General features: G+C 39.3%; 22 protein-coding genes, 5 long non-coding RNA genes and 1 pseudogene across 53 annotated transcripts; 17 read left to right on the forward strand and 11 right to left on the reverse strand.

The window, feature by feature from the left end:
• Nucleotides 1–1138: 1138 nt before the first annotated feature.
• On the forward strand, nucleotides 1139–8729 carry LOC115415558 (MAP/microtubule affinity-regulating kinase 3-like; annotated as a pseudogene).
• Nucleotides 8730–10959: 2230 nt separating this feature from the next.
• On the reverse strand, nucleotides 10960–20565 carry LOC115415575 (creatine kinase B-type-like). The gene is given in 10 exon segments (XM_030129204.1): nucleotides 10960–11417; nucleotides 11419–11438; nucleotides 11571–11760; nucleotides 11842–11966; nucleotides 12542–12661; nucleotides 12664–12711; nucleotides 14728–14860; nucleotides 15764–15918; nucleotides 17542–17751; nucleotides 20443–20565. Coding segments are annotated over 9 exon segments (1143 nt in total). The 5' UTR covers nucleotides 17735–17751; nucleotides 20443–20565; the 3' UTR covers nucleotides 10960–11258.
• LOC115415577 (uncharacterized) lies at nucleotides 12720–14830 on the forward strand. Its single transcript, XR_003934837.1, has 2 exons — nucleotides 12720–14559; nucleotides 14683–14830. It is a non-coding gene; the product is annotated as an uncharacterized LOC115415577 (long non-coding RNA).
• LOC115415576 (uncharacterized) lies at nucleotides 16473–17532 on the reverse strand. The gene is made up of 2 exons (XR_003934836.1): nucleotides 17077–17532; nucleotides 16473–16753 (listed from the first exon to the last, which is right to left on the reverse strand). It is a non-coding gene; the product is annotated as an uncharacterized LOC115415576 (long non-coding RNA).
• A 16488-nt stretch (nucleotides 20566–37053) lies between the features above and the next one.
• On the forward strand, nucleotides 37054–44400 carry LOC115415567 (photoreceptor outer segment membrane glycoprotein 2-like). Of its 2 annotated transcripts, none has more exons than XM_030129192.1 (4): nucleotides 37054–37219; nucleotides 38564–40227; nucleotides 42386–42632; nucleotides 43471–44400. In XM_030129192.1, exons 2-4 carry the CDS (start codon nucleotides 39647–39649, stop codon nucleotides 43723–43725), a joined length of 1083 nt encoding a protein of 360 aa, XP_029985052.1. In that variant the 5' UTR covers nucleotides 37054–37219; nucleotides 38564–39646; the 3' UTR covers nucleotides 43726–44400. The 2 variants fall into 2 exon arrangements, with proteins under 2 accessions (XP_029985052.1, XP_029985051.1); XM_030129191.1 differs by having other exon boundaries at nucleotides 38608–40227.
• A 625-nt stretch (nucleotides 44401–45025) lies between these two features.
• On the forward strand, nucleotides 45026–46331 carry LOC115415578 (uncharacterized). The gene is made up of 2 exons (XR_003934838.1): nucleotides 45026–46176; nucleotides 46210–46331. It is a non-coding gene; the product is annotated as an uncharacterized LOC115415578 (long non-coding RNA).
• Nucleotides 46332–50535: 4204 nt separating this feature from the next.
• Nucleotides 50536–82652, forward strand: cdc42bpb (CDC42 binding protein kinase beta (DMPK-like)). Of its 4 annotated transcripts, XM_030129149.1 has the most exons (39): nucleotides 50536–51237; nucleotides 59502–59593; nucleotides 61554–61637; nucleotides 61727–61822; nucleotides 62089–62237; nucleotides 63600–63693; nucleotides 63813–64013; nucleotides 64788–65036; nucleotides 65746–65989; nucleotides 66680–66778; nucleotides 67377–67510; nucleotides 67641–67883; nucleotides 67997–68107; nucleotides 68774–69018; nucleotides 69126–69231; nucleotides 69398–69522; nucleotides 69617–69722; nucleotides 69956–70018; nucleotides 70883–71031; nucleotides 71561–71658; nucleotides 71734–71813; nucleotides 71958–72002; nucleotides 73066–73131; nucleotides 73213–73284; nucleotides 74017–74122; nucleotides 74267–74403; nucleotides 74689–74828; nucleotides 75028–75109; nucleotides 75192–75408; nucleotides 76081–76143; nucleotides 76703–76944; nucleotides 77227–77581; nucleotides 77840–77937; nucleotides 78018–78102; nucleotides 78220–78337; nucleotides 79483–79600; nucleotides 81009–81117; nucleotides 81200–81261; nucleotides 81877–82652. In XM_030129149.1, the coding sequence occupies exons 1-39, from the start codon at nucleotides 51069–51071 to the stop codon at nucleotides 81997–81999; spliced, it is 5175 nt and encodes a 1724-aa protein (XP_029985009.1). In that variant the 5' UTR covers nucleotides 50536–51068; the 3' UTR covers nucleotides 82000–82652. The 4 variants fall into 4 exon arrangements, with proteins under 4 accessions (XP_029985009.1, XP_029985010.1, XP_029985011.1 ...); XM_030129150.1 differs by lacking the exon at nucleotides 71958–72002 and having other exon boundaries at nucleotides 51069–51237; XM_030129151.1 differs by lacking the exon at nucleotides 69956–70018 and having other exon boundaries at nucleotides 51069–51237.
• A 1286-nt stretch (nucleotides 82653–83938) lies between these two features.
• On the reverse strand, nucleotides 83939–88419 carry gpr132b (G protein-coupled receptor 132b). The gene is made up of 3 exons (XM_030129189.1): nucleotides 88120–88419; nucleotides 87294–87433; nucleotides 83939–86354 (listed from the first exon to the last, which is right to left on the reverse strand). Exon 3 carries the CDS (start codon nucleotides 86350–86352, stop codon nucleotides 85246–85248), a length of 1107 nt encoding a protein of 368 aa, XP_029985049.1. The 5' UTR covers nucleotides 86353–86354; nucleotides 87294–87433; nucleotides 88120–88419; the 3' UTR covers nucleotides 83939–85245.
• A 270-nt stretch (nucleotides 88420–88689) lies between these two features.
• vipas39 (VPS33B interacting protein, apical-basolateral polarity regulator, spe-39 homolog) lies at nucleotides 88690–100136 on the reverse strand. Of its 3 annotated transcripts, XM_030129181.1 has the most exons (20): nucleotides 100132–100136; nucleotides 96053–96058; nucleotides 94846–94938; nucleotides 94671–94776; nucleotides 94443–94580; nucleotides 94332–94367; nucleotides 94149–94213; nucleotides 94008–94064; nucleotides 93771–93863; nucleotides 93643–93676; nucleotides 93456–93558; nucleotides 93292–93319; nucleotides 93123–93196; nucleotides 92907–92982; nucleotides 92668–92802; nucleotides 90761–90802; nucleotides 90498–90674; nucleotides 89762–89851; nucleotides 89526–89630; nucleotides 88690–89450 (listed from the first exon to the last, which is right to left on the reverse strand). In XM_030129181.1, exons 3-20 carry the CDS (start codon nucleotides 94936–94938, stop codon nucleotides 89430–89432), a joined length of 1473 nt encoding a protein of 490 aa, XP_029985041.1. In that variant the 5' UTR covers nucleotides 96053–96058; nucleotides 100132–100136; the 3' UTR covers nucleotides 88690–89429. The 3 variants fall into 3 exon arrangements, with proteins under 3 accessions (XP_029985041.1, XP_029985040.1, XP_029985039.1); XM_030129180.1 differs by lacking the exons at nucleotides 96053–96058; nucleotides 100132–100136 and adding an exon at nucleotides 99630–99645 and having other exon boundaries at nucleotides 94846–94943; XM_030129179.1 differs by lacking the exon at nucleotides 100132–100136 and having other exon boundaries at nucleotides 96053–96084.
• On the forward strand, nucleotides 96681–100556 carry LOC115415569 (activator of 90 kDa heat shock protein ATPase homolog 1-like). Its single transcript, XM_030129194.1, has 9 exons — nucleotides 96681–96860; nucleotides 98077–98267; nucleotides 98385–98467; nucleotides 98542–98659; nucleotides 98815–98927; nucleotides 99012–99125; nucleotides 99450–99551; nucleotides 99654–99705; nucleotides 99905–100556. Exons 1-9 carry the CDS (start codon nucleotides 96781–96783, stop codon nucleotides 100060–100062), a joined length of 1011 nt encoding a protein of 336 aa, XP_029985054.1. The 5' UTR covers nucleotides 96681–96780; the 3' UTR covers nucleotides 100063–100556.
• A 43-nt stretch (nucleotides 100557–100599) lies between these two features.
• LOC115415559 (transcription factor IIIB 90 kDa subunit-like) lies at nucleotides 100600–122346 on the reverse strand. 4 transcript variants are annotated; one of them, XM_030129171.1, is made up of 19 exons: nucleotides 122117–122346; nucleotides 121351–121561; nucleotides 113199–113279; nucleotides 112647–112820; nucleotides 112527–112558; nucleotides 112202–112274; nucleotides 105209–105358; nucleotides 104949–105042; nucleotides 104533–104659; nucleotides 104408–104447; nucleotides 104134–104229; nucleotides 103736–104056; nucleotides 103039–103100; nucleotides 102426–102507; nucleotides 102247–102299; nucleotides 101805–102088; nucleotides 101675–101729; nucleotides 101006–101189; nucleotides 100600–100925 (listed from the first exon to the last, which is right to left on the reverse strand). In XM_030129171.1, exons 2-19 carry the CDS (start codon nucleotides 121532–121534, stop codon nucleotides 100888–100890), a joined length of 2130 nt encoding a protein of 709 aa, XP_029985031.1. In that variant the 5' UTR covers nucleotides 121535–121561; nucleotides 122117–122346; the 3' UTR covers nucleotides 100600–100887. The 4 variants fall into 4 exon arrangements, with proteins under 4 accessions (XP_029985031.1, XP_029985035.1, XP_029985032.1 ...); XM_030129175.1 differs by having other exon boundaries at nucleotides 122089–122346; XM_030129172.1 differs by having other exon boundaries at nucleotides 121351–121564; nucleotides 122082–122346.
• Nucleotides 106205–111991, forward strand: LOC115415563 (BTB/POZ domain-containing protein 6-B-like). 2 transcript variants are annotated; one of them, XM_030129183.1, is made up of 5 exons: nucleotides 106205–106305; nucleotides 107709–107968; nucleotides 108328–108418; nucleotides 109656–109774; nucleotides 110538–111570. In XM_030129183.1, the coding sequence occupies exons 2-5, from the start codon at nucleotides 107763–107765 to the stop codon at nucleotides 111568–111570; spliced, it is 1449 nt and encodes a 482-aa protein (XP_029985043.1). In that variant the 5' UTR covers nucleotides 106205–106305; nucleotides 107709–107762. The 2 variants fall into 2 exon arrangements, with proteins under 2 accessions (XP_029985043.1, XP_029985044.1); XM_030129184.1 differs by lacking the exon at nucleotides 106205–106305 and having other exon boundaries at nucleotides 107763–107968; nucleotides 110538–111991.
• On the forward strand, nucleotides 114557–121047 carry LOC115415555 (uncharacterized). The gene is made up of 16 exons (XM_030129162.1): nucleotides 114557–114682; nucleotides 114778–114837; nucleotides 114909–115079; nucleotides 115217–115313; nucleotides 115396–115619; nucleotides 115817–115982; nucleotides 116155–116357; nucleotides 116443–116560; nucleotides 116904–117112; nucleotides 117429–117546; nucleotides 117621–117790; nucleotides 118298–118395; nucleotides 118500–118615; nucleotides 119152–120357; nucleotides 120662–120910; nucleotides 120983–121047. The coding sequence occupies exons 1-16, from the start codon at nucleotides 114581–114583 to the stop codon at nucleotides 120997–120999; spliced, it is 3324 nt and encodes a 1107-aa protein (XP_029985022.1). The 5' UTR covers nucleotides 114557–114580; the 3' UTR covers nucleotides 121000–121047.
• A 157-nt stretch (nucleotides 122347–122503) lies between the features above and the next one.
• xrcc3 (X-ray repair complementing defective repair in Chinese hamster cells 3) lies at nucleotides 122504–126030 on the forward strand. Its single transcript, XM_030129193.1, has 6 exons — nucleotides 122504–122736; nucleotides 123145–123477; nucleotides 123981–124135; nucleotides 124439–124651; nucleotides 124837–124874; nucleotides 125302–126030. The coding sequence occupies exons 1-6, from the start codon at nucleotides 122682–122684 to the stop codon at nucleotides 125519–125521; spliced, it is 1014 nt and encodes a 337-aa protein (XP_029985053.1). The 5' UTR covers nucleotides 122504–122681; the 3' UTR covers nucleotides 125522–126030.
• A 461-nt stretch (nucleotides 126031–126491) lies between these two features.
• On the forward strand, nucleotides 126492–131113 carry LOC115415564 (protein Z-dependent protease inhibitor-like). 2 transcript variants are annotated; one of them, XR_003934835.1, is made up of 7 exons: nucleotides 126492–126606; nucleotides 127489–127788; nucleotides 127930–128220; nucleotides 128935–129208; nucleotides 129290–129437; nucleotides 130042–130448; nucleotides 130482–131113. XR_003934835.1 is itself a non-coding variant. In XM_030129185.1 (6 exons), exons 2-6 carry the CDS (start codon nucleotides 127503–127505, stop codon nucleotides 130219–130221), a joined length of 1179 nt encoding a protein of 392 aa, XP_029985045.1. In that variant the 5' UTR covers nucleotides 126492–126606; nucleotides 127489–127502; the 3' UTR covers nucleotides 130222–131113. The 2 variants fall into 2 exon arrangements, 1 of the variants encoding a protein (XP_029985045.1); XM_030129185.1 differs by having other exon boundaries at nucleotides 130042–131113.
• A 1431-nt stretch (nucleotides 131114–132544) lies between these two features.
• On the forward strand, nucleotides 132545–136148 carry LOC115415579 (uncharacterized). The gene is made up of 6 exons (XR_003934839.1): nucleotides 132545–132641; nucleotides 132889–133003; nucleotides 133973–134080; nucleotides 134198–134283; nucleotides 134537–134605; nucleotides 135753–136148. It is a non-coding gene; the product is annotated as an uncharacterized LOC115415579 (long non-coding RNA).
• A 1685-nt stretch (nucleotides 136149–137833) lies between these two features.
• On the reverse strand, nucleotides 137834–158144 carry ppp4r4 (protein phosphatase 4, regulatory subunit 4). 6 transcript variants are annotated; one of them, XM_030129167.1, is made up of 26 exons: nucleotides 157443–158142; nucleotides 156722–157349; nucleotides 154383–154456; nucleotides 152559–152661; nucleotides 151773–151920; nucleotides 151336–151409; nucleotides 149157–149263; nucleotides 148826–148933; nucleotides 148635–148756; nucleotides 147354–147476; nucleotides 147120–147262; nucleotides 146832–146951; nucleotides 146260–146337; nucleotides 145628–145711; nucleotides 144256–144429; nucleotides 144069–144174; nucleotides 143101–143248; nucleotides 142368–142512; nucleotides 141552–141590; nucleotides 141414–141485; nucleotides 141278–141338; nucleotides 140865–140942; nucleotides 140067–140157; nucleotides 139836–139897; nucleotides 139380–139740; nucleotides 137834–138136 (listed from the first exon to the last, which is right to left on the reverse strand). In XM_030129167.1, the coding sequence occupies exons 2-26, from the start codon at nucleotides 156809–156811 to the stop codon at nucleotides 138091–138093; spliced, it is 2757 nt and encodes a 918-aa protein (XP_029985027.1). In that variant the 5' UTR covers nucleotides 156812–157349; nucleotides 157443–158142; the 3' UTR covers nucleotides 137834–138090. The 6 variants fall into 6 exon arrangements, with proteins under 6 accessions (XP_029985027.1, XP_029985026.1, XP_029985030.1 ...); XM_030129166.1 differs by having other exon boundaries at nucleotides 156722–157153; nucleotides 157244–158142; XM_030129170.1 differs by having other exon boundaries at nucleotides 141414–141479; nucleotides 156722–158144.
• A 2623-nt stretch (nucleotides 158145–160767) lies between these two features.
• On the forward strand, nucleotides 160768–162536 carry tmem251 (transmembrane protein 251). 4 transcript variants are annotated; one of them, XM_030129197.1, is made up of 2 exons: nucleotides 160768–160876; nucleotides 161537–162536. In XM_030129197.1, the coding sequence occupies exon 2, from the start codon at nucleotides 161545–161547 to the stop codon at nucleotides 161920–161922; it is 378 nt and encodes a 125-aa protein (XP_029985057.1). In that variant the 5' UTR covers nucleotides 160768–160876; nucleotides 161537–161544; the 3' UTR covers nucleotides 161923–162536. The 4 variants fall into 4 exon arrangements, with proteins under 4 accessions (XP_029985057.1, XP_029985060.1, XP_029985058.1 ...); XM_030129200.1 differs by lacking the exon at nucleotides 160768–160876 and adding an exon at nucleotides 160883–161027; XM_030129198.1 differs by lacking the exon at nucleotides 160768–160876 and adding an exon at nucleotides 160883–161023.
• Nucleotides 162537–167298: 4762 nt separating this feature from the next.
• Nucleotides 167299–168219, reverse strand: LOC115415573 (cytochrome c oxidase subunit 8A, mitochondrial). The gene is made up of 2 exons (XM_030129202.1): nucleotides 168017–168219; nucleotides 167299–167524 (listed from the first exon to the last, which is right to left on the reverse strand). The coding sequence occupies exons 1-2, from the start codon at nucleotides 168143–168145 to the stop codon at nucleotides 167408–167410; spliced, it is 246 nt and encodes an 81-aa protein (XP_029985062.1). The 5' UTR covers nucleotides 168146–168219; the 3' UTR covers nucleotides 167299–167407.
• Nucleotides 168220–169809: 1590 nt separating this feature from the next.
• Nucleotides 169810–178736, reverse strand: ubr7 (ubiquitin protein ligase E3 component n-recognin 7). 3 transcript variants are annotated; one of them, XM_030129186.1, is made up of 12 exons: nucleotides 178589–178736; nucleotides 176151–176289; nucleotides 175173–175306; nucleotides 174851–174911; nucleotides 174622–174717; nucleotides 174485–174538; nucleotides 174251–174356; nucleotides 173865–173950; nucleotides 171330–171494; nucleotides 171031–171196; nucleotides 170886–170947; nucleotides 169810–170064 (listed from the first exon to the last, which is right to left on the reverse strand). In XM_030129186.1, exons 2-12 carry the CDS (start codon nucleotides 176268–176270, stop codon nucleotides 169972–169974), a joined length of 1143 nt encoding a protein of 380 aa, XP_029985046.1. In that variant the 5' UTR covers nucleotides 176271–176289; nucleotides 178589–178736; the 3' UTR covers nucleotides 169810–169971. The 3 variants fall into 3 exon arrangements, with proteins under 3 accessions (XP_029985046.1, XP_029985048.1, XP_029985047.1); XM_030129188.1 differs by having other exon boundaries at nucleotides 176151–176320; XM_030129187.1 differs by having other exon boundaries at nucleotides 176151–176292; nucleotides 178588–178736.
• Nucleotides 178737–181120: 2384 nt separating this feature from the next.
• LOC115415580 (uncharacterized) lies at nucleotides 181121–183026 on the reverse strand. Its single transcript, XR_003934840.1, has 3 exons — nucleotides 182937–183026; nucleotides 182153–182279; nucleotides 181121–181177 (listed from the first exon to the last, which is right to left on the reverse strand). It is a non-coding gene; the product is annotated as an uncharacterized LOC115415580 (long non-coding RNA).
• Nucleotides 183027–186510: 3484 nt separating this feature from the next.
• Nucleotides 186511–197720, reverse strand: LOC115415560 (ankyrin repeat and SOCS box protein 2-like). Of its 2 annotated transcripts, none has more exons than XM_030129176.1 (10): nucleotides 197653–197720; nucleotides 196098–196508; nucleotides 195143–195253; nucleotides 194664–194833; nucleotides 193040–193195; nucleotides 192413–192658; nucleotides 190746–190917; nucleotides 189270–189849; nucleotides 188684–188837; nucleotides 186511–187953 (listed from the first exon to the last, which is right to left on the reverse strand). In XM_030129176.1, exons 2-10 carry the CDS (start codon nucleotides 196466–196468, stop codon nucleotides 187799–187801), a joined length of 2115 nt encoding a protein of 704 aa, XP_029985036.1. In that variant the 5' UTR covers nucleotides 196469–196508; nucleotides 197653–197720; the 3' UTR covers nucleotides 186511–187798. The 2 variants fall into 2 exon arrangements, with proteins under 2 accessions (XP_029985036.1, XP_029985037.1); XM_030129177.1 differs by lacking the exon at nucleotides 197653–197720 and adding an exon at nucleotides 196902–197058.
• Nucleotides 197721–198871: 1151 nt separating this feature from the next.
• LOC115415574 (ankyrin repeat and SOCS box protein 2-like) lies at nucleotides 198872–206293 on the reverse strand. The gene is made up of 8 exons (XM_030129203.1): nucleotides 206004–206293; nucleotides 205084–205253; nucleotides 204334–204489; nucleotides 202915–203160; nucleotides 201561–201732; nucleotides 200110–200680; nucleotides 199339–199492; nucleotides 198872–199174 (listed from the first exon to the last, which is right to left on the reverse strand). Exons 1-8 carry the CDS (start codon nucleotides 206291–206293, stop codon nucleotides 199029–199031), a joined length of 1905 nt encoding a protein of 634 aa, XP_029985063.1. The 3' UTR covers nucleotides 198872–199028.
• On the forward strand, nucleotides 204347–213301 carry LOC115415570 (neoverrucotoxin subunit beta-like). Its single transcript, XM_030129195.1, has 5 exons — nucleotides 204347–204484; nucleotides 209319–209601; nucleotides 209774–209834; nucleotides 210667–210713; nucleotides 211842–213301. Exons 2-5 carry the CDS (start codon nucleotides 209328–209330, stop codon nucleotides 212372–212374), a joined length of 915 nt encoding a protein of 304 aa, XP_029985055.1. The 5' UTR covers nucleotides 204347–204484; nucleotides 209319–209327; the 3' UTR covers nucleotides 212375–213301.
• Nucleotides 213302–215580: 2279 nt separating this feature from the next.
• LOC115415349 (E3 ubiquitin-protein ligase TRIM50-like) lies at nucleotides 215581–224394 on the forward strand. Its single transcript, XM_030128882.1, has 9 exons — nucleotides 215581–215681; nucleotides 215762–215888; nucleotides 215983–216153; nucleotides 218626–218721; nucleotides 218839–219069; nucleotides 219821–219843; nucleotides 219916–220046; nucleotides 222375–222556; nucleotides 224026–224394. Exons 1-9 carry the CDS (start codon nucleotides 215581–215583, stop codon nucleotides 224392–224394), a joined length of 1431 nt encoding a protein of 476 aa, XP_029984742.1.
• Nucleotides 224395–228108: 3714 nt separating this feature from the next.
• Nucleotides 228109–249314, forward strand: LOC115415370 (uncharacterized). Of its 3 annotated transcripts, none has more exons than XM_030128917.1 (7): nucleotides 228109–228243; nucleotides 228509–228811; nucleotides 229602–229916; nucleotides 230067–230183; nucleotides 230449–230474; nucleotides 231854–231919; nucleotides 234789–235254. In XM_030128917.1, the coding sequence occupies exons 1-7, from the start codon at nucleotides 228189–228191 to the stop codon at nucleotides 234879–234881; spliced, it is 975 nt and encodes a 324-aa protein (XP_029984777.1). In that variant the 5' UTR covers nucleotides 228109–228188; the 3' UTR covers nucleotides 234882–235254. The 3 variants fall into 3 exon arrangements, with proteins under 3 accessions (XP_029984777.1, XP_029984779.1, XP_029984778.1); XM_030128919.1 differs by lacking the exons at nucleotides 228509–228811; nucleotides 229602–229916; nucleotides 230067–230183; ... (1 more) ...; nucleotides 231854–231919; nucleotides 234789–235254 and adding exons at nucleotides 243812–244114; nucleotides 244905–245219; nucleotides 245367–245483; ... (1 more) ...; nucleotides 246624–246689; nucleotides 248185–249314 and having other exon boundaries at nucleotides 228177–228243; XM_030128918.1 differs by lacking the exons at nucleotides 228109–228243; nucleotides 228509–228811; nucleotides 229602–229916; ... (2 more) ...; nucleotides 231854–231919; nucleotides 234789–235254 and adding exons at nucleotides 236846–243256; nucleotides 243812–244114; nucleotides 244905–245219; ... (2 more) ...; nucleotides 246624–246689; nucleotides 248185–249314.
• Nucleotides 249315–254532: 5218 nt separating this feature from the next.
• LOC115415374 (uncharacterized) lies at nucleotides 254533–257979 on the forward strand. The gene is made up of 5 exons (XM_030128926.1): nucleotides 254533–254658; nucleotides 255219–255521; nucleotides 256326–256646; nucleotides 257253–257348; nucleotides 257441–257979. The coding sequence occupies exons 1-5, from the start codon at nucleotides 254604–254606 to the stop codon at nucleotides 257551–257553; spliced, it is 888 nt and encodes a 295-aa protein (XP_029984786.1). The 5' UTR covers nucleotides 254533–254603; the 3' UTR covers nucleotides 257554–257979.
• Nucleotides 257980–261230: 3251 nt separating this feature from the next.
• LOC115415371 (uncharacterized) lies at nucleotides 261231–263683 on the forward strand. Of its 3 annotated transcripts, none has more exons than XM_030128921.1 (6): nucleotides 261234–261352; nucleotides 261485–261814; nucleotides 261940–262200; nucleotides 262536–262583; nucleotides 263088–263183; nucleotides 263269–263683. In XM_030128921.1, exons 1-6 carry the CDS (start codon nucleotides 261271–261273, stop codon nucleotides 263379–263381), a joined length of 930 nt encoding a protein of 309 aa, XP_029984781.1. In that variant the 5' UTR covers nucleotides 261234–261270; the 3' UTR covers nucleotides 263382–263683. The 3 variants fall into 3 exon arrangements, with proteins under 3 accessions (XP_029984782.1, XP_029984781.1, XP_029984780.1); XM_030128920.1 differs by having other exon boundaries at nucleotides 261235–261352; nucleotides 261482–261814; XM_030128922.1 differs by lacking the exon at nucleotides 263088–263183 and having other exon boundaries at nucleotides 261231–261352; nucleotides 261482–261814.
• The last annotated feature ends 19900 nt before the right edge of the window (nucleotides 263684–283583 follow it).

The following is a 283583-nucleotide window of genomic DNA, read 5'->3' on the forward strand; positions in this document are numbered from 1 at the left end:
ATGTGAACACTGTTTTAAAGGTTGAAGAAGAAGAGGATGTTGAGTTGAAGTAGACAGTCTGTTGCAAACCAGATCAAACTAATACTTTTTCACATTTTTATTCAACACGTCATCAGTGTCTTTAGAGAAGGTGATCAATTACTTTGAGTTTGAAAGTTGTTTATGTTATAATAGCTAAATGCAAAAGGTTCATTTTGCTCGAATAGTTAAATAAATTGTTATTTATGTTCTACTTGTTAAATAGTCATGTTCTGGTAGTTGATTATGTTATATGGTTAATTATGTTTTAATAATTAAATAGTCATGTTCTGTTAATTGTTTATGTTATAAGTTATAGTTATAGGACTAGTAGTAGTAGTACAGTAGTATATTAATTATGGTTATGGTAGTTAAATAATGACAGTTATTTATGTTAAACACAATCGTCATGTTAAATTGATGGGTCATGTTAAACAGATAAATAGTGACAGTTAATCATGCTCAATTAGTTGTTTACTCACAGTTTTTTTTAATAACCTTTATTGAAGAACCATACACATACGATCAAACATTAATCAAACATTACAGGCAACAGACAATTTGCCAAAAAAGAAAGAAAGAAAGAAAGAAAGAAAGAAAGAAAGAAAGAAAGAAAGAAAGAAAGAAAGAAAAAGAAAGACAAATGAAATTTCCCTAATAAACTAAAAAGATTGAGAATGAATTATTTTGTTAGAATCTTTGTGATCAAAATGTGTAATTATATTGTTATCTGTAATGTCAATGGTACTGTGCACGTGATGTTAATTTGGAAGAAACGTAATTTCTAAGCTGGGTCCAAAAACAAAGAGAATAAGGGTAATAATAGAATAATGATAAATGTTTCTGAGTCTTATTTACAGAGTGTACGCATATTTTCAATATCTGCATATTTTAAGAATATAGGTTCATGTGATAGATGTTGCGTTCATTTTTGAATGCATTTGCATTCCACTCATCTTATTACTGATACAATAAAAGTTTAGCTCTCACAGTTCGTCTCGGACGTGGTGACGTTCTTTCAGTCTTTCTGTCCAGTCACCCTAGCAACAACAAACGCCGCCGCTTGGCCTCAGTAGCCAGTCACGTTCCACGCTGCTCGGGACGTCAGATCCTGTCAGCGCGCTGGGTTTGGTTAGGCCGCCATCTTGGATGTGGCTAACGGACAGCTAGCACAGAGTCTCCGGAGAGGATGAGGACCGGCTGAAGACCTGGACCCGCTGCTCTGCCGACCGCACCGGGACTGCCTCTCCCAGCCGACTAGAACCACAGGCCAGCAGACCCACCCGGACCTGTTCTGGTCCTGCAAACACTGGCCGCCGGCACACCCGGTCCTGCCGGATAGCTAGTGGGCTAGCCGGCTAACTTAGCTCCCAAAGAGGAACTGTTGCTCCGTTTGGATCTATGTCGGTCACAACCAGGCAGAACAGGAGCCGAGCTGAGTCGAACCGGGCGAGATAACCCTCTGGTTCTTCAGCTCGACCGGCGCCAGTGATGACGGCTGGAAACTTGCTCAGATAAAGCCGACCTGAAGTTCCGCCAGCCCGCAGACAGCCGCTAAGACGGGCAGGTGTTCCGGGGCGGACCGGCGGCTTCATGCCCGAACCTGCTTCACTCTGACCCGGGTAACATGTCCGCCAGGACCCCCCTGCCCACCGTCAACGAGCGGGATGCCGAGAATGTGAGTTCAACTCCCAGACAGTGGTGTTAATGAACTTAAGGATTCAAGATTAAAGTTATATTTCAGTGTTCACAGTCTCCAGTCCCGAGTTATCAACGGTTAATGGAACGGATTGTTTAACTGAACAAAGGCCAAATATGTGACAGAAGAACACGTCATATATATGAGTGTGCAAATATGTTGTGCATGTCTATATCTATATATGTGTGTGTGTGTGTATATATGTATATATATATATATATATATATATATATATATATATATATATATATTATATATATATATATATATCACTGATCACTATATCACTGTTAGGAGAAAAATTTAAATAGTACTGTAAATATTAATTACACACCAGAGCCACATTAATCTGAAGTGACAGAAGCTGAAAATGACTGATCTGGACCTATAGTAGAGTGTACATACCAGGATGATGTCTCTCAGGGCTGTAGTTACTGCATTGCATAATACAGGTGATGTTTTTCACAGCATACATCTGTGGATGATGGCCGTCCTGACACGGCGTCCCGCTCCATTCGATCTGCTCGATGTAAAACATCATCCACTGCAGATGAGTCTCCACATGTGGGAAACTACAGGCTAATGAAGACCATTGGAAAGGGGAACTTTGCCAAAGTGAAACTGGGCCAACACCGGCAGACTGGACGAGAGGTGAGATGGGGAAGACAGACTAGAGGAGTGGTCAGGGTAAGACTGAATAGACTATAGTTGAGAGGAGTTAAGACTGAAAGGACAAGGGGTGAGATGCATCAAGACAGGAGTCAGGTTATGGACTGACCACATAAAGAATGAGGCAGGTTATGGACAGACAGACCAGTGGTGGTGATGTTGGTGATGTCTTATACTTTGACGCTGCATTCAAACAGGTGGCCATAAAGATCATCGATAAGACTCAGCTGAATCCCACCAGTCTGCAGAAGGTCAGTCTAAATTTGTCAGACTCACACAGTTGTTATCATTAAACCAGTTTCCATCCTGTGCTGTAAACTGAAAACATCCAGATGCTTAACCTCTTGTAATATGTCTACGTACTTCAGCTCTTCAGAGAGGTCCGCATCATGAAGATCCTCAATCATCCGAATATTGGTGAGTAAACTGTAGAGGTCTGGGGGCTGTTTGTAGATCAGCATCAGACCGTCAGCATCTCTATTTTTCTGTTTTTGCAGTGAAGCTGTTCGAGGTGATTGAGACAGAAAAGACTCTGTACCTGGTGATGGAGTACGCCAGTGGAGGTCAGACCACTAGTAACATGTCAGATAGGTTTAAATCACACCATGAAGGAGTGAATGTGAAAATAACACACTGTGTCTGTGCTGAATGCATCACAAGGTGACCTTTGCTTCTCTTTGTGCAGGTGAAGTGTTTGACTACCTCGTCGCTCATGGGAGGATGAAGGAGAAGGAGGCCAGAGCTAAATTTAGACAGGTACCACACACAGCTGTTACCACAGTGACTCCCTGCAGCATACATCCCATAATACAATGTCCTTAGAACGTCTAGAACAGGCTAAAATCTAGTCATGTGAATTTTAGGCCTTAAAATGTCTAAAATCATACAGTTTCTACCAGGGCTGGGCCCACATGTTTGACTGTTAGAAGTCTTGTTCGGTGGTTAGACATCTATTTTTCAATTTTAATATTCAAATAGTCATTTTGTTTTATCATACAGTCAGTGGCAATAAATAATGTCATCCTGCAGAAGTCACTAGACAATCTTCTTCTCAGAGGCTTTCAAGTTATACAAGAAGTGGTGCATACTGTCACACAAAGCCTTTCTTTGTAAAGATGGAGGGTTATCTTCGGCTCCTTTCATTCATGGCATCCAGTGTTTGCTACTGCATCATGGGTTGCTGTGGATAAGCTAGCAGGTCTTTTTAAGTCTGTTTATAGTGATTCTCTAGAGTCCATCAGCACTAAAAGTGTTGATTTGTTCACTTTGACCTGCAAAATCTTACGCCAAGTGTTTTTAGTGCTGTTGTAAAGCCAGGATAATCAATTTTAAAACATTTTTCAATCATGTTCAGCAGCAGATGCTTGCTATGGACATTAGTGAACCTGTTAACCCACTCATTTTACCAAGTTACACTGTTCTACGCTGTATTTTATCATTTTTGTCGTTCAATACATCATGATATTTAATAATCAAATGTGTGTTGGGTTGTCAAATTTGCCAGTTTCCTGCAGCACTGAGTTACTTTCCAATGAGACAAAAACAATATAATGTAACTACACATAAACAACTTAAAAGAAAAAAAGGGTCCTAAAGGCACAATAAGATGTAAACATATACATGTAAAATTGGTAACCGTCCCTCTGCTTGCAGATAGTGTCTGCTGTCCCAGTACTGCCACCAGAAGCACATCGTCCACAGAGACCTAAAGGTAACAACCTCACTCTGCTCCCCATACTTCCCAGTTGTCTTTAAACATACCATATGAACCCTCCTCGTCCTTCCTCCTTGCTAGGCGGAAAACCTGCTCCTGGCCGCTGATCATGAACATTAAAATCGCAGACTTCGGCTTCAGTAACGAGTTCACAGTCGGTGGGAAACTGGACACATTTTGTGGTTCACCTCGTATGCAGCACCTGAACTATTCCAGGTCACAAGCACATGATTTACTGTTTTCTAAATGAGGTTTTTGTTTGAGTGGTGGTGACTGTGTGTAAGTATGTCAGTGATTCATTGTATTTATGTGTGTGTTTGGTCATGTGTTAAATGTGTTCAGGGTAAGAAGTATGATGGCCCTGAGGTGGATGTGTGGAGTCTGGGTGTGATCCTCTACACCCTGGTCAGTGGATCGCTGCCATTTGATGGACAAAACCTGAAGGTCAGTCATCACAAACCATAAACCAGTGGTTTGCAAAACACGGCTTTGTATGATGTTTGCATGTTCTTGTTGTGTTCAGGAGCTCAGAGAGCTGGTACTTCGTGGTAAATACAGGATCCCTTTCTACATGTCAACAGACTGCGAGAACCTGCTGAAGCGGTTCCTGGTGCTGAACCCAGGAAAACGAGGAACTCTGGAGGTCAGTTACACACGTCCTAGGTTGGATGAGGCAGAGAGTTTATGTTGATCAGACATCAGTAATTACCACGGGAAATGTCACAGCAGACGTAAAAAAAAAAAAAAAAGACAAGATGATACTGGATATATCGAGGAAAAAACACACCTATAGATTTAGTGATCATCTCTTGATTTTGATTAAATGTTGTCAAAGTCAGCTTTATTTAAATAAAAATAAATGAGATGAACAAAGGCAGTACGAAGACTAGGGGTGTGTTTTTGTCTTTTGTCTAAATTTTAGTCGTTCTTTTTACAATGCTGTTGTCTTATCACATCTTTTACCAGTAAAAATACTTTGACCCATGACCATCAGTCTTTAAACTGTAAAGATATATGTAATGATATAATTCTCAAATAAACTGGGTAAAGCACAGACGTGTTTTGTTTGTTATTGTCTAATGTTGGGTGAATATTTCAGCAAATCATGAAGGATCGCTGGATCAACACTGGATTTGATGAAGAGCAGCTGAAACCCTTTGTCGAACCAGAGCTGGACATCAGAGACCAGAATAGGATCGGTACTAACACACATTGACACGTTCAGAATCACATGCTACACACAAACTACTTCCCATATTGTTGTTTGCAGCTGACGTCATGTCACAGCGTGTTCTGCAGGCGGAGGCAGGAAGTGATTTTCTCCATGAGAAAATACTGTCAAAATGCCTCTGGTTGGTTGTTTAGCATCATTCTAGTTAATCAGTTAAAGAAACTATAGGAACCTTTTATCAAGTAGTAACAGTTGCTGATATGAGGGAAAGTGCAAGACATTGAACACTGGAAAAAAGGTTTTGTTTCAACTGTATATTGTACTCTTCAACTGTGTGTACAATAGTTGATTAAAACAAAAAAAACAACAGCTAAAAACACCACCATCATTTAAATCAGGTGAACGGTTAGACAAAATACATAAATACACTGGAAACTGCTTTTAGTCATGAGTCTATGCAAACTTTTTGTTCTCAGGGGGGGAATATTATAAGTGAGCTATTAATCTGTCATAGGTCTGTGACTCTGATATACACCCTAACTAGTGATAATTAGTGTATATATTCTGAACTGCTCTAGCTGTGTGTTCAGAGACATTTCAGTGCATTGTTATGTTGCTACATACACACTGTTTTTAAGAATAAGTATAATAATATCTATAAATATAAGAATATCTCTTACTTGGAATTAAATGTGAGGCAATCTTATACATATAATGTCTCCATCTGTTCAGATGTGATGGTGACAATGGGATACTCCAGAGAGAAGATCAATGATTCACTGACAAAGATGAAGTACGATGACATCACAGCCACCTACCTGCTGCTTGGGCGCAAGGCTGCTGAGGTCTGTTACCATGGCAACAGATACAGCCAGCAACCATCACATGCCCTCCCTTCTACATGTTAACCTGTGCCTCTGTTTCCATGTTTCAGGCGGATGTGTTGGACTCGTCCTGTGGCATCTCCCTGTTGAAGCCCCGCCCCTCCAGCTCCTCTCAGTCTCCTGCTCACCTTCTTACTCAGCGCTCCTCATCCTCTTCTTCATCCTCGTCCTCCTCCAAACAGAGGAGGTACAGTGAACAAGGTAACACTCATTTTACAACTGCATAAGTAGATTGAATTTCAGTTTTACTCAGATGATTATTTTTCTTAATATTTTAATTTGGTTTAAAATTAGCCTGACAGAGTGCCCTTGTGTCAGTAAGTCCTTGTTCTTGTCTACAGTGTGTCCTCCCTCCTCTTTGTCATCCTCATCTTCAGCTGCTCCTCAGTCCAGGAGAACTCAGACCCAGACTCAGACCTCAGGTTCAGCAGAGGGAGATGTGAAGGCCATGAAGTCCAGTCCAGCAGAGGAGGGTAGTCCCCTACTAGGGAATGCCAACAACCCCAATGTGTCTGATATACCTGAGCGGAGGAAGAAGTCCACCACTCCCGCTGTGAGTACAGCGCTGTAATGAATACTGATTACCAAGAGACTGCAGTCGTTTACAGGGGTGAACTGTCCTTAGATGTAATGAGTGTATCTCCTTCTCAGAGTGGATCTTCTAGTATGACGAGGAGGAACACATATGTTTGCACTGAGAGAAACTCCACAGACCGACACTCTGTGGTCCAGAATGGCAAAGAGAACAGGTGAGTCCACCTTTCACCAGATGAGTCCATGTGTCCACTGGGTGAGCAGACACTGAACATTACCAGACCTGGGTTGGACCAAGTAGTAAAACATGAAGCATTACTATTAAACAAAGGAAAACACCATCACTTACACACTCCCTCTCTCTCTTTCTATGCTCTGTCTGCAGCTCTGCAACCACACCCACTCAGAGGTCAGTGGGAGGAGCCTCCACCCACAGTGTCAGCAGCGGAGCCACACCCCCTGACCGGTTGCGATTCCCTCGTGGTACGGCGAGTCGCAGCACCTTCCACGGCGGTCAGCTCAGAGAGCGACGAACCGCCACGTATAATGGACCGCCAGCCTCACCCAGCCTGTCACATGATGCCACACCACTCGCCCAGTCACGAGCCAGAGGGTCCACCAACTTGTTCTCCAAGATCACTTCCAAACTGACTCGCAGGTGAGGCCATAAAGCATTATGGGAGGGGAAATGAATAAGAACTGAACCAAAGTTGATGGGAGATGTAGTTAATCTTTTGCTTCTAACTTAGAGATAAAGTTTCCTGCTGAATCTGAAACGCCAAGTCTGAAACTGAATAAGAACTGTTTTCTCTTTCTCCTTAATGTCTTATCTTCTTCTCCTCTTCCAGTCGTAATGTGTCATGTGACCAGAAGGAGGAGCCTGCATCCCCAGCCCCACCCCACCTGAAGGACTCAAAGCCCCGGTCCCTGAGGTTCACCTGGAGCATGAAGACCACATCATCCATGGAGCCTCTGGACATGATGCGGGAGATCAGAAAGGTCCTGGATGCCAACAACTGTGACTACGAGCAGCGCGAGCGCTTCCTGCTGCTGTGTGTCCATGGCGATGGCCACGCCGACAGCCTAGTCCAATGGGAGATGGAGGTGTGCAAACTGCCCCGCCTCTCACTCAATGGGGTCCGATTCAAGCGGATCTCAGGGACCTCCATCGCCTTCAAGAACATCGCCTCTAAGATCGCCAATGAGCTGAAGCTGTAGAGAGGATGGACCAAGACTCAGCAGGTCACCGGACTGATATTGGTGATTATTGATCAGTTACTGACAAACGTCATCAGTCTGTCTCATTAAGTCTGTTTGCACGGGGTTTCCTTCACCTGTGGAGCTGGGGGTGTTATCCATCAGAGTTGAAGTCCTGATTCTTCTACTCAACCAACATGTGGCACAGCCTCAGAAAAATATGAACAGTAGAAACAAATGAGAATTGTCTTTAAATGTTGAATGTATCTGCTGCCTCTGTGTTCCGTCAGCACACACCTTCACAAAGAAAAGAGCACAGAAGCAAAGACTCTTAAATAATGGATTTCAGTCCAACATGGTGGAGGTGAAGCTCTGCTGCTTCACTCTAATGTAACCATGAACAAACGGTTCAGTTCACTTCTTATTGATCCAGATACATTAAATATGGTTCAATATGAACCCTTTAAATATATGATGGAACAATTCAAACAGTCTTCAAATGTTTTTAGTTTCTACTGTTCACATTTTTTCTGGAATAAACTCCCAAATGCTCCACTGGAAGGTTGGACTGGACCTCTCCATGGCCTCTGTCACTGAGCATGGTGGGACTCAGAGTCTGGTATGAAGAGTCGATCAGGTGACACTGCTGTGATGGACATTAGTTTTATTTGGGCCACTGGAGGCGGAGTCAGACGGACGCTCAGTGTTTGAATGTAAATATAGTTTGTTTTTCTCTTTTGTAATGTGGCGATCAGCTGGTGATCAGCTGATCTCTCTGTTGGTGATGTTTGTTACCTGGAGCGCTGAGCTTCACTGTGTCTCATTAAACACCTGAACGCAGCAGTTTCCTGTTCGCACTCAGTGGGTTTGAAGTGGACTTGAACCGGGGTTCATTATGTTCATACAGTCAGGTAAATGATCCACTTGCTGTATTTATTTGTTTTTGATGTTGTGAAAGCCTGACAGAGACACACGTGGGATCAACGTTTATATTTCCCCAACATTCAGACCATTTAGAAACAAAACCAATACTAAAGATTTACATCCTGTCCCACACGTTTACTCAAATACATCTGAACAGGAACAAACGCTACAGACATTTCCTCCTGTAGCCATGATTTCTCCTAGTTAACAGCAGTATTAAGTTTATCGTTGTTTAACTCTAACCCAGTTGGACAGTCACAGCAGATCTTTACCTCCATGTCACACTCATATGTGTCCCATCAGAAACCGACACAAAGGAGTTATGCTTAGACAAATTGGTTGTAAATTAAACACAAATGTCTCTTATGTTTGTAGTAAATAACATGCTGTAACTGATAGTGATAGAATTATAAATTAAGTATTTAAAATAGGCCTGAAAAGTTATTTAATCAACTGTGAGTTAACAAAACTTAATTTAAAAAAAAGACTTAATTATTATAACCCTAAAATGTTGTGTATAATAACAAAGATCTCACTATTAGATACCCAATCTGTTGTGTTTTTAGTATAGGATATTTATTGTTACAAACAATATGATGCTTTTTTACTACACTTAAGATTTCCATTTTTTAAATGATTTTTGGCAAAATGGTTCCACCCTATGTTTAACCTGTTCCTTCCCACCTAATTTATGTTTATTTTCTCCTGTTTACAAAGTTCCAAAGTTATAACTGAAGACCCATAAGGCTAAAATGAATTAACACCTCTTTTGAAAGGTAATAACCTATTGTTTTTCCCCCTCAGCCAACTCTGGCCGGAGGGGTATTGTAAACGTTTTGTCTTCTGTCTGTCTGTATGTACAACCTCAACTAGCACAGGTTAAATTTAGGAGAAGCATTTTTTTCACCTTTTTTTTTACACCAATTTTTGAACAGGAATATAATTTATCATAGACCATTAATGTGACCTCTTGCGCACCAAACAGGTATGAAGTCCCGTTAGCTTCCATCGCTGTCCAGGTGATTCTTTTACTAATTATGTTTTGGTGCTCAGGAATAATGTAAAATAAACTTATTTTACTGTAAAATAAGTATGACAATAATTATGATGAAATAAGAGTTAATTGCAGAGAATCCAAGCTGTCTAACAAGGTATAGCATGTCTGTATCGACAAATATACACTCATTATACAAACGTTAATATAATGAGAGGTTAAAAACTTCCAGCAAGTGCACAAGTAACAGGAAACTGACAAAAATACAACAATTATGAAACTCCAAAAAAACATATGACAAAGTAACACAAAACAACAAACAGTAAAGTACAGGAGAAGTAAAAACATAACCAAAACAACACAATTTTTAATAATGTCCTGAAGCTGTTATATTATTTAAATTTAAGTTTTTGATATAATAGTCTTTTAGTGCTATCGTTCAGGTTTTTATAAGAGCAATCCAACTTTTAATAAAACTCGAAGGAGGTCCAACTGGAACTCCAACATCTAACGTTCATCATCACATTCCAGCAGAGTTAAAGAAACTTCACCATGGATTCTGGGCTGGTTCAGCAGAGGAACAAGCCTCTTCTAACACTGATCTTCATGGAGAATGTTGACTACCTGCCCCATGAAAATGAGGACTTGGAGGCACTATTGAAGAACCGAGTCCAGCCTCATGTGTTTTACCCAGACCTGGTTTAGTAATAACCCTCCAGACTGGCCTTGCTCTGATTTGACCAGAAAGAAGAGGAGGACTTGGTCTGATTGTAAACAACAGGTGGTGTTACCCTGGTTGCTTTACTTTCCAGGAAAAGATCTGCTGTGAGGACCCTGAACTGTTAGCAGCTGGTCTCAGGCCTTATTTTACACCGAGGGGGTTCTCACTTGTCATCACCATCATTGTTTACATTCAGTCCAGACCGGTGGCATGTGACATCACTGTTGCCAGGATACCAGCCCAACATCCAGATCCATTTATTTTCTATTTCTAGAGATTTCAACCATGTCACTCTCTCCTCCCACCTGATTTATGCAGTTAAACTGTTCTACCAGACAAAATCAAGACCTTGAAGATGTTGAGCTGCAGCGTTTAGTCAGGGCCACACACAGTTTATTATTTGATAAATAAAGACAGTGAGCTGCAGTGTTTAGTCAGGTTCACACAGACTTTATTATTAGATATGTGAGGTGATAAATGAAGACAGTGAGCTGCAGCGTTTAGTCAGGTCCACACAGACTTTATTATGATTATTTTTCAGGTGTTAGACGGGTCCAACAATATAAAGTCCTTCTCTCGGTGGAAGACTGAGGTCTAAGTGTTCGGCTCTAAACGTCGTCCTTTGGCTTCAGGACGGATCTGGTTTACCTGGGGGGGGGGGGGGTGGGGTCGGGGGTCAGTGGGGATAGGTGTGTAGGTCGGTAGGTTCGGTGTCAGGGTCAGAGGTCACAGTTCACTTCTGTTCGGGCATCAGGTCATCGATGGCGTCCCCGCCCTCTAGACGTTTCTCCATCTCCACCAGCAGATTGACTCCGTCCACCACCATCTGGACCAGCTCTACCTCTGAGAAGCCCAGCCTATCAGCATTGGAGATGTCAAAGACTCCGCCCACTGGCTGCTGTGTCCACACCCCCTGAAGACAAACAGGAAGTGACATTAGAACTGGGTGATTTTTCAGTTCAATCAGTTGAAATTGATAATTGCTGGAAAAAGTTTCAAGTCTGTTTTTTTGGTCCTGAGTTACCTGTCCAGGTGTGTCACTTACCTGTGCCTCTCTTCTGCAGCCTCAGCCTCTTCAGGATCTCTCCGAACTTGTCGTGTTTGCTCAGATTAGCAGTTTGACATGCACACCCTGCACGCAGCCCTGTCCCCAGGTTGGACGGACAGGTGAGGACGTAGCCCAAGTGTTCGTTCCACATGAACTCGTGACCTCGCTCCTTGAACAGGGCCTCGATCTGATCACACAAAACAAACGGATGTTAACGGGACAGGCGTTGGCAGCGGTCCTACCTGTCACACGGGTATTCAGGTCTTACCTTAGTGAGTCCGGTGCAGAAACGGGTGAACACCTCCCTCATGTTTCCGCCTTTCTGCATACTGATGACCCTCAGATGATCCTCCTCGTTCACCCAAACCAGGAAGGTCTTATTGTCGTTGTGCCTGGAGAAGAAGCAGCATTTTTACTTTAACAAACAGAATAAACAACAATAATCATCCAAAACTATTTAGAAATCAGTGTTTCAGTGTCAAAAACCTTCACTCCCATGATGCTTTGTCACAGTCGATAAAGGATCCCTCAAGGTTCAGTGTACATCATAAATATCTTATTCATTAAAAAAAAAAAAAAAAAATCACTGGAAAATCCATCAGCTACAGGAGGATTATACAGGATGTGTTCATGGGTCTTAGTTATGTTTATACCAACAAGTCTCTTAAAACAGTGAGTGAAAAGAGCTGCTTCACCTACATATAAGTAAAATATGTTGTCAGGTGAAGTAAGGCAGGTTTATCCATAGCATTCAAGAATTAAAAATTATACATGAACCCATCAACAGGAAAATGCTATAATTATCTATAGAACAGATTTTGGCTGAACATGATTTAATTGTGTTTTAATCTCACTAATATACATGTCAAATACACAACATGGTAATGATTTGACTGATGTTTTTAGTGACAACCTGTCACTCTCTCTGACTCTGAGTTTGAAGTAAGGTCAGAGGTCGTGCTCACCAGATTGCCCCTGGCCATCGGGCCAGTCACGGGCCATCCCGGATGCCAGCAGCAGCGGGGACACGGGTTTGTCGAACAGGAAGTGGTCGTCGATGAGCTGCTGTTGCTCCTCTTCCGTCATGTCTTCAGAGCGTAGTACTTCCACTTAAGGTCCCCATCCAGGCTGTCCAGACCTGATGGGTCAAAGGTCAGACAGAGAGTGCAGGTCAGCAGCTAAACTCTGTACATCTGAAAAACAGCCTCTGTCTCTCAACACTGTCTTTACTGGTTTTCCTTTCTGTCAAACACCAATAATGACATTAATGTAAAGTTCAATAAGGTCACATATGTCACTCGTCTGTCAGTACAGAAAACACTGTCTACAGTTCTGTTTTTGGAAATTATTTGCTTCAGAGATTAAATGTGCTAAATCTTTCGCACTTCAATAATTTATGTGACCTTTTCAGTGTACATAATGAAGAGTTATTACACATATGTTGATTTTTGTCCATTTATCCAATAGGTTTCCTAAATTTTTCAGTATAAGAACCTGTAAATTGAATGTATAATATGCAGACAGTGTTTTGAAGTAAATATAGTAGCTCTGAGACAACCATTCCTTTTGAGTAAAACCCATCCTCTCATTAAATATCACAATTAACATTTTGACCCAGAAAAAAATAACCAACCACATTTGGGACTGTATTTTTATTTATTAGTGACTCAAACCTGGTAAAGTTTCACTACTTTTACTCTAGAGGCATTTTACCTATAATAAACACATGTACAGCAGCACTGGTTTTTATGTACAGATACTGCGAGATTGGTGCACTGCTGGCTTCAGATCTCAAATACGATGACAGACACAAGAGAGTAGAGGGAGTTATGTAGATTTAACCTTACAGAGTCAATAAACCAACAATAACATGACATAAGCGTCAGGAAAAGTGAAATATCCCTCATGATTTAGAATGACTGTAATTTTACAGTGTATCAGTAAATCATCTGGATGTTCGCTAGATCTATGACTGAGCTTTTTATTTGTAGATCATTCTGAATTTATCAATGCTTCATAGTCACTGACTGAATCGTCTCCTTGTTTGATTTAAGTCCATTATTTTTCAATGACTAACAAATGTAGAAAAAAATGGCACAAGCTTCATGCTGTACATCCTTCACTGTGGCTCATTCATGATTTTTCTTCATGAATTTAACCGTTTGTGTGAATGTGACTGGATCTTTGTTTGGCTTTAACAGGTACTGCTTTCAGACAGCAGGAGGCAGCAGAGGCACAGGTTTAACATGACGCAGCACTATGGGGATTATTGTATTACATAAAATAGAAGGTAAGGAGGGTGTCTGTAAAGGCTGTTTCTCCAACTCAGGGTTTACCTCCACAAATAATAGCACTGAATCACTGAACGCATTGCAACACTATCTGTTGGCTGTAACTCGATCAAAAATAATTATTTTAAATAAATCTGATCTGTGATAGAAACAGACTGTGTTACCAACGACGCGGCTGAGCCTCAGGATTAAAATCAGAGCCCGTTAATCAATCAAACGGCTGCAAATGACACTGGACCCACATCTAATGGTTCTCAGTCTGTGTGGAAGATGGGTGTATTTGTAGCATTATTCAGTCAGATGTTCTCCTGCTGATGGGCGGTGGTGTCATGAGACCACAGCTCCACCACAAAGTCAGTTTTTAGACGTTTATAGATAGAAACATTAATGCACATCAGACTGTACCTGGTCTTTATCACCACTAGAAACTGTCAGATTCGCCCCTTATCTGACCTGCTACAAAGTGAACTCAAACAGCAGATAAATTAAAAGGTAATGTAGATTATTAGTATTAGTATAGTAGTAGTAGTAGTAGTAGTATGTAGTAGTATCTGCATGATACACATATATTATTGGACAAGACTGAACGTTTAATTCCATTTTTGTTTCTTAAATCCAATCCAGACCCATTCTGGACCCAATCTGAACCCAGTCTTCTACTGGAACCAGAATGATCCTGATGTTCTGGATCACAGGTATTTGAACAACGCATTGAATCGGGACTAGCTGTTATAGCTATAGTTATAGTAATGATCTGATTTCAGAATGTGTTTTTTTTTTCTGAATTATATCTGATGTGATCTGAAATCTGGTCTTAGAGTCATCTGACCCGGATCTGCAAATACAAAGAAGTTATGCCGTACTTTCAATGGAGAGGTTCTCAATGCCGCGGCGTTCTCCACGGCTGCAGTGAGGTGGCAGACAGAACCCACGGATACTCCGACCGGTCCGGACCCGGGAGCTCAGGACATAGTTTGGATCCAGATCATCTCCACCCTGAAAGGAGACACAAAAGGTAAAAACAAAAGAATAAAACAGGTTCTGCACTAAAAACTGAACAAAACCGAACAGAACTACAACAGAATATTGAAGGATCTAACAGAACCTCTTTGTGTCATACGACATTCATGCACAGTTCAGTGGAAACTGGATATAATTTATATCACAGTTTATTCCTTATCATCCCTGACAGTGAAATGATGTGATCAGTGTTCAACCTTCTGGACTGCAGAAGAGGACTACGCAACTATTTAACCCTTTTGAACCATGTCTTTACCTGATCCATACCGGAAACCGGGTTAGCTGTACACATGTGAAAATGTAACTTCCTGTCAAAGAAAATGGTGTAAATCTTTTGTGTCATTAGCACCATACATGTGTGCTCATAAGTTTACATACCCAAAATTTGTAAAATATGTAGTTGACTTTTAAAAAAAACATGTGCAATCAGGCAAAATAAATTTATTTTATTTCAAATGGGATTCAATCTAAAGTGCAGAGAGAGAGAGAGAGATACTTTATTAATCCTGTGGGAAATTCAATGCCATACAAGGCATCAATTATGAAATAAAACAATAACAATAGAGAAAAATGGACAATATTTAACAAATTTTGCCAGGATATGTAAACATATGAGTGCATTATTATATATTCAATCAGAGGTCATGTGAGTTTTCAATTTTAATTAATGTTACAGCACATTTTATTTAGAAATACTGGTGACAGGAAGTAGTATTTACAGTGACGGGCCTGTCTTGAATTAATCTGATTGTGTGCGTTGACCTTCAGCTCCATCTGTTTTTGGTTCATTTGAGCCTGATGTTGGACTTTAATTCCTTCTTTTATTTCGGTGCTTTGTGGAACAGGACGGGCCATACTGTTGTTGTTACTGTCGTTTACCTGCAGGTTGTCAGAGTTCAGGTCCGTCTTGTGTTTGTCTGTCGGTTTGTATCCTCCGTGGCGGTCTTCGATGACCGGGTCCAGCAGGTCCTTGAACACCTCGTACGTCTCCTCGTCTCCAGCGACACAGCCGACTGTCATGATGAACGGGTGACCTGCAGAGACACCACACCAAACCACCTCTAATCAGATCTGTGTCGTGCTAGACTCGTGTACAGTGTTTGGAAGTGGTAAGGAGGATCAGGATCAGGATCAATAAACCTCATCCTCCTCCCTTAGCTTCCTGTTGAGGAATTAAAGAGCAGAAATTATCCTGATCTCACGAGTGGATCCAATTAAAGAATTAATGATGAGCTCTGAACAGAACATCTCTGAGTGAAGGACAAGTCACATGTCTGATGGTTAAAGGTTCATGTTTACCAAGCAACAACAAAAAAAACAAAAACGTCTGATTAATAATCAATATAATACGTTTGATTTGTGGTATCATAATTTTTCCAGTTATAAAACACAAAAAAACAAATGCATTCATCATATAAATGTGAAATACTTATAATAGTTATATACAGGATTCAGAGAGGTCGTATATTTACTTTAGGAAGTGGTTTGTTGGAAATTTAAAAAATCTTTTTACATTCTTGATATTGGTCAAATATTTGTTATTTCTACATTATTATTATTATTTTAAGTCAGAATCAGTTCTTATATAATGTGATGGAATCAGCTCCCATAACCAATGGTTAACTAAACCCAGTACTTTAGTTATCCAAATCCTCTGGTCTGTGGTCTAGTCTATATGTCCACGTCTGGTCCATATATTCTGGTCTGGTCTGTGCATTGTGATCTTTTTTCTGGTGTACATCTCATGGTCTGGTCTACATATCATGGTCTGGTCTACATATCATGGTCTGGTCTACAAATCCTGGTCTATGTATCATAGTCTGTTATACACCTCCTGGTGTGGTCTGTAGCTCATGGTCTGGTCTACATCTTGTCTGGTCATGTATCCCAGTTTAGTCTATATCTCCTGGTCTGGTTTATGCTTCATAGCCTGGTCTACATCTCCTGGTCTAGTCTACACCTCCAAGTCTGATCTCTGTATCCTGGTCTGGTCTATGTATCATAGCCTGGTCTACACCTCCAAGTCTGATCTCTGTATCATGGTCTGGTCTACATTTCCTCGTCTGGTCTATGTAACCTGGTCTAATCTAATTTACATCTCCTGGTCTGGTCTATGTATCCCTGTCTAGTCTATATCTCCTGGTCTGGTTTATGCTTCATGTCTGGTCTACATCTCCTGGTCTAGTTTACACCCCCTAGTCTGGTCTATGTATCCTGGTCTAGTCTCCATCTCCTAGTCTGGTCTATGTATTATAGTCTGTTATACACCTCCTGGGCTGGTTTGTAGCTCATGGTCTGGTCTATGTATTCTGGTCTAGTCTACGTTTCCTGGTCTGGTCTATGTATCCTGGTCTAGTCTACATCTTCTGGTCTGGACTATGTATTGTAGTCTGGTGTACACCTCCTGGTCTGGTCTGTACCTCATGGTCTGGTCTACATCTCCTGGTCTGGTCTATATCTCATGGCTTGGACTGTCCCCTGATTTAGTTCTGGTCTATATCCTCAGGTCTGGTCTATGCATTGTGGTCTTTTTTCTGGTCTATATCTATTGGTCAGGTCTACATTTCCAGGTCAAGTCTATATATCATGGTCCAGTTTATATGTTGTGATCTGCTTCTGGTCTACCTCCTGGTCCAGATCTGGGCTGGATGCTGTACCTGGGTTGTCGACGCCGGTCTGGATGACGTCGTCCAGCGTGAAGCCACTGGGCGTCTCCTTATCGCGCAGGTTGGCGTACATCTCGGGCGTCAGGACCTTGGCCATGTGGTTGTTGTGCTTGCTGAGGTCGGGGTACTCCTGCTCAGCGGAGTAGTTCATCTTCAGCTTGTTGTGGGTGTTTCCGAAAGGCATGGTGACGTCCTGCTGACCTGGGAACAGAACCAGTACTGGTCAGACTCTGATACTAGACATACTCACATGGGGTCCATCAGACCTGGTCCATCCTGCACAGGTCTGACTGATACTTTACATCTGAACATCTTTAACACACAGGGTTCATTAAACTAGGACCAGGGGATGTGGATCATGGATCACAGATCTGATCATGGAACACTTCCTGTGGGCGTGGTTTAAGAACAATGGTTAATGTGATCCTGTTTATCTCCAGTTAAAAATAACTTTATGTCATCCCTCATCAACAAAAACATACAAAATCAAAATATTTTTTATGGTTCATGTTTGACAGACGACACCTCATCTTATCTATCGTGTTTCTTAATGTGTTACATCGTTTTGGTCTTGTTGCGTCTTTTACATTGTTTTCATCTTTTTGCATCTTTCAGGCCACTTTTCATTTCAATGCGTCTTTTATGGCATTTTGTTGTATCTTTTTGTTGTATCTACCTTGTATTTGTTTCGTCGTGTTGCGCGATTTACTTAGTTTTTTCTCTAGTTGCATTACTTTCACAATTTTGTTTTTTCATATGTTGCATCTCTTACATTTTTGCTTTGCTGCATCTTTTACATTGTTTTTATCTTGTTTTTTTTATTATTTTCATCTTGGTGCATCTCTTATGTCATTTTTCAATTATCGTTTCATTTACTTCATTTCATTGCATCTTCTACATCATTTTCACTTTGTTTCATTATTAATGTTTTTCATCTTGTTGCATCTCTTATAATGTTTTTGTTTTGTTGTGTTTTTTACTTTTCCATTTTCTTTTAACTTTATATCTTTAGTCTTTTACCCTATTTTCCTCTTGTTGCATCTTTAATGTAATTTTTTTCTTTTCATTTGCTTTATTTTTCATCTTGTTGCATGACTTTTTGTTGTTGCTTGTTGTTTTTTTTATATAATTTTCCTCTTGTGGTGTCTTTTACAGCTAATTTAAAACCACAAATAGCTGTCTGGTTTCTTCAACTTTCATTCAGAACCAAAAATCGACCTTTAATGTTGCAACAACTAATAATTTCTAATTTAAGGTGATAATTATCCAATTGATCTCAAAAACATTTATCATGAGACGTTTATGGCAGCAACTCCCTGGGACTACACAAATATGATTAAATATTGAAGAATGTGCTGAATCAGGGGCTGAAATATTACACGACCGAATGAATTCCATTTTGCAAAATGGATTAAAGTATTCTTAATTGTTCTGAAATCTCCATGTTTCATCCTAGGAAAGAAAAAGACCTCCGAGATGATGTTATGTTTGTGGTTTATTTTGATTAGTAAAATAAACTTGGAAATCTCATCATCTGATCTTTCCTCAAGTCAAAGCCAATGGTGTAAGAAGCCTTCCTAGTTCAGAAGATCTGCAGATCTGATGGTCCACCACAAACCGGAAACTAAGCAGCATCCAGACCAGAGACTACACTGAAACTAGAGACCACACTGGACTGAGCATCCTGCCAATAATTCTCCCTGATTACTACTTGTTTTTAAACTTGATTTCTGGATCTGAAGGACGTGTTAATTCAGTTCATCTGATCTGGGATGAGGTTAATAGGCCGAGCTGGTGACGTCATCAGATTCCTCTGATCCTCCCTCTCATATCTCAACAAGACAACCAACTGACGAGATGAAGAGATGACCAAAGACATGAAGCTCCGGCTGCAGACGCATCCACAGGCCAAAAACGCACAAATGGATTCAGTGACGTAATGCATGGATTTTCAGAATGCTCTGTTTCTTTGAGGTGGTCTTCTGGATCCCGGATGTGGTCATAAACATCAGGTTGCCTCTGAGACCATGTTCGTTCTTATTATCTCCAAACCCTGTCGTGGATCAGACTGCGGTCCAGACCCAGACCCGGGCCCGGCTCTGTTGGAGGCCGCGGCTGTGACGCAGCAGCCGGGTTTAACCCCCCAGAGCCCGGTTGCTGCTACGCCCCGGTCACCTTCAGATACGTCCCGGATTAAGGACGGCCCGACCCTCAAACCACTTGAAAAACACGAATCCAGTATGAACCAGAACCAGAGGAGACGTGATGAAACCTCTGAGGCTCATCCAGATACATGTCTTTGACATCCTCCGCAGACACGGGTCGGGTTTGGCGCAGATGGAGCCGCAGTGTCTCCTCTGTTTGCCCTTATTCTGCAGATTAAGGACTTTTAACGCCTGACTGGTTTAAGGTGGATTTGATGAAGGCCTTTTGTTTGAAGCTGCACATGAAAAGCATCAAATAACCCCATCACTCTACGTCTGCAATCAATAAAACCAAAAAATAATGCAATGAAGGAATAAAAGCATTAATTTAATAACGATTCAGGAAGAAAAGTGCGCATTTTTATTTGTGCGCTGCTGACTGCGCAACACCTGCAGACAGGACGGACTGCAAGGTCGTTTGGATGCGGACAGACAGACAGGCAGGCATGCAGACAGACAGACAGACGGACAGAGAGACAGGCTCTCTGCAGCTGCACAGCCTGTAAATAACAATAAACAACAGATCAACATCCTGATCCTGGTCCTTTGTTCGTTAACCCATGTGCACACTGAGACCCTCCGCCCTGTCTGCTCCCATCCACCCTCATCCATCACTGACAACGCCTCATATTGATGATTGATTGGTGATCAGCAGGATGTGAGGGGTCTGGACTGAAGCGGTTCCTACCTGTCTGCTCGGTCTGGGATGTGGTCTGAAGCGGATCCGGTTCTGCTGCTGCTGCTGCGGATTAAAGCGGCTCTGGGCTTTTTATACCCGCCCCCCGCCTGCCATTGGTTCCTATTTACAGTCCATTCATTCCATTGGACGCAGGGGCCGCGGGGGGTCACGTGTCCTATGTCTCTCCGCTGCGTCAGGTTCGGGTCTGCCGCAGTGCCTTTGAGCAAACCCATTCTGGATCAATCAGGCTATGCCCTCTACTCCTCCCTATTTAAAACAGGCTTCAGGTTTAACTCATATGAGGTGAATTATCCAGTATTTTTTATTTTACATCATTGTGCATCTAATTTCAACTATGAATGATGAAACAAAAACACAAAGAAGCTTAAAAGCTATTTAATATCATGGAAAATTAGATGACATATTCTAACACTTTGTGATTTACAAATTTCTTAAATATTAAACGTTGATGAGTTCAGTCTGCGTTTTTATTCAACAGGATGAAAAAAACTTGTCATGATAAACACTGAAGAACATCTCATAAACCTACAACTAGAACTCAAAACTATTATGAGGATAAAACGTTTAACATCATAATTTACAGGAACAAAATAGGAAAACACTGAAACATTTCAAAAAAAGATCATACTTTATCATTACAGTTAAGTCTGGAATTTTTCTTCCTTTTTTGCAACATAGAAAGAAAATCCTGTATAATAATATCATGCAATATAAATATCATGTAGATTTATTGTGATATTATCATCATAGGGTGACACGGTGGTGCAGTGGATAGCACTTGTGCCTCACAGCAGACAAGAAGGTCCTGGGTTCAATTCCAACACCAGTCGATGGGGGTGGGACCTTTCTGTGTGGAGTTCGCATGTACTTCCTGTGTCCACGTGGGTTCTCTCTGGGTACTCCGACTTCCTCCCATCATCCAAAGACATGCACTGATAGGTTAATTGGTTAATCTAAATTGCTCATAGGTGTGAATGTGAGAGTGATTGTTTGCCTCTACATGTCACCCCTATGATGAACTGGAGACATGTCCAGGGTGTACCCCGCCTTCACCCATAAGTAGCTGGGATAGGCTCCAGCGACCCCTGTGACCCTAGTGAGGATAAAGCGTTTTCAGAAAATGAATGAATGAATTATTGTCATAAAGGATGACATTCAGGTCTTTCAACTTGACTTTGACCTAGAGTTAAAGCTCCATATTTCAGTCTCAGGTGAGAATATGAACAAAATCAACCTGAAGAAAAATCAGACAGTGGTGATCATTACAGTAACAAACACGACGCTATGATGGTTATAGTTTAATGTCCAGGTATTGGTGGTGTTTGATATGAGATTTGGACTGTGGTGGTCTGGCCTTGGCTTCAGGAGGACGAAGAAGAGGAGGAGGGGTTTGTTCTCTGGTGATGAAGCACTTTCTCCTGCAGCTTTAAATTATTCATCCCCTCCCGATGGGGGTGAACAGCTGCCGTCTCACATTTCAGCAGCAGAAACTAAAAAATAAAACTCACTAATGCAGTTTCATACCTGTCACTAAACCACATTAGGTGTGTTCGATCCACCACAGACAGATCCAGATTCATTTCAGTCTACAGATGCTCCCCCCCAGATTCATTTCTACTGGGAGAAAATGTAAAAAAAAACAAAACAAAAAAAAACATGGCTCAGGAATTCATTGTGAATGTGATCAATCAAACTCTGCAGAGATCAAACCAGACTCAGGTTCATGGACTAAATGGATCAGATTCTGGATAAAAGTCTTTCATTATTGTGTGTTTCATTTTATTCCTACATTGTGTTCATTTTGCTCCGCCTTCTACATGATTGTCATCTTTTGTCTTTTGCATTTATTTTCATCTTTTTTGTCTCATTGCGCTCCGACATGACTGCCAATACAACTGACTCCTTGTTAGAGCCTCTAGTGGACATTTAAGAGACTGTAGATTTTACAGTTCAACTTTTTTTTGTTTGTTTGTTTTGTTTACAGTTTAACTTTGAACCTCAGATGTCGACTTCTGACCAGAACGAACAAGTGATGAATGAACGCTGGCCAGAGGAGTCAGTTTTCTCCAACAGCACTAAAATCCCCCCTTTTTTTCTCAGCGGTCACATGACTCCCACCCTAATCTGACGATGAACCAAATCGAGTCCAGTCCTCATCCTCAGGCCAAACACTGTGGTTACCCACAATGCCCAAGGGCTGCGGCTGAGGTCTCATGTGATGAAGAAAAATGTGATTAAGAAGAAAAAGGCCTTTCAAGAAACAAACCAAACATGATGGTTTTTTGAATTTAAACCTCATGATTTAACTGTATCTGAACAAACGGTAAAACTAAAAACATGTTAAAAGAACAAAGTTTGTAAATCTGACATGTTTAAGAAGATTCATCTGTGACTGACTTAAACTGAAATAATAAAGAACTAAGCTTCACATGGACAAGTACTGATTGTAAAATGAATACTACACTACCCATGAGCCTCTGCAGGCCGTAGAGAAGAGGCCTCTGACTGTTTGTCCAGTCCAGAGGCTCCAAGTGTAGAAGCACATTTAAAACTGAAACTCAATCCACAGCAGAAAAGATCTCCCTGGACTAGAACCTGGATGTTGTAGTTTCACTTCAAGCCTTGAAACAGGAAAAAAAAACAAAAAAAAACATGCAAATGACATAAAAGACATACAATACATTCAGGTGCATAAGTGTTTGGACAGTGACAAAGACTGTAATTTTTTCCTCTGTAAACTACCACAGTGGGTTAGAAATGACACAGTCAAGATGTGATTGTGGTGCGTACTTTTAGCTTTAAAAAAAATATTGCTTTAACCATTTAAGAATAGCAACCATTTTAGTTTCTCCATTTTCAGAGGTTCAAAAGTCATTGGACAAACTAGAATGGTTATAAATATGAGGATTGCTTTTAATACTTGGAGGAAAAACCAATGACTCCCTAAAGTCTGGAACCCATGGATGTCACCAAATGCTGAGTGGAGATGCTTTTCCAGGCTTTTCCTGCAGCCACCTTCAGCTGCTGTTTGTTTGTGGGTGTTTGTGCTGTCAGTTTAGTCTTTAGTAACAATGAAGCTGCTCTATGAGGTGACAGATTCAGCCACTGAAGAACATCCCATTCCTTTACCTTCTGATGCTCTTGGATTGATTCTGCAGTATGTTTCAGGTCATTATCCATCTGCAACATGAAGCTCCATCCTGTCAATTTTGTAGCATTTGTCTGAATTTCAGCAGAGTCATCAATCATATCATTAACAAACACCAGTGATCTAGCTCCACTGCAGACATACTGTACGTCTCATAACACTGATCCACCGTGTTGGACATATGTTGTGGGATGTGGTCTGATCCAGATCATCAGCTGTTCCTTTCCATCTCCGCACTTTTCTCTCACCATCATTTCAGTACAAGTTCAACTGGTTTCATCTGTCCAGGGAATCTTTTTCCAGAATTGACCAGGCTTTTTTAGATGTCTCCTGTCAGGTTCTAATATGTCCTTCCTGTTGTTGTGTTACCAATAGTTTGTACGTTGTTGTCAACCCCAGGGCCGTTTCTTGCTATAGGCGAACTAGGCGAATGCTTAGGGCCACCAGGGAGCCCTAAAGCTGCATGTTTAGCTTCATCTGAGGAAAATTAAAATGTCTGGTCTTTATCTTTAGTTATCTCATGTGTTTAATACATCCCTTATATACTTAAAAAAAAATAAACATAGGATATAAATAAAATAAACTGCAATGATATGCTGCGGCTGGTGTTTTTGTGACATTAGGTCATATTCATTGGACCACACTAGCACACAGTTAGTGATGTAGCGCGCCACTGACAGAGTTGATGGGAATGATTCACAGCTAACCAGAGAGAGTATTAAGACAAGCACTGTAATGGCATCAAAAAGAAGTTATCTCAGCAGTTGTATTTTCTTATCTAATGTAAACATTTTTTATAAACACTCAAAATCTGTTTTATTATAGAGGATTGTTATTTTCCTTGTATTATAGTTTATTATCTGTTTAACTTGCCCGAGTAGCTCAACTTAAGATGTTTCATTTTAACTGTAGCCTGTTTTGCTCATGAAGTGTAATAGATTATGGCATCTTAGTATACCATCTAAAGGGTTTAGGAATCTCTTCATCGTAGTTTGACAAACTAGGGGCCCCCAAACAGTATCTTGTTTAGGGCCCCCATGAAGCTAGAAACGGCCCTGGTCAATCCTCTCTATTTACATTCATGACGCTGGCAGTTGATTGTATACTTTGACAATGACACGTCACCCTCCTCCTCCTTCTGGACTTGGGTAGATGTTATAAAGAGGTTTTTCTTCACCAGCTAGAGAATTTTGTGATCATCTGCTTTGATTGTCCTCATGGGTCTTTCAGGCCTTTTGGTCATGATGAGCTCACCAGTGGATTTGGATCTGGCCACTCCTAAGGTTTTCTCTATCTCTTTGGTAGATGTATTTTGTTTTTGAGAGAACATTACAACATTTGCATTATTGTCCAAATAGTTGTAGGCCTGAGTGTAAAAGAAGAAAATTATGAATCAGTGCTCCTGTTTTTACATCAGTATCTGTTCTTCTACAGTGTGGACTTGAACACATCTGTATAAAACCCAACTAGGGTCTTCATCATGGCTGTTTCTGTAACTGTGTGCAGACAGCATGACGTCAGAGGTCAGAGGTCATTGGGAACAGCTCTGTTTGCTGCATCAGGTCTTAATCTGGATCAAACAGTGTGGCTGACTCCTCCTCCTCCTGCTGCTCATTTACATACGAAGAGACTGAACACTGACGCCTTTGTTATGAACAGAGAAAGGTTCACACAGTCCAATACCACTAAGACCAAAAAGAACTAAAATTAAAAGAGGTAAATAAAACTGATGGGAAATACTGAGTGTTTCACTTCCTTAATGATTGTGAAGTCTGAAGTCCAGTGGAAATGAAAGAACTATTTATTGATATCCTACACGTGCAATTGCACCCATTTGTAGACTGTTTTTGACCAAGGTCACTCCAGTCTCAGGAGATCACTCGTCGGTTGCTAAGCACAAACTGTAATGTATTTTGGGTGCCACATTATGCTAAGTGTTCCTCTCTGAGGAGCTTTTCTTCCACAATTCTTGCATTGTGTGAGATTCTGTGCACTGCTTGAACAAGAGTCGCTGACTTAAAGATCCTGGTAATGAGAGTGGTGATTTCTTCACCCTCTTGAGTCCAAGGTTCAACATCTTAAATTTGGGTGGTTTGCAACTGAATATGAAGCAGCTGGGATGAAGATCAGCACCTCTAAGTCTGAGGCCATGGTTCTCAGTTGGAAAAGGGTGATGTGCTCCCTCCTACTTGGAGATGAGTTACTTCCTCAAACAGAGGAGTTGAAATTTCTTAGGGTCTTGTTCCCGAGGAAGAGAAGGATGGAGCAAAGGTTCAACAGTGGATGGGGGCAGGGTTGGGGGTTGATGTGGATGCTCTACCAGTCTGTTGGGGTGAAGAGGGAGCTTAGCAAAAAAGCAAAGCTCTAACTATGTTCATGAGCTGTGGATAGTGACAGAAAGAATGAGATCATGGATACAAGTGATGGAAATGAGTTTCCTCTGCAGGGTGGTTTGACTCTCCCTTAAACCCTTAAAGATTGGGTAAGGAGTTCAGCCATGTGGGAGATGTTCATAGTCAAGCTGCTGCTCCTCCACATTGAGAGGAGTCTGCTGAGGTGGTGCTGAGGTATTTTGGTAATGTCCATCTGGGAGGAGATCTTGGGGTCGACCCAGGACACTCTGAGGAGATTATATCTCTTTGGTGCCCCCCCCCCCCCCAAGAAGAACTAGAGGAGGTGTCTGGGGAGAAGGAAGTCTGGGTGTCTCTGTTTAGGGCTGTGTCTCCATGACCCAAATAAATGGTAGTAGATGGATAAATGGATGGATTTCTTCACCCACAAAATCTAACACCAAAACTGAAAGAGGTACATAAGACTAAAAGAGTCTGGTTTTAGCTGGTTTTATCAGGTAAAGGGGAGAAGGAGAGGAGTTCACAAAGACCTCGACGGAGGTGAGAAACTCTAAGAAACCTGGACATGGAGGGTTTCACCAATGAGTGCTCTGGCTAATGCTAGCCAAATCCATAATGTTAGTCTGGCAGCAAAACCTAACATTAAAGAGTAACTTCAGCCCTGGTCTGAGTCAAACTCTACCCACCACATGGTTCTGAGATCTCCTCTAAACTCTGTCAAAGGCTGAGATGGAGGTGATGAGGGTCTGAAAGTCCAGGTCTGGATGTAGAACAGCAATCTTTCAGGGACGATGGGATACTACAGTTTCACTAGATACTATATTTATACAGAGCCATATGAGGCTCTGAAAGGGTTAATTTGAGGATTTTGGTGGGGGGGGGGGGTTGTTTTTTTTTTTGTTTTTACTACATACTAATGATATTGTTCCGGTGGGGTAAATTCTTTTTTATGTGTGAGTCAGATGCCTCTGATCAGATAAAACAGATTCGGTTCAGTCTGTCAACAAAAGGAACAAGATTTTTCTAACTCTAACTGTAGGACAAATGGACCAGATATTTTTATTCAGATTTCATGACATGTACTAAATGTACAACTCTGAGTCATCACAGTGGTGCAATGATTTTCAAACACAACATATTAAATATATTTATGTGTTTTTATGAGTATTATCACCGGTATTGATATGTTTCATCACAGTTGGGTCATTACACGTTTTAATGTGAGGTTTGACGTTTACAGACTGCACTGATGAACTGGATCTCTGACTCTCTTTCTGTCTAATCACTGCAGAATGTGATAAAGAACCAGAACATGATTGGTCCTCTGGTGTGCATTCTACGTCCTGATTGGCTGCAACCACTTACTGTTTAATTTAGTCTAATATTGACATGAAATTAAATACAAATGGGTAGTTTTGTGCTTTGCAACCCGCGTTGTTACACAGACCCTTATCATTTGTACAGTTTTATCTATGCACCATGGTGGAAGATGAATTTCCGCTCTGTAGGAGGTTAATTGCTGTGTGTTTTCCGTGGTTTTTAATGGGTTACCACCAGTTAAATTCCTCTGCTCATTGTGACTGGATGCTGTGATGTGTTCACTGTCCGTCTGTAGCAGGGCTGATGCAGATGGAGGTGGTCAGGTGATGAGAGCTGAATACAAACCAGATCCGCCACCCCTCCCCCACCTGTCAACCCCCCTCCCCCATTCTGCTCTCTTTTATTCATGAACCACATGACGCTCCGCAGGGAAACCTCGTATCTCCTCGTATCTGAGGACAAACTGACGTGAACTCACCCTACTCCCGCCTGCAGCCAATCGCAGCCCTCCTCCCCCTACCATTGGCTGTCAGGGCAGCACTGAGCTTCACGTGCAATGGCAGCAGGTCATCGAACGCCACATGGAGAGGAGAACCTGAACACAGCACGAAGGCAGAGGCAATGATTGATAACCAAGTCCTTCTGTTGTCATATATGATATATTATGACCACGTCCTGTGTTTTCTACTGAAACACATCATGTGAAAACTCCAGACCCAAGAAAATATTTTCATGTCTCCTCAGACCAAAACTTCCAAAATACATCAATACTGGCCCCATCTCCATTATGCACTTTGCTCAAATAACAGAGCATCAGTGATGACAAACAATGACAACCGCCCTAATGACAAATAATATAAAAACTGATGAACAGATACGTGAACCATAGTTACATTTCGTCATCTTCACCCATTTCTTATTTTTGTATATTTTACATGATTTTCATCTTGTTGTGTCTTTTGCATCCACTGTGTACACTTATAACAGACTGACTTAAAAGACATATGTACATGAGACTGAAATAAATATACCTTTCTGTATTTTTAATACACTGCATAAAATTTTTTTGAAATGTTTAAATTCCTCACATAAAGTAACACAACAGTAAATCTGACATATCAGCAGTAAAATTGTATTTATTAAATAGAATCAGTTGCTGTATTTGGATCCATTGTGAATCATCCCAATGCTCACATATGAAGCCAAAAAATTTCAACCCCACTGATTCATAACTTTCAACATTTTATGTGACATACACATGACACATATAGGATTTTATGGTGGTTATGGTTATGATCTATAATGCTATTATTATAATGATTTTATGGTAATATTATATAAAATCTGGGAGACCTAACAATTCAGTAATGTGATTATATAAACATACTGCACAAAACCACTAACTTAATATTTATGTCTTTTTGTTTTATATTTGCTCAGTCAGACATAGTTCATTTAGATCAGATTTCTATTTAGATTAATTTATTTTCTGATCACATGTAGACATGTTTTATTCATTAAATATCAGCTCTTTGTCAGTATGTTAGCATAGCGACATGACCATGATAAAAAGAAAAAACGGAATAATTTGTAAATACTTCACATTTATAGATTTATCTGATTTATCCATCAGTTCTGGTTTGTTCCAGTTGCATTCACTGACCCATAAACCTGTATTTCCCATAGTTTATTACAGATTTCAGGTAAACATTATGTTAGAGTTTATAAATACTCTGCAGAGATGGATTTGCTCCTTCTTTCATGTCCAGACTCTGAGCATCTGATCTGCATGTCAAATAAAGTTTTGTATATTTGAACAAAAGCCTGTTTGCAACGTCGTTCATCTGGACCAATCCGGAGGCCTCTTGGCACCAACTCCCGGGACCGGTTTCCAGGCAACCAGCTGCCAGTCGCCATGACTGCATTGTGTGTGAGGACATGGAGGCTGACAGGAAACAGTCCTGAACAGACCCAGCAAAGAGAAATCTGAAACCACAAACCGGAGTCCGAGAGGTCTGGTTCTGGAAAACTAGCACCCCCTAGACCCGCATCAGGTTCGACCCACATGTTCCAGACCTGGTGCAAACATGAATCAGGTCCAGATGGATAGAGCAGATCCAGATCCAAACTCTAAACCCAAACAGAAGTTCACCGTTATTAGCTGAACATGATATTATTGCCCAGATTTTTTGTACTTTAACATACATGTCCCAGAGAATGAACCTCAGGGACTTAAATCTGGTTGGAGAATCTGTAATAAAAAGTCAAATCAATATGTAAACTTTTTGTGGAAGATTGGCGCCAAGACCTGAACTAGATGTTCCATATTCTCCTGTATTTTCTAAATGCTGGATAGTCATTCTACTGACCATCATCACTGACCTGACGCAAAACTTCTTCAGATATAAATGATATCATGACTTTTCTCTAATGCGTCTCTGCTTACTGTGGAGAAAAAGCTGGAGATGATCTGCTTTTTGAATCATAAAGAAAGGTGATGCGACTAATGTTTAGCCTGAAAATCTGCAGAAACGATTTGACCCAAACAGATGTGGTGGACATCAGCTCAGAACATCCTATATGAACAAACTGTAGATCCTGATTCAACATAATACCCTCCTGTCTATGTGGTCTGGTCCTGGTCATGACAAAGTTTCAATTCTTACTTGTCTACAACAACCTAAACCAAACTTTACACGAAACTCATCTTAACCCTGACATATAAAGATATACGTGTGTTGATCAACCGTTCGTGTGTTTGTACTGATTAACGCTTAATCCTCTTTGTGAGGTGGAGCTTCACTCTCAGGTTTGGAGCTTCATTACTCCATCACACTTTAAATTAGAAACATGGTTGTAACTTTAAACCAGTCTCCAGATTTAGAACATTCTTGGTGTCAATTAGTATTTGGATATCTAGTATTTATGAAATCACAGTTTGAGTTTGATGCTTTTGTGCATTCCATTACTGATTTTATAATGGCTGTGTATTGGAGAGAAGCAAAGGGAAATATTCAACACTTTTCTCTTCAATCTGCTGTTACTCTGATACCGTTTACACCCAGTTCGTCATATTTACCATTAATGTAGCTGCATGTGTCCTCTTTCAGACAATGTGATGACTAAACTCCACTGACTTACAGAAACTGAACTATGAGTCTCAAAATGACAGCAGTTCCATCCAACTGCCCAATCACACCCAATAATAAATCAGAGCCAATGCTTCTGTCAGTCCACAAAAACTCACTTACTGCATTATTCAGAAGGTTTTAAAGGAGCTGTGTGTAGCATTCCTCCTTTGAAATATCCAAATATGACCTTAAAAGCATCAATGAAAGTGTCAGGAATGAAGACAAAGATGGCATTGTATTGCATGTCAGAGATATGAACTAATTTCATGTCACTGTGAATGAATGTGACCGGTAGAGGGTGTAGTGAGTCAAGGATGAGAACCCTAAGAAACAACCTCCAGAGCTAAAGAAGAAATAAAAGCTAGAAGTGCTGTTGTTGTTGTTTTCTCCACTGGACACATCTCCAAATAAAAAGAATAGAGTTTGATGCTGAAATGGCAGTGATTCTTCTACACAGGTGAGTTTTAGTATGAGGCTTGTGAAGGTATAAAGTTTTTATATGATGTTATTGTCTTTGCTAAGTTGTTGTTTGTTGATCCATGGTTCAGACTAAACTGTGACAGTTTCGACCTTGTTTGTTGGATTCCAAACAGATCTTTAGTTCAGCTGTTAACAACACAAACCATACAGAGAACGGAGGTGATTTGTGGTTTTTCTGTCTGTTTTCAGTCTAAAAACAGAGCTAAGCTAACAGAGCTATAATGTAAACTATCAGCTGATGTAGCACATGACCAATATATGACACATTGTTATTTTGACTGAGTTTATGTTTGAAGGGCAAAATTCCCTGGTGGTTTTGGTCTACATGGGTCAGATTTGGTTCTGGACTTCCCCTGATGTCGTTCATTGGATTTGTTGGTATCTTTGTGGTTTGTATTGGTTTTGTTTGTATACAGTTCGTATTGTAAGGGTGTTACTTTATGACTTGGATTGAAAATTGTTTTTTTATTATAATAAACAGAGGTCATATGATGAGCTGTGACCAATCAGACTACGTCACATTCAGGCGTCCTCTACCTGAGCTCCGTGTCTCTGTATGATATCTTAGCGTGTTCTGTCTGTGTTCTCTCTGATTGGTTGGTCCTCGCTCTCTGTGTTATGTAACAGCCTGTCATTGAGTCCAGGTGCATTGTGGGAGATGAAGAGGTGACAGAGGCCGTTTGGGACGAATGTAAATCTGAGCTCGTTTAATCCCCGTCGCCAAGGCAACCAACGAGCCCACACACATATAGAGGAGCAGGCCACGCCCCCTTATGCGATGTCACTGACAGATGTGTGTGATTGGTTTACGAGAAGGAGGAGGAGTTACATAACAGGAGACGAATGAGAAGAACCTGAAGGAAACAAAACAAAAGAACAGAGCTGGAATTAGGAATGAGCTGAAGATAATAATGAAATAAAATAATAGATAAACTGAACGACAACTGAGACGCCTGTAAAACTTGAAGAGAGCAGAATGGATTGAGACAAAAATAAGAGAAAACAATAAACAAGAATGAACAGAAGGAAGGAAAGCACCACTACAGAATGGATAGAAACAAAATAATAATGGAGAAACTATATTGGATAATGGAAAGAATGAAGATAAATGAAACAAATAAAAACAAAACAAATGAGTTAATTCCCAATTTTTATATGTCACAAAATCCCATCACTTTAACTGTCTTCACCCCCTTTGGTTTTATTAAGAAGATTATATTTATCTTGTTTTATTTACATCGTTAATCATTACTGCTGTACAGAATAGAATAGAATAGAATAGAATAGAATAGAATAGAATAGAATAGAATAGAATAGAATAGAATAGAATAGATGAGCGAGGAGGAAACAGGAGGTGTAAAAGGGAACAAAGGGAACCAAAGGAGGGGCTGAATCCTTAATCTGGGACACTGAGGACCACGTGGCCATCGCCATGACAACCGCCTCCCTCCACAGGACACAGAGGACAAGGGCTGTGATTTGACAAGCTGTAAAAACTGACAGTTTGTCGCCTCCCAGAGGATAATGACAGAAACTACAGGAAAAAAACAGTAACAAATGATTGTTTTGAAGACAATCAGACTCAGATGAAGAGTCCTTGTGTTCCTCAGCTCAAGAAAAAAAAAACTGTGCAAAAAAATCAATGACAACCAACTAATGTGTTGTACAGTCAGTGGTTGAATGATCCTCTGTGATGTTTAGCATCACAATGAGATGTTTTGTACGCTGAAGCTGCTGCTCTGGTCAGAATGTGTTGAGGATGATAGGATTCACTGTGGGTTTGTTCCTTTAGATTGACTGGTTTATGTTTGTAAAAGGACTAGATCACCTCCACAGAATCAGACCTCTGTTACTTTTGTTTTCTAGACCAGAGTTCTCATCCCATGAAAAATGAACAAAACTAAACATGTTTTTGATATTCACACAGGTATCACTAGATGTGTATTCTTAGCTGAGCAGCCACTAGAGGTGAGGGTTTGGAAAAACTCTGGTCCACTTTCATAGTCATACCTCTATGAAACAGAAAGCTTTTCCATAGCGTGAGGTTCTTTTGTTGTTAAATTTAGTTGGAGATTTGGAATGAGAAGCTGCAGAAGGAAGGACTGGATTTACACATAGATGGTCTTTGTCGGATAACGGAGGAGGCAGAGGAGGAGAAGATGAAAATGAGAAGATTGATACTATGGTGGGTCTTGTACTTTATGTTTTACATGAAAAAATACTTGACAAAATAAAGTAGAAGAGTGGTCAGGAAGGTAAAAGTATATAGGTATGATGTTTAGCAGAGTAAATCATATATAGTCACACCCTAGGCCAGTGGTTCACAACCTTTTTTGGCTCGTGACTCCATTTTAACATCACAAATTTCTGACGACCCCAGACATTTTTTTTTTTGCTAAAATTTGTTTTTGATCATGTAATAGCTTGCTCTGCTATGTTGCAAATAATCGTTAATTTTAGACGACATTTAGTCTATATAATATATATTATTTATGGAGGGAGGCAGAAAAGCCAGGTTGAGATTACTGCACAAAGTGAGAATTTGATTTTCCTTGGTCAGGATATGTACAGTCAGTCCAGCTTGTATTTACAAGGCTGACAATTAATACTGACCAAACAATAACTCAGACTATGAATTATGAAAGAGCTGCTGCATCTTAAACTGACCAATTAAACCGACACTGTACATTTGAAAGATAAACAGAACCACAGTACTTCAGTTTCAGCTTCACAGTTTGTCATGTCTTTTATGGATTGTGATTGTCTCTCTCAACTCGCCATATATTTTTTACTAGTAAGTTGGGTTTTTTTTTTTGTTTTTTTTGTTATTGTTGTTTTTTTTTAATCAATTACTAGAAATTTGAGGTGACCCCATTTGAATTCCAGGCGACCCCACATGGGGTCCCCGACCCCAAGGTTGAAAAACACTGCCCTAGGCAATGAGGATGAACACAGTTTTTGCTAACAAGACACTGAAGATGCATAGGAGTAAAGCTATTATTGTATAGATATTGTTTCAAAAAACTCTATTTAAATAAGCTTTTCTGCAGATCCATGTATTGTTTTCTTGTAGTTGTTACTCAGGCCCACATCTACAACCACACATGACATCACTGATTACGACTGCCCTTGTAAGTATTTCATTTAGTTACTTTTGTTTTCTTAGTTTACGTTGTATCGTTTAATTGACTGTCAATATAATTTTTAGCCGTCACATCCAAAGGGATATAGGACTTTGGTACCGTTACATCCAGCCTCTCTTTGTGGACATGTCATAAGTTTCAGGTGTGCAAGCTCCAGGTTCAACAGCTGCTACCAATCTCCACTCCCTCTGCAATAAATCACGACTCCCACCTCCATCACGTTGCCAAGTTGTTGTTTTTTCCAGTCCCTGCAGTTTTCCTTGGTCTGGCTTGTGCAACCATCAACCCCTAATTTCAGTCCTGTGTTCAGCCTGACCCCTGTGGTCCAGCCTGGTCTTCTGTCCTGTTAATAAACTGCACAAACTACTTTCCATGTCAGCTACTGGGTCCATTTGTCAGCCTTAACAGGTATGTATTTTTTTGTTTATTTAGCCATGTTATGTATGTATAAACTGCAGATTGTTGATGGATAACCCCCCCACCCCCAAAAAAGTAAACAACCAAAAATCAGCACAGATTTGGCTGAACGTTTCTGAAACATCTCATCCTATTTATTCATGCATGTCAAGCCATCAGTGTTGTCAGTTGAGATTTATTATTGTAAAGGAAGGCGTGACATTGTGTTTTGGGGCTCACCAATCCTGACTAATTACTCCAAGCTGTTGACGATCTCAATCAAATTGTTGACATTTATCAGACCACTTTAACTAAACCTGCACAAAATGACCAAAAAATAAAACCCCATTGATTACAATGACTCTGATTCTGATCCTTTGGTTCAAATTAACTAGATCTGGCTTCAAATTATTTCCAGCCTTTACAACACTCTATTCATCAATTTAATCTTTCCTCATTTCTGTGTCATTCATCGTTTCCTCATCCCCTTTCTCAGTGCTCATGTGAAATGGCTGCCCAACAACAACATGGTGGTTCAGCTTGTGACTCCTCTGATCAGAGTCAGATGGAGACTGTAGACTCTCATCCTCCCGCTAGTGTTGCATTAATGTTTTATCAATCTTGAAATAAGGCATTTAATTTCCCCTCTGAAAATGTACCTTATGATGTATAATTTTATTCAAATGTTATGGAAAGCCTTCATGATCTGGCTGACAGAGGCCAAATTAGATGGATGGATACTTCACTGATACTTTGCAGGAAATTACAGGAGTTACAGCAGCAGCTATTGCATTCGGTTGTCAAAAGCACTCTCAGATAAAATCATTAATAAAGGAAAAAGGTGATGCACTTACTATTCTAAGTTTTTAGAAAGCACTGTACATGCAGAACAGTAAGTAGAAGACAATAAATATTAAGTGTGCAAAAACTATAGAGATGTGACAAAATAGAATAGAAGTGCAGTGACTGTTATTGCACTAGGCCTGGTAAATGAAATGAAATGACACTTCCATTTTCTTGTGCATTGACTAGTAATAAAATGTAAAATTGGAACTCATTGCTGGAAATGTGAAAAATCATGCAGACATTGCTGTTAATGATGAAACAGATGTCATCACTGACTCCTTTCAAGCTTAACCTATAAAGACCCAATGCTACTTCTTGTGGCAGTTCCCAAATAAATTTCTCAGAATATTTAACCTCAAGTGATTTATCACCATTTATTATAATATTATCCTCCATATTTTTTTTCAGTGAAAGTTGCGTATTTTTCTATATTTAATTCACTGATTATGTAGATGTTCATGAAAGCTCAGATTAAAGTTGAGGGTTATTATATCAAAAACAGAGAAAACTTAAGAAAAAAGTGGCTTTTGATAAAATATATCTATCTATACTTTATCAGCAAATATATCATTAACTGAACATAAATCAAGTGTCTCCATTTTCACTGATCAAATTCTATGGGTTTTAATGGTGAATCAGTGTTGTAGAAGATGATGGTGTTCCCACGGTAACTACAGAGCCGCTCAAGGTCCAAACAGGTCAAATCTGATGACCATGAAAAGATGACAAACTGCATTTTACACCAATGATTTACATGAATTGATAGGATTAGTGGAATTTTTGCTATGTTTTTAAAGGCAAACCATTCAGACAAGCAGAGATCAGTAGTTTCAGGAATATAAAAAGTAATCAAAGTATACAATTACATCCTGATTAAATCGAGCTCAACAATGGCAAAAGACAAATGTCCAAATTGTGTCTCGACAGCATCCGGTGTAAATTTGCTCAACATAATAATCTGGTTCAAATCCAACTCATATTTGAACCTGAAAATTTTTTCAAGTCAAATATTGTAATTTGCATCATGATCAGACAGGTATGATTTATTGTGATGAAAATAGAATAATAAAACAAACTCTTAATACTCAGACATGTCCTGTCTTACCCTCACCTGTCTGGATGGACCTCCTCAGCTGTCTGCATGTGCCCCCACCCTACTGCATCCTTACAGACTGGAACTACATCAGCAAATAGGTGTCCATCAGTCCATCTACAGCCTGTCTGTCCATGGAAGTGGATCTCTCCATCACTGTTTTCTCCTCGAGGTTTCTCTTTTTTCCCCACTGGGTTTTTTGGATATTTTCCTTGCCAAGAAAGAGGGTTTAAGGATGAGAGATGCCTGGGACATTAATCCATTTGCTTCATCAACTGTTTGACTATTCAACAAATTCTGTAAAGCTCTGTGAGGTGGAGTAGCAGCTTGTGATATTGGGCTCTGCAAATAAACTGAATTGAATGTCAACATTATGTTGTCAAAATGTCCTTAATTCTCACATTCACTCAAAGATGCTGGATTCGTGTCGTTGTTTGACCATGTGGAGAATTAACGATGTTCATATCTGTACCACATGGTCTAAAATATCTGTAGACGATCAGATAAAACTTTTTAAGGAGAATCTCTCCGGAGACATGGGTTTTGGGTGATTTGATATGGAGTGCCTCAGGGGTATATGGACAGGTAGATGAATCAGATATGAACCAACCCACTGACGCTGTGATCTACCATCAGATACAAAACACTGAAGGTCCAGCTGGTGAATGGGAGGTGATTAGGTTCAGCCTGATTATCTGTAAGAAGATTAAGACGACAGGACGGCAGCAACAGGAACCTCACACTTCCACTTCTGTTGTATTTGCTGAAGAATCTGTGACCTTTCAACAGAGGATGATGGGAGTTTGGGTGCCAGACACGCGAAGCCGAGTAGCGATCTACAGCTTCAAGTCAAGAAGGTAAAAGATCAATCAAAGATTTATATTGATGAGGAAGAAAAGCTACTAGTTTCAGGTTGCTATATGATCAGATGGAACTGTACCTTTTCTGACTGGACTACAGACTGAGCATGCTCAGTAATGTACAGTAGCTTACATTCAGTGTTTTTGATGAAGTGTCAATCTTTAAAATCTAACAGGTCACAGAATAAATATGGAAGAATGTAAAGAACTCACAGGCAACTTCGATATTAAAATGTCCTTTGACTTGTACAGGCAGAAAACGGAGTCTATTTCATGTTTTATCTGCTAATCAAGTAATCTGATGGGGACCAGGTAATTGTAATCCTGATTTGGTCCGTAAGCAGTATCCAGGAAAAGGCTACTCCTTTAGGAGCCAAGACGGGCCAAGGTCTGTCAGTTGGACAACAAATGAGTGAGAAAATTATAAATACGTTTAAAACAATGTCCCTCCAATATCTGTAGGGGTTTGGATATATGAGCCTTTACAATACAAAACTGAATGGGGGGGGGTCAAGGAACCTGAATGTATCTCAGAGCATAAAGGGCAAGGGTTCAACCCCAAGATGAATACCATGGTGTCTGACCCCTCAGACCACATCGCATCCAGATCCAGCCTTTATTTAGACCCAACAGGACCACATGGGTCAGGATTGCTGTGAAGAACCTTGGTCTGGCCTTTCAATATAAAATTACAGATACAAACACCAGTTCAGACTTTACTAATCCTAAAGGAAATCTTATATTAATGGTGTCCAGAAGTATTGTGGACTTCTCTGGATTCTGAGGCATCCAGACTGGTATCAGCAACATGTCCAGAGACCAGGGCAGTTTTTTTTCTGATGTCTAAGGTCATTAATGCTGAAATTTGTGGTTTTCCACAGACATCTATGCAGATTTCAACCAGATTAGTTAAAACCACATTGTGTATACATTCAAAAGGCCTGATGAGGCAGACCTCTTCTGGTCCTGGACTAGCCTGACTCGGTCCACATGGTCCCCAATAGAGAATCTGTGGAGCAGCTGGAAAAACAACTTCAGCCAACTTGTCCAAACTGTTGGACACCTTAAGACTAGTTTACAGAAGAATGAGACCCAATGAACCTGAATCTTTTAGTCTGTGAATGTCAGAAAAGTGTTACACAAATGACAGCATTACAAAGTGGTTATTTAAATGTAAAGATGCAACTTCTTATTGAATGTGTTGTAAGAAGAATTCTTGTTTATTTGGAAAATACAATATCATGATGTGAAGCATCAGTCGAGGTTCTGTTGTTTTGTTTTTAGTGTGAAAGTCAGTGACTTGTTTAATTTTAATTAAAAGTTGTATTTTCTCTCCAACAGTGACTGAAGCTCACTGTTGAAGTCTGACCTTCTTTCTCTTTTAGAGCTCATTTTCTGGTTGTATCTCAAAGTAGCCACCTGCAGTGTGGATCTTAAAATACTTCCTTAAGCTGCTTACGAAGCTCTGCATCCTCAACCTGCAACAGGCCTGACCTCTGACCTTTGACCTAATCAACACTGAGGACAGTCAACCTACAACTCAGAGGTGTGTGGTCTTCATTCCATGGTGGCGGGATTTCGATCTGAGTCCGAATAACTACAAGCAATAAGAACAAAACAGAAGCTTTCTGTTGTTCAGAGTCTGGACACTGGACAGATGGGATGACGGTCAAACCTAAACCAACCAATCAGAAGGAGGGTTTTGTTCCACTGAGCTGTGTTTACATGTAAACACAATTATCAGATTCACTCACATGTGGAATATTTAGGTTCAAATGGAGAAGTGGATCAGTGCTGGGATCAGTATTGGACTGCGGAACTTCAGTTTAAGACTTGAAATAAACCAAGAATTATTGAGGACCAATGAATCTTCGGTACCAGTTTATAATAAGGGTACCCTCATAAATAAATGGTGTATAATAACATTCTATAGGTAATTTGTAACAGTTTTCTTTGGTCAATTCAGACTCACTGTCGATCTCAGTTTTACAGTTGTTCAGTTTACATTATCCTGTCTCCAGCATCATAGAACTAATGAACACAATTTGATGCTTAATAAGTCTTTTTACCCTCAGTGCTCGCTGCAGGATATTGTCATCAGTTCATCATCCGTCGTCAGTCTGTTCATATGTGCAAAAACTTTGGCGTCGATTGAAAGCCAAGGGTTTTCAAGTGCAGCCACATTATATTTAAGTATTGGAATGATGGACATCTCATTTGCTACATTTGGACAGATTTACCAAAGTGAACTAAGTCGTCGAAGTTGTAAATAACATAAACTATCCACAGACTGATAGATTTTGTTATTACCAGAACAATGTTGATGCTGCACCTACTGGACATGAGTAGTGGTGAACCATAAGGCAGTTGTCGGCCATGTTGGTGTGCTTTCGGACGTGACACCCATAATTCCAGTGGTCCGCCATGGCCGTTGGTAAAGTGACCTTCACCAAGACAGAGAGAGAGAAGCTGGCCGAGGTGCTCTGGCTGCTCAACTGGATCTCTGTGGTGACAGGAGCGATCCTGTTCAGTCTGGGCCTGTATCTTAAAGTGGAGATCCAGAAATGGCAGGAGGTGATGTTAGAGCAGAGCATCCTCTATGTACCTCATATGTTGATCGTCACTGGTCTTGCCGCCTGTGGCATCAACTTCATGGGTGGAAAGATTTGTCTGGACTGTGCAGACACCTACAAGTTCCTCCGCTGGAAGCTGGTTCTGATGCCATATGTGATCTGCACCTTCTTCTTCACCTCCTGTGTCCTTGCGGGGGCACTCATGTGCTACACTGTTCGCAGTCAACTAGAGGAGTCACTGTTCCTGGGTCTGCGCAGTGCCATGAGGTTCTACAAGGATACGGATACACCGGGACGCTGCTACCTGAAGAGGACCGTAGACCTGCTGCAGATCGAGTTCCAGTGCTGTGGGAACACTGGGTATCGGGACTGGTTCCAGGTTCAGTGGATCAGCAACCGTTACTTAGACATGACCAGCAGCAGCGTGGTGGAGTAAGTACAGCAGAGAACTTTGGGTCTGTTTGGGTTTAAGAGAATCTTTGTAGATCTGGGCCCATATTCCTAAAGATTCTTAGTGCAAAGAGTTGCTCCTAGTGCCCAAATTCTAAGAAAATTCTTTGAATCATGATGTTTTCTTAGAATTTCCCCTAAAAATTAAGAGTAGATCCTAGTAAAAATAAAAGCTATTCCTAAAGAATCCTAGCCCTTAAGAGAGCTCCTAAGGTGAGATCTGTTAAGAGCAGGGAAGAGGACTTTTAAGGGGCTTAGGAGTTCCCTAAGCAGAGGACAAAATGGCCGACAGAAGAGGCAGGAGGGATATTCTCCAAACACTGGATGACAGTGAATTAATTAAACGCTACAGTTTGCACTGTAAAAAAAAAAACATAAAAAATTTTATTATTCTGGCAGCAGGGGTGCCGAAAAAATACTGTTAAATAATGGAAAATAACCATCTCATAAAAATACGGTAATTTTCCATAATTAAAATACAGTTTTTTGCCCTAACTTTACATGGGATTTTGCATATTATTTCACTTTTTAATGTTTAATAAAGAATATTTACATGTATTAAAACAATCAAATTACCTATAAATATATATATATATATATATATATATATATATATATATATATATATATATATATATATATATATATATAAATAATTTTCAGTGAGACTAAGTTGTACAATCCACTGATAAAAACTGTATTTTGACAGTTTATCAGTGCTTTTACATGTTATACATTCACAAAAATACATTTATTCAACATTTTTGTTGTGAAACCTCCCGTAATTACACAAGATATTTGTCAATTAACAAACAAGTCTTGTTAAACTTAGAGAACAAATACTTCTTTTACGGTTAATTATCAGTAATTTTATCTTATTTTATATATATATATATTTATATATATATATATATATATATATATATATATATATATATATATATATATATATATATATATATATATATATAAATAATTTTTTTTTTTTTTTTTTACAGTATTAAACTTTAAATTAACAGTTTGATCTCATAATAGAAAATAAATATTTGTGAAATTACGATACATTTGCAAATGTATGTTAACTGTATTTTTCTGTGGAAAAAACATCTTTTAAAAAATGGAAATTTTATGGTTATTCAGTTACAGTTTTTTGTGTTGTTTTACATTTGACATGTAAAATCACAGCCTATTTTTACCATTTCATAGACATTTTCCTGTATCTTAAAAATACAGGAAAAATCTGTAAAATAAACAGCAAAAATTCTGTTAAATTACAGATTTTTTTTTTTACAGTGTGCCAATTAATATGAGCAAATAAATACAACTATCACTGTGTGAATTCTGTGCAAGTGGGCCTGAGTTTTTTTCACATATTTTGTCGGATAATTTTAAAATATAGCTTACTATTCATTGAACAGAGATTTTCTTTTATGTGAAATATTATTTACAATTACACAGTCTTCATAAGATTAGATTCTATGATTAAGTTTATCAGTTTGAGGGTCCATCCCTCGCCCATTATCACCAAAAGTATAGTTTTTTTTCTAGCTTTTAGGATCAATCAATCACAGCTTTTGAAATGATGACTCATACCTAGCAACGGGGTCAACCACACCTCCTCACTAACAGGAATTTCTGTCCATTCCTCGCTCGGAGTTCTCGGTGTTCTGGAATCACCCCTAAGCTAAGACTCCTTGCTAGGAATTTTTAGGTTAAGTTAGGAGCTCTGTGAGAGGATTCTCAGAATCTTTAGGAATACGGGCCCTGATTACTTTGTGGGCTACCCAATAGAACCTAACCATGTGGAGCTACTGTGAAAATGGATGAATGGTGGCACTGTTAGTAGTGTCTAATTGTACCTGATAAATGTTTCGACTGAGCTGTTCCAACATTTTCCTAAAACCATCAGTTATTTTAGATGTCGAGTCCAGAGTAAACATTGTGTTCAGATTGAGGCCACTGATCCACTGTTGACAACACTGAGGATCGTAGGGTCAAAGGTCATGGGATTAACTAGAATTAATTATGATTGACAGCTGTGGTTCAACCTGAATTCAAATGATGTAATGTGTCTGCAGGATATGTGAGACATTTGTGTGTTTTATTCCCTTAAATCCCTGACATTTTGTTGTCTCTGCAGCCGGCTGAGGAGTAATGTGGATGGGAGGTACCTGATGGACGGGGTCCCGTTCAGTTGCTGCAGCACACTGTCCCCCCGCCCCTGCATTCAGAGCCAGCTCAGCAACACCTCGGCCCACTTCAACTACGACCAGCAAAGCCAGAGTCTGAACCTGTGGAGGAAGGGCTGCCGACAGGCCCTGCTGGACCACTACACCGGCATCATGCAGTCCATCGGACTCACCGTACTGCTCATCTGGATGTTTGAGGTCAGCATCGAGACTCAACCTCAGACCAGACAGAACAACAGAGGTTCAAATTTAGATTTGAACATACATGCTTCAAACATTTCACATCAGGACCAACAACGAAAGGATGAAAAACAATTAAACTCAGAAAGCTCAGAGTTTGGCCTAAAGCAGGGGTGTCAACGTCATTTCAGATCTGGGGTCAAATACAGCCCAATATGATCTAAAGGGGGCTGGACCAGTAAAATGACACTAAAAAGTAAAATTACATTATGAAAATATGTACATCTACGAAGTATACTTTAAAAAAATGTGAATACCATGAATAACTATGAACAACCTGAAATTTCTTAAGAAAAATAAGTGCAATTTCAACCATGTTATGCCTCAACTTACAGATCACAGTGGGTCTACAAATGTACAAAATACTTATTAACAGGCATAATATTATTCAAATTGCACTGGCTTCTGTTAAGACATTTTGTGTTGTTCATATTTGTTCAGGTTGTTAACATTTTTTGTGAGAAGATGGTTTCTAAATGTAAACATTTTCATGTAACTTGTAATTTTATCTTTTTTAAGCTAAAACAAAGTGGAAAATTTGGAGTTGTTGTTATGATAGTATGTTCCTTGTCTGACCCACTTGAGATCAAATTGGTCTGTATGTGGCCCCTGAAACTATAAAAAACTGACACCCTTGATTGTGAATATCTTTAGTGTAATTTATGCATTTCACAAATTCATTCCACATGCCGGATTAGACCCTTTGGCAGGCCGGTTTTCGTACAAAGGCTGTATGTTTGACACCCCTGGTCTAAACCTTTAACTCATCCATGTTTGTCACTTACTTTTTGTCCAGCTCCTGGTTCTAACGGGCGTTCGGTACCTGCAGACGGCAATGGAGAACGTCATCCGACTTGGCGACCCTGACTCAGAGTCTGACGGTTGGATTCTAGAGAACAGTTTGGTGGAAACGGCAAGATCCAATTTTGACATCATAAAGAATCTAGGGAAGTGTTACCAAGTGGATGACGACCCCAACATCAATGTACCGTCAGCTGCTGTTGAGCAGGAGGTACCAAGTAGACAGGTTCAGAAATCAGAGAGCAGTTAACATCCAGCCAAAGCAGGACAACTACTGAAATTCAACCGGAACTGGGTGATTAGGTCTGAGAACTCCACAGCTGAGGTGACCTGGTGTTTTGCAGATCCAGGTTGTGCTGTTTGTGTTGAGTTGTCGGAGATTATAGACAGAAATGAAGTTGATAAGAGACAGATGCCTTCAGATCAAACTGTAACCTTAAAATGAAATCGGAATGGTGCATTAAGGTGCTCTGGTTTACCAAGTCAGAGTTTTCACCTGACAACAGTTTTACTTTAAGGTCCACCTGCTGGTAAAACCAGTCTTCTTGCAAAAGATGAGATAAGCTGGGATGTGTGTTCTACAGAATCAAAGTTCCAGCCTAACTTGAATACTTCTGCTGTCAGTGTTACCATTGCTGAGACTGGACCGGTGGCTAACAGTAGCTAATCAGCCTCACCTCTGACAAAACAGAGTTTCTCACTGCTCACCTGCCAAACAGCAGTAGCAGTTATTCATCCACATGTACAATATGTATAAATATGTTTACTCAGTTCAGTTTAATCCTGTAAGGTGTTGGAGAACAGTCTACACAGGTAGATCCTACTGGATAAGAGCAGTTCTACAGAAACGTCTCTATTTTTAATGATTAAATACTATGGTGAGTGCCGTTTCTGGATTGCAAATGTCTAGAACTTAACAAATCTCTGTGTTTGAATTCTTTTAAGAGGTGATCTAAGTACAATTTAAGAGACCGGAGTGTGTTGCGTATCACCGTTTTTACCTCCTCAACGTCAGCTGGTATCCTCATACTTTACACTGGCCCAATCCCATTTCACCCCTTAGCCCTACGCCTACATTTTGCACATTCACGTGAAGGGGTAGGGATGTCCCAATTCTCGATGAGTCGGAGGGGAAGGGCTGTTTGGCCCTCGAAACTGAGATTTTTCAGGACCACACTACAAACGGAGGGGTATGAGAAATCTCCCATGATTCTGTTTGAATCATTGGTAAAATGGAGGTAAACACAGCAAAAGTGCAGCAGTGTGATGAAAGAATCACACAAATGTACATATTTTCTTTGTAAACAACTTAATCCTTTGATCAACAGTTTAATGCTGTTTAATGTGTAATAGAGTCTATTCTATACCACAAAATACAGAAATGTGGTCTATTAAATAGACCACATTTCTGTATTTTGTGGTTGATAGCCGCAAAAAGATGCCCAAACCCATGCAACAGAGATGGTTAAAGCTGCTGACAGCATGGGGAATACTTTTAGAAACAAAGTTGTTGCATCTTTTTATAGTGGCATTGATGACATAATAGGTCTTAAAGGGTTGTCCCATTTCACAGGGGAGTGTTTCAACCCCTACCCCTTGCAACTCTGTTTCAAGGGTTAGTGTCAAGTGCAAGGGCCAAGAGGTAGGGGTAAGGGGTGAATTGGGATTGGGCCATACATCATATTTGGAGCTGGGGCTGAACTTCAAACTAGTTCTAGTACTGTAGCTAAAGGTCATTTATGTTTTTGATTAATCAATCAGGTTTTTGAACCATTGATCAGCGTTTGCTAAAGCCTATAATGTTAAGTGTCTAGAAAATATTCACAGTTATGAAGCATTTTCCACTTAATTATTCAAAGTGATTATTAATTAGTTCTTGATTATTTTGGTACTCAACAACTAATTGATTAATTTCTGAAGCTCCACAAAACTGGATCTCATCAGAAAAAGGTTCTTGGAAAGGACCAGCACTTTACTGGTGTAGTTAACTGATTACATCAGGCTCAATAGGACCAACTAGAACCATCTAAAACCCAGAGTTAAAGTAGTGTCCAGTCCATCTAATCTGAAGAACAACCAGACCTTCAGTGTGGATGTGGAGTCTATGAAGCAGGCACCAGGGCCTCATGACCCAGGATGTGACGACCTGGGGATGATGTCAGACTCATCATCTAGGAAGTAGTCTACTCTTCATGGTACTTCTATAGCGCCGTGTTTAAATGAGCAGGAACCAGGTAGAATCAGTATAAGTACTTAGATGTCTCGGAAACGATAAGGCAATGTTGTTGAGCTTCATAAACCTCAGTAGAAGGTGGCTGTAAACCTTTTTCCTAACGCTAATTTAGTTGTTTTATACTGAAATCCAACCGTACCCATGGCATCATCTGGACATCTGTAGAGGTTCCCTGTATGTTGAAATGATCAACAAGAAATAAACAATTCTGAACCAGAAGAAGGTCTGTGTTAGTGTAAGAAGGGGTACTTTAGTTCACATTTTCTTCATCTTCTTTAAAAATGTGATGCCTTGATCCACCTCCTGTCTCCACCCACTGATTCTGTTTGAAGTTCACCATCCAAGACGTCTTTGTAGGACTTCACAAACTGATGTTCACACATTAATGAGCCTTGTGAACTAATCATCCAGTGGAAAGACATGGACCTGGAATACAAAAAGTCATCTGGAGATTCATGTCATCCCCATGTCTACAAAAGCTGAGGCACCTGGGTAGTGTAGTATTATGAATAAACCTGTTTTACATTTAAAGTATCCTGTCACATGTGGAGGTTGTGCATTTGAATGTTTGCTTGCTCATTTCTTGTCATGTTTAATAAATAATTAAACATGTTTGCTGTGCGGTTTCCTGTTATTACATCCATGATAAGTACGAGGGAGCTTCAAAAGGCTCATAGAAAAAAAGACAGCTGGAAAAAAATCGTTGAAGTTATGATGCTTATTTTTCAAAATATGCTCCATCTAGGTCCATACACTTCTGCAAGAGATGATGCCAGCCTTTAAGTCCATTTGTAAAACTGAGGCTCATCATGTCATGCTATGTACTTTTCCACATACTTTTTAAAGCCCCTCATACAACCACACATGGCAGTTTCAGAGCCATGTGTCTAAAAATGTAACAGACTAAAAACAACAGGTAAAACTCCATAATCTTAGGTAAAAGGAACTTTTAATATTGATTTCTAATGTTCATGGGCCAGAATAAATGTTTTAAAGAGGGCCTGAAACAATGAAAACTAGAACTGTGGTTTATCTTAATTTGTACCTTAGGTAAGTTGCTGCATTAAAACTTGTTTTTCACTTTGATTTATCAGAAAACTAGATTGTTTTTCACAGTTTTTTCCTTTGTCACCTGCAGGGAGCGGCCATCTTGAAACCAGGTACCTGATGATTAATGATGTTTATGTCCATGTTAAGGCTTCGAAGCATGTGTCGTGTAATCCAGGACGTCTTTCCTGAAGCATGTACCAAAGTTAGTGTTAATGACATGTGATGTTCAAAGCTTCATGAGCTGACCGTACCATGTGACTGATTCAGGTAATTGTTTGTGATTTGGTGTACGTGTCGGTGCAACAAGTAGTGATATCTTATGTCCAAGTGACAGTGTGGAAAGTGTCATCTCACATCCTACAACATATACTGGACAATCATGAGATCACATGTTTGACCCAGACTTTGACATTTTCATCATGTCATATGTACATCTGTCTCTGTAAAATAAATAAATAAATAAATAAGTAGTGCATCTATTAAAAAATGATAACAAAAAAAATGCTAACATGCCTCAAAATGAATATATATGTACAATGAATGATATATTCATTGTATATATGAAATATATATATTTGTACAATATGTACTGGACAAATATTATCAATATGATAAGTAAAAGGATATATATAATTGTGCAAAAAATAATAGTATATCTGGCACATCTTTTATGGTTCTGTAAATCAAAAACTTAAAGTGAATCTCAGATAGTTCAGTTAGAGATTAGGACCAAACCAAATTCTGGACTTGGATGTGGACTTTTGTTTTGAGCGCCCTCTGCTGGTGTTTGTTCTAAACTGCATATCCACATTAAGTTTAAAGTGATGAAAACTAAAACTAACAGCTGCAGATTGAAATCAACCTGAATGAACAACCTGAACTGAAGCAAACAGAATGTGTGAGTTTCCATACACATTTTTTACGTTGTTTTAGTCGAGGTGTAAAAGTTTAGATAAATAGTGAAAAAAGGGTGTTGGATGAAAGAACTGAGACGTTCACTGGATTTAAAAAACAATATTAAACAGAATTAAATCAGATGTAGATAGCGGTAAAACACCTTAATATGGTGATAAACAGTTCCATTTGATCTTTATGTTGTTTATTCATAATCTCACCTCATTCCTTTTCATATTTGTTCATATTTTCATGCGCTTATACATATTTTCCCTTTATTATCAGTATATTTGTGTTCTTGTGTGTTTTTTCTATTATGTGCTCACATTCTCAAGTAATTTATTGATATTGTTCACATATTTGTCTTGTTTTTTTGTAACTTCATGTCATATTCACATTTTTGTGGTGTTTTTAATACTTTCATACCATACCATACCATACCATACCAACTTTATTTATAATGCACTTTAAGAACTTTACAGCTGGCCAAAGGGCCATACACCAAACATAAAACAAGGGGTTAAATAAGTAAATAAGTAAGTAAAACTAGTGGTAACACAGGGTATAAAGCAGGCTAAGAACAACAAAATACAACCATCATAAAAACAAAGACAAATTAAAATCTGATAAAAACAGCATTTAAAAAAAACAACAACAACAGACATGTCACTCATTGATTAAAAGCCAATGAGAAAAAGTGTGTTTTTAGATGTGATTTAAAGACAGGTAAAGACTGAGCCTGTCTAACAATTAAGGGCAACTGGTTCCACAACTTTGGGACGACAGCAGAAAAGGCACAACTTACATGACATTTATATATATTTTTTGTATTATTTTAAGCATTTTCACACAACATTCATATTGTTATCCTTTTTTTTCATAATTTTTCCCATATTTTTATTTGTGTCTTGTCTGAAACGTAGCTAATAATCTGTTTATCAGAACCATAAATTAGACATAAAATAAATCTGTGTTTATTAGAAGTAATGTGAATCTTCTATTACATTATAGTATACCCAAAATAATATTCATTTTTTTGTTAAATTTTTCACATGTGTTGAATGAATCATGTTTCTGGTTCATATCTAGTACAGACGAGTCCATTGGTTGGTTCTGAAATAAGGTCTTGTGTTGTTCCACCTGAGGGGACACAACAGACAAATTGTTTTAAAATCTACCTTATGTTTTCAGGTATCATGTTTATAATGTTTCGTTGTAAAGTTGATGTTCTCTGGTATTATGGTCCCATCCACACTTTTATGGATATTTTGCATAGTGAATATTTTTCCTATTTTCCAACAGTGCTTTAAGTATCAAAAATAGAGGTTAATAAAAGTGCAGATTTCTGAAAGCTCCGGTCTGTGCATATTCATGTGAACACTGAAGTAATTAGTGTCAGTTCACACACAACTGCTGTTGCTTTGTACCTGTATATGTGTCTGTGTGAGTTACATCTGTGATTTATATGTGTAGAAGATGTTTATTGAATATACAGACCACACTTCTACACCTGCATTCCACTGTTTTAAGTATAACACAAACTATAGTTTGTCTGAGCATTTGTACCAATTTGTGTTTGTTTTTGTGTTGTCGTGTGGACAGAAACATTTAGTAAATATAATATTCTGTGTGGACTGAATTTTAATTGTTTTTATCAGTGTGTGGGGGACATTAAACTCAGTTAAAGGCTGACAACAGTCTCCATAAAGACTCCTCTGTGGAAATACACAATCTACCATGATATCACGTTGATGACGTCATATTTACAGGACCCCACGTGTCCGTAGGGAGGAGGGGGGCGGTACCAGTCTGCCCCATCTCCTGTCAATCACGACCTGACGTCATGTATCCAGAGCGTTTCCGGTGCAGGAGGGCGGGGCCTCCGTATCCTCAGGGAACGCTATAGACAGGTGAGTCATGTGTGCATGCAGCAGCACGCACACACTTCCGGTTTGACAGAATTGACTTTAAAATAAAAGCCTGAACAGAGACATAGAACTTAACATGAATTTAATGTTAGTGGCTCACTTACTATAAGAAATTTTGTTAAACTAATGTGATCGTGATAATCACCACTCGATAAAGTTTCCCTCAGTTTTTAAGCTTTAAATCTCAGTTCCAACGCCCTAAAATGTTTCAATATTTTGTTGCTTTCTTTAACTTGATTCCTGTGTATTGTGGAGCAAACATTTAATTGCAGTAATAATTATGAATATTCTGCTTATATTATTGAGATATTCTCAGGTGTGTGTCATGTTCAGATGGTAAAGAAGGATTTTAAACCACAAATGACCAACAGAACTTAGCCTAAACAAATAATCACAAATAAATCATCAATCGTGTCCCATTTTGTTTTATCTTAGCTGTTTTATTTTATTTAAACTGTTTATTATTCACCATAAATGAACAGTTTGGTCTCTTTTAGAGCTAGTTTTGTACTTTACTTAACCACTTAGAACTCTTTGTGAACAGTTCTGCCTCTTTATTCTAAAACTTAAAAAAAAAAAAAAAAAAAAAAAATCACTGCTTTTTAAACAGTTTTAACTTTTCAAAACAGTTTGGGCACTTTTCAACCAATTTCAACTCCTTAAAAAACAGTTTTAACTCTTTTTCAAAATAGTTTTTGATTCTTCCAAACCAGGTTTGACCTCTTCTTAAACAGTTTTGGGTTTTTTCTCTGAAACAGGTACTTCTATTTTTAACCAATTTTAACACTTTTCAGCCAATGTTAAAGGCTCTTTTAAAATAGGCTTGACTGTTTAAATTGTTTAATCTCCTTTTCAATCGTTTTCTCCGTGACCTCTTTTTTCGGGATCTTATTTTGACAGTCCGCTGCGACGGAAGCGTCTCGCGCCGTGGGCCGCTTGTCGTGGACGCTCCGTCCTGGATCCTGGATTCGGCCATATTCCCGCTGAGCAGCCACACCGGCAGCCGCCTCAAAGTCCACAAAACCCCGCACAGAGGCTCCGGGCCGCGCTCCCTCCTCCTTCTGGGCCCGAACGGTCCTGTACCACTCGGTCCCGGAGTCCCGGGATACGATCCCGGGCTCAAACGGCGACCCCCGGGCATGGAGCAGCGGCGGCCGACCTGACACTCGACGGTCTGACCGACATCCTGATTCCTGAGAGGAAAGTCCAGATTTATCGGGATTAGAGGCTGCGGAGGCCTGACGGCTGAACGGCTGTCGACGCGACGGACTGACGGAACCCAGAGGACACGCACCTACACACGGACTCACGGAGCCGGCGGCCGCGGGACGGATCCTCAAAATGTCGGGAGTGTTTTCCCGGAGCTAACGGGCGGCGGCTAGCGGCGTTAGCAGCAGGAAGCGGCGCTCACACGGACCGTGAGGCGGCGGGGAGTGAGGGATTGTCGTCGGCGGGAGCGGAGGGGCGGTGTTCGGGGTCCTGGTCAGGATGTCGGCGCAGGTCCGGCTGAAGCAGCTGGAGGAGCTGCTGCTGGAGCAGAAGGCGGACGGATGTCTCAGCATGGAGACTCTGCTGGACCTGCTGCTCTGCTTCTACACCGAGGTGTCCCATTCCCCCCTGAAGAGGGAGAAGCACATCACGGACTTCCTGGAGTGGGGTAAGACCGGGACCAGGGCCGGGACAGAACCACAGACAGAACCAGAGCTATGAGTACAGATGCACGACTAGTCATAGTCACAAAACAAGAGAAAGATACAGAACCAGTGTTAAAACAAGTCTGCAGTCAGAACCAGAGACAGGTCCAGGATCAGAGACGGGACAAGGACCAGCACCACAGACAGAACTAGAGCAAAAAGTAGAGATGTAGGACAAGTCGTAGCATTACAAGGAAAATAGGAGACAGAACCAGAGCTGAACACGACCCAGACCCACAGTCAGAACTAGAGTCAGACCTAGACCAGAGACCAGAGAATCAGAATAAATAACATGAACCAAAACTGTGAAAACCACAATCCAGGGTCAGAAATAAAACCAGAATTACAATTAAAACAAGTTTTACACAACCAGGACTGAGTATTAGACCCAAACCAGTACCAGGACCAAAAACAGGCGCTGGAACCTGACACAGAAACAGAGCTAAACTCGTCCAGACCCAGTTTTCCGGCCCCTCTAGTCCTCGGGGTTCTGGTCTGGGAACATGTTTAGTGTTCTAGGTTTGTGGGTCAGAGAAACAGAGACAAAACCAGAACCTGGATTCATGTAGTCCAGTTATGCTGATGGAGACAACATCCAGGACTGGGTTCTGGTCCAGGTGGATCCTCCATAGATGGAAGTAGCATGTGTCTGATCATACACGTGTCGACTTTGTGACGTATTTTATGTTTTATTCCTATTGAGTCTGTGTTACGTTCAATGACCTCAGGTGTGTTTGGGTTGCCTTCATGTCCCTGTAAACAGTGTGTCAGGGTTAAAGTCTGGCTGATGATAGTTTCTGTTTATCTTTGTTGTTATTTATCATCATCATATGAATAAAACCAGACAAATGAACCATTTTATTGTCTTAAATGCAGTGTTGAAATGAACATGTTAATGAAACAGAGCAGGTAATGAACAGATAAACATTAACAGCAGCATCTTTTTGATCATATGACCCATTTCATAGTTGGACAGTTAATCCAGTTGCACTTACTTTATCGATTTGTGTAATTACTGCCTATCTAGAGGTTAAAACATTCACACTCAGCATATTGTTATCTTAATCTGATCTAATGGTGGAAATGGACAGAAATAAACACAGCCTCTGCTTGAAAGTGATCATTTAGACTCAGACACGTAACATGGAAGTGACATCAGTTGGTGTTTTTGAAGGTTTGTTCTTTTTATTCTATTTTAACTTTGTTTGAGCTGAAAAATCAAGTCGACTCAAATCTCTGTCAGACTCTTCCATCTCATTATTCTGTTAATTAAATACTTGAATTTTTTTCAATCAGTGGTTATGAAAGACTTTAAAACAGTTAATCAGTCATCTTGTATTTATTATGTGGAGTCATTAAATAACAAAACCACAATAAACAAACAGAAATAACATCAGTACACATACTAAATTGTCATTTTAATTATCAGTCATTTCATCTGCAGATGGTTTAACCCTCTCTGACCTAGACAGCCTCCAGTGACCAAAAGCATCTACTGATCTAAAATGTTCAGTAACTGTTGATCCACTAATCCTGTCAATACATGTAAATAATTCAGGTAAAAAACAGTTTGTCATCTTTTCATGGTCATCAGATATGACCCATCTGGATGTTCAGAGGCTCCATAGTGAGCATGGACACACCGTCATCTTCTGCAACATTGATTCACAAGTAAAACCCATGGCATTGGATCAATGACAGTGGATGGAGACACTTATTTTTACGTTCAGTTGATGTATTTAAATATATATAAAATGTCACTTATTCTTCAGTTTTCAATGTTTGATATGATACCCTCTGTATTTAATTTGAGCTTGTATAGACATCTACATGATAATTAAATTTAATGGAGTTAAAATAATAGATTTTCACAGATAAATACAAAATGCAAGGATAATTTCATAATAAATGGTAGTAAATCTTGTAGGAAAGGTTAAATATCATTCAAAGTCCCCACAACAAGTTCTAGGCGTTAAAGGGTTAAGTATTCGTGTTAATATAGGCATGAGAACTGACATTGCAGATTCAGTTGGTCACATGACCCCGATCCAACAGGAAGTTGGCCATTTTGCATGTCATGCTTTCTTTTTTTAATACTTAATTTTGATAATTTACTCGTATTTTATTGAGATCTTCTGTCACGTTTGGTTCAGTAAGTTTAGTCCATATCATCTAGAGATGGTATTGATCAGAAAATATTAACTCCAACGCCATTGCCTTTGCGATGCTGCAAATTTTGACTCCAGTTTCAACGGTTTGCCTTAAAACATTGCTATGTAACTAACTCTGAGGCACTTTGGCCAATCTGCTCCACATTTTACATGCCTGATTACAGACCCGCCCTGACCACACCCACATGTCAATATTAGACCTGTTGCAATGACAATGGTGCAAATGCAGTGAATCGCCATAAAACGGGAAGTTCCAAGAGCACAATCATACTTTATCCAGTGTCCCCAATTTTTATATTTTATTTGGGACCTGGACTGAATTGATCTGCAAGTCTGTATCGTCCAGCATGTGCAGTGGAGGCAAAGGCCAGATTATTGCATTTTACTGCTTTAATTAATTTATGTATTTATTACATTGACAGCTTTTTATGTATATCTTTTCTTCCCATATGATTTCAGCTCATTATGGTTTTTATATTGATCTAAACTGAACATCCATTACTAAACTCACTACATAACATAAAGTACTGTGCAAAGTCCTCATCTAACATTATGTTTGTTGGTTTAGTAAAATTCTAAATACCACACATTTGCATTTGTCAGTCTCTACATTGTGATCCAATCTGGATATAGCCTATGTGTCGTATGTGCAGCAGAAAAAACAATCGTTACATGTTAAAAACAGCTTCTATCAACCAAAGTGTTAGTTTTAATGTGACCTCCCTTTACACTTAACATGTCTTCAACCCTTTTGTTCAGATGACATGAGATTTAATACATTCATTTTGTGATTCCTTGTATACCAGGTTTCATTCAACACATGTTAGATGTTTCTCATTTTTGTGCTGGTTCTTGTCATGGGGTCAGAGGTCACACTTTAACCATGACAACACATTTAGTTCAGTTTTTTGTGTGTCTTTTAAGGCTGTTCACATATTTCCTGTATTTTCTTGATGTATGTGAAGAAATGAGACTGAGAAATGAATATGTATGATCATTTCAACCCTGCAAACACAACTTTTGCACAGTACTTGACCTGACAGTGGTTCACAGATGAAAACCACTAAAACTGCATTAAATATGAAAATTATGGGGGAGTTTTAGAGGCAATCTAATAACAGTTTGGAAGAAGACGATGAATCAGCTGATTATCATTAACGTATCTTTGACTTAGGTTCTATTTTAGTTGATGTGATAAATACGTCATTAAATCTGACAAAGTAATGAATGACTCTGGACCCGAACAAAATGTGAAATCTGTAGGATTCCAGATGGGATTTGTTTTTCTTTTTTTTATAAAGACAGTGATTTCATCTGAGGTTAGGGCTGAAAAGATGAACTGAAAGAAGTTATGTTAAATATTTTCCTTTCAGTCAGTATTGATAATTACCACAATAAATGTCAAATCAGTATTCCAAGAGACGAATTGATAGCAAAGTTCTTAGAACAATTTGGTTGATGCAGTTGTTATTTTCTGCTTATTTATTTTGTTTTTGTCATTATTTATGCCTCTAATCTGCTTTCTGTGAGCTTGACTGTTTCAGTTTCTCTCAGTCTTTCATTATTTTATCTGTGAATGAGCTCACATTCAACTCCTACGTGAAAAAAGCAGTCTAAACACAGCAGATAAACATGATACAGCCAACCGATTAGATGATGTCTGCTGATACTAATGTTGGAATGATATATCCATGTGTCCTTAATTACATCTTTTATTTTAAGCCTCAGTCCTGAATGGAAGTTAGTGGTGGTTTTAACTTAATTGTAAGACACGATGAAAAACATAAAATATCAAGAAGTAAAAAGATGAGAACACAGTTGTCATCTCTGATTTCATGATATTTGCAGATATCGACCAGACATCATTATCATCATATGAGATGACTTTTCACTGATAGCACTGTCAGATGTTTATGTGACATAGTATATGTTATATGAAATGTTTGGGTTTTTTTCTTTTAATAAATGTGGTGATCGTCTGAAAGGAACAGGAACTACTTTTATATTTTGGATGAAAATTTCTTTAAGGGGAATAAATATCAACAGAAAGTAACATCAGTACTGGCCATGGGACAAGATGTTATTAATTATCATGATAAATATTAGTGCATCTCGAGTTTCTTTTGTTAAATTTATTTGGAGATAAACTGAAACGACTCTGATTCCTAAAGACATTGGCGATGCAAAAAGTCATTTAGGCAACAATGTAAACTAAAACCAGGAGACAAAAGAAAAACATGCACCATAAGTATAAATATTTGTATATAAGGTTATATTCAGATACTTAATGTTTTATAACCAGACCTGGTTTAGAAGCCTGAAGTGGTCGTCAGTACTGAGTTTGTGAGCTGTCCTGTTGATGTCTTTATCTGGACCATAAACAGACCTTGAAGTCAGAGTGAAGGCCTTGGGTGCAGTGTTGGAGTCTTTCATCAGGACGTGGTCAGAAGGATCTGGTTTAAAGGTCACATAAGGATCCCCTTAGATCAGATCTGGATCCGTGACTTGAATTGGAGTTTGTCTCCACCTAAATGTGTGAAACTCTGACCAGTTTATCTCTAGTTTTCTCTGATTTTTTGAAAGATCTGTTCCTGATGGATTTGTGTTATTTGGCTGAAACTGAACAAAATGTTGGAATATTTCAACAGTAATCAACCAGAAGAAACTGAAGCAAGTTTCATATTTCAGCCGATTGTGGAATGGAAGAGTCTGAAATCCAGTGAATGTCGAGTCATTTAATAGTTACAGATAGAAATGCTTTACATTTGGTGCAAGGGGTTGAGATTGTGATAGACCGTGGATAAGCTTCATGTGGATTTGGTCAGGGTCTGGACCCAAGAGGGGTCACAGAGCTGTTTTTATTGGGTTGCTAATTATCAGTGTAAAATAATATGATGATAATAGGATGCATGATGTGTGTAGAAGAGTCGACCTCAGCAAAGTCATGTGGAATGTAGAAGAGAGGCCTCAGTCGAAACGACAAAGATGGAAAAACAAAGTCAAAGAAAAACAATGAAAACAACGCAACAAGATTCAACAAATCCAGAGTCAACGTGGCGATGGCTGAATCTGGCCTGTATCTGGGTCTGAACGTGAGCTAGAGTTGAACCTGGGTTTAATCAGTCTCAATGCAGACTAGAGTTCATACTATTTTAATCTGAGTCTGAATGTGGACTAGAGTTAATCCTGGTCTTAATCCGAGTCTGATTGTAAACTAGAGTTAAATCTGGTTTGTATCTGAGTCTCAACGTGGACTGGAGTTATTCCTGGTCTTAATATGAGTCTGAACGTGGACTAGAGTTAATCCTGGTCTTAATCTGAGTCAGAATGTGGACTAGAGTTAAACTTTGTTTATCTACATCTGTTTTCATGAAACGTCTCCTCATGACTCACATTAACACAGTTCAGGACCAAACCCAGTGCTGGACCAGAGCCCAGGTGTGTTACAGGTGTGTCCAGTCATGTGACCTGAGGGAGGCGTGTTCACCTGTCTCTTGCTCAGCTCAGTGTGAACTCACCTGGTCTGTTTAGTCACAGGTCACATAACAGTCTGGTACCAGGTCCAATGGGACAAGGACCCCCAGACTAACAAACCTGGACCTGGATGTGGACCTGTGACACATTCTGATAGACTGGACTGTACTGATTCAATATGAGTCTGGGCAGATTTTCATGGTGATAAACATGTTCAGAGTCAAAGATGTGAAGATGGATCTTGTAAATGTACAGGACTGATCAATGGGTCGATCATTTGTATTGATTCCATTTGGGCTTATGTGACCATCTGTCTGAGCTGCAAGTTCATCATGTATGCAGTCTTACTACGTCGTTAGTGTGTAGTTAATGTGCTTTAGTATGCCTTAGTGTGCAGTTGGTGTGTATGACCCAGATAAGCTGCGATAAATAAGAGATGGATGTAGATGTGGATGTGAGCGTGTGCAGAATCCTAATGCACCTCCCCCTCATAGTGAGCGAGGACATGAAACACAGATGTGCATGGACACACACATGTACATATGCATGGACACACACCTGGTCATATGCATGGACACACCTGGATGCAGACACACACAGTTACAATGGAGCTCATTGACCAATACAACTTTACAAACTCAACATGTTTTATAAATGTTGTAACTAACAGAGACATCAGGTTTACAAATGATAATAATCCGTGCATCATTCGTTCTTTTCATATTCAATTGAGAATCTGCAACTGGAAAAAAAAAAGACTCGTTATTGGGTCATTCCTCCTCAATTCAACGGGTTTAGAAAAAAATTCCTGCTCGACCATCTTGGATTTGCTTCAAATTTTTACCATGTGAAGTTCAACCATGAAAACTAGCCCAGCCAAAATTTCAGACCGATATATCAAATGTATCCAAAGAAAAAAATTCATGAACAGGGTACCCCTCTTGCCGTTTTTGGTGCATTTCGCGATCGTCTTAAAATGCAGCAAAGTTTAAAGTGCAATATCTCAGTAAGTTTTCTAGCTAAATGCATGAAATTTTCAGCAAAGGAAGACTACCACATATAGATTGCATATGTATATTATCAATAACATTGTCTTTATTGGGACTGTGGTATGACCTTGTGAAATCTGGAAAATAAACTTGAAACTTTTACGAACCCCTATATTTATTGACCAATTAAACACAAACCAAATATGATATATTGCAAATAATTACACATCCTTTTACATAAGTATATAGAGTAATCAGATCAGCATTTATTAATGGGTATGATCCTTTTTTGTTGTTGTTTTTGTCATAATAAAATCGCAAAATAACATTTTTCATTAATTTTCACTTTCAGATACCACAGGTATGACAAGGAGTACCAACCAAAAGAACTTATTTTCTGAAAGACCATCACATATGCTTACAAAATATAAAATTTCATGATGGTTCTAGGACTCCAACCTACAAAAAAATATTTTTGAATAACCCAGCTATATCGCTCACGATTCTTATCATCTGATCATGAAATTCGAGATGCTTGAACTGTTTGACTGTGCAGAGTATAGTGATTTATTTACTAAACACCAAATGTAATAGAACAATCTGTTTGTAACATATTTCCAACAGTATAACTAGTTATATAGTTATAACATAAATATGTTATAACTATTGTCATGTTCACTGTTGGAAATATGTTACAAACAGATTGTTCTATTACATTTGGTGTTTAGTAAATAAATCACTATACTCTGCACAGTCAACAGCACTTGTTGAATTGAGGTGGAATGACCCTATTTCATTATTCATGTGCAAATCAAAAAATGAGTTGTTTTTCATTCTTTCGATTGTATACACAAATTAAAAATTGGAAATAAGCAAATGGACCAAATGTTGGGTTTTATGTTGACATTTTTGATATCCGATTTGGTATGACCCAGAAGTTACTGCTTCTTCGTGTGTTAAGCAAAGTGTCTTCTACTTAGATTGGCTTCCATGGCCGTACTTTATTAGACAAAACAACAATGCCTGGAGATCCTGACGATTTTTTTCAGTTGTCATGTCGTCGTCCTTCAGAGTAACACATTTGCTGCCTCTGAATAACCTGAAATTCTTCATTACTGCAGAATACTAGCAAACCCACAATTGTCTAGCTCAACGCACGAAGAAGTCAGTAACTTCCGGGTCATACCAAATCGGTTATCAAAAATGACAACATGAAACCCAACATTTGGTCGATTTGCTTATTTCCAATTTTTAATTTGTGCGTACGATCGAAAGAATGAAAAACAACAAATTTTTTGGCTTGTACATGAATAATGAAATGAGTCATTTTTTCGTTTTCCGATTGTGGATTCTCAATTGAATATGAAAAGAATGAATGATTTACGGATTTATAACCTCTGTTTCCAGGATCTGGGTTTATCTGCTGCATTTGTTTCTGATATTTTAGAATAGTGTACGCTTTGAGTTTACGGACCGTGCATTGTGTCTTTGCCCATGTGTAAAACCTGTTGTGTTTCTTTAGTGTGTCAGTACATACACTCATTCATGGTCAGGCTCACAGGTGAATAACACACCTATGTGTTCCATCCACAGTGAAGCCTTTCACCACCACAGTGAAGGACATGAGGCTGCACAGGGACGACTTTGAGATGCTCAAGGTGATTGGACGAGGAGCTTTTGGAGAGGTAAGCCCCGCCCCCTTAACTCTACCTCCACATGTTCACCAGCACATGGGTCACATCTGCATTTGCATGGAATAAAACCTCTTTGTATCAACACATTTAATCATATTAGTCTAAAATTAATTTATCTGTGACGAGCATTTTAAGTGTTTTCTTTGGACTCCAGCATTTTGATTTTGTTTTCAAGTTCAAGTAAAATGACAAATTTTAGCATATTTGTTGGGTGTACCTTCTGCACATTCACCCCTCGAATCCCGAAATGTCTGACAATTATTATAGTAAATAGAGAAGGATTAGTTTAACATATAAGGACTCAGCTGCAGGTGTGTCTGGTTGGTATGTTCATTCCCGCCTTATAAATGGTAGCTATCATGACTCCTGCCACTATTGTCAATGAACCGAAGACACTGACAAAACAAAAATTTCTCTTTGGGCCTTCAAACAGAGGCTTCTGAGTCTTAGGCTGGTCTTCAGATCAGCAAAATCTTTTCACTGTGTGTAAGATGAGACTTGTATGAATACACTGATATAAATTTTATGTAGATTTCGTGTAAATTTTGTGAAAAACGATGTAAAATGTTGCATTTTTGTGCATTTCAACAGAATCATTTGGTGTGATTTATTATTGGCTTTAATGGGGCAGTTGTATGGAAATTCTGTCATTTTGAGGGTCATAGTTCAGATTCTGTAAGTTAGTGGGCTATGTTCGTCACATTGTCTGAAAGAGGACACAAGCAGCTACATTTGTGGTAAATATGTTGAACTGGTTGTAAATGTTCTCAAAATAACAGTAGATTGAAGAGAGAAGTGTTAAATATATCACAGCCATTATAAATTGAGAAACAGATGCAAAAAAGCATCACACTTGCACTGTGATTTTATGAATACTGGACTAGATCTACAAATACTGATCAACATCTATGAAGTGTGAAGTCTGGAGATTGGTTTAAAGGTAGAACCATGTTTATATGTTAAAACGTGATGAAGTAATGAAGCTCTGCAGAGGGCAAAGGTTGAACATTTTTACAACTTGTCTTAATGATTGACATTTTTTACTATCGTGTTTAGAATTTGTGTGGGTTTTCTCAAAAATTACAGGACAAAATTTGCATTAAATATAAATAAGAAAAAACATGTTGAATATTAAAGCAGTAACGTGAAAATCAAACGTGTTCATGTTCATCGTCTCACCTGGATTTATTGTTGTATACTGTTATACTGAGTGATATTAAATGACAGTGGACTGGACATTTCCCATGTTCCGTGAATGCAGCAGAAGTCGTCCTATCTGTACGTCTGTGTTTCCTGTTGTTACAGGAAGTGTTTCCAGTTAAACATGGCTCTGCATTTCCTGTTTATGCACTCTGTATCCTGTCCTCTTTTTCTCTGGCGTGTGGAAGCGTTAGCTGCTTTTAAGTAAAACTCTGACTCCCACAATGCATTTTACCAGCAAAGCTCAGGCAATGTACAGACACAGGGTGGGGCTGCAGCAGAGGCTTATGGGTAGTATAGTGTTAAGTGATGATTCCTCTTGTTCAGTTGGTGTGGTGATGAGGTGAAATCCTGCAAAAGAGAAGTTTTAATGCATGTGTGTAGTAGTAACAGCAGGTTTGTGACGTCAGATGTGAAATAAACAGATTTAATACTTAACACAGAGTTTATGCTTATACTACTCATGTTAAATGTTTCAGGTGAACCATAAACGACATCTTAAACCTGATCTAGAGTCCTAGAGCTTGAGGATAAAATACAAAATCCATCACAATTTCATTTTGTATTCATTTATTTGTCTTATGTTTTAATTACTTCACACTGTCAGATAAGACCCTGGACCCACTCTATTTATTTTGATTGAATGTAAAACGCAAATTAAAAAAAATGAAAGAAAAAATTATTTAAAAATCACAGCATTTTTTATTCCCTCTCCCCACTCAGTGTTAAGTCTCTCACCCCCTTCTCTCAGGTTGCTGTGGTGAAGATGAAACACACAGAGAGAGTTTACGCCATGAAGATCCTCAACAAGTGGGAGATGTTGAAGAGAGCAGAGGTGAGCCTTCATCATCATCTTCTTCATCTTCATCTGAGGTTCAAACAGGGCACATGACGTATTTAACATATGAACCCTTGTGTCTGCAGACTGCGTGTTTCCGTGAAGAACGAGACGTTTTGGTGAAAGGAGACAGCCAATGGATTACAAATCTTCACTATGCCTTCCAGGACGACAACTACCTGGTTAGTACTGCAAGTAATACTACTGTGACTGCAGAAGTGGACTACCATAAAGTGGACTAACTGTACAACTACAAAAAGTACTGCTGCTAGGGTAAAAATGATGCTGCTACTGTAAAACTCTTACTACTGCAAATGTTCTACTAACACTGGAAAAAGTACTGCTACTGCTGCAAATAAAAGCACTGCAGCCAAAAGTACTAGCCGACTACTACTGTATCTCTGTTAATACTGTACATATCCTAGTACTGACCCTTGTGTCTTTGCAGTACCTGGTGATGGATTACTATGTGGGTGGAGACCTGCTGACTCTGCTCAGTAAGTTCGAGGACCGTCTTCCAGAGGACATGGCCAAATTCTATGTGGCTGAGATGGTGCTGGCCATCTACTCCATCCACCAGCAGCACTACATCCACAGGTACTGGGTGGACTGGTTAAACTGGTTACAACCGAATCACAGTTTAGTCATGTCAGATGGGTGTGTCCTGTGGTTAATAATAGTAATGCTGGATCTCAGAACATGTGTACTGTGTCCTGCATACTCCTGTACTGCATGTACCATGTTAAACCGACCCAACCCTGTAGTTGTGGTTCTAAACCAAACAAGGTGGCTGTGGATCTAAAACTAATCTGTTATCAAATCAAATTTTATTTATATTTATAGCACCAAATCATAAGAAAAGTTTGCATTTAGAGTTAGTTCTGGTTCTAAAGGGGTGTCTGTGGCTCAGTTGGTGGAGCGGGTCATCCAATGACCGAAAGGTTGAATCCTGCCTCCGACTGTTCACATTTCGAAGTGTCCTTGGGCAAGACACTGAATCCTAAATTGCTCCTAGTAGCACCCTGCATGGCAGCAGCACCTTGCATGGTGGCAGCCGTCTACTGGTGTATGAGTGCATGCATGAATGAATGGGAGAATGTGAGGCTTTGTAAAGCGCTTTGGGCCATAGAAGTGTGGAAAAGTGCTATATAAGTACCAACCATTTACCATTTTAAAGCTGACCCGCTGGTTGTGATACTGAACTAACCCAGTAGTTCTAAACCATTCTGGTTCTAAACCAAACAAGGTAGTTTTGAGTCTAAAATTCATCTATTATCAAATCGCCAAATCATAACTAAAGTTATTGCATGACACATTGCATTTAGATTTAGTTCTGGTTCTAAAGCTACCCTGTTAGTTGTGATTCTAAAGTAATCCAGTAGTTGTGGGTCTAAAACTAACCAGTTAGTTTTGGTTCTTTCTCCAAATTTTTTTAATTGAATTTTTATATTGTAACAATCATATCTGTACAATTAAATGTACATAAAGTATTTCAATATAGTTATGTAACACCACTCTAACAGAGTCCCAACCCTGATACATGCATTAGTTCTGGTTCTAAACCTATTCCAGTAGTTCTAGTTCTTCTCAGTTTCTCAGTGTTCGACCCGTTCAGCTTCGTCACCATAGACTATGCTAGTTTGAAATTTCAGACATTATGTGTTTCTTTGTGTGTGTGTTTCTTTTTTATGTGTGTGTTGTGTGTGTGTGTGTGTTTCTTGGTAAGAGGAAGTGGATTCTTCCTGGCAGCAGTGTCCTCTGGGATATGTAGTTCCATCCTGTCTCCACCTTCCTTCCTCTCTTTATTCCTGTCAGTCTGTCTGTCTGTCATCATGATGTTGGTTTAATGTTAAATTTTGACTTTTTTGGATAAAGAATGAAACGTGTGTGTTCCTGTGACTGAAACGCTGACACATGTTAAGGCTCGGTTTAATGATGTTCATGTGTTGGTTCTTACAGAGACATTAAACCTGATAATGTCCTGCTGGATGTTAACGGACATATACGCCTCGCGGACTTTGGGTCCTGTCTGCGAATGATGGAAGATGGCACGGTAACAATAACACACAGTTATACACACCTGCTAGAGGTACATGTGTGCCTTGATCTGTTTACCTCTGGAGTCAGTTTTGTTCAGTTTGCTGAACTCGCCTGTCCTCGCCGTCCCTGCAGGTTCAGTCTTCGGTTGCGGTGGGGACTCCAGATTACATTTCCCCAGAGATTCTGCAGGCAATGGAGGATGGGATGGGACGCTACGGGCCTGAGTGCGACTGGTGGTCTCTAGGAGTCTGCATGTACGAGATGCTATATGGAGAAACGCCGTTCTATGCTGAGTCACTGGTGGAAACGTATGGCAAGATCATGAACCATGAGGTCAGAAACGTCACATTACTCATCTGTCTAAGAAACTGTCTGTCTCAAAGGGAGGTGGGAATGTTGAAAATATCAGTATATTCAGAACTAGGCCTCAGGTGAACTGTGATGCAGTAATCAGTACTGTGGTGACGAAATCAGATTGACCCAATAAACTATGACTGGATGTTTTTAGCTGCAGACAGTGAAGCTTCTAGGTTATGACTGCCATAACAAAACTATAAGAAGTGATGGTAAAATGTCATTGACTTCTACTTCAGTGTAAACATATATCAACTTGATTTTATTTGTAAGTATTCATCCATTCCTCACCTTCTTCGTATTCAACACATCTCCGTATCGTTTATTGACATCAGAGTGAATGTCCTGTATCATAACGGTAGATAAATATGGCTGATAATTTGATCAGTTTTCCCACTAGTAAGGAATGGGTCTCATCTCCAATCACTGGACTGAGATGTTAGTTTCATTTTATAAAGACCTGTTAAAGACACCAGACCTTTAGCAGTGTCTTCACTTATGTATTGATCTGTGTGTTTTTGTGTCGTTGACTGTGGTATGTTTAAGGTCAGTCGTTGTGCTGTGTTTCCACTCATCCTCTGCTGTCGTTTTCAGGTTATCAGTTTGTCTCCAGACTCTTGTCCTAGTTTGTTTTCTAAATCTGAACTCAGGTCTCAGCGGACAAACGGCAGCGTCCTGCTCTCCATTCCTGTCTCATTATCCCACTGTCTCACTGCTTGTCTCTGTCTTTTCAATGTCTCCCGGTGTCTTCAGGACCGGTTCCAGTTCCCATCACATGTTAGCGACGTATCGGAGGACGCCAAGGACCTGATCCAGCGTCTGCTCTGCTCCAGGGATCGGCGTCTTGGTCTGAATGGGATCTCGGACTTTAAGAGTCACGCATTCTTCAGCGGGATCGACTGGGACAACATCCGGTCCACTGAGGCGCCCTATATCCCTGATGTATCCTCTCCTACTGACACGTCAAACTTTGATGTGGACGATGACGTCCTCAAGAACCCGGTGAGGACCTTAGACCACATCACAGTGAGGTTTCAGGAAATAGGACTTAACTCTGGAGATCTTCTCTGTTGCGGCGTTAAAATATTTCTAAAATCTAATTAGAGTCTTTGACACTTAGCCAAAAGTGGCAAAATCTAATGTGGAAAGAGTTTATTGAAGAGAGGTAAAACAAAGCAACAAACAATACAACCCATGTATAACCTCCTATTTTGGACATCTTTGACTTGACATTGATTGACATTGATTTATCATTTTGCCAGTATTTCTTACACTTAGATACTCTGTGTATATCATAAATCAGCCCTATAAACTTTTCCCAGGTTATGCTGGTTACACACCAAGACCTTATTCTAATACATAGAATATGAGATATTCTGATATATGGTGTTAACATTTAGATTTTACATTGTCTTTGTTTTGAAAATATATCTGTATAATAACCTGATAATTTAATACACTGATTAGGACATATTTAAGTATAATTTAAATCATCCTCCCATCAGAAATCAATGACTTTATTTACATTGGAGTTCGAGCAATACAACAGTGGTTAATGATATTGCCAGATTGGAAATGATAAAGGTTTGATTGGATCAGAAAATAGATCAATGTGAACTAAACCAGTAAATCACTGAACATTTGAGTGACCAGTGTTATGTTAGGGTTACAGTTGTGACATATTAACGTGTACCGACCGCTGGTTCTGCAGGACATGGGGCCTCCAGTCTCTCATACTGGTTTCACTGGTCAGCATCTGCCCTTCGTCGGCTTCACCTATACCACAGACAGCTGCTTCTCTGAGCGGCGCACCGTCAGCCAAGGGGGACGGAGCCTCCGTTCAGATGAGGGGGAAGTCGGAGGAGGAGGAGGGGCGGGGCCAGAAGTAGAGGCCTTTGAGAAGAGGATAAGGAGGCTGGAGCAGGAGAAACAGGAGCTGAACCGCAAACTGCAGGGTCAGAAACACACAGTAACACTTGTACAGTAACATGTAACTACTAGTACACACTACTGTCACACACCATAAACACAGCTGTAATTACAGCTGCAAGGAGCGACCATTGGTCTGAGGAGGTTTGATTACAGACTTGTAGACATTTTCAGGTCCAGGCTCTTACCCTCATGCATCTAAAAGACTAATATAACTCCCTACGTCCGCTATGTGACACTGATTAAACATCATGTTGTCTATAAGTTATGGAACACATTGGGACGTACTTCATGTTGGCTAATGATCTGCTCCAAAAGGCTTTTTTTTTGTTTGGCCCTGATTCATGAATATTCCAAATCTGGTACATCTAGGTGTGACATTATGCAGGGACTAAATTATCTTAATTTGTAGGGGGTGATATTGAACAGTTCAGCCACATCCATTCACTTGACATACTTTTGAAGCAGTTTCCCCAAGCTAAAATGACATTTTGTAGCAGAAATGCTTCCTGGGAGTTTTTGTTGACAGTTCTTGATTTTGTTGACAGTTTATATGTTGTTAAATTTCAACAGGGTTTCAATGGGTTATTTTAGTGTATTAAATAACTTCTAAAATTTACAGACTTAAAAGTTTTTGTAGTTGTGTGACGTAGGTGCGTACCAGTTCTATAGGATGACCCATACACATTGCACTGACCCCTGAACTCTGTGTGCAGAGTCAACCCAGGCTCCAACGCGAGGTGGAACCCTGAGCCGAGACAAAGAGATCAAGAAGCTGAACGAGGAGATCGAACGGCTCAAGAAAAAACTGGCAGGTCAGAAATCACTTGCAGTCTGTTAGTATGGTAGCCTGTTAGCATGTTCATGTTAATAAGATAGATAGATAGATAGATAGATAGATAGATAGATAGATAGATAGATAGATAGATAGATAGATAGATAGATAGATAGATAGATAGATAGATAGATGGATGTCTGTAAAGTAAAAACTGAATTTTTTCTTTTGTCAGTCTATTTTGTGTTGTTAAGAGTAGATATTGCAGAGGGGGTAGGGGGCAGAGGGGATGAAAACATTTTTGGTAGATGTTTTTTCTGGCCACTGGGGTTCTGTAGCATCTGTCTGATGGCAGCAGCATGAAGGAGTAGTAGAGGGATGGGAGGGGTCCTTAGTGATGAGGATGGCTTTCCTCATCACTGAGCGTCTGTATAGTTCACACAGAGGGGTTTGAGCTGTTTGAATGATTTTACTGGCCTGATTTATTATTCTGGATACATTTGTTTTGTGTTTGATGGTGAGGAAATTGAACCAGGTTGAGATGTTATAGGTGAGGATGGATTTGATGAGTGATTTGTGAATGAGGGTTAAAATATCTTTGCTGATGTTAATTAGCTCTGTCTCCTCTGCTGTGGCAGACTCTGATAGGCTGGAGCATCAGTTGGAGGAGGCGGTCACATTGAGACAGGACTTTGAGAGCTCCGCCTCCAAACTGAAGACGCTGGAGAAACAGGTGAAGACACTTCGGCAGGAGAAGGACGACGTCCACAAGGTTAGTATGGAAAACTACTCAGCAGTACTCAAAATACACTGCCAACGAGGCAAAATGTCAGGGTAGGATGCTGATGTACAGGTAAACATCGTTTTCACTCACTTATCGATTTATTTTTTCCTCTGAGCAGCAGTTGTCCGATTCCCTGGAGCGGCTCCGGTCTCAGACCAAGGAGCTGAAGGAGGCCCACTCCCAGAGGAAACTGGCCCTGCAGGAGTTCTCGGAGCTGTCGGAGAGAATGTCCGAACTGCGTTCCTCCAAACAGCGTCTGTCTCGTCAGTTAAGAGACAAAGAGGATGAGATGGATGCCCTGCTGCAGAAGATGGACGCCGCCAGGCAGGACAACCGCAAGACCGAGAAGAACCGCAAGGAGGTGAGTCACAAGACTGGGACGGGATGTGGGGCTGTTCAGACCGTCAAAGGAAAAGCACATTCTGACTGTCAATGTAAAAGCGCATACTGAGTCCATCTTACTGTGTTGTTCAGTTGGAGGCTCAGCTAGACGACGCAAAGGCAGAGGCATCGAAGGAGAAAAAACTGAGGGAACACAGCGAGGTGTACTCCAAACAGTTGGAGGTGGAGCTCCAGAGCCTAAAGGTCAGAGGTCACACCACTGCATGATCCAGGCCTTTGCCAACCTTTCTCTGTTCTACTGAAACATCATCAGTCATAGTTCAATGGGCTCTATGCACAGTCCCACTACTTCCTGAATTTCAGGTGGGTCCTTTATTTCCTGTCTTTCATTATTGGACACACTGATTAATCCAGGTGTGCCTAATTAATCAGTAGTCACAACAAGAAGCAGCAGACACACCTGGATTAATAAGTGTGTCCAATAATGAAAAGACAGGAAATAAAGGACCCACCTGAAGTTCAGGAAGTAGTGGGGCTGTGCATTAGAGCCCATTCCAGTTCACATCCAGTTGAACTACCCTCATGTGTTCTCACCCATGTTATCAGGGGTGGATTTCTGGGTCTGAGTCAGGGGGACATTAGGAATACTGTATATCAACATGACAATAATAATTACAAAATAATTACAGTACAGGTGGTTGTTTGTGGCTTCAAAAATTTTGTAAAAATCATGAGACAAACATGACATAAAAGGTGTAAGAGAAATCAATACAGTGGAGGATTGCCAGTTTTTTTTTTTTTAACTTGTTGTATTTTGTTTAACTTTTTATTTTCATCTTATTTCTTGTTTGATTGTCTTCAAGTTGAGTGTTCTAGCAGGAGTCACAGTGGTTCTCGTTCTGGTTTCAGTCTCAGCAGGGTCGAGGAGCAGCAGCTGGGGGGCCAGAGTCTCAACAGGAGGTGTCACGACTAAAGGCGGAGCTTGACAAAAAGGTCTTGTTCTATGAGGAGGAACTGCTAAGGAGAGACTCCGCCCACTCTGCAGAAATCAAAAACCTCCGCAAAGACCTACATGAGTCCGAGGGGGCTCAGCTGACTGCCAAAAAGGAGCTGCTACAGCTCAGGGACAAACTGGACAAGACCAAGAGGGACAGGTGAGTCCTGAACTAGGTAACAAAAGACAAACAACATAAAAGATGCAACAAGACGAAGATGAAATTTAAATGTATTTTTATTTGTCTGTTCATTTGTTTATCTGCAGACAAACGGAAATGGATGAGGCTGTTGCAGCTCTGAAGGAAAAATATGAGCGTGAGAAGAACCTGTTGACAGAAGACAACCGTAAACTGACAGCTGAGACTGATAAGGTGACTGGACTACTGTGATTGATCTGTAGTACTCATAACATTCTACAGTACCTTTAACAGTCTGACCACAGTAGTCAACTATGGACGTTCTACATAGTGTTGGTGCAGTACTGGCTTTATCCTGCAGGGGGCAATGCATTGTATTAATAGTTTCTTTTTCTCTCAGCTGTGTACATTTGTGGACAAACTGACTGCTCAGAATCGTCAGCTTGAAGATGACCTGCAGGATCTGTCAGCTAAGAAGGAGAGCGTGGCCCACTGGGAGGCTCAGATAGCAGAGATCATCCAGTGGTGAGTCCGTCAGTCCACCTGATCAGTCCACAACAGACTGTCTTGGTGGTTCATCACCGTGTGGTGTACTTTATCCATTGTGTTGTATTTACAGGGTGAGCGATGAGAAGGACGCTCGAGGTTACCTTCAGGCGCTGGCCACCAAGATGACGGAGGAGCTGGAGACGCTGCGGAGCTCCAGTCTTGGAACCAGACCTCTGGTAACAAACATGATCTGTTCGGTTCCATTTCAGCTTTATCTACAGATTGTCAAAGTCAAAGATTCACCTCTGGAGACTCCTTACCTCAACATGCATGATATGATGTGATGTGATACGTGTGTGTCATTTGTAAAGAGACACTTAATGACGTGTCTCTAAAGGTACATTTGTAAACACTCGTATAAAGACACGTCTTTAAACGTGTCTTGTATTTTTCTAACCCGTTGCCTCAGACAGAGACGGGGATGGCCACACCCCCCAAGAAGCCCTGGCCTCCTATTGGTGGGGACAGGAGGGTGAGTGTGTCAGTCACTGCTGTCAGCCAATCCCACTTTACGCTACTTAATTCTGGGCGGGGTCTAAGCAGCTTGCATGGCTATTGGCTGGTATCTCTGACACTCATTAGGAATGGGGCTGTACTGGGCTTCAAAGACCGCCAGGTCTCATCTACATCCAGAGTCCAGGATCCTGATTTGATGCTTAGGTCATGACAGGTCCAGGTTTCACTGAAGGGTTCTGGTTGGTCCAGGATCACACATCTGTCACATGAAGGAGATGGATGTTTACATGTACATTAATGTTCACTAATGTGATGATGGTCTGGATGTGAGATGTTTATAAGCAGAGGTGTCTGAATAAGGCCTTTTTGTGATACAACATGTTCTATGTTATGCAATGTGGATATGCTCAGGTTTTATGAGGTTCTGTGAACATGTTTACACCACATTCAGCCTCCTGTTTAGTCAGCTGACACAAAGACCCTGTCTGTTGCAGATGGAGACTTTGGAGAAAAGAAGTACGTAGTTGAACATTACAGCATAGGATCAGCAGGTGTATTTTCTGAACAAATATTAGAAATCCAATCTTATCCAGGATCAAATGGACAGATACCAAGACAACTGTCCCAAGATGATGGAGTTATACTCGTGCTCATTAATCATTTCAACAGATCAATAGAACTCTGATTTTCAGAATTACAGCCAAACTCTGTATATTTAGTGCATGAGAACATCATCACTGACACCATCCATCACCATGCTGCAGATCAGAAACTATGGTCACACTTGGCGTGTGTCCAGGCTGCTCTTATTGGCTGCTTGCTAAGCTTGTCGTACCAGCCAATTGGAATGCCCTCTGACTGTCTGGCTCTGCCCCTTCAGGATCCACTGTGGAAGGTGCGTCGCAGTCAGAAGTTAGACATGTCGGCTCGCCTGGAGCTGCAGTCGGCGCTGGATGCAGAGATTCGAGCCAAGCAGCTGGTCCATGATGAACTGCGCAAGGTCAAGGCCAACAACATTGCTCTGGAAAGGTCAGACGCCAAACCTGATACCATACCTGTCTGTCACCTCTGTTCTCCTCCAATCAGAATCAGTACAGATAGATTCCTGTAGAGGTTATGAACCACTAGATGGCAGTGTGCTCACATGACAAACATGAAGACTGGCTTTTAAAAACTTTACCACCTTCAGACATGTAAAACCCGAGTGAACAATGTTATTTGAAAAAAACAACTGCATACTTAATAGAAATATCAGAAATTAACAAGAACCTCTCTTGTGTCTGATTCACTGTAACACAAGTCAGAACAGTAGTTATCTTGGCCCAGAGATCCTCCATTGCTCATTTCTTTTCAATATCAGGTCTATAATCAATGTATTGTACTTAATTAATGAGGTGTCTGTTGCCATAGACACAACAGTAAAGACTCCACAGTTAAAAATGAAAACACAACACAACAAGTAGAATTTACAAATGGAAAACAAAACTGCATTTCACTATTTCATCTGGTTATGATTTTTATGGTGTTTTTGTCTCATGTCTCACCTGTCTGTCTGTAGTAAGCTGAAGGAGTCTGAGGAGAGGAGCAGGGAGACGTTGGATCAGTTGGAGGCTCTGAAGAAGGAGGTGGAGGAGAGCCGATCCCGCTCAGACAAAGGTGAGTCTCCCTGCTGGCTCCTCCCACCTGCTCAGGTGTAACAGATTAAACACTGTTTGTTTAATCTGTCTGCAGGTCTGAAGCTTCCAGATTTCCAGGACTCCATCTTTGAATATTTCAACACCTCACCTCTGGCTCCTGATCTCACCTTCAGAGTGAGTCACCTCTCCATCTGTCTATCTGTCTATAAACCTGTTGCTGTCAACCTGTCTCTTTGTCTGAACCCATGAAAAGGTGACAATGATGTCACTCAGGTGTTGAGTCTGAAACACTCTGTTCTTTCTCTATGAACCAATGAGGCGTCAGTTTGCTCTGCCTCCTCGCTCCTTGCTTTCTGGGAAGAAGTAAGTTGCCACAATGCACAAGAGCAGCTCATAGGTTGTAGCTGCTAGCATTGTGCTAATTGTGCTGTCTATACCTGATTCATACCAAAAACATAATTTATTACACATGTGTGAAAATACTACATCCTATCACAATAATATATAAAAATACCAAAACAATAATTACAGTGTGTTATAGATTAAATAAAATCAGTGTTATCTGTGGTTTTACTAGTGATCAGTGGAAGATTGGTTACATTTTCTTTATTAATTACATAAACTGAGAAAGTAATGTTTTCAGGTAAGACGCAAATCACTTAGGCTTTTAAAGTGGCTTCCCTTCATTGTAATTTCTTATTATTTTGCACAACAGAACCTGTAGACTATGCTCAGTTTTCTAGTTAATGTTAGCTGGTGTTAGCTTACTAGTGAACATTAACTGATTTAAATGAATAAATTACAATTAGATAAAAACGTAATCTAAAGGAAACATTTATAGTGTTGTCTTTAAGTATTAGAAATTGGTGTAGATTATTGATTGATATTCGAAACGGAAAGTTGTATGTTCATATGTAGAATAAATCAGGTTTGTGGTGTGAATCAGGTAGAGGTAGCACTTATGGCTGGCTGTCACTGTCAGCCAAATACCACTGTAGTGACCTTTTACCTTAGTGACCTCAGCAGTAACTGATTGGATCACAATCACATTGAGCCTGTTAGCATTAGCCTCTTAGCATCTGTATAATCAACACTACTAATGGTACTTTAGCATTGCTAACCAGAGGCTAACAGCAACTAGTTTTGCAGTAACATTTTTCAGACTGTAGCAAACTGATGTTCAGAAAACAAATCTGATCAATACTGACTGATTCTCATCAACAAAACAACCTTTCAAATATGTGGATTTTTTTGTATAAATTAATATACAGAAAGGTCTAATTTAGTTTTTCTTTTCAGTGACAATCAACAAGCTAGTGATAAATGAGTTGAATTTTAAGAGCCATAGTGATAAGTTTATGGTCAGTAAAACATTTGACATTTTGCAGTTTATTCATGTTCACTGTATCCAATATTTGACCTTCAGTCCACAGATATAGACACCACTCCCCAGAAGTCCGAGACCACCACACCGTCGCCCTCAGAGCTACAGGTCAGTCTGACACTGCCCTTATGTTTATTCTCACAAGATTTTGTGGCAGTTTTTTCAGATTTAGAGTCTCTGTGTTTATAGGAAGTGAAGACGCCATCAGTCCCGGCTAGCCCCTCCCCCACCTATCAGAGTTCATCTCTGACCACACCAAAGGTATGTCAGGCTCCGCCTGCATTTGACTTCACGTGTTAGAGTTAGTTTGACAACATGTCCTCATTTGTTCCACCTTATTCCCCACATGTTGAAGTAAACACATGAGTTCAAGAGGGTTAACGTCCTGTCCACTCTAAAACAGATTTGTTTCTAAATGTATATTATCTTCTATTTTTAAAATACTGGTACATGTGTTGATGCTGACTTCAATCTACTGCAGGTCATATACTGACTGAAACACATACATCACCTATATTTGATGATGCTGATGCAGAGTCATTACACAAACCAATAATAGGCATATGCACATCAGGTCATACAGTTGTCATCTTCTGATCTGTTTTCCACATGGATACATACAATTGTAGCTGGAGGCTTTTTCTTTTATTGTTTTTATGATGTGCGGCACTTTGGAAACATTGTTGTTGTTTAAATGTGTTATATAAATAAAGTGGATTGGATTAAAAAAAAAAAAAAACCTCTGGAAACCAAATCTGTTTTTGCAAACTAAAACACTGTTGTAGATGCAGAAAAAATATCTGTTTTTGCAAAACATCAGCAATAGTGTAAACAGAACACAAGTATGTTCAACAAATTGTTCCACAAAATAATCAAAATCAATTCAGTTTTTTGTTGTGAATGACTCAGGACACTGATGTGAATGTGAAATCACAAATCACATGGCTAAATTTTTAATTTTTAAACTGTTGATGATCTGATTGTGTGTTGCAGCCCAAAGCTCATCAGCTGAGCATCAAGACGTTCAGCAGCCCGACCCAGTGCACACACTGCACCTCACTGATGGTGGGCCTCATCCGACAGGGATACGCCTGTGAAGGTATGACAGTACACACCGCCACAGCCTCCGTCCATAGGTAGAAGGAGGCCATCAGATATAATAACTGAAAGATTCTTATAATGGTCCCTTACTAGATCTGCACAGTGACTCTGCTGACTCTTCTGTTAATCTGTGTGTTTGCAGTGTGCTCCTTCATCTGTCACGTTTCCTGTAAAGACCACGCCCCCCTGGTTTGTCCAATCCCAGCAGACCAGGCTAAGAGGCCGCAGGGTATCGACGTCCAGAGAGGAATTGGCACTGCCTACAAGGGCTATGTCAGGGTGAGACCGGCAGTGCAGACAAAATCCTGATGTGAACTGACAATGGACAGAATGAGAACACACAAACTGATGCAAACTCTCACAAACTGATGCAAATGGTCACAAACTGACATCTTTATACAAACTGACACTGGTATTAGTACTGACAGTAGTATCTATGTCGCTATGACGTCTCTAAATTGTTACAAGAATGTTAAGTATTAGTAACAGTCATTTTAGTTGTAGTATCAGTAGTAGTACTAGTAAAGTTAGTGTCATTTAAGTAACTCTGTGTTGCTGTCTCAGATCCCGAAACCCAGTGGGGTGAAGAAGGGCTGGCAGAGAGCCTTCGCTGTCGTATCAGACTGTAAACTGTTCCTGTATGACATTCCGGAGGGGAAATCTACTCAGCCGGGGGCGGTGGCCAGCCTGGTCCTTGACCTCAGGTACTTGAGCTGTCTGCTCACCTGTGGTCATGTGCTCTAACCTGATTTTTTTTGTTAAACATTAAACAGTTAATTTATGCTCTTTAATTTTAAATGTTTTATCTCATTTGAAGTTTTTACTTGAATATTACCGTATTATTGTTTGTATTAATGTTGATGGTCGTAATATTGATGTATTTTTCCATATTTGGTGCGTCAGGGACGAGGAGTTCTCTGTCAGCTCCGTATTGGCTTCCGATGTAATCCATGCTACCAGGAAAGATGTCCCATGCATCTTCAGGGTAAAGACCTGTGGCATCTACCGGTGTGTCTTTTGACCCTGTCATAGAGGCCGACCAGTCTGACCTATGCTTTGATCCTCAGGTGACGTCATCTCCACTGAACTCGCCGCTGTGCTCAGTGTCTTTGCTGGTTCTGGCTGAAAGTGAGGTGGAGAAAAGGAAGTGGGTTCGGATCTTGGAGAGTCTGCAGAACATCCTGACGAAGAACCTGCTGAAGAGCCAACAGGTCCATGTCCCACAGGAGGCCTATGACGCCTCACTGCCGCTCATCAAGACAACACTGTCGGCCGCTGTGCTAGGTATGTCTCTACCCATCACCATTACATTACTAGAAGCACTCGGAGAGCGCAGACCTCCGCCAAGGCTGATCAGTGGCCCCCCCCCCGTGGGCCCCCCCACCCCCGATCACCACCAAAATTTAATCATTTCTTCCTTATCCCATTTCCAACAAACCCTGAAAATTTCATCCAAATCTGTCCATAACTTTTTGAGTTATGTTGCACACTAACGGACAGACAAACAAACAAACAAACCCTGGCAAAAACATAACCTCCTTGGCGGAGGTAATTATTGTTTTCGTCATCAAGAATAATGCTATTATCAGTGCATCAGCTATTAATGAACAGTGTCCTTTTTGACTGAAAGACATTTTGGTAGAGTTAAAGATTCTAGTATTTTATGGCTCTTGGGGACGGATGTAGTAAAGTGACCCAATAGTGCCCTCTGGACCATGTCAAACATGTGCATCTTTAAGCCATAAACCCTACAGGAAGTACACTCTTTTGTTTGAATATGCTTTTTTTTGTTTTCTTTGATGCAAGATGTAATATTTAACTCCCTTAACCATCCTCTGACAGGCGGCCATGGCTGAAGACACTTCCACACTTTTATATTAAAACCTTTCAGTCTTTGCTGCCCACAGTTGTAATTATCATCAGGTTGTGAAGGTTTTATACATGTTGTCTCTGCAGATCGAGAGAGGATTGTCCTGGGAACTGAAGATGGTCTGTTCGTGGTAGAAGTGACCAGAGATGGTAAAAACAGACGCTCATTAATCATTACACAGTACGAGAAGGGCTGCTTTTATTCTCATTTACAATTTGAACTTCAGAAAAATCTGAATTAAACCGTAAAGTTGAAAACATTTGGTATAAAAATTATAAAAGATATTGTATGGATGGAAAGGTCAATGTAAGCAAGTTGAGTGGTATCTGGAGAATTTAATGTTAGGAGATGTGGAGGTAAACAAAAATATTACTTCTGTGGAGCCTTCATTCTATGGTCATGGTCCTCATTTTGTGGATGACAGTGCAACTGAGATTAAATCTCTTTCCAACAGTGACCAAGAAAAGAGCAGAAACACATTAATAAAGAACAAATTTCCACACAGAGCAAATGAATAAATACAATATCTACTTAAATGTTGAAAACTCGTAAACTTACTGTAATGTTTACAAACACTAGGTTTCCCTGAAAACCCAGGTAACTTCTGTGATTTGTGGTTGACACCTGCCTGATATTGACATGTATTGGGTACTTTGTTATTGTTTTTCTGGTTATTACTGACTGTGTAACATTACCGTCTCTCTGCAGTAATTGTACGAGCAGCCGACAGTAAGAAGGTTTATCAGATCGACCTTATCCCGAAGGAGAAGATCCTTGCTCTGCTGTGCGGTCGGAACCGTCATGTCCACCTCCACCCCTGGGGGGTGCTGGAGGGTGCTGAGTCCTCCTTTGACATCAAACTGGCTGACACCAAAGGCTGCCAGGCCCTGACCACAGGGGTCCTCCGACCTGGAGGCCCCGCATGCCTGCTGGCTGCTGTCAAACGCCAGGTACAACCTAGCCTAGGAACCAGTCTAGGACCCGGTTCAGAGAGGTTTCAGATCAAATCTTGACAATGGTTTAATAAGAAATAAAAAAACATTCTGAGTTGATCTTATAATGCAGTCCTGGTGTGATCTCGATCAGACCTTCTGTTAGGATCTGGGTTAAGATTATCCTGATCCTAACAGAAGACTGGACTCAGACTAGATTCCAGAAACAGAATGGAATTAAAAACTGGTCCAATGATGCAGCGTCTGTGTCATGTAGTTTATGTTTACGTGCATGTGCAGGTGCTGTGTTACGAGATCACCCGGTCCAAGCCTCATCATAAGAAGTTGTGGGAAGTCCAGGCTCCAGGGGTGGTCCAGTGGTTGGGGATGGTTAGGGAGCGCCTGTGTGTTGGGTACCCTTCGGGCTTTGCGCTGCTGGCCCTGCAAGGCGAGTCGTCCCCCATTAGCCTGGTGGGTCCAGCTGATCCATCACTGGCCTTCCTGGCCCAGCAGCCCCTGGACGCTCTGCACGCCCTGGAAGTGGGATCCAGCGAACTGCTGCTCTGCTTCAGCCAGCTCGGCATCTACGTGGACGGACAGGGACGCCGTTCCAGAACCCAGGAGCTGATGTGGCCTGCCACACCACTCGCATGCAGTACGTTACTGAGCAGTGAACAAGAGGAAAAGTAACATGAAAAGTAGTAACTTAAATGTCAAAGTTATGAAACATTATTTCATGTTTCAGAGGCCGATACATGAAGGTTTTAGTGATAGCTCATTGGCTAATATGTTAAAAGAAGGTACAATAGAAACAGAAAAATAGGATTTAAAGGTATGCAGCATGTGGCATAATATAGCTCTGCTCCCTACCTGGTTAGAAACATGTTCACACCTGTTTAATCTGTTCGTCCAGGCTCGAACTCGTCCCACCTGACAGTATATAGTGAATATGGAGTTGACGTCTTTGATATTCACACCACAGAGTGGGTTCAGACCATCTCCCTCCGCAAGGTAACCAATCAAAGGCCAGTATCAGCAAGTCACAAACCGACGTCAGCCACTAACAGCTTATAATGCATCTTTGTCTACAGATCAGACCTCTGAATGTTGAAGGGACATTAAACCTGCTGAGCTCAGAACCTCCTCGTCTGATCTACTTCAGCAACACCTCATCAGGTAAAAACAGTGATTAAACAATTATAAATAACTGTGCATGGACACATCTGAAGCTAACATTGCCAGGGTTGTCTCACCTGTCTGTCTCCGATTCAACCTCAACTTTGTGTCTTGCAGAAGGTGATCTCACCATCCCAGAGACGTCAGATCACAGCAGAAAGCTGATGGTTCGTACTCGCAGTAAAAGGAAGTTCCTCTTTAAGGTCCCTGAAGAGGAGCGTCTCCAGCAGAGAAGGTGACTCACCAAAGCAGAAAAACACAGTGATTCATCAAAATGAAATTATGAACATGGAACCAGATGTTGTTGTGTATATATGTGACTGTGACTAAGCATATGGGGAATGCAGCCAAGGTGCTTAATGTTGGGGAGGGGTTCGACCCCACGACTGGTGGGAGCAGTTATGATGCTCCCCTGGTGCAATCTTCCAGTGTGGTCTTATGTTTAAAGTCCCTTATCTTGTCAGAGTCCTTGGAAAGTGCTGGAAGGTGCCCTCTTATGGAGACCCATTGTTCTACTGGAACTCAGTCCTGGAGGGAACGACCCAATCTGAACCTGAGCTGTGTCTATTATTGGACTTGTGTGTTCATCGCAGTTTGATCACAATAACATCATGTTCTAGGTTAAGGGTGTTGGTTAGTCCTTGTGGCACCACGACACCACAGGCAGTAAATTGATGATCCACTTTGTAGCTGCATTTTCTGACTTGATATTGTATGTCTTAGACACGCAGGTTAATAGAGGAACCAACACCTGGTGGTGAGTTGATCCAGTGGATAAAGAGGCTGGACCTGGTAGACTTAAACCTGTAGTGATGTGATTAGCACCATCTTCAACTGCATTCAGAGTGAGGCCTAGATGCTGTGTCCAAATGGGTTACATTCAGTCCCCTCCATTACAGAGGTGACAGTAATTCTGGAGCCCAGCGATGGAACACCAGTTGTAAAGGGAACTGCTGACCTGCAGTCAGAGTCCTGTTGAGCTTGGTTGGCTTGTGAGACTTCAGAAGAACCTGAAAGGTACCACTAGAGAAAAGACAGGGTGGCTCTGGCAGTGGAAGGGCTAAAATCGCCGGTGTGAGACTTTTGGATGGCTATGAACAGGTAATGGCAGACAGTCAGCTGGCTTAGAAGCAGTATTTGACCCACAGTTTATGGTGGAGGCGGAGTTCTGCTGACCTGGGGACATCATGAGGCAGTGAAAGGAATACGTCAAGTGTCTATAGCAGAAGCAGCATCTGTGAGATCATGGAAGAAGTGCTGTGAATGAGTTTCCTCTGTCAGAGCGGTCCCTGAGCATGTTCCTTCATGTTACGTCGAGTGGTGACTGAACCGTGCTTGTTGTGAGGTCATGTGACTAGCATGTTTTTGGCGTGTCCTCAGGGAGATGTTGCGGGATCCGGAGCTGCGGTCAAAGATGATTTCCAATCCAACCAACTTTAACCACGTGGCTCACATGGGACCAGGAGACGGGATGCAGGTTCTCATGGACCTCCCTCTGGTAACTTGTCCACCTTCATCACCTCCTTCTCCTGCCGGCATGTTCTCCTCCTGACCTCTGACGTCATCACACTGACTCCTCCTCCTCTCTTTTCCCCTCCTTCCCTGCACTTTCCTTACCTCCTCCTCTTCTTCCTCACCCCTCCTCTTTTCCTTCCTCCTCCTCCTCAGGTTGGCGACATCACCTCCTCCTCTCCCTCTCCCTCTCCCTCCTCTTCGTCCTCCCGTCACACCCTCATTTCTCCTCCCTCCAACTTTGAACACGTGTATCACATGACATCGGCGTCGGCCGGCGCCTTCTTGCAGAAAGACTCCACCTCCTCCTCTTCCTCCCAGCAGAGTCTCCTGCAGCCTTCCTCCTCCTCCTCCTCTCCCTCTACCTCCTCTCTGGGAAGGGTATGCTCCGCCCACCTCTGCCTGCTACTCCGCCCACAGCATGATGCCACCACTGCAGGCTCCTCTTTATTTCCTGATCCATTTCTCAGTCCAGTTCTTCTCACTTCCCAGTTTTGTATCTCCTCATCCCAAACAGACACATGATGCAGCTGATGTCTTATTTAACCAGTGTTTATTTGAAATGTTAAATTACTGTCACCTCAGCTCCTTCTCTTGTATCTGAGATAGGAGGGGCTCCAACAAGGAAGGGAGTCCAGGAGAGGAGCTGAGGAGTTGCAGATTGGGATCTCTACTCGATCTGAACCAGAAACACATTTTAACTATGAAAATACTACTTCTTTCACCAGTATTTACAGTATATAAAATGTGCTAAAGTAATGTTATCACTGCTCTTTACCAGTAATAAAATAGAAAATTCACATTGTTTATTTCAATGTTTAATGTATCATGATAATGAAAAAGATTAGCTTTATTTATCAAATAATCCGAGGCTCCACATGTAAAGTTTTTCTCAAACAATCTTAGAGGCTTTTAAAACACCTCAGTGTTTGCTGCTGTTACCTTGGTGTCTTATGATATCTGACTTGTTCACTGTCATGTATTCAATAAGACTTGTACATGCGCCACATTTCATAACTACAAAAGCTAAAGGTAACACTTCTGTTTTCTTTGAAGTCCACACTGTGTTAATTATTTTATGAACGAGCAGTTGAGTTTCGGTTCCAGATCAGGCAGAGATGCCATCAACAGAAACCAGATGAGGGGTTTTTACTGATAAATGTCATCTGTTAATGATGATCAGTGCGTGGAGCACATGGATTAAATCACTCAGCAGCTTTTGTGTCGGTAATGTGAAATCCTCATCCCTTTAGCACACAGCTTTATAGACTACATTTCCCAGGAGTCATAGGGGCTTTTGGGACATATTTAATTGAATGAAAACCAGGGGGCAACACACAGTGACCACACTGGAGGTTTCTGGTTTAATGTGGATCATGTGTGTGTTTATACAGAGTGTGATGCCTTCCTCTCAGGATGACGCAGTTAAAGAGAAGCCCCGCCCACTGTCCAGTATTTCCCGGCAACAGAAGAGCAAGACCCACATCACCCGCACAGCGTCGGGTACAAACACATACAAACACACGCATCACCATATGGTCACTGAGCTGTATGTCATCAGTAACCTGTGTTCTCATTGGTTCAGATTTTGGGGGAGGAGCTTCGTCTCGCCTCAGAGATGAGCCTGACCAAGACCCGGACCGAGAGGTACAGCACATACATGTGAATTCACTGTTTGTTTCACATGTTTAGCAACTTTAACGTGTTATTAATTGTATAGTTAATAAGGTTAATCTGTGAGTGTTTCAGTCGCTGATATCTTGAGGTTTTCGTCTGCCTCATCAAAATACCTTTCATTTTAGAGGTTTCATTCTTTATTCTGCTTTTATTTGGAGCCTCATTACTTCATCGGACTGAAACGTAGAAACACGGTTCTAACTTTAAACAGATCTACAGACTCCAGACTGTCTTGGTGGTGATTAGTATTTGGAAATTTAGTCCAATATTTATGAAATCACAGTTTGACTCTGATGCTTTTTGTATCGGCATCAAAAGTTGCCATAATACACACCCATTACACAATCAGAGACAAAGGGTAAATGATCAGCAGGTCCATCCGGGTTCATTATTCAGGTACTTTCAGGTCCTTCAGGTCAATTCTGGTACATTCAGGTGCTTTGTGGTGATTTCAAGTCCATCCAGGTGCTTTGTGGTGCATTCAGGTCCATGCAGGTGCTTTGTGGTGCATTCAGGTGCATTCTCTTGAAGTTTTCTTGTGGTTCTACTCATCTTTCTCGCCTGTTCTCTGTGTCTTTCGTCCAGCCGGACTCCGACTCCACCAAACATTCAACTCCCTCCAATTCGTCCAATCCCAGCAGCCCCCCCTCCCCCAACTCCCCCCATCGCAGTCAGCTGACCCTGGACAGCCTGGACACTGACCCCTGAGGCCCCGCCCACCACCCCTACACCTGAGGGGGGAGGGGACAGGTGACAGATGGACTGCATTTTAGATTTTAATTAGATTTTATTTTGGCGGGGCAAGCCTGTGCTTCCTGCTGCTTTTAATAAATAACTTTGTTTGGATTTTACCTGCTGGAAGCCCCGCCCCCTCATTTTAACCAGGTATTATTGTTGACGGGAAACGCTGCTGCAGCTGCTTTGTTTGACCTTCGAACCTTTGGTGTGTTTGGCTCTGTGGGACCACGCTGCTGCTGTCAGTCACTCTTCTTCTTCTTTATTCAATAAGTTTCACTCAAACGGGAGGTCTCGCTCTGTCTCCATTAGCGGAGCCGGACGGGAGGTCTCACTCTGATGAAAAAAAACACTGTATTAATTTTAAAGCTGACTTTTGTTTAAGTTGCACATTGTTGTTGTAGCCTGAGGAGAAAATATCTTTGATTTGTGTCAGTGATGATCTTTCCTGTTGCACCACCCACCCCAACCCCCACCCCACCCTCTGACCTTTGACCCCAGAGGTCAGGAGGAAGGGGTGGTCCTGAACACTACTGCTTTGTTTCTTTGAAATCACAGTTAAAGGATCTTTGTAATTAAATATAATGTTAGCAGCCAAACAAACAATAAAAGAATCTGACAAGAGGCTGAGACTGTTTGTGTACACATGGATGGGAAAAAATGCTAAACGCATGGACAGGTGAACACTGTGTTTTTCCTCACAGCTGACGGTGGTTAAAGTATTCTGTCTCCGCATGTTTGTTGATATCAACATGACAACACGAAGCAGAAACTGAAAGATGATAGACTGTGAAAACAAGGGACATCAGACTAGCTCTGGTTCCTGTTCCCTGGTCACACTTAGAAAAAAAAAAATTTTGTCTCATTTTGTCTGAATAGTAACACGTTTAGCAGAATAAATTAAGAATTATAAAACAGGAAGCAAAGGGCCACACTGAGGAACATTTATGCGTCTGAGCTTCCTCTTAGATGTTTAGTACGGACTTAAACGAGTCATTTAATTCAACAAATCATTAGTTCATCTTAAATACACTTTTTTTCCCAATGTTTGCTGGACATGAAAAGATTAAATTCAGGTTTTTAATGTTTCTTCTATGTTTTAGTGATGAAAAAGGTGAGGAAAACAGTTCATCTCCAGTTTTTAGGGACAAATACAACATGTTTTTGCATTCAGAAGTAGAGCATGGTTCTGTCACAGGAAATGTTTATAGTGAATCTATTTTGGCTTCATTTCGGTTTCCGATGTTTTTCTATTTAACTTCATTTAAGAATCGGGTGAAATTTTACAAAAACACTGCATCAAACTGAACTCTGTGAAACAGAACGAACCTGTGTCATAAAATGACGACATGGGTCACATTTAGTTAAACTGCTAATTGTAGGAATAAATAGGTGATGCCAAATATGAACAAGCATTCGAGGGAGAAGTATCTGTGCGTCAGGGGTCATGTCTATTTACAGCTGGAGGGAAGTGATGGGGTGGTTTTCTGATGGTGAAAGACCGAGTGCTATTTTTGTGGTGACTTACAAATTATTTTACTTAACATTTAAACCTTAAGTGATCTACCTCGGTTTATTCTAATGCTATCTGCATTTTGCAATTTTCAGTAAAAATCAGGTGTTTTCCTATATTTAATTTACTGATCATGTAGATGTTATAGGTTATTTTGTTACAGAGCAAAATGAGGAACAAGTGAGTTTTCAGCAAATACATCAAAACAGAAATTGTCTGTAACCTCTGTTTATAAAACTCCATGGGTTTTTCTGGTGAATCAGTGTTGTAGAAGATAATGGTGTTTTCATGTTCACTATGGAGCCTCTGAACGTCTAAATTAACCATATCTGATGACATGAAAAGATGAAAACCTGTAGTTTACCTGAAATATATCCATGTATTGATAAGATCAGTGGTTTAAAAGTTATTAAACATTTTAGATCACTAACATCTGGTTAAGTCTGGGGGAGTTTCTCTGTCGATCATGTCTAAACTGAATCAAATCTCTAATATATGATCACAGAACAAATGGTTGTGTAGGATTTTTAACTATCATGTTTATATTTATTAATTTGAATGTAACATAGATTCTAACTTTAGTCATGACACTGTTTGGATTTAATTATGTTAATTATATTCGTTAAGGCTCACCTGCTTCTCCAGGTGACTTTAAAAAGAATGACATGAAACTGAACTGAGGCTGAAGTAAAATCTCAGTTTTGTGTACTTTTCTTGTGGTTTTTTTTTTTTTTTTTATCTAAAGGTGCACCTTTAGTCTTAGTGCACTTCATCTGCAGAGACGCATAAGTCTGTTAAATGAAACTCGACGTGTTACTTCCTCTTTTCGTCACATCTCAGATTAAACACTACGCTTCTCCAAAATTCAGCAACGTTTCTGACCACATGTACAGGAAACATTGACTCACTTCCTGTTGCTGAAATTCATAAGGCATCATACTCAGTTGATTTATGCCCATCCTGTGAGAAATATGTATGTCGATGAAGGTCACTAATGAGCTCAGTTTTCACGACTCTTTTCAGTTGATCACAGTGACTAATAAACACATCTACACATCACATCTAACTCAGAGTAAAAAACATTTAATTAAAGCATGTTTAAGAGCAGGAAAGATAATGAATAAATAACAACATACTTGATGCATTTCATGAATGTAATTTACATATTAACATATGTGTATAAAATGTGGAAAACTAAAAATTAAACTCAGTAAAAAAAATATTCACAGTGAAGCTGAACCTGAGCAGCAGCCACCTACATTTCCTGTCAGGCCACTGAGTCAGTTTACATCTACAGCATCTGTACAATCTGGGACAGTGAGGCTGTGTTGTCATGGTAACAACAACAGACTTTAGCCGTTTCTCAAAACACGTTCTTGTCCGTTCTCGCAATCTTGTGAAGTGTCATCAGCTGAGGCCCAAGTACTGTTCCACTGTTCGCACAAACCAAGATCAAATGGAATTCCTGGATGTTGTTCTTTTCTTGTCCATTAAACCAAGGATGCACTGGTTGGTGACTTGTGTGGACTCGGCTGGAAAATATCCCGAGATGCATTTCGTGCTACTGTCAACTTGAGACTTGCGCTCTTAGGAAGTCCATTCTCTTGCCTTACGGGATACACCTAGTGCTAAGGTGTCGCTATGGTAACAGCATCAGCATACTCAAAGGTAAAATGTAAACACTGTTTTGAGTCCAGTAGAGTCCACTAGAGTCCTGTGGCTTCTTCTGGCAGTCTCTGAGCTGGGCTGTTGGTGGTCTTTGTAATTTTGGATTCCTCAGAGGAGTTTTTGGTAGCATCCTTCTGGTTCTGGCTGCTGTCAGTTTGTGTCCTGAGATTCTGGTTCCGGCGGCAGCTGCAGAGTTGCATGAGGCCGCGGCTCAGCTCTTTGCGGATGTTGTCACTGGACAGGACGTACAGGATGGGGTTGACAGCACTGTTGATTGTGGACAGGCCCAGGGAGATGGTGTAGGGTGTGTACAACTTCCTCTCGAACAGGCAGGTGTTGCTGTCCAGTCGGGGGAAGTGGGAAAGCATGGCCCGGATCAGGAGGATCAGGTGATACGGTGCAAAGCACACCAGGAACAGCACCACCACTGCCACCGCCAACCGCCGCACATGGTCCTTCTGCTTACGCCGCAGCCCTGTGCTGAGCTGGACACTGCTCAAGATGCGGTGGTTTGTCACTATCAGCAGCAGCAGTGGGATAAGGAAGCCCACCACCACACGGGTGTAGCTGAAGCCTGTCACCACAGAACTGCTCCGACTTGGTTCAAAGCAGCGGCGGTCACCCGTGGCGGCATCACCCTCCCTCATGCTGAAGACAGGCAAGTGACCCAAAGCCACCAGCAGCACAATGCCCAGGGACACAGCCACGGCGTGACGCTGCCGCCGCAGGCCACGTGACTCCACACAATAGACCACAGCCACATAACGGTCTATGGAAACCATGACCAGTAGGAAGATGCTGACGTACATGTTGTTGAAAAAGATGTACCCGGTCACTTTACAGGCCAGCGAGCTCCACGGCCACTCATGGTGACGGTTGACGTAGGTGGCCCACAGCGGCAGTGTGCCCAGGTAGGTCAGGTCACACAGGGACAGACTCCACAGGTACACAGACAGGACGTTCCCCCGCCACACCTGCAGCCAGGTGAGGTAGAGGGTCAGCAGGTTGGAGGGCAGGCCGACCACCAGGACAGCGCTGTACAGGACCACCAGAGGCAGGCGGCCCGCATCATACGGAACCTCACACTGGACCAGACTGTCATTGGACACCGGGACAGTCTCCGTCACCGACAGCTGGTGCATCATGTCTGAAAGAATCAATCAGGGATAGAGAGTGAGTGAGAGAGCCAGTCAGAGAGAAGATTCCAATCTCTTTCTTTGTTTTGATCTTTCTCATGTTTCTCTGAAATGGTGGTTTGAGTTTACTTTAATGTCCGAATGAGTAAATTCTGACTTGTTTGACTAAGACTTAAAGGTTCTCTGTGTGGTCGATGATGCGTCCTCATGGTGTGATGTGGACCTCATGTTGGATCTGATTATTTATTGATGCTGACTTGGTGGCTGACTGTTTCTAAAACCTGTCTCAGCTCATCCAGGCCTGTCATGTGGAGACAAGTAGATGTCACTCTGGATTCTGGTGTGTTTTAGCCCTAATGACCTGATTCTTGTCGACATCTGAAATCTCTGGATCTGATCGGTTCCCTCTCAGAGGGGAAATCCCGACTTTAATAACAGCGGTTTATGCAGAAACCACTGCTCTCCAGGGGTGTTGTGCTAAGTTCAGAAAGGTTTAAGTTGATCTAATGTCTTTGTTCACTGCTCCAGGTTTTATTGCAACAGATTCTGATGAGTTTGTTCTTTGTTTTCTACTACTGTTTCTTCATTCAGGATAAATGAATCACTAAAAAATTCCAAGAAAGGGCAACACTAGTTTCTTGTCATTAATCATCACAGCACAGTTGAACAGTTCAATGATGCATCTGAAGGAAAACTATGATCAAACCGTTCATCTGTTGTGAAAGACGTGCTGTGATTTCTGCCTCTTTGTCTCTGTCTGCTCTTTGTTTTGTCAGTCGAGTGTCATGAATCTTTGATGAAAACGTTCAACTGGAAATAAAATGTTATGAAGGACGAAGCTTCTGATTGGCCGACGGTCCCTCTGACATCATTAGCTCATGAGGTGACATGAACTACAGTAATAACAAAAACAATAATAAAAAAATAATAATCACGTGTTATTTCTTCACCTGAGTCCAGCTGCGACCGTCCAATCAGATGGTGTGGATGTTAGCGGGGGGCGGAGTCTGTTGAATAATGGATGTGTGACCTGGTTCGATGTATGAACTGGTTCAGTCTCTTGTCGCTTTGTTTCCTCTCATCGACCAAACTGAGGCCAAAACAGATGACGACGACGATAATGATGATGAAGGTGAAGAACAGAACACATCACTTCAGTTAATTAATTTGTTATAACATGTTTAAAGTTCACTTCATGTAAAATCACTGTTCAGTCTTTAACCCTTTAATTTGTTTTAATTTTTTATCATTAATTTAATTTGTGACGTCAGAAGCAGATGAATTCTTGTTGTTTTTGTCTTGGTTGCTCATTTTTTCAGTTTTCTTCTCCAAACTGGTTTGTGAATATTTTAAAAATCCAAATTTTCAGTTGTCTTTTTTTTTTTTTTTAGCTTTTGAAAAAAAAAAAATTCTAACTGTTTCTAATCAACCATTTGAATCAAAAACTCACTTGTTTACATTTTATTTCTTGACTATATTAATAAAAAAAAAAATCAAGCACCTTTTCATTTTAATATTCAGCTACAGCAACTTCTTTTTTTCTTGTTGAATTTTTTTAGTCTCCTTCGTTTCCACAAAAGTTAAAATCTGAGGAGACATGACCTGAAAACCTTGTTTTTTGTTTTTTTGTGAAAGGGTTAAAAATATAAATTTAAAAAAATCACAACATAGTCTACATGAATGTTTTAACAGATAAAGAATCACAAAGAATGAAAGTAGCTGTTTCGTATTAAACTAATATTACACCGTGGTGATGAAAATGAATCGTATACTCACTTCACGCCGTCCTGCTTCCTCCTCGTGCTCAGTCGGAGTCTGAATGAAGTCTAGTACTCCCGCAGCGCGAGGTGCGATCACGTGACCCCCTCCGTCACTACGGCATCATTTATTTGTTGATCGGTTCATCTTTAATTTATCACCACCACCTGCTTTTTTTTTTTTTTCAGTTATTTATTTATCCATAAGCTCCTCCATCTGACGGAATAAACAACAACTGATACAAACACTTTAAATATAAAAATACAGATTAAATAGAAATAAAATAATCAAAACAAAAAAAAAAGAAAAAGAAAAACACACAATGACAATAAAATATAAAACCAGTACTTGTGTTTTTCTTCTTGGCTTCATTAAAATAATAAAGACAAAAAAAAAAAAAAAACAGTAAAAAATAAGTGTCACGAATAACAAATACAAATGAGACATAATATAAATACAGATAAACAAAACGTGAAAAATTAGACATTATCCAAGTAATAAATAAAACAAATAAATGAAACATACACAAAAATAGAATCAATTTTATTTAATGTCAATAAGTTTGACCTGTAAGTTTTTCAGATTTTCACTGAACTAGGAGGTTGCGGGAAAAAAAGTTATATTTCTGATGAAATATGGTGTTGTTTCTTCATTTCCATCATGTATTTGTGCTGATGATGGTTTTTTTTGTAACAGTTGTGAAATGTTCTCAAAACAAGTGTTTAAAACCACAGCAAATTTTACAATGTTTTCATCATCAGTGAGAGCTCAGACTTTCTTTATTTTCATTTAATATTACTGTTTTACACCATGTAATAAAAATGAACAAAATAAGAACCCAAACACTAAATCAGAGACTATTAATGTGTTTTTATCTTTGACTCTGGACCAAAAATCGGTCTGAGTTGTTAATTTTTGTTTATATAAAAACAACCTCTCAAGTTCTGTTGATATTGATTCTTTCTAAGACATCTAGTCAGGGCTGATTGATCACTTTAATATAAATAGCGGATAGATTTGGCTCATAGTTGACATGTAAATTTTCTGTCTTTCCTTCATCACGTTTTCTAACCATGAACCACATTTAAAATCAGCTGAATTTGATTCTGATCATGTTTTATTTATTTTTATTTTTATTTGTTTTTGCTCATATTTATTAAAACTGAAAAGTATTTAACAAGCGTTGATGGAATGACTCGTCCTCCGATTAGTAAGCTCCGTCCACTGTGAAGAACGCAGAGGTGAGAGCTGATTGGCTGTCCCATTACCATGGTGACAGAGGACCATCAGTTGTCGGTGTTTCAAAATAAAAGTCTCTGGTTTAAGTGTCAGTTTTTCCACCTGATTTGCTGAAAACAGAAGAAGAAACTTGTTTTAGTCAGTCAAGTCACATGATACAGATGACTCCGCCCTCTCTTTCTCACCTGGTTGTTGAGCAGTTCATTGATCTTTCTCTCCTCCGCTGAACCCCGCTCCACCTTTCCCCGATATTCGAGCAACAGCTGGCGATCCTTTAGGTCTCGGTACGTCTGATTGGTCGAAACAGGCATGTGACATCATGAGAAGGCTCTCGATCACAACAACAAAACGTACCAAAAAAACAAAACAATGTGATAGATGCAGCAACACAAAAACAACACAAAAGATTCTGCAAACTCACGTTGATAACGATGTCATGACATTTATGTTTCTGAGCCAAACTGATCCTCAATTCCGCATTGTCAACCAAACCCACGTACTCCTGCAGCACCTGTCAGTCAAGCACATGTGTCAGTCAAACCCACATCTATGAATCAAACACATTCCTGTCAATCAAATATTCACCTGCCGACTATGTTAAATTAATTGCTCTAACTAAAAAAATCTTCAAGGGAAAGAAGTGGGGGAAGCCAATGAAAGAAGATCCTGATGAGATGAGGTGAGGGGAGATGAGATGAGATGTCAAGGAAAGGACTCGAGGAGATGTGGTGTGAGAGGAGTCAAGGAAAGTACTAAAGAAGAGAGGAAAAGGAAATGAAGGTAGGAAACAAGCAGAGGAGGTAAAGTGACAAGTGAAGGAAAGACGGTGAGGGAAAATCAAGAAAAGGGGTGAAGAAGGGGCTCAAGGAGAGGATATGAGATAAGGAGACTAGGGAAGGAAGAGAGGGAAGGAATCAAGGACAGGAGGCAAAGGAAAAGAGATGAGGGAAGGAGTTAAGCAAAGGGGGTGAAGTGAGAAATTAAGGAAATTTAAAAACCTGTTTGGTTCATGTTAATCCAGTTTGAATAGATTTACAATTATTTGTACTAAAACATTAGTAAAATGGCCTGTTTTGATGTTGAAGTGTTGGCATTAACTGCAGATCTATGAAAGTTTTACAGGTATCTTGTCACTCCTGTTAGCCCCACCCACTCACCTGTGTGGGGGCCGAGTTCTTGTGAAGGATGTCGACAACACGCTGGAAGCTGAGTGGACTCTTCTTTCTGGTAAATCCCAGCCAGTTCTTACTGGTGAACAGAGCATCCACGTCAAACCACGCCTTCAGCTTTGCCCGAGCTGCCAACGCTGTCACAAAATACTGTTTATCTGAAATCTGGGGTCAGAGGTCAAAAGTGTTAGTGAGCAACTCAGTATGGAAGAATACAAACCAATCAAACAGAGAGAAGGGCCAGTGCTTACCCTGAAGGTCTGACGGACGTTTGCTGGACTGCTGAAGGTCCCCTGGAACACACAGTTAATTATAACAATGAAACACAGATGACTGATGTGGATGTTAGTAAATGGTAGGTCCTGAAACACAACCATTACCTTAATATATACAGTATATATTATTACCTATATATTACCTATGTAAGTTGTGGAAATATATGCAATACTACAACTGGACAGATGGAAATACAGTACAGGCCAAAAGTTTGGACACATCTTCTCATTCTTCGCATTTTCTTTATTTTCATGACTATTTACATTGTAGATTCTCACTGAAGGCATCAAAACTATGAATGAACACATGTGGAATTATGTACTTAACAAAAAAGTGTGAAATAACTGAAAACATCTCTTATATTCTAGTTTCTTCAAAGTAGCCACCCTTAGCTCTGATGACTGCCTTGCACACCCTTGGCATTCTCTTGATGAGCATCAGGAGGTAGTCACCTGAAATGGTTTTCACTTCATAGCTGTGCCTTGTCAGGGTTACTTAGTGGAATTTCTTGCCTTATTGATGGGGTTGGGACCATCAGTTGTGTTGTGCAGAAGTCAGGTTGATGCACAGCTGACAGCCCTATTGGACAACTGTTAGAATACATATTATGGCGAGAACCAATCAGCTGAGTAAAGACAAACGAGTGGCCATCATTACTTTAAGAAATGAAGGTCAGTCAGTCTAGAAAATTTCAAAAACTTTGAATGTGTCCCCAAGTGCAGTCGCAAAAACCATCAAGCGCTACAACGAAACTGGCTCACATGAGGACCGCCCCAGGAAAGGAAGGCCAAGAGTCACCTCTGATGCTGAAGATAAGTTCATCTGAGTCACCAGCCTCAGAAATCGCAAATTAACAGCAGCTCAGATTAGAGACCAGATGAAACCACACAGAGCTCTAGCAGCAGACACATCTCTACAACAACTGTTAAGAGGAGACTGCGTGAATCAGGCCTTCATGGTCAAATAGCTGCTAGGAAACCACTGCTCAGGAGAGGCAACAAACAGAAGAGATTTATTTGGGCCAAGAAACCCAAGGAATGGACATTAGACCAGTGGAAATCTGTGCTTTGGTCTGATGAGTCCAAATTTGAGATCTTTGGATCCAACCGCCGTGTCTTTGTGCGACGCAGAAAAGGTGAACGGATGGATGCTACATGCCTGGTTCCCACCGTGAAGCATGGAGGGGGAGGTGTGATGGTGTGGGGGTGCATTGCTGGTGACGTTGTTGGGGATTTATTCAAGATTGAAGGCAACCTGAATCAGCATGGCTACCACAGCATCCTGAAGTGACATGCCATTCCATCCGGTTTGCGTTTAGTTGGACCATCATTTATGTTTCAACAGGACAATGACCCCAAACACACCTCCAGGCTGTGTGAGGGATATCTGACCAAGAAGGAGAGTGATGGAGTGCTGCGCCAGATGACCTGGCCTCCACAGTCACTGGACCTGAACCCAATCGAGATGGTTTGGGGTGAGCTGGACCGCAGAGTGAAGGCAAAAGGGCCAACAAGTGCTAAGCATCTCTGGGAACTTCTTCAAGACTGTTAGGAAACCATTTCAGGTGACTACCTCTGGAAGCTCATCAAGAGAATGGCAAGAGTGTGCAAAGCAGTCATCAGAGCTAAGGGTGGCTACTTTGAAGAAACTAGAATATAAGAGATGTTTTCAGTTATTTCACACTTTTTTGTTAAGTACATAATTCCACATGTGTTCATTCATAGTTTTGATGCCTTCAGTGAGAATCTACAATGAAAATAGTCATGAAAATAAAGAAAATGCAAAGAATGAGAAGGTGTGTCCAAACTTTTGGCCTGTACTGTATGTCATCTCTATGTGCAGACTAGTCCTGGGTCTGTAATCTGGATTATCTCAGACGTACCTCGGACTCATTGTAGTGATAAAAGCAGCAGTAGTACAGGGTTGTGATCAGCGGCATGTTCAGAATTGAGGCTTTTCTGGGAAACTTCTGGAAGATTTCCACTTTCCCTCCACGCTCAGCCTCTCGGTCTGTTGCCTAACAAGAGTGAAAGGAGAAAGTTGGAATTGAAGAGCAATTAAACTGACTGTAACCAAGGTAACACCTGGGACTATTCTTGGATTACTATTGTATTTCCTGACCTCGATGATGATTTGCCTCTCCAGCAGAGTGTAGTGGTCCTGAATGTGAGTCGAGTCTTCAGGAGAAAAAGGAAGACTGAAACGACAAACAGGAACCAGATTATTTCAGTCTGTCTATAAACACATCATTTTGTTCTTCATAATCTAAATGTTACTGTTTTGTATTTGGCTACAGGATCAGCAGGTTGCTGTATGCGACTTGTAGGTGTCTCTCACCTGAGGCAACTCTTTAGGAAGTCTCGCCTCTTGTTTTCATCTGCGATGGACAGGTGTTCTTTATACTGCAGCAGCTGTTGCCAAGGAAACAGACAGAAAACAGCATCAGTTACAAGTGACATGTGATGTGTAGCAGTGACTGTACTGATGGTCTTTTGAATCTACGTACCGCCACATCCTCCGTCCTGCCGAGAGCTCTGAGGAGGCAGAGAAGATGTCACCACAGGAGGTAAAGATGAAGGAACATAGCATGTGAACACAGGTGAACGCATGTAAATACACATAAATATAGGTGAGCACAGGTGGATGTAGGTAGACAAGTTCTGAGCAGACCTGTGCAGTTCCAGCAGCAGTCTCTGATCTCTGGTTTCCATCAGATAATTGATAAAATGCCGCAAAGCTGTCTGTCTGGACTCCAGCTCCCGAAACAAAACCTCTGACAGGGAAAACAAACTCATCAGGGCCTCAAGTGATGGGGATCTGAACTTATTAAGACCTGGACTCACAAAAGGATGCTCACCTTTACATAGAGTCCTCTTTAAATAAATGAGGATCTGAGAAAGGACAAAAAGACAAACATGCAAAGGTCATCGTTTGGGATACAGTTATAGATAAAGATGTTGTTGTGACTGAGTTAAATGGAGTTACAGCTGTGATGACGTTTCCGTCGTATGCGCTGACAGCGTAGTCGAGCAGCAGGAGTTTGTCCTGAAGAGATCGGAACTTTTCCAGAGACACAGTCTGACAAATAACAGCAGTGTTACACAATGATGAAGCTGACTTTAATAATACACTGATAGTTAGTCTGTGGATCTGACAGACGGACAAACGGATTAACAAACAAACAGGCAGGCAGTCATGTTATCAGACAGATAGACGCCCTACCTTTCCTTGTTGCATTCTCTGAACTGTCTCCTCAGGTGACCAGTCACTGATGTAATCCTGAAATCACAACAGGAAAACCACATCAGTCTGGATGTAACCTGATTATTATGTGTTGTAATCAGATTATCTTGTGGCTGTTACCTTGTACTCAGATTTGGGTTTTCGGAGCTCTGGTGCATACATCCGGACAGACGAGTCACTGAATGCTAAAAAACAAACATAGTCAGTCTGAACCCTACATTAAATATTAATAACATCAGCATCTTCAATAATTCACTGATTCATTCATTCATTCATTCACTCACTTGGATGGTTCAGACTTACATTCGGTAAAGGCCTGATAACTTCCTCCTTTCTTTCCTGAAGAAAGAAATTTTAAATAAGTCTCTTTGAATATCACTGAATCACCTGTTTCATCTGTCCTATGTGTCTCACCTTTAAATAGTGAACTCAGAGAATATCCTGAGTTGCTCTTTGGCATCGATGGAGTGTTGGTGTTAATTTTGGGGAAGGCAGGCTCTCTGTCTGTCCTCTGACTGGATGTTGCAGTCTCTTTGACTGACCAGGAGATACCTGAGTAAACACACAGAAACATGTCACCCCCTCTGGCCAATTAAAACCAAGCACTGTCCACAGGTGTGGGAATGACAGGTGTTTGCTCACTTCCAACAGGCTCTCCACTCCAGCTGACCTTCTCCACATCGTCTTCATCATCATCTTCCTCCACCAGACGCCGAATGCTGTTCACGGCTTGTTTTGACTCTTTGAGCTGACACACAAACATGTTAATGCCTGAATGCTACACAGGTAATCATATGTTCAATGATTCCTGTCTCACCTTGCTGAACTCATCGTCTTCATCATCGAAGGTAAAAGCTTTAAACTTGGAGCTGTTCCAGTATTCATCTTCATCTCCTTTACTCTTCATCATCTAAAAACAGCCAGATACATGTCATTTACATCAGAAAACAAACAATCAATCAAACTCCTCTCCATAAAAACACACAATCAGAAGTCGATTTGATCATATTTAAAAAAGTATGTTTTATAAAAGGAAGAAAAACATCTTGAAAATTGATCATTCAGATCAAATAGTCAAGTCTTGTGTGTTTCTGCACATGCATGTAAATATACATAAGGAAATCTCTTAACAGGTCATGTACGTTTCAACAGATTTTCTCTCCAATCTATAACTCACAATAACTTTCACTATTGATGTGTCGATGATTTCCTCCATTAATCCATGAAATTTTTACTTAATAAAATGGAACAGTTGATGAAGTGTCTTGTTTGGTCACAACCTAAATATTTTTAGGTACTGTTACAGAAACATACATAAAGAAATGAATGTTATCTTCTCACATCTATGGTTGAAAATTAAAGCAATCACTCCTCACATAATGACATAATTTCTTGAAACTAAACAAAGTCAGCAACAGGTGTATCTAATTTCTTGTGATTATCACTATAGCGGATAATGACGTGGTGAGTTGTTCAGGTACAGCCGTGGTTCTGAAGTCTTCTGTCTTAGTTGTTAGTAGGCCAATGTGTGAATTTACATGTATGACCCTAAACTGAAAATTGATGACATCAAAACACCTGGTCGTACACTCAGACTGGGATTTGATGATCAGGTTTAACTGTGGATGTGATGATGAGGAGGTGGAGCAGGTGAAAAACCAGCTCTAAAACAGAGGATCCTGGTTCTGATAGAACACTTGGCTCCATGAAGTCGGATCAGTCAAATCCACATCGAATCTTCAGAACAACTCGTCCTGATGTCTGTTCAGCTGATAGACACAGGTATGTTTATTTATTTGTTTGTGTGTCACATCTCACAGCATCAGATGCTCGTTAGCATTCTGACAGCTAACAGGCTAACACTGTAATTCCGTGTTTTATTTTTCGGACAAACGGCGGTGACAGTGATGTCATCACGTAACTTTTTCTCGAGTTACGTTCGATATGTCGATCAGCGGAGAATAAAAAAAACCTCACCGTTCAAAATCAAAAGTATTGATCAAATCTGATCAGCTGTTTCTTACCTTCAGCTCTTCCTCTCTGACGGAGGCTGAGACACTTCCGGATCCGCGGTGTCTTCTGGGAGATGTAGTATTCAGAATCTGAATTAAGCTATAATATTTGAGAGTCACTTTTATTCACCGCAGGAGGATTATTTTTCGATATATTTCATTATTATTATTATTTCATATATATTATTTCAATTATACTTCAGTATTTTTTTTAGTTGAATTGTTACAGCCTGGGATATTACAATGATTAATAACAACATTGATTTTAATGCAACTTTATTTTTGTGCACTGTCAAATACTCACAAAGGGTGTTTTTTCTTTATGCATTGATTTGAATGGGTTTCAGTGGGACAATTATTGCGATGAACAGTATGGGTGTAACATTTATTTGTACACAGTGTATTTGAGATTCTCTGTAGGAGCTGAGCTGGGAATAACAAAATCCAATAAAAATACAAAGTCTTGCCCAAATTCATGCCGCAAGTATGAGCACAGTTAAAATGATCAAAAAATGAAGAATGAAATATGTGTAAATATCAAGCAGTATCAGTATTTAAAGTACGGCCTCCTCTACATCAGTATTTAAGGTATTATTTCTTCTATGTCAGTATTTACGGTATTAGGCAGTATGTACTTCTACATTAGTATTTACGGTATAGGCTCCGCTACATCAGTAATTACGGTATTATAAGTTCTTCTACATTGATAGTTACGACCCGTGGTGTGTTCAGGGTCAATCATGGCTAAGTGGGGAGAAGGAGACCCTCGGTGGATCGTGGAGGAACGAGCGGATGCCACAAATGTCAACAACTGGCACTGGTACGTGGACATGAGTTCACATTCACAGACTGAAGAGATACATGTAAATACAAGAATAAACCGCACAGACAGAGTTGGTGAAGTTGAGTAAAAGCAGATAGGGACGGTCCGTCAGTGTGGTTTATTTTAGGTTTGGATGTAAAGTGACTCCAGCTGCTTCAGATATTTTTAACACCACCACATGGCACTTTGTATGGAGCTGTTTGGATGAGTTTACTGTCGGATTAAATGAAGAATAATCAGAAAACCAAAGGAAAAACACAGTCAAAAAAGAAACCCTCATTAAATATTGCATAAACACACACACACACACACAAAAGTATTTAATGATAGAATCAGCATTAAAACATCTGGACTCATTTAAAGTCACATTAAAGCTAAATTAAAGTGTTTTTACAGATCTCCACCATGGTAATAAATCAAAGTGAAAACCAATTCTTCTTAAAACTCACTGACATTGTTTTGTATATTTCTGGATCTTTTGACAAGTGAAACTAAAGTATTAATATATTTAAAAGGTAGCCTCATGTCTAAGATCCTCGTAATAAAATAATAATAAATAATAAAATACTAAATAAATAATAATAAAAGACCAAAATGTTTACACTAAGGGTAAGTGTATGAATTATTTCAGATGATATTCTGTTTTAAATTTTTTCATACTTTGCTGAATTAAATTTAACCAGTCAGGATTCTTCTTCTTATTCCAAAACCATGCTCAAAATTTAATTTGTATCAGGAGTGAGCAACAGTCCTAAAAATACTGTATTTGTCATGACAGTGGTAAAACACCTCAATAGCGCCACCCAAAAACTTCATCCCATGCATTAGGGTAGATGTAAACAAACCAGATTTAATTAGGAACATCTACCAGGTCCAGATGCACCAAAATAAATCCTTTTGGAGCCAAGTCCTAAACCCAACAGGAAGTCCACTATTTGGAACTGATGAGATTAGGGTCAGGTTATTCAGATGATTCAGGCCTGAAGGCTTGACCATCTTCAGCTGCAGTTTCAATTAGGTCTAATACAGTGATGAACCTGTCTCTGCAGGAACCAGATGGCGGATTTCAGTTGTCAGTCCTGAACACAGAGTCTGAATCTGAAACCAGGACCTGAAGCTGTTGAACCAGGCAGATGTTAGACCATTAGAAGACAGTGTGGCTATATGTCAGGAAATTGTAACCCTCCTCTTCTTCTTCTTCTTGTCTTCTCAGGACGGAGCGGGATGTTACCAGCTGGTCATCAGAGCGTCTCCGTAAGCTGCTGCTGGGTGTTCAGGTTCAGGGGTCAGAGGGTGTATGTCAGGTGACCGATGTGAGCAAATTGGACGGAGAAGCTTCCATCAACAACCGCAAAGGGAAACTGATCTTCTTTTATGAGTGGCAACTCAGAGCCAACTGGCTGGGTCAGTCATCATACACCTGCACATCATACTGTTGACCTGGACCTCTGGATGTGGTCTGTGGGGAAATGTCCTACTGACCACCTGACCTTGACCCCTCCTCCTGTTTCCTGTTTTCAGGTACAACCAGCAGCGGTGTCAAATACAGAGGGACGGTGGAGGTGTCCAACCTGTCGGACGAAAATGATGAGGATGACCTTGATGTAAGTTGGATGCCACCTGGTCCTGATCACATGACCTGTAACTGATCAATAACTACATTGATTGGTGGTTTCAGATCACGGTGTCTCTGTGCAAAGATCAGCCGGACACACCATTGCTACAGCTCATGAAGAAGAATGGCACCAAAGAAGTCAGGAAGGTTCTGGGAGAATACGTCAAGCAACTCAAATCAGGTCTGAAAACTACATTTCCCATAATGCACTGTGGTCTATAAACTGAACCAGATTACTGGGTCAGGACTAGGAGGACATGAATTGTAGGAAAATAAATCCTTTCACCAGAAAAAACTACTGATTATGGTTTCTGGTTGTTTTCTTTGGTGTCACAGAGTTCAGTCAGGGGATGATTTTACCAACTGCTAACGGACCACAGGCCCCACCCCCTCCAAAGAAGACCCAGATCCAGACTAGTAAAATGCAGATCCAGACCACCAAGACTCAGGTAGACTGTAATGAAACCATACACATCCAGGTCCTTTCATGCTGACAAAAAGTGACCTCTGACCTTTATATTTATTGTTTACAGACGAGCTCCGCCCACAGTCAGATGGGCATTCGTATCCCGACGTGCAATTTCTCACTGACGGAAACGTTTCTCACATCAGCTGATGAGCTGTACAGGACTTTCATCAACCAGGAGGTAAGACCAGCACCAGGACAGACCTGGACGATGACTGGCTATAGGCACTGTCAAATACTAATACACACTGTGGAAGTATTACACAGCTAGTACAAGTTCTGCATTACAGATGTGACCACAGTAAAGACTGTAAATGGAGACTGGATCAGAGAAAAGGGTTTCTTATTTCAGTTCTGTTACTGACATTGAAGTTACTGTTTATTCTTATCAGTTGGTTATTTCTGATTTGATATTTAATTTTTAAATAATCTTTAAAATATATTATTATTAATTAAAGTGCAGCAGTTAAATTTTTATGTGGACTAAAGTCAGGTGTTTGTGCAGTTTGTGCAGGTATTCACGCGCTCAGCGGCAGTGGTAGATGGTCGTCGCGGAGGGAGGTTTCAGCTGCTTGATGGGAGTGTCAGCGGAGAGTTCACAAACCTGGTGAAGTCACAGCCACTCAGCCAATCAGGTGTTAGGTATTTATTCACTTTGGAGGTGTCATGTTGTCATGGTAACCAGGCTGCTGCTCTGCCTCCCCTACAGGTACCCGACCAGAAGATTGAGATGAGGTGGAGGTTTAGAACCTGGCCCAGTGGTACGTTAAGATGCGTTCAGGTTCATTGTCTGCATTGAGTTCAGGTTCTGTGCCTGTGATGCATTCATATTCAGCGTCTGTGATGCATTCAGGTTCAGTGTCTTTAATGCATTCGAGGTCGCTGTCTGGGCTGCATTCATGTTTGTTGTTGCATGCAGGTCAAGCGATGCATTCAGGGACCTTTTGGTGTGTGTTTCAGAGCACTATGCCTCAGTCAGTCTGCAGCTGGAGGAACAAGGAGGTGAGACCGAGCTGAAGATGGAGTGTGTTGGAGTCCCATCAGGGGAGGAGGACTCCACTCGTGAGGGCTGGAAGCGCTTCTACTTCCAGGCCATAAAACAGACATTTGGATACTGATTTCCACATTCAGGACGTTGGAGACCTTGAACCCTGCTGCTTTTCTGTGAGGACTCTGAGCCATGCCACCTGCAGCTCGTTTGGTAGGATAAGCTGGGGTTTTATTTGACTGAAGCACTGTGGAAGGATGACCTGACTTTATTGATAATGAGCTGCTGTGGACCAATCAGTGAGGCTCACTGAGGGCTGAGTTTCAGCAGAATCATAATTTATTAAAAGAGAAAATGTTTACCCAAAGTCTGCAACTGTTTGCTATTAAATATTTACACAGCTTCCTCCTGATCAAGACATCTAAGAGGAAACCATGAAAACTGAACTACAGAACCGAGTCTTTAGATTGTCTCTGATCATCTCTGGTCTCTAGATGTTCTTTAGATATTTCCAGATGTTCCCTCAGTGTTCTCCAAACATTCAAGTTCTTCTTTATCCTCCACATGTTCTCTTAATGCTCTCCCACTGTTTGCTTAACCTTCTCTAAGCATCCTCAGAATGTTCACTTAATGTTCTTTGTTCTCCAAATGTTCCCTAACTGTGCTCCAGATGACGTAAAAAACATATTTTTACATCCACACAATGAGTTTAAAGTAAAAACAGTTAATGTTCTTATTTACAGGAAAGTAAACAAACAAACAGCTTGATATTTACAAGTAAAATACAGTTAAAACACCGAAAATACAATAAAACAGTGAAGACATTAAAAGTCTGTACAAAAGTTCAGTGATCAATAACGCAGAGTAAAGATAAGATGACATGGTGTCACGTGTTCATGGTTTGATTGATCAGTGATCAGTCACAGTCTGGAGGTCAAAGGTCAACAGGACGGAGCTAAAAGACCTCTTCTTCATCCACGTCACAGCCGTAATCTGGGAAGTCAGTAATGATTTAGTCAGTCGATAATCAATCAGCCAATCAGTTAAATGTATTAATTAGTTATCAGTCTCACCTCCAATCAGCTGCAGAGCACTCACACACTGGTCCTCCTCCTCCTGAGGCTCTGCCTCTTCTTCCTCTTCCTCCTCCTCATCCACATGGGCGGAGCTTGTCTCTGTTGTGGGATCAGGAGGCGGAGCCTGCACCTCAGAGACCACCTCCTTCACAGGCTCTGTTGTGGAGACGGTGTTCTCTGCCTGAAAGGCAGATAAACAGGCAAACTTATTCTTTTCAGGTGTTTGGATTAAAAGTGGTTTCAGAAACTTCCTCAGTTCAGTCTTTTTTCATTGATCAGAGTCTGGTCATGTAACATCAGAGTAAATCACCAGATCTCCACCCGGACCACATCGGACTGGAGTGGAATCAGAAAGCACCTGTTCTGGATTTGTTTAACCCTTCAAGACCAGATTAAATCAAAATTACATTCTTAAACCTTCACTCATTTGACACATTTATTCTTTTAATGTATTTTAATACTATTTGAGCCTATTTGCCCTTTAGTCAGTGTGTCCATTTGCTTCTTTTAAGTGTAATAATACATGCTTTTACTTGTAATCTTTATATCATGCTTGTAATTAATCAGCTATTTACTTGTCTATTTCAATTAGTCGTATGCCATTATGACATACAGATGAGTAAAGTTGTCTAGCAGTTACAGGATATGTGAGTGAAACCACCTCACCTCTGATGCAGTTTTCTTCTTCTTTGGTGTTGAAGTGGAGATCAGTGGGCGTAGCCTGAAATAGACATGTGTGTTACTTGAGGTCCGATGTCTCTGATTGGCTGTGACTCTGCCCCTTGATTGGTCCTACCTTTTTCCCATGATGCTGGCGGTGGCAGCCAGGCCCCGGTCAGTGTCTCCTCCATTGTTAGTCTTCTGCCGGCGGCGGCGGCGGGTCAGCCGTTTCCGTCCCGCCCCCGTAGGTGTGTCAGAGGTGGAGCTTCCCGTCTCACTTCCTTTCCCGCGACGGTTCAGGTCTCGCAGGACGTCATAGTTGATCTTACTGGAGATCTTCTTCTTCTCTAACATCCTCGCAATGGCCTCACCTGCCGTCGACGCCTCAATCTGCTCTGCCTTCTTCTTGGGTTTTTTGGGCTAAATGGGTAAAAGAGTCAGAGGTCAGAGTTTATCATTGTTATCCAAATAAATTTTATCACGCTGCTAAAAGCTGTGAATGAACCTCTATGACCTGTTTGTCAAAGCAGACACTTGACATTGTCTTTCATATGTGTGATGACTTGGACTGGACTCACCTTCTCCTTGTACGTCCCCTCTTCCTTCTCCTTCTTGATCCGCTCTTCCTTCTCTGAAACAAACATAACATGTCAACACATTGTGATGGCGAGGACAACGATGACTCTGGTTTGTACAGATGTAACCTCGTCTAAACCTCGTGGACTCCTCCATATCTGGGTAAGAAAAGAGGACGTACCTTTCTGTTCTCTAAGATATTCTTCATTCTGTTTCATCCACAGCTCCGTCTTCACCTGAACCTCCCGCTCATTCAGGATGTACTGCACAACAACAGACATTTCACAGTAAAACACACCATTAATTTGTGTATCTAGTTTTCATTTGCATTGAATCACGTATGTAGCATAAATTGTTACCAGAGACCAAAGCATTTACAGCTTGGCTACAGCTATGGTTACAGCTACGGTTTTCAGTACAAATTCAGTCTAACGATCCTTTAACATGACCTCTTACTATTCTGTTCTGAATGCTCATAGTCTCTAGATATTCGGCTCTGTCTCTGAACTATGTCAGATGGAAACATTTCATGTGTCTCATACATTGTTGCTTCAAATTCACATCCTTAAGTCAGATTTATGAGAAATGGGGCCTTCTCAGTACTGTCTTTGTCACAATGGGATGATAATTGTTCACCATGCATTTATAGTCTGAGTAAATATATGATGCCTGTCCCTAGATGGGCTTTTACAGTACAAACTCAACACATAAATTAGACTGTAAAAAAACAAACTGAAGCACAACTGAATGAGCAGAATAACAAAGATTCAGGAGGTGGTGATGGATGAGCAGACCTTTTCAATCTCAAGATCATCAATCCCATCCAAATCCAGCTCTCCTCCATCCGGCTGCTCATCTGAAAAACACAACAACCACCACTTCATCTACTGGCTGACGTAGGGCTGGTGATAACAGATACTTATCATAATATAATGTAATAATATAATGAATACTGTTATAGGGACATAGATTTTAAAGTTTACATTTAAATCCACAAATAACTTTTACATTGTTTTCATCTTGGTATGTCTTTAACATGTAATCATATTAGCCCTAAGATAAAAAGAAACGATGACTGGGTGCCTGTATCACATTAAAGGTGTGGGAGACTTTCGTGATGAATTTTTCATCAAATCTGTAAAACCTCAGTCATAGCCCTAAGTTTCACGAGGCGGCTGTGCGAGTCTCCATTTCCCACAATGCATGTCGCGACAAAAAAATTCTGAAGATGCCCGAGTTACCTCCCGGTTCTGAATGTAAACACATGGGGTTTGTTTATGGTGGATGGCACTTTGAAATTGTTCACCGTAATGCAAGAGATTCAGGTAAGTAATCACAGAAAGACTTAAAGATTTGTGATACTTTGGCTGTGACTGAGGTTTTACAGATTTGATGAAAAATTCATCATGAAAGTCTCCCGCACCTTTAACCTCAACATCCACTGATTGAGAACCATTTATACATTTTACATTTACTGTTCTCGTTCCTTACCTGCTGTTTGGTTGTCTGTCTCTGTGTCCTTCAAAGTGGTGAAGCTCTCCTGGAGATCCAGGCTGGCAGCATTTGTTAATTTCCCCAGAATGGAGACCAGAGGGGCGGTCTGACGAGAAGGCCCCGCCTCTTCAGGCTTAGACCCTGCCTCTCCTTCCTTGCAAATGTCATCTGTCTTCTTGCCTTGCTCTGTCTCCTCCTGTATCACCTGACAAAGGAAGTCCTGGGTCAGGTGCTGAGCGGCAGCCTCTAGCTCGACATCGACACTTCTCCGCTCTTCTGGATCAGAGGTCAAAGACGAGGCATCTTCTTCTTGAGGGTCTGAAATGGAGGAGGTCAAAAGTCACACACAGCAAGGTACAGTTAGCTGTGACAGGTGATCGAGGACCAGTACAGACCAATCTCTTTGGAGTAGGCAGCGTAGACCCCTCTGAGTTTCGGATGATTCCTCTCCAGCTCTGTCTCAATCTCATCTTTATAAGTACTGATTTCACCTGAGACACAGAGACCAGGACCATGAGAGGAGAACCGATAGTCATCTAATAATCTGTAAATTCACCAGACCAGAATAGTTCATGAATAGTCCATGAATAGTCATCAAGTGTCCTAACTAATCCTCTAGAATCCAAGCTGATCCCCTAGTCTTCTCTCAAGTGCCCTCAGTAAACTGACCTTCGACCTCATCCAGCTTCTTGGCCAGCTCCTGCTCCAGCTGCAGATGAAGAGCACAGTAAAATCATTGGTTCACTGTCACATTATCGTCATCTGTTTCAGCCAATCAGAGACAGAGGATCTACCTGCTGCATCTTGACTTTGTGTTGTCCAGCGGTGAAGGAGGGCGGGTCACATTCCTGCTCCAGATCCACACGCATGAACTCATCGATCGTCAGCTGACTAGTGGGTGTGTCCTCAAACTCTGTTAACCTGCAGGATGGATGAATGAGATCCACTGAGATCCACTGTGACCCAGTGAAATCTGCTAGAAACTAATGCAATCTACTAGGATCTGTTGTCATCTAATGTGATCCACAGAGATCTAAAGTAACCTAATGTGATCCACTGGAACTTATTGGGATCCACTACGATCTGCTGAGATGTAATTTGATCTTCTAAGATTCACTGTAAAGTACTGTGTTAATCATTTGTATAAATCAGTTGATCCTGTTTATAGTTGTCCCTTGTATTAAATTAAAAGATTTGGTAGATCTCTCACCTCTTCCTCAGCGTGGCCTGGCAGACTTTGACCACACTGATCACGTCTTTCACCGTTCGATGGAACTTGTGCATTCTGGCTGCAACAAGAAGAGCTGAGGAGATTGTGTAATTAGAGTGATGGTTTGATTTTATTTTTAGGGTCCTAACTGGTCCTCTAGTGTCCTAATTGACCCATCAAGGCTCATAGTTGTGGGTTTACCATGACATTTCTGTTCGATGATGTTACCATGGTGTTGAGAGTGTCGTTGCCATGATTACCTGCTCCACAGAGACCAGAGGGTCGGCGCCCAGTGTGCATCCAATCCCTCTTCATTCTCTGAACGAGACGAAGAGCCGTCATGGAAACTTCATGAGTCTTCACACCGAACTCCAACATGTGCGCAAAACGAGGAATGTACAGACACGGATCTGAGAAGAAAAGGAGGAAGAGATGACATTAAGGACAAAAAACCCCTCTTCATTATTATTCATATACAGCGGTGTTAGGATTTTTTCTAAAGTATGCTATAATGGTTCTTTTGCATTCATTGTAGTTGGAATCATCACTGAAATTGCAGCTGCATCCTCATTTTATTTTTTCCAGATAATCAGAAAGATAGAAAAAATTTACTCAACATGATCTGGAATAAAATGAACTATATAACTATACAAGACAACTAAAATAAACTTAATACTTTAACATAATGTAACAGTTTTTAGTTCTGTACACATTCAGTGAGCATTGTTTTTCCAATGATCAGAATCAGTGGAAGCTAGTCTATAGTGATATAGAACTTTTTTTTGTTATTATTTTATTTGTTTATTTATTTGATGAGGACAGTGCATATCAATGAACACTCAGTACAAATAAAAACAATACTTTGTGTAAATATGCTGGAATTACCTGGGAGCTATTTTCCATCCATAGTCTTCAACATTTAAAAACAGACTAAACATACAAACAAGACAATACAGTGTATACGACACATTACTATATAAAAGTGTACATTATACATTATTAATACAATAAATATAAACCTGCCAAGAAGAATAACTACTGAGATGGAAATTAAATGCTGAGCAGACATCAAAGGTCTTCACAGGTTTGTTACTAAATAAGATTAAAATACAAACGGAAATATGAACATTTAATGATTTAAAAATCCCAAAAAAACTACCAGGATTTAAAATCATACTAGATAAAAACGCGCTTAAATCTGTGTAAACAGTAGGGGGCAGCAGTGTCATCAGCCGGTCTGAGCTGAGTGACACACGAAGAAGAAGAAGCTGCGTGACAGTGCAGGTAAAATGGCGGACAGAGGAGCAAACGACGGCTGGTGTCACAGAGTTTATACCGAAAACAGCTCAGCAAACAGGTAAACACACACCGAAACACGATAGGTTAGGCTGACAGACAAATGTGTTGTTAATTCTATTAGCAAGTCCAGAAAACCGGCGAAGTTAGATGTGAATCTGAGCCCGTTTTGATCCATGGCTAAAGAGTTGGGTCGTCATCCTCATCATCATGTTTAAACTGCTCCGTTTGTCTGTTGTTTCACACCAGAATACACGACCCGAGAGACGGAACCACATTCCATAATTCACAATATACGTTTAGTTCAAAGACCTGGGTCTGTTTTTTGTCCTCGTCTTTGGTCTGACGCTTCTGGATTATATCAAGCCGTTTGCTCGTCTCTGTTTGTTCGTACACGGCGGCGTTTGGCTACTTTTCGCATCCAACATGTCATTTGTGTTTCAGTGAATGAATACAATTAATTTCTACATTTGGTTATTTTCACATGTACCCGAACTAATACTTTTAGCAGTTAACAATTATCGGCGTTGAAAATGTGAATAATTAGAGAAGGGTTGAAACGCATTTATAATATCAATAATAACAACCACCACGATAATAATAAAAAATTAATTAATTAATTAATTATAAATAAATAAATAAATAAAATAGGTTGGCTTAATTTATTACTGCAGCTGACTGACTCTGTCCCCTTCCGGTTGTCCACGAACGTAAACTGATCGCAGCGTGACGTCACGCTGCAGAACGTAGGTACGACCACGTCCCTTTAGGTGAAAACAAAATGAAACTTAAGTCCATTATGTATTTGACAATATAAAGGCATGTCTAATTTGTGCTGGAGTTTATCTAAAATACGACACAATGATGTGCAGTGACACAGCAGTGATTCGTCAATTCAGACACGATCAATAGCAAGAGTAAGTTTTTAACAGTGTTACTAAAATGACAGACATCCTGTACCTCAAAGGTATTCAAATCCGGTCCTCAAGGGCCAGTATCCTGCATGTTTTAGATACGTCCCTCTTCCAGCACACCTGGTTCAATTAATGATCAGCTCATCATCAAGCTCTGCAGAAGCCTAATAATGCAGTAATGGCATCCAGGTGTGCTGGAAAGCGGGAAATATCTAAAACATGATACTGGTCCTCGAGGAGCAGATTTTAATACCCCTGCTGTACATTATATAAATGTAGGATGCTGTTTTTTTTCACTGAAATTTAAATATGTCCATCACAGAACCTTCAGTTCTTCAGCGAGGAGGCTGGGGCTCAAGACCCACATACAGTAGAGAATTTAACAGTTTAAAACATTGAGATATATATTTTAAATTTTCCGCTTCAACACCAAAACCATTCAGTTATGTGTAGATGCTTAACCACTGGATTATGTGTAGAAGTTAAACTCTTATCTGTCAGACTGTTTAATTCTCAGATGTTCATTTTCATTGACGTTTGTGCTGCACAGAAAGCAGTCATCATGCTGTGAGGCTGTGGCCACACCCACTGTGTGAGGAGGAAGATGGCAGCACAGCTGTTTCCCACGTCCCTCCCCCACAGTGACGACGAGGCGGCGGCGGCCAAAAAGAGCTTCATCCAGATCAATGAGCCACAGCCCGTCACCGCCACCAACGACGTTACCGCTGGAGACGCACCACCTAATGCCAACAACAACAACGGAGATGAGAGAGATGGCTGGGCAGTGACGCACCCAACGCTACGAGAGAGGTGAGGACCACTCTGACTTATTATTGAAATCTATCTTTCTGCATGTTTACAGGGACAAATGCAGATAATAAAAAAATAGGATAAGACGTGAAATTAAACTCAGCATCACAAGTCAAGGATATTTTTTGGGATGCCAACGCCTATCCTTTTGGAAAAGTGTGTCATTTTGAGATAAAAAACAGGTCATCTACAGGACAAGGTTAGAGGGTTTTGGGGGGATGTAAATGGACAATTTAAATTTTGTTTGTAAAAATGTGTGGGAATCCTGTGTGATAAATCAGCCCCAGGTAGGGCTGATTTATTAAACCTGTGCTTCATGTACAAACAGAACATTTTCATGCATGTGTTACGTTCTGCAGGAACGCTCTGATGTTCAACAACGAGCAGATGGCTGACGTCCACTTCATAGTCGGACCTCCAGGAGAAACACAGAAAGTCCCCGCTCATAAGGTACCATACAGTTGAACGTAATGCTGAACACACACATAAGGCCTCTAATATAAAGTAGGATTAAAGAGTTATCAAGCTATCTTCTGGTTCAGCTCAGGATTTTCAGTGTCTCAAGGTGTTTACTTCTTACCAGGTAAATCTCCATGGTAGCAGACAATGAAAACCTAACCTGCTCTGGAGGAGCCTTTGATTTTTCCTTTGTGATACAGACTAATACATAGAATGTGTAAACAAGGGGATTAAAGCACTAAATAGTTTGACTTGATAATATTTGACAGTGACTCTATTTAATGCTTTGTCTTTTTATATTTTTCTTCTTCTCAGACTGTTTAGTTGCACTGAAACTGAAATAATATGGTTCAAACTTTTAGCTTGTATTGTATTAATCCCTCATATGGGTTAAATGCCTCGTGCAATGTGGATATTTTGCAAATCCGACATGTCATTCTTATATTGGAGCCTCTCATTCATATTTCAACTGTGTTTTGAGTTGAAAAAGGTCAAGATTTTTGAAAAACTACTGTAACTCTTGTGTATGCATGTCATTAGGGAAGATGAAGCTTAGAAAATGATGGTGGTGTCTGTGGGTGCTTTGTTTAGCAAATCTGCTCCTGAAACATCATAAATAGGTCCTATATGTGTACAAGTCCGTGTATGACCTGCAGTAGGTTGAGGTCATGTGCAGCGTGTAGCAGATGTACAATATAAAGAACACGCTTCGACAAACCAACTCTTAATTTTATAAATGAAAGTAGCATTGCTGCTTAATGTCATGTGAGACTAAAGCCTACATCTGCTGTGTCCATAGATTAAAGTTGGTCAGAAATAACTAATTGTCTAGGCATTTGTATGAGTTTGTCATTTCTGCATGTGCAGATATTTTGGAAAATGATGGTCATATACACAGAGAAAAATAAATATCAAAAACATCCATATCAGTGAGGATGTGACATAACATTACATTGTGTTCCTCTGATAAGAAAGTTGGTTGATCTTGATCGGGCTATGTTTGTGATTGGTTGCCTGGCACCAAATTCCCTCAGAAAACCTAGATTGACAGAGCAAATTGAAAACCACTATAAACTTAATTGTGACAGTAGAATGTTTTGTTTAGTCAGGTTAGGAGACAAAAAGGGTTGGTGGGTCTGTTGGACTTGGATCTGTGCATAGTACGAGTTTCAGGTTTCGAATTCCCATTAAAATAATTAGGTTTATTTAACTGTGGTTTATGTTGCAGTACGTCTTGGCTGTGGGGAGCTCGGTGTTCGGAGCCATGTTCTATGGGGATCTGGCTGAGGGTCAGTCTGAGATCCACATACCTGATGTGGAACCAGCTGCCTTTCTCATCCTGTTGAAGTAAGTCACTGATTGATGTTCTCAAACAACATTCTGGCCACCACCTTTTCATAAAAAGGGCTTCATGAACCCAGACTCAGTTGGAGTCTCATCCTTAGTTTTAACACCTTCAGTCGTCCTTATTGTTATGACATGTTCACAATCATCCAGATTCAACACTGAAGCAAGTAACAGTTGTAGGTTTCAGAGTTTGACAAATCAGAGACATGAGGAAATAGTTTGTGTTCATGTGTTCGGTGTTAACAGGTTCAGTGCAATGTCCTGTTCCTGTTTCATATGTCCTTTATGTTCTTATGGAGCAGACAGAGTTCATCAACAGCTTTCATTTGATTAAGGGCTGCTGTTTCATATGCTCTATTGTTTATTTTTCACTTTCTGCTTTGGTCTTCTAAATGGATGTAGACAAATGATGAAGGCAACAGGACAGTAAACATGAAAGAATCTGAACAGGAAGAGTTCAAATAAGAAAATAATCTAATGTAATGATGTACAGTCTGGTTAGTTTAATCCTTACTGAAGTTAAGGCCTCAGAGAATAATGACTGTATGGTGATATGAAATTACAGTGACAATAGATTTGAATCATGTTGTCCAGATCTTATTTGATTATGTTCATGATTAACAGTTTGTCAGATTAACTCAAAATGTAATGAGCCATTGACTTGTTCATGATCCTGATAAAACAGTCTGTCTCCAGATGTTGTATGAACAGAACATATATGTTGTATGGAAATTGTATGACATGCATGCTTTTTGTTCCTCAGATACATGTATAGTGATGAGATCGAGCTAGAGGCTGACACCGTGTTGGCGACGCTCTATGCTGCTAAGAAGTACATCGTCCCAGCTCTGGCGAAGGCCTGTGTGTCATTTCTGGAGACGAGTTTGGAGGCAAAGAACGCCTGCGTCCTCCTGTCCCAGAGCCGCCTGTTTGAGGAGCCTGAGCTGACGACACGCTGCTGGGAGGTGATTGATGCCCAGGCCGAGCTCGCACTGCGCTCTGACGGTTTTTGCGAGATCGACCTGCCCACGCTGGAGATCATCCTGCAGCGGGAGACATTGAACATTCGCGAGGCCGTCATTTTCCAGGCAGTGTTGAGCTGGGCGGCGGCTGAGTGTCGGCGGCAGGGTATGGCCGTGACGCCTCGGAACCAGAGGGCCGTGCTGGGGAAGGCTCTGTACCTGGTCCGGATCCCCACCATGACGCTGCAGGAGTTTGCTGATGGTGTGGCACAGTCAGATGTTCTGACACTCGACGAGACTCATAATGTCTTCCTGTGGTTTACGGCCACCGTCAAACCCAGACTGGAGTTCCCTCTGGGGAAACGGGCCGGCCTGGTGCCTCAGAAATGCCACCGCTTCCAGTCCTCAGCATACCGCAGTAACCAGTGGCGCTACAGGGGGCGTTGTGACAGCATCCAGTTTGCCGTGGACCGGCGGATCTTCATGGCTGGACTAGGCCTGTATGGGTCAAGCGGTGGGAAGGCCGAGTACAGCGTTCGGATTGAACTGAAGCGGCAGGGGACTGTTCTAGCCCAGAACCTCACCAAGTTCTTGTCTGACGGCTCAAGCAGCACATTCCCCGTGTGGTTTGAACACCCGGTCCAGGTGGAGCAGGACACCTTCTACACGGTCAGCGCGGTCCTGGATGGGAACGAGCTCAGTTATTTTGGACAGGAGGGCATGACAGAGGTGCAGTGTGGGAGAGTAACATTCCAGTTCCAGTGTTCATCAGACAGTACCAATGGGACCGGGGTGCAGGGAGGACAGATACCGGAGCTGGTCTTCTACTGCTGAATCAGGACCTGATGGACTCATGGAGCCAGAAGTGGTCATAGTGACCTGGAATGTGATGCTGTTAGGTGAATGTGATTCCTGAACATTAATGTGGAACTAAACCCTCTGTTCTGTGATGCACTGCTGGTTTGAACCTTCTGTGGGTTTATTAACGTCTGTCGTCGAGTTTAAATTTATGTCATCAGATCAATCAGTTGATCAACAATCAGTGGGATCAGCTACACACCTGGATTATCAGTTAAAGAAACCTAAGACTGAAATTGAAAATATAATTTATTGTCAGCTCAGCCTAAACCTGACAGATTGTCGATAAAATCAACTTGGTTTTGGTTTTCCTCCAGTGTTAATGGTTCGTGTTGTAGGAGAATTAAATGTCTGCACAATATGGGACCTTTAATAAACTATGCTTTTATAAATCATATGTAATGTCATTCATTCTTTTATCCTCAATAGATGACTTTACTCAAATTAAAAAGGAAAAACTCAACCTGAACTAAACTACATTCACTTATGCAGTTGTAGAAAAACTTGAACTATGTGATTTAAATGTACAGCATTTGACTACAATGATCTAAATCAGAAGATTGAACTAATAACAGGTTTAGAATGGGTGGAGTTAAAGTGTCCTCACCGATGGCGGGGGCGTTGATGCACAGCTCTCGGGCCAACAGCAGGAATGTCTTCCCCAGGATGTAAACGTTCACCTGAAACACAGAGCAACTTCAGTCTGTTTCTACTGTGGAGTCTGACAAAAATCAAAGGACTACAGAGATTTAGACTTCACACAGCATTAATTTAGTCTTTCATCTTATGAGGCTTTCCTCATAAAATCCAGGAAAAATTTCAACCAACACTAAAATTAAACAAACTCAACTAAAACTAGACAATTCAGCTAAATAAAAGTAAACTGAAATCAAAACGTAAAACACATTTTTCAGTACTTTTCTTAGTCTTACCTGCAGCAAGTCACTCAGGTCCAACAACATGTCTTGGACCAAATTAAGGAAAACCAGCTGGAGGGTCAAAGGTCAGACTCTCACATACACATTCACACAGATTAGTAGTTGCTAGGATACGTGGTGTCCCCTCAGTCCGACAGACCAGGTAGAGACAGGCAGCGATGACATTTTCAGTCTTCCGCCCACGGGTCAGATGTTTACTGACCACCATCTTGAAGAAGTTGAATGCTGTGTCCAGGCAGTGTTGGTTCAGCTGTAACTGACTACCCAGGTTCTGGATCTGACGTTTTCCTAGAACCAAGACCACAGGTCAATTCATGGTTTAACAAGTCCACTAACACAGGTCAACACATGTTTTTACTAATCCTCAAACATGAGTCAATGTCAAGTTTAACTAGTCCACAACTTCGGGTCACCATACGATTTAACAAATTCAAAAACATGGATGAGGACATAATTTAGTCTACAAAAGTGTGGTTTAACTATTCGAGTAGCATGGGTTGATATTTGGTTTAACTATTCTACTAACATGGTTCAATTTGTGTTGTAACTAGTCCACAAAACCTGGGTCAGTGTGTGCTTTAACTAGTCCACTAACACAGGTCAGTGTGGTTTAACTAGTAGAGAAACCCAGATCAACACTGGTTTTCTGATCTGCACTTTACTCACCACTTTGCAGGGTCTGGGCTCTGGACTCTTTGCCCACCCCCGTGTGGAAACCAGACCCAAGAACGGGAGCTTTAACTGGACCTGCAGAGACAGAACCAGGATCAGTAGCATATTAGTCTTTTACACTGTTTTATTTCATTATATATAAACACTCAGATTCAGGACCTCTGACTGTAATCAGCTGCAATCAGCTCCAGGTGAGTCTGAGGCTCTGTTGCCATGACAATCAGGTGATTAGCCCACCTGGGAACAAAGGGTTCTTTCTTTAAACAGAGCAGACAGTTTCCTACTGTGTGTTTGAATTCTTCAATATGACTACTGTTTTCATGATGGGGTGAGTCCATCAACAACTCATTTACACAATTCACCATATAGACAACCCTGCACCTCCACCAATGAAAAGTACAACTGACCTCAGAACACACGACAGCTTCAAGAGTGTAGAGTCTCTGAAAGGAGCTCTGACTTTAGCCATTTGGGAACAGAATCAGCTCTCACATTGACTGAAAACAGGCAGGTTTTTAAATATTTTTTCTGATAATAAAATATGGATTTTATAGATCCATTGTTGTCAACAACAATGAGACAAAATGTGGTTTTTACTTAGATCATCCTAAGTATATGTTTGTATATATTACTCTGTTATATTAGTTGTAATCCGTACCTCAGGTATCTAATTGTTTTTCATATTTGCTGTTGTATCTGAACAGACTGGAGTCACTAGTTTGTTTTTCTTGTTGCAGACTCTTGTTTACTTGCTGCAGACTCCTGCAGACAGTTCAGGCTGACAGTGTGAAAGGTGAACTGTTTTTTTGTCTGGTTTTAGAAGTGTTTTTACATTGTGTTTGAGTTGTTGTGGTGTTTGACTCAGATGACCTGTGTTGTCAGATAACCAGGAGGTGGTGGTGTCAGTGTGTCGGGATCGTTACCTGTGGATCCAGGTGTCATCAAAACAGACACCACGATTTGAGGCTGTCTGTGAGTTCGGTTATTGAGACTATCTAACTACAACAGCCTCCAGTGACATTGCATTGATCCACCTGTCTGTTGACTTGTCAATAGTTGAAAATGGTGTCCACATCATCAGTGAACAGCTTGCTTCACGCTGCGGTTATACCATCAGCAGCTTTAAGACGGATGGCATCATCACCTTCAGAGCTTCATACTACTCCTGCTTCACCCACAACCAGGTAGCTCTGCCCTTCCTCCATCACCCGCTCAGGTGTTCTGGGAACAGGTACACAGCTGAGAATAGGAGATGTTCATGTTTTAAAACGGAGCTGAGGGAGGTTAAAGCCAAAACTCACCTGGCTTGAAGTCTTTAAAGGGGTTTGTTTTTTCAGAATGATGAGGTTTTCACCTTCAGATTTAATGTGGTTGTGATGAACGGTGGTGGCGGATGGAGCCGACATCCTGTTTCGGCAATATGTTCAGGTCTGAACTGGATTCACAGAGAGATCACGTGTGAGGAGGATTACATGGAGGTAATGTTATTGTCGCATTAATGAAATAAATGTGCTCCTGTCTCCTGGAGGGCAAAGCTGAACTGCCTGAATGTGGGTTTCTTTATGTGGTCCAGGTGAATGTGGACAGAGAGTCTACCTGTGGAGGACAGGTGTGGCGATCGGCCTTATCGAAGGTAACCTTTGGTGAACAGGTCCATGGTGGAGCAGTCCTACAGGGTTTTCTAACCTATTGTGTGGTGTTCAGGTTCAGCAGAAAGCGAGCTCCATCTATCAGCTGATGTTCTTGCAGTCTGATGGTCAGGTGAACTTGGTGTCCATCGACGAGGCTGAAAAACAAGGCTACAGCCTGAGCTCCTCAGCAAACAGGGTGGTTCTACGATCTCAGCACAGAGGACCACACACCGAGCTGCAAACAGTGGGTCAACAGCAACTACAATGTTCAGGATGCAAAAAAAAAACTTCACGCAAATTTCATGTTTTTCTAGATATTTCATCTCATTGCATCTCATCTCTGTGTTGTGCTTTATATAAACACTGATTTTTTTGTTCCAGGTGGACGGCATCCCTGTTGAGGTGGTCCGAGTGTCTCTTGTCTTCAGACAGAAGCTGATGCTGTTGATGATCGACTTATCCATTGCGTGTACACTCAGTATGTTCCCCACACAGCTCAACACGTTAAAGCTGGTTTTGCTAATGATGATTATGATGATAATGGTGATGGTGGTCCTCAGATCCGGGTTCCTTTGATGGTGCCTGGCTGCTCTGGGACATCCCACAGGTCTTTACCCCTCTGGTTGGTGAAGGAGCTGTGTTTGAGAGTCGTAGCTTCAGTGTAGGGGTGGAAGGTGTCCTGCTGGATGAGTCCACCGCCACTGCCAGAGGGTTCAACCTGGTCCAACAAGGAGACCTGGTCCGGATTGCAGTTCCTTTTGGGGCAGAGGGCGGACACAGGAAGGTGTGGCCAAGATTTTGTTACACAAGTCTATCTTTAATTCAATCCAGACTAGAAGAATATAGGATGTTCTGGGTTTGGTCACTTTCATCTCATTGTATTCTTTTTTTTTTTTTTTTTTTTTTTTTAATATTGGTCTGGATCAGGTCATGGTATAAGTGACACAAACCAAACTCATCACTTTCTTCATGTCTCTGCAGAGCCTGGTGGTGAACAACATGTACAAAGAGACATACATGATCTTCCTGCAGTATGAACATGTGTTCTCACTGCACTTCAAAGACAGCAGCAGCGTTGATACCAGACATCGAATGTACAGAGCGATTGAAACACCACTGATCTGTAGACCAGTATTCACCATAGACAGTGAGTCCACCAGAGACCACAGATGAGTTTAATGAGGATTTAACAACTACAGACTGGTTTAAAGACCAATATACTGTTTGAAAGTTCTCTACATACTGATACAGAGTTTCTCTTAAGTGATTAGATAAATCTGTTAAGTGTTTCTGTATAAAAATGTTCCTCTTCTCCTCAGAGACGCTCAGTGAGGACCAGATGTTCAGTGTCTACCTTGGGAATGTTCCTGCAGATGTGGTTTTAGATGAGGTCTGGATTAACGGTAAGCCACTGCAGGCATTAGCAAGCAGCAAGCGCAGTCTCAATCCAGTCATTCACGTTAACGGCAGCCGAGGCTTTGAACTCAGGGTTCCCTTTGAGGACAACGCTGTGCAGAGAATGGTGAGTCTCGACCAGTCCAGGGTCTGATGAATAACTGTTCAACAGGTTGGATTTTACCTCACCTGGGTCACCTGTGTCTTTTCAGTACCTGGGTGAAGGTGTGGCGTTGTACTCCATAGAGGTGAACTTTACTTTGACCATCATGCCTCAGAGAGACTCGTACTTCCATCACACGTTCATCACTGCACACGTCCACAATGCATGTAAGTCATCAACCACTTCAGGTAAAAGATGGGCCAGATGGGCATTGAAATGCATCCTGGGATGTGTAGTTAAACATACATCTTAATATTTATTGAATCTCTCTTTGTGGATCTAAAAAACAAACACCAAAACTCAGCTATAAATGTACATTTGTCTGATCAGTAACAGACTTATTAATCTGTATTTATATATAAAATGCTTCATTAAAATGTAATTTGCTGAACTAACATGATTAGCAAATATTTAATCACAGCAGCACTTTATGACCAATCAAACCAGTGTTCCTTTGGTTTGTTTAATGTAGCTCCAGCCCATTTTAAAATGTGAACTCTGTGGTTAAAGTTCCTCCAGAAATCACTGCTCAGTGTTGGGATGGTGGCATCTCATTCCTGATTGTCTCGCCACTCCGGGGGCAAAGTCTCTGGGAAGTCGGTGTTGGTCTTGAGCCTCTGACATCACAGTTAGCGGCCCAGAGAGGGTACAGCCTCCACAGCGATGGACATCGAACCATTCTGGATGTCCCTGTGCTCTCCATTGGATACACCTACGAGGTAGGGTCCACTGATGGTCTGACACACAGGATGTACTCCAATGGAATAATCACCAGCAAATTTAAAAGATAATTTTACAGGTGTACTGAACAATAGTTTGTGAGAGTAAAGTAACATTTATTACCAAAATGTGTAATGTAAAGGCACATTGGACTTGACCTTTGACCTTGGGCCACCAAAATCCTTCCTCTTCCTGAGTCTGTGTGAATGTTTAAAGATATTGTGTTAAACTGGTCTGAGATGTCACATTTTAAACATAGTGTGGACACATCTAAATATCAGCTCCTCTAGGTTAGGTCTCACTCTTTGTTTTCAGGACATAAACCTGTATCACTTTTATGGGACATTTGAACTTGTTCTCAGAGACTCCAAATCTCTGGAGGTTAAGGCGTCCACTTCAAAACGCTGCCCCTTTAAAACCCAGGACATGATCGGTAAGTACTGAGGTCAGAGGTCAACCAGGGGGGTTAAATTTCTCTTAGAGTTACAGCACCCCTTGTGGTGTCAGTGTGCTCTGCAGATGGGACCATGACAGCGGTGACCACACTGGCCTCCACCTGGCCCACAGTGCATCCCGGCAGAACCAGACTGCTGGACACCACCTGTGGACCCAAACAGACTGATGGAGCCCGGGTCCTATTCCAGTTCAAAGTGGACACTTGTGGGACCAGATCCATGGTAGGAAACAGATAAACCTCTAATAATCTGTCATGTGGGACGTTAGGACAAGCAAGTTTTACTGGTTTTAAATCCAATATGGATTGGTTTTTCCTGTGGAATTGCTTCTAATTTTTTTTTTTTTTGGCCTTACAATAGTGAAGGTTATTGACAAAATGGTTATGGAAAAAGAAGCAAAGAACTTCATGGAATAGATGCAGCAAGATAAAAACAAAATAAAAGACATAAGATTTCCTTTATAGTAACTATCTGATTCAAAGTGGAAACAATTTTCACCAGTGATACCATAGTTAGTTTAGACTTCACACACCAGAGTAGTTGACCAGAAGTATACGGCTCCATAGTAAATGAACTCCAACCTAGATTTAGTGTTAAAGTTACCATACTTGAGGTTAGTGAGGTTTACTTTGGTGTGGTCTTTACACCAGACAGAGCTCACACACACACACACACACACACACCAGGTTTTCTGTTACTGATGTATTACTAACTGAAGATGTGCCACAGGTCGGGGAATCGTATGTGGTTTATGAGAATGAGATCATCAGTGACCGACAGCTGGTTGCAGACGGACCAAACTTCATCTCCAGGGATTCCAAGTTCAGGTAAGAAAATGTTTCAGACCCTGGGACTTCTGGTCTTTGATAAACCACATCACTGTCAGGATTTCAGCAGATGACCCTAACGTGTAGTTTGTATTTATGAACAGGCTGACGATGAGATGTTTCTACCCACTCAGTACAGTTAACAGACTGTCTATAGACCGGATCGTCACATCAGACACTCCTGGATTCGGTTCTGTCCAAGCCTTCGAGGGCCTTAAAGGTCAAACAGTTTTTGACAAAGATCGCAGTTTGATTTGAATCAGTTATTCAGTTGTAAACACAGAGGTTTCTGTTCCAAATTTTACAACATTTCACTTTCTTTTTTTTTTTTGTCTTTTACACCACTGCCTCCCACAAAACTCTAACTTCTGTTCAGGTTTACTATTATCTACTAATATACAAGCTAAAGCTAAACACTGTGTGGTAAGAGATACAAGTAGATCTGCTGTTTTTGTTAAGAATAGCTCACTGGTCACCACAATATCTTCAGTTCATTATGAAACTATGAAAGGTCAAAGTAGATCAATAATGGGCCGTTATGCATCATTTTCTCATTTTTGTGTGTTTCCATTTTATTTGGTGAAATTAATAGCTTTGAGTCACCAGTTTCATTTCACCATTATATGGAAGGTAATATTCCAACATATTTTGAAGAAATAATCTTGATAATAAATAAAATCTCAGTATTTCCTTACATTACTTCACATCCCCACCTCTCTGTATCAAGTCCTAAACCTTGTACAACTGTTTCTACAGATCCATCAGATAAACGTCCTACAGCTGAATGTTCACATGGGGGTTCTGGTCAGACCATTAGGAACCTAATCAATCCAGTCCATCAGGATCCCGAGACTGGACTCAGACCTCAGACCAAACTTGGACCAATTCATTTCACCACAGTTCCAGGAGATCACGAACTGCTATCTTCCCAAACCTCAGACTTCTATCCGACCATCAGAGCCCAACCAGACCCTCAGCAAGTCTCAACTCGCCCAGACCCTGTGATGTCTCAGAATGAAGACAAACTTGTATTTAGATCTCCAATTGAGCACCACCTTCCTGGTCCTCCTCCCAGATACAACCAGGTCTCAAACATCAAGACACCAAACTTCAGCTCTGTAGACGGACTCAAGGACCTGGCCTCTGGCTTGAGTGCTTCAGGCAGGATTCCTGATGGTACAGGTCCAGAAGAGGTCCAGACTCTGCAGGGGTTGAGCAGTTTAGGGAGTAATGTTTGGCAGTCTGGACAGAGTAATGTTAAACAAAGTGGTCCACCAAATAGAAACACTCAGAGCCCGAGTCAGGAACTAGAGGCCAGGCTGGCTCTGAGTCTTTACGGGTTGTCAGTAGGTCAAATGGAAATGCCCCAGGGCTTGTATCAACCTGAAACATCTGCACTTTACCCAGTCCTTCCACCATCTGATCATTACAGTCTGGATCACACCAAGACCATCACACCACACATGATGCGAGACAAGAAGGACAGTCCTGATGTCACAGAAGAAACTACATCAAAAACCACCAACTCTGATTCACATGGAGATGCACCAGAGTCTGTTAGGAAAGACCTGAACTCTAACAGCCAGCATAAAAACTTGGAAAGGACAGGGTCCATCAACAGCACCATTAAGACAAATCAGCAAGGGCTACAGAACAGACAAGGTCTAAGCATCAGAGTTAAACCCCCTAGCAAGTTTAGGTCTTTAGGTAGACACCATGTGAACTGGAACCCACACAGTCTCAGTCCAACTCAGTACAAGACTGGTCCCACAATGGCAATCTGGACATCCCAACAGCCATCAGACCACATAGGACAGGAACATGACCTAGACAGGTCAGGTCTGCCTACACTGATGGAGGATCACACAGAACCACAAGAGTCAACAGGGGTCCTGATCCAGAAACTGGTCAGGCCCAGCCCTCAGCCTGAAAGAGGGCAGGAAAGAAATGTCCAGCAAACAGGTATGACCAAAAATCCACACAGACAGATCCATCAGAGTTTTTATCGGCTGGCTCAGAAACAAAACTGCAGGTGTTTTTAGCTAAATGTAAAGACTCATTCTGAGATAGTCCACATCCCAGTTTCTGAGATGCAGTTAAACAACATCCTTGGTTCCATCAGTCCATAACCCAGTCTCTAAGACACAATTAAACCATATCCCAGTCTCTGAGACACAGTTAAACCACATCCTGGGCTCCATCAGTCATAACCCAGTCTCTGAGTTTCTGTTCTCTGTGTGATTCTGACTTTAATTTATGTTTTCAGTATCTCACATCAGAGTCAGACCTGCTCCTAGTTTCCTAGGGCGACAAATCCCTGACTGGCCCAGACACCTGAACCAGCAGAACCTTGATCAGGTGACTGCAGTGAAAACCAGCCGGACATCCAAGCTCAGCTCCAATGTTCTGATGCCTCAAATGGCTCTAGGTGATACAGGGTCAGGTGTGCAGTCCGTGACAAGGTCTGACTCTGGTGAACTGCATCTAACCAGTGCTCACAACGGCATCAGGAGAGGTAAACACACCAGAGACCAGAATTGATCACCGAGCTGTTGTTTTGTGGTCTAATGTTTGTTGTTCGTTTCAGGTGAACAGAGCAGCTGACAACACAACCCGCTGTGATTTGATCAATAAAGCTTCAGTTTGTCTGCATTCACTTTGGATTTACTGTTTACTGCAATGTTTCTGAGACTGAATCTGTGACACAAACGTCCAGCTTAAAGGCACAGTTCAGATTTGCTTAAAAAATGCACTTCCTTCAAACTGATGTTTAATCTTCCTTCAAAGTGATGTTTAATCTTATTGATTTTCTAAACTACAGCTGCATTTTGTGGCTCTAAATGAGGCAGAGGTTCTTTATCACCTTAAAACAGTACATTATGGGGCTTTACAGTGTACTTGAGACCAGAATTGTACATTTAGCTCCAGGTCTGAACTATGACCCTGAGCACTCACCTTCAGAGGATACAAACTGTCCGACAGCAGATGAAACTCCACCACTGCCTTCCACAAACTGGACCTCAGACACGATGATGTTGTCCTCCAAGACTGAGCCACAGCCAGTGCACACAGCACTTCCCCGGGCCTGGTCCAGGTCTATATCTGACCCACCACAGGTCCGGCACACACCAGGACTCATGGTGCTGGAGTCAAACGTCACAGTGGCCTGAGAGATGACGGATGACAGGAGGCAGCGGTTAACAGGATGGCAGGGGTGGATTAGTGTGTTTAGTTAGAGAAACCAAATGGATTGACAAGCTGAAAAATGTCGAATAAAGGAATGCATGACGCACAATATAATATAATTTACTAAACTGTTGTTAAATAAAAGTGTAGTGGCATTTAACACTAGACAAAAAACAAACTAAGCTGATTTTACTAACATTCCGTTTGGTTCAGGTTAGGTTGGTCATTTGAGTTCGTATTTATTGTCAGTGGCATAACTATATTATTCACAAGTACTTTTAGTTAACTATAACAAACCTAATACACTTTACTAACCTCGGTAAAGTTTTGTAAAGTCAGTAATATTAAATAAATTCACTAACATTTAATGAACATGTAATAAACTCCCTTTTACTGTGAAGTGATAGGTCCAAACAGAATCCGCAGTTTGTTCGGGTTAAATGTTTCTGTAATTCATGCATTCACTCTGTTTCATTGGATGATCACAGCATATTTAACTGTATTTACCCGAGAGACACAAAGCAGCAGAACCCACCTACAGAGGAACCGGTCCGATTGGAGCCGGGTGGACAAATAGAAACAGTAGAATAGGTCTGATTCGTCGGCTAGATTATAAATTGATCGTCATGTTTGCTATTTTTTCATTTGAACTATTCATATATGAACTGACCACATACAACAAAAATGATTATTGATCAGTGGCCTCGGATCAGTCTTCGATTTAAACTACTTTGTTTTCTTCCTGTGGCGCACGGACATGACGTCATTCGATCGTCGCGTGCCAGTGTGGGTTATTCGTAAAAAAGTTTCAGATTTGGCTCAAAAACTGACTCCTGTGCGCCATATACAGAGACTTCAAAACAATGTTGTATATGATAATTATCTATACATCTACATTATCAAATATATATACAGATACATGAGCTGGTTTACGTTTACATCGGGGGCTGGACCCCCAAGCTTCCGCATAAAATGGATTCACCCGGCGCCACTTGATGACGTTGGCATTTAACGCGGTAAATGTAGTTATCCTGGTAGACTGAAGTAGAGAGAAATGTGAAATACAGGTGACAGTAAAGCAGCAGGTTCGGAGCTCAGCGATGGACTGGGATCAGCTGGACCTCCACCCAAGAGTCAAAGCGGCGGTCCGGAGAGGTAACTGTCCGATGAAGTCCATCATAATTTACTACAGTCCACAGCTCGGGTCACTTTATTTATTGTTTTGTTTATTATTTTCCTCCGTTCTTGTTCTTGTGTAGTTGACAAATTGTTGAGTAAGCCAGTCTAAAGAAATGAACGGACACACAAATTATCGATTCATTCAAAGTTCACTTTAAAAAGAACTTGGGAATCATCTCTATGTGGAAATAAATCTCAAAACACTGGCGTCTTCAATACTGTGTCCATCTTCCTGAATCCACTAACATCAACTGATTTATTAGATTTATTGTCGTTATTATTACATTTATTACCAGGTCAGGTCTCATCTGTCTGGTGCTATAAGTATGCTATATTATTGTAGTATTTAGATTTTTTCTTATATTTTCCATGTTTCATTTACAGCTCAGATCTCATCCATCAGCTCTGTCCTGGTCCTGTCCAGTCCGGTCCTGCAGACACGCACCGGTTTGTCTTGTTCTGATGTTCAACAGCTTCTCATTGTGGCCGCTGCTGCCTGCAGAGGAACTCCTCCAATCCAGGCTGTCCTGCTGAAGACAGGTCCAGGTCCCAGGCTCAGTCTAGGTTGTCCGGTTCTGGACCGGCTGCTGAGAGGTGGTCTGCATTCAGGGGGCATCAGTGAATTGTCAGGACAGAGTGGAGCTGGGAAGACCCAGCTGGGCCTGCAGCTCTGTCTGAGTGTACAGTACCCAGAGGAGTATGGAGGGCTGGGATCAGGTCAGTGAAGGCATCAAGTCCACCAATGCAACATATACATGCATAAATACAGACTCCACATCAGTTCTGTATGAGTCTACAATACCCAGAGGGGTACAGAGGGTTTGGTCAGTTAACGCACCACGTACATGTATGCCTCACATCAGGTCAGTAAAATCATATGCTGTACACAATATTCCCCAAATCAAGTCTGTGAATGCATCATTTACATACATAAACCACATCAGTTGTGTCTGAGTGTACAGTATCAAAAACAGTACAGCGGGCTGTGCTTCAGGCCAATGAACGAATCGTAACAGGCCAGTAAACACACCACAGACACATACACAGAAACGTTACATCTCAGGGCTCAGTTTTCAATAAAGGTTTGAGTTTCAGATCTGAGGGTTTCAGGATAAGTTTCAGTTTGTCAAACCTGCTCTTTGGACTAGGCGCCAGGACCTAAATCAGAGGAAGAAAATGAAGGCAATCCACAGTTGTTGATCACATTTTGGTGTGTGTAGGAGCAGTATTCATCTCTACTGAGGACTCGTTTCCTGTCCGACGTCTACAGCAACTGATCTCAGAGCAGCCATGTCTGCGCTCAGATGTCCCTCCATCTGTCATCAGCAGTCTGAAGTTCAGTGACAACATTTACATTGAACACACTGCTGACCTAGTAAGTCTGAAGACCTGAACACACCTGAACATACACCTTGTTTGGTTTTGTCATCTTTGTCTTGCACCTTGATGTTTTTTTATGTGGATTTTGTGTTGGTCTCGGATGTAGTTTTCATGTTGTTGCATCTTTCATATGTTTTCATTTTGTTTTAGTCTCACTGTGTCCACACCTGCTCTGGTTAAACTTTGATTAAAGGTGTAGATTCTTCTTGAGTTTGTTTTCAGTCTCTACACATCTCTGGGTCAAACTCTTCTCTTTTACTAATATCCTGAATCCACCTGTCCTGCGGACTGTCCTCAGGTGTCACTGCAGACCTGTGTGTCCCGTCGGGTCCCCCTCCTGCTGTCGCGTGGTCTGGTTCGTTTCCTGGTTGTGGACTCAGTGGCAGCTCTCTTCAGGTCAGAGTTTGAGGCCTCTGATTGGTTGGAGAGGAATAAACAGCTTCTGACCCTCTCATCCTGTCTGCACCACCTGAGTCATGAGTTCAACATACCTGTGCTCTGCATCAACCAGGTACCAATCACCCGTCTTCACCTTCATCCTGTTTGCAGAGCTTCATCTTTATTAGTTTTCATATGCATGAGTGCAACTCTTCGAATTTTCAATTACAAATCTCCACTTTCCAATTTCTTCTGAGTTTACCTCCTGTAATTAGTCTGATTTATGTGAACTTGTAGTTACCTTCATGTCTGTTTCAGGTGACTGATGTTTTCAACGACTCAGAGCACACTTTGGGGTAAATTCTGAATAGTTTTTCTTGGTTTATCTGAGAACACTTTAACAAGTTGGAAGGTTCTTTCATAAATTAATATTAAACTGAGAACTAATTAAATTATCAACCTATGTTACACTGAAATCAATACACATTATTTGACATTCCACATTGTGAAATTTGTTTTTCAAGATAAATACTTTTGTTTTAAACAATTCTGCTTTTTGCAACACATCCCATAAAAATGTAAGCATAAAGCATTTACCACAGTGTAATGTTTCCATTTCTTTTTCTCTACACTTCATGGACTGAGGATTCCAAGTGTTTCGGGTTCATTTAGTCTTGTCCCTCTTAAAACTAATCTCAAACAGTTTGGACTCTTTGTTGTCACACTTTGTGTTTCCACAGTCCACATTTACACATTCTCTCATTTGTTCTGGTCTTGACCCAGTCCTCTAAGGTCCAGCGTGTCTCCGGCTCTGGGTTTGGCCTGGTCCAATCAGGTGATGGTTCGGTTGATGATGCGCCGTCTCCAGGGGACAGTTGCCCGTGAAGACCAGAGCAGCACCCTCCGCAGGCTGGAGGTGGTGTTTGCACCTCATGTGGCCTCAGGGGGATGTGACGCAGCTGTATGGAGGGAGGGCGTCTGCGGAGTGCATGATGGGAAATGATGCAAATAGTACCAGAACTGGTAATCGATCAATCCTCCACAGGTTAATTATCAACGATTTGTTACTGATGATCAGTCTGAGTGTTCAGAACAAAATCTGAATTCTCTGTTGTTTGATGAATCCTTTCTGGTTTGTAACACTAAATTGAATCTTTGAAACTAATCCATATTTTAAGACTAACAATCAATGCATTAATCGAGAAAGTAATCAACTTTGACAGTAACTATTAGTTACAACCTTAATGATGAATGCTTTGGTATATTTGATATATGAATATGAAGCTGGTAAGTTTCAGTGTTGTTTTTATGTCTGTCTTCTTGAGATAAACCAATGTATTTATTTGTAGAACTGATTGAAGTTCAAATATTTTGTATATTTCTCCTTTTCCTTTCTTACTGGATTTTCATTAAATGTATATTGTTTTATTATGTTCAAAATGTGTCAGTTAAGATGTAGTATATTTATATAAAGATATTAAAACAATATTTGGGCTGATATATATTTACAGTAAAAAAAAAAAATAATTTTGGTGTCAAATTTAAAAACCTTCAATTTGTTTTATTTTTGCTTGTAAATTTGATTTATAATCTGTCTGAAAATGGTATTTAAATTTTCTCTCAGATTCTTTAATTTTCCTCGTTAAACCCAAATGACTTGTGTTTGATTCGCATGGGTTTTCTGGCGGTATTTTGTCTTTATTGGTCATATGTTTTATATCAATTATTATGATGAGAACATCCGACAGTAGTTTGAGCCTGTACAGATGCTCATGCGCCGTTCGGTCAAAAACAGGAGGTGTGAGTGATGTCTTTCAAAATAAGATACACGCATCAGAAAAGAGGAAACTGCTCGGTGTCAGAGAAGCGGTTCATGTGGCGATACTCCAAAACATCAACAGTGTTGGTTTATGGCGTCAGTTTGCATTTCATGTTTTTGCTTATTTGTGTTTATAAACATCAACCCTAGTTTATTGTGAAAAGAGCAGACCGGAAGTTTATTTTCCTCCCTCTCGGTGATGCGCTGCCCGTGCATCTTCAGAGGAGAGTGACGTCTGATCATTTCAAAGAAGAGACAAACACAGACAGGTCAGTGTTTGTATTTGTGTTGTTGTCGTGTCCATCTGTTGGTGTTGTCGTTGTTTTTGTTTACAGCGGCGCGCGGATGGTCCATCAGATCAACTGATCGTTGTGTAGCATCATTACAGAAATTTTCAGATCAGAAACAAATTAGACGCTGAATGGTTTCAGACCAGCGAATATCGATCCGAATGATCAGAAAAACACAGCCTTTTAAAGCAAAAGCCTAATTAAATGAGAAGGTTTTAAAGAAAGAGATGAGTGTGACGTCATTGGATGTTTGAGGGCGTGGCCCCGCGGTCAAGATGGCGACTCCTCCCTAATTGGTGATTGATCAATGATATTGATCAGTGAAGATAATGATAATTTCTGATTGGCTGCTGAAGGAGGTAACTTGTCTGTAATTCGTCCTAAGAAAGGCTGTAACCATATAGACCTCATATCAATGAAACAATATGTTTATGTGTTACAACCTGAATAAATATTAATACTTTATGTATATTCAATGTAAAACATGAGTTTGTAAAATGTCTTGTTGGTGCAGATTTATCAGGTTGTCTCCTAAACCAGGAGACTCTAATGTTTACCGTAAACAGCCAGCCCAAGAAAAGAGGGAGGACATTTCAGATGAAAGAGGGAAAGAGTTTGTTTGAGCTGGTTCAGTTTTCGTATGGATTTTGCCAATTTTTTTTTTATTCATATTTATAGATTAAATTACAAATCTAGAGTTTTTTCACATATGAGCAGAGTTCCAGTTCTACTCAGACTTCAAGTTTAACACCAGATTTCAGGTTTAATCTCAGTGTGTAGGTTTAATTCTGTGCTTCAGGTGTAGTCTCAGAGTTCATCAATATTAACCCCCCCACCCCACCCTCACCTTCCTGAACACAGAAGGCAGTAGGACCATGATTCCTGCCATGGTTGCCGTGGTCCTCCTCCTCCTCAGCTCAGCATCATCCCAAATGATGGGTGGTTTAGGCCAGGACCTGAGTGACCTGAGCTACAGGACCACTGACTTCTCGACCCGGCTCTACCGCGCTGTTGCCAGAAGGACGGATGACAATGTGTTCCTGTCCACTTTCACTTTGTGCACTGGTGTGTCTGCACTGATGAATGCCGCCACCGGTTCAACCCAGGAGCAGCTGCAGCAGACACTGAGCCAGGCAGGAATGGATCCACAGAGGGTTGCAGGTATGTATAGGTCTGGATCCTCAGAAGGTCCCAGGCACATGTACGTCTGAATCCACAGAGGGTCATAGGTCAATACAGGCATGGATCCTTCAAGGACTGTACTGAAAAGGTGGTGTATAATCTGACTTGTCCTGTTGTCAGATCTATTTCAGAGTTTCAGGACCAGTATCTCCCAGGGGGGTGGAGAGTTCCTGAAACAGGGTGTGGCTGTCTTCCCGTCCCAGAGCTTTGAAATGTCTGCTTCATATGTGGACCTGGTCCAGACCAAGTACGGTGGGAAAGCGCAGAACGTGGACTACTCTACACCACTCGAGGCCGCTGACACCATCAACCGCTGGGCCCAGGACCAGGTGGGAGAGTCAATCCAGACCCTGGTGACTCAGCTGGACCCTCAGACTCAACTGCTGCTTGCCACTGCCGCCTCCCACAGGGGTATGTCGTCTAAAGGGGTCGGGGCCAGTTATCATCTATAATTAAAGTAGTATGTGAAAGTATAATATTAGATATAATCTAGTCTCTGAAGTACTAGTACATAAAAAACATTATTTAAATCTGTAATAAATTCTTTTAGAAATCCTGCCAACACTGTACAGTATACACCTGAGTTTAAAACAGGTTGTCTAAAACAGAAAACATGTCTTATTGTAGTTTAAACACTGTACATAGACCCACACATGCCATTCCTTTCTCATTGTTTCACTGCAGCATTTTAGATATTTAGAAGGTAAAACTATAACAAACCTTTGTTCATTTCTATATATTTTAAACTTATAAGATTTTGAATAAAGTTTGGCCTAGAAGAAACATGCTCTGCATATTTTTCATACATCCCCCTGGTCAGTTTTTAATGCTGATCCTTCATCATGAAATAGTGAGAAACATAATGTTAATCTGTAAATCTGATCTCTACAGCCATGTACAGGTACACACTTTGTGTACCTGTATATGGTTTCACTTTGTACCAGTATTTTATAAAGTACAGATATTAAAGCAGTTCATGATGTAGTTTTATTTGAGTCTGGGTCCAGAGGAGACTCATTATTCCAGTTGGTCATCTTGAGTTGGATTCTATGTATACGCTGTAGTACTTGATGTTCCAGATGTTCATGTATCTGTAATGAATCTTCTTTATTTTGTGTCTTCTAGTGCGGTTCACCCTGCCCTTTAACGCCTCACAAACTCGGGAGGAGCGTTTCTACGTGGACAAGTATCATGTCGTCATGGTTCCCATGATGTTCCGCTCTGATAAGTACTTCTTGGCGTACGACAGGCAGCTGCAGGTTGGCGTGCTGAAGCTGCCAATGGCAGAGGGAGTGGCCATGTTGGTGATCCTGCCGGACGAAGGAGTGGACATCACAGATGTTGAAGACAAAGTGACAGCTGAGAAGGTCCAGGGATGGATTCGACAGCTGAAGAAAACGTAAGGCTTTCTGCATTCTGTGATGTCACTTCCTTTCTGTTCACAGTTTGACCATGGCAGTTTGTTATGTCTTGTAAACAGGAGGTTAGAGGTGCAGCTGCCACGCTTCCTGTTGGAGCGTTCGTACTCTCTTCAGGATGTCTTGCAGACAATGGGTGTCACTCAGGTGTTTCAGGACGAAGCTGACTTCAGCAACATGGGCGGAACTAAAGGGCCCAAGCTGACACAGGTGGGACACACTGATGTGAAATTTAGTCAAAATATAGAATGCAGTGTGTGAAATGTGCTCATAGTGTGTGAAATTTATAATTATACCACAGGGGAAAAGTTTTTGGACACCCTTAAAATTTTATGACCTAAAGTATTATCATGAAATATTTGCTACAAATGCAAATTAATTTTTTGTTAACATGAAAAAAAAACAATTGACAGTTTCAACATGTCATGCCCTGGATGTGTTTCGTTGTCTTGGTGAAACATCCAGTTCTGACCTCGATGGAGCTGAGCATGTGCAGAAGGGAGCATGTGGGTTTGGAGAATGGAACAATACTTGGCAGAGTTCAAGGACTTAAAAGTGATTCTTAATGCAGCATATCACAAATGCATGGGGTGAACAAAAACATTTTTCCACCACTTTATCTGTGTGTGGTTGAGTTTATCTAAGGAAGGGTCTCATAACTTTCATTTAAAGCCTAATGCTAGATTTTAGGTTGAACCAATGTTAGAAAGATAAGGCTTTAATTTGAAATGAAAAACTTTATTTTGGTTATCTCCATTGAAGCTGCTGACTGAGTGAAGGTAATTCTCACTGTGTCCATCCACTGTGTCCATAGGTTGTCCACAAATCCATCATTAATGTAGACGAAACCTCCACCACCCCTGCCACTGACGTGGTGTTCTCCAGCCCTCCCCCTCGGCTCACCATCAACAGGCCCTTCCTCTTCGTCGTGTATCACGAGGCAACATCCACCCTCATGTCCATTGGCCGAGTTGCAGACCCCAAAAAGACATGAAGAGACTTTTAGCTCCACCCCTTTACTCACCTGTCCACAGACATTTCGCCTGATGGGTCTGAAGTCTGATGAAAGCGCTGACCATGTTTGTTTCCATGAAGTTTAACATTTGTTTAAGTTACAGTACTTTGGTTTATATTGCATTTTGTTCTCATAGCTTTAGTTGAGTTTTAATTATGTTTTGTTAGATAATACACATACTACAATACCCATGAGCCTCAGCTACTGTTTAGACTGTTTCTATAATGTGTAATGTGTAGCCTCAGCCCAGTGTGTTAACATTGCCTAATGAGCTGAAATAATTTAAGCAGTGAATGACAAATTAGCAAGTTTTATTAACTGTGTGATCATTTTCAGTCCAATATGTCTCCTTTTTACTGCTTTTAAGATGTGAAGATTTAGTAAAGGGTTCTATTTAGAAATTTGACATGTTATCGTTGAATCATGTACACAAGAAAAAGCTAAACCAAGTAGATTTTACTTGACATTCTGTTTGTTTTCACTACATAGTTCAGTGTAATTTTTATTTAGTTTTCATGTTTATGTGACCTCTCCACTTAATTTTTATTTGAGTTACTGAAATTATTTTTTAATACTTTTAATTTCAGTTTGTTAATTAAAATTAGCCTGGAGCAGAGGATGTCAAGCTGAAATGCCTTTTTAAAACTAATGGAAACAGGGTGTAAAGTCTTAGTAACACTAAATGGTAATGTTATATATCTAACTGCCGCTCTCTAATGTAAGTGTACGCAAACATGTAAACAAAGAACTCACTTTCCCATTAGCTTCAGCTGCAAGTTGTGTTAGTGAATGTTAGCATGACTACCAGTGTTTAATCAATGTCATTATTCTCTGCATCACCTGAAACATTAAAATGTGTCATGTTTTCTAAGTACTCTTGAGCCTCATCACTTCTTACATCAAACCACATACTTTGATGAAGTAAAACAGTTTACTCTAGCAATAGAAAATAAACTTGGTCATAGTGTAGTATGTGAAATTAGTTCATAGTATAGTATTGTAAAATTTGGTCATAGCATGTTAAGGGGTGAAATTTGATCATAGTATATTGTGATGTGAAATTTGGTCATAGAATAATATGATGTGGAGTTTGGTCAAAGTATAGTATGGGGGATGGGGAGTGTATCTCCTGGTGCGCCACAAAAGGAGGGGGGGGGGTTAACATGACAAATTAATGGGGCCCAGTAGATATAGGTTTGAAGTTGTGAAAATTTTGTGAAAGTTCCAGAGTAAAAGAGAGGCATAGAAGTCAGAGTTGGAGGTCCAAAGCTGAATTTCACTTTCGGTTTCACACCAGTTACAGCATTTATGGAACACACCCCTTAAAAAGATATGAGTGATGTAGATGAAGGTAGGAGAGAGGCAGGGCCACAGCAGCAGGTCCAGAGATGATCCAGGGAAAACCTGTGAGGCAATAAAGCACCAAGACTCCGGGGAAGAAGACAGCTCAAAATAATCTCAAAGGCATCAATTAGTGATATGTGAGGTATTTAGGACTGTTTAAAACCCACAAAGTCTTTTTCCTGTTTTTTATTTTTCCCCACAAAATTTTTCCTGATGTTTTCCCCCACTAATTTTTTCCCCTTTTTCCCCACAGTTTTTTTCCTGGTATTTATTTTCCCCACCAAATGTTTTTCCTGGTATTTTTTTTTTCTCCACAAATTTTTTTTTCCTAGTATTTTTTCCCCACTAAATTTTTTCCTGGTATTTTTTCCCCACTAAATTTTTTTCCTGGTATTCCCCCCCACTATTTTTTTTTCTTTTTTTTCCTACTAAATATTTTTCCTGTTTTGTTTCCCCACTAAGTGTTTTTTATAGTTTTTATTTTTCCCATTGCCAATTTGCACATACATTTCCTTGCACTTTGAGTGCTTGGGGAGCTGGGGTAAAACATGACAAATTCATGGGGACCAGCATTCCCACGGGGTCCAGCAGATACAGAAATTGTGAAAATTTTGTGTAAGCTTTGGAGTAAGGGGCCCACAATTGCTAGTGATGCCCCAGTGTATCTCTGTTCCCCGGTACCTATGTAACCCCTAACCCTTGGTGAAACTAGTGAAACACCACTGCCTGCAATTACGGTTTGTAGGCCCTCACTCCTACATGTGGAACTACATTAGTATAATGTATTGGACTGTGGAACAAATGCTGCCTTCATCTGCTACCGTGCTAACGTGTGTTAAAGTGCTTTAGTTGTCGTAGCGTAATAAAACAACAAACCGGTTTAATTACCGAAACTGCCGGGATCGCATTACTCAATGACGTTTCGGGCATGTTTGTCTCGTTTCTAGGAACCTTTGGTAAGCACTTGTTGCTCGTAGGATCGGTTACGGATGGACCTACATCCGGTTGATGGAAATCGACTTTGGACCGTTTTGGATGTACTTCTCAAAACGAGGGTATAAATTCGGAGCAGTTGTTGTATTTAAAGAAAGTTGTGCTAAGATAAAAATAAATAAATAAATATTTACCGGCTTATTGTGTACTTCTACAGCTGATATACTGAAGTAGACTGAAGTATTTATGTGGCTTTCATCACTCACGTGCACTGTGTTTAGGAAATGCCATTTTAGTTCATTTGTATAATCATTATAAAAATAGCTTGCCGGGATATAAATGCAATTTCTGCTCTTTATTTTTACGCAGACCAAAATGAACGCAACAATGTTTTATGGGAAGCGAGTTGGTGGATTTCACAGAACAGTTCCACCAGACGAGACTATGGACAGCTGTGATGAAGAATATGATATACCTAAACCAGGTGATGAAAACACAAGTAATAATGCCGTCATTTTGTGTAGAGTTGCAGTTTTTTTGTTATCACGTGGGCATTTTTTTGTAACCATGAATACATGTTGTGTATAATGAAAACAAAAATTTCTTCAGTTCATAAGTGATTTTTTCATTCTAAACAAAATGTAACAAAATATGTAAAGTTAACAGTAACCTACAACAAGCATATGAATACAATTAATGACTATTTCAATATTCATGACCTGTAATGACTAGTGAGATTATGAACTACAAAATAAAACAATGGCTCTTATTGATATATAGCCTATTGCAGCAATAAAATACATTTGCTTTCCATTAACGACCATTTTATGCGCAACAATTAGAACGCACAATAAAGTTGTTTGGGTTTTTTTTGGTTTTGTTTACAAATATTAAACAAATATTGCAGCAGCAATGAAATACTTTTTTTTCTCTTTAAGGTGCGTGTTGTGCATAACAATTCCAATCCCTAACCAGGTTTGTTAAAGGCCAAGGCCTCAGTCTTCCCAGAAGACCTACAGCTAGTCCCATTTAATCCAAATAGTGTCTGTGTGTTCAGGAGCAGGAGTACAAAAGCTAAGGTGGCTAAAGCTAAGACCTGTGTCACATTAGATTGGTCTGCTATATTAAAGTATTAAACTAATCATACTGGAGGTGTGTGTTCTTTCAGGTTCTTTACATACATAATACTGCTCCTGTGCTCTGATATAAATGGTCTTTTGTGTCTCTCTAAATGTGTCAGTTTGTTTCCAACCACATCAGTCATGTGGTACCAGACCATGTATCTGTGGAAGTGTAACAGACCATTTGATGCATGTACAAAGTTAGAGATGGAACATCCAAGATACACTGTACAGTAACCTCTGTTTGAACCCCACTCAGTCTGTGTCATTTCTACTAATATGTAATCTACCAAATCCTCCAGTGTAATTTGAAAATGTGTGTTTCCATCTAGCTGTAGTCAGTGAATGCAGCACCATATGGACGGATGGAGATGAGTTGCATTGACCTGAACATCACATGGACTATTATAGGAATGACGCTTCCAGTGTTATAATAGATGGTATATGTTCATTAAATCCATCTAATCTGTTAAATATCGTCTGTATCGTCACATTCATGTTCTGTATGGGATGTTTCCATCCTCAGTACAGTGTGCTGTTATTTATCTCACTTGTAGTTTTGCTGCTTCTGGATGAGATCATGGAAATGGAGAAACATTGTACAGAACTGATAACAACACTTTGTCTGCGCTGACTCTGCGAGGTGAGATATTTTATCTTTATTCCATTCTGCTTTATGTTAAATGTAGATCTTGATTTTGGGGAAAAATGTTTTGAAGAGAAGTTGACAAAGAGTTTAGTTTGGAGTATTGTGAATTCCTTTGTGCTAGACTGAAATACGGTAGTTTATATTGTTCTTTTTATGGACCTTGCATTGAATTGATGGTCTTTATCATTACATATGTTCTCTGTAGGATGTTAAAGTAATGTCAGCAATTTATTTGTCCTACTTGTAGATTTCCTGCCTCAGTGGAATGAAATCCTGGAAGTGGAGAACCATCATTCAGAGCAGCCAAAACTGCTGGGTGAGATAATTTATCTGTATTACTGAAAAGCTTTTTTGACGTCAGTGGGACCAACTCCAACTATGTAATGTTTTTGATCTACTGAATTGGGGATTTCCTCTGTTGAGTCTAAAAGTTGCTCTGTTTGGTCTGAAACCATATTGAGTTTCAGTGAATATTTTCTCTTTATCTCTAGTTTTTGTCCAACCATTTACTGATCAGTTTTTCTAGAATTTTGGGGCATTGAGGTAGTTTGTGAACTGGTGGTTATTCCCAGATTCATGAAGAGACTTACTTTTGCAACTTTGATTTGGTTTTTAATTTAGAGGGTTAATTCTGACTGTTGGTTTTCAGAAATAGGCATTCCTGATGAATGGGTTAAATTAGATTAAATTGTTTTTTGTTTTAGAAAAATTCAAGGTTTTCTACAGTCTGGTTGTGAGTGTTAATGTCTCAGAGATAGCTGAGTGGGACTTTGTCAAATGAAGGCCCAGTTTGTTAAAGGGATGAGATGCAGATGTTATATTTTTTTTATCAGCTGGTTTATTTGTGTTGTGGAGGTTCTTGTTCTGTGCAGTTGTCTTAAAGCTGTCAGACAGGGATTCTTAGTGCCATGGTGCTTGGTACCGTAGCAGTTTTGTCCTTGGCTCTTCCATGGGCAGGTAAATGGTTTGAAACTTGTGAGGGCCGAGTGCTGAGAGCGGTCAGTGAGGGAGGGGTGGAGGGGGCCTTGACCCCTCTGAGCCTCCACACATCTGTCGTGGAGGGGTTAAGGAGCAGATGATGAGCAGCTGCTGTTTTACACCTGTTGAATTTTCCTCCAAAGTGTTAGTGTTCAGTAATGCACAGTTACATGTGCAGACTATATGAAACTGTTTGTTACAATTCCTATTTTGTTCTCACTCGTTGGTGACTCCCCCCTGCCCCCCTGTTGTGTTTTTGAGGTTTGTTGTAATGTGTTTGTATATGACGTTACATCAAATATTGCTTGTCCTTTTAACATTGAGCTGTTTAAGTCGGTTGCTTTGCTTATTTTAACTAATGTTTTGTGTTTAACTGTATTAAATATTGCAGAATTAGTTGCATCAGTCATGCTATTGTCATGTTTCTACTTTGCATTATACCTTATGTTTACTTTGTTAAATGTTTTGTCTTGTGTTTCTTCTAGGTTTTTGACGGCGGCCCTTCTTTGACTCAAGTCATGTTATTTCTTACTCCATGTGGGTAAGAAATAACATTTCTTGTGTCAGGTTGTGTGGGGGTTTAAATCCCCTTTCTCTCAACAAATGGGGGGTGCACATCATCCACTGTTTCCTGCCTTTTCAATAAAATTTTTTGAAAGAGGCCCTGGTTTTCTTCTGTCTTGATTTACTGAACCTTGGATTTGAACTTCCAACCAGCCTCACAGTAGTCATTTCACTTTGTATCACCAGCCTTCTCACTGAGCTATCTGTGAGCTACTAATGTAGTGCTGGAACTTCTATTTATTGAGTTTGTTTTGGACCTGAAAACAGAAATATTGTTCATGTGGGTTTTGAACCTGCAATCTCTGGTTTTGGAACTTGAGTTCTGTGCCAGTTGTAGACCACTGAGCTACCTGTCAGTCCATGGTAGGTAGGTGGAAGTTATATTTGTCCTCTTTCTTTCAGTCCTTTTCATTTTGTGAAAAAAAAAAAAACATAGAAAATGCTCACTGGAAGAGGATTTGAACTTCCAACCTCATGTTGCAATAACTTATGTTCTGCAGTGAAACCACTGAGCTACAGGTCAGACATTAGTGTGCAGATGTTATAATCAATAATGAATCCACACTCTGGTCCATCTGCAACTGTCATCCATTGAAGAAGCTGACTGTTATCACCTTAACTGTAACTGTGATTGTGGCTATTAGTCTGGCTCAGTTTCATCTATGAACACTGATGTTCACAGTGCTGTCATAAGTTAGACTGAGTAAATATATGCAGGCAATTCAATCCATTTGTCACTGCCAAAGGTTTTCTGTAAATAAAGTCCCATCCACCTATCTTCCATCTTTTCAATGACTTTGCAACATGTCAGAATTAGTTAACAGCTTTTAAATGACAACTTAAGCAAGAAAAATTCTCAAGTTCTGAACACTGGTCTCTGTATGATTTACATACTTTCCTACTACCATGAGCCACTGAACTTTATACTGAAACTACAAATATTTATCTTTTAAGTCTCCACATCATAGGCCACTTTTTAAGCATTTTATCTGCAGTTAGACCAACATTTAAGATTTTAACTGATGCTTTGGATATGTTCATTCAAACATTTAAAGGTTCGTTTGTAACTTCTGTCCAGTTTGCCACTGTTGTTGATGTTGGCGAGTCATTGCGCCTGCACGTGGTGAAATCGTCCTCTCGCATAATTTGAGGAGACATTCCGTTGGCGCAATGCTGTCATCTATTGGTTGTTATTCATAACAAAATGTGGGACAGGCAGTTTGTCTTATAACAAACTATAGTTGGAGATTTATTTTCTGCCAGACATAAAGTCTGAGATCATCCGTTTTCCATACCCAGAGAAAAACTTGGCGCTCACAGATTGGTGTAGTTTGTCAAGTTGTCCGTCAGAGGGCGCACTTAACATTTCCTTGACCACCGGGGGTAGAATTGATTTACCTTTGACAGTTTGAGTAAATTCAGAAGAGTTTCCCTACAAGCTGACCACTGGGGGTCATGATGACCGTTTGAATAAATGTGTAAAACATCTTGGGAAAACCTCTGGACAGCCATTTTGAAAAATGTGGAACCGTTTTGAGTAAATTTTGAAAATTAAAAAAATTCCAATTTTAAAGTGCAAACTATACCCTTACCACTTGACCACTGCGGGGCGTTGATGAATGCTGGAAAATATGCATTTGATCATAGTATAGTATCAAATGAAATTTTGTCATAACACAATATGTTGTGAAATTTGGTCACAGTATAGTATGATATAAAATTTGGTCGTAGTAAAATATTATATGAAATTTGGTCAAAATATAGTATAATGAAAAATTTGCCCATAGTACAGTATGTTGAGAAATTTGGTTATAGTATATTATAATAGAAAATTTTGCTATAGTATACTATGATGTGAAATTTGGTCATAGTATAGCATGTGAAGTCAAATTTTGTCATTGCATAGTATGATGTGAAGTTTAGTCATAGTACAGCATGTGAGGAGAAACTTTTTTGTGATACAGAATCTGGTATTTGTAGTATATGCACCAATAACACAGGAGCAGTTTCTATGTGACTGACAGTTTACTGAACCAATCAGGTGACAGAACGTGATCATCATTGGATTACACAGTGCTCAGTACATCAGTAGAAAGCAATACAATCAGACTCTACTGTCTCTGTAAGAGACTGTAAGGCAGTTCATCGTCATCATTGTCAATGTCCTCAGTATGAAGAAGCAGCTGTTTGAATGGACGGACACCAACCAACCCCTGCAGTCTGATTGGCTGACAGTGCAGCGCAGGTATGATGACGGCATCAGTCCCGTCCAGATTGGACGCTAAATGAGTTGGACTTCCTGTTTCTGCAGAATAAAAAGAAGATATGAAAAAGTAATGAATGGCTCAAATTTGCAGATAAGTCAGCTTTACAACACAGAGAAAAGAGTTGAAAGACATCAAAACCTAGATTAATCTCCAACATGTTCTAAAGAGCTTTCAAACAAAGAAATTTAGTGAATATTAGCAATAAACATTATCCAAATGTGGAGTCAACATATGTTTCAGGATAATACTTTCAATTAGTGTCCAATTGTTTGTCACCTATCTATTTGACAAAGCTACAGAATGTAGTCCGTATATACTGAGGAGTGTAACTAATGCAGTGTTAGCTCTGACAGAGGTTGACAGGGCGGGACATGTCACAACTGTGCTTCTATTAAACTATGACAAAACACATAAAAATTATGCAGATTCATGTAAAGATACAGTGGTGGCCAAAATTATTAGAACACCTGACAGATCTGAAATTATTGACCTTTTCTGTTTCCAAAATGTGATTTCATTTCATACATGAAACATGTAAATAGTTTCTCTGAACATTGCTCTGGATATCAGATGAAGTGAGTCCTATTGTTTTTTTTATTATCCACTTTTAACTTTAATATTTCCTTAATGTGCAGGATAGACCTTGTACATTCAACAGAATCATACAGCTGAGTGATTTCACCAGGAATTTGGATTCTTCTGTGAATGAACATGATGGTGTGACATTAACAGTGAAATTGGCCCAGATTGTTTTTTGTAGGAAGATGACATATCTCCTTATAATGGCTTTATTCTGTGGTTTATAAAGCATAAGGATGACTTTGTAGATATTTCATTCATTTCAATGGCCAATTAAAAAAAAAAAAAAACAAAACAAAACAGATAAAACCTCTTAAATATGCCAAGTTTCAAAACATTTTGGCCACCAGTGTTCATCTACATTAGATGAGCCACATTAAAGTCAGCTAATGCATATGAAGTCACATTACATAAACAATGTGTATAAAGTTATATAAAATCAATATTCCATTGACGTCAGCTAGTAATCAGCTAGGTTGTTAGCTACTGTATATAGAGGAGGAGGAAGAGAGGGAAGAAGAAGAAAAGGAAAATAAGGAGGAGAAAATGAACTACTTTGATCATATCATTCTCTATCAATCATAACCTTGTGTAAGTTTTTGTAAATTCTGGGTTGTTACGAAGCCATAGTCACTAATTACTAACTGGGGAATCCCAGTATTAACTGGGTTCTACTGGAAGAATGTTTAATTCAGAACTCACATTGACAGCTTTCTGGACTGGCTGTCCTTCCCTCCGCTGCTGCGCTGGTCTATTGTCTTACTGCGATGGTCCAACGTACTGGTCCTGTGGTCCAATGTACTGGTCCTGTGGTCCAGTGTACCGGTCCTGTGGTCCAGTGTGCCGGTCCTGTGGTCCAGGGTACTGGTCCTGTGGTCCAGTGTACTGCTCCGGTGGTCCAGTGTACTGCTCCGGTGGTCTGATGTACTGGTCCTATGGTCTGATGTACTGGTGCGTTCCAGGAGGCTTGTGGTGTTGCTGCGGATCAGGACTGGCATGGATGAGGTGGATGGGGTCTGGGACAGCGTTGCCATAGTGAAGTGGGCAGTCCTCAGGGAATCATCTACACGTAACAGAAAATGATAATGGTGTCATGTGGAGCATTGTTCTTGTCTGTCCTAAACCCTGAAGAGCCAGATGAATGCATGTAGGCAGTACCTTTGCTCAGTATCATGGAGGACTTTCCAGATCCAGAAGAACTGCTCAGATCTTTCACCTTTCTGAAACACAGGAGCAGAACTGCCTCAAAACACATCAAAACTGTTTATGATCAAAACAACCAAAACTTCAGGCACTGCAACTGCACTGATCCACCTATTGGTCTTTTGTTTTATTTTTCAGTCAGAGCAAAACTGTTGTCTTTACTTTGAATAAAGTGTCAGGTCTTACAGAGGTCTGTCTGAGTTGGTGGATTTGGACGTCGTTGGCTGGCTGCTGAGAGACCGACTCCGAGACAGTTTGGCCTTTCTCATCTCCTTCCCTGCACAGACAACAACAAACACCATCATCATAGGCATAATCCATATTCTAATTCCACCAAAGGACTGGATCAACTGGATCACACAAGATCCAACCCCATCTGTAACCTGTTAAGCCATTTGTATCCAGTGGGAATCATTTCAATGTAACGTAAACGATAGGAGAAGTTTAATTCATATACTACAAAGTTATGATCAGAAAGCAGCAAAAGTAAAACAAAATATGTCATCATCGTGGCATAATGGGAGCTTTATTTTTGCTCTTCTTTGTCTCAATCAGTGAGTTTTAATGGTAGAAAAATAATACTTGTACTGTTGGATTTGCTAAATGTTAGCTTAGTGGTGCAGAGTTTGTTGAATTGGTCTGTTGTTTTATTAAATTATTCATGACATATGTTGGTCTCAGATTGTTAGCTTGTTTCAGATATTTATCCATTCAAGTGCTGGTTGTTTGAATTGTATTCTATTATCTGTCAGTTGAGTCTGTTGAGCTTTTGGCTGATGTTCTTCTGGTTGCGTGGATGTATGGAATGTGTATATTGCCACAAGGGTTGCAAATAAATAGCATTACCATGGCAACAGACGGAACTGTGGCTGCCTCCAGTACCAGTGGCAACTGGGTTTAGGAGGCTACACCACATAAACTCGCACACATTGTGTTGACAAAGCCTCCATCTGGACCAGACTGGTCTTAGCTCAGAGCTCTTACCAGATGAGGTCAGAGTAGCTCCAGAAGATGACACGGACATGGACTTGGTTGCTGACAGACTGGTTTTACTGTCTCTTCCTGTCAAATAAAGACAATTCACAGAGCCGATACTCAGAATTAGGTAACTTAACAGTGTTTTACCGACTGTCATCACATATAAGAACACACCTTTAACGCAGACTTTACTAAAGCAAACATAGGAAACAGAACCATACATATCTTTAACATCATTATGAGAGGTGCAGAAATATTTGTGTAGTTTTTAGTCAAATAACAAACCCTAGGTCTAACCAAAATAACAGTACCTAATCCCTCCACAAACCTCTTGAGGACCCTGCTTTGTTCCCATAAATCACATGAACAGATGAAGCAGCTGTTTTCAGAGAGCAGGTAGAGGTTTTGTTCAGACTCACGTTTTCTCTCGTTGAGTTTGTCATTGGTTTTGGCTTCAGTCTGTTGTCGCTCCAACTGCTCCTGACGACACAAGAACATCAATGAAACCGTCTGGACAATTTGGATGTAGCAATAATGTGTGATGCTGAACCTCACCATCTCCAGCAGCAGAGTCTCCTCCTTCTCTTTCTTCTGATCCAGTAAGTCCTTCTCCTGCCGCTTCTGAAACTGCACACATTCATTTAAGAAAACTAAAAGGTGACCGTCTGAATGTGTGAAGAACATGCTCCTTACCGGCTCGGTGAGCTCCAGTTTGTCCAGTTCCAACACTGTCTGAAAAACAGTGAATCTATTATTGATTATTGATCAGTTACATCCATTTGGCACTATGAGGTAAATAAGGCTCACACAACCGGTCTATGTGTTTTCAGAGCAAAGAAAGAGATTTGCTGGTGGTAAAAACCCAATGTGGAGCTCCAAGAACTACTGACAGTCAGATGATTTCTGTTTAAATTCACATGGCTGAGAAGGATCTGAGATCACCCTAGATATTATTGATATGTAACATGCAATCTATTACGAACTGAAGCTTAATGTCTCTTTAATTATACTTTTCTTTGTTCTTTTGTTCAGACAAGGTATAGTTTTTAGATGTTACCTAATGTCTCTTAATGACTCAAACTTGTACTTGTGCTGAAAGAGGAAATAAAATAGGGCCTAAAGCTTTAGTGTGTGATAAATGTTCGGTATTTCCTTTAATCACACTGATCTTGAAGTAATCTGAGTGGAACCAGAGTCTGCACTTCCTCTGGACTCAGCTTTTCATTTCATCTGGTTTAAGCCCCTTCCTCTCTGAAAACACCTGTGATCAGATAAACTCTATATATGTGATTTACAGCCTTAATGACTGATCACTCTTCAGATTCAGTCAGAAGTGACTCTACTGCTCTAGTCCAACATAACACCTCTATAACACAAATACTCTGGCTTCACTTTTCCACAGAGACATGAAGTGGTATCAGGTTAGACCTATGAATTTCCTCTTATTTGAAAGCATCTCATGAACCTTCTGACCACAGTATCCAGTTCTGGGACACAGGTGGGTTGTACCTTGCGGATGGTGGCCACTACGTCTTTGTCTTTCTCTCTGCAGAGAAGTTTCTGAACACAGAAATCCAGCTGTTGCAGCAGTTGTTTGTCAGATGGCAGCCGGAGTGATGAGCGTAATCGTGGCAACAACTGGCACAGCTTGTACCTGATGGACAGGTGAGCAGGAGAACATGCAAGTTACCCTTTCAGACAGACTACTGCAGGACTATATTATTAAATTAAGCTGAACTACACTGATTTAACCAGTTGAGCTACAGGAACACAGCAAAAAGTTGTAGTACTACTACTACTACTACTACTACTACTACTACTACTACTACTACTACTAATAATAATAATAATAATAATAATAATAATAATAATAATGGATTAGATTTCTATAGCGCTTTTCAAGGCATCCAAAGCGCTTTACATTATTGATCCATTATTCATTCGCTCACACATTCATAGTCCTTAGTGCTCATACAATGGACATCTCTACATGTTGGTAGCATCACTTATTGTCCACTGTTTTACTTTATTTACAAGCTCTTGTGTGCTTCCATATTGTTCAGGTTTACTTGGAAAAGTGTAGCTTTTGCAAACAACACTTAATTACTTACCATCCCATTACTGAGACATGTGGTTAAACCACTACCGTTACTACTGGTAGTAACCCTGCCTACTGCCCATACAAGGACAGACAACCCCCCCCCCTTAGCGGCCTGGGAGGACAGGAAGGTGTTAGACTTACCTGACATTGGCAACAGGGTCATGGACGAGTTCCAGCGCTGGGATCAGAAAGTGTTTGTTAAAGTATTTCCTGGAGAAAATCTCAGTGGCCGTTTCACAAACATCAAGGAACCTCAAACGGTTCCAGTAGCTTCGTCCCTGAGCCAGATCTGAAAGTCCATACATAAACACAATGAGAACACACACAGAAACACGATGAAGACACACACTGTACAACCCAAAGTCTGAAAATGCTGAAATGCTGTGGAACATGTAAATAAAAACAGAATTCAATGATTAGTAAATGTCAAGAACATTTGTTTTTAAATATAACATAGAAAACATATCTGCTATTTAAACCATCAACTTTCTTCACATCTCACTGAGAAAGAAAAAAGTCCCATTAACCTTTAAGGAAACACTGATGTTTATAAACTATATGGACAAAAATATTGGGACACATCATGGCTACAGCTGTAAGATATCCTTTTTATACTGATTTGAGATGAACATCAATATTTCCTTTAAAGTTAAGTTTAATGGGAGATTTTTCTTTCTAAGTGAGATGTGAAGAAAGTAGATGGTTAGCTGGGGTAGAAAAAATTTTTAGAAATTTAGAGCACGAAAAATATTTTAGAAATTTAGAGCGCTTAAAATCAGTCATGGATAAAAAAAATAAAATAAAATAAAATCCATGTGGACAGAAATTAAGTAAAAGCCATCTCTAAGGCATTTTGGAAGCAAAGATAACTTAAAACTAACCATTGCAATGAAATGATGTTTATTACAATACAAAACTCTATTATGACATTTGTCATTACTGTTTTGTATCCCAGACCCCTGTTAGAAAAGAAACACCTGAATTTGTGTCCCAGTACTTTGGTCCATATAGTATATATAATAAAATACAATGAGCTGATAAGTCCTCATAAATAAACTCCAAATATTCACACTGCAATGACATTAAAGATCACCTGACAGAACTCTGACCTTGGATCAGTCGCTCCATCATTTCCTGGCGCTGCTCCTGTTTCCGATTATAGCGGAGAAATGTACAGAAAGTCCGAGCAGCCTCCTTCTGCACTGGCAACACCTTCTGCAAATGGCAAGCATGTTCTGTTATTGAACTTCACAGCGTGTTGTGTTGTGGAGGAATATTGTGCTGTGGTGTACTGACATTGGTGGTGAGGATAATGAAGATTCGTGGGGAGAAGCTCTGGTGCAGAATGTCTCCAGGCAGCAGTCGGGCCAAACAGCTGTAACGCTGCAACAGCTTCTCATGAAGCCTCCAACGCAGAGAACATCCAACTGTCTGCTCCGCTAAGAGAAGAGCCGACAGCAGCTCTGGGAACTGATGAGGGGAACAAGAGGACCACAGTAGAACCAGAACCAAGGGAGAACCATCAAAGAAACAAAAGTGTAACTAGAAGCACTCGGAGAGCGCAGACCTCCGCCAAGGCTGATCAGTGGCCCCCCCTGTGGGCCCCCCCCCACGCCAAGGAGGTTATGTTTTTGCCAAGGTTTGTTTGTTTGTTTGTTTGTTTGTTTGTCTGTCTGTTTGTCTGTCCGTTAGTGTGCAACATAACTCAAAAAGTTATGGACAGATTTTGATGAAATTTTCAGGGTTTGTTGGAAATGGGCCCCCCCGTGGGCCCCCCCCACCCCCGATCACCACCAAAATTTAATCATTTCTTCCTTATCCCATTTCCAACAAACCCTGAAAATTTCATCAAAATCTGTCCATAACTTTTTGAGTTATGTTGCACACTAACGGACAGACAAACAAACAAACAAACAAACCCTGGCAAAAACATAACCTCCTTGGCGGAGGTAAAAAGGTTTAAGAAAGAGTTGGGGCCAGATTTAATGAGCACAAAAAAACAGGATCAGCTTCACACCATCATAATTGGATGATCTGACTGATGGTTTCAACCTCAATGCATACAATATTGAAAAAGAAGGCAGTGACCCAGAGGAGATGAGATCCTCCTCTCTCCATTTTATGCTGTTATTTTACTGGTTCAGCCTACTTCAGATCAAATTTGGCCACTGAACTAGAATGAGTTTGACACTCCTGGTCTAAACCTACATCAGTAAAACAGTGGAAAAAAGATGCACTGTCCATGGTTCTGAATTTGAAAGATAACACGAAGCCTCGAGGTGACAACATGGACTGTTAAATCCAACTATAGAAGACACAGTATAATGACCAAAACCAATGGTCAACGTCCCAGCTGCTCCCAGGCCAACTGAGGGATATGACCCATCCAACCCTGGGGCTCCACTCAGATAGTTGTACCAAAGGCAGAGACCCAGATGACTTTGACCCACCTCAACGTCAGAGGAGAACCTCGCCTTATGGCTCAGCTCCTTCTGAACCACCAAGATCTAGTACAGAGACCAGATCAGTGCAGATGCGGACAAGCGAATGGTCAATCTCTTGATCCGTTTTCTCATCATTAAGACCAAGAAGGAGACTCTGGAACATTCAGTAAATCTGGCCCACAGTGTTATTTCTTTTTTGTTTGCTTGTTTGCTTGTGTTGTTACCTTGTTGTCCACCGATGTGTTCTCTCCTCTGGAAAGAACCGCCTCCAGAGTTTCCTCCAGGTGATTCATCAGAGCGTCCAACACCTCAAAAACAACATCAACAAAACATCTTAAAGTGTTTCCTGGAGAACACGCAGCTCCATCTTGAAATTTCCATGTGGTGTCCAGATTCTTCAGATTGGATTCAACATCTTACTATGTTTATGTTTATGACTTTCAGCGGCTTCAATTCAGACTACGTAACCAGTTTACATCACCCCGTCTACTCGCTTTAAATACAATGACACTGCATATAAGATCCATTTATTTTCAATAACATGCATTTGAGATTTTAGAAAATGGAAAAGAGGCAATAAAACAACAAAAACACTTATATGAAGTCTGGAGATATGAATATATGATGACACGTGTAAAGGCCAGTTCCTCTGGATGAAAAAACAGTAAAGCAAATGCTCAGTTTAAAGTGTTGTAATGAATCTCTGCTATAAAATATTCTGAATGTTTTATCAGCTTCGTAGATTATCATTTTAAAATAGACCTGTTAAAAATCCTTGTTCTGCACTGACCCATTTACAGACTTGAAAATATGAATATATATTTGCCATATGTGACATATTTCAGTAACCTCTGACCTCTAAGGCATCATCCTGCAGCAGAGACAGAAGCTCTTTATGAACCAATTGTGGATTTGAACCCAGAAGCTTCACCACCTAAAAAGGAAGAAGAAAACATCATGTAAATACACCCAGTTCATGGAAATTATGAAACAATGAGTGACCTCTGACCTCAGACTGTAATACAAGTCCAGTGAACCAATACTAAACTGAAACAGAATATTATGTAAAATCAGCTTGGTTTTGGTTTTTTGCTTTGTTTGGTAAGTGGTCTAAGGAGAATTCAACCAGTCACTTTCTCAAAATAAAATTCTAACTAAACTACTTATGGCTCATAAAACCAACTGAAAATAATCTGAATCAAGGATGAGACTCATGGACTGGATGAGTCAAATTCTGGATCGAAGTGTTTTTATAGGTTTAAATGTACAAGATGATGGTTAAACAATGGAACAAATAAAAATGAACACAATGGGTTTAATCTGTTAAATGAATGAGCTGATCTACATGAACCTTTGACCTAATATTCACTCAAACCAAGTGGAGAAAACACAAGTATTTACATTTAATTTTACAGATTTTTTTCTGACCTGGTGGAAACTAGCAGCTGCACTTCGTCGCACGCTGACCTCAGGGTCACAACACAGACTGGCAAACGATGGGTAAACTTCTGACAGGAAATGGGCGGAGTCAGCAAACACAACCATGGCCTGTGGAGAGTGGGAGGGCCCTGCAGATGTTAAAGTCTGATTGACAGATAAACTCAGTAATTTACATGTTTTAGTGTGTGTAGTAGCTGGGAAAGGCTCCACACCCCGACAACCCTCTTGAGGATTAAGAGGTTCAAAAAAATGAATGAATGAATGGTGTGTTTGTACCGGCAGGTTGTAGCAGCAGTTGCAGCGGATCAGTGTAGACTCACTGCTGGTTTCAGTGTGGTTTCCTTCAGTCTGTAAACCTGAGACAGAAAACAACTTGAACTTCTGCAACAGCCGAGTCCTCTGTTCATCTGACAAGGAGTCTGGAACACAAACAAACAAACACACAAAATCAACACAAAAAACACACAGACAGGAATCATCAGAAACCAAAGTGGAACACATGTTGGTCACCTGCCAGACCACTGCACAGTTTCCCAAACTGGAACGACAAAGACGCCATGACGGCCTCGTCCGCCTGCGACGACGAGTCACACACAGACATCACCAGGGGAACCACGACATGGAGCCTGTCGTCTGAGAGTACAACATCCTGTCAACTATGCATACTTTGGAACAACGTAGAATAAAGCACAAGTAGTGATTCAATGTCTTTACTGCAGTGAAAGTCTCTGAAATGTCCTTGAAGTGAAATATTCTAAAGTTGGAAAATGGACTTTCCTCTGACTGCACATGCATACAAAGACGACTACACTACATGACTACAGCTTAGAAAATCAGGATTTTTCAGACAGCAATAAATGAGAAACAGGGTAATGAAATATTAAGAGAAAACCCAGAGTGTGAACAATCCTATTTTAAAGACGTTGCTTAAACATTAACACAAGATTTTCAGCTCTGTATATAAGTCTAGATACAGGAGGGATCTCTAGCTGTGGTGTTTCGAGTGTCTACTACGGGGCAGATTCTACTAATGTACCACACTGTTGAGTAATGAATTCTCTCTGACACCTGGTACACATTTCTCCCTCTCTGAATAAGAACAAATCAGGACATTTTCTTGTCTTATTTACTACGGTTTGTGAAGTTATTATTAGTTTGGTATGAGCTTTACTTATTATTCTGTATGCTCTCATTTACCACTCCCATCAAATCTCACTCTGACATTCATCCACAGTTTCATTTATTATCATCATATACAGTGTATTTTATTTTTTCATATTTTTCTTTGAAGGAGATTTCAATGGAACCTTATCATATTAAACTAATGTCAAGTCTATTTAAACCTTGCTAACTTTAAATCAGAAAAAACAGACTGAAAATAATGAACATTAAGTTCCCTCCAAAGTGTAAATCACTTTAAAACATCAGCAAGAGACCTGAAATATTATAACACCAAACAGAGTGTCCGTTAACTGTCTGATTCATCTGATACCACTTTTACATTGTTTTCTACCTTGTTTTTCATGTGCGAGATTCACTGATGATGGGATTATCTTTTCTATGCTATTGTTTCAAGCAGAAAAATGAAAAATAAAAATAACACATAATTAACCTCAAGAGCATTAAAACTATAGCCTAGAAAGGACATGTATTTGTGTTAAAAGTCAAGCAGTAAAAGAAGCCAGAAAAACAGTTCATATACCTAAAAACTCTACTCAGGTACAGTATTGAATTATCTTCTTCTGTTGGACAGTTTTTTTTTTTTTTTTTTTTTATTTACTGCTGACTCACCGCTGTCTATCATCTCCATGAGGTTGATGATGGTGTCGAAGGCAGCCAGGCGTACACTGCTCTCCTCATCTCCAGCCAACTCCACCAGTTCAGGCAGGAGCTCCGTCCTAGTGTCCTCAGCCCTAAAGGACAGGACGGACTCTGTCATCATCTGTTTTTGTTTACTTGTTTGGTGTTTGTCTTATTCTTACCCTGTGGCCCTGGCGATGTTCTCCAGCTGACGGCACATAGAGGCTCTGACCTCAAACTCCACATCCTGACATAAAGAATGAGCCAGAGGCAGCAGCTCCTTCTTCACTCTGACACAGAAAACACACCGGGTCACATTAGATCAGATGGAGCCAAGAACCTACCGACACTGGAGCCATCAAAACTCATACAGCTGGTCAGTTAGTTAGCATCCTATGTAGACAAAACTGAGAAAAAAACTGTTGTGATGCTTCAGTACATAGAATATTGTGTCATTTTACAGGGAGTTTGTGTGTTAATGTGTCAATGTGTACAAGATGTGGTGCAGCTCACATATGTGAATCGAACTTGCTGGCAATTTTTCCCAGAATGCGACAGCTGGCCAGACGAGCCTGAAGAGAGTGAGACAGCTGAGACTGATAGAGGAGAGGGTTCAGCACCTAGACAGACAGATGGATAGGTAGACAGTTAACAGACGGGCGGACAGTTAACAGGCAGAGAGACAGGCAGACTGTTAAGAGACAGGTGGACAGGTAGACAGTTAACAGACAGGTGGACAGGTAGACGGTTAAGAGACAGGTGGACAGTTAATAGACAGATAGGTAGACAGACAGGTGGATAGGTAGACGGTTAACAGACAGGTGGACAGGTAGACGGTTAAGAGACAGGTGGACAGTTAATAGACAGATAGGTAGACAGACAGGTGGATAGGTAGACGGTTAACAGACAGGTGGACAGTTAACAGACAGACAGGTGGACAGGTAGACAGTTAACAGACAGGTAGACAGTTAACAGACAGGTGGACAGGAAGACAGTTAATAGACAGGTAGACAGTTAACAGACAGGCGGACAGTTAACAGACAGATAGACAGGTAGACGGTTAAGAGATAGGTGGACAGTTAACAGACAGACAGGTGGACAGGTAGACAGTTAACAGACAGGTAGACAGTTAACAGACAGGTGGACAGGAAGACAGTTAATAGACAGGTAGACAGGCGGACAGTTAACAGACAGATAGACAGGTAGACAGTTTACAGCCAGGTAGACCGTTAACAGACAGGTGGACAGGTAGACAGTTAACAGACAGACCGTTAACAGACAGGTGGGCACGTAGACAGTCAACAGACAGGTAGGCAGTTAACAGGCAGGTGGACAGGTAGACAGTTAACAGACAGGTAGACAGTTAACAGACAGGTGGACAGGTAGACAGTTAACAGACAGACTGTTAACAGACAGGCGGACAGGTAGACAGTTAACAGACAGGTGGACAGTTAACAGACATGTGGGCAGGTAGACAGTTAACAGACAGGCAGACAGGTAGACAATTAACAGACAGGTAGACAATTAACAGACAGATAGACAGGTAGACAGTTAACAGACATGTGGGCAGGTAGACAGTTAACAGACAGGCAGACAGATAGAAAATTAACAGACAGGTAGACAGTTAACAGACAGCTAGATAGGTCGACAATTAAGAGACAGGTAGACAGTTAACAGACAGATAGACCGGAAGACAGTTGACAGACATGTGGGCAGGTAGACAGTTAACAGACAGGCAGACAGGTGGACAGATAACAGACAGGCAGACAGACAGGCACAGTGGTGTTTTTGAGTCCGTCAAGTCTTTAAATGTGGCCTAAAACAAGACCAGATTTAAAAACACATCTTAAAACTTCCCAAAATTAAAAATATTTAAAGACATTTAACTTGTTAATATATTATTGTTGAAAATGATCCAGTCTTTAACATATTGTGTGGTAAAAACATTGGACCATCTGATTATCAGACAGGTGAACAGGTTAAATGACAAATTTCTGCTGTGGACATGACACCATCGTAGGTTTTTGTACATCAGCGTCAGCCGTTTTCAAAGAGCCACATGGATACCAGGCTAAATAACTGTGGATCTGCACTGTCAGAGTCTGATGTGAAGCTTTATAGAAGTGTGTCATAGCTCAAGACAGATTTCTGAAAATATCAGTAGAAACGCCGAGATGCTCAGCGGGGTGGAGAGGATTTCCGAAGAGTTTCTAAAATGTTCGGAGTCGACTATTAAGCTGTAGAGATGGTGTACAGATGGAGAAGATTCAACACTGCTGTTACCCTCCACCGGACGATGACCAACGAATACCACACCAGCATATTTAACAGTATTTAACAGTCTGGAAGGTGACATCTGCTGCCAGAAATAATGACACTGGCTGTGCAAAGAAGTCAGAATGCAGTTGGGATCATATTCTGTGGACACTATAAGTATCTGTGGAGGCTAGACCAGTTACTGAAATAAGACTGGATCATGTCCAACAATAAATAAATGATTACAGCTACAGTGTTTTTTCATCCAGTGAGAATCTGAGCATGTTTTAGGTCAGATTTATTTAAAGAAATCCCTAGAGGCGTAGACTGGCACATAAATCCCACTGTAGAGAACAAACCTGGGACAGAGTAAAGACAAGTGATACAAAACAAATCTCATAAATGGAGTATGGATCTGGATCAGGTGTCGCTTTACCTCCTGTTTGATTGTCTCCTTGGGTAAAGCGCCAATGGCTGACAGCAGGGTCTCCAACCAGGCATTGCTCACCACTGTCAACAAACAGAGCAACAAAGACAGCAACGTCAATGAAAAATAGAGCAATGTCATGAACAAATAGAATAACACCAGCAGCAACAATGAACAGAGCAGCATCAACAAGAAACAGAAACATTAACAGAGCATTATCAACCATCAGAACACTGAGAAAACATCAGCAACAAATAGAAGAACATCAGCTGCAACAAACAGAAAACAACAACAGAGCAATACCATCAACAGAGCAACATAACTGGCAAACAGAGAAAAAAAACAGAGCAACATCAACCACAAATAGAGCAAAATCAGTAGCATAACATAATCAATAAATGGAACAATTTTGGATATTTCCTGGTCTGAGAACATGTGAAGGTTACCTGTGTCTCTGTGGTTCAGGTGGAGCAGCACAGTCTTCAGAATGGAGTAGGTGTGGGTGTGGATGAGGATGATGTCATCTTGTAGGATGGTTAAAAAGGATGCAGCTGCTGCCAACTGGATCTCAGCTCCAGCTCCATTCAGGACCTCCTGAGTCACAAACACAACAAATACTTAAATTCAACAACTATGTAAGAGACGCAACAGAATAAAACAATGAAAAAAGTGCAGCGAATGGAGACAATATTAATAAATAACACAGATCTGAACCAGGTCACTGTAATCCTGATTTGGTCCAAAACCTGAGAAAGGTCTAGTCCTTCAGGAGCAAAGATGAACTGAGGACCACCAGTTGGACAACACTTGTGAGACAATGATTGAAAGGAGATGCTGAAACTACAAATACCAGGTAAAAAACTGTCCAATGTTTTCTAAAAACCTGGAGGATGGTGGCGAACCATTATCTATCAGAAAGAAATGCAGACAGATAAAAAAAAAAATATTAAAGTGTAGAAGTACTGAGATGCTGCAAGGATGAAATAACTTCATGTGTTGGTTTGATGAAAAGTTTCTGGAGATGAATTTATTCAATGACAGTGTAATGTAATGTATTTACACTTCAGGGTTGTAAAGACAATGTTTATTTTACTATGATTCTTGAACTGATTTTAATCCCAACTGTCTTCTTTACAGGGGATTCCATGTTTACATCTGCATTTTATTTTATTAGTATCAACCCGCTGACAGAGAAACATGTTCACAGTGAACAGATGGAAACGTGGACCTACCCGGACCTTTGGAACGACCCGACGGAACGTCTCAGCTGGATTCTGACGGACCAGACTCGGCAGGTTACTGATAACACTGACCCTCTGCACCTCCTGACCAAAACTACAGAGGGGAGGAAACAATAGTAAGCTAAGAAGGAGGTACAGGACATAAACATGGAAATATAGACAGGAAACAGAAGACTGAAGAATGTAGATGTAGAGAAGTTAGTCTTGAACCATGTTTGTCTGAAGAACAAATCAGATTTATTATACTTTTAATAGGATATTGGGAGTCCATAATTTGGACAGTGTGAGTGCCTGTCTGAAATGACCCTGTTGTAAAGTTCAGCTATGAATTTTTTTGCCAGTGGTTTTAACACAGACTATGTCAGCTGAGCCTTGGGGCAACAGGATGGAATCAACATCAGCCAGACAAATATACAAGGACAAAGGACAAACACGGATCTCAACAGTATGAAAACCTTCCAAGTCTGCAGCTCACTGGACTCAAAACAGGATGCCAAAAGCTTCATCTCTTCATCCATGGACTTAGTAATGTTACCCGTGCATACATATCACAGCATGGCCAGGCACAAACTCCATTAAAGTTCATGCATTGAGTTAATTTGTTTGGTTTAGTTTACCTTTGCCTGAAACTGACTAACCTCTCTGCAACCTCAAACCTCACCTGGCACCTCCATAAACAAACTGGAACCCCAGAGCTCCACATTCCTTTATCCTCTTCACCCCAGATGGTCCAAACAGCCATCTTGGATCCACCATCTTGTTTGTATTTTTTTTTTTTTTCATCCTTGCCCCCATGTGACCTCAGTCACCATTTTGGAAACTATTTGGTACCTGTTGTCACACATCTACACTCTCACAACTTCTTCATTCATTAGACTAGGTTCTGTGTGCTTTGTTCTTTTTACATGGTTTGATATTTTTGGAGTCATTAAGGTAATTATTAACTGAATTAGTAAATATGCTATCTTTTCCCTTTCTTAAAAGTGGTTACATACATGTTCCTTTCACCTTACATGTGTTTTTCTTGTATTTTTTATATATACTTCTTGGATTTTTTTTTTTCCTTTGCCACTTATGGGTAAGGAACAAAATAAGGTAACTTCATTGACCTTGAATTTCTACATAACAATAAAAAATTTTCAAAAATTTCACAAACATAATAGAATCTGGGTATGTCCTCCAATAGCACACTAAGGTTGACATTTTGAATTTCAGAGTATTTGTACGAGTGAACTACAAAGTGTTAATACACTATTGCCCATAAACTTGGAATAATTTGTTTTCACACACATTCCTCTTTTAATTCCTTTTTATACACATCAGTATCACCTTTGACCATGTGCAATGATTACATACTGAGTCCCAGTTACACTTTATCTATTAAGAATAAATCCCATTGTTACAATCACATCACAAAAAGAGGTACAAATATTTTATTGCAACCAGTGAAGATTAATTGCGATTGAATAGAATTATTAAATCAGCTTCTGATAGCCAAATATTGGTGAATATAGCACCAACCCCTCACCAATGAAATGAACTTTAAACTCTTAGAAAATTTCAGTGGTTTAATGTGGTTATTGAGATGATGTTGGTTCTGTGAGAGCAGACTGAATAGAGTTCAGTGAACTGGTTTAGAGCCGCTGGGAACCGACAGAAGGAAAATTAACTTTGGGGTTTAATTAGATGCACATTTACTGGGTCACATGGAAGGAGGACAGAAAGGAGGAAGACAGTGTTGACAGATGGAGGAAAGAAGGAGGACGGTTGAGACAGGTCTGACACTGTGGAGGTGACTCCGCCCCCAGAACTCACCTGAGCAGGTACACAGCCCTCTCAATGTCGTTGAGGTCCTCATCTACAGTCAGCTGATCAATCTCCTCAGCTGACTGAAACAAACAAACAAACAAAACAGCAATGGACATTCAGTTTGTGCCTGATCCATTATCTGAGTCCAGTTCAGTTTCTCAGGTTTCACCTCAGTTTCCTGTGTCTACTCGAATAAAGTCAAGTTACTGACAACATGAACAGATGAACAACAAATACACACCAGAGAAAAATATAGTATCAGTGCAATAGTATGTTATTTAATGGTATAGTATAATATAGTATAGTATCATCTGACACTCTCTCTGACTGGAGCTTTATAGAAATATGACAGTCAAAAAGGGTTTGACACATTCTTGCAGGCTGACAAAAACATAGTTTCACACACTTATCTAGTTTTTGTCATTAGGACTCTGTAAAAAGGTTTAAATTTTACATCAATGTGACTTCTATTACTTTGTCATATATTCTGTAGTTTGTCTAATAATGTTAGCCTCAAAGCATAATTATGATATCTGCATAACTTTACTATTCAAATTCTTTATTTATATAAATGTTTACATAAATACCATTTTAAAAAATTTTACTCTTTATATTTTTCATTTTCACTTGTATTTTTTCTACCTGTCTTTTTCTCTGCAGTTGCTTGTTGTATGTTGCTGCTGTTAACTGTCAAATTTCCCCTGTGGTGGGATAAAAAAAGTCTTATCTTATCTTATCTTATCTTATCTTATCTTATCTTATCTTATCTTATCTTATCTTATCTTATCTTATCCTGCTGCTTAATTTTATACAGATATCACAGTTTGGCCAAAAATATGACTTAGGCAATTATGTTATGAGGCTAACATTCTTAGACAAACTAGAGAATATACAAACAAAGTAATAAGATGCTCTAAGGTTAATGATAAGATAACAGTAAACAGGTTACCAGACGTAACAAAATGTCATTTTTCATCAATCATAGAATTATCAAAGCAGCTTTAAAGTGTTAATAACTGGCCAGTTGAAGGTGTGGTCACATGATCAGAATGGACACGCTTCCTTCATTTTGAACAGGACAAACCCCGTTGGTCTTCAGGTCAGTGTTGTGGAAGGTGGATCTGCTGAGTTCACATCCACACTCATGTATGTGTTTAGGTTTCATTGGTTCAGGTTAAGAAAAGATCCTGGTTGGGTTAAATATGATTAAACACACTATGAGTGATTTTCATCAGGTCTTTGTAGACTGTTTCTTTGTTAAAGCAGACGTTGGGTTTGAGTTTTAAAGAAACAACTGAGATGTAAATCCAGCCAGTGGATTTTCTGGTCATTAAATCCACATGTTTCTGACATGACACGTGTGTGTTTACAGTTCAGGTACTGGTTTTATGACAGATGTGAACTCAACTGTTAACCCGTTTCTGGTTGGTTTAGTGCAAACACACACACAAGTTGATTGGATGGTTTCAGACAGTGTGTGAGTGGGAGGAAATGGGGGTGTGTGTCTACGTTGTCATGACGCTGGGGTTTCTCCCAGGCCCCGCCCCCTAAATACATCATCACATTGTCATCCTAAAGCCCCACCCCCTCCTCCACCTTCACAGACCAAAAATTCAAAAAAATTACATAAAATGAAGTGAAATGAAATAAAATGATGAAACTTCCAACATTAATGACTGACAGTGATCCTGTATGCGTTTATCTGTACAAACAAAAGACATGAACACTAAGAATCTGAACAAACATTAAACTGGAACTGTCTTCTGTCTGTCCATGTCTGTCTGTCTCTATCCACCTATGTGTCTGTCTGTCCTGTCTCTCCATCCATCTCTCTCTCTCTCTCTCTCTCTCTCTCTCTATATATATATATATATATATATATATATATATATATAAATATATGTGTGTGTCAGTCTGTCTTTCCACCTGTCTCTCTCTCTATATCTGTCCATTTGTCTCTCCATCCATATCTCCATCTGTCTGTCCTGTCTCCTCATTTCTCTTTCTCTGTGTCTATCTGTCTGTCTTGTCTGTCTCTCTGTCTGTCCATTTGTCTCTCCACCTGTCTCTCCATCTTTCTGTCTGTCGGTCTGTCTGTGTGAAACTGCGTCACGCTGCGGGTCTCCCCTCTGCCTCCTCCTCCTCTTCTTCTTCTTCTTCTCTTTCTGCTGCTGATGCTGATGCTGATCTTCCACCCACTGACTCATCAACATGACGGAATCTCAGCCTCATTACCAGGACTTCTCATGTCACAAACATCACATGTGTCCAGTAACATGTAACACTGTCCCTCTTCATCTCAATTAAAAAAAAAAAAAGAAAACATAAGAGAAGGTTCTACATACCTTCAGACTCCTGCGGATCGGCCTCTCGATGAATGCCAGGTCCTGCAGATCCTCCAACTGCCCATACAGAGTCATCCTGCCGGAAAACATCTGCTCACCGGAGCCGGACCGGGTCGGTACCGGAACTTAGCGGGAGAGCAGGCGGCGGAGCTCGGCACCGATCATCCCCGATGAGCGGCGCAGGGAGGAGGGGCTGAACCGTTTCCAAGGCGATCCCCGTTCGATGCGTCCAGGGCGGAGGAACGTCACGCCAGAGTCCGTAAAAAAGTCTATTATTATAAGGCGTCTCCGATCATCAGCGGATAAAGGACAAGAGTGAGAGGCAGCGGATCAGAGCCCACCGAATGGACCCATCCGGGGCTCGGTTCGGCGCAGAATGACTCCCACAGACTGCGACGACGTGACTAAAATCTGGACTCTGGTGAAGAACATCTGTTGAATAAAATATCCTCCAGATCAGTCAGTCCAGTCCAATCACACTCTGTCCGAAAAGACAATAAGTTTAACCGAGATGACACTTACATCAAACACAAAAAACATGACTTTTTATTCCCAGCATCACACATGAAAAAACTCCGTCTGTTCATCTCCTCCAGACTCCGCTCAAAACTTGCGCTCAACAGATTTTCTGCGGATTTACACAGAAATAAACCCAGTGAAAACACAAAACCAGAATTTAATAACTGGAAACGACCCGCACTTCAATTCGGCGTAGAATCACCAAAGCAGAAGACATGTCTTTAGATGAGACATCCACCTGCTCCTCTGGTTCTTCTGCGGTTCTGTGCGGAATCGACGGAACGCCGAACTGCGTTAAAATGTGCGCTATGACGCCTCTGTGGTATTTCTTCCCCTGCTTTTTTTCCCCCCTTTTTTTCCAATCACCAATGCTGTGAAATAAAAACCTCGGATCCTCTTGGCCCACTCAGTACATCCGACAGCAGATATTTAATAAAATGTCGATGTTTCTGGACTCACTGTGGTCTGTCTGGCCCACACAGAGGGCGGAACCAATCACTGTCAAACATCACCAAAGTTTAAAGTTCATCTTATTATCATACAGCATCATTTGGATTATAGTTGGGTTTATTCTGAAATGCCCTAAAACATGTCAGAGCTGAGCGTCTGCATCTGAATGAAAGGAATTTCACATAGGGACCCCTCGAACCGGATCAGAACCGGACTCGTCAGCAGAGTAGGAGGACCAGCAGGAGGCTCGACACCCCGCACTGCAGCAGCTAAACGGGTTTCCATGGCAACGGATGGAACGGAAGGGACCGGACTCATTCACAAAGTCCGGTTTTAACGCGTGACAAACGGGCGCCTTCATTCAGATCAGACTCTGAAGACAGAAAGACCTCAGAACAGCATGAGTCCACATGGAATCCACCAGAAGGAGGACAGTCTGAGAAGATCTGCGGTAAAAGAGACAAAGTCCAGGATCTGAGACATTCAGAGTCTAAAAGTCATGTACGATTAAATCATTTTGACACCAAATCAGAAAGGAACAACAGACTGATAATAATGAATATTAACTTTACTCTATTCAGACCTTCTCTCTGATCCAGTCTGGGTCATCTGCTGTCAACTTTTACACAGTGTTTTTGTCTCTTTACTTTCCATTAAATATATTTAATTAGTTGCATCATACCCTTCTTGTCTGATGTCTTTTATTTCTTGGTCTTGTATTGGTCTCATCTTGTGTCATTTACACCATTTTCCTTTACATGTCATGGTTTTTATGTAGGTGTGTCAAACATATGACCCGTGGGCCAAAATCAGCCCGCCAAAGGGTCCAATCTGGTCCACAGGATGAATATGTGAAGTGCAAAAATTACACTAAAGAGATGATCAGTCAAGGATATCAAACTTGTTTTAGTTCTGGGGCCACATACAGCAAACAGCATAATAACTTCATCATCATCATCATGGTAATAACAGTAATAATAATAATAAATAAATAATGACAATTCAAATTGCCTTCTTGGTTTAATATGAAAAAAGTAAAATCACATTATGAAAATATTTACATTTACAAACTATATTTTCACAATTAAATGGGAACTAACGCATTGACTTGTAGGGATCCAAGGGTTCCAGATGTGCTAGTTTTTATGCTGTTATTCGTGCATGCTGTCCTGCATTTCTCCAGCAGTCACTGCCAAAGCGTTCTGGGCATAGCAAAGTGACTGTAAGGGTATTGTATTCCAAAATGACTAATATCGCTGAAAATATTGGTCCTATCAACTTGTTTTCACTATTGTGTTCCTTGACCAAAAATACATAAGTATGCCAAACTGCAGCAGTCTGGATTTTGTGTGATTCCCGAAAAACACACACACTCACACAGAGGCCACATGGCTTTTTTAATATAGATAACCTGACCAAATATTAACAAAATGAAATGTCTTATGAGAAAAAGTGCAATTTTAACAATATAAGACCTGCTAATAAGTATAAGATTATATAATAATAAGCTTAAACATAATATTGTTGAAATTGCATTTCTTTTTCTAAGAAATTTCAGGTTGTACATGGTTGTTCAGGTTATTCACATTTTAATAACGTAATTTAACTTTTTTCACGCTAAAACAAAGAGAAAAAAAATTGGATTATTAATTAGGTTATTATCCTCATTATTTTACTGGTCCAGCCCACTTGAGACCACATTGGGCTGTATGTGGTCCCTGAACTACCATGTGTTTGACACCCCTGACTTCCGTTATTTTTGTCTTTTTGGTCTTGCAGTGTGGAACACTGGGAAAAATGTGAATCTTTCTACTGTATGCAAATGAGGTGAATATAGAAATGAAAATCATTATGCGGTGACATGCAGTGAAAATCCAAAGACAAAATGGGTCCTTCTCTTACGTAATTTCCAAGGAGCTGAAGGTCCACCAGACGGACATGGAGCTCTGGATGTCCGGAAAGTGGACTGAACCCTCTCTCAGAAGACCCTATCACAGAGCTGTGGTCCGGCTCACAGGATGTCCTCTTCTGAAATAAAAAAGACAGTATCAGTCACCCAAATGTCACTATCCCTCCTTCCTCCTCCAAGACACCACTACATGCTGAACATGAGATGTTTTTAGTCACTTTTATGAAATGGATTACACATTCAACCCAAACAGATTGTCTGGGGACAATAAAGACACCTCAGCTGGACTCAGAACTGGACAAACAACTCAGAGAACCTTTTCTAGAGTTAAAAGAACAATGGTGGATGATCCAGATGTACCTCAAGAACTGGTGGAAATAGATCTGCATATATTAGACCCAGTCAGTGTAGACTCTTCCATGTTAAAACTAAGTACAGGATTTCAGCATTCATTGATTATATTTGAAAAAAAATTTAGAGGCAACTGTTGCGTTGGAGAAAAGTTAAATTTAATCTGATAAGACCCAGCTATGAGTTTTCTGTCCACATTTGTGGACAAGAGTTTCACAACTTTGTACCAAAAAAAAAAAAAAGAAAAAAAAAAAAAAAGAAAGAAAGAAAGAAAAGAAAACTGTCCACCACAAAGGACATTCCATAAACATTTTGAAAACTGCATCTGAAAAAACTGTTGCATCATGATGTTTCCAATATAGGCACTTATTTAATAAAAAAAAAACAAAAAAAGCATGTATTTTGCTGACATTTCCTGGGTCTTAGGAGGTTAAAAAAAAACCTCTTGCACAAACTTTTCTGAACCGTAAAATAAAGTTTTGATCTTGCTGAACTTTCTGGAATGTAGGAAGCTAAAAAAAAAACACATGAGATCAGATCACTATCCAAAAAGATGATAGAAAATGTATTGTATATTAATGTATTAAAACAATATTAAAACAACTTGTGACTTCACAAACATGAGTATATAGTGACACCCCTAAAGAAAAAAAAGAATCTGTGTAATAATGTTAGTATGAAAAGGAGTGAATATCTAAAATAAATTGGTTGTAAAGTAGACAGGAAATATGTTTTTTAAAAATTGCTTGGTTTGATGTTATTGCGGCCATCGTCCACAGGAGGGCGCTGCAGAACCAGGCCGAGGCTCCGTCTCGGGTGTCATGTGACAAAACAGGAAGAGACGGCGCCTCCCGGAGCGAACAGGACCCAACGGATTAAAACCAGGGAAAAACAGAATTTAATCACAAAGAATCAGCGAAACGAAGGTAAGAACAACCGAAGAAACGAACCGAGTGGACGAAAACAGGCTGACAATTAAAAAAACACCAAGAGGACACGAAGAAAACGGCGAACAAGATGGAGGTCAATGAAGCAAAACATATCAGTTTGAATCGAGAAAAATGACAAGAAACGTGTGAGTCTGTAACAGATCGATAAACTGACCTCAGATCAGATTTTGTACTGTTCAATTAATATTGAACGATGAATAAAATGAATAAGTCTCTAACAGATCAGAAAACTGATCTCATATTAGATTAGTTATATGTATATTAATTACCAAGTAACTAATCTGAGAATTAGTCATGTTTGCAATGTTAATCAACTGTAGTATAACTAATATTGACTACTGGTCTTTTGAGGGTAGTAATTGGTAATTGACTGATAAAGGTAATTGATCCCAGTGGGAAATGTGGCACAATCCCATTGTTATGAGAGGGTTGAACCCAAACCTGGACCTGTTCCCAAACCTGATCAGAATGAGTCCATTGATTCATTGGTATGGGAAGTGACTGTTCTCCCTTCTGGATGCAGGATGATTAATACTGTACCATATTGATGGCTAAATATCAGTTATTGGTTGTCTTGTCAGAATGGATAATGAGTATAGCACATTATTGATGACTGATTTTTGATTTGCCTTTCAGAATGGAGGATGATGAACTTCCGTCAGCGGATGGGTTGGGTGGGCGTGGCTCTCTACCTGCTCCTCAGTGTCCTGCTCGTCTATTATGTCTTTGAGGTTCAGAGGTTCAGCCTGGAGCATGTGCACAGAGGGGGCGTGGCCGGACCATCAGCTCCACCTCCTGCCATCAGCTGGACTCAGACCATGCGTGCGCGTCTCCCTCCTCTTCCTGCCTGGTTGTGGGCAGCTGCCTTCTTGCTGCCATACCTGCAGCTTTTCCTCTTCCTGTTCTCGTGCACACGTGCAGACCCGCGAGCCGTGGGCTACTGCGTCCTGCCGGTCTGCATCGCCCTTCTCTGCAGCAAGCCGTCCAATCAGAGCCACCGGCCGCCACTCATCCACACCTAGAGGGCGGGGCCGATGCAGGAAGGCCTGATGGATCACTTTCTGTCAGCTGACAATCAGTGTGTGCCTTTTTCAATTCCTGACTGTGCCCTGAGTGTTGACTGCCAGGCCTTAATGACTAACCCTGAGCATTGACTGTCAGGCTACATGGTCCACACCCTGAGCAATGATTGGCAGGATAACAGCTCCGCCCTGAAAGTTACCGGAACTCGAGCGGAAGACTCTGCCCTGAGCGCTGAATGTCAGGAATAAATGTGACAGTTTACCTTCCACTGTCTGCTGTGTGACACACAGACATACAACTTGCAGCTGTCAATCATTTGTCGTAAAAACCCCTGCGCTGTGATTGGTTGGTGGTGTTCACTGTGACACCTGGGCCGCTGCACCTGTGTAAAGCCTGCTGTTGCTATGGTAATATTCAGTTCAGTAGTGTGAACAAGCTGCCAACTCTCCAATTGTCATTCAGTTAAATTAAAGACCTTTTATGTGTTTAATGACTCACACTGGTCAACGTGAAATGTTTAGTACAAAATAAAATGAAAAAACAAGTTTTAGACTGTTTTGTTTTTTAAATATCTTTTAAATGTGAAAAATTAAACAGTTGTCTCTTGACGTCACCTCAGTGTTGCTCTGCCTATTTTTTCTGAGTGAAAAAATAGAATATTATGAAGTCACGTAGTTCAGTGGAAATTCATAAACATGTTTAAGAAGCTCAAATCATTACTAGAGTATTTGTCATCAAAGACGAAGTAAAACTACATAAAATCATACACAAAACATGAACAGAGTTCATCATTCACATACTAAACTGGGAAAAATGTAATGTAGGACAGAGCAGTAAAATAATCCAGAGACAAATACATGAAGATAAAATAAGGTTAATTCAATGTGATTTATAAATATAGGCCTGAACACAGACATCAGACTAACCACACAAATATTACAAACAAACTACAGGAGGGATGATAATTATGTAAATATGCATAAAACTCTAACATGTCTTTGATAAGTGAATTAATTCAGTTTATTGTACAAAAAAAAAAGAACTTCCAGGTAGGATCATTAGAACTTAAACATGCTGAAAGGAAGAGGGATGACTGATTTGTTGTCTCAAGTATGTCAGCTTTATTTCACTAATATGTTGAAGTAATGGTCAAAAACTGAGAAATGTCAATGTTGAAATTCAGAGAAAGCATTGAAAATTGTCAATGAAAAACAGACTAAAGTAAATAAAACAAAATCATCCTGTCAAATCTGAAGCTGAAATACACATCTCTACAGTTTGACATTTTTTCATATTTAGATGTCAGATATCGCCTTCTTCCAGATAAAGGTTGTCAATATGAAAAATCCAAGACGTCAACATTTATTCATGTTTTTTTTTTACAAAAATAAAAATATCTCTGAACGTCTTTGTGTGTCATTCTGATCATGTAAATGATCTCATAAGTACATCATTGATCAGAAACAGTTCAATTTTGTTTCCTCAAGCATGCTTCAAATCTGGTTATTTCTCCAGAAACTAAAACAACGTCCATGTCCATCACAGAGGTGAAAATGCTCCCACACAATCGGACTGTATTTATTTTCTAGTTCAAGTGTCAGGTCAAACTTTACATTTGAGCTAGACTGATCAAAGTCCTTCACCTGTCCTTGGCTGTGTTTCTTGTTTTCAACTTCTTGAATGGGGGCTGCAAATCAGAGTCTGGAGAATCTTCTTGCTGATCATCATCTTCCTCGCTGTCATCCTCTTCATCACCTGTTGAGGCAGACATCATATCAACTCGGGTAACACAGTAACACCTAACATATGAACACTGACTGATACTTGACTCGTCCTTGGAAAGACAAAAGCTTTGGTTGATTCCTGTCCAGTCACAATCCGTCACCCGTTACCAGTTTACCTGAGAACAGTGGAATCTGACATAACAGTTTAATCTATGTGTCAACACCCTCCTTTGTTTGTTTTTGACCTTATTTAAATGCAGCTGGTTCTATGTTTTATGATGACATGGAGGTCCAGCTTTAATGAGTATTTAATGATACTTACTCCATGCAAATCTGAAGTAGTACCCAGTGATAAACATTAAATCTCAATTAAAGTAAGATTACTGTCATAGAAGAGGAATGAACCCAGAAAATATTCATATTTAACGAGATGGAATCTGACAATTGAGACCACTGTCACAACATTACTCAAGACAATTACTGATTATCAAAACAACGAATGTGATGCTCCTTCCGGTTGTGCCACATGGGACCTTCTTATTTTATAAGGTTCATTAAGATTTATTATGAATAAGAATTGTATTGCAAGCTATGGCGAGACAATGTTTTTTAAAATCTTGTTTGAATTATTCCATCGTTTACTTGATTTTTTTTCCCAGTATAAAGACAATTACTCAAGAATATAAAGCTCAAGAAAGTCTCCGATTTAGTGGATAGTATCAGATTGTGAAAACACAAACATTTAAAGACTGCGCAACAGAAAGTCATGGAGGTGTTGCGAATACTTCAGTATGACCTTAATGGAGGGATTTTCACATCTTTTAATAATTTTTCACCTTGTTCTAAAAGAACAAGTTGAAATATGTCTAGGCAGCTGTCATTTTGGTGTTGGTGAGGTTTATCAGTCCACTGAGCTGTTTTAAGATTACATGTTGCTTTAATCTTTTTACCACAAACTGTGACTTTGTTGACTTGTCAAACTCTTTTTAAATTGATAAACATATAGGTAAATGACGACACAATTAAAACTGGATACTTAATCTAATGCTAATCCAATGAGCCACAGCGGAAAACGGTATCAGCTGTATTTACAATTATTTATTTATTATTTTTAATTTACTGTGAACATTTTTGTTCGCTTTGCTGTATTTGTATAGTTAATTTTGTATTGATATTTTGTTCAGATTTGTGACACATTTGGATAACCTGTACACATATTCTGTCAAGACAAAAATGGCGGACATTGATTGACACCTGCTCAGATTGATTCTATTTAATCCTGTTTTACGTCTTCTTCATTTATTTGCTGAGTAATGTTAAAAATGAGTAATGTTTTTAACACTTTGACGTAAGGACAGGTGCTCACCTATTGCGCAGACTCCGTGGCCTTTTTCCTGCTCAACTAACTCACTCAGAAGCTGTGAGACGTCCGCGTTCAGCTGCTGAATCCCGGAGATCAGAGAAGTCAGGTTCTTTTCGGTTTTAACTTGGATTTTCTCGGTTTTTCCGTCTCTGAACTTCAGCTCCGCAAGTACCATAACAGCCGCCATGTTGCCTGTGTTTCGTCACGTGGTTCTTTCTTCTGCACATTGATAAAAGGGGCTCACGTGGCATTATCGCCCCCTCCCGGTTGGAAGAGAAAACTGCAGGTTGAACACCGCAACAAACACAGTTGTACAACATGTAAATAAGAACCATCAGAATAAACTCACATTAAAACTTAATTTTAGCAATTAATTAACAAGTAGAATAAAAAAAAATAAAAGCTAATAATAAACAAGAAGTATATGACTCAAATGAGAAAATAACAAGCAAAGTTAAAAATTGAGTACTTCCAAATATAAAATAAAAAAAGATAAAACAGTAAAAATATTTAAAAGAGAGCTGACTAATTAATGTAAATAAAATAAGTAAAAACTGAGCTGAAAGTTACTTCAATTATCAAAAATGCATAAAATACAAAAAAAAAAAAAACTTAAATGAAAATAAAAACAAACTTATTACATTTTGTTAATTAAATTCTATCATTTGTAAATGTATTTTCACTATTTAGTAAAATGCTCACACAGGGTAGAAACAATATGACATGTTTATTCATTATTATAAGGGTTTTATAATCCATCTGTCTGTGTCTAAAACTACAGCACATTTCAAAGTGAAAATTTCACACAAATTAGGTCTGTTCCATGTCTGGGCCCAAGAACAGGGTCAGGATCTAATTCCAGACTCTTCACCCCTGGAGGATGCTGGGGCACTGTTTTCTGTCACTCTGAAACAAAGGCAGCCATTGCTCTGATTAAAAATAAATAAATAAATTACATGTATCTTAATGACATTTTATGAAAAGGATCCAGAACATGATTAAGACTTGAAGCAGGTTTTCATGTTATTTCTAAATCCTCCAGATCTGATGGTCATCCCTGCCTCAGTGTTGGGCATAGTGATGTCAGGCTTTGTTTTTACTCTCAGTGTTGATTCCTTTTTCATCTCAGACCTGCTCATCCTTAGTTTTATCATAAACCTGAGACTGAAACATCCACAAAACCATAAGAAACTTTAAAACAACTGATAACAGCGACATGAATCCACATCCTGAATGAGCTGGACCTGCTATGAGTTCATTTTGCATTGGGTCTTGAACAAGTTTTAGCTAAGAAAGTTTATTCAAAGAGCATTTATATCAAAAATTAATCACAAAAAAAGCTTAGTATTTATATTTATCAGGTATAACTGATCCATAAGGAACAGAAGGAATTCTTAAGTATACAGATCTATCAATTCTCCTCATATTCAGACAAATGCTATAAAACCGACAGAACAGTGATGGATAATGACCCAAAACATACAGCGGAATCAACCCAAGAGCTTTAGAAGGTAAAAGAATGGAATGTTTTTCAGTGGCAGAGTCAGTCACCTCTCAACCCAATAGAGCTTTTCAGTTAGTGAAGACTAAACTGACAGCACAAAGACCCACAAACAAATAACTACTGATGACTGTAGTAAAGGCCTGGAAAAGTGTGTGCCGGAGGAAACTCAGTGGTCGGTGACATCCATGTTTTCCAGATCTCCGGAAGTCATTGGCTTTTCCTTCAAGTACTAAAAACAATCCTGATATTTGCAATGATCTTGATCTCAGACATTGTTTAAAGTTACAGTAATTCATAAATGTTTAATGTTATATTTTTGTTAAACCCCTTGAAGGAAAGCTAAAAAGTCCACACTTCAGTCACATATGCATTGTTTCATTTGTAATCCACTGTTGTGGTATAAAGAGGAGAAATTACAACATGAGTCACTGTCCAAATAGTTACGGCCCTGATTGTATATAATAATGATGATGAGGATGAGGAGTAGCCTCTTCTGCTCATCTCTGTGGGAACTAATGTTCTCAAACAGGAAGTAATTAAACTGAAAATCCTGCAAAGAAAACCAAACAAACGCAGCGACATTCCTTCTGGACACAAACACAAACTGAGGCAGTGGTTTATTTGATCAGCCACTGCTCATCCTGTTTAACTTCAACTAAGCACTTTTCAGAGATGAAGCTGCGACAAAGTGATGAAGAAAAATAAAGAGATGAGACAGAAAAGAACCAACAAAAAAAGAAATGATTGAAAATAAGGGTCATTTCAAAATAAAACTGCTCTCATCTGTTGGTTTGTGGGACTTGTTTATTGATTAAATGGTGAAGTCACTCATAATTGCAGTAGTTCCTACATGTGAATGATAAAAAGTGAAGATGACGGATGAAGAGCAGCATTCAGGTCTTTGGTGTCTGACGTGACCTTTGACCTCGATACTCTGGCAGGTGATGGAGGATCCAGGCCGCTGGCGTCAGCATGGCAAATGTAAATACCGTCATGACGAAGAAGCTTTGCTGTGAAATAAACGCCCAAATCAGATCATCACATCCATCTTTTTTTTTTTTTTTTTGCATGAACTGAATTGATCTTTCTCAAAATGACTTTTTCCATAAATTTCCATTCTATAAATGCATTTTTAAAGTATTTTTTCATTAAATCAGTGTTTTCACTAGCTAAACCAGCCTTTTCTTTCTTTAAATTCATTGTTAAATTCAATGTTTTTCTTTTTTTCAAATCTATATTTCCAATTTATAAGTGCATTTTTAATGGGATTTTTCCCTTAAATCAATCTTTTCCCTCCCTATATCGATCTTCTCTTTCTTTCAATTCATAGTTTTCTTTCTATAAATCAGTCCTAAAACCACATTTTCTTTCTTTAAACCACCTGAATTTCTAGAAGTCAAACTTTTCATTCCTTAAGTCAATCTTTTATTTCTTTTAAGTATTTTTTTTTCTGTCTATAAATCATTCTTTTCCTTTCAGACAGTGAACTTGTCAGGACTTACCCCAGCTCCAATACGGTTTTTTGGAGGTTTGCTGTAAATCCTGGACCTGGCCTGGCTCAACACCAGCTTTGGACGGGTCAGAGTTGCCATGGAAACGCTGCTCATCACCTTCAGGATGCCGCTCGTCATTGTGTGAACAAGACACACCTGTTACTGCAGCTTCAGACTGACTGATGTCCAGTTTGACATCTGACAGACTGACTTTGTGTGAGGGCTGCAGGAAGAGGGGCGTGGCCTGGAAGAGGGGCGTGGCCATAGTGCTGAATGATTGACAGCTAGATAGGGATAGACTGAGAATGGAACTGCAGCCCAAGACAAGAGACTCCATTAAAGTAAACAGATGAAGGTGATAGAGCAGCTGAAAATACAGCACAACAAAAGATGACACAGCTGATCAGATAAACGAAGACGGGGGGGGGGGGGGGGGCGGATGCTGTTCAGCATCAGGACAAACATCAAAGAGATGTTAAAACAGAAATAAACAGAGCTTCTAATATTGGACCACAAACTGCTGTTCAGGAGATTGGAGGTTCTAACGTCTGCAACACATGAAACTCCAGTTCTGCAGCATACGTGTTGTACATGTGGAAAAGAAAATTGACAAAAACAAAACAAACAAAGATAATAGGGGAATTATCTGAAAATTAGTCTGATAGATTGCAGGGCCACCCATGCTCCCTGAGCCTCCAGAACAGGCTGGTTTTAAATGGTTCTCATTAGTATTTAGAACAAACAGTTCCAGAAGTAAAAAGGATGACTTCTGTGTTTACCATTTTACAAAGAAAAGCATCACTTTACTAAAAAAACCTACAACCAATATGCACACTTCAAAAGAGAGCAATACAAATAATAACCAATATAGGATATCAAATTAAATTTACAGGAAATTAAAACAGCCCAAATAGTTTACAAAGCAAGAAATAAATTGCTTCCAAGTAACATGAAAATTATTCACAGATAGAGGGGGGGGTTATCATCATAAAATTTAAAAAGATGTATAAAAACCTAATTTTCCAGAGAAACAGTAACAATGAACGTGAATACAGCGGTAATAGGTATTGATGGTAAGTAATCATTTGTTCTTTTCAGTAATTTAATGACTGACCTATTCTTTGTTATGGACTGTATACATTAGCTGATTACCCAAGTCATGTAAAATTGGGGTAGAAGAATATAAGCTTAACTTCTTCCTACTCTTTTTTGAACATTAAATATTGTTAAAGAGCCATAATGAAATTGTTATGCATTTGTGTAATATTTCTTTTCCATTTTGATTGATTTATTTCCATATATTGGACTGTCTTTTGGCCTCTTATGTTGGAAATAAAGTCAATCTACAGTCACGGAAAAAATTATTAGACCACCCTTGTTTTCTTCAATTTCTTGTTCATTTTAATGCCTGGTACAACTAAAGGTACATTTGTTTGGACAAATATAATGATAACAACAAAAATAGCACATAAGAGTTTAATTTCAGAGCTGATATCTAGCTATTTTCCATGTTTTCTTGATAATAATCAAAACCATTTAAATTCTTACATCAATAGCTACGGCACTGTACTGCCAAAAACAGTGCTTTTAGGCATTCCATGTTTTCTTTTCTGTCTGTTTTAGTCACATGATACACACAGGAGTTAGTACTTGATTGCATAACCATTATTTTTGCTGACTTTTGATGGTCTAATAATTTTTTCCATGACTGTATATCTATACTTCTTGCTTATGACCTGGCTATTAGCGTTGATTTCATCTTGTGTCAGTTTTGAATTAACATATGAACCAACTGCATGTCATTGTGCTCAGATTCAGCTTTATTGGTTTTCATGAAAAAGGGACACAACATGGGACCTCTGACCCCTGAAGCAGAAACACAGATGACACAAAGTTAAAAACATACAAAGAAGAAGAGTAAGGTAGAAGTCAGGGTTGGGGTCAGTCCAGGAGGTCAGAGGTCATCAGGTGCAGTAGAACTGTCCGGTGTTGACCCTTCCCCTCTTACGACTCTGCTGCTGCTCGAAGAACTGACGGATGTCCTCGGGGGTCACCACCTGTGAGAGGTCAAAGGTTAGCTCAAACTAACACCAAAGACTAAATGAATAAAAGTCGTCCATAAATTTATAAAAACTGATCTGATGGGTTTGTATGAATGTTTACACAGTGTCACTATTGGGATGGAGTTTGACTTCATTTCCATATGCAATGAATTTGACTAAAGAAGCTCTGAGTGAGATTACATTTCAGTAGAGGGAGGACGATGAACACTGAGCAAAATGAGTCTGTTTACTAAGAAGTTCAGGAGGAAAACTACAACAGATATGGAAACAAGTCAGATTTGAAGGTGAAGATAAAAATTTGAGATAGAGAAACATGGAAACAAGAAACTGATTGTGTTTCTTCTTTACTGTCTCATATCCAGACCTACGTCCACACTTTATTTATTTCAGCTGTGTCAGCGCTGGAGATAGAGCTGATCCACTTCTAATGATAATGGTCATTTGTTTATCAGAGGTTTTTAAACCAACTTAGAGATACATTAGCTCCACTGAGTGGCCTGGAGTCTCCACAGTCTCCACATTCCACTCAAGCATTTCTGTCAACTGTTCAGATACCGATCCACTTTGAAAACATTAGACACAACAGAACAACACACAAACATTCATGTGCATCTTTGAGTACTTAGAAAAGCACTAAATAAAACTGATGTATTATAATAATAATAATAATAATAATAATAATAATAATAATGATAATAATAATTATTATTATTATTATTATTATTATTATTATTATTATTATTATTACTACATCTAAAGACTTGAAACTAGAGCTTTGGTTACATGTCAGAGGTCAAAGGTCAGTACAAACTCACCTTTCCCTCTGCTGCGAATCTGTGCAGGAAGTCCTTCAGCTCTGTTTTCATGTCGTTGTATTCTGAGGAAAAACAACAGTAATCAATAACCCATAACCCCTCTGGGATTTTGTGTGGACTTGTATACTATTCTACTTTGTCGTACCGTGGATGATCTCGAGCTGCTGCACTCGGTTCAGATTATCCAGTGCAGACATCAGAGGGTCGTTCCCTTGTTGTCTCTGTTCGTTGTTCTTTCCTTTGTTCTCATAAGCGAGAACGGTGTCCGACTCATCCAGTAGGAAGGACAGTCCTGATTCACGCAGAGACGTCTAACAAACAAAACATGATTTTAGTCTGTGATACTTTGAAATAGAAGTCATGAATGGCATCTGTCCAATAAAACATTGAACGTATAGATGCAACAATTGCTTATATTGTACATTGTATTTGTGGTGGATTCACCTGGCAGCTGCTGCAGGAGCACAGTTTGGACCTCCATCCTGACGGCCAGAACACAGCTCCTGATTGGACTCTTTTCTGAGCAATGGCCTCTAGCTCCTTCAGTCTGCAGTCTGGCTCTGCCTCCTGCCGGCTGCGTTTACAGCTCGGCTCCACGTCGGCATCCGACTGATAGGAAGTAAAGGATCATGTTCTGATTTTAATCTGTTTGTCATGTGCTCTGATCTGTACGTTAGATCAGAAGCTGTTGCACTGTAAACGCAGATAGGATGAAAACAGAGTAAGTCTCCTCTTGTCTCCTGTATTTTATGTTCAGAATGAGACTGTGACAGAACACATTAGAATTAAAAGTCAGAAAAATTAATGGAAAACACTAATAACTACATACTGGATTTTGCCTTTTTCTAATTGTGTCATTTTCTTATTCAGTCAATAACATATATGGATATTATCCTGATTTTATAAAGGAGTTCTTGGATATGTACAGTACAGGCCAAAAGTTTGGACACACCTTCTCATTCTTTGCATTTTCTTTATTTTCATGACTATTTACTTTGTAGACTCTCACTGAAGGCATCAAAACTATGAATGAACACATGTGGAATTATGTACTTAACAAAAAAGTGTGAAATAACTGAAAACATCTCTTATATTCTAGTTTCTTCAAAGTAGCCACCCTTAGCTCTGATGACTGTTTTGCACACTCTTGGCATTCTCTTGATGAGCTTCAAGAGGTAGTCACCTGAAATGGTTTCCTAACAGTCTTGAAGAAGTTCCCAGAGATGCTTAGCACTTGTTGGTCCTTTTGCCTTCACTCTGCGGTCCAGCTCACCCCAAACCATCTCGATTGGGTTCAGGTCCGGTGACTGTGGAGGCCAGGTCATCTGGCGCAGCACTCCATCACTCTCCTTCTTGGTCAAATATCCCTCACACAGCCTGGAGGTGTGTTTGGGGTCATTGTCCTGTTGAAACATAAATGATGGTCCAACTAAACGCAAACCGGATGGAATGGCATGTCACTTCAGGATGCTGTGGTAGCCATGCTGATTCAGGTTGCCTTCAGTCTTGAATAAATCCCCAACAGCGTCACCAGCAAAGCACCCCCACACCATCACACCTCCCCCTCCATGCTTCACGGTGGGAACCAGGCATGTAGCATCCATCCGTTCACCTTTTCTGCGTCGCACAAAGACACGGCGGTTGGATCCAAAGATCTCAAATTTGGACTCATCAGACCAAAGCACAGATTTCCACTGGTCTAATGTCCATTCCTTGGGTTTCTTGGCCCAAATAAATCTCTTCTGTTTGTTGCCTCTCCTGAGCAGTGGTTTCCTAGCAGCTATTTGACCATGAAGGCCTGATTCACGCAGTCTCCTCTTAACAGTTGTTGTAGAGATGTGTCTGCTGCTAGAGCTCTGTGTGGTATTCATCTGGTCTCTAATCTGAGCTGCTGTTAATTTCTGTTAATTTCTGAGGCTGGTGACTCAGATGAACTTATCTTCAGCATCAGAGGTGACTCTTGGTCTTCCTTTCCTGGGGCGGTCCTCATGTGAGCCAGTTTCGTTGTAGCGCTTGATGGTTTTTGCGACTGCACTTGGGGACACATTCAAAGTTTTTGAAATTTTCTAGACTGACTGACCTTCATTTCTTAAAGTAATGATGGCCACTCGTTTGTCTTTACTTAGCTGATTGGTTCTCGCCATAATATGTATTCTAACAGTTGTCCAATAGGGCTGTCAGCTGTGCATCAACCTGACTTCTGCACAACACAACTGATGGTCCCAACCCCAGCAATAAGGCAAGAAATTCCACTAAGTAACCCTGACAAGGCACAGCTATGAAGTGAAAACCATTTCAGGTGACTACCTCTTGATGCTCATCAAGAGAATGCCAAGGGTGTGCAAGGCAGTCATCAGAGCTAAGGGTGGCTACTTTGAAGAAACTAGAATATAAGAGATGTTTTCAGTTATTTCACACTTTTTTGTTAAGTACATAATTCCACATGTGTTCATTCATAGTCTTGATGCCTTCAGTGAGAATCTACAAAGTAAATAGTCATGAAAATAAAGAAAATGTGAAGAATGAGAAGGTGTGTCCAAACTTTTGGCCTGTACTGTACATTCAGAAAATGTGTCTCAGCTTCAGTTTTTTTTGCCTCTGTCAGCTGAGACAAAGACCCTCTAGAACAAACGGATGAGAAGTCCAGAAACATAGATGATATCAACAGGTTTTTAATAAAAGCTGCAGCAGCAAGTAAGTCATGGAAACAAAGGGATTTGTCGTTTTTTTTTTTTTTGGATCAAGGACAAAAAAATAATATTTTGTGCATGTAAATGTTTTGACAGTTTAATCATAAAGAGCAGATCAGTTTTGTGGACTTTTTTTGGAGATGAATGTGGTTAAATACTTTGTGTAACGCACCTCTTTTGTATAACCTACAGTAGTTTATTAAGCCTTTTCTGGTCTCTTCTTCAGGAGGACTCAGGCTTTGTGGATGAAAACTAAACATCTGGACTCACAGTTTGTATGTAAACTAACCTCCTCGTCCTTTTTGATGGCGGTGGCCACTTCCTGGTCTGAGGTTCCTTTCTCCTCTTTCACCTCTGCCTCTGACACACCTGGAACTGAAAAAGAAACACACCATGAAGCAATTAAACATACCAGTCAAACACAACACATATCACGACATCAAAGACTGGGTGCAAGTTTGGGATTCAGAAGCTAGACCGGGTCAACCACAAACTGGAGGGTTGGTGGTTTGAATCCTGGCCCTTTAAATCCATCACATTATTTATTATTATTAGACAATGATGGGCTTGAGTGTCACATCAAAAACAAACCAGTACTTTGAAAGGAGTTTTCTGTTTTAGTGACATAAAAATGCGTTTTGTCCAACCTCTTGCGGAGAGAGGAGGGGGACTTACCTGCCAGGTGTGCAGCGTATGTCCAGAGGAAAACATGCTGGTTCATACAGGACTCACAGATCATCTCCTGGAGCTCCACACAGTCCGGAACCACACAACCCAAGTGCTACAGGCCACAACAGGTCAAATACAGGTGAGAAGAGGTGGGAACAGACAGGTACTCGTCTTTATCTTATTTTGACTTTTACATTGTTTTAGTCTTGTATGAAACAGGTGAGTACATCCAATACAAACCCTGCCATGAAGCCAGTCCTCACAGATCACACACTGAATCATCTCGTCCTCCACCTGAAGACAAAAACCAATCAGAGTGAGACGGAGCTCCAGGTGACCAGACTTGTGTGGTGAACATGCAAAGGTGAGAGTCTCACCTGGTCGTCTGGGTCTGGATAGGGCCGGCTGCAGGTGCAGTACACTCCAAAGAAGTTATGGCTGTATTTGTTCCCGGTGTTCTCCTCCTCTTTCTCCTGAAAGTATACATCTACTTCAATTAGGATGTTAAAGTTTGTGGTCCAGCCGCCTCATCCTCAGTGGTCATGTCTGGATCACACACAGAGTGCCTGAATATGAAATCTGAACATATGAACAGAGCTGACTCACCGGACAGAGCTTACACTGCAGATCAGTGAACTTCTTGTTCCCACAGTCACATCGGAAATTCCTGCAGAAATTAGAAAATATTAAGTCAACTGTACATCAGCATGTTTGTCAACAGAATTCCTAAAAACTGTCTGAACACTAATCTTTAACATGTTGCAATTATAATCAAACACATATTGCCTTAAGATCCTCTGCTTTTCAGAGGAACAGCTGTGTCAAAACTTTAACACTCCACCAACATTTATCTGAAATACTATTTAATGTACCATCATAATCTGCTGACATCCTTACAAGGTCAAAGGATAAAGGATGGCTGTCTCACCTCTTGGTGTAGAGCTCAAAGAGGTCATGACCTTCATGACATTTGTATGAACAGGCCAGACAGACGCCTGCAGCCTGACCTCCCTTTGGTGTACAGGTGTTACAGGCATACAGAGCCTGACGCTTCACGTAACCCTGGAACAAAAACATAAACAGACATGGTAACTTGCCGCACACATTCATATGAACATGATGTGTTTTACATTAACTTCAGAGTACTCCGCTTTTGCCCTCAGCTAACGTTACAATGTAGTACAGTTTATGATTATGAGTTAATAAATAAATATACACTCTGTTACCTTCTTCTCTCAGATACTCACACCTAATATACAAATAATATTTTTTTTACACATGTGAAAAGTCATCAGAGAACCTAAAAATCTATAAACCTAAAGCAGATTGTGCTTCCCCTCAGTGTCTGTTTTCAAAACAGGCAAAATTCAGTAACTGGTAAGTGGTAACAAAGATGCAATGGTCTCCAGGGGCAGAAAACATTTTAAATATAACCTTTATATAACCTAAATGTGGATTTAATTTTGGTTTCTGCATCATGATTTAATTCATTATTGTACTGCTACGAAAATAATGTAATGTAATTTATTTCAGTGAAATATGTGACTCTGAACCTACCCTTCTGAAAACTGAATTTCACTGTTTTATTTAAGACACTCTGTAACATGGATGAAAGCACAAATTTCACCTTTGATATATAGAAATTATTTCCAATTCACCTATTCACCTTGTCATATAGCCCCCCTTTGTTATGCTGTCCATGTTCTCTCTATACACAAAGCACTTCTCAATTTTTAAAATGATTTTTATTCCAACAATTAAGATCCTTTTTCACTGAGGGCTGATAAAATAACAAATAAAAAAATCATTCATACTTGGTGTTTCATATTAACAGTACAACTGCAGCAGTGAATTATTGTTAGCGTTTTTTGGTATGTTATTGTGTTTTGTACTTTTATAAACATACCTGTGGGTATGAGCAGTGGTCGGAGTCACTCCCTGCCAACACAGCTGACGCTTCCTCCTCCAGCTCCTCATCCTCCTCCAAAACATCAACCAGTGAGACGGTCTGCTCCTCTGACGTCATTGCTTAAAATTTTATTGTTCTGTTTATACAGACAGCCCAAGTTAATCCAACTGCAATTGAGCACAAAAACATAATAAATATAAAACAAAAATATAAGGGAAATTGGCGAAAAACGAGTAAAAGTGTTCTCTAAATTGAAACTATAACTACAAATATCAAATATTAAGTGTGTAACCAGGACTACAACACTGTTTAGGTGAGATTGTCCAACTTCAAACTAAAGGTGGAGTACAACGACAACAGTGACACCCAGTGGTCAAACTGCAACTAACACAAACCCATGTTCTCAATTCCCAAATAGTAGCTCCTCAGATCCTCACCTAGTTAAATATTTTTTTGTGGAACAACTGCATCATCTGCCTGTTTATTGTTCTACAATGAGCCGCTGTATTTTATGATCTGTCAGATGAGCGTTCATTAAACTTATGATTCACACTGTGGTATAATTTATCCGTAGGTGATGTAAGGATGTCATACATGTCTTTATCTGCATTTAACCTTTGTATTTATCATTCTTTAATCAAAGAACTAATAATACTTCAGACTGAGGAAAGCTTCATTATTAAAATTCCTGCTTCTGCCATGGTTTGTATAATGTGTGTCAGGCCTCTTTTACACATCACAGTTTCAATCACCAAAAAGCTACAACTGAGGGTGCATAGAGCCTTCGACCAGTCTCCTTGCTTCTCAGTCCTTGAAAAGCATTTCAAGGAAATGAACCATCCTTCCAAATGTTGACCCAAGATCAATTTCTGGATCACAATCAAGGAGCCAAGAAGGTGGAAAAGAGAAGAAGAGCCTATAATATCACATAACATTACTATGTTACTGGACATGTTAATATGTACAGTATGTAGTAACACTTTAGCCCAGTTTAACCCAGTTGAGTGTTTCTGCTGCTATAATACTATGCCCATGGTGGGAGACTTAGCCTTGGCATTGGATAGTATGTTCAGAGCCTCATGTTAACACAGATACTGAGAATGCAGATATGTTCTGCTCTGTTAAGCTTCTGTATGACAGAGATACAGGGTTGAGTCTCATGATGACACAGTGGCAGAGCAGATTAGATTATTGAGGCCACTGCAGCCTACAGAACCAAAAACAGTTTGACAAAATATCATTGAACTGTTGTAAGTTATAAAATGAAAAATTAAAGAAAATTCATTATTATCCATTATGAATCAGTTATAATAGCTCTGCACAAACTGCTGTTACACTGGATAAATATGTATTTGGACATGTGGATCAGTAAATTAGCAGAATGTGAATATTTTTCATTATTAAAACTGAAATTTGAGTGTTTAACTTCAGTGTATAATTCTGTCTTTTTTATTAAGTAAATCTTTACGAAACTCCAAAATTTTACACAGAATTATATCACAAAACTGTGGTAAAACAATACAAATATTCTACATAGAAAACCACACGTTTCATTATAAGGTTTTGGCCACTATGAGGCAGGACCTTCACAAAACCCCTGTTGATGTAATGTGGAGAATGTCAAAGCAAATTAGTGACTTCTCTTACATCTAAGAACCACAGTTGAACAAACAATGTCTGTACAGCAGTAATATGAAAAACCTGTCAAAATAATGTAAATTGCTTATTTTTTAAAAATTGAATAACATGATGTTCCTGCAGAAAAAAAACATCTGTCTCCACAACCACGCACCCATATTTTGCATAAACAAACCAAAACAAAACACCCAAGCCTTTGAAACCAAGGGACAATCCTGGAACCTGGGACTGAGGTTCACATTAAATCCTGAATGTTTATAGCGTCTGGTTATAGTATTATATTAACATGTTAGTAGACACACTGCAAGATTAATATAAGAACTGGGTTAATGATAAACACTGATATTAATAACATTGTATTCACACATTTGGTACTATACAATGTATTTACATATTAATAGGCCTATTATAGGATTAACATAAGCGTCTACGTGGTGCGTGCTATTAATTATAATGATAAATAGTATTTAATTATATATTAATTACATATTTGACATTGTAGTTTTATATTTACACGTCAGTCTATTAATATAAACAGAGCCGTGTCTTTAACTATTTGATTGTTAAAGCTACAATTATTTATGTAAATACTGCTATAAACAAACAAATTAACACACATGTGACTTACACAGGGTTCTATTTCCTATCGATCAGCTACAAACAGATCACAAAATCATCAACACACGGTTAGTTTTGCAGCCACTCGATATTAAAGGTAGCTAATGTTAGCTGTTGTTAGCTCCTGTTAGCTTTGTGCTAAAGCTCTCAAATACCTGCAGAATTTAATACAAACCCACCGAGCTGAACCGGGCCGCCTGCTCCGTTTATAACACAGAATCCAGTCCTGATCAATCCAGATCGATAATCAGCTCCGTCTGTTGTCAGCTGATCAGACGCGTTAGCTCAGTTAGCTGTAGCTACCGATTACCACCACTTCCGGTTTACTTCCGTGGATCGTATTTGGCGGTTTCTTCTTCTTCTTCTGTGAAATTAACGGCAGGTCGCAGACCAGGCCGGCCCGTTGATGTGAACACTGCCCAGAGGATCCACGGATTTACGACATCCACAAAAATAATATGAGATCAGGGAAATGCATATGAAAATTTTGCACAACATATATCCCACAAAACTACATACAAAATACAACAACAAATAACAAAATATTTATATATCGGAAATACGTTGAAATTACAGACTATAAAAATGCAATTACACATTTTGATCACACAGATTTATTCATAATTTATCTATTGAAAAATTTTATAAGGGGAATTTCATATTCACAAACACAAATTCTTGAAAAAGTTCTTAACTTTTTGTTTGTGAATCCAAAATTAATTTTAATTCATTATCCCTAATAAAAAATATAAATAAAATTTACATAGAATTTTTCTTAAGTGGAATGATTACGTTCCCATTTGTTAATTTTGCTCTCTCTTTGTTATATTTTGTACATTTTCAGTTGCCTGTAATGCTTGATTGTACTGGTGTGGTTCTTCAATAAAGTTTATTTTAAAAAATAAATAAATAAATCCTCATCTACAGACGGTCTGGGCTACAGGACACAAGTTCATCCAGCACAGAAAGTTAGACATGTATCTGTTTATTTCAGCAGATTGAAAGGAAAAACGAGAAGGAGTAAAAGTATTAAAATACAAACACTAAACGTGACTGGATCCAACAAATTCACAGCATTAAAGTGAAAAACTGAAAAGTGAAGGTCATACCTTTGACCTGCGATTTCAACTACCACTGAATTACTAAAACTACATAAATATCTGCATTTTACAGCTAAAAAGAGCTGAACATGTCAATTCTTATTGACTTTACTTGAGTTTTTCAACCTCAGTGTTAAAGCAGCTGCAGAGTCTGCATCATGAAATGTGTTTTTACAAAATGTCCTCTATTGAGGATTTTTGTCTCATAAACCTGCTGCCGAAATCAATTAATTTAGTTCCAGAAAATGAACAGAAATGACCCCAGATCAAATTTTCACTTCACCTCAGACTATTTTAAAATGAGTTTTGGTCCAGACAAGATGGCAGGATTTCTGTTTCATGTTCACACCTTTACAGCTTTAACTTGTATTTTTGGATGTCACAGTGAAATATGTCCACAGAAAGGGATCTCTGGAAGTGTTCCTGAGCCCATGCTGTGATTTCCATTATAGAATCATGTCTGGTTTTAATGCAATGCTGCCTGAGGACTTGCAGATCATGGACATCTTGTATTGATTTTCACCTTTGTCCCTTGTGCACAGAGATTTCTCCAGGTTCTCTCCATGTTGTGATTATATTTTGTACCACTGACGATGAGATATTCAACGTTTTCACAATTCTTTATTGAGTAACATGACCCGGAAATTGTTCTACATTGTATAGACTCAGTTTTTCTCAGATTGTTGAACCTCTGTCTATCTTTGCCTCTGACAGATTCTGTAAATTGTTCTTTATATACCCAGTCTTGTTACTGACCTGTTGATAATTAACTAACAGTAACAAAATGTTCCTCCTGCTGTTTCTTTTCAGTACCACTTACTTTCCCACCTTTTATCATTTTCATCACAACTTTTTGAAAACTTGTTGCTGGGATCAAATTCTGAATTTCCTTTTTTGTTTCTTAAAACTGCACATTTTCTCAGATTAAACATTTCACATATTTTATATTTCTATTGTGAATAAAATAAAATCATGAGACTCATCACACCAACTTTTTCAGAACAGCAATCATAACATTCTAAGCAGCTGCATTAGCTGCAACTCTTTGACCAAGTTTTCACCATCTTCTCTTCAACATGTTATAGAACATAATGGATCTATGACTCCATCAGTGAATATGAGCTCTCCAGGACCAGAATCATAAACATTCTGTACCATCATATCCAAACAGTGTGTGTGTTTCATTAAACCACAAGACTTACCGGCAGATCATAGAAGACAGATCAACCAACAGTAATAGTGAATTTAACTGTAAATAAACAGATGAACACAACACAACTGTAATTTGTACCTTTCGTGTTAGATTTAATGAGCTGATGTTTTGACATTCAGTCTGACAGGGTGAAAGTAAACCAGTCCCTCATCCTCAGTGGACTCAGACAGAATACTCCAACATTCTGAAACTTCAAAGTGAGGATGAACATCAGTTTGACGTATGATTATTCATATATACAGAGTTCCTTGACTGTCAACCGGCTGTGGAATGGAAGGGAAGGCTGAAGACCTCAGTTCAATGAGATTAACATGAAAATAACAGTCAATGAAACAGATTATTATCATGTGAACCTGACGTAGGAGGTCCTGTTATACCTCTCACTGTCCAAATGTGTTTGGTGTTGATGCTTTGCCCCTCAGCTGGTGCTGTTCTCTTCTTTCCTCAGTGATTTCCTAAATGCAAACACATTAGATAGTCAACAAACAAACACTCAGTAAACAATTAATGTGTACATACTTCAGTTGGTTATAAAAAAAAAAAAAAAAGAAGAGAAAAAGATGGGGTTTTTTTTGTAGATGTATACAGAAGACTCACTCCCCCCTCTCTCTTTCTCACTTTCATTCACACTCCCCTGTTCCCCTTTTTGCTATCGCCCCTAATCAAGCTATACTGTTTGGTTGCTCATTACATTTATTATCTTTTTCATTGTAATATGATGTTGTCATTGTTGTTGCTTGTCATTACTGTGTCGTTGTTACTGTTTTTGGTTTGTTTATTTATTTGATTTTCCTTTTGTTTATGTGTTGCTGTTGTTGCTGTTTTTCTGCCCACAATGTCTTGTTAACTATCACTAATAATAAAAAAAATATGTACACAGAAGAATAACAATCATATACTGAAGCTCAGGAGACCAGGGGCTTGTACCTTCAAAAAAAAAGTCCAATTATTTGTATTTGTTGCATTGATCAGTTCTGTTTCGATGTGATCAACTTAATGTAGGAAATTGATTGATTGATTGGTTGATTGATTGATTGATTGATTTTTAAAACGGGACAGTGCGTATTAATGGAAAGTTACACATAAATATGAGAGATTATAGCCATACAGCTAATTTCCATCTCGAGTCCCACTGGCAGACAAAAAAAAGAAAAAAAGAAGAAAAAAAAACAACTTACAAATAACATAACTGAACAAAGATATACAAAAAGAAAAGCAAGCAACAAGCAACAACAAATAGTGCACACAAACAGACAAAAGCATGGGGACCAAGGCAAACCACCAAGCATGAATTGTTCAAGGTTTGCACATGATTATATTGTAAATATCCCTTTGTTGCTATTACATCCTACCATCACTAAAAAGAGGATACAGTTTGTTTTTGATTCAGACGTTGGTAGTAGGATGGTTTTAAGCTGACTGATTCTCACCTCATCTTCACTTTAAAGCAGATGCTGAAGATCGTCACCATGATGATGCAGGAGGCAGAGACAACCAGCATCAGGAACAGAAGCTCCGCCCACTTCCACCTTATGGCTGGAACAACAGAGGGCGACGCTGAAACACAGGTTGTTTTTTTCGTTTTAATTGTTATAGAAATCTTAAGTTTTGAAGAAAATTTTTTAAAGGAACAGAGGACATTAATTTCTAGTGTTGGTCAGTCAGTTGGGTATTCACACACATGTTGAAAATGATGAAACTGCTTTCATTCTGTGAGCTGTTTAGTGTTTGGGCTCTACATCAGCATCAAATCTACTAAAACAGAAACACAGGGGCACCGTAGAGCTAATATATACACTGTTATGTGCCGATATATCATCACAGAATTAACAGTGTTTGCATGAGGATGGTATAACTCTAATTTTAATCTGATCAAGGCTGAATTTGGACACAGTTTAAATGTCAGATTATAATTTCATTAACATCAGACTATGATAAATATTCTGCAGGTGCATTGTGTGTTCAGCTAAATGTCTGAATTTGCATGTGTGAGGAGATGAATATCAGCTTATTGGCTGTATTTTTAGATCAGAGGCAGAACATACTGAAAACAGACAGTTTTCATCCTTTAACATGTAATCTCCACGAATAAAAACATAGTAGAAACTTTATCAGAAATAATAAATTTGTATGAAATGAAGAAATAAAAGACAAAATGTCAGATTGTCCACATAAAACTCTCCCAGCATGCTTTGGGTGTATGTTTATGTGCACCTGTGAAGATCAGGTCTCTGGGTGGTGGAAAAGGAGGAGGTGGAGGAGGAGGTAACATGCATGGACAACACCTGCAGCCGGTCTCCATGGCAACACATAGACAACCACCCTGGCTTACCTGGACACAGAGGACGTCCAAAATCAAGACAAACACCAAAAATCAAAAACATCCAAAAACACGTTTAAGAAGAAAAATAGAAACTCAAGAACACTTTAGAAATATTAAACACAGAGATAAAACACACTTTCAGACAGAACTCAGGTTACAAATACCACGGCTCCTTTACATGTTCTACATTTACCTTTAAAGACTAATATTAGCACACACCTGAAGAATAAAAAAACATACTCACATGTATAAACTCTCTGTAATAGACTAAACATCTCACCTCAAGAATAATGTAACTGTTAATATCAAGAGTTTATTGTCTGGGTCATTCTTGCTCTTACCTGCAGAGGAAGAAAAAACACAGCGATCCACATCCTTCTCAGACGTGGATCTGGATCAGTCTGACCACTGCATCTGCTTCATCCCACAAAGTTCAGCTCATATCTGTTAGATCAGGACCTGAATTCCTGCAAAAACCAGAGAGAGAGAGAAAGAGAGCAAGCAAGCGAGCGAGGGGAGGGGTCTAATGTACAGATGATTCACTGTCACCATTATTCATCTAATCTTCTGAATGTTCTATACCATTAAAAAGTAAATGCCAGTTTCATTGATACATTGTTATCCACTGATGATGTATGTTTGTTCTTGTTGTTTTTGAACTGCATTTCCCAGAGGTCTCCTGTGTGATGTCCTGTGGCTGTCTGTAAACCAGGAGAACTACATGTACTAATAACGTACAACAGTATATATACAGTCGCGGAAAAAATGATGAGACCACCCCTTGTTTTCTTCAATTTCTTGATCATTTTAATGCCTGGTACAACTAAAGGTATATTTGTTTGGACAAATATAGTGATAACAACAACAAAAAAAGCTCATAGTAGTTTAATTTCAGAGCTGACACCTAGACATTTTCCATGGTTTTCTTGATAATAACCAAAATCACTTCAGTTCTTACATCAATATCTATGGCATTGTACTGACAAAAACAGTGCTTTTAGGCATTCCATGTTTTCTTTTCTGTCTGTTTTAGTCACATGATACACACAGGAGTTAGTACTTGATTTCATAACTATTGTTTTTGATGACTTTGATGGTCTAGTCATTTTTTCCATGACTGTACTTACAGTGGTAACAGGTGAGTCCATTAGTGTCAGAAGATTATTAAAATACTGGTGACACATTGTGTTCCCAAGAAGAAAGAGGTTTCTAACTCCATGTTCCACCAAACTGTTCATCATAGCGATAATAATGAGTCAGGCATAAAATCTGACAGGTTTATTTTTCCATGGTGTCACAGTAACATGAAAATAAAACAACGATGTGTGGATTAAGAGGAAAACTGGCCTTCTCAATTTAAAGTTTTTCCTTCAAATTGTTTTTTAATGTAATTCAGTTACTTTTGGCAGTTGTAAACAATAAATTAACTAATGACCAGTTTTCAGTAACACCAAAAAACGGTTATGAATGCAACTCCCATGATCCCCTTCTGTTTCTACCACAATTTATCATCATTTTCATCTTTTATTGTTTTCTGTTAAAGACTTATAGTCATAGGAATTATATGCGGCACCTGTAAGAAATATAGCAGATATGACATTTACAGATTCAATACATCAAGTGAAAACAATGTGGACAGAATGTAGCATCATGTTAGACTTTGCTATTAACAAGGAGAAACACTAAAATGTACGTTTGCTGAAGACGCTTTAGTTGATATTTCATGTCTTCAGGTGTGTTTCTGTATGTGATGCTGAATCTAAATGAACATCTTTGTGTCAGATCATGTCTGTAAAGGTCAAAGGTTGATTGTTGAAAGGATATTTTATTTTATTGTCTGTTGGATCTCGCAGACTTTCAGGAGGCAGAGGAGACATGAAGTCATCCCCATTAACCCCTGACCCTCCAGCTGATTTAATGTGTTCCTTTAAAAACAGCAACACGTCACCATGTAGAAATGAAGCCGCTGGTGGTTAAACACATTTATCTCATAGAGCTGTAAGGAGATGTCATCTGCTGCTGCATTAATGAGTCCTGAAGTCCACATGTAGGTTATGAAGATGAGAAAAAATATGTTTTCAACATCAGAGACGTTTCAGTCATTTACAACATTGTTCAGTGACATACCTTTTAGTCTTGAATGCTTATGTGTCTGTTTTATGGTGGTAAACTGAGTTCCAGGTCCAGCTCCAACATGATCCACTTCATCACTGTGGACTCTTGATGTGGACTAAGTTTCTGGACACACTAAATACAACATCTCAGCCTCTTACCCGGCTGTGACAGCTGCAGATCTGAAAGAGACAATCTAAATCCCACATGTTTGCCAACTCTCTGTGAATGTTCTAGAAGCAGTGCCGGATTTCAGTATGAGCTAAATAAGCTACACCACAGGGCTTCGTGATCCTCAAAAACAATTCCAGAATTTTTTTTTACTCAGTGTACTGTCTTCAAGTAAAAATTGTGCAAATTAATCATCTATAATTGCATTGACTAGATAGCTGAATTATAGGTGATAGGTAATATTTAGTATCAATATTCCATAGATAATTAATGGAATTATAATTGTGTTTAATTCAAGGGGGAACTGAGGCAGTTCTATGATTATGTCAAGCAGAATTATCCCAGAAAAGAACAAAGTCAACACAAAGACCTGTATCAAATTATGTATCAAGATAAGATTCATTTAGTTTTCCCTAATGTGGAAGCAATATTATGACTATCTCTACATCTGATGGCAGCAAATTGTTCAGGAGAAAGATCATTTTCAGAGCAAAAGAGAATAAAAAATGAACAGAGAAAAACTATGTCTCAAGAAAAATTGTCTGCGCTTAGCATTATGAGCATAAAAAATGAAAAGTTGCATAGCATATCTTTTGATGGCATAATCAAGAATTTTGATTCTGCAAAATCAAGAAAGAAAATGTTTTAAGTTGTAACTTAGATGATTTTGATACAATTTTTGTGATTTTACAACACAATCTTTATCATTGAATATTAATAAAAATTAAAAGTCAATATATCTTAAATTTTTCATATAATTAAAAGGTATATATATTTTAATGTTATCTGAGACGAGCTGGCGTTATTTAAAAAGGGGTGGGGGCCTCACCAAGTCTAAATACGGCTTTCTCTAGAAGGAATGTGCAACTAAAACAGGAAACTTAGTCAGTTTGTCATCATATTGTGCAATACTGTAACTGGATGTAGATGTAAACACAGCGGCAGAGGTCTACACCCTCACACAGCAAAATGAGACCAAAAAATTGGTTCTTCAGCTCTATCTAGTGGAGACATGGCTAAACTGCAGAGTGGATGAAATAAACAAAAACACTGGCACAAACAAGTACTGTCTCATAAAGTTATTCAGTGTTGACTTCTGTTCAAGACAACTTTACACATTTCACATTCACTCACTTTCTCTTGTTAAACATCAAAAAATGTTTCAGATTCTGCCCTTTGTGTTTTTTATTTGACTTAAGAAGAAGTGTGAGATATCTGTGCAGGAATATCCAAGCCAAACAGTATTTACAGATTTACCTGAATAGCCTCAAGATGTGCTGCAACATCACTGAATTTGATGAAAATAAATAACACAAGAAAGTGACAACTAAGGTTTCACATAACAGAACAAACAATGTGTCATTATTAATACAACAGGTCGACTGATAACAGCTTTTTAAAGGCTCATTTACCATAGTTTGTAAGAAAAAGCTGATATCAATATTACCACAACTTATAAATGGAGGACAATTCATTGATGTCTGATAGCAATTTGCTATGATAACCTGTTATCTTAGAAATTTTCGGACCATATCTGCTCATATTATTTGCCACGACCTTCATCATATTTGCAAAAAGTCAAACTTACACAACTTTTGAAATAAACCACATTTTACATATAAACAGGGGCAAATGCAACCACATTGAAAACACTAACCTTGTATGAATGAAAGTAAATTTAAGAGAAAGATATTCATACCAGTATTTGAAGTAGATTTAAGGTATTTCTCTTAATATTATATCCACCTATTTAACTCTGATTAGTCTGAGCGCTGTCTTTTCTTTCCAAATGACTACATTCTAGCTTTCACGCACAATACAAAATCTCGGTACTGTACAATAAATACAAAACACTCATTATTCACTACATTAAGAAGTTAAGTTATTTCCAGAGAACATGATACTGTGGGATTGGACTTAAAAAAAAAAAAAAAAAAGAAAATGAACCATGTGAGTTCATCATCTGACACTGAATAAAAACTCATTCACCACCTAGCATGGTGATGAAATAAATGTTAATTCACCTATCAGATGAATCCACCCCAGTAGGAGGAGGATACAACAGAAGGAGGTGATTTTTAAGGCGAGTGAGTGTAGAGAATAAACAGACTACCTAGAGACTAAACTAAATAACCTTAAAATTTGCAAATACAGCCTTATTTTGTCAAATCTACAGGCAATCTAAGTCTGAATTGCTCACACACTGAAGATGACTGAGTTAAAACAGTCCTAAAATAAAAAGATCATAACACGTCAAGAGCATTTCAAGTCCAGTGAAAGTGACAAAAGAAGAGTTAACAGATGCAGTTTGACCCATCCACATGTGCCTAAAATGACTAATCAGTCGACCTCTTACTAAGACTATTATTATCAATGCATTAAACAGTTCTGAGTCCATGTGCTGATTTCTATTATTTGAATAGTTTCTCCCACATCTGCATGTCCATCAGCTTTTAAAAACCTATCAGTATTAAAATAATGAGTCAGACTGGTCATCCTCCAGAAACTCCTTGTGTTGGAGGAATCGGATCAGACCTCCAGGCAGTGGAAGCCTCTTCAGCCGGCGATATCCGACCAGATTCAGGATCTGAAGCCGACACAACTGCATCAGCGGTCGAGGAGGCGCTGAAACACAACAGCACTCGTCAGAGCAAGATATGTAATTTAAGCCATTATGTGTCTCGTCATTGTGTATGTATGTATGTATGTGTACATGCATGTATGTCATTCTCTTCATCATGTGTTTTACATTATTTAATCTGGTTGCATCTTTTACATTGTGACACCATTTTCGTCTTTGTTTCATGATTCAAAAAACAACACTGACCTATCACAGATGACACTGGTCTACAAGTAAAATGCTTCCAGAATAAAAGTAGTTCAATTTTACCACGTGTGCGTCACTGATAAAGGAAAAATCAAGTCAAAAATGCTGGTTGGCTGAAGTTTCCAAGATACAGTCTTGGGTCAAAATGTGAAATTCGAGAATTAATGAGAGAATGGGTTTTATTCAAAAGGAATATTTGCTACCCGATCTACTTCAAAACACTGTCCGCACATGACAATACATTCACTTTACAGGTTCTATCTAGTGGAAGATTTATAAATCTGTTGCATAAATGTACATAAACCAATATATATGTGTAATAACACTTTATCATATACCTTGAAAACATCAGCAAACCAGCACTTCTGTCATTTGTTTTCCAATTAATCTTATTAAAATACGTAACATTTAGCACATTTAATCTCTGAAGCACATAATTTCTACACAATTGTAGACCAGTGCAATCAACATCAAGTGTTTGGTGATTGGTGAACATTAACTCTGGTGGGAGTCGCCTGATTAACTCACCTGCCTTATCCTTGATGATGCTCCATCCAGAGTAGCTATCCAGGTGCTCCATTAGTCTGGAACACAGTGTTACATTACCTACGTAGTCCAGCAAGACATCGATGATTGGCCCAGCCCACCGGCATATGCTGGGGGCAGAGATCATCTCACAGAACTGTCAATCAATGGAGGACATAAGAAGTTTAGTTTCATCAGTTTAAAGAGATAATAGTATTGAAGAAAATCTATTTCTTCTAAAAATATACAGTATAAATGTACATAAACCAGTATATATGTAGAATAACATTATCATATACATTGAAAACATCCGCTAATGAGCATTTTTGTAATTTGTTTTCCAGTTCATCTTATTAAAGTATGTGAGATTTAGCACATTTATAATTTCTATACATTTCTAAAACATTGTTAGACCAGTGTTACACTTCCAAATGAACTCATACATGAATCATATACATCCGTCAGTATGAGATAATGTACTGGGACCTGGTCATTGGCTGCTGAATTGTTACTAAAAATCAGCAATTTGACAAAAATTTTGATATAAAAATAAGCTAATTCTGAGCCTATTCATTTGAACATGCAGCACCTGAACAGGTCTCTTGTGGTCGAACTCTGACTCATCTCTGTCGAAGTTGCGGCTTTCTCTCTCTGATCGCTGGGTTTTGATTGGTGGATGTGGCCCAGTGCCGTAGATGCAGCTGAAGCAGGGCATGGCTTGGCCCCCATGGTCCAGAAAGTATTTGAACATGGGCAGGTACTTCATGGAGAACATGTACACAGCAGGGAAGGTAGTGGGGTGGGTGGGGATGGAAGCGTTGATGTCTGCACCGTGCTCTACCAACAGTGTGACGGTCTTGATGCAGCCATGCCTCGCTGCTACCATCAGCGGCCTGAACACATCCAGGTTTGGATCGGCGCCAGCCTGCAGGAGCATCTCAACAGCATCAATGTTGTTGTTGATGACGGAGAAGTAGAGGGCTGTACTGCGACGGTCCTCATACAGTTTAGTGCGTTCTTCAGACAGCTGAGCATTCACATCGAAGCCTGCTTTGATCAGCATCTCCAAGATTTCGTCACGGTTACGTTCAGCTGCCAGGTGTAGTGGGCTGATACCGGTCCGGCGGACTCGGGCCTTACTGGTAACGGGCATCAGCAGAGACACGATGCTGGAAGACGGAAACATCACAGAACCATGATTGAGTCCTTCAGGCTCTGAAAGACCAGATTATATCAGTGTATTTAAAATCTGATTTCTGATAAAGTAATTGGATTAGTCTTGTGCATTATCCCACACACAGTTCTGTCTGTTCACTACATGCCACTACAGCCCAGACCTCAGATCAGTTTTCCACTTTGCCTCAGTCCATTTTAAATTAGCTTTGGTCCAGAGAAGATAGTGGCGTTTCTGGATCATGTTCACACATACGTTTGGTAGAGCTTTAACCTGTATTTGTGAATATTGCTGCGAACTATGTTCCTAACATTGATTTCTGGAAGTGGTACTGAGCCCACGCAGTGATTTCTGTTACAGAATCATGTCTGGTTTTAATGCAGTGCCTTCTGATGACCTGAAGATCATGGACATCCAGTGTTGATTTTCAGCCTCCTCCTTTGTGCACAGAGATTTCTACAGATTTTCAGATTTTTTTTTCAACTACAATTGCTTTTATAGCTCACAGTCCACATATTGGCTAACACTTCACCCTGTTACTGACTAGTAACAAACACCAGATTCAGAAAATACCACTCTCTTCTCTTCACTGGACACATTACCCTTTTACTCACCCTAATGTCCATTGATTCACACTCAAATGTTCAAGTCTTTTAGTATGATCACCCCTTATTTAAGCAGCTACTGCGACCAGTAGCTGCAGTGCAACACAAGGTCTTCACAACAGTTAATACAGACATCAAAACATGCATATGAATATTATATCTTAATGACATCTGCTGAATTCATAGATCTATGGTAGATGTAAACTGTGGTCTGATGGGACTAAAAACAAACACAAAAAACATAATCCAGCTGTTAGAGAACATTCATGAGTTAAACATGGCCTACGTTTCACTTCCTCTCTGGGCTGCAATGTGAAGCGGCAATAATCCGGTTTTTCCAGGTTTGTTGGCATCTGCATTTTGTGAGACGAGGAGCTCCACAATGCCCTCATGTCCATTTTTAGCAGCTTCATACAATGCTGTAGCTCCATCAGCAGCCTGAGAGTTAATATCTGCACCTGCATAGTAAACAACAACAACAGCAGCAGTGGTCAGACTGTTCATGTCTGATCCTGGGGTGGGTGACAGCAAAGGCCCAATCATCTTGTGTTTATATCTGGCTTTGGCATGATCACAGGAATCTGGTTAGCAGACATTCGTGATCTTAGTGGCACAAGATTAGACTGGTAAACAAATAATAAAATCTAGAATCACTTCAGTCTGGAAACCAAAGCAGAGAGGCTAAACTGTCATGACATGACACAGTCTTGGTACATGTGCCTGTGTTTTGGACCAGTCATAGTTGAATAGAGACCAGATAAAGGGATGGATCACCTTCTTAGAGTTAGTAATGGAGAAAAAAGGCTCAACCTTCATAAAGAAAATCATCTCTATCACCCCTTTTCCAAGACAATCTACTGTAGAGTCCCAGAGGACTGAGGGTGGCGGTCTGAAGGCCTAAACACCACTTACATTGCATTTCTGCCTTCCTTTCATTGCTATTTAGAAACATTTTATGTCATAGAGGCTTTAAACTTCATTCATGCAACCCAGTAAAGGCTTGAAATGGGTTATAGAGTTAGGTCTGTGTAAATGTGGTATGAAATGCCACATTATTTAAAGACAGAATCCAAAAGAAACATGTATAATGTGAGCAATATTGGATTGTGGTTGAACCCCTGGGAGTTGGGGGGTGGGAAGGTGGACGAAGACCAAAAGTCCAGAGCTTAACTGAAAAGGTTTCTGCTCAAAGATTGTTCCAGTCAAAGAATGCAAATACTATCATCCACAATAAAGATGTAAAGATGCAAAACTACTGAAAACACACAATTGCCAGAGTCAGTTATCATTAGATACTAAAAATATGCAGATTCAGTAACTAAAATACTACAGTGACTACTTTCATCTAAAAGTATGTCTGGAGCTGATTATGAACAACTACAGCAAGTCTAAAGGAAAGACAGTTTAGAAATTGGTCTAAGAGAAGAGAAAACTGTATGATCCAGATTTAGCTTTTAACTAAGAGGCTGTTCCAAAGAAGAATTAGATCTATTAATAAGACATAAAACACTTGACCCTATGATCAATCAACCCAAATCATCTTTCAGAAAATAAGAGGAAATAAGATTTTCTGTAAGCCATCACTTTAGTCAAAAAGGAACAGAAACAGGCTCAAAATGCTGAAAGGAGAGGTCATGAATCAGATGGTGTGATCTGCAACTTCATACAAGCACTTAAAAATCTGTCACAACTTGCGAAATTAGAATTAAATAATAGCTGCAGTTTGTCTCTTTTCCATTTGGACTCAAATTTTCAACTAACTGGTAACTAAGAGGTCTGTAGTTAGATGGGTAAAGCAGTGCACAGTGTATGCTTTAACAGGTTGATGTGGGAGAGAAAGTTAAATTACATGCATGTGATCTAATCCTAACAGTTTACCAGTTGATCTGTAGCGAATAGTTGTTTCAGAGCTTACAGTTTTATGTTCATTGTTGGTAAACTACTTCTTCATACCGTGTTTGAGGAGTAAGCGCAGCGTTGCAATCTGCCCACTTTGAGCAGCAGTGAACAGAGGGGTGATGCCATACATGTTGGTCAGGTTGTGTTTAGCTCCAGCCTTCAACAGCATTTCACAGATTTCCACACTATTCCGACCCACAGCTTCCTGCAGGGCTGTCCAACCCTGGATACAGTGAGTGTTCACCTGTGCTCCATGGTTCAAAAGCACAGCCACAGTCGCAGCGTTGATCTTCTCACAGGCTGGAAAAAAAAAAAAAAAAAAAACACAACAAAACCACATCAGGAGGAGAAATAAAGTCAAAGTCAGCCAGCTTTATTGTCAATTTTGCTATATGTACAGCACAAATAGAAGACTGAAATTACAAAACTCTAAGGCCCCATGGTGCAAAAATGAATACAGTTGAAAAAAAAAAAAGAATAGAATATAACTATAAACAGTAGAAGGCTGAGGAGACAATAAATAAACAATAAAGGTGCAACAGTAAAGTGACAGATGAGTTATTGAGTTAAAGTGACAAATGTAATAAACAGTGTGACTGAAATAAAAGCACTATGTTCTCCTCTCCCCCATGAGTTTCTGATGTCACTCGAGCTTTGTGATGGGTTTACTGACAGCGTTACCTTTATAGAGTGGAGTTTCTTTTTCATAATTCATGATTTCAGGATCCGCTCCGTTTTGCAGCAACACCTGAACACAGCTCAGGTGATCTCTGCTGGCGGCGATCAGCAGCGGTGTCTGACCTTGTGCTGTTCGTTTGTTGATCATCCCAGGCTGAGCTGAAGCCAACATATCACATGTCAGGGATTAGTCAATTATAGTCTCCCCTTTGTACTGTCTGACACACTACGCAATTTGACTTCTCATGTAAATATGTATATAGTCTGTTAAGTTTTATTACTATTTCTGTACTATCTTTATGCTGTATGCATAATTTCTTTGCCCTGCATTTTAGCTGCCTTAACCCTTTGTAGAGTATAGTCGCAAATTTTTATCAGTATTCTGCTGTTTTTGTAATCAGGAGCTGCTCAACACTCTCTGTGAATGTACATATGTTACCTGGTTATCTCTGATCCCTGATGTTCACGGATCGATTTCAAAAGCCTGTTTCGGCAACAGCGTTATTAATTTCATGACATTCTACTGATTTTTGAATCATTTTTTTTTGCTTGTATTATTGACATAAAATAATTTACATACCTAATACTGGAAAATGTGTTTTTTTATCTTATTTTATTTTTTCAGTCATTCATTTTCTGAACCCGCTTTATCCTCACTAGGGTCATGGGGGTCGCTGGAGTCTATCTCAGCTACTTATGGATGAAGGCGGGGTACACCCTGGACATGTCACCATTTCATCGCAGGGCTGAACATATAGAGACAAACAATCACTGATACATTCACACCTATGGGCAATTTAGATTAACCGATTAACCTATCAGTGCATGTCTTTGGATGGTGGGAGGAAGTCGGAGTATCCGAAGAGAATCCATGTGGACACAGGGAGAACATGCAAACTCCACACAGAAAGGTCCCACCCCCATCGACTGAGGAATTGAACCCAGGACCTTCTTGCTGTGAGGCACGAGTGCTATCCACTGCACCACCATGTCACCCATTTTTTGATTTAACCTTTATTTAATAAAAAAACCCCAAAAAACTAGTTGATATAAAAAATCTCTTTTGCAAGAATGTCCTGGCCTTGACAGCAGCAGATGAAGTTACAGAAAATTTATAATTACTTCTATGCAAATTATGACAGTTATGCCTAATGTCACTAATTTGTATCATAGCTATTGTTTGTGCTATATTCAAATTAATTTAGCATCTACTTGACAGCAACAACACAAATAATTGATCTTTTATATAATTGTCAATAAATTTAGGCAGTAAGAGGGTTAATCAGCAAACTTCCCCATGTGGGATCAGTAAAGTTAATTTTAACTTAATGTTCCCATTACTTTTACATTTCATTTCATTTCTTTATCTAGACAGGGACAATGCACAATATACATCAACCTCAAACAGTTACAAACGTCACTAATTCATCCCTTCACATGATACATTTCTGGTAGAATAAATGCCAATGAGCGCTGAACCTGTTCTGAATATCACCTTAGTAGAACACCTCTGTCTGTGAGGGACAGGTGAGTGACGTCTGACCTGTCTGATCATTAATATGGATCAGCTTGATCTCTGTAAATGTAACGATGCGTGGTTTGACTGTAGGTGTGTTCTGATGTTCACCTGACAGCAGCACCCTCAGACACGCCTCCTGGCCGAACCACGCCGCCTGGTGGATGGCGAGCCAGCCCGGTCTACTGGGCAGCATGAGGTTTGTACCTGGACGTGACGCCAAGGCTTTGACTCTGCTCACTTCTCCCAGTCGAATGGACTTGAAGAGAGGCTCCTCCTCCCTGCACAGAAGATGCCATCAGAAACCTGTCCCACCTGTCAATATACTGCAAACACTGAAAGTACAGTAAAATATCTTCTACAAGACAATATGATTGTTTTATGTCTGACAGATATTTCGTTTGTTTTTATGTTGGAGCATTTCATTACTGATTCCATGTAATGTTTTGAAGCTCACATTACTTGAATCATAAAACTGTATCCAAAAAAAAAAACGTTTTGAGCTACAATAACTGACTGCATGTGCTCTTTTTCTGTCTACAACACTGATAATGTTATATGATATTAACAACACTGGGAACCACTCATACTCGTCAGGTTCCGGACCGATGTGGACCAGACTGCCATCAGGTGCTCGATATGCTACCATTCGCTTCCCAGAGCCTGTCATGAAGCGACTGATTGTCCCTTTGAAGGTCTTCCTGCCACAAAACCACCACAACAATAAATCAGAGCACAAACACAAAAACCTGTGGGTGTGGCCTCCTTTGCCTATTATATCAGTGTTCAAAATCCTGAGGTCAGTAAACAATGTGAATCAGAATTCATCAGGACTGAAGACCACAGAGCTGAGACAAAAATGTACGATACTAATCAGATGTTACAGATCTGGGTCTGCTGCCATGAAAATATAACGTTTTGAAGATTAAAAAAAAGCACATCTTAGATTCCAACATGCCACATTTTTGGGTTCTGTGTCATGTTCCAGGCTAAAGGGGTAAAAACCAAAACCACCTAGGAAGATGTCAACACAATGTAATAAGATGTAAGAGACAGAAAATGAAAAAGACGTAGCAGATGAACATGAACTAGAAGATCCAAAAGACATAAATGATGAAAAAATAAATCAGATGTAAATGGAGACTGGATAAAGGTGTCATAATGTTTCATTTCTGGCAGACACTGAAAACTGATTTACACATTTGAGTGAAGTTAGTGTTCATTATTTTTAACAGTTTTTAATTAGATTTGAATTTACGAGGATTTAATAGGCTTCACATTATATTAATGTGATGAGGTGGTTAAGATTGATAGACATGTCCTTGAGGCCAACCTTAGACTCTTTTACCTTGAGGACATTTCAAAGCCTGGACTTTATCACTTTTACTGCCAGAAAGATTCAGTACTTGAATTTTAACTACAGTATCTGGAATTTTGCAATTTCTCAAAACCAGACACATATCCAGTTTGCATCAATAAATGTACAGATTCTTTTTTTTAATGCAATCTAAGATCTGTAGAGCAAAGTAATGAGAAGTCACATACGGATCTGGAGGCTTTTGACTCGGAGGGTTTGGAGAACTGTAGTGAGCGGTGGTTTGTGGTTCAAGTGAAGTATTTGAACTGCCGCTTGGAGGTGGATTATGTGAACTGTGTCTTACAGGGGGATTCTGGCAGCTGTGGATTACAGGTGGATTCTGGGAGCTGAGGTTTGCAGGTGGATTCTGGGAGATGTGTTTCGGTGCAGGACGGTTCAGGCTGCTGTAGTTGTCTTGCTGTGCAGGCGTGCACTGGGACTCGGTGAGACTGCGTTCGATGGCGAGCTGCAACAGCTCATCATCGCTGAAGTTACTGTAAAGAGAATAGTCTTCGAGTCCAAGAGTTGAACCTGATCGGGAGATATGAGCCGCCGCCATGACGACAAGAGGGGTGAAAGTCAGAGGTTGGAGATGTTTCCTATGAGAAATAGCAATGAATCAGTCAGAAAAACACGTGAAATTACATGAACTGACCCTGTCTCCTCTGGATGACCTTTTAGCACAATGAAGAAACTCTGTCATTCACAAATCCACAAAAGCCTCTGCAACAGTAACATTACTTTGATTCTAACTGGAATCAAACACTTCCATTTGTTTACTGAACTTTCATCAGAAATAAATGTTCAGTGTTTTCAATACTGAACTAAAAACATCATCTCATGAACATAATCAGAGGTACTCCTTGAAACTGAAGACAGAATAAATGTTACCACAAAACTGACAGAAAAAACAGAACCAACCATAAACACCTAAACAGAACCATAAGTACAACTTTAGGGACAAAAATAAAATGCATCTTAAATATACTCACTGCTTGTCTTTAAAATTTTGTGTTTTGTAACTCCATGTGTTGAAACGTTGCGTGTCTGTTGTGTGTCTGCTGTTGTCGGTCGGTAAATGAGGTTGCACATGGTATTGGGGGCGGGGTGTTACTTAATGGTTATTTTTAACACCTGACCTGCATTACAAACTATCAAATTACATATAAATGTGTCTAAAGTCCATGACATAGCAGTTTATTTCAGCAAAAACACAACAAACAGTCTCTTTTTTTGCCTGCATTTGCATATTCAGACATAGGTACAACTGCTGCAGTCTGACCCTGTTCACCTCAGGTCCAACCCAGTTCACCTCAAGTCTGACCTGGTTCATCTCAGGCCTGACCCAGTTGACTTGTTGAGACACAAACAAAAACCAGGCTTTGTTCCAAGGGTCTTTGGCTGGATTAACCGAAGCGTCCTGAAACACCACTGAACTCAGAGCAGCAGACAAGTGTTTGGGTTTATTTTTGGAGTCAGCTGCTGCAGCGAAAGTGAGCTTCAAGATAAGGTTGCAACATTTAGAATCCCAAATACAAAAAGGGGGTTACAGTAACAGTCCACATTCTACCATAAAATTGAGGCTGCTGTAAACTTCAATAAAGTAACAGAGTGATACTTCTGTCTACTCTACACAGCTTCATTCCTGATTTTATGATCTGTGATAAACCTTTGACACATTAACAGATAAATGCCTGTTTTTTCACAAGTGTGTGTGTATGTTTGTTTTAGTGTTTAACCTACTGCACTGCAGGATCTTATGATGAGGTAAGCATGTCATCAAAGTCAGCAGAAGTCAGTGTCAGCATTCACCTTGAACAAAAAAATGAAAAATAGAAATGGAAAAGAGCTTTTGTGTGATTGCATGGACACACACCTGCTTGGTCCGTGATGTTGCAATAACCTTTGCATATTTTATTTCATATAATTCTTTGTACACTCAGTGTTTTATGCATCAGTAAGCTAATGGCTAAATGCCTACACGGTAACAATAGCAGCATCAAAGACAGCTGAGTCGTAGAGAATCTGTGGATGCACATAACTCACATTCAAGTTGTTATTTGGCTGAAATTCAACAGCTGAATATAGCCTACTCACAGAATTTCGAAATGTACCATGTATATTCTGCAGGAAAATACAATCCTGGACCAAATGTACTCAAATCAGGGGTCAGGCCTGTGAGTCTGGATAAAAATCCTTAAAATGGCAAACTTTTTGGTTGGTTCTGCTTCATTGGTTTCGTGGTCTGAGGTGACAGTCCTTTCAGGCCGTCCTTGAGTAGCATCTGGTCCCTATTTTTAAAAACATCACAGAATGAGATACACGTCAGTGTATGGAAAGATGCCATGGTTGATGCAAACATGTCCATGGTCGGCTTCAGCCTGGTCAGAGTACCAGACCTGGACCCAAAAGAATGAACCATTTCACATCTCCAGTAAAAAGTCCAGTGGAACTGGAATCTGTGGATCTAGCTTTTATCATCGACTGCTTCCCCTTTAAGAAGAACTTCATATCATACTGATGGAAGGATGAGAAGCTATATCTCAGGACCAAACCAGACACCACTGCCTGTCCATGAGGAGGGGGTTCCTGAATGTTATTGTTGGTAATGGAGGTTGTTACTGAGCTGACTCATAAGTTACTGTAGATCTGGTCTGTGTTCATGAACTACTGCAGACACCACTTCCCTTCATGGCTTCCAAGCTGTCAAACTAAAAAATATAGGTGATGTCCTTTTAAAATTTGTTAGGATACATATGATTAATTATAATCTAACATTCTGTTAAATTGATAAAAAAGAAGTTATAGTGCAATGTTTCCAGTCCATTACAATTAAAATATAGATACCTTTAAAAAGATAAAAAAAAAAGTCTGAGCCACGTAACATTTGTCTTCCACAGAGTAAAACAGTGCTATCACTATGAAACTACAAACCCACAAAATATAACTATAACTATAATTACCTCAGGTTCAAAACAAACACAAAGTATCGTGTGTTTTGTGTAGTATTCTTTGGTATTTTTTTGTATTATTTGGTAATGTGAATGAAAAAGTACCATAGCTCATATTTGTGCATTTCTTTGATGCTGAAATCAGGTTAGGTTTGTAGGTAGAACTTTTCAGTTCAGTAAGCACTGAACATCATACTGCAGGAAGCGAATGAGTCGGACAGGAAGTGGCAGCATGGGCAGCAGTTTGAGGCGTTGGAATCCAAGTAACTGTCTGATTTTCAATCTGCAGAGCTGCATCAGAGGATGAGGAGGATCTGTACGAAAATGAAGACAGCAGCAGGTCAGCAGTTAGAGGACTATAAAATGACAAAAACATAGACATGTAACAGGATGAGAATAAGTTAAAGGACACAACCAGACTGAAACAGTCCTCTGGTGCCCCATTGGTTACCATGACAACTTGTGATTTGCTACTCACAAGCTTTGAGTTTGATATCGTCCCAGTCAGCGCGAAGCTCCAGAGCCTCCCGCAGCCGAGAGCAGAGCTGAACATGTCCAACATAATCGAGGAGAATGGACACGATTGGACCAGTGACATGATGTAGGCCCGGAGTGCAGACAGTCTCGCAAAACTGGAACCGACAAAAACACAATGAGCGGAAGTTGAAGGATTCGTATAAGCATGTTAATCTGAGGCATACACATTCTACCTTCACACGGTAGATTGGACGCTTAAAGATGTTTAAATGTTTTCTTAAACCCCAAAACAAAATGTAGGGGACTAGGACATTTACACTGAACATTATAATGACCTCTCGGCTCCTTTTGACAATGGGGGACCAGTATCACTATCCCCTCACCTCATCTATGCTTCTCCTATCTGCCCCCATGGCCATGTACTGACATCAAACACCTAAAAAATGTAGGTCAACACTGTCCAAATTTGACCCTGATTTGACCTTGAAAATGAAGGTCAGGTTTGATGCCATAAGAACTTGTCCAAAAGCTCTCCAAGTCTCACCTAAATACCAAACATGGATGAGATTAGAAGATTTAGTGATGAGTAATCACGCTTACACCGTTGCAAAAGACCAGATTTGATGCATCAACCCTGGTTTGACCTTGAAAATGAAGGTCAAGGTCAACACTGACACTGACTGAGTGATTTCACAGAGTATCACAATAAAACTGTAATAAAGCATATTATCAGTACAGTGTGATTATTTGTTGAGTGTATCTCTGAACTTGCCTGGATACTTCTCTCTGGCAGACTCTCCCTACTGAACTGCAGTTCTTCAACAGGACGGCGCTCAGGTGGAGGAGGTGGGTGTATTTTGTTTCCATAGCAACAGTCAAAGCAAGGCCGGGCATCGCAGCCATGGTCCATGAGTAGTTTGAGCATGGGCAGAGACTCAATGCCAAACAAGATGGCTGAAGGAAACGGCGATGGCTTTGTGGAGATCTGAGCGTTGACATTGGCCCCATACGTCAGCAGCAGCGTTGCTATATCCACCCATCCCAGCCTCACAGCGATCAGCAGTGGGTTGAACACATCCAGGTTGGGGTTGGCTCCGGCCTCCAGCAGCATCTCCGTAGCCTCCAGGTTTCCATTGTAGACTGAGCAATACAGCGGAGTACTGCGGCGGTCCTCGTACATCCGGGAGCGTTCCTCTGAGAGCTCAGCATTGACGTCAAAACCGGCATGGATGAGCATCTCCAACATGTCGTCGTGGTCTTTCTCTGCAGCAATGTGTAGAGGACTGATACCGCTCCGACGCACTCTGACCCTGCTGGTGATGGGTATGAGCATCGACACGATCCTGAAAAATACAACAAGCTACAATCACAAGTCCCAGAGTAAAGCCCTGTTCACAGCAAAGGTTCACAGTGAAAGCAGATGAGAACTCTTAACTATTTGGAATGTTTTGGTCCTGAGTGTTTCAGAATTTGACCGTGATGTCCAGTATCTGACCATCATGTCAAGACTCTGGCTATGGTGTCCAGAATCTGAGTATGATACCCAATTTCTGACAATCAGTCAATCAATCAAATTTTATTTATATAATGCCAAATCATAACAAAAGTTATCTCATGACGCTTTACATATCGAGTTGGTCGAAACCAGACTCTAAGCCAATTTACAGAAACCCAACAGAATCCTCCAGGAGCAAATTCTTGTGACTGGTGACAGTGGCGAGGAAAAACTTCCCTTTAACAGACAATGGTGTCCACTATCTGAGCATGACGTTCAGTATTTGACCGTGGTGTCCAGAATCTGACTGTGATGTACAGTATCTGACCATGATGTCCATTTTCTGAGTATAATGTCTAGAATCTAGTGATCTAGTAATCTGGTGTCCACTCTGTGACATTTCCACTCCCCCCTACCGGCCCTTAACCCTGTTATCGCTTAAGTTTTTTCCTCTGTTTAAAGTAGTTCTTCTTTTCCACTCTTGCAAAGTACTTCTGGGAATGCAGCTAGACAAGAAAACAGTCAACACTTCTACTTCTGTATTTCTAAAAAAAACCAAAAAGCCACACAAGCTGAGTCGATATCATCTCTTGGTTTGTAATTTTCTGCTGAAAATTTCACTGCAAAATGCTGAAATGGCTTTTCTGTCACCATGAACCTATGGTCTGAACTGGGCTTTACATCAGATCCATGACAGTCTGATCATCTTGTACAGATCTAACACTGACCGTGAGTGATTGTTCTGAACAGCCACATGTAGTGGCAGCAGACCGGACTTTGTTGACCGGTTGGCGTCAGCCTTCAGAGACAGCAGTACCTCCACAGCAGATACATAACCATTCTTACTAGCTTCGAACAGTGGTGACGCTCCATCGTTGGCCTGGCCATTAATATCTGCACCTGTACAACAAAAAGACACAAATAGGTGTCAGGTGTCTCAGACCGAATCCAAATACTCTATGTTCCATCATATGTACTGTGACAAAGCACACTATCAGATGAGATTTAAGGGGCTGATCTCACACTGACGAATACCAATCAACATCTGAAAGCATGTTTCTGAACGGAAAAATATTCACATAAACAGATTAACGCCACTGCTCCTGCAAAAAATACAGATAAATAAGGCAGTGACTCATCGTGACTGTAAACCTGCTCCAGTGAGCCAACGGGTTTTCTCTCACATTGTCACAGTCTAATGTTATAAGACAAGATAAGATAAGATAAGATAAGATGCACAGTGAAATGTATTTTTGTATCTTCAGCCTGTAGTATAATATAAAAAAGACATGCCGCACACAAGATAAAAAAGCAGATATATATATATATATATATATATATATATATATATATATATATATATATATATATATATATATATATATATATATATTATAGACGGATGGACGGACAGACAGGCAGAGACAAATAGAAAGAAAAAAGTAACTCTGGTATGTACAAGTACTTCAGATGTGTATGATGTGCATATACAGTGTTGGAGATGGGACTTTTAACAGGACTTACTATCCACTTATTTTACACTTATCAGCCTCCTATGGCTTTAATTTACCTTGTAACATTGACTGTGGATTTGTGCCTTAACTCTATGTATAAAGATGAAAGTTTTCATGATGCAGTTACCAGGTGTGATAGTGGCTCCTATTAGTAATATCCTGTCCGCTTTCTAGAGTCAGTGCAGGACAGATAGAGGGATTTCATGTGTGATTGTTTCCTGGCCACATGCCAGTGGATCTGTGAGGATGATTTGTTGTTACAGCTGCCACTCATCTATTTATATATTATAAATCAGCATATGACCAATCATAAAGGTAAAGATTTAAAGATTTTGAAGTAAAATGTACCTAAAAAAATCCAAAAACAACTTTGTAAAAAATCCAATTCATGTCTTTAGTTTGACTGAAACTTCATTAAATAACTTAAAATAATTAAATATACTTCAGCTAGCCACCAGAGAAGATCAAGCTGTTTTGACTCTGAATTAAAAGTACTCTCTTTATCTCGGGTCTATAATTCTCTCGTAAACTGCCTTACTGAATTCCAGACATTTAGATGTAGATTTACCGTTCTTTGCGAGCAGGTTGATGAGTTGGCCATGTCCGTGCTGTGCGGCAGTGAACAGTGGTTGGATGCCATAGTTGTTTCTTGCCTGCAGGTTTGCTCCAGCTTCAAGTAACATCTTACAGATCTTCAGGTCTCCTCGCATGCAGATCTCATGTAGAGCAGTTCCTCCTTGACAGCAGGGACGATTCACCTGAGCCCCAAACCTCAGAAGAACATCTACCATGGCCTCATTTGAATGTTCACAGGCTGAAACACACGATTCATGTCAGATAAATACATCCATCTGTAAGTGGAAGAAATCTGTACTTTAATATGTTCATTTTTTGTGTAGAAATGATGAAAACTGATATATTTTTCACCTTGGTTGAACTCTATAACTCTGTTAGCTCTGGTTATTGAATGGTTGTACTGGTCATTGTGGTAACTTAACATCTGTTTCCCTAAGACATTTAGCCAACCCATAACACACTATTTTAAGTGTATTTGGCTTAAAAACTATGTCAAACATGCAGCCTGTAGACCAAAACTGGCCTGCCAAAGAGTCCAGTCTGGTCCATGAGATGAATTTTGCAAAGTGCAAAAATTACACTGGCGATATTAACAGTCAAGGGTGTCAAACAAATTTTAGTTCAGGTGCAACATACAGACCAATATGATCTTCAGTGGATTGGACAAGTAAAATAATAGTATAATAACCTATGAATAATGACAAATACACATTTTTGTCTTTGTTTGTTTTAGTGTGAAAAAGTTAAATTATATAATGAAAATGCTTACATTTACAAACTATCCTTTTACATAAAATGTGAATAATCCAAACAACCACAAACAAGCTGAAATATCTTACAAAAATAAGTGGAATTTTAACAATTTCATCCCTGTTACTAAATGTTTTGTTCCTTTGTAGATCCACTGTGATCTGTAAGTTGTAATGAACATATGTAAATGATAAGCTGAGGCATGATATTGCTAAAACAACACTTTTACTTTTTTGTACTAAAACAAAGAGAACATTTTGAGTTATTATTCATAGGTTTATTATGCTAATATGCTATATCACTGGTCTGGCCCACTTGAGATTAAATTGGGTGTGGATGAGTTTGGCACCCCTGGACTATGGTTTCCTGTAATTCCTTGGCTTCCAGTAATTCATCCGTTCAACAGTCACTCTGACTTTGCCCTGTTACATAATATGCTTATGATAACACTGTGTGCTGATAGGCAGAGACGTCCTCCTACCTTGTACAAACAGGAAACTGACAGGAAGAAGGGGTTTACTCAAGGGAGAAAAGACTGTGTGTAACTCTTTCAGTTTCTTTTTTGATCAGACTATAGACCTGGTCTGACCATTGTAAATCTCTTAAAAGAGCAACTTCACCCTGGGGTTTTGACAGGTCCTTGTGCTCACTGTGAGCTCACCTGCGTACAGTGGTGTGTCCCGGTCAGTGTTGGCAACGTTTGGATCAGCTCTGTGATTCAGCAGGAACTCAACACAAGTGGCATCTCCTCGAGCAACGGCCAGCAGCAGAGGAGTCTCATTCTTCACACTGCATTTATTCACTAAATCAGGGTAAGCTGAGGGCAAACACATGAAAAAACAAACATACATGACAAGATTATTGCTTTTATTTCTTGAAATTGAAACACTATTGTATGTGAAATGGACTGAATAGGTGTGGGTATCAATAAAACATATTTGTACCAAAACCAATTTCAGTACTGGTTCCTAAACAATATTTTCCTACTTTCACAAATACCATAATATCTTTAAAATGTATAACAGCTAAAGTATTTATGTACGCTGCATTCACTAACACTTTGAACTGAAATAAAACTAAAAGTTATCTGGAAGTTTTGATACTTAATATTTGAGCAGTTTATTCAATGCAATAAAAGCTACATAATGATTTATGTTTTCAGTATACAACTGGAAAACGATCAAGTAGGTTGTTAGGTTGAAACCATGTGATTCTAGTGATGCACAGACCTGTGCCATCTTGTTATCTTGTCTTGTTTCTGCAACTTTCCTTCTTGTAAATAGGGTAGGCAAAAATAAGCTGTTGCTTCAGCCTTCGCCTTTTCACCCCTGGTTAATATAGAATTCCAAATGTATGTATTGTGTACTACATTCTGTTAAATGGACAAATACATTACTACTACTACTACTACCTCTGACCAGAAGCCTGAGACACTGCAGACGTCCACAATGAGCAGCTTCATGAAGAGCGATCCAGCCATTAGCGTTTGGGTCCGTCAAACTACTGCACTTCTGTCTTATCAGGCCCATCAGAGCTGGCACGTCATCGTTTCTGATCACAGTCTGTAATGGACTCAACTTTCTGACACAAACACACAGCAAATGACCAGTCAGGGTTCACCCACGTGTCACAAATGTTAACTGAATGTTCCAGCTCCTGATTCTCTTATCTCTATTTCATGTGCAGTGTTTGTCAGTTTGCTCTTAAACTGCTGTGCATCTCAATTCATTTTCCAACATCAATGCCAGTAAACTTGCCTTTACTTTTTCATTGGTGTTCCATAGATGTCACTAAGGATAGAAATTAGCAAGGCAGGGAAATTTTTAACAAAATATTCTACAACAATACAACATATCCACTGTGCTCTATGCATCACATGACTAACTGAGACTGGGCCTTAAGACTAGGTGGGAGTCTTGAAACCAACATATCATCCATACTAAAGACCAGAGTTCTAGAGACTGCTAACTGCTCTTTTTTTTTTAGTTAAATAAATTAGGGTTTTTTTTCCTCTCAATTCAGTAGTTGGACAGACGTCCTACCAACTCCCAGGTGTGCCTAACTGATCTTCTTCTCCTTGGCTCCATCCAGATCCAATCAAAATCAAATTCTTCTACAAAGTAGTTTTTACAAAGACCTACATAACATATAAGACCAGGTTCAATAAAGACCACCTGGAGCAACCGACAGGTGTTCACAGATATTCTTCTGCTTATTTTGATTTGGGATTTATTTCATTTACACTAGTGCAAAGACATAATAAGAACACACATATAGTCTCTGATTTCATGACTTAATTGATTTTAGAGACGTTTTGTGAAGTTTCCTCACCTGGTCCGGCCTTTGTACAGGAACTGTGACAGGCTGGTGGGGGGGTTGATAGTGCTCTGTCTTTCAGGAGGATCTGAAGTTGGAAGCTGTGGTTGAGGGGCAGAGTAATGGTGTCTCTGTACAACTCTGGACTGAGTTTGAGGTGGAGGTAGTGTTGAAAATGATGATAATGTTGAAGCTGGACGGGTCGTGTTGGCAAAGCTTTGCTCCACGGCAATGTGCAGTAGCTCATCTTCAGTTAGATGACTGTACACGCTGAGGTCGTCAGGGGTCAGCCTGGAGGCGGCCATGTTAAATCTACTCAGTAGTTTCCTGCTCTTCCTTCAGATTTAAGTGCTCCTTATTCTGAAGTTGAATTGGATGAGAACACGTGTTAAATAGAATTAACATGTCACTTTGAAAAAATACTGACTCATGATAGATTACACTTTTTAGAAATGAGATTTTGTAACTCTGTGATTGGATGTCAAGCTGAAATGCATTATGGGAACTGTAGAATAACACAGTTCCCTGCATGTTTTGTAGCTGAGTTTGACTTGACCTGTAGCTGAAAACCAAAACTCAACTGTCAAAGCAATTACAAACTACAACCAGGAAAACTACCTATACTCAAATGACTCAAAAACAAAACAATAAGAACTCTGGTAAAAGCTGATCAAACTCTATTCAGGAAATATCACTAAAAATGATTAATCTTGTGAATAACTCCTCTTTCCTTGTCTCACTTACTCAATGAGGAGAAGAATCAGGAAAAGGAGGGGAGGAAAGGAAGGGAGGAGGCAAAGTAAGGATGCACAAAATAAGAAATGAGAAGAGTCTGTGGACAGCCTCAAAGCGACAGTTTAATGCCTGCAGCTGCTGACCTCAGATCAGTGTCCAGAGACTCTGGAGGTCAGCGGTGTTTGTTTTCTATCTGGAAGCCAAAACATTCAGACTGAGCTGATATGAAGCTAAATAAAACAGAAACAGCTCTTACAACGGCCTCATCTTCAACACTCTCAAAGACTTTGAGTGTCTAAAGGTACACAAATCAAATAAAACACAAATTAATCAGGTGTGTGTGTATTATCACGGTTGCTTTAACATTTTCCAGTAAAACTTGTAGTACTGTAAAAGTTTTCTGTTGTGCCTGCGAGCTTGACACTGGTTTATGAACTCTGAAACTGAATCAGAATGATCACCTAAACAATACAACAGACTCAGACTGAGCCGTACCTGTGATGTGGTTCAATCAGGATCCAGTCCTCCGTCAGTCTGACCGAAATGCGACGGGTCTGATTTTGGATTTTTAGTCACCTGCTGCAGGTCGAGATGGCCAACAGTCTGACACCTGAACTCTGCTGGCTGAGGGTCAGAAAATGAGGACATCAGGCTTAAAGGACCCTGCAGGACATAAATAAAAATATAACCATAATGTATAGAATGATATAGTTTATCATGGTGCCGTCTATAATCATGCAGGATATTCTAACCCTACTTTACCCTATATACCTGTATTGTACATGACAATACTATATATCCCATAGACTGTTTGAGCTATGAATGGTATGAGAGCACTTTAAAAACCAAAACATCTTGATCTCCCCCCTGTGGATGCCTGCAATTAAACGCACTCCGTCCATGTGATTCTATGAGACTTTGGTCTAAATAAAAACTCTACTGATATTAGTATGCTGTTTCCCATCCCCTAAACCTAACCTTAAGTTATTTAATGCTTTAAAACTAGGTAGTAGACAATTGCAATGACAAATTACAGTTCTGAATCTGTCAGAAACACAGACGGGAACAAATCACATGGCCCTAACACCTTCATGTCTATACTGCACAGACTCACACACAACATGACAGCACCCATGATCACTGGATTTCGGTTTCATTTTTACACTGTGTAAAGAAACAGTGGCAAGACCTGCCCATTTGAACCTCCAAACCAACCAAAGAATGACTGATATATTCTATTAATATTTAACTATAATTGTTATACTCCTATTTTCCAAAGGTCAGAGTTCTATCATTTATAGAAATACATTTAATAATTAACTTCAGTTCTCATTTATTCTAAATCCTGTGCTGCTCTGCTCTGCATATTGACAGCTGGAATCTATAACTGACACATCAATTTCCTGTTATTTAATTTCATGTTACATCATTTTTCATCATCAAAAAGGTAGGACTTTTTGGATGACTGTGTCGGTGATGCCTTTGTGGGATCTTTTGGTTTCACTGGTGCAGCATCTTAGGAATAAAACAAGATAACCCTGTATTAGGGTTTATTGTTTGATTGTTAACACTCTAGCAGCAAAACTATTAGTTGAATTCATACCAAATTTGGTTTATACATTGCCAGTGACCCAGAATAGATCTTAATACATTTTGGGAAAAGTAGGTCAAAGTAAATTTTTTTTATGAATTTTTAAAATCTTTTTTCCCCCCTATTACCTATAATGGGTGAAATTTCAAATATCTGTAGCAGCAAAACTATTGGGTGAAATCATACCAAATTTGGCTTATAGATTGCCTGTGACCAAGAATAGATCTCACTACATTTTGGAAACAGTAGGTCAAAGTTCACATTTTTTAAGATTTCTTAAATTATTCCCATTTACTAAGAATGGGTGAAATATGTGTGAGGGGTGGGGTTTGTTGTATCTGGCACGACTTGTTTGAGTTTATTTTATGTCTGTGTTGTTTTGAGTCCAATCACTGTTCTATAGATGTTATAGAGAAATATTTACAGAAAAAAACATCTTAAATTCCCCTTGGTTGTTAGTTTAGCCAGTGATGTAGACGAATCTATTTGTGAATGAACTGCAGCTTCCTCTAGGTTTTTACAGTTAGTTCTTGAATATATAATCTCTGTTGTTTTAGTTAAAGATGTTTATTTTCCATCTTGGTCACACAAACTCTACACAGGGTTTGTTCATAAAGACATAACTTTTATGAAAACTACAGTTCTACCTGGTCAATAAAGGAGCTTAACTATTGAATTGTAAACAATAATAGAAAATAGTGACGTTATTGCAACGTTAGGGAGAAATGTTGTTAGAATACTAATCCTGGTACTTGTAGCGAAGGTACTCCCCAACACTGTTAGGAAATAAAGGGAGTGAAACCAGAATTACTCTTAGAAAAGATTTACTGGGAGTCAGGGCTTTTTGTAATATAGAATGACTGTTTATGTGATATATGTCTCATGTACTGTATGAAATGACTGAGATGTTGATGAGAACATCGACACTGTGACTCACTCTGTGCATCACTGATTCACTCTTAAGGATCAGAAAGATTAATCGTGTTTCTTTTCCATTTATGAAGGGACGACAGATGGAGAAACAGGTTCTCTTTGGAATCTTAAATGAACTGAGCAATGAAGAGTTTGAGACGTTCAAGTGGTTTCTGAAGGACCGGAGCTTTCTGAAGAACTTCCCAGCGATTCCCAACACCAAACTGACAGAAACAAAGCTTCCAATTCACTTAGTGGATGTGATGGTCCAGACGTACGTTAAAAATGCGATTGAAGTCACCAGAATGACCCTGAAGGTGATAAACAGGCAAGATCTCCTGGAGCAACTACCGGAATCCATGCCAGAACCTGCAGGTCAGTCAGTAAAAGTTAAATGATGAGGTCTGGTGTTATGTATTGTATAATCAGATAAGTGTTAATGTTCTTATCATCTCATAGACAGATTAATCATTTTGTCAAAAGTCAGAAAAACCAGGACTCTGAGTGTGTTTTAAAACTAATCTGAACCCAAATGTCTATGACCCAGGAGCATCAAGACTGAATCCTGCTGTAGCTGAGTGTGGACCACACAGAATGGACACTGGCAGGTCTGGACACACTGGTCATTCAATCAGTCTCATGTAGACATTTCTTTGTTTCTGTTGTTAACCTAAAGGTTCCAGATGAGTCAGTGATTCAGAACATAAACTATGTTAAACCTTGAGGCATTGGAGTTCTTTTTTTTTTTCAAAAAATATAAAATTTTGATAACATTTCCAAAAGCCATAGTGTACATGACAAACATATTGAGTATGACCAAAAGTTTATCATGGGAATAAAAGTACTCATCTAATTGGCATATTGTGACATCACATGTCGGTGTCTATATTGGATTGTGTAACTTAGGAAAACTGAACTTTGAACATATATATATATACATGGAAGTTTTCGTTGTGATTTTGTGTTTTTAGACAGCTAACCCCTTAAAATAAATGAACTTAAACATTAATTTAAAAAAAAAAAAAAAGTAAAATGCAGTAAGTTTTTAGTATCATTTTATCCAAGCAGCAGAGTAGCCAAATCGGTCCTCATCTATCAAAACTAAAAATAAACAAACTTAACTTACTTACATAAATAAACTTTACTTTACTTAAATAAACAAACACCTTTCAAACTGGATTTCCTTCTTCACTTGGAATAGAAACATGTCCTGAAGTGGTGTTCGGTTTGAAAAAGGCACATCTATTGCCATCTGCCGCCATCTATTGATGGGAGGTGGTAACAAGATTTAGCAACGCTATCTGGAGCTGTGGTCTGTTTCATTCAGTTATGCTGCCTGTAGCAATACTGTGACTTAAAGAGTTAACCAGTAGACACTGATAAACTGCTGCATTGAGATGAGATCATGTTGGAGAGAAAATCATGTGTTTCTTTCTCCAGGGTGGACCGTAGTGGATCACAGATGTCAAAACCTGGTCTGAAGAAATGTAAGTGTGGATTTAATTTGATCCATGACAAATTAATAGCTGAGATATTTATAGATTCAGAATTTACTGCCAACAGAATGTGTGACTGTTCCACTTTACTCACATGTTAATCCAGTGGTTTCCAACCTTTTTTGGCTCGTGACCCCATTTTAACATCACAAATTTCTGGTGACCCCAGACATTCAAAATTGAGAAATATTTTTGTTAAATTTAATTTCTTTTTGATCATGTAATAGTTTGCTGTACGATGCTGCAAATAAACGTTAATTTTAGAGGACATTTAGGATATATAATGTTTTTATTATGCATTTGAAAGATAAACAGTACCACAGTGCTTCAGTTTCAGCTTCAGAGTTTGTCATGTCTTTTATGTATTGTGATTGTTACTCTTAACTCACCATATATTTTTTTTATTAGTAATTTTTTAAAAATTTTTTTATCAATTTCTACAAATTTCAGGAGACCCCATTTGAATTCCAGGCAACCCCATATGGGGTTGCGACCCCAAGGTTGAAAAGCACTGTATTAATCTGTAATTTCTCAATTTGTGATAAATAAAGCACATCTATATTTTATTCTTACATTCTTTCATAAATAAAACTCACATGTGGTACCCTTTGACTCCACCTGGTACTATCCTGGGCTCTGTGGTATTTGTACCTACGTAGGTGTGGGTCCTGGTTAAATTTTGTAGATTCAGCGGCATCGGTATTACCATCATTAAAGACACAGTCAAATCTAGGAATCATTTTAGCCGAGTAACATTCATAATTTACAGTTGGATATATTCTCTGAGGTCTTGTTATTCCATAAAGTGTGAGCATTATGTAATTTTTTACTTGAGGGGTGAGAAGCAGTTCTTAATTCTTTTGGATTTATCTCTAATTATGCCTGTGAAAACTGGAAATAGAAAAAATTATCTATCTATCTATCTATCTATCTATCTATCTATCTATCTATCTATCTATCTATCTATCTATCTATCTATCTATCTATCTATCTATCTATCTATCTATCTATCTATCTATCTATCTATCTATCTATCTATCTATCTATCCATCTATCTATCTATCTATCTATACCTATTAGTTTCAAATAATGAACTGAGGCTGTTTTTCTCTCCATCAGATTTCTATGAAATGATACTGGACATCAACTCAGCACACAGATTCCTCAAACTGTCCCACAACAACAGGAAGGCAGAATGTGCGAGTGAGGTGATTCAGCCGTATCCCGATCATCCAGACAGATTTGACATCTGGTGCCAGGTGCTGTGTTCGACTGCTCTGACCAGCCGCTGTTACTGGGAGGTGGAGTGGAGTGGAGAGGTTCAGATAGCAGTGACTTACAGAGGAATAAACAGGAAAGGAGGTAGTCATGACTGTGTGGTTGGAGAAAATCCCCAGTCCTGGAGTCTGTGGTGCTCTGCTGATGGTCACTCTGTCCGTCACAATAAGATCAAATCCATTCTCCCTCACTCCTCCCTCTCCTCTGGGCGAATAGCGGTGGATTTAGATTATTCTGCTGGATCTCTGTCCTTCTATAAAGTCTCATCTGGTGATCTGATCCACCTCCACACCTACAACACCACATTTACTGAGCCTCTATATGCCGGGTTTTGGTTCGGGCCTCGTTCCTCTGTGTCTCTGTGTGATGTGTAGGAGGTAGAATCTCGATCACAGAACGAAATCGAGGTGTTAGAGATAACTTTTGATTTAATCTTCAATTTTCAGCACCGTGATGTTCCAATCTTGTTTATGTTGGTGCTTTTCTTACTTTCAACACCCAGAAAGATATGGTCTCAATGTGTTCTTAGAAGCTGTGAGAACACATAAAGAAACAGAATAAACAGTTATAATAATAATCTGCTTGTGCTTTTTATTGATCGGAACATTCCCTCACATATTCACACAGAGACAGTTCGTCACCTCTTCTCCTCCTAGGCTTTAGCCGCAGCAGCAGTGTTGACTGTCATCTGTTTTATATATTTTCATTTGTCATATTTGGTTAAAATGATACTGCAGTGCTTCTAAACTGGTCCACCCCACAATGTTGATGAAATGTTAACGCTTTTTGTTTTGTTTGCATGAAATTTACATCCGATTCTTGATTTCTGTCACTTTTCACATGTGTTTTCACATTTGTTAGTTAGATAGTTTGTATTTGGTTTGATTTTTCTCCTCCTCAATCATGTGACAGGATTTTTTTTCCCGAATTTTCTTTGCAGTATTTGATTTATTGCAGTTTGATCAGCACCCTGAGACTAACCTTAGTAGTTTAGAATTTTATTCTTAATATCACTTTTGTTATTTGGTCTTTATTAAGCCAATAAATACCTTAATCATCTTTTGTGTAACTGATGATTTTATTTGGTATATTCTGATGCTTTTGGTCTATTGTTGCAGATTTAAAGTGAACATACTTATATCAGCTCCTATATTATAGTATAGTTCTCATATTATAGGACCGATATTTGATATTTTCTGAATATCAATTGTTATTTGATATTATTTGGCTTTGACTTCATTGTGATCTGTTGATTTATTTGTCGCATTGTGTTTTCCTTTACTCCAATAAATAATGAAATCTCACGATGATTGTGGTTTTATCTTTCTAACACAAATAATTAATAACAAAATGTGTAACAACTGATAACCTTGGTTGGTCCATGCAGCTCAAAAATTGCTCTACAAATAACACCAGCTTGCAGAAAAGAGGGTGTTGAATAATAGCGCAGTTGTAATTATTGCTGTACATTAACATATGATTTAAAGAGGCAGTGACAGGGATGGTGATGGTTATTATCAGATAATATACTTTACTGTGCAAAAAGTAGAAGTCCAACATTAGGTTTGTTGGTTTAGTAAAGTTATAATGACCACACAAATGCAATTCGCATTCTCTGCATTAAGATTCGATATGGATTAGCAGGAAAAACTGAAGTTTCAGGGAAAAAACAACTTCTATAAATAAATAACTCATTTCAACAACCCTCCATAAATGCACTAAGAAAAACAATCAAGATTTTCCTTTAAGATTATTGTTCCTCATTGAAAGCTGTGTTGAAATATGAGCCCATTTCATCCGTTTAGTTTTTGGGTTTTTTTTACATAAGTATTACATTGATTTCACAATGATTTAATTTAAACATCAATTAACACGTTAAAAAAATTGTGTAAAATACAGTTTTTCATCTTTACTCCAAGATTCTACAAGAAAATCTACAAGATCAGTAAATTAAATATAGGAAAATTCCTGATTTTCACTGCAAAAAACAATGTGCAGAGGATGGTATTATAATCAATTATGATAAATTACTTGAGAAAAGTTAAATAAGGACATACATTCATTTGGAAGTCAACACAAAACTACTAGTTCTTGGTTTTAAAGGTTAAACAATAGATATAATATCAGCATAATACACAAATAGGTCTAGAGTACATCTGTTCACTACAACAATTAGTTTTCACTGTAAATCTATCTATCTAAAATTATATATTTTACGATAAATGCAAATTTAAGGAATACAAATGACCACCTAAGGTTGTTGTCCTTGCAGGTTTTTCAAAGATACTGTATTTCTGAAACGTTTTGCCCATTGCTAATGCACAGGTAACAGTAAGTTTTTGTTGTAATGTTCTCCTTTCCTTATGTTACAACAATACTGTAGATCTACTGTTACTGTCTATAACCCTAATTCTACTGTTGTTGTGTTTCTCACCACCTTAAGTGGAGTTAGAGGTGCCTTTCACAGTGGTTTCATCAGATAAAAAGCAACTTATCAGAAACATTCAGCAGAAAAAACAATGACTCAAACTATTTCAAGTAGGATTCTAAAAATACTATGAAAATAATACCACATTGAATGAGGACATGTGCCATTGGTCTCATATTGTAAATATTTCAAAACGCTATTATTTTGCTTTTACGATACTGACCATAGCCCCTCCCACTTTCCCTCTCTGTCCAATCACATAAAGAAATAACAGGCAGAATGAAATCACCAACAACCACCAGCAACAGTCACTGACTGGAGTATTTTCACTGTGACCTGGTTTCATAGTTTATGGAAAAACACACAGACTGCACTGTAGTGGAGGTTGATTTTTAGCTGTACTTATTTTAGTTTTTTTGGACATTTATGCATTTTTGCCATATTTTTTAAAGGAAGTTACTGCATATTTATTGTACATCTTTAGGATATGACCATATTTTTGTCACATTTTTTGATATTACATTGTAATTACTTATTCGGCATGAATTTTTTTGCTGAATTCCTTTTGGATGTAATTGTATTTTTCTTGTATTATTTTTGGATGTGGTGGTATTTTTGTCTGTTTTTGGGAAGCTGTTAAATAATTGTCATATTTCTTGTGGTTTTCACTATATTTTTGTGACATTTCTTGTGGTGGTCGCTGAATTTTTGTGATATTTCTTTGGATTGGGATTCGATTTTTGTGATATTTCTTCATTTTGGGACTGGATTTTGTCATATTACTTTTTGTCATCACTGTCCTTTTGTCATATTTCTTTTGGTTGTCACTATATTTTGGTGATATTTCTTTGATTTGGGATTGGATTTTGTCATATTTCCTTGGTCATCACTGTCTTTTTGTCATTTCTTTTGGTCGTTGCTGTATTTTTGTCATATTTCTTTTGATCGTTGCTGCATTTTTGTCATATTTCTTTAAGCTGTTGTAATTGCGTGATATTTCTTTGGGTTGGGATTGGATTTTGTCTTATTTCTTTTGGTCGTCTTTGTATTTTTTTCATATTTCTTTTGGTCATTGCTGTATTTTTTCATACTTCTTTTGGTTGTCACTGTGTTTTCGTGATATATCTTCTGGTTGTGGTGGTCAGAGTTCCCATGGAGCGTCGTCAGAGTCTTGAGGATCAGCTCAGATGTCCCGTCTGTCTGGATGTTTTCAGTGAACCGCTCATGTTACAGTGTGGACATTCGTACTGCAGGTGTGGACAGGTGTGGCTCACATCATTGTTGTTGTCATGGCGATGACCTGACTGTGTCTATATGCTCCATGCTGAACCAGGTGCTGTGTCCGCTCCATGACGATGGACCTACTGGGACAGCTGCAGTGTCCTGTCTGTCGGTGTTCGGTGGATGGTGACAGTCCTCCACTTAATGTCAGCTTGGCTCGAATCATTGAGGCTGTGCAGGTAAAAGAAAAACACCAGCAGAAACAACAACACAGTTGAAACTATTGATTTCATTCCAGTGTTTCTGATGATGTGCTCTTTTGTTCCACAATAGGATGTGACTGTTTCAGATGGAGCTCAGTCCGAGTCCTGTCCAACACACCACAACCCACTGAGCCTTTACTGCGAGGATGAACGTACCGTCATCTGTGGGCTCTGTGGGAGCATCGGCGCTCACCGAGGTCACAAGATCACGCCTGTGAGCTCCGTCTACAGCCGCATGAAGGTACAGAAAACAAGTATCAAAACACTCAAACATTGTAAAACCTTTAAAACCTTCACATTAAACAAAGCATGCCACTCTGTTTACATGATAGTATTGACTCAGTGAAGATAAGCAGCCATTAGCTCACCTAGTATTATCAAAATCTCAGATAAAAAATGTTCCTTTCAAACTCAATGTGACCGTTGTGAGGCAGTTTGGTAAAAATAAGGTCACATTGAGGTATCAGATGTAAAAATATGCTTGTAATTTCATGGTTTATAATTGAACTCTGATGATTATTAGTGATTTTACAGCATCCACAACACTGGTGAAGGGGCCTTCTGAAGGTGTCTGCAGGTACACGTGGCCCACATCTGACTTTTTGTCCATATGTGTTCCACACCTGATATTTTCATGACAGTCTGTACAGCACAAATTTTTCCAAATCAGACTCAGGCCACTTTCACATGTGGTCCTAAATCAGATACATATTTGATGCTTTGCGATGTGACTTCAGTCTGAATGGTCATGTTGTTTTTCATTCAACTTTAACTTACTGTTACTTTACTTCCATAAACTTTGCTGCATCTGATGTCACATCTTTTTAGTCACTTCAGGTCACTGTAGACTGTTCATATACGAGTCTGATGGCATTTAAATTATAATGTGAACCACCACACAAAAAAATTGGCTTTGAGCTAAAAAAATTGGAATGGATCATTAGACCAGCAGTGTGAACATAGCATTAGTGGAGTTGAGGAGATCCCCAAAGTATTCCTTCAACTAGCAGGGATATCCCCAGTTGAACTGAACTGTCAGCACTGAGAAAAGAGCATCCCCTCTACCTCCATGAGTCACTTGATGGTTTGTCAGAATGCCTTTGAGACAATCTGAGGCTTCTGAATCCCCTTATACCCAAACTTGGGATTCCCTAAAGACAAACTGATAAGAATAGAAGTTAAAACAAAACACCTCACACCCACTCTGGTCTCACGGCTGTTGTCCAAGTGAGCATTCAAGTCCCTCACTAGAAAAATGGAATCGACCCACCACCCAAGAGGGACATATAAAGAGGGACAGTAAAGAAAGGGATCAGGAATATACCATGTGGTTCACTGGGGTTCACAGGGACTGCATAAACCCACCCAGAACTTATGAAGGGTTAAAGCTATACCGTATGATGTGGCATTTTTACACTTTTCTTTTGTCATCTTAAAATGCTCCTAATAAGTGTGTGTCAAACTAAAATGGAAAAGAAATCCACCAGGTATTGAAACTCAAAAATGTTTAATTCTCATATATTTCTAATAAAAGTCTGACCAATCATTTTAGTCGGTCCGAATAAAATAATTGGCCGAACCTGGCTGAGCCTCCTGTCAATCATCCATTACGGCCGTCCAGCATCCGATCCATTATCGCCGTCTCACATCCGATATGTGTTCCTCTGAATCTGACACTTCACTGGCGCTGCTTCTCCTGTCACTGACCACAGTCTACTGTCTAGGATGTGTTTGGATAGAACTGACATGCACATGTGGAAGGGATTAAACGGATTTATGAACAGAAACAACAACTGAGGGGCACAAACGGGAGTCTGATGAATGAAGGATGGAGATAAAAGTCCGGAAGTCAGCTGTACTGGACTGAACAGGTCTGCATAAAGCTCAGCTTTTATGACGGTGGGACTCATACAGGTACATGTACATGGTGTCACACATGTAAGATGATGCAGGATGATAATTGTATGGACTATGAAACCTCAAATGTCCACGGAAAATTCGCGGAGGCCGCGCGTTCACAGTGTGCGCGCCCATCCCCTGGGCACTGCAGTGAAGACCCTGACCCAGTACTGCACAGACCAGGTCTACTGATGGAACAGGAGCCGCGGGCCCGCGGCAGGTGGATGATGCATCTGATTACTGAGGGAGGGGTCCGCGGACACGCCAAAACGGACTGGACCTCCACTTCTGCTTCCTCCTCTGTTTTCATTGCGCATCAGATGAGAGGAGGAGAGAGGAGGAGGAGCCTCAGAGCTCAGGCAGAGGGAAGGGGGCGGGGCTTTGGAGGGAGGCGGGTTGTCCATGTTCAAACTTCTACTTAGTGCTGTGAGAAATGCCACATCGGTAGGTATAGCTTTAAGTTCCAAAACCTGACGTGGGTGTAACTATATCCACTGGGAATCCCCAACTGTCTAGTCCAAAATCCAAGTCCTTCAGTGCCAGAAAGAAGAAATTCCTTAGTTCAAGACCCAGGAAGGGCCCCGGTCTCCCCACCCCTCACTTGGTCCTAGAATTTGTCTTTTTTGGCCCCTCAGATAGAACCCGTTTGCTTGTGGACACCCTACCAGGGTCATTGGAGACCTTTTTGAACCCATGAACCTTTTCATAATTGAAGAAGAGTTGGACCTGAAGCTGATTCATAGTGCTGGTCTGTTTATGCTGTTGCTCCAAACAGTTCACCTTGAATGTTTCCATGTTCTTCTCTGTCCTTTAGGAGGACATCTCCTGCTTAATGACAGACTTTCAACATCAGAAACGTAAACTGGAGGATCAGATCTGTAAAATGGCGTACAATAAATCCAGGATCACTGTGAGTCATGTTTACTTCATTTTAAATATGTATATTATGGGTTTCGTTTCATTAAATGTGGTGATTGGACACAGTCTGAGGTGAGCTGATGGTTTCTCTCACTTTTGGTCCAAACAGAATGAGTCTGATGTTCTAAAGTGGGTGGTGAGGAAGGAGTTTGGTGAACTGCGGCGTTACCTGGAGGTGGAGGAGGCGGGGTTTATGCAGCAGGTGGAAACATCAGCCGCTGTCCTGATTTCATCCCTTCAAAAACAGACGGACCAACTGAATCAGAACCTGAACCGGCTGCAGGAGGCCCAGAACACCCTGCAGGGCCTGAGCAATGAGGGACACCTGGACTTTATCATGGTACAAGCACATAATGATGGACTAATAAAAGATGACTTCACCTGAACTGTATCCATCCACACTGTAGTTTGAGGATAAATGATACGGACCTTCATCATCATCATGGAGTGACTCTCATTTATTTAATTTTTTGTACTGAATTTCAGTCCAATTCAAAACAAAGCAAATAGGTAAAATTATAATAAAATATGAAGCACAAATTACATTAGAGTAGAACAATGACAGGCAGGGGATACAAGACTTATTTCTGACTAATTCTATCAAACTAAGTAGTACGTGTAAGAGGGATGATTTCATTTACATTAGATTTTTTGACTTTATAGATCTCACAGCTGGAAAATTGACTGGTCAAGGCAGCAAAAGAAAGAAATGCAAGAAAAAAACATTGCATGCATAAGGATAGTGCAAAAACAATAAATAAATAAATAATAGTAATAATAGTAGTAGTAGTAGTAAGTACTAAAACTTGAGACACTATATACATATTTATGTAATTTTCTTAAGAGACAGTTTTTGTGTAATGACAGCAGTTTTCTGTTTTAAATTATATACACATCTCATGGTAGCATATTTACATTAGGCTATTCATTAGACAAATATGTTTTTTATTATGATCCAATTAGTAATGTTCATCAGTAAAAATTATCAAACACCGCTAATTTCAGTCTAATATTAAATAATCAATACATCCGTTATGTCAATAAAATAACCTATTATGTCCTTAATGTACCTTGTTCTTTTTTGTTCACAGAAATACGGATCAATTGCACCAAGGTAACAAACATCTCTGTAACATTAAAACCCCTTACTGATGATCAGTTATTGATCAATATTTTATGTGTTCAGGTTCAGACAGAGTCAGGAGCTTCAGCAGAAAGAGGAGAAAATCTTCAGCTCTTTGAACTTCAAACCAGGTTTCAACCATAATGACATCAAACTGACAGTATGGAGACGACTCCACCGGAAAGTTCTGCCTGGTCTGTTCCTCCGTCTGTTAGTCTAATCTGTTAAGTGTTATTTATTCTGTCTTAGTTTTCATCTGTCTTTCCCTCTGTTAGCAAGTTCATCTCTGTTAGATTGGCCCTTATTCTGTTTATTATTCTTATGCATTAATTTATGTACATATCTGCCGGTTAGGTTATCAAAAGGAAAAGGAAAATAAAAAACATTGTGAGGCAAAGTCATGCAGTTTTGACCAACAATGTCAGGTCAAAACCAGGAAATATAAATTGTTTTAAAATGTAACGATAATAATGATGAATAATGTAGGACAGGTATATGTTTCTAAATGAATGATACAATTATTGAAATAATGCAAGATATGAGAACTAATAATTGAGGAACCAGTGCAGGGACTGTTAAAGAAAAAAATAACAAAAGTTTAAAGACAAGGGGAAAAAATGAACAGCATTTTTTATTTGACCCATATTCTAAAAAAAAAAAGGCTTGAATAATGTTTAAATAAGTTAAATCGATATATTAAAAATTAGACAACCACAACAGAAATAAAAGCAGACTATGACCAAATACTTATCACTGAGTATCTTAGCAAACTAAACTGCATATTAAAAGGTATGTGCATGTTATTGTAAAAGTGGCACGGAGCTTCTTAAAAACAAAATCCTCCCACTTAATTTGACATGACATGATGAGGAAAACAAACTAAACCTTCATGAGATGTAGAACACAACCAACAAAAGGACAAGAAGGACTTGTACCAAAGCTTATGAATACACCACTGTCAAAAAGCAAATTAATCATGAAGCTGGTAATAACTAAACTTAATGCACAGGTCAAAAAACAAACCATTACTGATAGAAAGGGGAAAAAAAAAAAGATATGAAACAGCTAAACAGACTGAACCAAAAATGCTGACAGGAAAAGACAAAAAGCTAAAACAGCAGCAGGAAAAAAAAACTGAAATCTGCATAGAATGTCAGCTGTGTTGGTGTCACAATCTACTCAGCACCTCTATATGGACCTGAGTGTCTGCACCATAAGCAGGACATGAAACAAACCCGAGTCAGATGCTTTACATAGGTCATACAAACCAGTGTCGATGGTCTTAATCACACTTACAGATCCTTTTAAATACATGATATAAATTCTAATCAATGCTATTGTTTCACAGCATGTCTTTAACCCTCAAAGAACTAAACAGCCACCACCGACCAAAACCATCTACTTATATAATGTTTAATAACTTCTCAATCCCTAACTGTAACAATACATGTAAATAATTGAAATAAAATACAGTTTTTCAGATTTTCATGGTCATCAGATATGACGAATTTGGACATTGACAGGCCCCATAGTGAACACGGAAACTCATCATCTTCAGTAACATTCATTCACCAGTAAAACCCATGGAGTTTGTTAAATGACAGTGGTTGTTGACACTTGTTTATGTTCTGGTAATATTTTGTTCTAAAAGACACTGTCAAGGGACAATGTGAGTCACACTTGCGTAGAAGCGTTTACCTCTGTCGAAAAAAACAATTACCTCTGTCGGCCATCTTTCACGACTCACTACGGCAACAACGCTAGGACAAATCACTCGTGAATGAGTCAAATTATGTAAAAGTACAGAGACTTGACTTTACCTTCAAAGATAAATTTTATAGCGATCAGAAGGGATTTCGTGAGTCAATTTATATGCCCACTTTCGGTTTCTTTCACAACTGAGAGCCTATCCAGCTGACAAACGTTTTGATCGAAACCGGGGGAAACTGAGCGGAGGAAGATAATCGCGGCGCCGTAGCGAGTTGTTTGTCCTGGCAAGGCTGCCATAGCGAGTCGTAAAAGATGGCCAATAGAGATAAATGCTTCTACGCATGCGCTACTCACATGGTCCCGAGACTCACTCAAGTAGTCCCTTGACAGACACAATCTCAATTTTTATGCTTTGATATAAAAACCTTTGAATTTACTCAGATCTTTTATGGGCATGTATATGATCAGTACACTAAATATAGTAAAATACTCAATTTTTATTGAAAAAATGCTAGGGATAGTATAATAAACATTGGTAAGTCACTCAAGAAAGGTTAGATATAGAGGAAAATTCATTTGGAAGTTACCACAAAAGTAGTTCTAAATAGTTCTAAAGGGTTATATATACTAACAGTGTTTTTTTTTTTGTTTGTTTGTTTGTTTGTTTGTTTTTTAAAGCTTTGCCATAATGTAAAAAAAAAAAATTCTGATATTTTGTGTTTTATTGTAAAGTATAAGCAGATCAGATTGTCTTCATTCACTCAGAGTCCAACCATAAATTCAGCTGATAAACATATTTTATTCTACTGTAGCCCCAGAGCCGCTGAAGCTGGATCCCCAGACAGCTCACCCCATGTTGGAGCTCCATCGTGGAGACACTGTGGTGTCCTGTGGAGCTCTGCTTCGACGGCTTCCAGATAACCCAGAAAGATTCACCTACAGCTACTGTGTTCTGGCCAACAAAGGGTTCTCCTCTGGAAAGCACTACTGGGAGGTAGAAATGTTGGACTGTGCACACATGAATTCAAGAGCAAACAGTATAGACATGTCATAATCATCATGTGTTATTAGTATTATATTTCTGTGGTGATGTGCAGGTTGGATGTGCACTATGGGATGTTCTGTTGTTTGTCCTGTTGATATCCACAACAACTATTGCTAAGGCCTGAGGCTGCCCTGGTCAGCCATACTGAAACAGCTTTCTTTTCCAAATACTGGTTACATGTGAGGAAAAGAGCACAACAAAGCACAAATCAAATGGAAATAATTATTATCCCAGTATAGTTCAAGGAAAATAATGTACCTTCCACAAAACAAAATGTCTGAAAGCTTTTATTACTTTTATGACTTTGTAGGAATGTAGAATTAAAATTTTCATAGTCTGTTAATTAGAGCATCTTATTGCAATAGGAACATAACGAATAAAGTTGATAATTCTTTAAATTCTGTATTCTTGTGCAGTGAAGTCAGATATCTGTCACTAAGAAAACAAAACAAGTAAAACAACTTATGGTTACTTAGAAGCCCTATGTATTTGGAAGTGGTGAGAGGATACCACTAAATTTGGCGTTCGGTTCATTTCAGTTCAATTCAGTTCAGTTCAGTTCAATTCTTTATTGACATTGTATAAAAAACACAACAAGATGGAAGTTCAAGCATCTTTCAGGCAGACATAGCAATACAATTCTATTATTCTGATCGAATTATTGTAAATATAAGTTTTAGATAAAAATGTGAAAAGTTAGTTTAGATTTTATCCAATATCACTACAATGAATCATAAGAGTCAGAGGTCATTTGGCCTATTTTCACCACTGGAATAACAGGTCTTCATCAACATATCTGGGTCAGTCTCAGTGCTACTGGACTCTGGCCATCTCCGTCAGGCAGTGATAAGGCAGGTGTCTGTTGCAGCTGGTTAGTCTCAGATGAATGTGGAGGTCCTGATGATGACACTGGACAAAATGTTAGATTAAACAATTCTTGGCTAACATGACTGCTGATGTTATGATCTTATTAAAATGTCAGGAAAAGGTTATCTTGAGAGCAGATAGAACCAAACGCCAAAGGATGAAAGACTTCAATTCACTTTACACGCAGATAAAAAAAAAAAAAGAAAAGAAAACAGTCAACATCTTTAAACTTCAATGAAAAAGTCAAAGATGTTAGAAAAAGATCAAAAAGTAGGCAGAGTCTCAAATTGAAGTTGGGAATTTAGAGTCGAATAGAATAGAATATCTTCATTGTAACAAGTACAATGGGATTATAAAAGTGCCATCCAATCTGTACATCATATATAAAACCTACTATAAAAATACAAATAAAAGCAGCTAAAATAAAGGATTTGGGTAAGTTAAATTTTTATGGAAGTAAAAAAGTAAGTTTTTGAGTAGGCTTCATTGGAGAGCTGTAGTTTACTGGTATGTTTACATCTTTTAACAGTTCTGTGATTTACCTAATGCAGGTGGAGGTTGGTGACAAACCTAAATGGCGTCTGGGTCTTGTCAAAGGAACAGCCAGCCGTAAGGTAAAGCTGACGAAGAGTCCAGATTCTGGCGTTTGGGTGATTGGTCTCAAGGACAGTGTTTACGAGGCCTTCACCAGTCCCCGGGTGGTACTGCCGTTGTCAGCCCCCCTTCGCAGAGTCGGCATCTTCCTGGACTACAATGGTGGAGCACTGACCTTTTATAATAGTGGCAGTCCTGATGATCTGATCTTCATCTACAGCTTCAGGCTGGAGGTTCAGGGGAAGGTCTACCCCCTGCTGGATGTGTGCTGGCACGACAGAGGAGACAATAAACACCCTCTGGTTCTTCCCCTCCCTCCCCGTTAAAACATGAAAAATGACAGTTCACATTGAGCTATGGAAATCCTACTGATTATGTCAGTACAATGGTACCTTTCAGTGGGTTGGGTAGATTAGGCAGCAAGTGAACATTTAGTCCTTGGAGCTGATGGAAGGAGAAAAATGATCAACGTAAGGAATTAAGTGACTTTGCCAGGGGCCATATTATAAGGATGATGACTGGGTCGGAGCATCTCCACAACTGTAGGTGTTGTTGGGTATTCCTGGTCTGTAATGGTTAGCACCAACCTAAAATGGACTTTATTATTAGGGTCTAAATCATATACTTAACAAATCTTTAACTAATGCCTGATTCATGGTGATTAAATACATGAACTGATGTAAAACATATGGATTCATTATTATTCCTCAAGTGATGGTCAGATAAAGTCACAATGACAGATCATTTACTCAGTGTGCAGAAACAGGATTTTCATGACACATCCCTCATTAAATCATGGATATTATTTATAAGTTATATAATTTCTTTTCTTGTTTGAATTACCAAGTCATCTCTGTGGTGGAAACAAGGACAGACAGAAACATGTCGCAAACTTTGCAGATCTTCAGGGGTTTATCGTATATATCTGCTTGTTTTTTCGTAATAAAAGTCTCTTGAATGTTTTGACATATATAAAGTGAAATACAACATTATTTCAGGGTGTCCTTAATTTTCTATTGAAACAGGACACTAAATTGTAAGAAGTGGACATTTGTGAAACACTCACTTATTTTTATGGTCATAGAAAGATCCTAAGGATGGTCATTAGTCACGTCCATGGTTTCCAAAAACAATTTCACATTTTGATCGTTCAGATCTCTGATCAGTTTTCCACTTTGCCTCAGTCCTCAGTTCCTGAGCCCATGCAATAATTTTCCATTGCAGAATCATGTTTGGTTTTAATGCAGTGCTGCTTGAGGACGTGAAGATCATGGATGTCATATACTGATTTTCAGCCCCCCCCCATGCTCAGAGTTTCTCTAGATTCTCTGAACCTTTTGAGTTTTCTGTCTTTACTTCTGACAAACTGTGCCTCTCAAATTATTTTTTTATATCCAGTCAAGTTACTGACCTCATTAGTTGTTAGTGGTACGAAAAAGAAACAGCTGGTGGAGCATTTTACATTACCAGCCTTTTGCAGCCTTTTTTGTCCAGACTTTATGGAAATGAGCTTATGAGACAAGTTTTCTATTCTTATTTGCATTTTACACAACATCTAAAGCTTTTGGGATTTAGTATTGCAATTAATAATTTAGGTCAAAAAAGCAAAATAATTAAAAAAAAAAAAAAAAAAAGATTCTTTCAATCCTTAGAGTGACTACACTACTTGAAATCTTCTCAAATCTTTGTTAATGGTGTTTCTTTGTAAATTTTGGCCTAAATTTTTAAATGTGTCCTCTTGTCCCTTGGTAATCCTGAGTTTAACATCATAAGGATTGTGGGTTTTTCCCTCAGGTAAAGTCTCTCCAGTAGGTGCCCACCTATAGAAAATGTCCTTAAAAGGTTTAACATAGTCAGCCACTGCTGCTGCATAGTATTAGTTTGAATTATAGGAAATATAAACTGACTTTTGCATGATTACTGCAGCACTTACGTCAATGACACATCATGTGATTGCATGGAGGACAAGCTGACACAGCAGAGTAAATAGTTTATTTCCCTTTTTATTAAGTCCACTTCAACACAGTTTTTATTTATTTTCACTTTACATTTTAAACATGAACAGATCCAAATGTGGGATCAGAAAGAGCTGCTTTAGAAAGTCATCTTCCTCCAAATATAGGGAAGCATCTCTCCAAAATATCACTCTACCAACTATACTTCAAGTTTTTTTTTTCTTCCACAGTTACGACTGTTCTGCAAACTTACAACTTGGCTAAAATTAGCAAAAGAGCTGAGACCCAGGTTGAGTCAGGACAGTGAGCTCTCTGAAGAGAGAGCTCTCTGAAGCCAATAAAAAAATCAAACATGAGGAGCAGCATTGAGGAAACTGTAAAGTTCACTAAAGGCTGTAGACTGAAACAGCAATGACACATCACCATGCATGAAGTTATGATGAAGTCATCACCACCTGCGCTGAGGAGAAGACTGAGACTTGCAGGGGTTGAGATTAACCCATAAAACCCCAAACATCCACCATCCACCAAAACCGTCTACTGATGTAAACTGTTTAACACCTGCTGATCCACTGGTCAAATCAATACATGTAAATAATTGGTGTGAAATGCAGTTTGTCATCTTTTCATGGTAATCAGATATGACCCATTTGGACGTTCAGAGGCTCCGGAGTGAACATGGAAACACCGTCATCTTCTACAACATTGATTCACCAGTAAAACCCATGGAGCTGGATTAGTGACAGTGGATGGACACACTTGTTTTCTGTTCAGTTAATGATAGATTTTTGATCAAGTTTTTTTCTGTTTTTGACATAATAACCCTAACTTTAATCTGATCTTTCATGAACATCTGCATGATTAGTACATCAAATATAGGAAAAGGCCTGATTTTCACGGAAAAAAGAAAAACACACAATACAGAAGATAATAATACAATAAATGGTGATAAATTCCTTAAGGAAAGTTAAATATAGAGAAAAAATAATTTGAGAACTGTCACAAAAGTAACACTGGGTCTTTAAGGGTTAAGACCAAGACAGGGCAAGGCCAACTCAAGACCAGATACACAACCAAGGTATTATAAGAGTCAATTTATTACCGACTGATAGTATTTAAGGGGTGAGATGATACTGTATCTGTAGCAGAATGAGGCAGTACAGGCTAAAAGTTATAGACCTAAAAGAAATGATTCAAAGACTTTCCTGCAGCATCCAGAGTTATTTTAGTTCATTTTTAACTTCTTCTTCCTCTTTTTCTTCTTGTTATTGGTGACACAATTCTTGCCAGTAAGTTGCTGTAATTTATTTAAACAACTGAATAATCAGTGTTGAATCCAAACCATGTTTTGCTCGATCTGAACTAAGACCACCTCATTTAGTCAGACCAACAAACAGCTGTTTGGTCTGGAGGAGGTTTCACAGACCAGGGTATAGACTTCCTAAAGTGTATTGTTTGTGTTCAGACATGTACAGTATGTAAAAAGAAAGCATGAAGTACCACATCAGTAATTTTCTCCATATCTCGACATCTTAGTGATGTTCTAATTGTTGATATCTGTCTCCTTACCTGCATTACTTAGGCTGAGAAACAGCTGTGTGGGTGTTTTTTTCCCGTACATTTGGCATCTGTTTCCTCAACATTATTGTTATACAACCATCACCACTGCAAAAAGACCTACTTGTAGCTTTCCCTCTCAGGAAAAAAACACAGTTATTGTCAGGAACCCAAACTATTTAAAACGATGATATTCTCATTTTTCTCTTTCCCTCCTTACTTTTTTCAGCAAACATGCAACTTCCCTCTTACTATTGTAATGACAGATGGAAAATGAGAATAGTATCATGATATTGAGCTGCTGCTGCAACAATAATCACACTAACCAAATAAAGAAAAATGCAGAATCTGCAGCTGCGATTTACGTAATCCATATGATGTAATTTGTATTTGATGTACAAGGGGAGATCATATGAAACAGAATTTCTCTGTCATTTTCAAATCAACACATTCGCAGTTTGTGAAACAGTTCCTGGGACATTGGATGATGCTGTTACAACAATTGTTTTAACAGACTTTAACCACAAAGAGGAACATCACTGACAGTGCCTCATCTAGTCAAGAGAAAAATTCTCACAACACACCATCCTGCTGATCAGAAATGAACAATGGCAGCTCTGGACTTCATGGTTTTTGTTTGTGTTTGTGTTCTGCTGTTTGAAGGTAAGATGCTGTTTTTAAAATGGAAAATTTTTAACACAAACATTTCTACTGAATGTCAAGTACAATGGTTGCAAAGTCTATCTATCTATCTATCTATCTATCTATCTATCTATCTATCTATCTATCTATCTATCTATCTATCTATCTATCTATCTATCTATCTATCTATCTATCTATCTATCTATCTATCTATCTATCTATCTATCTATCTATCTATCTATCTATCTATCTATCTATCTATCTATCTATCTATCTATCTATCTAGGTGGATTCAGTGTTGAACGCATCCATGTTTTCTACCGTTCTGGTCAAATGGCCATAATACCCTGTGGTCGGACTCCACCCTCAACATGTTCTAAGGTTGGGTGGTTTGACGACAACGGCCCTCCAATTGAATTTCAAGAGGGAAATGGTCAGAGCCCACCCACAGATGTCAGGTTTCATCTGTCCTCTAACTGTTCTCTGGTCATTAACAACGTCTCTGGTGAGGATGCTAGTAGATACCTTTGTCGTCCTGACCAACAGAGAAATGATCAGGACACATTTTTGTACCTGAACATCCTGACAGGTGAGTCCCATTTCTATGACAAATCATTTACATGAAAGTTGAACAGAGGAGCTCAGTCTCATGTCCTGTCTGCACTAATGCAGATATTTTCCAAAACAGATGTTTTTCTCAACATTTAGGCCTCTCGTCCACGACTAATTAGTGTTTTAGGTCACAGCAATGGAGATTTAAAAACATTTGATTTGTTTGTATCTGTGTAAACAGAGATAAATGATGGCATCACACCACATTTTACTCATGTCTATGTGTTTGTGGAATGAAGCTGCATTTGAAACTTCAAATCCAGGTGTATAAATCAGTGTACGACCTGCAGTAGATCGAGGTCAGTACCTTTGGGAGAAGGACCAGACTGGTGTTATCATGCAAAGAATACACTTCTACAACCACAAAAGTTTACTGCTGAATTTGTTGCTGCTTCACCTTCATGACAGATTAAAGCCTCTGTGTCTGCTACATCCAGTATTATCTACGGTGTCCACAGGTTGGACAACAACTACTATAATTTGTGAGAGACTTTGGACCAGTTTGGAATTGTTTTTGCATTGTCGTGTGGACAAAGATCTTTTAAAAACAGAGGAAGAAAATATCTGTTTAGAAAACCATCCACATTAATCTAGACTGGACATGACTCCAGGCATTGCAACATGTTGATTTTTCTTTTACATACAGTGTCTCCTCAACTGAAACACTCAAGAAACCTCTGTCATTATTCATAAATACTTGATATTATTGGATTTTGTTTTTCATTGTCTGCAGAAAGTAACTGACTGACTGTTAAGTTTTCTTTCAGTCTCTGAATCTCATCCAGACGCTGATCCAAACAGAGATGGAAACGTCGCATTACAGTGCTCTCTGAACAGATACAAGTCATTTCATTGTCCAGAGAACAGTTTGCGCTGGGTGAATGAGGACAGGTTTGAGCTGACGGGCACACGCAGTTCCATCAGACATGGAAACTGTGTCTCTACTGTAACTGTGAAACGTCCAAGTGGACACAACAGGAGATACACCTGCCAGTTTGTGGATAAGGATCAAACACTGGTATCTGCAGACCACACAGTTGTCTTAATCACTGAGAGAAAAGACGGTCAGACAGAAAATCCAGGTAATTAGTATAATCTTAAATTATATTTTATAAACTATCATCACTTGCCCTTAACATGGAATTTGTTATCATATTTACATATTCCAAAGCTGAGGATCGCTGACTTTGTAATCAGTCACATGTTTATCCATGACTTTCTATTCATTTTAGAAACAATCCTCTATATTGGTGCAGCAGTCGGGGTGGTGGTGGTGCTGGTCGTCATCACTGTTATTGTCAAAATGAAATGCAGGAAGAGAGACAAAGACACAGCCAAACAGACAGATGGTAAAGAAAATACTGCACTGTGATTCACAAAAAAAAATATACCATATTATATCTATAATCTATGGATTCATACTAGGCTACATTAGTTCATCAGATCTGTATGATATTTGGTTGGATTCATTGAATATTTACTAAGTACACTTGGGTAAAATGTCCCCTCGTTGATAAAATGGAATGTATATGATAAAAATTATTGGCTAAATTAAGGTTTATAATAGACAGCATTCTACTGATCTGAACTTCAGATTTCCTCCTTTTCTTCCAGGCTTTCAAAACCAAAACCATCCCACTGTGAGTAAAATGTACTTTCATAGGTTGTACTTGCATAACATTCGTATTTATTCTTGTTACACTTCTTAGGAACATCAGTTAATGTAAAGCCTGATGTTCTTGTTTTGTGTTGCTGCTTTTTTTTATTTACCAGAGGCTAACTCTAATGACCAAATACATCGACAGCAGATGCAAATCAATTCAGTTCATATCTCTTTGTCTGTTACAGCTTTATATAAATACATCTTTAGCAGAACTTCAGAGCTCTTTATTCTAAAGACTAACGATAATTTTAGGTAGTCTTTTAACATTTGAAAATAGACACATAAGCCCTTTAAGTATCTACTGCTGCCTGTTAAGTGACATTTTCAGTCAAAATAGCTACAGAATTATGTACATATTGCTGTAAATAAATTGCCTAAACATTTTTCCCATGCATTTACTTGGTAAATAATATATATATATACATATATATATATATATATATATATATATATATATATATATATATATATATATATATATATATATATATATATATATATGTGTGTGTGTGTGTGTGTGTGTGTGTGTGTGTGTGTGTGTGTGTGTGTATATATATATATATATATATATATATATATATATATATATATATATATATATATATGTACAGAGTGCTACATCTAGAGGACAGAATCTGAACTGCAATTTCTTTCGCTATAAAGTGGTAGTACTTTAAAATATGTGCAATGCAAAAGATCTATTTAAGCTGTCAAACACAAGCCAACAGGGTACATCATGTCAGTATTACACAAATGAATAAATAAATATATGCAGGGTGGGGAAGCAAAATTTACAATGAACATTTAGTTGTTTTTTCTCAGCAGGCACTACATCAATTGTTTTGAAACCAAACATATATTGATGTCATAATCATACCTAACACTATTATCCATACCTTTTCACAAACTTTTGCCCATATGAGTAATCAGGAAAGCAAACGTCAAAGAGTGTGGGATTTGTTGAATGCACTCGTCACACCAAAGGAGATTTCAAAAATAGTTGGAGTGTCCATAAAGACTGTTTATAATGGAAAGAAGAGAATGACTATGAGCAAAACTATTACGAGAAAGTCTAGAAGACACTATTAAAGAAGGATGGGAGAAGTTGTCACCCAAATATCTGAGGAACACTTGCGCAAGTTTCAGGAAGCGTGTGAAGGCAGTTATTGAGAAAGAAGGAGGACACATAGAATAAAAACATTTTCTATGATGTAAATTTTCTTGTGGCAAATAAATTCTCATGACTTTCAATAAACTAATTGGTCATACACTGTCTTTCAATCCCTGCCTCAAAATATTGTAAATTTTGCTTCCCCACCCTGTATATATATAAATAAATATGTTCTTTGTCTTTAGGCTGAGCCGGAGAGCAATCTGACATATGTAATGTTAGATCATAAGAACACTGATGCCAGTAAAGAGGTGAGTTATGTATTTATTTAACTCCCTTGTTTTTGTCATATATTAATAATCATCTATGACCAAAAATACACTGAATAAGTACTGTTTATGCTATTATACTAACCACTACATAACGACTGTTTATACATGTAAGAGGATAAATATGAAGCAGGCCAAGGATGACCCACAGAATATATATATATATATATATATATATATATATATATATATATATATGTGTGTGTGTTTTGTTTTTTTGTTTTTTTTTAATTTTACCTTTATTTAACCAGGAAAACCTCATTGAGATTAAGAATCTCTTTTTCAAGAGTGTCCTGGCCAAGACGGGCAGCAGTACATTAAATAGTTACAGACAGACTTCCATACATAAAACAAATACATAAAAAGCACACAGACAAGTCAAACCTTCCAAAGCAAACTCAAAAAGCGCTCATGAAATGTAAACAAAAGTGCTTTCTTGTGGCAAATAAATTCTCATAAATCTAATAAATATAAATATAAATTCTCATAAATCTAATAAATATAAAGTATAATGATGAGTGAGGGGTTTACAGCCTGTTATGAGCTTTTGTGCATTATTAAAAACGGCATTTGCTTCTGTTGTGAGCTGACAGAGGTGTGAATGAACACAATGTCACCATAGTCAAGGTAAGGTAAGAAGGTGGCAGCAACAAACCATGTTCTGGCACTGAATGTAAAACAAGATTCAATTCAAAAGATGAATCCCAGTTTTACATGTCATTAAAAAAAGAGAAAAAAAAAAGGATGTTCAACATGGGATATAAAAAGAAATATTTTCATTAATCAAGATACTCAAGTGTTTGTAAAAGGCCACAAATTCATTAGATTCCTGTACAGATGTTACAAAAGGGAGAACAGGCACAAACTCTGAATTTTAGTCACTAAACCCTTCATAGTTAATTCATAGAAATACTCTGAGATTCAAAATTTCAACCTTAGTGTGATATTGGAAGACATAACTAGATTTAATTACTTTAGTGATTTTTTTTTATTGTCATGTCAAAAATCAAGCTCAACAAAATTACCGTATTTGGTTCCGTAGCTGTGGGTGACAATTGAATAAATAACAAAAAATACAAGAATTTATATATAAAAGTACAAGGAAAATACATGTAAGGTGAAAGGAACATGTATTTTACAACATTAGAGCATGACTTTTCTTACATTAGACCTGTGGTTCTTAACCTGGGTTCGATCGAACCCCAGGGGTTCGGTGAGTCAGTCTCAGGGGTTCGGCGGAGGTCAAGACACACACTCGACTCATTAGTTGGGTGTGTGTGTCGGGCTAGGTCCGTGTATGTAAACAAACGGCTTCGGAGACTCTTTCTCTGATTGACATCCAATATACGCGGTGTATTGTTGTTGCTTACAGCACTATAACACATCCGGAAGTGTTTATAATCTCTTCCACTCGTCTGACGATTAATTATTTGAGTATTTTCCACATCGTTGTTATGACTTTTGCTACTTCCTGTTAACCACGGAGGCAGCCATGTGTAGCGTTTGTTTACATTTTTCGGTCACCGCACTGGTCAGTTACAATCATGTGACAACCGACGCACCGTCGCGGATGGAGAAATCGTATTACGCTAAAGCCGAGCTAGTGCCGTAATAAAACAACGATCACAAAAATACTGAAGGAGTATAACGAGAACTTTTTTTTTGATACACTACATGCAAATATCTTTTTTTTTTTATGTCAAAATTGCGTGGTTCGGAAAGTTCGGAGCGAGATGAAATGAAAACCGGGTTGACCTGACGGCCTACACATACATATACACAACAGCAGAAGTCTCACTGATTTGCAGTAAATATTCATTATTATTGTAGCCTGATGGAAATTAGGTGATGGGTGTGTGTTAAAATGTTAAAAATGATAGATAGCATAAATACAATAAGTTCATTATTGGAATACATAAGGTTAAAAATTAAAACCATTTCAGTGTGGTAATATTAAAAAAGATCATGTCTTTGTGAAAAGGTATGGAATTTGTTGTAAGTTCATGCACTGTATTGGTTTTGTTCTTTGAGCACAGTGATGTAAATGCACGGTTCATTTTGTGCACCAGTAAAACGTATGCCGGTGTCTTGAATTTGAAAAAAATCGTATTGTATTTTTTAATAAAGAAGGGTTCGGTGAATGCGCATATGAAACTGGTGGGGTTCAGTACCGCCAACAAGGTTAAGAACCACTGCATTAGACCAACATGCATGCTGATCCAGACACCTGTAAACATCCACATTCTCCATTTGAACATCATTCCTTACATTAGTACCATTACTTCATGGTACCTAACAAAGCAGGTCCACTCACTGATCATGCAGAGGTGGACCTTACAGACCCTGGAGACCACATTGGACCTGAGATTGGTGACTCACTGTCCTCACTGGAACTGTTGATGTCACTGTCTTGTAATGTATTTGGAAATTACCAAAAATAGTCACTTGTCCGATAAAGGGTTAAGAGATTAAGCTTAAACTCCCTCAAAAAAAGTCAATTTATATGGAATCTATTTCTTCTGATCCTGACACATTGTCTTTAAATACAAGAGGGGATCACATGGTAGTCTTTGACAAGCCTTTACAAAGTCCTGACTTTAGAAATTTAAATTTGCTGCAGTTGAATATACATACAGCAAAGAGCAACACAACACTGATAGGCTGCAAAGAATTACTATCTCCCTGCAAATGTCCCTTTTGTTTTTCATTTTCAATGGGTTGTCTCACTGTATTTTTCTGCCCAACATACAGGAAAATGCAGCACAGCTAAAAAGATAATTCCACATAATTATTCTGAAGCACAGCCCTTCATTGAGATGGATCTTTATTTTGTGTTGTTTTGTGTTTGAAGATGAGAAAAGAAAATGCAGTGACGTATTCTACAGTCAAGACTCAGATGAAGACAGAAACAGACCATGATGTCGTCTACAGCACCGTCAAATAAAATAAATCATGGGGAAAGTCTTTATGTCTGTGGAAGATTTCAGCTGCAAAGTGTATGCAACACACACAGGAAGTGGAGCAAGGCTTTATCAGCAACATTTCTTTTCACAGTAATCGAAACATGGAGCTATGTTCATATTTTCCAGCTAAAACATAACATTTTCTACTAAACAAAATGCTGAAGAGCAGTTTCTATTGTCAGTTTTTAACCCAAACTGGTAGGTCACTGTCCAAATAAAACAGAATAACAAATTGAGTTGAGATAAAAACAGATTTTGGGTGGTATGTGTGGGATTGTTTGCCTCATTTGTTCTATTCAGATTTTTTTTCACCATTTGGGCCATTTTGGGCAATACTAATGAAAATAATTTACACAAATTGCAAGTCGCGCAGAATAAAGCGGCACGAATTGTTTTGGGTTGCCCTTACAGAACTAATATAACCACAATGCACAACTGTTTAGCATGGTTAACTGTAAAATCTAAATTGAAATATTCTTTATCATTTATTCATAATATAGCAACACAAACTCCAGAAATTTCATAGAAAACTCACTTTTTGCTGATAAACAATTATTGTACAAGACAAATCATTGAAAGACTGTGTGGTCTCTCAACTATTGGTTGGTGAAGGAGTACAAATGTATAGTACTTATTTTGTTTATTTTTGCATTGGGCTGTTGTACATGTCGTGTGTGTACAATTAATGTAAAAATTTAAAATTGTAATGTAGAGGAGACCCCAGGAAGAATAGCAACTGAATCATCAGTTGCTAATCAGGATCTTAAATGAAATGAGGCCACATGGTGGTGCAGTGGATAGCACTCGTGCCTCACAGCAAGAAGGTCCTAGGTTCGATTCCAACATCAGTCGGCAGGGGGTGGGACCTTTCTGTGTGGAGTTTGCATGTTCTCCCCATGTCTGCGTGGGTTCTCTCTGGGTACTCCAGCTTCCTCCCACCATCCAAAGACATGCACTGATAGGTTAATTGGTTAATCTAAATTGCCCATAGGTGTGAATGTGAGAGTGACTGTCTTGATATGTTCAGCCCTGCGAAGAACTGGCGAGATGTCCAGGGTGTACCCCGTCTTCACCTATAAGTAGCTGTGTTATGACTGGCTCAGAGTCACAACATAAAGGAGGACACAAAACCAGATTGAATGCAAAAAAGTAGTAATTTATTAATAAAAAGAAAAACAAGAAAAAACAAAAACAGCAAGAAGCTGTGTGGTCTGCTGGTGAGCTGAGGAAAAAGAAGTCGAGAGAGCAGCAGGAGCTGAGCCCTTTATACAGGCCCAGCCCTTCACTTCCAACAGGTGGACACAATCAGGCTAATCAGCCCATCATCACAGCTCTTAAAGACAGGACAGTTAAGCAGGCAAACAAAATAACACATAACACCCCTTCCCTTAAATTGACAGCCATGCTGTCAACATCTTAAGGCATGCGTGAAAGGGCATCAGCCACAATATTATCACGCCCCTTCTTATGCCGAATCTCGATGTCAAAATTCTGGGCCATAAGAGCCCATCGCATGAGCCTTTGATTGCTATTATACATGCGATTTAAAAAGACAAGGGGATTGTGGTCAGTAAAGACCACCACTGGCTGCGGTGTAGAGCCAACATAAGCCTCAAAATGCTGGAGGGCCCAGAGCATGGCTAAGGTCTCTTTTTCAATGAGGCTATACTTGCATTGAGCTGCAGAGAACTTCTTGGAGAAGTAGCAAATGGGGTGATCAATACCAGAAGAATCCTCCTGCAGAAGTACAGCACCAGCACCACTTGCGTCGACCTCCAGCTTAAAGGGCACTTCAAAGTTGGGAGCCAGCAACACTGGGGATGAACTAAGTATGGCTTTAGTTGTCTGAAAAGCCAGCTCACACTTACAATCCCAAACCATGACCCTTGTAGTACTCAGGAGGTCAGTCAAAGGAGATGCAACAGAAGCAAAGTTTTGACAAAAACCTCTAATAACCTGCTAAACCAAGAAACCGACGCAACTCCTGCTTAGTGGTGGGAACAGGAAACTCAGAAATAGCAGTTATCTTTGCATCAACTGGCCGCACCTGACCCTGACCAACCTTCTTGCCAAGGTATGCAACAGTGGCTTTGGCAAACTCACATTTTGCAAGGTTCAATGTGGGTGAAGCATCTTGCAAACGCTGAAACACAGTAGCCAGAGTTTCCATGTGGGTCTGCCAGTCAGCCGAGTAAACTACTACATCATCAAGATATACCTCACAGTGTGCCACCCCAGACAGCACATGCTGCGTAAGCCGTTGGAAAGTGGCAGGGGCATTGCGCATGCCAAAGGCCATGACTATACTGCATGAAACTGTCTGGGGTTACAAAGGCAGAAATTTCAGAAGCACGTGCCGTTAAGGGCACTTGCCAGTAACCCTTTAGTAAGTCTAACTTTGTGACATAACAAGCAGCTCCAACCCTATCTATACAGTCCTCTACACGGGGAAGAGGAAAAGAATCAGGCCTTGTAGCAGCATTGACTTTTCTAAAGTCAGTACAAAAGCGTGGTGTCCCATCAGATTTTGGCACCAACAAGCATGGAGAGCTCCAGGCACTAGAACTGGGAACTGCTAAGCCATGCTCCTGCAAATACTTAACCTCCTTCTGCATTGTAGCCCTTTTTGTGGGATTCACACGATAGGCGTGCTGCTTAATAGGAGGACAGTCACCAACATCAATATCATGTTGTACTACAGTGGTTTGAGTTGGTACATCAGAAAAAAGTGAGTGATGATTTTCAATCAACTCAATGATGTCACTCTTAGCTGTCCCAGTGAGATGAGACAGGTGAGTTTCTAAATCACAGTTGGGAATTCTTCAACCGAGTACACACAGCAGGGGAATCTTGTATCTCCAACTCATCCTGATGAGAATTTGCAGGCAACACCACAGTTAAAGCTACAGGCATAACCTTAGCTGAAGGAGATGGAGGTACAGCTGATTCACTAGTCCTAGCAACATAGGGCTTCAGCATGTTCACATGGCATACACGTGATTTATGACGCCTATCAGGCGTACGGACAACATAATCTGTTTCACTCAGTTTTTTGTCAATCACATAGGGACCTGTGAACTTAGCCTGTAGGACTGAACCAAGAACAGGAAGGAAAACAAACACAGAATCTCTGGGGTTAAACCTGCATTCAATAGCAGTCTTATCAAAATGAGCCTTCATCTTAGATTGTGAACTAGACAATGCCTCTTTTGCTAATGCACAGGCATGGTGGAGACGCTCTCTGAAAGAGCTGACATAGTCCAGCACATTTTGACAAGGATGGGAATTACCAGTCAGCTGCTCACATAACTTCAATGGCCCACGAACTGTGTGGCCAAATACCAATTCTGCAGGGCTGAAGCCCAGGGACTCCTGAACAGTCCCTCGAATTGCAAAAAGCAGAAATGGAATTCCTTCATCCCATTCTCTACCAGTTTCAAGACAATAAGCACGCAACATAGTCTTAAGGGTTTGGTGGAAGCGCTCTAGTGCCCCCTGGCTCTCTGGATGATAAGCGCTAGAGACCTGATGTTTCACAGCCAACATCTCCAACACCTGAGCAAACACTTTAGACATAAAATTGGTACCCTGGTCTGTTTGAATGACCTTTGGCAAACCAAAAGTGGTACAGAACTTAATTAGTTCTTTTACTACCACCTTGGCTTTGAGGGAATGCAGTGGAATTGCCTCTGGATACCGAGTTGCAGCACACATTAAAGTCAGGAGAAACTGGTGACCAGATTTTGACTTGGGCAATGGACCAACACAATCAATGATAAGTCTCTCGAATGGCTCCCCTATAACTGGTATAGGGTGAAGTGGAGCCTGTGGAACCACTTGATTTGGCTTCCCAATTAACTGACATACGTGACATGATTGACAATACTTTACATCACTTTTTAAACCAGGCCAGAAGAAATACTTCAATATGCGATAATAGGTTTTACTTATCCCTAGATTGCCAAACAAAACATCATCATGAGCCAAACTCAGTATCTGTGCACAGTAACCAACAGGGACAACCACCTGATGTACAGTATTGCACCCACTGTCCTCTTCAGCTAAGGGAGCCCACTTACGCATGAGGATATCATCCTCCCAGTAATAAACCACTTGAGAAGCACCAATTTTGTCTTTAGGTAACACTGCTGCAATACACTTCGTTAAGGAAGGGTCAGCCTTCTGAGCTAATGTCAGCTGCTTCCTACCTACTTTTAATGGAGACTCAGACTGATGACAAGATGACAGGACTGGACAAAGAAACCTCAACAGTCTCTGCTGAAGTAGATTCTGTAGCCTGTTTAGCTGCACTACACTCAGAAGTTGCAGAGGGACCCACAGACTGTATGACTTCTTCCTGAGGTGCCATAAAAATTTCTGAAAGGTCAACCACATCTTCAACTTTATGTGCCTGAGCACGAGTTACAACACAAGCAGGAAACACTATTGGCATCTGGGATAACTGATCAGTTTGAACAGACTGAGTTCCAGCTGGGTTATTTACAACAATGGGTGCAGGAAACACCTCCCCACCTGCCAGATCATTGCCCAGGATCATATTCACCCCCTCTACAGGAAGTTCAGGGCGAATAGCTACTGCCACTGGGCCTGTAACCAAACCAGACTGCAAGTACACAACATGCAATGGGGCTTTAAGCCATGTCATTCCACAACCCCGCACTAAAGCATGTTCACCTGTAGAAGTCTTTTCAGAGAGGGGCAGAACTCCCTCCACCAATAAAGACTGAGCAGCTGCTGTGTCTCAAAATACGAACCGGGACAAACTTTTCTGAATCAGCGATGGCTACTAAACCCTCCATACGAAAAGGCGCAACGATATCAGGCTCAAACCCGTCCTCAGTGGACTCAATGGGACATTTTACTACACCAGACCTATCTTTAGTGAACTGATTGATTGCATTCTCCCCACTGGACAGGTGTGGTACTGAAGCTAATAAGGCCACTGGCTTAGGAGCTTTCTGCTTTTTACTGAGAGCGTGACAGTCAGCTATGAGATGACCAAGCTTTTTACAATAGAAACAGACCCTCTGAAAGCTTTCTGTGCTAGAATTAGTAGCCTTTACAGCAGAACCTGAAGACCCAGGACCACCACTGTCAGCTTTAAAATGAGGAAAAACACGGTTCCTAGTCTCACGAGATTTATCATTAAAAGTGACCCTATGAGCCAAGACATACTCGTCAGCAAGTATAGCAGCAGCCCCAACTGTGGACACTCGCTGCTCACTCAAATAAGTCGCAACTGCTTCAGGAACACAATTTTTAAATTCCTCCACGAGTATCAAGTCACAAAGTTGCTCTTTAGTTTCAACTTTCTGAAATGTGCACCACCTATTGAACAAGATTTCTTTTTCTCTGGCAAATTCAACAAACATCTGCTTCTCAGTCTTTCGACATCCTCTAAAATGCTGCCTGTAAGCCTCTGGAACCAGCTCATAGGCCCGCAATATGGCTGCTTTAACAACTTGGTAATCCGCACTTTGGGTGAGTGTTAATGAAGAATAAACTTCATGTGCTTTACCTGTTAAAACACATTGCAGCAACAGGGTCCAGACATTTTCAGGCCAGCCAAATGTGGTGGCTACACGCTCAAAATGTGAGAAGTATTTCTCTACTTCTTTCTCCGAGAAAGGAGGCACCAAACTAATGTTACGTCCAACATCAAACCGTGGAGAAGGAGAACCTGTAGACTGCAGACCAGCTGACCTCAGTTCTAATTCTCTCATTCTCTCTACATGTACCAAACGTAACCTCTCCATTTCAAACTTCCTGTCTTCTTCTCTAGCTTTTGCCTCAAGCTCTAATTGTTTAATTTTTAACTGTAAGTCTAATTCATGTAAACGCACAGCATGAACATCCTGTGTTGACAACAGTACATCTGTCTTATTGTCAGATACCTGAACAGATTGACTTAAATCTGAATCCTCAGACTCACTCAAAAGCACTCCCTGTTCCACTAGTGCTGTAATTATCCTTGATCTAAGCTCGTCTTTTGGAGAAATTGATGCAGCTGTGATGTGATAATGCTTTGCAATTGACATCAACTGTGCTTTAGTACACTGAAAGAGCTGCCCTCTAGTAGGAGCTTCACAGAAGTTCTTCAGATCAACATCTATACTGAAATCAGAATTAAGAATGAGTTTGCTAAGGCTAATAGTAGTACTGGGAAACCTAAGAAATTTAATAAACCACACACGTCAAACCAGCCCAACACAATGTAACACAATCACACAGATAAGTGCCACAACACAAAGTGCAATTAACCTCAAACTGGAAACAAACCAGCACAACTCCATATAACACTTCCACACAGAACCAGCATTATGAAACAAAGCGCAGTTAATATCACTACAAACCGACACAAAGCCAGAAGTAAGCAATCAAAACTTACAAAAAACCACACTGGGCTGATAACTCCATAACTATTCCCTGCACACAGTATGGAAATAGTATGATCACTGCCACCCTTAAATGAGTCAATACAACTTAAACACTAAACGCTACCCCTCCCCACAGGAAGAAAGTAGATTACACAAAATGTAGTCCCACAAACCATGCGACTACAACAAAAACACCACTCACAAAAATGCATGAGCACCAGGGTTATGAATGTTCCAGAGGAACACAACTACAGCCTAGCATTTAAACTACTGCGCGCAAAACAAAGTCCTCTAACTCACAACACACGGTGTGAGTGCAAACCCAGGCCAGTCCATGACACCACATGCTATCACTGATTGAGAAATTGGCATTCCTAATTAACCTTCTCAAGAGCTTACCTGGTTTCCTCTCTACCTTTAACTTTTACCCTATCTTACTAAAACCTAGCTATCTTCGTCGGCTTTCCCGGGCACGCCAGGGGCCACCCCAGGGTTACCGCTCAAAAACAATAAAGTGGTGAAGGTAACACCAACACCCACCGGCTGACTGAACCAGGTAAACTCAAAAAAAACCTTACCTCATGTGGTGACACATACATGAACCCGCTGACTGGAAAAAAAACGTGAAAAACGGTCTAGGGGTAAAAAAATAAACTGACCTACTTCAATTGGACGAGCCCCCATTATGTTATGACCGGCTCAGAGTCACAACATAAAGGAGGACACAAAACCAGATTGAATGCAAAAAAAGAAGTAATTTATTAATAAAAGGAAAAACAAGAAAAAAACAGCAAGAAGCTGTGTGGTCTGCTGGTGAGCTGAGGAAAAAGAAGTCAAGAGAGAGCAGCAGGAGCTGAGCCCTTTATACAGGCCCAGCCCTTCACTTCCAACAGGTGGACACAATCAGGCTAATTAGCCCATCATCACAGCCCTGAAAGACAGGACAGTTAAGCAGGCAAACAAAATAACACATAACAAGCTGGCATAGGCTCCAAGCGACCCGTGACCCCAGTGAGGATAAAAGCGGGTTCAGAAAATGAATGAATGAATGAATTGGGCCATTTTGTATTGTTGGAATTAGAAGTCATATTGTGTTAACAAAAATAAAAGTTAATCTATAGTGGTAACCCTTTAAGCACTAAAGTCACAATATTGTAACAATGAAACAGGCACCTACATCAAAATTGAATATAAAAAAAAACCTCAAAAAACTCTGACGCCTAAAGGGTTAATAGGCTTTTGAAAAAAAAAAAAAAAGTATCATGCTTTCATATGAATGCAAACGTGTAATTTTTTGCTCCTTACATACTTGTAAATAAACTGCTGTTTTAAGGCCTTTGAAGGTTTTTCATTGTCGCTGTAAAATAAAAAGATCATGATTGTACAGATTCATGTTCAGTGTCAAAGTGCCTTTTCGACTTCAAATTGTATGTTTATTTTTTATTCAGGTAACGTACAGTAAGTAACAGCTTATTCTTAAATTGAGAAGGACATTGAAAAGTTGAATACTTCCTTTGTAATTTAATTCACTTATGTCTACTGTGATGTTCCATACGGGTTTCTGAACTGCCTTTTTAGAGCCTGTAGTTTGTAATTTTGCCCTCTGACAGAGATACACTGGCTTTTTATGTTTGTCCTACACTTCATTTTCTTGTAGATTTCACTTCCCCATAAATTATAATTACTTTGGCTGGGCTCAAACATCTCCTGTAGACTGTAGGGGAGCATATGGTCATGCCAACACGCCTACAGTTTGTGAAACAATTCGTGGGACATTGGATGATGCTGTTACAACAGTTGTTTTAACAGACTTTAACCACAAAGAGGAACATCACTGACAGTGCCTCATCTAGTCAAGAGAAAAATTCTCACAACACACCATCCTGCTGATCAGAAATGAACAATGACAGCTCTGGACTTCATGGTTTTGGTTTGTGTTTCTGTTCTGCTGTTTGAAGGTAAGATGCTGTTTTTATGATGGAACATTTTAAGTAAACACAAATATTTTCACTGAATGTCAAGTACCACAGTTGCAAAGTGCACACCTCTTGTATATATTATTCTCATATTCTTTCATAAATAAAACTCACATTTGGTGCCCTTTGACTCCACCTGGTACTATCCTGGGCTCTGTGGTATTTGTACCTACTTTGGTGTGGGTCCTGGTTAAATTTTGTTGATTCAGTGGCATCAGTATTATCATCATTTAAGACAGTCAAATCTAGATATCATTTTAGTCGAGTGACATTCATACTTTACAGTTGGATCTATTCTCTGAGGTCTTGTTTTTTCATAGTGTCAGGATTATGTATTTTTACTTGAGGGGTGAGAAGCAGTTCTTAATTCTTTTACCTATCTATCTATCTATCTATCTATCTATCTATCTATCTATCTATCTATCTATCTATCTATCTATCTATCTATCTATCTATCTATCTATCTATCTATCTATCTATCTATCTATCTATCTATCTATCTATCTATCTATCTATCTATCTAATCTTTCTTTCCAGGTGGATTCAGTGTTGAACACATCCATGTTTTCTACCATTCTGGTCAAATGGCCATATTACCCAGGGGTTCTTCTCCACCCTCAACATGTTCTAGGGTTGGGTGGTTTGACAAGAACAACCATCAAATTCCGTTTCAACAGGGAAATGGTCAGAGCCCACCCACAGATGTCAGGTTTCATCTGTCCTCTAACTGTTCTCTGGTCATTAACGACGTCTCTGGTAAGGATGCTGGTAGATACGTTTATCGTCCTGACGAACTGTTTAAAAATGGAGACACATCTTTGTACCTGAACATCCTGACAGGTGAGTCCCATTTCTATGATAAATCATTTACATGAAAGGTGAACAGAGGAGCTCAGTCTCATGTCCTGTCTGCACTAATGCAGATATTTTCCAAAACAGATATTTTTCTCAACATTTAGGCCTCTCGTCCACATGTAATTAGTGTTTTAGGTCACAGCAATGGAGATTTAAAAACATTTGGTTTGTTTGTATCTGTGTAAAAAGAGATAAATGATGGCATCACACCACATTTTACTCATGTCTATGTGTTTGTGGAATGAAGCTGCATTTGAAACTTCAAATCCAGGTGTATAAATCAGTGTATGACCTGCAGTAGATCGAGGTCAGTACCTTTGGGAGATGGACCAGACTGGTGTTATCATGCAAAGAATACACTTCTACAACCACAAAAGTTTAAAAGTGAATTTGTTGCTGCTTCACCTTCATGACAGATTAAAGCCTCTGTGTCTGCTACATCCAGTATTATCTACGGTGTCCACAGGTTGGACAACAACTACTATAATTTGTGAGAGACTTTGGACCAGTTTGGAATTGTTTTTGCATTGTCATGTGGACAAAGATCTTTTAAAAACAGAGGAAGAAAATATCTGTTTAGAAAACCATCCACATTAATCTAGACTGGACATGACTCCAGGCATTGCAACATGTTGATTTTTCTTTTACATACAGTGTCTCCTCAACTGAAACACTCAAGAAACATCTATTATTATTCATAAACACCTGATATTATTGGATTTTGTTTTTCATCGACTGCAGAAGGTAACTGACTGACTGTTAAGTTTTCTTTCAGTCTCTGAATCTCATCCAGACGCTGATCCAAATAGAGATGGAAACGTCGCATTACAGTGCTCTCTGAACAGACCCAGGTCATTCCATTGTCCAGAGAACAGTTTGCGCTGGGAGAATGAGGACAGGTTTGAGCTGACGGGCACACGCAGTTCCATCAGACAAGGAAACTGTGTCTCTACTGTAACTGTGAAACGTCCAAGTGGACACAACAGGACATACACCTGCCAGTTTGTGGAAAAGAATCAAATACTGATATCTGCAGACCACACAGTTGTCTTAATCACTGAGAGAAAAGACGGTCAGACAGAAAATCCAGGTAATTAGTATGATATTAAAATATATATTATAAACTGTCACCACTTGCCCCTGAAGTGGAATTTGTTATGATTTTGACATTTGCCAAAGCTGAGGATCACTCACTTTGTAATCAGTCACGTTTATCCATGACTTTCTGTTATTTTAGAAACAATCCTCTATATTGGTGCAGCAGTCGGGGTGGTGGTGGTGCTGGTCGTCATCACTGTTATTGTCAAAATGAGATGCAGGAAGAGAGACAAAGACACAGCCAAACAGACAGATGGTAAAGAAAATACTGCACTGTGATTCAAAAAAAATATATACAATATTATATCTATAATCTATGGACACATACTGGGTTATATTGTTCATCAGATCTGTATGATATTTTGTGTAATTCCTTGAATATTTATTAGGTACACTTGGGTAAAATGTCTCCTCGTTGATCACATAAAATGGAATGTATATGATATGAATTATTGGCTAAATTAAGGTTTATAATATACAGCATTCTACTGATCTGAACTTCAGATTTCCTCCTTTTCTTCCAGGCTTTCAAAACCAAAACCATCCCACTGTGAGTAAAATGTACTTTCATACGTTGTACTTGCATAACATTCGTATTTATTCTTGTTACACTTCTTAGGAATATCAGTTTATGTAAAGCCTGATGTTCTTGTTTTGTGTTGCTGCTTTTTTTATTTACCAGAGGCTAACTAATGACCAAATACATCGACAGCAGATGCAAATCAATTCAGTTCATATCTGTTATCTGATACACCTTTATATAAATACATCTTTGGCAGAACTTCAGAGCTCTTTATTTTAAAGACTGATGATAATTTTAGGTCATTTTTTAACATTTGAAAATAGACACATAGACCCTTTTATGGAGAGAAATTTGTTTCTTTATTCATCAATCAATTCATATCTCTGTTGTCTAATACAGCTTTATATAAATACATCTTTGGCAGAACTTTCTGCCAAAGATGAATTTAGAATAAAGAAGCTCTTTATTCTAAAGACTAATGATAATTTTAGGTCATTTTTTAACATTTGAAAATAGACACATAAGCCCTTTAAGAATCTACTGCTGCCTGTTAAGTGACATTTTCAGTCAAAATAGCTACAGAATTATGTACGTATTGCTGTAAATAAATTCCCTAAACATTTTTCCCATGCCTTTACTTGGGAAATGGAAAAAAAAAACAGATATGTACAGAGTGCTACATCTAGAGGACAGAATCTGAACTACAATTTCTTTTGCTATAAAGTGGCAGTACTTTAAAATATGTGCAATGCAAAAGATCTATTAAACCTGTCAAACACAAGTCAACAGGGTACATCATGTCAGTATTACACAAATGAAGAAATAAATAAATAAATAAATAAATAAATAAATAAATATGTTCTCTGTCTTTAGGCTGAGCCGGAGAGCAATCTGACATATGTAATGTTAGATCATAAGAATACTGGTGCCAGTAAAGAGGTGAGTTCTGTATTTATTTAACTCCCTTGTTTTTGTCATATATTAATAATCATCTATAACCAAAAATACACTGAATAAGTACTGTTCATGCTATTATACTAACCACTACATAACGACTGTTTATACATGTAAGAGGATAAATATGAAGCAGGCCAAGGATGACCCACAGAATACAAAGTATAATGATGAGTGAGGGGTTTACAGCCTGTTATGAGCTTTTGTGCATTATTAAAAATGGCATTTGCTTCTGTTGTGAGCTGACAGAGGTGTGACTGAACACAATGTCACCATAGTCAAGGTAAGGTAAGAAGGTGGCAGCAACAAACCATGTTCTGGCACTGAATGTAAAACAAGATTCAATTCAAAAGAAGAATCCCAGCTTACACATGTCATTATAAAAAGAAAAAAAAATTTCAACATGGGATATAAAAAGAAATATTTTCATTAATCAAGATACTCAAGTATTCATAAAAGGCCACAAATTCATTAGATTCCTGTACAGATATTATAAAAGGGAGAACAGGACCAAACTCTGAATTTTAGTTACTAATCCTTAACCCGTCATAGTTCACTCACAGAAATACTCTGAGATTCAAAATTTCAACCTTGGTGTGATATTGGAAGACATAACTAGATTTAATTACTTTAGTGATTTTTTTTTTTTATTGTCATGTTGAAAATCAAGGTCAAGAAAATTACCATATTTGGTTCTATAGCTGTGAATGACAAATAAATAAATAGCAAAAAATACAAGAAATATATATAAAAATACAAGAAAAATACATGTAAGGTGAAAGGAACATGTATTTTACAACATTAGAACATGACTTTTCTTACATTAGACCAACATGCATGCTGATCCAGACACCTGTAAACATCCACATTCTCCCTTTGAACATCATTCCTTACATTAGTACCATTACTTCATGGAACCTAACAAAGCAGGTCCACTCACTGATCATGCAGAGGTGGACCTTACAGAGCCTGGAGACCACATTGGACCTGAGATTGATGACTCACTGTCCTCACTGGAACTGTTGATGTCACTGTCTTGTAATGTATTTGGAAATTACCAAAAATAGTCACTTGTCCGATAAAGGGTTAAGAGATTAAGCTTAAACTCCCTCAAAAAAAGTCAATTTATATGGAATCTATTTCTTCTGATCCTGACACATTGTCTTTAAATACAAGAGGGGATCACATGGTAGTCTTTGACAAGCCTTTACAAAGTCCTGACTTTAGAAATTTAAATTTGCTGCAGTTGAATATACATACAGCAAAGAGCAACACAACACTGATAGGCTGCAAAGAATTACTATCTCCCTGCAAATGTCCCTTTTGTTTTTCATTTTCAATGGGTTGTCTCACTGTATTTTTCTGCCCAACATACAGGAAAATGCAGCACAGCTAAAAAGATAATTCCACATAATTATTCTGAAGCACAGCCCTTCATTGAGATGGATCTTTATTTTGTGTTGTTGTTTTGTGTTTGAAGGTGAGAAAAGAAGATGCAGTGACGTATTCTACAGTCAAGACTCCTGTGAAGACAGAAACAGACAATGATGCCGTCTACAGCACCGTCAAATAGAAATAAATCACGGGGAAAGTCTTTATGTCTGTGGAAGATTTCAGCTGCAAAGTGTATGCAGTACACACAGGAAGTGGAGCAAGACTTTATCAGCAACATTTCTTTTCACAGTAATCAAAACATGGAGCTATGTTCACATTTTCCAGCTAAAACATAACATTTTCTACTAAACAAAATGCTGAAGAGCAGTTTCTATTGTCAGTTTTTAACCCAAACTGGTAGGTCACTGTCCAAATAAACCAGAATAACAAAATGAGTTGAGATAAAAAATAGATTTTGGGTGGTATGTGTGGGATTGTTTGCCTCATTTGTTCTATTCAGATTTTTTTTGCCATTTTGGCCATTTTGTATTGTTAGAATTAGAGGTCATATTGTGTTAACAAAAATAAAAGTTAATCTATAGTGCTAATCCTTTAAGCGCTAAAGTCACAATATTGTAACAAGAAACATAATTGAATGAAACAGACACCTACATCAAAATTGAATATTAAAAAAAACCTAAAAAAAAAAAAAAAAAAACTCTGGTGCCTAAAGGGTTAATAGGCTTTAAAAAAAAAAACAAAAAAAAAACCCAAAACAGAATCAACCTTTCATATGAATGTAAATGTGTAATTTTTGCTTTTTACATACCTGTAAATATACTGCTGTTTTAGGGCCTTTGAAGGTTTTTCATTGTCGCTGTAAAATAAAAGATCATGATTGTACAGATTCATGTTCAGTGTCAAAGTACCTTTTTGACTTCAAATTGTATGTTTATTTTTTATTCAGGTAACGTAAGTAATAGCTTATTTTTAAACTGAGAAGGACATTGAAAAGTTGAATCCTTCCATTGTAATTTGATTCATCTATGTCTACTGTGATGTTCCATATGGATTTCTGAACTGCCTTTTTGAAGCCTGTCGTTTGTAATTTTGCCAACATCAAAAATGTTAAGATGGACCAGCTACAGGATTTGTACCTGCATTGGCTCTGTTTTGTAGTTTTGTTTTGTTTTTTAACATTTCATGTATTAAAAACATTAAATTATTGCACTTGCACTACTGTTCTTATTTATCAAAGTTATTTTCTTTCAGATGTTTTAGTCATATTGATAAAGTTATTTTCATCTGTAAACTGGCCATACTGCCACAACGATGCACAAATATGTAAACTACATACACTACTATGAAAACATGAGCCTAGAGGATACATTTAGTTAATTTACGAAAAAAAAAAAAAAAAAAGATATTTTTCTGTTAGTGTTAAACTAAAAACTAGACAACAACAAACTAGAAAACCGAAATTAACCCAGTACATGCATTTATGTCAGAAAAAGACGCCTCTCAGGCAGATTTTCCACGCACTCCCAGGGGAATCACTGTAACACATTTGGTGTTTATTTCACTTTTTGAACTAATTCACCTCAAAACAGACCTCAGATAATTTATTGGGCTTCTTTTTCTCATCAGATCTGCTGTGTGATATAAGGAAAGCCCCACCATAGTGAAGGAGACCAGTTTGACTACAAGAAAAACTTAACCGATAACTTCATGAAACAATGCCAGCACCACTCTTGTTTTGTCGACTTGTCTTTCTCCATTGACATAACTGACAACAAATCTGAAATGTTCCCAAATTGGAGACCTTACAGAAGATGAGGGTCTTCCAACTCTGGCTTTGTACCTGTGACGCTGCTCTGAGTTTCCAAACTGGTTCACCTTCAGCATGTGGTGGTGCGTGGACCCCTTAGACGTCCACCTAGGACAAGGGTCAAGAAGCTTTACAACCTAAAGAGCCATTTTTGTCTAGAAAAAGAAGAAATAAATCTGACAAAAACACTTAAATAAATTAATTAAATTAATAAATTAATAAATCTGAAAAAACACTTAAACCCATCTACATTTTACCATGAGGTGGCTTCTCTGCTGTAGCCTATTTGTGATTGGTTTGCTATTTAACTTTGTATTTCCATTACAGTAATGCAATGTCTAGAGTATTTATGTGATTATAACTACAAGAAAGACAACATTCAAGATTTGTCCAATTTTTTTTTAATGATGGACACTATTTCCAAAACATAGTTCCATTGTGTAATGAGGAAAAGCCTCAACTTTCATGTATAGTGGCTTACATACAAACTATGAACAAATGTAAATTGAGGATCTTGTATTAAATTTGGCAAGAAAATAATATTTTTTGGTTTATGTCCTGTCTAAAAAATAATTTAAAAAATTAGTTAAATTGTTTTCCCATATCTTTCCTGTACATTTTTGAAGATGGACAAAGTTAAAATAGATTAAGGCCTATAACAATGTTAAAAAGTAATGACTCGTTCAGTTCATTTCAAAATGTTCCTTATGTTTTTTGACCATGGGAGCCATGAAGAGAGGCTAAAGAGCCACATTTGGCCCTGGAGTTTGTTTGTTTGTTTATTTATTTATTTCAAGTATAATGCGAATATAACCAGATAACAAAAAGATTTCTATAAAAAGAAAGGAAAACATTCAAAAAGGAGTGGGATGAAATTTACCTTCGAATTCCTTAATTCCTATATGGCAGATCCCACAAGTAACTCAAAAATCCTACAAATATCAGATTAAATTCTGATTTAGCACAAAACACAAAAATCCTATACTTATCAAGGATAGACTGTCCATTTTGCAACAGCATTTCACATCAAGGGCGACACGGTGGTGCAGTGGTTAGCACTTGTGCCTCACAGCAAGAAGGTCCTGGGTTCGATTCCAACACCAGTCGATGGGGGGTGGGACCTTTCTGTGTGGAGTTTGCATGTTCTCCCCGTGTCTGCGTGTCTGCGTGGGTTCTCTCCGGGTACTCCGGCTTCCTCCCACCATCCAAAGACATGCACTAATAGGTTAATTGGTTAATCTAAATTGCCCATAGGTGTGAATGTGAGAGTGATTGTTCGTCTCTATATGTTCAGCCCTGCGATAAACTGGCGACTTGTCCAGGGTGTACCCCGCCTTCGCCCCTATGTAGCTGGGATAGGCTCCAAGCGACCCCCGTGACCCTAGTGAGGATAAAGCGGGTTCAGAAAATGAATGAATGAATGAATTTCACATCAAGATAAACTCTGTCCCTTCCGTAGCAGTAATACACATATCAAAACAAAAATAAACTCTGTCAATTTCCAAACAATAATACCCAAACCTAAACGGTTCAGTACTAATGAGTGCACCATTACACCCTTAATCAATATTCTGCATAAAACATATTTTATGATTTTGTGCAAGATTCTTGAGAAAGGTGCAAGCCATCTCTTACACGAAACACTGTGTCGTCTATTTTCAGAAAAATGTTACAAAATATTAAGAGGAAGCAGCCTACCATAGATCAGAGCAATATGAATCTGACTGTGTGGGCGCTGTGTAACTGTTCCCATCACCCATTTCCCTTCATCACTGTCACTGTATTTATGTTTAAGTCACTATCATGGTAGATTGAGTTCATTTCCTTTATCAGATGATTCTCAAATTTATCAATAGCAGATAATGTTCCCCCAAATATAAATGTGTAATCAATAAATGGTCATTTCTGGATTTTGCTTGTTAAATATACTGACACTATATATTATGTTGTGATCATTTGACATGTGGCATTCTGCTGTATTTATTTCACTGTCAAGTGACTCAACAAATGCAGAAGTCTTCTTGGTGTTTTGGGTGAAATACGTCAAAGTCTAAGTTGGCGAAGTTCAAGGGAAAGAGAAGTTCATGTTTCTCACCAACAAAATGTTTTGGAAACAAGGTAAGAAAGAATGCCCTTTAAAGAAACAGGAAAGATATGTGTATTTATATGTTTTCCTGTGAAACAGTCATTCATTAGTGTAGGTAGTTCAGGCTGTGAGACATGAGTCAAAGTCTGAGAAACACAATGGGGGTCTTTGCATGGATTATATTGGGTTTATGTTTTCATCAGTTAACAGGAAAGATGAAATATTACTAATTTTAATTTATTTATTTCCATTTCTGGTACAATAAAAGCTAAATCTGCATTTTTTATAAAGTTGTGCACTTCAGTGGACTCTGTGAAAGCCAATTTATACTTCATTTCAATTTTATTTCTCAGTAGAAGCTAATGGAGGTCATGCTAAAGTCTTTGTTAAAGATTGAAATGATGCCATTTTGCTGTGTATGAATATAATCAGTAGTCAGTGTGGATGTGAGAGGATGACATGGACTTTCAGTACTTCAGGAAAAATAATCTGCAGTAGAGATTATTAATGACGGAGAGGTTGTGGAGTGTGCAGGATATCGATCACACAGATTGAATGTTACCGCAGACTGTTCACTGCTTAGAAACAAAGTTCCATCATCAAATGAATAATGGGTCGATAATGTAAAGCGCTTTGAGTGTCCAAAAAAGCACTATAGAAAGCTAATCCATTATTATTATTATTATTATTATTATTATTATTATTATTATTATTATTATTATTATTAAATGCAGGTCACTATTTCTGTAAACAGAGTAATGAATCAGAACTAGAACACAAAGTCAATGATGAAGTCCAGACCACATACACTGAGACTGGGAGAAGACTGAGACTTAGAGGGGTTGAGACTAAGACCTAGACAGGGCAAGACCGAGTTCAGACCAGATACACCACCATGACATTAAGTTATTACAAAATGATAGAATTTAAGGGGTGAGATGAATTCTGTAGCAGAATGAGGCAGTCTGTGAAAAGAAGAACCAAGTACAGGCTTAAAGTTATAGACCTAAAAGAAATGATTCAAAGGCTTTTTCTGCAACATCCGGAGTTCATTTGGTTTATTTTTAACTTCTTCTTCCTCTTTTTCTTCTTGTTATTGGTGACACAATTCTTGCCTGTAAATTGCTGTAATTTATCTAAACGACTGAATAATCAAAGTGATGAATCCAAACCATGGTTTGCTTGATCTGAACCAAGACCACCTCATTTAGTCACACCAACAAACAGCTGTTTGGTCTGGAGGAGGTTTCACAGACCAGGGTATAGACTTCCTAAAGTGTATTGTTTGTGTTCAGACATGCATGTAAACAAAAAGCATGAAGTACCACATCAGTGTTTTTATCCATATCTCGATGTCTTAGTGATGTTCTATTTGTTGATATCTGTCTCCTTACCTGCATTACTGGGTCTGAGAAACAGCTGTGAGAGTGGGCAGAAAGACCTACTTGTAGCTTTCCCTACCAAGAAGAAAAAAAGCAGATACTATCAGGAACCCAAACTATTTTAAATGATGATATTCTCATTTTTCTCTTTCCCTCCTTATTTTTTCTATGAAATGTGCAACTTCCTTCTTACTATTGTAATGACAGATGGAAAATAACAACGGTGTCATCATACTGAGCTGTTGCAACATTAATCAAACCCACCAACCAAATAAAGACAAATACGGAATCTGCAGCTGCGATCTACATAATCCATGGTGTAATTTGCATTTGATGTACAAGGGAAAATCATATGAAACAGAATTTCTGTAGTGTAGTGTAGTTTTATTTCGAGCACATACAATCATCAGATAACACAGAACCAAACAACTTGGTCAAATAAAATTTTTCTGCACTCGGAAAGCAGTGGAAAAAAGTCGAACTTATTGACTCCCACCCCTTTTTACAAACTAATAATTAAATTAAATCCACTTCCTTTGCTTTGTTTACAAACCTTTTCTTCTGTATATTTTTACAATAACACAAAACATCCATTCACATACACTTTTTTGGTCACATCACACACAATCAGATTTGCATAATCAACCGTTTTTAATATAAACTATAATATTTATATATACTTTAAATATTTACTCCAAATACAATGATCAGTAAATGTGATAATATCTTCTTATCATGAAAATTAATTAATTACAATAATATCCTATTTCATGCGTACTTCCATGTTATAACTATATATTCACTTATTCAAATAATATTCTATATTTTGTTATTATAGTGGATTCATACATCCTTTTAAATGAACAAAGTGTAGAAGACATTTTTAAGTTTTGCTCCAGATTATTCCACAGATGTAACCCTCTGACAGAGATACACTGGCTTTTTATGCTTGTTCTACTCTTCATTTTCTCATTTTCTTGTAGATTTAAGTTCTCCTTAAGTTATAATTACTTTAGCTGGGCTCAAACATCTCCTGTAGACTGTAGGGGAGCATATGGTCATGCCAACACGCCTGTGGTTTGTGAAGCAGTTCCTGGGACACTGGATAATGCTGTTACAACAGTTGTTTTAACAGACTTTAACCATAAAGAGGAACATCACTGACAGTGCCTCGTCTAGTCAAGAGAAAAATTCTCACAACACACCACCCTGCTGATCAGAAATGAACAATGGCAGCTCTGGACTTCATGGTTTTTGTTTGTGTTTCTGTTCTGCTGTTTGAAGGTAAGATGCTGTTTTTATGATGGAAAATTTTTAAACACAAATATTTCACAAATATTTCTACTGAATGTCAAGTACAAAGGTTGCAAAGTGTACGCCTCTTGTATATTTTATTGTTATATTCTTTAATAGATAAAACTCACATTTGGTGCCCTTTGACTCCACCTGGTACTATCCTGGGCTCTGTGGTATTTGTACCTACTTTGGTGTGGGTCCTGGTTAAATTTTGTTGATTCAGTGGCATCAGTATTATCATTATTTAAGACACAGTGAAATCTAGAAATCATTTTAGTCGAGTGACATTCATACTTTACAGTTGGATCTATTCTCTGAGGTCTTATTTTTTCATAGTGTCAGGATTATGTATTTTTACTTGAGGGGTGAGAAGCAGTTCTTAATTCTTTTACCTATCTATCTATCTATCTATCTATCTATCTATCTATCTATCTATCTATCTATCTATCTATCTATCTATCTATCTATCTATCTATCTATCTATCTATCTATCTATCTATCTATCTATCTATCTATCTATCTATCTATCTATCTATCTATCTATCTAGGTGGATTCAGTGTTGAACGCATCCATGTTTTCTACCGTTCTGGTCAAATGGCCATAATACCCTGTGGTCGGACTCCACCCTCAACATGTTCTAAGGTTGGGTGGTTTGACGACAACGGCCCTCCAATTGAATTTCAAGAGGGAAATGGTCAGAGCCCACCCACAGATGTCAGGTTTCATCTGTCCTCTAACTGTTCTCTGGTCATTAACAACGTCTCTGGTGAGGATGCTAGTAGATACCTTTGTCGTCCTGACCAACAGAGAAATGATCAGGACACATTTTTGTACCTGAACATCCTGACAGGTGAGTCCCATTTCTATGACAAATCATTTACATGAAAGTTGAACAGAGGAGCTCAGTCTCATGTCCTGTCTGCACTAATGCAGATATTTTCCAAAACAGATGTTTTTCTCAACATTTAGGCCTCTCGTCCACGACTAATTAGTGTTTTAGGTCACAGCAATGGAGATTTAAAAACATTGGGTTTGTTTGTATCTGTGTGGACACAGATAAACGATGGCATCAGACCACATTTTACTCATGTCTATGTGTTTGTGGAATGAAGCTGCATTTGAAACTTCCAATCCAAGTGTATAACTCAGTATACGACCTGCAGTAGATCGAGGTCAGTACCTTTGGGAGATGGACCAGACTGGTGTTATGGAAAAATCCACATCATGCAAAGAATACACTTCCATAACCACAAAAGTTTACTGCTGAATTTGTTGCTGCTTCACCTTCATGACAGATTAAAGCCTCTGTGTCTGCTACATCTAGTATTATCTACAGTGTCCACAGATTGGACAACAACTACTGTAATTTGTCAGAGACTTTGGACCAGTTTGGAATTGTTTTTGCATTGCTGTGTGGACAAAGATCTTTTAAAAACAGAGGAAGAAAACATCTGTTTAGAAAACCATCCACATTAGTCTAGACTGGACATGACTCCAGGCATTGCAACATGTTGATTTTTCTTTTACATACAGTGTCTCCTCAACTAAAACACTCAAGAAACATCTATCATTATTCATAAATACTTGATATCATTGGATTTTGTTTTTCATCGACTGCAGAAGGTAATTGACTGACTGTTAAGTTTCCCTTCAGTCTCTGAATCTCCTCCAGACGCTGATCCAAACAGAGATGGAAGCATCACATTACAGTGCTCTCTGAACAGAACCAGGTCATTCCGTTGTCCAGAGAACAGTTTGCGCTGGGAGAATGAGGAAAGGTCTGAGCTGACGGGCACACGCAGTTCCATCAGACAAAGAAACTGTGTCTCTACTATAACTGTGAAACGTTCGAGTGGACACAACAGGAGATACACCTGCCTGTTTGTGGATGAGAATCAAGTAAGGATATCTGCAGACCACACACTTGTCTTCATCACTGAGAGAAAAGATGGTCAGACGGAAAATTCGAGTACAGGTAAATAGTATAATATCAAAATATATAATAGAAACTGTCACCACTCGCCCCTAAACTGGAATTTGTTATGATTTTCACATTTACAAAGCTGAGGATCACTCACTTTATAATCAGTAACATGTTTATTCAGGATTTTCTGCTAATTTTAGGAACAATCCTCCTGCCAGAAAATATTGGTCCAGCAGTCAGGATGGTGGTGCCTCATAAAGATCACTCTTTAAGACACCTATTCATCATCTCATTAAAATAATACACTTTTATCACAATTCTTTAGTTTCTGACATTATCTATCTATCTATCTATCTATCTATCTATCTATCTATCTATCTATCTATCTATCTATCTATCTATCTATCTATCTATCTATCTAGTTTGTCAGAGGCTCAAACCTCAGAGTTCAGCTGTAGTTTTTCTCACATTCTCACCTAAACACTTCCTCTAACTGTCTATCACAAACACCAACACAGAAGTGCTTAAGAGTATGAGCTCTGCTGCACAGGTGATGAAGGCTGTACACCAAAACATGGACATTGACAAAGTAGACCACCAGTTATTTGAGCTCATTTTTATCAGCTTGATGGGTTTTTTTATGTTCTTTTGTTGCAGATCCTGTTTTTTTTATCAGGCTCATCATTGTGTGTGTGGGTTTAACAGGCCTCTCATTGACTGCTTGTGTTCTCCCCCGGTGGATGAATAGGAAACGTGAGGACACATGTATAACAAACTAGAACTAAAAAGATGATTATCGATAAAAACTCAGGTTGACTCTGTTTCTCCTTTTCATGTTTCCTCAGGGAATACGACACAGATCAGTCAAAATGAAGTGGTCATGTCTCACCGTGTTGCGGAGGCTTCTGCAGCCTCCACTGACCCTGACGTCACATATGAAAACCAACAAAACACATAAGAGGACACAGAGTCGTCTGGAACATCTCACCCATCAGCGTTTAGTGGGTTTTCTGCTGTACATTTAATCTATATAGACATGATTTTTCTGAGTCCTGTGTATCCTGAGTCCTGTGTATTTGGATCTGTAACAATTGTGCAGGTATATATTCAATTATTTCAGATTAATGTGTTTGATTTTTTTTTTTTTTTTTTTACAGGAAAATTTTGTATATCATTAAAATCAAATCCGCTTCATTGTAATCCATGGACGAATGATATACTGTAGGCGGATGTAAAACCTTTATTTTAAATCTTATTGTACATTTTAAGACGGAAAAAAAAAAAAAAAAAAAATCAAAAATGTACATTGTCTTAAAAACCTCATTCGTTGACTCTAAAAATAGAATTATCATCTTCAGTACTACACAATACCTGCCACAGCAGTGGACACATGATTTTTTTTTTTTTTTTTTTTTTTTCCAATTATACATCGTGAACAGAATTCATCAGAAAATATCAGTTTTGAAAAATAACCCTAGAAAACAAAAGACCAAACTAGAAGCACTCGGAGAGCGCAGACCTCCGCCAAGGCTGATCAGTGCCCCCCCCCCCCCCCCCCCCCCCCCCCCCCGTGGGCCCCCCCACCCCCGATCACCCCCAAAAGTTAATCATTTCTTCCTTATCCCATTTCCAACAAACCCTGAAAATTTCATCAAAATCTGTCCATAACTTTTTGAGTTATGTTGCACACTAACGGACAGACAAACAAACAAACCCTGGCAAAAACATAACCTCCTTGGCGGAGGTAATAATGCGTCAAGTAACACTTATTATTTAAAGACGCCAAAAACATGAGGCTGACACTGATAAACTGACTCGAATTCAGGGCTCCGACTGATCGCAGACTGTACATGAAGATGGACGTGGTGAAAACATTTCAGCTTAGGACAAAACTAACTAGAAGCACTCGGAGAGCGCAGACCTCCGCCAAGGCTGATCAGTGCCCCCTCCCCCCCTCCGTGGGCCCCCCCACCCCCGATCACCACCAAAATTTAATCATTTCTTCCTTATCCCATTTCCAACAAACCCTGAAAATTTCATCCAAATCTGTCCATAACTTTTTGAGTTATGTTGCACACTAACGGACAGACAAACAGACAGACAGACAAACAAACAAACAAACCCTGGCAAAAACATAACCTCCTTGGCGGAGGTAATCAGTCCAATGACGCATGTAAAAGTAAATAAACAGAAGTAGATACACATTCTGCTGTATTACCTATAGGACACATAACACAGTACATGTTGCATTTCTTAACATTTTAACGCTTACCAGAAACTGCTCTATATATATTCTTTTCATTATTTTACTTTTTTATTATTGCTACTTATGGTTGTTATATCCTTCATCTACAGTATATATAAGTTTATATGATATATCTTAATAAACTTATATATATATATATATATATATATATATATATATATATATATATATATATATATATATATAAGTTTATATAAAATATCTAATATATAGATTAGATTAGATTAGATTAGATTAGATTAGATTAGATTAGACTTTATTGATCCACACAATGGGGAAATTACTTTGTTACAGCAACAGCACAAGACGTAACAGGCTGCCGGCATCCCCGGCGCCATAAATCTTGACAGAATAATGCAAAGCACAAGTATAAGACATCATACAGTTTACACACAGTACACGTGGACACATGCTGGAATTTTTTCATGGATTTAAAGGGAGTCGGGGGACAGTGTGAATGATTAGGCCGACAGCAGACGTCAAGTGGGGGGTGGGGAGGGATGGGGGAATGGGAGATGCATGAGCTGTGTAAGAATTGTGGAATGTGTGTGCTAAGATAAGAGACACCAGTGGGTTCGCCATATATATATATATATATGTGTGTATATATATATATATATATATATATATATATATATATATATATATATATATATATATATATATATATATATATACATAAAACATTTATCTGGTCTGAGGTCAGTTGGTTCCTCTTTGTCTCTTTACAACACCTTCCTGAGAAGAAATGAAGAATTGTTTTCATGAGAACCAGTGATATCAGCAGTGGAAGCAGAGCTGTGAGGTGTGAATGTCTGATGATGAACAGATGAACTTGACAAACATAAGTGATGCACAGTGGTGGGTGTTGGATTGTGTCTGACAACCCATGGGTTCAGCTCTAATTCCACACACAACACAGAATTACACAACCCAAGACAAAGTGACAAGACTTCTCACGACATTTACAGTAAAAATAAAACCTTCATTTTCTTCTATTTTAAAATTACTGCTTCTTTTGTTCTTGTTTCTAGCGTAATTTATTGACAAATACATCACATTTACACAGAGTCAGTGTATGTCACTGCCAAATCAATATTTTTCATTAATTTTGATCTGAGTTGAAAATCATAATAACTGCAATTGTTAATTTCCAATTATCCGTGTGCTTATGTTCAAGTAAAGTTGCTCTGTTCATTACATGAAACCAAAGGAAAAACACTTCATCATCTTGTGGGATGAAAAGTTCTGATTTATGGGTTTGGATGCTGCAGATTTTTAGAATTAAGTTCTTCCACAGCATTTTTACCTTTAGGTAAGGCCACTCTATAAAATCACTAGATGTATTTCTATTTGTTAAATGTGTTTTTTGTGTCAGAAAATGTTTATGGAAAGAGTAAGAGCATTTTTTGTTCACCTAAGCATAAAACATAATGGAATAGAATCTTTATTGTCAATGTACAACAACATTTAAAACACAATTCTCTTTAGGGTTATTCTAATATACACAAACACCACTGGACACAGTGACCAAAGGAAAAGATACCAAATAAAGAGAACAGACTATTGGGAATAATTTTATAAGTTTTCATTTAACAAATATATAAATTTAGGCTGTAAATGTAAGTCAGTAAATCAGATATAAAAAAACAAAAAACAAAAAACATCAGTTTTAAGGTTTTACACACAGAGAAAACTGAGACATCTTTTGTGAATAAACTCTGACTTAACTGATGTGTTTGATCAGCTGATTGTGGTGTCTTCCACATGTTCTGCTACAAGAGATTGTGATGAAGATATGGAATTAGTGCATTGTTTCATCACTGAAAAAAGACATCACTGACATTTCACATGGAAAAAAACATCTGTTTCATCTACTGTTTGTCATGGTAACATGACCTACAGTGCCACCCTTTGGTGACAGAACACAACCCAGATTATTTGCTCCAACCAGCTCATGGAAATACACAAAATTCACATTTTCATGTTTGTGAAAAGCTTCTTCCTCTTTCCTTCTCATGATCATAACTGATTTTCTTCCAGGATTCTCTCTCTTTATCTTTGTATTTTAGGTTTTCTATCATGTGATGCTCAGATTCATGGGGGGCTTTGACAAAGCTGAGCCTTTTTAACCAAATATGATTGTGTTTCAATAAATCAAAATGAATTCTGCGTTCAAGCATCTCTGAGTGAGCTGTTATTTTATTTTTGATTGTGGTGGAAGGGCTTCAAAAGTCCCATTACATTAAGGAAGACAGATCTACTTAGAAATGATCTAATATCTAATAGAAAAGGCAGGTGTTCTCTCTAATTTCTAGAAAGACTGAAGTCACAGAAAGGAGAGGGAGGTACATGAAAAAAGAAGAAGTAGAAATGTGTTTTCCTGACTGAATCACTAGTTCATTGAGTATGAGAACAAGTCAAAGACGGAGACAAACAATGGGTGAATTTATGTGGATTTTACTTTGTATGATTTTTCTTCAATTAACAGGTATGGATGAAAATCAAACAGATCTTTTTATTTGTGATTTGTATCATTATTCAACTCTTTACTGAGTTTAGTGGACAGAAATCAACATTACAAATATGCTTAAATTTGATTTTGTTTTTCATTTTTCAGCAGATGTTAATGGAAACAACATCAGTGTCTTCGTCCAGAATGGAAATGATGTCACTTTGCCTTGTATGAATGTGATCAGTGGTCAACATAGATGTGAGAAGACTACATGGACTTTCAAAGCTTCAGTAAGAGAATCAGCAGTGGAGTTAATTAAAAATGGAAAGGTTAAAGAATCTGTTTTAAATCGATCAGACAGAATGAATATTACAGGAGACTGTTCTCTGCTTATAAACAAAGTCACATTCTCAAGTGCAGGTCAGTATTACTGTAAACAGAGCCATGAATCAAAAGAACACAATGATGACGCTGAGGTTCATCTGTCTGTTGTGACCAGTGAGTATTTTCAGCTCAGTCTGTCAATGTAAATAAAAATACTGACACATCATAACAGCTAGAATTACACTGATTTACATTCTTTTCTCTTTGTGTTTCTTACAAAATATCTCCATCTTCCACAGTGACTGAAAGGAACGACAGTAATGTGCAGTTCATCTGCTCTGTGTGGGCACAAAAAAAATGTGAACACACAGTGAAGTGGCTGTATGATGGTGAAGTAATGAACAGTGTGACCAAAGATTCAAAGATATCATACATCTGTTTGGCCTCTGTGACCTTGGATAATAAACCAATAAATTATGAGTTGCTGGAGTGTGAAGTGACAGATGCAGACAGTAAAAAAGTGCATCGCTTTCCCTTTAAATCTCCAGTTCAGGAAACAGGTAAGAATTCAGTCATCTGTTTAACATCACTTCATTCAAGAAATACACAAATATTGGTTTCTATGACTATTGTTTAGTTTTATGTCATATCTATGTTTCAGTCTGTTAACATCAGATTCAGTTTTTCTGCCGTAACATACACCACTGCTCAGAAATTCTATTCAGACTTTGAGAACAGACGAAAAAAAAACTCCATATGATTAGAATAACTTTGAGTTCCGAATGTGTTAACCACGTATTGATAATCTGTCTAACATCACTTTATGCAACAAATACTCACACAAATATTGGTCTAAGTTATTGTCCATGGATTAGTTTTTCTTATATTTGTGCAGGTGAAGATGAAACTAAACCAACCACAACAGCATCTACAACAACAGAAGGTAAAACAGACATAAACATCACTGTTTCTTCAACATTTCACTCTTTGAGACACCTGTTCATCATTAATCATCTCATTAATATAATACATTTCTATCCCATGTCTTGAGTTTAATGTCATATGTATGTTTCAGTGTAAACATCAGACTGACATGTGGCTGTGAATCACAGTGATAATATCTTTTTCAGTCAGTTCATTCACATATAGAGCACGCCTTTCTAAGATTTTCTGCTGTAATGTGCACCACTGTTCAGAAAAGAGATAGTTCTCATTTGTCAGAGGCTCAAACCTTAGAGTTCAGCTGTAGTTTTTCTCACATTCTCACCTAAACACTTCCTCTAACAGTCTATGACAAACACCAACACAGAAGTGCTTAAGAATATGAGCTCTGCTGCACAGGTGATGAAGGCTGTACACCAAAACATGGACATTGACAAAGTAGACCACCAGTTATTTGAGTTCATTTTTATCAGCTTGATGGGTTTTTTATGTTCTTTTGTTGCAGATCCTGTTTTTTTTATCAGGCTCATCATTGTGTGTGTGGGTTTAACAGGCCTCTCATTGACTGCTTGTGTTCTCCCCCGGTGGATGAATAGGAAACGTGAGGACGCATGTATAACAAACTAGAACTAACTTATTGATAAAAACTCAGGTTGACTCTGTTTCTCCTTTTAATGTTTCCTCAGGGAATACGACACAGATCAGTCAAAATGAAGTGGTCATGTCTCACCGTGTTGTGGAGGCTTCTGCAGCCTCCGCCGACCCTGACGTCACTTATGAAAACCAGCAAAACACATAAGAGGACACAGAGTCGTCTGGAACATCTCACCCATCAGCGTTTAATGGGTTTTCTATCTATCTATATAGACATGATCTTTCTGAGTCCTGTGTATTTAGTAATTTCTGAATCTGTAACAATTGTGCAGGTATATATTCAATTATTTCACATTGTCTTTAATTTTTCTTTTTACAGGAAAATGTTGTATATCATTAAAATCAAATCCACTTTATTGTAATCCATGAACGAATGATATAGGTGGATGTAAAGTCGTTATTTTAAATCCTATTGTACATTTTAAGACAGAGAAAAATAAAAACAAATCAAAATGTACATCATCTTAAAAACCTCATTCAATGACTCTAAAAATAGAATTATCATCTTCAGTATTACACAATACCCGCACCAGTTGTAGACACATGACTTTTTTTTTTTTTCAATTATATATCATGGACAAAATTCATCAGAAAATATCAGTTTATAAAAATACCTTATACTTTAGTGTAAATACAGATATACCATCAAACCTCAGCCACTGAACTAGAAAACAAAACACCAAATAATGCGTCAAGTGACACTTATTATTTAAAGACGCCAAAAACATGAGGCTGACACTGATAAACTGACTTGAATTCAGGGCTCCGATTGATTGCAGACTGTACATGAAGATGGACGTGGTGAAAACATTTCAGCTTAGGACAAAACTAATCAGTCCAATGACACATGTAAAAGTAAATAAACAGAAGTAGATACACATTCTGCAGTATTACCTATAGGACACATAACACAGTACATGTTGCACTTCTTAACATTTTAACTGTCACCAGAAGTTGCTCTGTATATATTCTTTTCATTATTTTACTGTTTTAGTATTGCTATTTATGGTTTTTATATCCGTCATATACAGTACATACATATATACATATATACATACATACATATCAGACACAATCCAACACCCATCACTTTGCTACAGTTATGTTTGTCAAGTTCATATCTTCATCATCAGACATTAATACCTCTGCTTCCACTGCTGATATCATTTCTTCTCATGAAAATGTTGTAATAAGACATTAATGAGACATTCTTCTCATTACAACATTTTCATGAGAAGAAATGATATCAGCGGTGGAAGCAGAGGTATTAATGTCTGATGATGAACATATGAACTTGACAAACATAAGTGATGCAAAGTGATGGGTGTTGGATTGTGTCTGACAACCCATGGGTTCAGCTCTATTTCCACACACAACACAGAATTACACAACCCAAGACAAAGTGGCAAGACTTCTCATGACATTTACAGTAAAAATAAAACATTCACGTTCTTCTATTTTAACATTATTGCTTCTTTTGTTCTTGTTTCAAGGGTAATTTATTGACAAATAAATCACATTTACACAAAGAGTCATGTGTGTCACTGCCAAATCTATATTTTTCTTTCATCTTAATCTGAACTGAAAATCAAAAAAACTGCAGTAGAGATTATTAATGATGGAAAGGTTATAGAGTCTGCAAGATGTCGATCACACAGACTGAACATTACAGCAGACTGTTCACTGCTTATAAACAAAGTCACATCATGAAATGCAGGTCACTATTTCTGTAAACAGAGTAATGAATCACAACAAGAACACAAAGTCAGTGATGAAGTCAAGACCACATACACTGAGACTGGGAGAAGACTGAGACTTAGAGGGGTTGAGACTAAGAACTAGACAGGGCAAGACCAAGTTCAGACCAGATACACAACCATGACATTAGGTTATTACCAAATGATAGAATTTAAGGGGTGAGATGATATCTGTAGAATGAGGCAGTCTGTGAAAAGAAGAACCAAGTACAGGTTTAAAGTTGTAGACCTAAAAGAAATGATTCAAAGGCTTTTTCTGCAGCATCCGGAGTTCATTTGGTTCATTTGAAACTTCTTCTTCCTCTTTTTCTTCTTGTTATTGGTGACACAATTCTTGCCTGTAAATTGCTGTAATTTATCTAAACAACTGAATAATCAAAGTGTTGAATCCAAACCGTGGTTTGCTTGATCGGAACCAAGACCACCTCATTTAGTCAGACCAACAAACAGCTGTTTGGTCTGGAGGAGGTTTCACAGACCAGGGTATAGACTTCCTAAAGTGTATCGTTTGTATTCAGACATGTACAGTATGTAAACAGAAAGCATGAAGTACCCCATCTGTGTTTTTCTCCATATCTTGATGTCTTATTGATGTTCTATTTGTTGATATCTGTTTCCTTACCTGCATCACTGGGGCTTAGAAACAGCTGTGTGGGTGGGCAAAAAGACCTACTTGTAGTTTTCCCTATCAAGAAGAAAAAAAAACAGATACTGTCAGGAACGCAAACTATTTTAAATGATGATATTCTCATTTTTCTCTCTCCCTCCTTATTTTTTCAATGAAACATGCAACTTCCTTCTTACTATTGTAATGACAGATGGAAAATGACAACGGTATTATCATAATGAGCTGTTGCAACATTAATCACACTAACCACATAAAAAAAATGTAGAATCTGCAACTGCGATTTATGTAATCCATGGTGTAATTTGCATTTTATGTACAAGGGAAAATCATATGAAACAGAATTTCTCTGTCATTTTAAAGTCAACACACCTGCAGTTTGTGAAACAGTTCCTGGGACATTGGATAATGCTGTTACAACAGTTGTTTTAACAGACTTTAACCATAAAGAGGAACATTATTGACAGTGCTTCATCTAGTCAAGAGAAAAATTCTCACAACACACCATCCTGCTGATCAGAAATGAACAATGGCAGCTCTGGACTTCATGGTTTTTGTTTGTATTTCTGTTCTGCTGTTTGAAGATATGATGCTGTTTTTACGATGGAAATTTTTTAAATAAACACAAATATTTCTACTGAATGTCATGTACAATGGTTGCAAAGTGCACTCCTCTTGTATATATTATTCTTAAATTCTTTCATAAATAAAACTCACATTTGGTGCCCTTTGACTCCACCTGGTACTATCCTGGGCTCTGTGGTATTTGTACCTACTTTGGTGTGGGTCCTGGTTAAATTTTGTAGATTCAGTGGCATCAGTATTATCATCATTTAAGACACAGTCAAAAATAGAAATCATTTTAGTCAAGTAACATTCATAATTTACAGTTGGATATATTCTCTGAGGTCTTGTTTTTTCATCAAGTGTAAGTCTTTCTTTCTTTCTTTCTTTCTTTCTTTCTTTCTTTCTTTCTTTCTTTCTTTCTTTCTTTCTTCTTTCTTCTTTCTTTCTTTCTTTCTTTCTTCTTTCTTTCTTTCTTTCTTTCTTTCTTTCTTTCTTTCTTTCTTTCTTTCTTTCTTTCTTTCTTTCTTTCTTTTTGGCAGGTGGATTAAGTGTTGAATGCATCTTTGTTTTCTACCGTTCTGGTCAAATGGCCATAATACCCTGTGGTCGGACTCCACCCTCAACATGTTCTATGGTTGGGTGGATTGACAACAACAACCATCCAATTAAATTTCAAGGTGGAAATGGTCAGAGCCCACCCACAGATGTCAGGTTTCATCTGTCCTCTAACTGTTCTCTGGTCATTAACAACGTCTCTGGTGAGGATGCTGGTAGATACATTTGTCGTCCTGACCAACAGAGAAATGGTCAGGACACATTTTTGTACCTGAACATCCTGACAGGTGAGTCCCATTTCTATGACAAATCATTTACATGAAAGTTGAACAGAGGAGCTCAGTCTCATGTCCTGTCTGCACTAATGCAGATATTTTACAAAACAAATTTTTTTCTCAACAGTTAGGCCTCTCATCCACAACTAATTAGTGTTTTAGGTCACAGCAATGGAGATTTTTAAAAACATTTGGTTTGTTTGTATCTGTGTAAAAAGAGAGAAACGATGGCATCACACCACATTTTACTCATGTCTATGTGTTTGTGGAATGAAGCTGCATTTGAAACTTCAAATCCAGGTGTATAAATCAGTGTACGACCTGCAGTGGATCGAGGTCAGTACCTTTGGGAGATGGACCGGACTGGTGTTATGGAAAAATCCACATCATGCAAAGAATACACTTCCACAACCACAAAAGTTTACTGCTGAATTTGTTGCTGCTTCACCTTCATGACAGATTAAAGCCTCTGTGTCTGCTACGCCCAGTATTATCTACGGTGTCCACAGGTTGGACAACAACTACTATAATTTGTCTGAGACTTTGGACCAGTTTGGAATTGTTTTTGCATTGTTGTGTGGACAAAGATCTTTTAAAAACAGAGGAAGAAAACATCTGTTTAGAAAACCATCCACATTAGTCTAGACTGGACATGACTCCAGGCATTGCAATTATTGATTTTTCTTTTACATGCAGTGTCTCCTCAACTAAAGCATTCAAGAAACATCTATCATTATTCATAAATACTTGATATCATTGGATTTTCTTTTTTATCGACTGCAGAAGGTAATTGACTGACTGTTAAGTTTCCCTTCAGTCTCTGAATCTCCTCCAGACGCTGATCCAAACAGAGATGGAAGCATCACATTACAGTGCTCTCTGAACAGACTCGGGTCACTCCATTGTCCAGAGAACAGTTTGCGCTGGGTGAATGAGGAAAGGTCTGAGCTGACGGACACACGCAGTTCCATCAGACAAGGAAGCTGTGTCTCTACTATAACTGTGAAACGTCCGAGTGGACACAACAGGACATACACCTGCCTGTTTGTGGACAAGGATCAAACACTGATATCCGCAGACCACACAGTTGTCTTCATCACTGAGAGAAAAGATAGTCAGACAGAAAATTCGAGTACAGGTAAACAGTATAATATTAAAACATATAATAGAAACTGTCACCACTCGCCCCTAAACTGGAATTTGTTATGATCTTCACATTTACAAAGCTGAGGATCACTCATTTTATAATCAGTCACATGTTTATTTGGGATTTTCTGTTAATTGTAGGAACAATCCTCCTTCTTGAACATATTGGTGCAGCAGTCAGGATGGTGGTGCTGCATAAAGATCATTCTTTAAGACACCTATTCATCATTAATCATCTCATTAATATAATACACATTTATCACAATTCTTTAGTTTGTCACATTCTGTAGTCTGCCAGTTTGGGATTAATAAAGTCTATCTATCTATCTATCTATCTATCTATCTATCTATCTATCTATCTATCTATCTATCTATCTATCTATCTATCTATCTATCTATCTATCTATCTATCTATCTATCTATCTATCTATCTATCTATCTATCTATCTATCTATCTATCTATCTATCTATCTATCTATCTATTTTGTTTGTCAGACGCTCAAACCTCAGAGTTCAGCTGTAGTTTTTCTCACATTCTCACCTAAACACTTCCTCTAACAGCCTATCACAAACACCAACACAGAAGTGCTTAAGAATATGACAGGTGATGAAGGCTGTACACCAAAACATGGACATTGACAAAGTAGACCACCAGTTATTTGAGCTCATTTGCATGCACCTAAATAGTACCAAAACTGAACTCATTCAGATCGGCACCACCCATCAGCTCCACTCCTCCCCCATCTCCTCCATAACATTCTCCGGCCACAACATCCCCCTCTGTCCCACCGTCACTAACCTGGGAGTTGTATTCGACCCCCAGCTTACGTTTAACAAACACATTAGCCATATCTGCAAAAATTCTTTTTTCCACCTCCGCAACATTGCCAAACTCCGCCCCTCCCTCTCCCTCCCTGCTGTAGAGAAGCTTGTTCACGCCTTTGTCTCCTCCAGGTTGGACAATTGTACTGCACTTCTCATCGGGATCCCTGGCAGGAGCCTCTAGAGGTTCCAGCACATCCAAAACACGAGCACATCACCCCTGCCCTTCACTCACTACACTGGCTCCCTGTTCACCTCTACATCGAATTTAAGATCCTTCACACCCATCACTGTCTCCACGGTGAAGCCCCCACTTACCTCACTGAACTCCTCACCCCCCACACCACCTCCAGAACCCGGTCAGGCCAATCACACCGTCTGTGCCCCCCCCAGGACAAAACTTAAAACTATGGGTGACAGGGCTTTTGCTGCCGCTGCTCCCCGTCTGTGGAACGCCCTGCCTGACCACCTCCAGCCCCACAGACCATGGACACTTTAAAAAAGGTCTGAAGACCTTTTTATTCATGAAAGCATTTCCATGATCTCTCAACAGTTATGCATGCTTCTCCTGTTTTTATTGTCTTCATTTTAACTGTTGTTTTTATTTTTAAACTGTTTTTATCTGGCTTACTTATTTTCAATTTTTATTCTCTGTTATTTTTTTGCCTGTAGCACTTTGAGATTTTTAGATAAAAATGTAAAGTGCATTACAAATAAAATGATTTATTATTATTATCATTTTTATCAGCTTGATGGGTTTTTATGTTCTTTTGTTGCAGATCATGTTTGTTTTATCAGGCTCATCATTGTGTGTGTGGGTTTAACAGGCCTCTCATTGACTGCTTGTGTTCTCCCCCGGTGGATGAATAGGAAACGTGAGGACACATGTATAACAAACTAGAACTAAAAAGATGATTATCGATAAAAACTCAGGTTGACTCTGTTTCTCCTTTTCATGTTTCCTCAGGGAATACGACACAGATCAGTCAAAATGAAGTGGTCATGTCTCACTGTGTTGTGGAGGCTTCTGCAGCCTCCGCCGACCCTGACATCACTTATGAAAACCAACAAAACACATAAGAGGACACAGAGTCGTCTGGAATGTCTCACCCATCAGCATTTAATGGGTTTTCTGCTGTACATTTAATCTATATAGACATGATCTTTCTGAGTCCTGGGTATTTAGTATTTTCTGAATCTGTAACAATTGTGCAGGCATAAATTTAGTTATTTCAGATTAATGTGTTTGATTTTTTTTTTTTTTACAGGAAAATGTTGTATATCATTAAAATCAAATCCACTTTATTGTAATCCATGAACGAATGATATAGGTGGATGTAAAACCTTTATTTTAAATCTTATTGTACATTTTAAGACAGAAAAAAAAAAAAAAAAATCAAAAATGTACATTGTCTTAAAAACCTGATCTGTCTTGGTGGAGGTCTGCGCTCTCCGAGTGCTTTTCTTGTTTAATTATGTATTGTGAACAGAATTAATCCGAAAATATCAGTTTATAAAAATACCTTATACTTTAGTGTAAATACAGATATACCATCAAACCTCAGCCACTGAACTAGAAAACAGAAGAACAAATAATGCGTCAAGTAACACTTATTATTTAAAGACGCCAAAAACATGAGGCTGACACTGATAAACTGATTTAAATTCAGGGCTCTGACTGATCGTAGACTTTACATAAAGATGGATGTGGTGAAAACATTTCAGCTTTGGACAAAACTAATCAGTCCAATGACGCATGTAAAAGTAAATAAACAGAAGTAGATATACATTCTGCAGTATTACCTATAGGACACATAACACAGTACATGTTGCACTTCTTAACATCTTAACTGTCACCAGAAGCTGCTCTATACATATATTCTTTTCATTATTTTACTTTTTTATTATTACTACTTATGGTTGTTATATCCTTCATCTACAGTAGATAGATAGATAGATAGATAGATAGATAGATAGATAGATAGATAGATAGATAGATAGATAGATAGATAGATAGATAGATAGATAGATAGATAGATAGATAGATAGATAGATAGATAGATAGATAGATAGATAGATAGAGACAACATTTATCTGGTCTGAGGTCAGTTCGTTCCTCTTTGTCTCATTACAACACCTTCCTGAGAAGAAATGAAGAATTGTTTTCATGAGAACCAGTGATCTCAGCAGTGGAAGAAGAGCTGTGAGGTGTGAATGTCTGATGATGAACAGATGAACTTGACAAACGTAAGTGATGCACAGTGGTGGGTGTTGGATTGTGTCTGACAACCTGTGATGGCCGTGCCCATAGCCACACAAAAGGTTGCAGCAGCCACACTCACAAACACCGCCACCACATATCGAATTATGTTGAGCCGCAGTCACTTGGTACACATACAACACTCAGTGTAATTTTGTTTAAAATTGTTTTATTATCACTTTGATAATACACTGTCACTAGATGGAGCATGCACATTTAGTTTACATTGTTTGTCATTTTGCTATTAATTAATTTTTCTTTTCTTTGAGTCACATGGCTTTTGGGTGGCATTTCCTGCTGCAGACTACAGATGGGGCTGAGGATGAAGCAGGGTTTTTATGCTGAAGTCCCTCCCATGGACCAGACCAAGAGCTTGTACATCAGAGGGGGGATTAGGGTTTCTTTGTGTTAGTTTTAGTTTATGTCTATTTACGTACCCCCTGTGTGTTAACCGTGGTTTGCTCTATTAGTGTATATGTTGCCCCAGTGCCACAGTCTGGCAGGTTTGTCAGTTGAGTTAATGTATAGTTTTGTTAGCATTTTTCTTCAGTAGAGTTTGTGATGGAAAATTACAATTCACCATCTATTCAAGTTAACCTTTTGAACTTTGTGCTTAAACTTATGAACGTTGTGTTCTCATCTCTGCTGCATCTAGCTGAAACTGTGTTTTCACTTCTGCTGTGTCTAGCTAAAACCAGCCTGACCTTATGTTTGTGGTCACAGGGTGCAACTTCTTTTTACCGTTGTCGCACCTGGTGTCTGCTACACTCGCTGTGTTAGATATGTGTTAAAGTTCATCCAGTACACACCAATGTAACTATAAGTGAATGCCTAGTTCCTGTTTACTGTCTAGGAAATGTCTAATACCATTATAAAAAGCCACAGAGATCTCACTCTTGTGAGACACTCATAGGATGTCATTTTGATACGTACTTGGCTGTCTCCTGATTGCAATCAATAAATGGTTTTGTAAGACAACGGACTGCCTGAACCTCTTCACTCATCGAGTTACAATAGAAATTTCCAACACAAGTTATATTTTGCTGACCTCTTTTAAGGGCCTTATAACTCTAATTTCAGTTATCTGTTTTGTAAAGATATTTTTCCTGGAAATAAACCCCTTTTTCCAGAACTTTAAACCTGTGTTTTGTGCTTTGACTGCTTGGTCCACAACACAACCCATGGACTCAGCTCTAATTCCACACATAACACAGAATTGCACGATCCAAGACAAAGTGACAAGACTTCTCATGACATTTATGGTAAAGATAAAACCTTGGATTGAACTGATTGAAAATCATAATAACTGCAATTGTTAATTTCCAATTATCTATGTGCTTATGTTCGGGTAAAACTGCTCTGCACTTTATCATCTTGTGTGACGAAAAGTTCTGATTTATGGGTTTGGATGCTGCACATTTTTAGATTTAAGTTCTCCCACAGCATTTTTACCATCAGATAAGGCCACTCTCTGAAATCACTAGATGTATTTCTATTTGTTAAATGTGCATTTTGCATTAGAAAATGTTTATGGAAAGAGTAATAGCATTTTTTGTTCACGTAAGCATAGAACATAATACAATTGAGTCTATATTGTCAATGTATAACAATATTTAAAACACAGTTTTCTTTTCGGTGATTGCAATATACATATACACCACTGGACACGGTGACCAAAGGAAAAGATACCAAATAAAGAGAACAGTCGATTGGGAAAAATTTTACACATTTTCATGTAACAAATATGTAAATTTAGGCTGTAAATGTAAGTCAGTAAATCACATTTTTAAAATAAGCAGAGAAGACCTTCTTGGACCTGAGGGGTCATTGCTGGTATACATATAAATCAAATAAATTTATAATGTTTTAAAAAACATCAATTGTAAGGTTTTACGCATAGAGGAAACTGAGACATCTTTTGTGAATAAACCTTGACTTAGTGACTTTAAGTGTTTGATCAGCTGACTGATCAGTTGTTTGTGGTGTCTTCCACATGTTCTGCTGCAAGAGACTGTGATGAAGATATGGAATTAGTGCATTGTTTCATCACTGAAAAAAGACATAACAGACATTTTACATCGAAAACAACAACATCTGTTTCATCTACTGTTTGTTAGTCATGTGTAACATAACCTACAGCGCCACCCTTTGGTGACAGAACACAACCCAGATTATTTGCTCCAACCAGTTCATGGAAATGCACAAAATTTACATTTTCATGTTTGTGAAAAGCTTCTTCCTCTTTCCTTCTCATGATCACAACTATTTTTTTTTCTAGGATTATCTTTCTTTATCTTTATATTTAAGGTTTTCTATATGTGATGCGCAGATTCATGAGGGGCTTTGACAAAGTTGAGTCTATTTAACCAAATATGAGTGTGTTTCAATAAATCATGAATGAAGAATAATCTGCATTTAAGCATCTCTGACTGAGTCGTTACTTTATTAGGGACCGAGCCGAAAGGTAAGGCCCTCTCACACAGTGAGAGGCCTTGTCTGCAAGCAAGGCCCTATTGTTTTTTTTCGTTCGCTTTTTATTATTTTTCCGCCGTCACTTTGAACTGGATTTTGACCCCCTAAACATGCTCAAAAACTCACCAAATTTGGCACACATGTCAAGCCTGGCGAAAAATTTGATAAAATGAAAAAATTCACCCCATAGGTGCCAAAATGGGCTCTCTAGCGCCACCTATGTGAAAAAAACGGCAACAGCCCTAGTGGCCAGTAGGAATGTCGTAGAGACATGGAACCAGTGCCAAAATGTTTGTTGGATGAAGCACTACAAATGATACACCGATGCCCCTAACCTAACTCCAACAGGAAGTTTGCAATATGCCTTTCAAAATAAAATTTTCAAAACTAACTCCGATGACACCGTTTGTCCAATTGACTTTTAAATAGCACCAAAACATAGAGTGATCCCTCCTCAAAAAAGTGATCTCACACTTTTTGCAGAACTGTCTTAGTTTTTTTTTATTTTTTTTTATGAGCCCGCAAAGTTGCGATGTTTGGAACTTATTTTTCACTTTGCAGTTTTTCCCCACATGTGACATATCTACACGTTCATGGGTCTCACCACAATGCTGACATGCAAAAAAATTTTGAGATAGGATGTACGGTTATTGATTTATAATAATTTGTTTATTTTCATACTTTTTCCACTTTAGACTGCCATTTGACTCCCTTAACATGCTCCAAAACTCACCAAATTTGCCATGTATGTCATGGCTAGTGAAAACTTTGATTCAATATCAAAATTAACTCCTTGGGTGCCAAAATGGACTCTGTAGCGCCACCTTTGTACTAAAAAACACACAAAATCTGCCCTAGCGGCCAGTAGGAATGTCATACAAACATGAAACAAATGCCAAAATGTTGGTCTGATTGAGCCCGACAAATCATACACTGACACTCATGAGCTAACTCCAACAGGAAGTTGGCAATCTGCCTTTGAAAGTTACTCTACGTTTCTGCAATTACTGCTTATTCATTTCAGACTTTTGACAAAAAAGTTATACCTCATTATATTTCCACAAGTCTGCAGAATCCAAAAGTGAAAGAATTTTTCAGATATGACCTACGGTTATGGAATAATGGTGATTTTTTGAAGAGTATGTTTAGTTTCACTTTTCACAATGACAAAATCCCTATATAACACTTACCAGTGCAAGTTTATGTGTGTCTGACAATAGACTAGTGGATAGCATAGTGGTCTATTGTGTGGGAGGCATGAGTTCAAACCCCAGGCAGGTCATTTACTCCCCCCCCTCACATTTTGAATAGGTTTTGCTGCATTATATTGTGGATATTGGACATTTTGCACACATTATAAAGTACACGGAGTACATTTTTTCAAAATAAAACCCCTATTAAAAATAATACATAATGTCTATGACATAGCTTCTTTTCATTTTTATGACCAAACACTCAACTGTTTGTACAATGTTTCTTCATTCAAAAGTACTCTTTCTCACAGACACACATGCTCACACAATAGGGTTTTTCCAAAATAAAAGCCTTAAATGTGAGAAATCATCACTTTTATGCTCCATTATTCATACAATTTCAATTCATTTTTCAAACTCATTCTTTCTCTCATACAAAACAAATGCACATACACACAGTAGGGTTTCCAAAATGAAAGTCTCATTTAAAGGTGATGGTGGTTTCAGCAGAGGGTCGCTGCTGTTCTGTACAGATGTAAGGAGGACAGACACTAAAGGGTGGGAACTGGTATCAGGACGGAGAGGTGTGAGTGGAGCTGAGGTGTTGACGGTCACGGGAGGTGGATCACGGGGGAGGCGGAACGCCCGGTGCAAGGTCCCGCCCAATGCTGCTTGCAGCTTTAATTTTTGATTGTGGTGGAAGGGCTTCAAAAGTCCCATTACGTCAAGGAAGACAGACCTACTTATAAATGATCTAACATCTAAAAGAAAAGGCAGGTGTTCTGATGGTTTTCCTTTTATACATTAAGTGTTTGCATGTGGGAGGATGTGGTTTATAATGACATCAACTGTTGTTCTTAAAATATCTTCTCTCTAAATTCTAAAAGACTGAAGTCACAGAGAGGAGGAAGAGGTGCGTGAAAAAACAAGGAGTAGAAATGTGTTTTCGTGACTGAATCATTTGTTCATAGAGTGTGAGAACAAGTCAAAGACGGAGACAAATGATGGGTGAATTTATGTGGATTTTACTGTGTTTGATTTTTCTCCAATTAACAGGTAAGGACGGAAATCAAAATAATCTTCATATTTGTGATTTGTATCATTATTCAACTCTTTATTGAGTTTAGTGGACTGAAAACAACATTAAAACTACACTTTCATTTTATTTTATGTTTCATTTCTCAACAGAAACTGATGGATACATCATCAATGTCTTTGTCCAGAATGGGAATGATGCCACTTTGCCTTGTATGAATGTGATCAGTGGTCAACATGGGTGTGAGAAGACTACATGGACTTTCAAAGCTGCAAAAAGACAATCAGCAGTGGAGCTAATTAAAGATGGAAAGGTTAAAGAATCTGTTTTAAATCAATCACACAGACTGAGTATTACAGCAGACTGTTCTCTGCTTAAAAACAAAGTCACAATGTTGAATGCAGGTCGCTATTACTGTAAACAAAGTGATGAAACAAAAGAACACCATGATGATGATGATGATGATGAGGTTCATCTGTCTGTTGTGACCAGTGAGTATTTTCAGCACAGTCTGTCGATGTAAATAAAAATACTGACACATCATAACAACTAGAATTTCACTGATGAAATTACATTCTTTTCTTTTTGTGTTTCTTACAAAATATCTCCTCCTTCCACAGTGACTGAAAGGAAGGACATTAATGTACAGTTCATCTGCGCTGTGTGGACACAACAAAAATGTGAACACACAGTGAAGTGGCTGTATGATGGTGAAGTAATGAACAGTGTGACTAAAGTTTCAAAGATATCATACATCTGTTTGGACGCTGTGACCTTTGGATAATAAACCACTGAATTATGAGTTGCTGGAGTGTGAAGTGACAGATGCAGTCAGTAAAAAAGTGCATCGCTTTCCCTTTAAATCTGCAGTTCAGAAAACAGGTAGGAATACAGTCATCTGTTTAACATCACTTTAATCAAGCAATACTCAGATAAATATTGGTTTCTGTGACTATTGTTTAGTTTTATGTCATATCTATGTTTCAGTCTGTAAACATCAGACTGACAGTTTTTCCGCCATAACATGCACCACTGCTCAGAAATTCTACAAACAGACACAAAAAGAAAAACTCCATATGATTAGAATAACTTTTTTGAGTTCTGAATGTGTTAACCACGGTGTATTGATAATCTGTCTAACATTGCTTTATGCAACAAATACTCACACAAATATTGGTCTAAGTTATTGTCCATTGATTATGTGGCTCCAAAATGACAATACAGCACGGGCTTCTTAAAGACAGGCGCTTTTATTTAGCCTTTCAAACGCCGTGAAAACTAAAAGAAATAAAATACAATTGATTTAGGCACTGAAGCCTAAACAACATGAAATGTACATAACAAAAGGCTATCCTACCTCGTGACCACCTGTCACTTCGGAGGTCTCAGTAGTAAACAGTCTTTTCGTTTTATGAATTCTTATACAGCTAGCTTCCTTTTGCAGCTACTGCAAACGTGGCTTCATCGAAGGCTTCAGCATGTCTGGGCCAAAACGGAACTCGAATATTCTCCAACTCTCACCAAGTCTCGCGATAACAGCGATAAATAGACCGAAATAAATAAAATGCTTTACATTATCCTCAATATAACAAATAATGCCTCCTATACATGAAACAAAACATATTTCCATAAATGAAGATAATAACATAATTATAATATTCCATCAAATATTTTAACTCTTAAAACAAAACATAAATTTCTTCCATGCTTACATCATTACACTGACTCTTACACTCCCACCAAAATCACTCATTTACTCTCAATGTGATTTTCTATTAAGAGTCAAAGTTAGAATTTGAGTCCATTTTAGTTTGTGCGTCAGTCTCAAGTAAAGTCACGACTTTGTGAATAGGTCGTTCTAAATGTATCAGTCTTGTCAGTGGTTTCCCTTTGTCAAAGATAGTTTCACTGGTCTTGAGCTTCACCTTTCGGACTTTGCCGTCTGAGCTTTCTAGAGTCTCCATCACTCGAGCGAGTTTCCATTTACATCTTGGAGCATTGTCATCCTGTAGTATCACGATATCATTTACTTGTAGGTTTCGTGAAACTTTCTGCCATTTCTGTCTCTGTTGAAGATTTAACAGATATTCTTGCCTCCATCTTTGCCAAAATTCATTTGCCAAGAACTGGACTCTTCTCCATCTTTTGTTCAAGTACAAATCATCTTTACAAAACTGTCCTGGAGGGGGAAGAATAACTGAAGACTTCATCGTTAATATATGATTGGGAGTCAACGGTTCTGGACCTGTGGGATCATTGAGATGTTCAACACTTAAGGGTCGACTATTGATGATTGCCATTGTCTCATAAAGGAGTGTTCTTAAACTAGTGGTATCAAGTCTGTTCGAGAACTTGTCTCGCATTGCTGTTAATATGCTTCGCACCGTTCGAATTTGGCGTTCCCAAATGCCTCCCATGTGGCTAGCTGATGGAACGTTTATCACAAAGTCACAACCAATGGCTCTTTGTGGTTCTTGATCCATATCCTTCATTAACTCTGAGAACTCTCTCTTAGCGCCCATAAAATTTGTCCCTTGGTCACATCTTAATTGTCAAACAGGACCCCTTATGGCTATCAGCGTTCGCAGGGCATTCATGAAAGCATCTGTTGTTAAGTCATCCAGTGTTTCAATGTGCACAGCTCGTTAACATAAGCATGTGAACAATAATCCATATCTTTTAACTTCCTTCCTTCCTTCTTTTACGACAAATGGGCCAAAACAGTCGACGCCACAGTAGGTAAAGGGAGGGGCTGATTCTGTTCTTATTTCTGGCAAATCTGCCATCTGTTGGACATTTGTTGCCTTTCTGTATCTTCTACATTTTACACAACGGTAGATGTATGAAGAAACCAAATTTCCACATCCCAATATCCGTAATCCATTTGCACGTAATACATTCATAGTTATGCCTCTTCCTTGGTGATGTACACGTTCATGGTGATGTTTCACGAGTAGGGCTGACACGTGCGATTCCTTAGGGAGAATAGCAGGGTGTTTGACATCATAGTGTAAGGCTGATTGAGATAATCGTCCTCCCACCCTGAGAACATCTGACTTGTCCAGGAAAGCATTTAACTGTCTTAGTCTATTGTGTTTGTGCAGAATGTTTTCCCTTTTGGCTCTAATATTCTGTATTTCCTCTGGAAAAGCTTCTGTTTGTACTAGTTTAAAGATGAACATTTCTGCATTTTTTCTCTCTTCTAGATCTGTGACTTTGTTTGTTCTTTGCTGGACACCTTTGAACTCTTTGATAAATCTTTTGAGTCTGGCGATCACCTTTACTGCTCTCAACCACTCAGAAAACTTCTTTAAATGTTCCAGCGATGAGTTGGCTTCTTTTGATTGTACAGTATGTGTGTAACCTTTACGGAGTTCAGGATCTGTGTCCTCTATTTCTCCCACTGTTTCCTCTTTGACTGGAAGATCTTGTTTCCAAAGAAAAGCGGGGCCTTTTAACCAGTTTGAGTCTTTCAGCTGAGTTGCGCTTAAACCTCTTGAGGCATGATCAGCCGGGTTATTTTCTGAATTGACGTGTGCCCATTGTTCAGGGCTTGTGCTTTGTCTTATGCGCTGGATTCGATTGGCGACGAATGTGTGAAATCTTTTGGCATCGTTGCTTATGTATGCCAGTACAACTTGTGAATCTGTCCAATAAAATTCTTTGAGATTCTCGATTTCAAGTTCTCTTTTGATAACATCTGAGTTGCGAACTGAAGTCACAGCTGATACCAGTTCAAGCCTTGGAATGGTCGTTTGTTTAGAGGGAGTAACTCTGGCTTTACCCATCACAAGTGAGCAGGTAATCTGTCCTTCTTTGCCTATTACTCTGAGATATGAACATGCACCATAACCACTCAGGCTTGCATCCGAGAAGTTATGCAACTCATACTGTATCCCACTGATGTTCTGTGAGTAGCTTCGTGAGATCTTCAGAGCAGCCAGTTTGGGCAGGTCTCTCAACCATGCTTCCCACTGTGGTAGAATGTGGTCGGGTAGATCATCATCCCAATTAACTTTGTCTTTGCACAACATTTGTAGTATTTGCTTTCCAATCAGTATGAATGGGGCGACAAATCCAAGGGGGTCAAAGACTGAAGCGACTGTTGAGAGCACCCCTCTCCTAGTCAGGGGGTTGTCTTTGACTTGGACTCTAAATTGGAATTCATCTGCCTCGATACACCATTGCACTCCGAGGGCACGTTCAATGTGGAGCTCTCCCAGAGCCATGTCTTGGTCTCTAACATGAGCTTGTTCTTCTTGAGGTATTGTTTTGAGCACTTCTTTGTTGTTTGACACAAACTTATGTAAACGAAGATTGCCAGTTTTGCAAAGTGCTCTTGATTCTTCAACCAGCTGGATGGCTTCAGCTGTTGACATTAAGCTGGCGAGTCCATCATCAACATAAAATCCTCTTTGGATGAACTTAATAGTCTCTTTACTGAATTTGTCTCGGCCTTGTGATGCAAGATGTTTGAGTCCAAAGTTACAGCATCCAGGAGATGAAGCTGCCCCGAAAAGGTGTACTTTCATCCTGTACACTGAAGGCTTGGAGCTCAAATCACCTTTATCCCACCAAAGAAATCTCAGGTAGTCCTGATGTTCCTGGACAACATGGAATTGATGGAACATCCTCTCCACATCGCACATGATGGCGATGGGACCCTTTCTGAATCGGCATGACACTCCGACCAGTGCGTTGGTGAGATCTGGTCCAGTTAGAAGATGATCATTGAGAGAAGTTTCTTGGAAGCGAGCGGAACAATCAAAAACCACACGAATCCTTTCAGGCTTGTGGGGGTGGTAAACCCCATGGTGTGGGATATACCATGCCACTTTGTTATCCTGTTCTTGTTCTGGGACCCTTTCTGCATCTCCGCGGGTTATGATATCATCCATAAACTTGACATAATCTTTGTAGTATTTCTCATCCTTTCTGAATCGACGTTCCAATGAAGACAGTCTGTGTTCAGCATATTGTTTGTTGTTTGGAAGATTTGGATTGTCTGTTTTGAATGGTAGTGGGAGTTCGTAGTGACCGTCTTTCTTTTGTCTTATACCTTCGGTCACCTTTGACATGAACAATATGTCTTCCTGAGAGACTGGATTGTCATCTGTTGCATGCTCAGCAAAATCAGACTCCAGAGCTTTTATAACATCAATCGGACAGACCTCCTTCACTTGAGTTCTGCATACAAAATGCACTTCTTGCTTAAGTTCAACTGATGGTTGTGGCATAGGAGTTACTTCACGAACAATCATCCTATGACTTGTGCCAATGGCGTCACTAGGATTTTGGACTTGAAACGAGCAACCAACTATGCTCCAGCCAAGATCAGTTAGTTGGGCATAGGGATGGTTTTCTTTGCCAGCAAGAACTTCTCTTGGTAGAAGGGCTTGTTGACAGTTATAGCCGATAAGTAGACCAACTTTACATTCGAGCATTGGAGGTAACTTATCTGCTAGTCTTTCAAGGTGAGGCCACCTTAAGGCTGTTTCAGACGTTGGGATATGTGACCTGTTAACTGGAATGAACTCCCTTGTAAATAATGGTGGTAATAGAATTTTCTTATCACGCTTATATCCTCTGACTTGAAGGTTTATTACTTTCTGACATGGTATGATTGTTGACTTTGCAGACATTGTTGATAATTGCAAGCTGGCTTTGCTTTTTTCTGTATCGAGATCTTGGGCTACTTCATCCAAGATGAAAGATGTATCACTCTGGGAGTCGAGAACTGCGTACACAAGTACTTCTTGATCTGGGTGATTTGTGGATGAAACCCAGACAGGTAATATGGAGGATGTCAACGTGCTTACAGTTTCTTGAGCAACTCTATTAGAGATGGCAACTGTTGGTTTAGTTTCTTTATCCTTTTCTTGAAATTTATCATCACTCTTTGTAGGTGGTGCTTTCTTACGTTCTACAAAGTTGTCATCATGCAAACATGCTGGATGCCTCTTTTGACATTTTTCACATGTGTTCCTCTTATCACATTTCTTTGAATGATGTCCAGTCTTTAAACATCCAAAACAAAGTTTTTCTGTCTGTGCAAACTTGATGCGGTCTTGAACTGTTTTCTCCATAAACTTATGACATTTGTCGAGCGTGTGACCAGTTCCTTTGCAGAAGAGACAGGTCACCGTACTTGTGTGACTTGAGTTTGTTGTCAGAGTTTTAGCTTGAATGACTTGACTGCGTGGGTGTTTGGGTTTACCTGCTTCCAAACCTTTTAATGCTTGCATTGAGGCTATGGGGTCGCATGCTAAGTCGGCTTCAGTGGATACAAATTCCACAAACATGTGAAACGACGGATACTCTCCATTACATATTCGTCTTACTTTCATAGCTGTGCGGTTCCATCTTGTGGTCAACCAATCTGGTAGTTTCAGTAAGAGCTTCTGAATTTCCATACAGTCATTCAGAACCTCTAGTGTCTTTATGTGTGGCATTGCAGCCTCACAACTCTCAAGGAAGTCAGCAAATTCCCTCAACTCACTTCCATCCTTGGAGCTTATTCTAGGCCAACTGTGAAGCTTGTCTCTAAAACATTTTCCTATAGTAAATAGATCTCCAAACCGCTTTTTCAGTACTCTCCAAGCTGAATCATATGCTTCGTCAGTACCTACAAGGAAATATCCTTCTACTGCTCTTTTTGCAGATCCACCGAGATACTTCCTGAGATAGTACAGTCTCTCATGCTTGGGAATATTCTTTCTTTCAATCAAGGTTTCAAATGATAACTGCCAGTCTTTGAATTTTAGAGGGTCTCCAGTGAACAATGCAGGTTCTGGAGTTGGAAGATGATTAGCACTTATTGCTTCTGCTAGAATGCCAACTAAATCTGAATTTAGCTGAGGTTGAGTTACAGCTGTGTGAAGTTGTGCACCTTGAGGGATGAATGGTGGACTTGAGGTTTTGAGTGTTCGGCTTGTGGTAGCTTCGGGTTGTACATCATTATTTTGTTGGTTTATATCAGTATGAAAATATGGAACATATATGGAGTTGGTGTCTTTAAAGACTTGACTTGTGTTTGGAGCATGAGAGGGAGCTAATGGTGTAATAGGAAATGGCTGAGTTTTACTCACTTGTATATTACTGTGTGATGAGCTTTGACTTTCAAAAGTGCTTTCAACTTCTTCATAAATCTTTACGCAGGCTTTGGCAGCATTAAATTTTTTAACTTCTTCCACACGTTGAATTTTTCTGCGCTGCTCTTCCATTGCTTGCTGTTTTTCCAAATTTTCACGTTCCAGTTTTTGTAGTTCAGCTGCTTCTCTTTCTTACTCATCCATTACTGCTAGTATTTCTTGAGATGCAGCTATCTCAGCTTCTGCTTCCACTCTTTTGATTGTTTGTGAGAATGACTGGCTTGAACTACCTTTGGACCTTCGTGAGTTTGACCTCGATTGAGAACTTTCAGATCCTAAGCATGACCCAACATCTGGCCATGGCTCTCCATCATCCTCTCCGTTTAGCTGTTTCTCAGCTTTTTTGACAATGAATGCAGAGAGTGATGTACATGAATGTACTTTACGCCTCATGTCTGCTTCAGGAGTTCGTATTTGACGTATTTGATCATACACGGTTTGCACATTCTTACAAGTGACACTTACATTGTTAATCATCTCACTTAATT

Source organism: Sphaeramia orbicularis, chromosome 24 (assembly GCF_902148855.1).
Source record: "Sphaeramia orbicularis chromosome 24, fSphaOr1.1, whole genome shotgun sequence".
Lineage (NCBI taxonomy): Eukaryota > Metazoa > Chordata > Actinopteri > Kurtiformes > Apogonidae > Sphaeramia > Sphaeramia orbicularis.

Coding starts and splice junctions, on each gene's coding strand:
- LOC115415567 (XM_030129192.1), top strand. CDS start 39,647: ATGGCCGTTGGTAAAGTGACCTTCACCAAGACAGAGAGAGAGAAGCTG. Junction 40,228..42,385: donor ACCAGCAGCAGCGTGGTGGA/GTAAGTACAGCA, acceptor TTGTCTCTGCAG/CCGGCTGAGGAGTAATGTGG. Junction 42,633..43,470: donor TGCTCATCTGGATGTTTGAG/GTCAGCATCGAG, acceptor CTTTTTGTCCAG/CTCCTGGTTCTAACGGGCGT.
- cdc42bpb (XM_030129149.1), top strand. CDS start 51,069: ATGTCGGCGCAGGTCCGGCTGAAGCAGCTGGAGGAGCTGCTGCTGGAG. Junction 63,694..63,812: donor GAATGATGGAAGATGGCACG/GTAACAATAACA, acceptor CCGTCCCTGCAG/GTTCAGTCTTCGGTTGCGGT. Junction 78,103..78,219: donor CTTCAGCAACACCTCATCAG/GTAAAAACAGTG, acceptor TGTGTCTTGCAG/AAGGTGATCTCACCATCCCA.
- gpr132b (XM_030129189.1), bottom strand. CDS start 86,352: ATGATGCACCAGCTGTCGGTGACGGAGACTGTCCCGGTGTCCAATGAC.
- vipas39 (XM_030129181.1), bottom strand. CDS start 94,938: ATGATGAAGAGTAAAGGAGATGAAGATGAATACTGGAACAGCTCCAAG. Junction 94,777..94,845: donor AAGACGATGAGTTCAGCAAG/GTGAGACAGGAA, acceptor TTTGTGTGTCAG/CTCAAAGAGTCAAAACAAGC. Junction 90,803..92,667: donor ATCACTACAATGAGTCCGAG/GTACGTCTGAGA, acceptor TGTGTGTTCCAG/GGGACCTTCAGCAGTCCAGC.
- LOC115415569 (XM_030129194.1), top strand. CDS start 96,781: ATGGCTAAGTGGGGAGAAGGAGACCCTCGGTGGATCGTGGAGGAACGA. Junction 98,468..98,541: donor ATGATGAGGATGACCTTGAT/GTAAGTTGGATG, acceptor TGGTGGTTTCAG/ATCACGGTGTCTCTGTGCAA. Junction 99,706..99,904: donor GTTTAGAACCTGGCCCAGTG/GTACGTTAAGAT, acceptor TGTGTGTTTCAG/AGCACTATGCCTCAGTCAGT.
- LOC115415563 (XM_030129183.1), top strand. CDS start 107,763: ATGGCAGCACAGCTGTTTCCCACGTCCCTCCCCCACAGTGACGACGAG. Junction 107,969..108,327: donor CACCCAACGCTACGAGAGAG/GTGAGGACCACT, acceptor TACGTTCTGCAG/GAACGCTCTGATGTTCAACA. Junction 108,419..109,655: donor AGAAAGTCCCCGCTCATAAG/GTACCATACAGT, acceptor TTTATGTTGCAG/TACGTCTTGGCTGTGGGGAG.
- LOC115415555 (XM_030129162.1), top strand. CDS start 114,581: ATGAACGGTGGTGGCGGATGGAGCCGACATCCTGTTTCGGCAATATGT. Junction 115,620..115,816: donor CAGAGGGCGGACACAGGAAG/GTGTGGCCAAGA, acceptor ATGTCTCTGCAG/AGCCTGGTGGTGAACAACAT. Junction 117,547..117,620: donor TAAAACCCAGGACATGATCG/GTAAGTACTGAG, acceptor TTGTGGTGTCAG/TGTGCTCTGCAGATGGGACC.
- LOC115415559 (XM_030129171.1), bottom strand. CDS start 121,534: ATGAGTCCTGGTGTGTGCCGGACCTGTGGTGGGTCAGATATAGACCTG. Junction 112,275..112,526: donor ACCTGAGTGACTTGCTGCAG/GTAAGACTAAGA, acceptor TCTGTGTTTCAG/GTGAACGTTTACATCCTGGG. Junction 102,089..102,246: donor AGGGGACGTACAAGGAGAAG/GTGAGTCCAGTC, acceptor TTACCCATTTAG/CCCAAAAAACCCAAGAAGAA.
- xrcc3 (XM_030129193.1), top strand. CDS start 122,682: ATGGACTGGGATCAGCTGGACCTCCACCCAAGAGTCAAAGCGGCGGTC. Junction 122,737..123,144: donor CAAAGCGGCGGTCCGGAGAG/GTAACTGTCCGA, acceptor TTTCATTTACAG/CTCAGATCTCATCCATCAGC. Junction 124,136..124,438: donor TTGAACACACTGCTGACCTA/GTAAGTCTGAAG, acceptor GACTGTCCTCAG/GTGTCACTGCAGACCTGTGT.
- LOC115415564 (XM_030129185.1), top strand. CDS start 127,503: ATGATTCCTGCCATGGTTGCCGTGGTCCTCCTCCTCCTCAGCTCAGCA. Junction 129,209..129,289: donor ATTCGACAGCTGAAGAAAAC/GTAAGGCTTTCT, acceptor TCTTGTAAACAG/GAGGTTAGAGGTGCAGCTGC. Junction 129,438..130,041: donor AAGGGCCCAAGCTGACACAG/GTGGGACACACT, acceptor CTGTGTCCATAG/GTTGTCCACAAATCCATCAT.
- ppp4r4 (XM_030129167.1), bottom strand. CDS start 156,811: ATGTTTTCCGGCAGGATGACTCTGTATGGGCAGTTGGAGGATCTGCAG. Junction 142,513..143,100: donor GACCCTGTTGCCAATGTCAG/GTAAGTCTAACA, acceptor CCTGTCCATCAG/GTACAAGCTGTGCCAGTTGT. Junction 141,591..142,367: donor TAGTGGCCACCATCCGCAAG/GTACAACCCACC, acceptor ACTGTTTTTCAG/ACAGTGTTGGAACTGGACAA.
- tmem251 (XM_030129197.1), top strand. CDS start 161,545: ATGATGAACTTCCGTCAGCGGATGGGTTGGGTGGGCGTGGCTCTCTAC.
- LOC115415573 (XM_030129202.1), bottom strand. CDS start 168,145: ATGACGAGCGGCATCCTGAAGGTGATGAGCAGCGTTTCCATGGCAACT. Junction 167,525..168,016: donor AAAACCGTATTGGAGCTGGG/GTAAGTCCTGAC, acceptor TTTATTTCACAG/CAAAGCTTCTTCGTCATGAC.
- ubr7 (XM_030129186.1), bottom strand. CDS start 176,270: ATGACGTCAGAGGAGCAGACCGTCTCACTGGTTGATGTTTTGGAGGAG. Junction 174,539..174,621: donor ATCCAGACCCAGACGACCAG/GTGAGACTCTCA, acceptor TTTTGTCTTCAG/GTGGAGGACGAGATGATTCA. Junction 170,948..171,030: donor GCAGCTCGAGATCATCCACG/GTACGACAAAGT, acceptor GTTTTTCCTCAG/AATACAACGACATGAAAACA.
- LOC115415560 (XM_030129176.1), bottom strand. CDS start 196,468: ATGGCGGCGGCTCATATCTCCCGATCAGGTTCAACTCTTGGACTCGAA. Junction 193,196..194,663: donor TCTGAGGGTGCTGCTGTCAG/GTGAACATCAGA, acceptor TGTTGGCTTCAG/CTCAGCCTGGGATGATCAAC. Junction 187,954..188,683: donor CATCATCAAGGATAAGGCAG/GTGAGTTAATCA, acceptor GTTGTGTTTCAG/CGCCTCCTCGACCGCTGATG.
- LOC115415574 (XM_030129203.1), bottom strand. CDS start 206,293: ATGGCCGCCTCCAGGCTGACCCCTGACGACCTCAGCGTGTACAGTCAT. Junction 205,254..206,003: donor CTGTACAAAGGCCGGACCAG/GTGAGGAAACTT, acceptor TGTTTGTGTCAG/AAAGTTGAGTCCATTACAGA. Junction 199,175..199,338: donor CGATATCAAACTCAAAGCTT/GTGAGTAGCAAA, acceptor ATTTTCGTACAG/ATCCTCCTCATCCTCTGATG.
- LOC115415570 (XM_030129195.1), top strand. CDS start 209,328: ATGGAGAAACAGGTTCTCTTTGGAATCTTAAATGAACTGAGCAATGAA. Junction 209,835..210,666: donor CACAGAATGGACACTGGCAG/GTCTGGACACAC, acceptor TTCTTTCTCCAG/GGTGGACCGTAGTGGATCAC. Junction 210,714..211,841: donor AAAACCTGGTCTGAAGAAAT/GTAAGTGTGGAT, acceptor TCTCTCCATCAG/ATTTCTATGAAATGATACTG.
- LOC115415349 (XM_030128882.1), top strand. CDS start 215,581: ATGGAGCGTCGTCAGAGTCTTGAGGATCAGCTCAGATGTCCCGTCTGT. Junction 220,047..222,374: donor CCACCGGAAAGTTCTGCCTG/GTCTGTTCCTCC, acceptor ATTCTACTGTAG/CCCCAGAGCCGCTGAAGCTG. Junction 222,557..224,025: donor CTGGAAAGCACTACTGGGAG/GTAGAAATGTTG, acceptor TACCTAATGCAG/GTGGAGGTTGGTGACAAACC.
- LOC115415370 (XM_030128917.1), top strand. CDS start 228,189: ATGGCAGCTCTGGACTTCATGGTTTTTGTTTGTGTTTGTGTTCTGCTG. Junction 228,244..228,508: donor TTGTGTTCTGCTGTTTGAAG/GTAAGATGCTGT, acceptor CTATCTATCTAG/GTGGATTCAGTGTTGAACGC. Junction 230,475..231,853: donor AAAACCAAAACCATCCCACT/GTGAGTAAAATG, acceptor CTTTGTCTTTAG/GCTGAGCCGGAGAGCAATCT.
- LOC115415374 (XM_030128926.1), top strand. CDS start 254,604: ATGGCAGCTCTGGACTTCATGGTTTTTGTTTGTGTTTCTGTTCTGCTG. Junction 256,647..257,252: donor GACGGAAAATTCGAGTACAG/GTAAATAGTATA, acceptor CTTTTGTTGCAG/ATCCTGTTTTTTTTATCAGG. Junction 257,349..257,440: donor CCGGTGGATGAATAGGAAAC/GTGAGGACACAT, acceptor ATGTTTCCTCAG/GGAATACGACACAGATCAGT.
- LOC115415371 (XM_030128920.1), top strand. CDS start 261,271: ATGAGAACAAGTCAAAGACGGAGACAAACAATGGGTGAATTTATGTGG. Junction 261,353..261,481: donor GATTTTTCTTCAATTAACAG/GTATGGATGAAA, acceptor TTCATTTTTCAG/CAGATGTTAATGGAAACAAC. Junction 262,201..262,535: donor ATCTCCAGTTCAGGAAACAG/GTAAGAATTCAG, acceptor ATATTTGTGCAG/GTGAAGATGAAACTAAACCA.